The following is a 288,358-nucleotide window of genomic DNA, read 5'->3' as shown; positions in this document are numbered from 1 at the left end:
ATGTCCTCTCTGGGCGAACCACCCCACCAGCACTTCTGCGTGTTCAGCAGCATGGAAGCTCTCCAAATCCTGTCCTTTTTGGGGTTTTATGGAGGCTTCACTATCTAGGCATGATTGATTACATCCCTGGCCATTGGTGATCAACAACCTTCAGCCCGTCTCCTTTTCTCCTCAACGTGGCGAGGAGGGACCTGAAAGCTCCAACCCTCTAATCACATGGTTGATTTCCCCGGCAACCACCCCCAACCTGAGGCTGTCCGGCAGCCCCTAGTAGCAGTCAACACTAGCAAACAAAAGACACTTTTCAATTTGAACCTGTGTGCCCAGAACATGAGCAGAAACCAAATATGTATTTCTTTCTTTTTTTTTTTTTTGTTGTTTTGAGACAGAGTTTCACTTTGTTGCCCAGGCTGGAGAGCAGTGGCATAGTCTTGGCTCACTGCAACCTCCGCCTCCAGGGTTCAAGCAATTCTCATGCCTCAGCCTCCTGTATAGCTGGGATTACAGGCACCTGCCACCACGCCCGGCTGATTTTCTTTTTGTATTTTAGTAGAGATGGGGTTTCACCATGTTGCCTAGGCTGGTCTTGAACTCCTGACCTCAGGCAATCTGTGCATCTCGGCCTCCCAAAGTGCTGGGATTACAGGCGTGAGCCACTGGGCCCGGCCATTTCATATTATGTCATAGAGAGAAACAAAAAACAGGAAATAGGCCAGTAAATAAAATAAGTAGGAACTGTACTAAGTGTTGTGAAGGCCAGACCATAGAAGCAGACACAGCAAATAACCCAGGAGATCCTCTTAGAGTAGACGGTCCTGGAAGGCGCCTCCTAACACCATCACCTTAGAGGGCAACATTTCTTTCTCTTTTTCGTTAACTTTTAAGTTTGGGGTACATGTACGGTGTGTGATATAGGTAAATGCATGTCCCAGGAGTTTGTTGTACAGATTATTTCATCACCCAAGAATTAAGCCTAGTACCCATGATCTATTTTTTCCTGATCTTCTTTCCCCTCCCATCCTCCACCATAGGCCCCAGTGTGTGTTGTTCCCCCTCTATGTGTCCATGTGTTCTCATCACTTAGCTCCCACTTATAAGTGAGAACATGTGGTATTTGGTTTCTGTTCCTGTGTTACTTTGCTAAGGTTAATGGCCTCCAGCTCCATCCATATTCCTGCAAAGGGCATGATTTTGTCTCTTTTTATGACTGCATAGTATTCCATGGTATATATGTACCACGTTTTCTTTATGCTGTCTACTGTTGATGGGCGTTTAGGTTGATTCCATGTCTTTGCAATGACATTGCAGCACTATCATGAATAGTGCTGCAATGAACATACACGTGCATGTGTCTTTATGACAGAATGATTTATATTCCTCTGGGTGTACACCCAGTAATGGGATTGATGGGTCAAGAAATATATATATATAAAAGCTCAGTATCAGTGATCATTAAGAAAAATGCAAATCAAAACCACAATGAGATACTGTCTCACACCAGTCAGAATAGCTACTGCTAAAAAGTAAAAAAATAATAGATGCTGGCAAGGTGGCAGAGAAAAGGGCATGCTTACAGACTGTTGGTGGGAGTGTAGATTAGTTCAGCCATTGTGGAAAACAGTGAAGGTAAGAGTTCAACATAAGAATGGGGAATGGGTTCACACAGTCAGTCTACAGCAGGGAGTCTGGGGCATATGGACGGCATATAAAGCCAAGCGGCCCATGAAATCCACCAAGGAGAGGATGTGGAGAGGGAAGGGAAGGAGCCCCGGACAGAGTCCTTCAGAAACGTCTGTATTTAAAGGTCAGGTTTCGAGAAGGAAACCACTCAGTTCAGTGAATGAGAAGACCCAGGAGGTGCAGAATCACCAGGAGGACTCGGGGAAGAAAGCTGTGCAGAGGGTTCTGTGGTTGTTTTAAACAATGGGGGTGCAGGGGAGGCTTTCCAAGGTGAGGAGCTGGACAGGTTGAAGACAGTGAAGTTGTGTCACAGTACTGACTCCGTGTTAGAGAAAAGCTTGCTTGCTTGCTTGCATAGAATCCTTGCTTTGCTCGAGTTTGTAGCTTCTTTATTAAAAACAGCCTCCGGAGAACAAGGCCTTCAACAGAGATAAAAGAGAGAGCAGCTGACCAGCCACCCTGGGAATGTGCTGACCACCCTGATAAGAACAGCTTGAGCATTCCTGCAGAAGGCCAGGGACATTGACCAAGGAAGCCGCAATTAACTGTCCGCCTGAGCCCGTGCACGTTTCCCAAAAGCACTTTGACCATCATTTAAGCTCCCCTAATTTCCCTGATCCGGAGGCACACGTGGAGAGGTGGTCTTGGAACACGCCTCCACTGTTCACCGCCTCCCCAGGGGTGCCACTTCTGGAATAAAACCAACTTTCCTTTTCACCCAGAGCATGTCACCTTCCAAGGTGGACGTTCCTGTCAAGGTAGCTGCTCTTCTTCTTCTTCTTCTTCTTCTTCTTCTTCTTCTTCTTCTTCTTCTTCTTCTTCTTCTTCTTCTTCCTTCTTCTTCTTCTTCTCCTTCTCCTTCTCCATCTCCTCCTCCCTCTCCCTCTCCCTCTTCTTCTTCTTTCTCCTCCTCCTCCTCCTCCTTTTCTTCTTCTTCTTTTTCTGAGACAGAGTTTCACTCTTGTTGCCTAGGCTGGAGTGCAATGGCGCAATCTCAGCTCATTGCAACCTCCGCCTCCTGGATTCAAGCGATTCTCCTGCCTCAGCCTCCCGAGTAGCTGGGATTACAGGTGCCCGCCACCACATCCAGCTAATTATTGTATTTTTAATAGAGACAGGGTTTCACCATGTCGGCCAGGCTAGTCTCAATCTCCTGACCTCAGGTGATCCGCTCGCCTCGGCCTCCCAAAGTGTTGAGATTACAGGCGTGAGCCACTGTGCCCAGCCCACAAAACATCTTTAACAGTTGCTTTGGGGTGGCTGTGGAACAAGAGGGGCACACGGTGGTCTCCAGAGAGCTGTTGACACAGTACAACAAAAAGTTTGAATAAAAAAGTTTGAATAAAAAGGACTGCTAATTTTCTTGGGGGATTTTCTCCATCACTTTGTTTGGAATTTGTCTGGTGCAATTCATAGAGGGGCCCACCGTGCACACAGGGGGAGTTTCCCACGTTCTTCCTGCTTTTCTAACACTGATGTTCCAAGATATTTCAATGGTCATGATAAGCGAAAAGTTCAAGGGAATGTGTACTGAGATAAGTAAACACATACTGAGATAACATCCTCAAACATTTTTTCTCAAATAAGAAAGTAGAGGTTCTAAACAGGAAAACAGAACTGGAATTATCAAGTTACTGGACAGTTATAATTATCAGACTTTAAGAATGAATAATCAAGTTTCAACCAATTTCAGGGTATTAGTTGTCTTTTCTGTGTCCATCCATCTGAAAAACCAGAGAACAATACGAAACGTCTCCTTATTAAAGACAAAAACAAAATTCTGTTCTGAAAGTTCTTAGCCTTTGCAACCAAAATCAGAAGAAAAAGAAAGCGATCACATTTTTTAATGGAACACATGAAAGTGTATAAGTGAGCCTGAGAACCATCTAAGGTAGCCCAGGTAGGTCTAAGTAAACACAAACACAGATTTCTGTTTTTTTAAAAAAAGAAAATATAAAGTTGTCACAACATTAACTTTACAGAGAAAAAAAGAAAAGGAAAAAAAAGTTTCCTTGCAAACAGTTGGTGTGCAAACAGATGGTGTATTCAAGTCTGTTTACTGCTGGGCAAGGGAGGGATTCCGTATGCCAAACACGTAGTGCTGTGTATGGAAGACACCATTCATTTGCCCAACTTCACTGCGATGCATACGGTGTTGAAATCAAAGCTTGCTTTTACCTTGGGGCAAAATTCCCCAGCAGGGGGATAAGCTGATTCAACATCTGTCAGCTGGACTTTTAAAAAATTCAAATATGTGGGTTCAGTGCTCATCCATTTCTTTCTAAACAACTTGAATTCAAATTCAGTCCCCATTCCTTATAAGCCACGGGAATTTCTTTATCTTACCGTGAAATATGTCAGGCATGGAGAAGATCGTATATGTAAATATACATCGGAATGCATTAAAGATAATCATAAAACCAACTACCACACATGTAACTTTTAGACATTACCAACGCTAAATAAACTCCCTGAAAATCAGTTCTTCAAATGACTGGCTTATTTTATTTATTTATTTATTCATTTTTTGCGGATGGTTAATTCCCTGAATGGCCAAATTTGCCCAATTCACCAGATGCAGCTAGTTAACAGCGACAGAAACATGTTTCCTTTAACTCCTTGTGACAGTTACAGCGATCCCAATTGTAAGGGAGTTCCTGGAAACTTCTGTGCTGTTTGGATGATCTGACTTGAAGTTTTCGTTTCATTTTTTTGGCAGATTTTTTGTTGAGCTTTACATTGGCTGTAGCTGCTTCATTGTAGCCAAACTGAAGTTCAGTGTGTTCTGAGGATTTTTATATCTTAAAATGAGAATTTCGGGATGCTTCCACCAAGCGTAATACAAAAGGTAGAACAGGTTTCTATTATCCAACTCATTTTCACTCCTGTCTTTTGAAATTCTCTTAAGAGATATGTTACCCAGTGTGATCACACAAATGTTTTCAACATGGGTAAGACATCTGAGAAATGCTCAGTGCCTATAATGAGAATTACACCTAAATCTGATGCGTCTTTGAGCCTGATTTGCAAATCAGCTACAGAGCTGAGATAAATCTGCCAAAGTGAAACAAAATCTACAGTGAAACCAAATTTAATTTCAGCTGAAATGAAACTAAAACATCAAAGCTGGCTGGGTGTAGTGACTCACACCTGTAATCCCAGCACTTTGGGAAGCTGAGGCAGGAGGATTGCTTGAGCCCAGGAGTTCAAGATCAGTCTGGGCAACATGGAGAAACCCCATCTCTACAAAAAATTGCTGGGCGTGGTGGTGTGCAACTGTGATCCCAGCTACTGGGGAGGCTGAGGTGGAAGGATTGCTTGAGCCCAGGAGGTGGAGGCTGCAGGAGCCATGATCATACCACTGCACTCCAGCCTGAGGAACAGAGCAAGACTCTGTCTTGGAAAAAAGAAAGAGAGAAAGAGAGAAAGAGGGGAAGGGAGGGAAAGGAAGGAAGGAATGGAGGAAAAGGAAGGAAGGAAGGAAGGGAAAGAAAGGAAGGAAGAAAGGGAATGGAAGGAATGAAGGAAGGGAAAGGAAGGAAGGAAGGAAGGAAGGGAGAGAGGGAGGAAGAAAGGAAAGGAAAAGAAAAGAAAGAGAAGAGTTACCCTTGAAGTCCATTAACACCATCCCATGGTGGCATGATTTTGTGTAATGTTTACAAATATTTAGTAGAAATTCATTTACAGTGGATCCATAGTTTGGCAAATTGTCCATTTGGCAAATCCTCTTTCCAACTCCTCCCCCTGAACAGTGCATCCCATCACTTGTGGCTCATCGGAAAGTTAGTTTGTCATCTTCTCTTGCTGGCATCAACCGATCTATTTCCTTCTCTGCATGAGATCTTCCCATCAACATTCCCACATACTGTGTTGTCTTCCATCTTAAAAAAACAAATGCTTTTTAGATCTTAAGTTCCTCCCTAGCCACGGCCCCTTCATAGGCAAAACTCATCCAAGACATCTCTCTGCTCCTTCCCTTCAACTCTCTCCCCTCCCTCTCTCCTGAGCCCATGGGTATCTGGCTTCCATTCCCAACCCACACTGACCTACTCTTGTCAAGTTCCCCAGGATTCTCCACTTTGCCAGAAACAATCCAGTCCTTAGTCTTCATCAGATCCAATTGTTGACCACACATGACAACTTAGACCTCGTCCTCTCTGCTAAAATCTTTCCTCGTTTGGTTTGCACACCCCAAACTCTCTGGGTTTTCCTTCCACATCAGTGAGCATTTTCTCACTTCTACCCACACTCACTCCATCCAGCCCATGCCAATTACTAGCTCTACTAGGTGGAACGGGGACCCCCGAAATTCATGTCCACTCAGAACAAAGAATGTGGCCTCATTTGGAAATCGAGTTTTTGCAGATATCGTTATTTTAGATGAGGTCACAGCGGATGAGGGAAGGTCCCACATCCAATAACTCGTGTCCCAATAAGAAGAGAAGAGGACACCCAGGGATGCAGGGAGGAGCATGCCTTGTGATGTTGGAGGCAGAGCTTGGAGCCCTGTGGCTGCAAACCAAGGGACACTGAGGATCAGGGGCAACCAGATCCAGAAACCAGACGTCACAACGTTGAAGAAGATCCAAGGGTCTCATCGTGCTGGGAACAAGATCCAGACGGCTCCCTTGTGCCTGCGAGGTCCCATGAGGTCCCATGAGATCCACTGCTCTTCTTCAGCCTACTCTTACCTTCTCCCATCTCCCCTTTGTTCACTCCATTCCCACCACACCAAGCTTCCCTCCATTACCTGAGCATGTTCTGTGCCTCTGCAGGGAGCCTGTGCCCTTCCGGTTCCCTCTGCAGTTCCCCAGAATCTTGCTGTGGTAGAATGAGTACATCCTTTGGGTCTTGGGGCAGTTGTCCCCTGCTTGGAGGAGCCTTCCTGACTACATCAGCTGACCACATCAGCCGCCTCTGCACTACTCCCCACTCCCTCCACCTGCTCTACTTTTTCCACCACCCAACAAATTACGTTAGGTCACTCTATTGTATTTATTTATTTATTTTTGACATGGTGTCTCACTCTGTCTCCCAGGCTGGAGTGCAGTGGCCTGATCTTGGCTCACTGCAACCTCCGCCTCCCAGGTTCAAGCAATTCTTCTGCCTCAGCCTCCTGCGTAGCTGGCACTACGGGTGCACGCCACCATGCCCGGCTAATTTTTGTGTTTTTAGTAGAGACGGGGTTTCACCATGTTGGCCAGGATGGTCTCGATCTCTTGACCTCATGATCCGCCTGCCTCGGCCTCCCAAAGTGCTGGGATTACAGGCGTGAGCCACCATGCCCAGCCAGGTCACTGTATTATTCTAAACCATATTACACATTACTGCGTTGCATAACACATGACCGTATCATATCATCATGTCACATATTAGATGATATTACATTCTGTTCTGTTTTATGGCATATTTTTCTTTTAACATTTTATTTTTAAATTGACAAACAAAAATTAGATGTACTTATTGTGTATGTGTTTTGTAAAATCTATACATTGTGAAGTGGCTAAATTGAGCTAGTTGACATATGCATTATCTCACTTACTTTTGTTTTTGCGATAAGAACACTAAAAGTCTACTCCCTAAGCAATACTATTATATGCTATATTATTACATATTATAGTATTATGTAGTACTACATTACATTTTTTTTTTTTTTTGAGACGGAGAGATTTGCCCTTGTTGCCCAGGCTGGAGTGCAATGGTGTGATCTCGGCTCACTGCAACCTCCACCTCCCGAGTTCAAGCGATTCTCCTGCCTCAGCCTCTCGAGTAGCTGGGATTACAGGCATGCACCACCATACCCGGCTAACTTTTTGCATTTTTAGTAGAGACGGTTTTTCTCCATGTTGGTCAGGCTGGTCTCGAACTCCTGACCTCAGGTAATCTGCCCGACATCGGCCTCCCAATGTAATGGGATTACAGGTGTGAGCCACCACACCAGGCCTATATTACATATTATATTGCATTATATACTATACAGTTGACCCTCAAACAAGACAGGTTTGAAATGTGCGAGTCCGCTTATATACAGGTTTTCTTTGCCTCTGACACCCCTGCCATAGCAAGACCAACCCCTCCTCTTCCTCCTTCTCCGCTGCCTACTTAATGGAAGATGACCAGGATGAAGACTATTAAGATGATCTGCTTCCACTTAGTGAATAGTGAACATATTTTTTCTTCATTATGATTATCTTAATAACATTTTCTTTTCTCTAGCTTACTTTACTTCAGGAGTATAGTATATAATACATGTAACATACAAAATATGTGTTAATTGACTGTGTTATTGGTAAGGCTGCTGGTCTTTGGTAGGCTATTAGTAGCTAAGTCTGGGGAGAGTCCAAAGTTCTCCATGAATTTCCTTTTTTTTTTTTTTTTGATACAGGTCTCACTCTGCCTGTCACCCAGGCTGGAGTGTAGTGGTGCGAGGAACTCAGCTCACCGCAGCCTCAACTTCTCAGGCTTAGGCGATTGTCCCACCTCAGCCTCCTGAATAGCTGGGACTACGGGCACCCACTACCATGCCTGGCTAATTTTTTTGCATTTTTTGTAGAGACAGTGTCTCTCTATGTCTAGGTTGGTCTCAAGCTCCTGGGCTCAAGTGATCCACCTACTTTGGCCTCCCAAAGTGCTGGAGTGACAGGTATGAGCCACTGCAGCCCAGCCTATCTGTAGATTTTTAACTGCACAGGACTCAGCACTCCTAACTCCCCACATTGTTCAAGAGTCAACTGTCTTTTTTTTTTTTTTAATTTTACTTTAAGTTCTGGGATACATGTGCAGAACGTGCAGGTTTGTTACACAGGTATACATGTGCCATGGTGGTTTGCTGCACTATCAACCTGTCATCTAGGTTTTAAGCCCCACATGCATTAGGTATTTGTCCTAATGCTCTCCCTCCCCTTCCCCTACCCCCCGACAGGCCCTGGTGTGTGATGTTCCCCTCCCTGTGTCCATGTATTCTCATTGTTCAACTCCCATTTGAGTGAGAACACGCGGTGTTTGGTTTTCTGTTCCTGTGTTAGTTTGCTGGGAATGATGGCTTCCAGCTTCATCCATGTCCCTGCAAAGGACGTGAACTCATTCTTTTTTATGGCTGCAAACCGTATTTTTTATACTGTATACATTATACATTGTATTGCACCACATAGTATTATACTATATAAATACTACATCATATATTTTATTATATTATTTGATGCCCACTCTTCTTGCTGCCTCAGGGTGCTCTACATGTTTCCATGACCACCTGTGTTACATATTTATTTATGTCCTTCTTGCCTGTTTCCTCCACCGGCCTGGGAGTTCCATGAGGATGAGAACATTTGCTCTCTTACTCACTACTTTAACCCCAACACTTTGGCACCTTGTGTGTAGTAAAAATCCCACAAACATTTGTTAAAGAAGTGAAATGAAATGTTTCTAATGTGTGTGTGTGCGGGGGGGGGGGTTGTTGTTGTTGTTGTTGTTGTTGTTTTGAGAAGAACAACTTGGGATAAACCAGCAAATTGGGAAGTTTTAAAAATGTGATCATTTGGAGAACCAGCTTTTGGCAAATGGGTATTCAGTGAGTTAATTTGGCAGGGCTGGGAGGAGGTCCTTGGTGTCCCCTAAAGAAGTGTTTAGTGAAAAGTTTAGTTTGGGCACGGAGTTGTAACAGCTGTCAGATGGTGATGTCGGTCGTGCCCCAGTCCACCCTGTAGACGTTTCTAAGCAGAGGATGATGAGCGGAACTGATTTAGCAGGGCAGAGCAACACTCAGAGAGTCTTAATCTTCAGGAAATAGAGGAAACCTGGTCTGGAACGTAGGCAGGTAATAAAAAGTGACTGGTGGCATCCATGAAGGAGGCCGACGCCAGCCTGCTCGTGGTGCCCTGTGAAATGGCACAGGCTGCTAAAAGTATGTGCACCTCAATAGCAACCAGCCAAAGACGTACGGGCCTGGGGGTAGGGAATGGCAAAGGGTGTGCAAAATTAAAAATAAGTTGGTTAGGCAAAAAACATTAAGAGCATTTTTAAGCAAATAATTAGAAGAACCACATTGGATCATGAGGCAGCTCTAGAAGCGGAAAGAAGGAGGCGGAAACCAGCAAATCTTTGAACATTGGTTTGGAATGTGAAAGGGAAACGAATTTTCTTTATCCAAAAAATCTACTGCTTTTGTAATTAAAAATAAAACAATGAAAGAGAAATATCTTTTAAATCAACTTTCCAAGTTTTATAAAGGAGCCTCGAATGGCATCCCAAAACTGAGCTAATTTATTCCGTCCTCATTTGGAATTTGTGAGCACACACCCAAGAGTTCACAGCATGAACAAGAGGAAGCCTCCAAGGCCTCCCTATTTTCTGATATTTCTGCCCTAAATTGTCAAATAGCAGTGATCCAATAACAGACATGGTAATAAATGACCCCCACATAAGAATTTGCCCAGGCTGGGCTCAGTGGTGCACGCCTGAAATCCCAGCACTTTTGGAGGCCGAGGCCGGCGGTGGATCACTTGATCCCAGGAGTTCAAGACTAGCTGAGGCAACATGGCAAAACCCCGTCTCTATAAAGAAATGCAAAAAATTAGCTGGGCACGGTGGTGCATGCTTATAGTCCCAGCTACTTGGGAGGCTGAGGTGGGAGAATCACTGGAGCCCAGGAAGTTGAGGCTGCAGTGAGCCGTGGTTGCACCGCCACACTCCAGGGAGTGACAGAGTAAATCTTCACTCTATGGAGACCTTGTCTCAAAAACAAACAAAAAAACTCAAAACGAGAAGAAACATTATTAGAATTATCCAAAGTTAACAGAAATTAAAGAGTATATTATCACAATTTAGCCAACTTCTGTACATTATTTTTTCTGTGTCTATTTATCTATCAGAAATAGAAATACAAAAGCAAAAACAAAATGATGACCTTCTACCAGTTAAAGGACAAAACCAAAGAGTATTTTGAAAGCTGTTATTCTTTGTGCCTTGATGACAAAAGAAACAGGAAAAAAAAGTTTCACTTTTGGCTTTTATGGAACGAATGAAGGTATATAAATTAGCTTAAAATAATCAAGCCAAGCACATGAAAAAAATAAAAGCAATACTGGTTTATGTCATTTTTTTAAAAACATAAAGAAAAAGAAAACAAGATTGTCAGTATCCGAAAATTAGAGAGAAAAACTGATTAAAAACAGGTTCTGAGAAATATCTGCAAAACAGATGGTGTATTTAAATCTGTTTACAGTCAGAAAGTAGATGTCACCCAAATACTGACCATGGGGCTTTGTGGCTCCAAGAACCCTGTTCCCTTGCCTAATTACACTGCAATGTATATGTTTATTGGAATCAAACCTGGCTTTTCAGCCTAGGGGAAAATCCCACAGTAGGCTGACGAGCTGAGTTTGCCTTCGGAAACTGGGCCATGTGTTAACAATCAAACTGCTTTGTCTTGATTTGCACCAACTTTTTAATTCACCTGCCCTTAGCTCAAATCCATTTTCCTCTACTCAGGAGTCATGTGATAGATATAGAGATCGGTGCTTTCTGTCATTCTCAGAGCTGTGGTCTGATCATGATGCGGTGCGTTGAAATCCGTAAAAGGCAGTGAGAGGTGAACGAGACACCCAACATCCAGTGCTTTGTGCCTGGCGGCGTGTTCAGAATACCAAAGGCAGCCCCCCGGGAATCAGGTGAACTGGTCCGATTCCCAGCACTGCAGTTTGCCACCCGAGGCCTGTCTACTCGACCACCCAGCCCTGGGCCAGGCTGTTATGGGCAAAGTATGGGCCAAGTATGTTACCAGCAGCGAATCCGTCCGGGTCTGATGTTGTCTTGTACTTTTCCCGATTGACTTACCCAAAAGCAACATTTTTCATCTAAGGCTAAACAAATTCCTCCTTGTGCTGCTGTTAACATATCTAGTCCTCAACGATTTCTGAGGACTACAGCTGCTAGAGTCTATTTGTTCTTGCACAGTTGCGAAGGTTTAAGCCATGGCATCAATGTTGTTGGCTATTTCCTTCGAGAGCTGGCTATAGGTTAAGGAGGCAATTCCAGTTCCCCTATGGGCTATAATGCCAAGTCCTGCAAGAAGGGGAATTAATTGGATAGCCCTGTTCACCCTGGGAAAGATGGAATGCCTGTGGATTGGTACTGGAAGAGAGAGATTGCCAAGGACTAGAGAGATGTCCAGGGATCCATAGCCTGTGGTGATTGTGAAAGAGAGAAACTGATCACAAAGCAAACTGCCACTGGAACTCCTGGTGGTGTACAAGTTAGGGTTAAAATAGTGATAACAGGGTCGGGTGTGGTGGCATCCAAATTCAATAACTTTTCCAGACTCCTCCAGCTCATTCCTCATTTTCCCTTACAGATCTTTTCCCTAATAAATCCCCTACACATCTAATATTGTTTTGGTGTCTACTTCTTGGAAGACCCAAGCTAACACAGTGGGCAATCACCAAGACACATGGTTAGGTTTAAAAACTAGGATGCAGACAAGATGGATGAGTTCTAGTGTTCTATACCACTGCAGATGACTACAGTGAACAATAACATAACATTTCCAAGTGCTAGCAAGAGGATGTTGAAGTTTCCCCACAGTAAGAAATGATCATTGTGGCAGCTGGGTGTGGTGGCTCAAGCCTGTGATCCCAGCACTTTGAGAGGCCAAGGCAGGCAGATTGCTTGAACCCAGGAGTTCAAGACCAGCCTGGGCAACATGGCAAAATCCCCAGGCATGGTGGCATGTGCCTGTAGTCCTAGCTACTTGTGAGGCTGCAGTGGGAGGATCTCCTGTGCCTGGAAGGTCGAGGCTGCAGTGAGCTGTGATCGCTGTGCCACTGCACTCCAGCATGGGCAGCAGAGTGAGACCCTGTCTCAAAAAATAAAAATAGGCCTGGTGCAGGGGCTCACGCCTGTAATCCCAGCACTTTGGGAGACTGAGGCGGGCGGATCATGAGGTCAGGAGATTAAGACCATCCTGGCTAACATGGTGAAACCCTGTCTCTACTAAAAAAATACAAAAATTAGCCAGGCGTGGTGGCGGGCCCCTGTCCTGTAGTCCTAATTTCTCAGGAGGCTGAGGCAGGAAAATCGCTTGAACCCAGGAGACGGAGGTTGCAGTGAGCTGAGATTGCGCCACTGCACTCCAGCATGGGAAACGGAGTGAGACCCTGTCTCAAAAAATAAAAATAAAAATAAAAAAAGAAATGATCAATGTTTTAGATGATGGATATGCCAAGTACCCTGATCTGATCATCATACATTATATGTATCAAAACATCACTATAGCCCATGGAAATATACAATTGTTATTTGTCAATTTTTTAAAAAAGTCAACATGCAAAATAGCATCTATAATGTGCATACATTTATGTGGTGAAAAAAAGAAATAGAAAGAAATCTATTACCTGGCACAGGTCCAGAACATCTCTGGAAGGATAAACACAAACAGTCTATTCTGATTATTCAGGGTAGCTATGTGTTCTATAACGTCACTGTGGACACTGAATTAGCAATATGGAACCATTGCTTCTAGGGAATATACAGGATCAGTGTTGAAATGTTCCTGGGATTTGGTATAATCAGGCATGGGAAGACAGGCATAGGCTGGGCGCAGTGGCTCACACCTGTAATTCCAGCACTTTAGGAGGCCGAGGTGGGCGGGTCACTTGAGGTCAGGAGATCGAGACCGTCCTGACCAACATGGTGAAACCCTGTCTCTACTAAAAGTACAAAAATTGTCACGCCTGTAATCCCAGCACTTTGGGAGGCCAAGGCAGGCAGATCACAAGGTCAAGAGATCAATATCATCCTGGTCAACATGGTGAAACCCTGTCTCTACTAAAAATACAAATATTAGCTGGGCATGGTGGCGGGCACCTGTAATCCCAGCTACTCAGGAGGCTAAGGCAGGAGAATCAATTGAGCCCAGTAGGCGGAGCTTGCAGTGAGCCGAAATTGAGCCACTGCACTCCAGCCTGCATGATAGAGTGAGACTCTTGTCTAAAAAAAAAAAAAAAAAAAAAAGACAGGCACAGAAATGATTGTTGTGAAGGAACACATTCATAGACACAGATCCCTAGAACCCAGAGGCACAGCATGCCGCATGGGGGAACATGGGGAAGCACCAGGGTTGGCCAGGAGACAGAGGAGTGAGGAGAAAGGAAGGCACAGGACTTTATTATGGTCTCCTTGGGAAGGAACCAGTTGGGGGTAGGCAGCCTTCAGATTGGCAAATTGGAATAATTTCAGCAGGCTCCAGGGTGTAGCTGCCACTAGTTGTCTGGTACCTGGACTTGAGGCAATACTAGGGCATGGGGGATGTGGGTCACTTGTGGGAGCCCCACAAAGGTGGTAGTTGAAGGATGTGGTTTGAAGGAAGGTTTCCAGACTGACCGGTTTGCATGAGAGAGGTGCACTCCTAGGTTACTGTTTCAATCTCTAGGAACTGGCTGGCCCTGGAAGAGGCAGGCTCTCTGGGATCAGCACATTCTCAAATGTCAAAGCATCACAAATACAGAAAATGAGAAAAAAAAAGGTTAACACACTCAGGTTCCTGCATTTTCATCAACCGATTCACACAAAACCTTGCTTTATGTGAGTTTTTGGTTACAGACACCTTATTTAATATATACTGCTGATTCATTAGCATTGAACTCATGGCCAATAGCACTATAGCTCGTGCCTGAAGAAAGGTCATCTAACACAGATTTTTTCCATAAGACGCATCATAGCTTCTGCGCTTACGAACACCAGACGGCACATCAGCACGATGCTTAGGAGCCATTTTTAACAGCCAAATCGCCAACCAAAGTGCAAAAAATGTGGCACTAAATAGACGGCCAAAAGGACAGTTGTTTACAATATGAGAGCTGAGACAAGAAGGCGGAGACCTCGGTCCACCTTCTCTGGGAACCTGTTCAGTGAGGGTCTCGAATGTTTCACGGCTCTACGCACATCCACAAATGACTGTGAAAACATTGTGCATATGGATTCAGGGTCTACAAATGCCTTTTAGTGAGTAGGTACATTGGCAAACACAGAATCTGCAAAGAATGAAGATCAACTGTAACTGTTAGCCGTGGTTGCCTCCAGGGAAGAGAGCTGGGACTCAGTGATGGGAAGGAAAATTCACTAATATGTATTCTTTTGTGCTTTAAATAAAAGGTTTGTATCACGTGTATTGACTACTTATTCAAGTATATAAATGCTTCAGGAAGTTACCACAGGGACAAGGGCCTGTTAACGTCTGTAAGACTTCATTCTGCCATCTGTAGAAGGGGAACGATCATGTCTCCATTAGTGGGTGGCAGTGAGGGCATTTGAGAGCTATTTCGATTCCCTTCCCAACTCTCCTCCAGATCTTGCCTCCTGAAATGAAAATACCTTCAGCACTCCCTCTGGAGACCCACCTCACTTCCAGGATCCTGCTTAGACCCCTCTTCTCGAAGCTCTCTCCTCACTTTGCTACTGACTGTGCCAGACATTCTGCTTGCCTTCCTGCTATGCATTCCACTCTCTCTCTTGTTTAATGTTAACAACCTCTGATTCTGTCCACAGCAGCAATGTGCTCAGTCAAAAATATTTTCTCCCAGAAACCCTTGCAGCTGTATAAATGGGGCAAGTGAGACAGTTCTGGCCAGTGGGACGTGGGTGAAAATCCTTTTGCCATCCATTCTCAAATAAAAAGCAAAGCTTTGTAAGGAGAAGGGTTTTGGTCTTCCCCCTTTCTTTCTGCCTGGAACATGGATGTGATGCCTGGAAGCACCACAGCCGTTTTGCAGCCATGAGGAAGATGTCTGTGTGTTATGAAAGTCCGTGTGCTATGAAAGGTGGAGAGAGTAAGAAAAAAGGAGCCTGAATCCCTGATGAAGTCAGTGAGCTATGACAGTCCACCCCCAGTTACAGAAGAAAAATAAATCCCTTACTCATTGAAGCCATTGTGGTGGGTTTTTCTTGCGTACTGAGCTGAGATCCGTCTGAACAGATATTGCTTCCACCAGAGCTCAGGCATTCCACCAAGGGTGTGGATGGTCCTAATCCTCCTTTATCATTTCTGAGGTAATTCATTTCTTCTGAGATAATTCAGCCACAGCCACAGGCCCAGCCACCATCAGTGTACGCCAGTTGTAGCCCAGATCCTTCTCCTCACCCCCAGACCCCAAATGCCATTGACTGATGGCCCACAGCATGACATTCTTATATTTGGGTTCCTGCCTCCACTGCTCCACCCCCAAATAGACTTCTCTGGAATCCTATTTTGGGTCCTGGTTACCATCCACTGCATAAAACCACGCCAATTTCATGTCCAACCTTGATCCATCCTTAATGGCTCTGTGCTTCAAATCTTTCATCTGAAATGATTAGAGGATTTGTCTCACATGGGGTGTGGTGGGGATTACATAACATCGCTGGGTCTGTAGCCTCTTTACTGGGAAGAAAATGTGCTGACCAAGGAATGCATAGATCCAGGGGGGCTTAGCAGTTAATCACGTCCTTGGATGCAGCTGCCCGGAGGCACGTGCACACATGATCTTGGCAGACCGCAGTCGTTCTTAGTGTAAAGCTACCAGCAGGAGCTGTGGGCCTTGGTGTAGCAAAAGGAAGCTGGGATTTATTCAAATTACAATTTGACTATCTACTATATGCCAGGCACTGATCTCAATATTGGGAATAAAACACTGAAGAGGGAGTAAAAACTCCTGACCTCTTGCTGGTGACTTTGAGATGGAGTTTCGCTCTGTCACCGAGGCTGGAGTGCAGTGGCGGGATCTCCAGTCACTGCAAGCTCTGCCTTCCGGGTTCAAGCGATTCTCCTGCTTCAGCCTCCCAAGTAGCTAGGATTACAGGCACCCACCATCACGCCTGGCTAATTTTTGTATTTTTTAGTAGAGGCGGAGTTTCATCATGTTGGCCAGGCTGGTCTTGAACTCCTGACCTCAGGCGATGCACCTGCCTCGGCTTCCCAAAGTGCTGGGATTACAGGCATGAGCCACGGCGCCTGGCCAAAAAGAAATTTTTGAGGGTGATGGTTACGTTCACTACCTTGGTTGTGGTGAAGATTTCACAGGTACAGACAGATGTCAAAACTTACCAAATTGCACACTTTATGTAGAGTCTATTTGATGACATTTTACCTCAGCAAAACTGTTTTTAAAAAGAAGAAGTTTTAATGAGAACACATGGACACAGGGAGGGGAACGTTACACACCAGGGCCTGTCGGGGGCTGGGGAGCAAGAGGAAGGAGAGCATTAGGACAAATACCTAATGCACGCGGGGCTGAAAACCTAGATGACAGGTTGATAGTACAGCAAACCACCATGGCACATATATACCTGTGTAACAAACTTGCATGTTCTGCACATGTATTCCAGAACTTAAAGTAAAAAAAAAAAAGAAGAAGTTCAGGGAAATGCAAATTAAAACCACAGTGGGATACCCCTTACCTCAATTACAATGGCCATTTTTAAAAAGTCAAAAACCAATAGATGTTGGAAGGGATGTGGTAAAAAGGGAATGCTGAGATACTGTTGGTAGGAAAGTAAACTAGTAAAACCATTATAGAAAACAGTATGGAGATTTCTCAAAAAACTAAAGGTAGATCTACCATTCCCTCCAGCAATCCCGCTATTAGGTATCTACCTAAAGGAAAAGAGGCTGAGGTGGGCAGATCATGAGGTCAGGAGTTTGAGAGCAGCCTGGCCAACATAGTGAAACCCTGTCTCTACTAAAAATACTAAAAAATAATTAGCCAGGCGTGGTGATGGGCGCCTGTAGTCCCAGCTACTTGGGAGGCTGAGGCAGGAGAATCACTTGAACCCGGGAGGCAGGGGTTGCAGTGAGCCGAAATCAAGCCACTGCACTCCAGCCTGGGTGATGGAGTAAGACTCCATCTGAAAAAAAAAAAAAAAAAAAAAAGCCATTCTATAAAAGTCACACCTGCACTCATTTGTTTATTGCAGCCCAATTTGCAATTGCGAAGAAATGGAATCAACCTAACTGCCCATCAGTCAATGGGTAGATAAAGAAAATATGGTATATGTGTATGCTATGGAATATACTACTCAGCCATGAAAAACAATGAAATAATGTTTTTGCAGCAACTTGGATGGAGCTGGAGGCCATTATTCTAAGTGAAGTAACTGAGACAGAAAACCAAATACTGTATGTTCTCACTTATAAGTGGGACCTAGGCTATGGGTGCCTAAAGGCACACAGAGTGGTATAATGGACACTGATGACTCAGAAAAGGGGGGACTCTCCCATGGGAGGGGGTTTAAAGGATAAAAAATCACTTACTGGGCAGGTGTGTATGTGTGTATATAGATGGGGGTATAGAGAAAGAAAGATATATAGAGAGAGGGAGAGATTCATACAGAAAATTGCTAAAATTACTCCTGTTAGGGTAGTAGGACTATGGCAGTTTCTTAAAGGTATTTTAAATAATTTTTTTAAATTAAAAAAATGCAACCTTTGAGAAACTTCAAACTATATAGAAATATAGAAAGCAAAAAAGCAAAAATATTCTCCCAATCCCACAGGGCCAATCACTAGCAAGGTTTTCTTGCTTTTACCTTCTCTAAATTTTTGTACAAAGGATGTATATATAGTATCTGTGTTTGTGTGTACACATGCATGCTCACACACAGTGTTCTTTTTTATAGACATAAACTAATATTCTACATACAGCATGGCAACTTGCCCTTTGTTGTTTTTTGAACCAACAGTGCATTTTTGACAACTTTTTAATCCTAAAGTGATGGCCAGTATTAATATTCTATTTTTCTGGATGAGCATGGTGGCTTACACCTATAATCCCAGCACTCTGAGAGGCCAAGGCAGGAGGATCGCTTGGCCCCAGGAGTTTGACACCAGCCTGGGCAACACAGTGAGACTCCATCATTACCAAAAAAAAAAAAAAAAAAAAACAGGTGTGGTGGTGCACACCTGCAGTCCCAGCTACTCCACAGGTGAAGGGGCTGAGGTAGGAGACCAGAGGCGGTGATTGAGACCACAGGGGGTGATTGTGTCACTGTAATCTAGCCTGTGTGACAGAATAAGACCCTGTCTCCAAAAAAAAAAAAATACAAAGTCCAGAAATGTTCTTGGTGTATTTAAAAATGTAAGTAAATACAAACAAATATATACATACATACTCTTAAAAATATAAGTAAATACAAATATATATATACATATATACTCTTTCAACAGAATTGAATTCAGACTCTATATATCATTAACCAACTTAATTTTTTTCCCTATTTGGCCCAACAGTATGTCCCAGGCAAGGCAACCTCCTATGCCGAAACACACATCTCTGCATCAACATTTTCTGCAAAAGATTCAATGGTATGGATGCAACACCATTTATTTTACCATTTCTATATTGATAGACAGAGAATCTCCAATATTTTGCAATTATCACCTTAAAATGTGCACTTCTCTGAGTATTTCTGCAAGATTAATTAGTGGAAACACATTTGCTGTGTTGGGGGGGTCATACATAGTCAAAATGTTGGCAAGTCCCATAAAATCACCTCAGAGAGGTCATACCCTAAATGTCTCCCATTGCCATGTATGACAGCACACACTTACTCTGCCCATCCTCACCAATGCTGGCCTTTATCAGGATTTTTTTTTTTTTTTTGAGACAGAGTCTCGCTCTGTCACCCAGGCTGGAGTGCAGTGGTGCAATCTCGGCTCACTGCAACCTCTGCCTCCCAGGTTCAAGTGATTCTCTTGCCTCAGCCTCCCAACTAGCTGTGATTACAAATGTGTGCCACCACCCCCAGCTAATTTTTGTACATTAGTAGAGACAGGGTTTCACCATATTGGCCAGGCTGGTCTCAAACTCCTGACCTCATGATCCACTTGCCTCAGCCTCCCAAAGTGCTGGGATTACAGGTGTGAGCCACCATGCCCAGCCCTAGGATTTTATTTTTACATCACTCTGAGAGTTAAACTTGACATTATGTGGTTCTGATTTCCATTTCCTGTTCACTCAAGAAGTGATGCCTCTCTTTCTAACTTCATGGGCTTTTTCTTTTTCTTCTATCATTTGCCTATTAATCATTTTGCTCACACATTTTTTCTTTTTTTATTATTATTTTATTTTATTTTTCCATAAGTTATTGGGGTACAGGTGGTATTAGGTTACATGAGTAAGTTCTTTGTGGTGATTTGTGATATTTTGGTGCACTCATCACTCGAGCAGTATACACTGCACCATATTTGTTGTATTTTGTCCCTTGCCCCCCTCCCTCTCTTCCCCTCAAGTCCCCAAAGTCCATTGCATCATTCTTATGCCTTTGCCCTCATAGCTTAGCTCCCACATATCAGTGAGAACATACAATGTTTGGTTTTCCATTCCTGAGCTGCTTCACTTAGAATAATAGTCTCCAATCTCATCCAGGTTGCTGCAAATGCTGTTAATTCATTCCTTTTTATGGCTGAGAAGTATTCCATCGTGTATATATATATATATACCACAGTTTGTTTATTCACTCGTTGATTGATCTAAGACCTGAAACTATAAAAATTCTCGAAAATAACATTGGAAAAACCTTTCTAGACACTGGCTTAGACAAGAATTTCATGACCAAAAACCCAAAAGCAAATGCAATAAAAACAAAGATAAATAGCTGGGACCTAATTAAACTGAAGAGTTTTGCATGGCAAAAGGAACAATCAGCAGAGCAAACAGACAACCCACAGAGTGGGAGAAAATCTTCACTATCTATACATCTGACAAAGGACTAATATCCAGAATCTACAATGGACTCAAACAAATCAGTGACCAAAAAAAAAAAAAAAAAAATCCCTTCAAAAAGTGGGCTAAGGACATGAATAGACAATTCTCAAAAGAAGATATACAAATGGCCAACAAACATATGAAAAAATGCTCAACATCACTAATGATCAGGGAAATGCAAATCAAAACCACAATGCAATACCCCCTTACTCCTACAAGAATGGTCATAATCAAAAAATCAAAAAACAGTAGATGTTAGCATGGATGTTGTGATCAGGGAACACTTCGACACTGCCGGTGGGAATGTAAACTAGTACAGCCACCATGGAAAACAGTGTGGAGATTCCTTAACGAACCAAAAGTAGAATTACCATTTGACCCAGTAATCCCACTACTGGGTGTCTACCCAGAGGAAAAGAAGTCATTATGTGAAAAAGATACTTTCACACACGTGCGTATAGCAGCACAATTCACAACTGCAAAATCGCGGAATCACACGTCTTTTTCATCAAAAGGTGTAAGTGCCATCCCTGTTGCATCTGAATCCACCTCCAGCCTTCTCCGCCATTTCCTACTCCACTACAACCAACTTGTAAAGGATTAACATTTAAACATCGGAAACGGAATGAGACAAAATGGCCTCACTGGAGAGTCAGAGTGAAAACTGGCCCGAGCAGGCTTTCAGGAGTGAAGTGTGCCAAACAGCCGTGAAGCTGGGGATTAAAGTCTTTCTTCCATCTGGAACCTGGCGTCGGCAGCACAGTGACCACATTGTGCTCCTTCCCAGAAAAAGCACGGTGTTGCCTGGCTACCCGGCAATGTATATATGGCTTGGCAGCTTGCCTGATTTTGCAACTTAGAGGAAAATTCCAGGGTGGGATGCAAGCTGAGGTTCTAGGACACATGGTTTAACCCCTGCCTCTCAGGGAACTTGAGCCCAGGGGCCTTCCATGGCCAGGTAACTCAGGCCAGGTGAGCAAACCTCCAGGGTGCTTGGTCTCCTTCCTTGCACAATAGGCTCAACAGGACCCAAATCGGTGAGAAGCTATGTAGAGCCCATGAGGTTCATAACCAAGCTTAGTGCTTCTGGGACCCAGCATTCAGAGGAGTCTTCATATTCAGACATATCCTGGCTTAGACTTGCAGTAGTTTTATGGCCTTGGGATGGTGGTTTAGCTCCTCTGCATGCAGGTTTCTTGTCAGTAAAGTAAGAGTGACCATACCAATCTTTGTGTGTGTGTTGTGTGTGTGAAACAGGGTCTTGCTCTGTCGCCAAGCTGGGGTGCAGTGGTGAGATCACAGCTCCCTGCAGCCTTGACCTCCTGGGCTCGAGCCATCATCCCACCTCAGCTTCCTGAGTTGCTGGGACTATAGGCATGCACCACTATGCCTGGCTAATTTTTCTATTTTTTTATAAAGACAGGGTCTCACTATATTGCCCAGGCTAGTGTTGAACTCCTGCACTCAAGCCTTTCGCCTTGGCCTCTCAAAGTGCTGAGATTCTAGGTGTGAGCCACTGCACCGGGTCCCAGTCTTGGTTGGATTGTGTTAAACATCCAACGTATGAAAACTGCCTCAACAGGGCAGGAAGGTGACAGAGAAAGTTCCCCCTTCTCCTTCCTCCTTCCCTTCTCTTGATCAGGCTTACGATTGGCCTGTCCTCCTTCTGGTAATCCTCAAAGCTTGAGTGACACTGTGCTTTACTGATTCTGCTTAACACTTTGTCATGGCTTTCCATACTAGTGTTCAATGAGGAACTGACTAAGCCCACAAGATCCTGCCTCCTGGCTCCCCACTGTGCACCATGTTCTCCTCTCGCCAGTCATCATTTTGTTCTTTGATCATCCCAAGATAATTCCTACCTCTAAATCATCCCCCTTACCCTCGTGAATATGAAGACAAGCTCTTTTCACCCTATGGGGCTCAGGTTAAATGTCATCTCCTCAAAGAGGCTCTTCCCAACTGCCCTATCTAAAATAGTAGCCAAGGTCAGGAGCAGTGGCTCACGCCTGTAATCCCAGCACTTTGGGAGGCCAAGGCAGGTGGATCACCTCAAGAGTTCGAGACCAGCCTGGCCAACATGGTGAAACCCTGTCTCTAGTAAAAATACGAAAATTAGCCGGGCACGGTGGTATGTGCCTGTAGTCCCAGCTACTCGGGAGGCTGAGGCAGGAGAACTGCTTGAACCCAGGAGGCGGAGGTTGCAGTGAGCCAAGATTATGCCACTTCACTCCAGCCTGGGTGAAAGAGTGAAACTCCATCTCAGAAAATAAAATAAAATAAAATATAAAATAGCAGCCAAATCCAGGCCTCTAAACCCTGGGCCTCCATCCCAGACCAATCCTCAATGCTGCTGGGCTCCTTAAAGACGTCCCTTCATCCCCACCCCACACACAAACACACATTCTGTAGATCCCGAGACAAAAACCACCCTCCCATATTACTCAGAAATGTATCCCATGCACACTGAAGTGAGCCTCTGTTGGTTTTCCCACCCCGCATCTATTCCCCCTTTATTCTGATTCTAGCACTTTCTATTTTCCTTGGGGATCCAGACCAACCCCACTCTCAGCCTGTGCAGTGTAAGTGGAGATCACATCACTTCCTGATGTGGGAACGGACACATGTCCCAGGTCTGACCAATCAGCATCTCAGGAATTGACTCATGGGTGGGCCTGGAACTTTGGTGGAACTCTTGAGATAGAAGTGTCCTGTTTCCTCTGGGTCTCTTAGCTGGTAGCACCCAGGTGCTGAGATGTTGGCAGCTATCTTTACCTTTTTGAGGGGAGATCCTGTGGCAGGATGAAACCACATCAGAGGAAAGCAGGTCTGAGAAACACAGACATGGCCAGTCGTGGTGGCTCATGCCTATAATCCCAGCACTTTGGGAGGCCAAGGCAGGTGGATCACCTGAGGTCACGAGCTTGAGACCAGCCTAACCAAAATGGTGAAACCTCGTCTCTACTAAAAATACAAAAAATCAGCTGGGCATGGTTGTGGGTGCCTGTAATCCCAGGTACTCAGGAGGCTGAGGCAGGAGAATCCCTTGAAGCCGGGAGGCAGAGGTTGCAGTGAGCCGAGATGGCGCCATTGCACTCCAGCCTGGGCAACAAGAGCGAAACTCTGTCTCAAGAAAAAAAAAAAAGGAAACACAGACATAAAGGTCACATCTTGATAAAATCATTAGAAGTTCTGGATCCAACTGTACTGAAGCTCCTTGAACTTGACAGATGTTGAGCCTATTACATTCCTATTTATTTTGTTTAAGCCAATTTGAGTTTATTTTTCATCACTTACATCTGAAATAGGCATGACAGATAAAACCCCTCTCCTGGGCCCTTGTCAAGTAATCCCTGACTCATCCCTCTTCTGTATTCTCCATATCCAAATAGTCACCGTGTCTTGTGGAGATCAACGTCTGCCCATAAATGAGTCCCCACATCTCTCTTGTCTTCCATTTTTGTGCATCCATTTCTCATCTCTCACACTGATATATCCCCCAGGTGACATGGCTCTAGTCCAACCCACCCTTGATTCTTCACTGCTTGGCTGTCTCCACTCTTGCTTGCTGTTTCCATACCATTCTCCGATCCCAAGAAGGACATCCTTCCAAAACACAAGTCTAACTTCATCAGTCTCCTGTTTAGAGACATCTCTTCCATGACAAGCAACAGAAATGCTGATTGATAAAGCGAAATCAAACAAACAAAAATAAAAGTTGTTTACTGAATCATGTAGTCGAAAAGTCCAGGGGTAGTTGGCTTCATGCGTATCTGGACTCAACCCCCCAAAAATTTTTATCAGAGGCCAGGCACAATGTCTCACACCTGTAATCCCAGCACTTTGAGAGGCCGAAGAGGGCGGACCACTTGAGGCCAGGAGTTTGAGACCAGCCTAGCCAACATGGCAAAACCTTGTCTCTATCAAAAATACAAAAAAAATTAGCCTGGCATGGTGGTCCATTACTGTAATCCCAGCTACTCGGGAGGTTGAGACACGAGCATCATTTGAACCCAAGAGGAGGAGGTTGCAGTAAGCCAAGATTGCACCACTGTACTCCAGACTGGGCGACAGAGTGAGACTCAGTCTCAAAAAAAAAAAAAAAAAAATTAGAGATCTATCGGTCTTATTTTCCTAGCAGGAATAGTCTGCAACCCTTCTAGCAAAACTCCTAGGGCTGCCCCTCATTGGCCCAGATTGGGTCACATGTCCATCCCTGAGCCAATTACAGTGACTTCTATTGACCAGGTAGAGGTCACAGGAGCTGGAGAGAGAGGCCTCATAGGCTCCATGGACTGAGAGGGTGGGAGAGGGTGCTCTCCAAAAGGAAAAGGGTATTTTGTTCATAAAAGAGTGAACACGGGGTGAGCAAAACTTTATATCCACTGTACCCATCCAAGGTACACATGCACCTTCGAGGTCAGGTTCAGGCCTTGTGGAGTTCTCTGTGGCCTCCCCTGCAGCCATGCTTCACCTTACCCACCTCCACCACCACCGCCTCCATGGGCCAGTCAGAATAAACTACTCATCTGTAGACTTCTGCATGTCTGCCAAATGCTCATTCCTCTCTCATTCCTCTTTTTTTGAGACAGAGTCTTGCTCTGTAGCCCAGGCCAGAATGCAGCGGCGTGATCTCTGCTCACTGCAACCTCTGCCTCCTGGGTGCCAGTACAAGCAATTCTTCTGACTCAGCCTCCCGAGTAGCTGGGATTACAGGCATGCACCACCATGCCCAGTTAATTCTTTTGTATTTTTAGTAGAGACGGACTTTCACCATATTGGCTAGGCTGGTCTTGAACTCCTGACCTCATGATCCGCCCACCTTGGCCTCCCAAAGTGCTGGGATTACAGGTGTGAGCCACTGCGCCTGGCCCCTCTCATTCCTCTTTTCAGCAAGCTCCTGCTTAGTTTCAAGGCCTTGTCACACAGGCTATTTCTTCCAGGAAGGAGTTCCTAAGACGCCCACAACACAGGATGTGGCGCAAGGTGGGTATGAATGGGTTCATCTGTGTGGCACTCCTCCCTGCTGCTTCGGGAAAACTCACCCTGGCTTTTATTTTAGGGACTGCTTCTTCTCACCTGTATCCCCACAAAGGTCACCTATTGTAGTATGCTGGGTGCCTTGCCATGGGAGTGGGCATGTGACCCAAGCCAGGCTGGTGAAGAGCCTTCTAAGGACAAGGGAGGCAGGTCTTCTTGCAGATGGATAACCTGAGAATAGCACCATTCTGACCTCATGGGGAAGCCTTGCATGACAGCTCACTGCCAACACACAGACTCAAGTGGTAGAGAGACAGCTGCTGGCTGCATTCCATCACCCTGAAGACAACTACACCCCTTCCCTCCCTCAGATTTGGTTACCTAAGCCAAGAAATCCCCCCTCTTTACCGAAACCAGTTCGAGTTGTTTCTGTCATCCTCAACCCTCTGAGACCAGCGGTGCCCCAGCTGCTCCATGGAGTGGCCATGTCTGCTGACTGAAAACCCTTATGGGTGTGGGGTGGTCATGGGGTATGAGGTGAAGTAAATGGGGCTTCTTTCTTTTGTAACCAGGATAGTCTTCTAGGACCACCCAGAGGGAACCACCATTAAAGTCACGGGCTTCGTACACACTGAACAAATTGATTCTAATGTGCAAATTGGTACCATTTAAGGGAACTACTTCTATTTTTTTTTTTTTGAGACGGAGTCTCACTCTGTTGCCCAGGCTGGAGTGCAGTGGCACGATCTCTGCTCACTGCAACCTCCAACTCCCTGGTTTAAGTGATTCTCCTGCCTCAGCCTCCCAAGTAGCTGGGATTACAGGCACACACCACCAGCCCCAGCTAATTTTTGTATTTTTAGTAGAGATGGGGTTTCACCGTGTTGGCCAGGCTGCTCTCGATCTCCTGACCTCGTGATCTGCCCGCCTCAGCCTCCCAAAGTGCTGGGATTACAGGCGAGAGCCACCGCACCCGGCCAAAGGGAACTACTTCTGAGGGGACATTTCCACTTTGTCATGCATTGCTGGATAAGAGTTATCTTCAAAGTGAATTGAATTCCAGAGGCACGGCACAGACTACGGCAGTTAGGGGATGGAATCTGGAATTGTACTGCCTCAGTTCCAATTACATCTCCATAATTAACTTTTGTGTGCCTGTGAACAAGTTATTTAATCTCTGCCCCTCAGTTTCTTCATCAGTGAAGTGAAAATTATGATTGAAATGTATGACCTGCTGGGTGACTCATGTCAGGTGACTCACGCCTGTAATCCCAGCACTTTGGGAGGCTGAGATGGGAGGATTGCTTGAGGCCAGAAGTTCGAGGCCAGGAGTTCAAGACCAGGCTGGGCAAGACCCTGTCTCTACAAAATTTTTTCAAAATTAGCCAGGTATGTTGGCACACACCTGTAGTTGGAGGATCACTTGTGCCCAGGAATTCAAGGCTGCAGTAAGCCGTGATCACACCACTGCACTCCACATGGGCAACAGAGCCAGACCCCCATCTCTAAAACCTAAAAATAAAATAAAACATAAAAATAAAAGCATATGGACTTACAGGATTGTGGTCAGGGTAAAGTAAGAAAATCTATGCAAAATACACAAAATTGTGTCTCATGTTTCGAAAGCCCCAAATAAGAGTGAGCTAAGAATAGCCTCATTTCCTGAATGTTGAATAGAAAGAAGCAGGCAAAAATATTTGCTACTGCGCTAGACATATGTGAGAGAAGAGGGAAAACACAAACGTGGATATGAATTCAGTTGATACGCGTATTTCAGTATCGGAACACATGCGCGTCCCTTGCTTTTCTTACCATAGCTACCATGTTCCCAGCCCCGTGTGCCATTTTCGCCTGCCAAGTCTTCACTGGGCTTCTTCTGAGATGGCTCCTTTCTCGGCTCTCTTTTCATATGGTTCAGGCAGGGCTGAGCCCACCCTGCTGACTCCAGGAAAGGGAAAAGGACCCAAGTCTGGCCCAGGAGAGCAGCACGTCCTCTTGGTCTCAGTGAGTTGTTCAGGGATGGCCACAGAATCTAAGTAAGGTTATGCTAGCCCCAACTGCAACTTTTGCTGAAATTATTGAGAAAAAGCTACTTTTAGGCCAGGCACGGTGTCTCACACCTGTAATCCCAGCATTTTGGGAGGCAGAGGCGGGTGGATCACCTGAAGTCTTAGGAGTTCGAGACCAGCCTGGCCAACATGGTGAAACCCCATCTCTACTAAAAATACAAAACATATTAGCCGGGCATGGTGGCACAAGCCTGTAATCCCAGCTACTTGGGAGGCTGAGGCAGGAGAATCGCTTGAACCTGGGAGGCAGAGGTTGCAGTGAGCCGAGATCATGCCACTGCACTCCAGTTGGGCAACAGAGAGAGACTCTGTCTCAAAAAACAAAACAAAACAAAACAAAAAACAAACAAACAACGACAAAAAATGTTACTTTTCCTAATTGGGTTGAGAAGCTGGAAAGGAGGGAAACCTGTGACTGCTAGTAGCAAACTTGCCACTGGTTGGGAAGATCCTGATTGAGGATGAGGCTGAGAGAGATTAAAGCAAAGCAGAGAACAGGAAAGCAGCAGAATTTGGCGAAGGAGCTTTCAACACCTGGATCTGACTGTAACTGGAGTCAATAAAAGCTATCTCCCTTCATCGTTTTGTCTGGAGCCCATTTTAACTGGTTTCTCTCAATTGCAACCAAAAAAATTGAAATGCATTACATACACATATATTAGAATTCTCATTCTATCTTCTACAGCTCTTAACTTCTTTCATATTTAAAATTTCTTTATTTTCACTGGCCACCTTCTACATGGTTTCCTTATATCTATTTTCCAGTTCACTAATTATCTCATTAGATGGCTCTAATCTCCTGGTTAACACATTCACTGACTAAATTCTTATTTCTAGGAAACGAGGTTTTTTTTTCAATATCCCCGATATTTTATTGATTATGTCTTGTTGTTTTCAAATATTTGGATTTTTTTAATGTCTTCAATAATTTAACTGTGGTAAAATTCATGGAATATAAAATGTACCATCTTAACCAAGTTATTAAGTGTATCCCCATTGTTGTGTGACCAATCTCCAGACCTTTCTCATCTTGCAAAACTGACACTCTAGAACTATTAAACAATAACTCCCTATTTTCCTCTACCCATAGCCCCTGGCAACCATTATTTTACTTTCTGTTTCTATGAATTTTTTTTTTTTTTTGAGACAGAGTCTCACTCTGTTGCCTAGGCTGGAGTGCAGTGACACGATCTTGGCTCACTGCAACCTCTGCCTCCTGGGTTCAAGCAATTCTCCTGTCTCAGCCTCCCGAGTAGCTGGGAATATAGGTGCCCACCACCACGCCTGACTAATTTTTGTATTTTTTAGTAGAGATAGGGTTTCACCATGTTAGTCAGACTAGTCTCAAACTCCTGACGTCAGGTGATCCATCCGCCTCGGCCTCCCAAAGTGCTGGCATTACAGGTGTGAGCCACGGTGCCTGGCCTGTTTCTATGAATTTAACTACTTCAGATACCTATATGAGTGGAATCTTACAGTATTTGTCGTTTTGCAACTGGCTTATTCCACTTAGAATAGTGTCTTCAAGGTTTACCATATAGTAGCACGTATAAGAATCTCCTTCTTTTTAAGGCCGAATAATATTCGGTTATATAGACAGACTCCATTTTTATTTATCCATGCACCTGTCAATGGACATTGGATCGCGTATGTGTTTTGGTTATTGGGTGTAATGCCGCTATGGGTGTACAGATATCCGTTTCCTGAGTCCATTTTCAACTTTTGTTTTTATTTTTATTTTTTGGTATAAACCCAAGAGTGTAAAGGCTAAATCATAAGATAATTCTATTTTTACGTTTTTTTTTTTTTTAATCTACTGTTTTCCATAGCAGGGGCATGATTTTACATTCCCACCAACAGTGCACAAGATTCCAATTTCCCTACATTCTCATAAATACGTGTAGTTTTCTGCCTTTTAAAAATCTATATAGCCACAACCTAATGGCTCATTGTGATATATATATAAATTTTTGAGACAGGGTCTCGCTCCATCACCCAGGCTGGAGAGCAGCGGCACGATCATGGCTCACTGCAGCCTCCACTTCCCAGGTTCAGGATATCCTCCCACCTCACCTCCCAGGTAGCTAGGACTACAGGCAACACCACCATGCCTGGCTAATTTTTTAATTAAAAAAAATTTTTTTTTTTGTACAGACAGGACTTTATTGCCCAGGATGGTCTCAGACAATTGGCCTCAAGTGATTCCCCTGCCTCAGCCTCCCAATGTACTAAGATTACAGGCAGGAGCCACCGTGCCTGGCTTCTCACTGCCATTGTGATTTACATTTCCTTTATGATTAGCGATGCTGAGCATCTTCTCATGTGCTTTTGGCCATCTGTATAACTTCTTTGAAGAAATGTCTATTCAACTTCTCTAGCCATTTTTAAATCAAGTTGTTCTGCTGTTGTTGAGTTGTCTTGGATCATTTTGAATATTTTTTTTTTATTTTAAAGTTTTATGGACACATAATAGTTCTACACGTTTATGGGGTACATGTGATACAAGCATACCATGTATAATGATCTTCCAATAACTTTCTTTTATAGTCTCTATCCAGTGTTGGAATTATGCTCTCTGAGAGCAGGACTTGTAAACTGTTTGTACGCTTGTGTACCCAAAGCATCTAAAATACTGCCTGGAACCTAGCACATGCTCAATAAATATTTGTTAAATAAGTAAATGCATGACTGGCAGAAGTTCTGTTAGCTGCAGTTCCTGGGGATCTAATCCTGCTGTTTGATTGTTCTGCTAACCCTCATTCAGGATGGACTTTTCATTGTTTGCAGTTTTGGATTGTGTGCTTGTCTTTACTAGGGTTTTATCAGTGGGAATCCTGTATGCCCTGGGTTAGGTTATACCCCTCCAGACAGATTCTGCCCTTGTTTCTGCTAGGAAACAAACATTTTCTTTTTTTCTTTTTCTCTTTTTTAGACAGAGTCTCACTGTGTTGCCCAGGCTGGAGTGCAGTGGCATGATCTCGGCTCACTGCAACCTCCGCCTCTCGGGTCCAAGCTCTTCTCCTCCCTCAACCTCCCGAGTAGCTGGGATTACAGGCATGTGCCACCACACCCGGCTAATTTTTTGTATTTTTAGTAGAGACGAGGTTTCACCATGTTGGCCAGGCTGGTCTCGAACTCCCGACCTCCGATGATCCGCCCTGCCTCAGCCTCCCAAAGTGCTGGGATTACAAGCGTGAGACCCCATGCCTGGCCTCACAAAATTTTTAAAGGTGAATTAACTTTCTCGTTTTTCAAAATGCAAACTAAGAAAATAGGATACTATTTGTCACCTATTAAACTGGCCAAAAAAAAAAAGGCTGGGAGTTGTGGATCACATCTGTAATCCCAGCACTATGGGAAGCCAAGGTAGGCAGGTCACTTGAGCTCAGGAATTCAAGACCAGCCTGGGCCACATGGAGAAACCCTATTTCTACAGAAAAAATTTAAAAATTAGCTGCATGCACCTGCAGTCCCAGTTACTTGGAGGCTGAGGTGGTTGGATTGTTTGAGCCTGGAAAGTTGAGGCTACAGCGAGTCATGATCATGACACTTTGGTCCAGCCTGGGCAACAGAGTGAGACTTTTTCTCAAAAAAAAAAAAAAAAAATCTGAAAATATAATGACCATATGATCCAGCAATTCCACTTCTGAGTATATACCTCAAAGAATTGAAAGCATGTTCTCAAAGTGATATTTGCACACCCATATTCACAATGGCATTATTCACAGTAATAGTTAAATGTGAAAGCAGCCTAGGTGTCCACTGCTAGATAAATGGGTAAGAAAAATGTGGTCCGTCCATACAATGGAATATTATCCATCCCTAAAGAGGAAGATAATTCTGACATGTGCTATAACATGCATGAACTCTAAGGACATCATTGTAGGAGAAATCAGCCAGTTACAAAAAGACAAATACTGTAGGATTCCAATCACATGAAATACCTTAAGTAGTGAAATTCATAGAGACAGAAAGTAAAACGGTGGTGGCCAGGGGCTGGGAACAAGAGGAAATGGGGAATTAGTGTTTCGTGGGGACAGAGTTTCAGTTGGGGGACAGATGAAAAGAGTTCTGGAGATGGGTGGCAGTGACGGTTGCATAACATTATGAATGTATTTAATACCATTGAACTGTGTCTGTAAATAAATGGTCAAGATGGAAATTTTTATGTAATGTCTATTTTACCACAATTAAAAAATGGTAAAAGGTCAGGTGCAGTTGATCACACTTGTAATCCCAGCATTTTGGGAAGCTGAGGCATGAGGATCGCTTTGAGATCCTCAGGTTTGAGACCAGTCTGGGCAACACAGTGAGTCCTGTCTCTACAAAAAAGCAAAAATTAGCCAGGGCCGGGCGTGGTGGCTCACGCCTGTAATCCCAGCACTTTGGGAGGCCAAGGCGGGCGGATCACGAGGTCAGGAGATCGAGACCATCCTGGCTAACACGGTGAAACCCCGTCTCTACTAAAAAAATACAAAAAATTAGCCGGGCATGGTGGTGGGCACCTGTAGTCCCAGCTACTCGGGAGGCTGGGGCAGGAGAATGGCGTGAACCTGGGAGGCGGAGCTTGCAGTGAGCCGAGATTGAGCCACTGCACTCCGGCCTGGGTGACAGAGCGAGACTTTGTCTCAAAAAAAAAAAAAAAAAATTAGCCAGGCATGGTGGTGCATGCCTGTAGTCCCAGCTGCTTGGGAGGTTGAGGCAGGAGGATCGCTTGAGCCTGGAAGGTCAAGTCTGCAGTGAACTGTGATTGTCCCACTGCACTCAGCCTGGGTGACATAGTGAGACCCTGTCTCTCAAAAAAAACCCAAAAGAACCTTAACTTAATCATAATCATATCTCCCACAACACCTCCCCACCTTTTTTTCAAACAAGGCAATATTCACAGGCTCTGAATATTAGGATTAGGACATGGATGTATCTTTTTAGGGGAGGGCAACATTTAGCCCACCACAGCCTCCTTGAAGTTTCTGGAGAACATAAGCTTGGTTCTACCTCTGAGCATTCACCTGGAACATTCTTCCTGAATCTAATCAGTATTATTGTCCAAGCCACTATCATATTGAGGGCCAACCAGGATTTGCTGATGGATTGGATATGCAGAGCTGTGAATCAAAAATGGCCTTAGGTCTGAGCAGCTGGGAGGATGGAGTTGTCATTTACTGAGATGGGCAGACTGAGGGTACGTAGTTGTGTCAGGGATGAGGTGAGATGAGGTGTTCACTCGTAGCTATGTTAAGATGGAAAGCACTATAAGACATCTAAGTGGAAATTTCCTATAAACAGTGGGTTGATGGAATTCATGGGAGATGTTGAGCTAGAGCTATAAATCTGAGATTTAACAATATATAGATGCTATTGCAAAGTTTAGCAATGTGTGGGATCATTTAGGTATCAAATCCAGATGGTAGACAAGATCTGAGCACTGAACTCTGGAGCATTCTAGAATTGAGACATGATAGTAGAAAAACATGGAAAGGAATTTGAGAAAGAATATGTATTGGTTAGCAATTTGCTGCATAACAAATCATGCAAAAATGTATTAACTTAAAACAATAATCATTTATTATCTTTTATGGTTTCTGAAAGTTGGGGATTTGGAAACAGCTCTGATGGGCAGTTCTGGTCTGGGGTCTCTCATGAGATGGTCAGAAGGTTTGACTGGGGCTGGAGAATCTACGTGGCTCACTTGCAAGGTTGCCAAGTTGGTGCTGGCAAGCTGATTCCTCTGCACCTGGACCTCTCCAGGGGCTACTTGAGTATTCCACAACATGGTGGCTGAATTCCTACCCCTACTCCCAAGCAAGTGATCCAAGTGGAAACTACGATGTCCATTATGACTTACCATTAGAAGTCACACACACTATCACTTCCTCCATCTTCTGCTGTTTCCAGCTGCAATGGGAACGGTTCAAATGAGAATCAAAAACTTCCTAGACTCTCCCTTACCACTTCCCTCAGCCTCAGCTGGTCATGAACCAGCTCTGGGTCGGTGTCAGAAGAGACCACAAGACTGTGAGCACTACTAGGGAGTGAGGATTATTGGGGGCCACTTTGGAGGCTGGCTACTACAATCTGGTCAGACTCAGGGACGCCAGGGGCCTCTTGTCCTTAATCCCTCTGGCTGTCGGGCTGGAGGCCCTTGCAAGGGCCAGGAAGGAGGCTGGCTCTTTTGACCTCTCCATCTTCCACCCCAGCAGAGGAGGGGTAGCCTGAGACCCCTGCCTGACACCAAGAGACAGGATTTCTATTCCAGTGGGGTATAGGGAGTATAGAGCTGGAAAGGGGAGAAAGTATCATTGCTTCCATATCCAGCAACGGGGGAGGTAGGAAGAAAGCCAGAAGAGAGAATTGTCAGGGAGGTCTGGTGAACCCAATTCAGTGTGGACTCAAGTCTTCTAAGAAGGACGGGGTGGGCCAGGTGCGGTGGCTAATGCCTGTAATCCCAGCACTTTGGGAGGCTGAGGTGGGCGGATCACCTGAGGTTGGGATTCGAGAGCAGCCTGGCCAACACGGCAAAACCCCGTCTCTAGTAAAAATACAAAAATCAGCTGGGCATGGCAGTGTGTGCCTGTAATCTCAGCTACTTGGGAGGCTGAGGCAGGAGAATCACTTGAACCCGGGAGGTCGAGGTTGCAGTGAGCCAAGACCGTGCCATTGTAGTCCAGCTTGGGTGACAGAGTGAGACTCTGTCTCAAAAAAAAAAAAAAAAAAAAAAGAAGAAGAAGGACAGGTGACAAATTGTCAAGTCCTTATGACAGCTGGAACTCAACTACTGGATTTGCCAATGTGGAGATTATTGGTGGCCTTTTAGTAAAATGGTATAGATGAAAGCTTGATTGGAATGAGGTTAAGAGAGACAGAGAAATGCAAAAGTAAAGATGAGGCTATAGAGTTAGTTCTAAGGGGGAGAAGAGAAATGGTGCAGGAGCTGAATGAGATGCGGGTTGGCCAAGCACGGTGGCTCATGCCTGTAATCCCAGCACTTTGGGAGGCTGAGGTGGGAGGATCACTTCAGCCCAGGAGTTGAAGACCAGCCTGAGCAACATAGGAAGTACCCGTCTCTAACAAAAAATTTAAAATTAGCTGGGCATGGTGATGCACACCTGTAGTCCCAGGTGTGCTGAGACTTGGGAGGCTGAGACGGGAGGATTTTTTGAGCCCAGGAGGTCAAGGTGTCAGTGAGTAGTGGTTGTGCCACTGCTCTCCATCCTGGGCAACACAGCAAGAGCTTGTCTAAACAAACAAACAAAAAAGAAACGAAAGAACCCAGATTCCCATCCAAACTATGAGGGTTCAAATCTTGGATCTGTTTATTCAGTAGCTGTTAGACAAATTATCTCTTCCTATGTGGAAAATAAAAAGGATCTCTGAAAGTACCCAATCAAAGCGTTATTGTGAGAATACTCTGAAAATGTTTGGTGAGAACACTTAGGTCATGCCTGTATCTTCCATGAATGTTACTTATTACTGGAATGAGACAGTATTCCATGAAATTCAAGAAGAAAGGTATCAGACAAGTAAGTGCAGGGCTTGCAAAAGGGGTACATTTCTCATTCATTATAGGTTATTACTATTATATTACAATAATCTTATCCATAACATATAATTAAATATGTAATGCAATAATTATATAATAATCTTATATATGACAAGTAAGTAAAGAGACAATGTATAATAAATTTATTGTAGATGTCCATCCCTTACTAGAGAATCAACAACAGAGTCCCCATTGCCATCTACCTGAGTGAAGTAAGGCTTGGTAGGGATAAACCAGCAAGAGACTAGCCAAGAAGTCATTGACTGACTGACAGTGAATTCAGTATTTATTGAATGTCGAAGACAGAGTTGCAATACAAAACCACCCTTCAGCCAAAGCTGGTGAAAGCCTTTCTCCTACACACCCAGATCAACGTTCAGGAAAACAGAAGATACTATATTATCTGCAATATATTCCTTTGACTTGACATATAGACACTGATCCACTGACAGAGACTCTTTGCTTGGCCACACATTATTTTGTTTGTTTTGTTTTGTTTTGTTTTTGAGACAGAGTCTCACTCTGTCGCCCAGACTAGAGTGCAATGGCATGATCTCAGATCACTGCAACCTCCACCTTCCAGGTTGAAGCCATTCTCCTGCCTCAGCCTCCTGAGTAGCTGGGATTACAGGCATGTGCCACCACGCCTGGCTAATTTTTGTATTTTTAGTAGAGATGGGGTTTCACCATGTTGGCCAGGCTGGTCACGAACTCCTGACCTCAGGCAATCTGCCCACCTTGGCCCCCCACAGTGCTGGGATTACAGGCATGAGCCACTGCGCCCAGGCTTGGCCGCACTTTAGACAGGCTTCTGAATCTTGTGCTAGGCCCATCTAAGACCCAGTTTCAGGGAAGAACCCTGCTAAGTGAGTTTAGAAGGAACCCTCCACTGTGGACATCTGATCCCCTTTGATGTCTGATTGGATTCCTCCTGTCACCCGGGGCTGCCTTCAGCAGGAATCTAGCAAGGTCAGTTTAACCAGAATCGCCCTTATCTCTGAAGTTTCCTCTTAGCAATTTTCTAGCCACTGCTCCCGACCCTGCTCCTTGGCTGTGAATTCCCACTCTCCCTGCTGTATTCAGGAATTAACCCAACCTCTCTCTCCAACCGCAAGCCCCTATGGCAGTGCTCCCCGTACCCACTGCGGTGATCCCAAATAAAGTCTGCCCATCCATCGTCATTGAGCTATTTTTTTCCTTTAGCACCTCAGAGGCAAATGCAGGCATTTTTTCACTCCCTCCTGCTTTCAGCCTTGCAAAATATGCACCTCAAAGGCAGCCCAGGGCCTCTATAAAGGGAGCCGTTGGGGACAGCAGTATTTCAAAGTGATTCTAGGTTTGGGATCCAGAGGCTTTTCTTTCACCCCAGGGCAATTCACTGCGATAAGATTAGGGGGTGTGAGAGAGGTATGCTATGCATCTATAAAGTGTTAGCAGGGTCATGGTGAAAGGGGGGCCCTAGGGCACCTCTCTGGGAGATGGATTCTCTTCAACTATGCGCCCCATCCCCCGTGGGGGTGTGCCAGCCTCCTGGGTTACAAGTATCCTAATTTGAAGGTCACAGCTCCAGTGACCTTCAGACCTCTGATTGATCTGGGAGCCTCCAGCCCTCTGGCCCACTCTGGCTCCCCTGGGAGGCTCCTGGGCAGCCACGCCAGACTCAGGGACGCCAGGGGCCTCTTGTCCTTAATCCCTCTGGCTGCCAGGCTGGAGGCCCTTGCAAGGGCCAGGAAGGAGGCTCGCTCCTTTGACCTCTCCATCTTCCACCCCAGCAGACGAGGGGTAGCCGGAGACCCCTGCCTGACACCAAGAGGCAGGATTTCTATCCCAGTGGGGTATAAGGAGTGCAGAGCTGGAAGGGAGAAAGTATCATTGCTTCCATATCCAGCAACGGGGGAGGTGTTGGCCCCGTTAAGATTTCCACATTCAGGAGGGGGTTGCAGATGCAGACCCTGCCTATACTCCCATCCCCTGCTGGGGCAGGTGACCCAAAAACCCTGTTTTCAGCTACAGTGGGAAAGATTCAAGTGAGAATCAAAAACCTCCTAACTCCTCCCTACCTCCCTCAGCCTCAGTATCCCCAGTCTCCTAGAAGGCCTCAGCTTCCTGCACACCAGAGTAGGGGGAATGGAGGGAGGGGCAGAAGGTTCCACCCCATTCACCCTGCAAATCAAAGATCAGGGAGATTCCCAGCCCCAGTACAGAGCCAGCTCTCGGGGGGACCAAAAGCCAAGGTCTGCCTGTCCCTTAGGTTCCCCATCACAGGACAGTGGCAGGCAGGTCTCCTCTGGAAGCTTCGTCCCTCCCTTCTGGTGCCGACCAGAAGAATTCAGAGACCTTGCCTAGGGACAGTCAGGTGTAAGCTATAAATAATATTCTGTCAGACATCAGCAACAGAGCATCCACTCATTCAACAAGTATGTTTCATGCTTGTGCCCTGGGCACTGTGTTAAATTCTAGGAAGTCCGGGGGAGCCGGAGACATGTCTGTTTTCTCCTGGAGTGGATGGAATGGGGTGTGGGAACTGACAAACAGAATCAAGATAATTTTTTTTTTTTTTTGAAACAGAGTCTTGCTCTGTCGCCCAGGCTGGAGTGCAATGGTGGGATCTCGGCTCACTAGAACCTCCACCTCCTGGGTTCAAGGGATTCTCCTGCCTCAGCCTCCTGAGTAGCTGGTATTACAGGCATCCACTACCTTGATCAGCTAATTTTTAAATTTTTAGTAGAGACAGGGTTTCGCCATTTTGGCCAGGCTGGTCTTGAACTCTTGACCTCAGGTGATCCACCCACCCCAGTCTCCCAAAGTGCTGGGATGGCAGGTGTGAGCCACTGCGCCTGACAAGAAAATTTTTAAAATAAATGGAATTAGGCAATGACATGCTTTAGGATCTGACACCAAGCACAGGCAACAAAAGTGAAAATAGGCAAATGGGACTATATCAGATGTAAAATGTTTGTGCCTTAAATAACACAACAATTGATAGAATGCAAAGACAACCTATGGAATAAGAGAAAATATTTGCAAATGATACATCTGATATGTGGTTAATATTGAAAATATATACAGAACTACAACAACTTAACACCAAAAATATCAAATAACACAATTCAAAAATGGGCAAAGAGCTTGAATAGACACGTCTCCAAAGAAGATATACAAATGACAAACAAGCACATGAAAAAATGTTCATTATTAGTCATTAAAGAAAAGCAATTTGAAACCGCAATGAGATACCAACTCATACCTATCGGGATGGCTACTATCAAAAAAAAAAAAAAAAAAAAAAGGAAAGTATAAAAGGCAATGTGGGCCAGGCGTGGTGGCTCACGCCTGTAATCCCAGCACTCTGGGAGGCCGAAGCAGGCAGATCACGAGGTCAGGAGTTTGAGACCAGCCTGGCCAGCATGGTGAAACCCCATCTCTACTGACAGTACAAAAAATTAGCCAGGCATGGTGGTGCGCACCTGTAATCCCAGCTACTCGGGAGGCTGAGGCAGGAGAATCACTTGAACACAGGAGGCAGAGGTTGCAGTGACCCGAGATCCTGCCATTACACTCCTGCCTGGGCGAGACAGAACAAGACTCCACCTCAGAAAAAAAAAAAATGTAGCCAGGCATGTTGGTGCACTCCCATGGTCCCAGTTACTTGGGAGGCTGAGGCAGAAGGATCACCTAAGCCCAGGAGGTGGAGGCTGCAGTGAGCTGTGATTGTGCCACTGCACTCCAGCCTGGGTGACAGAGTGAGACCCTGTCTCAGAAAAAGAAGAAAAAGAAAAATTTCCTGGGAAGAATTCTACTTACTTGACACCTGCCAAGAACTCTACACAGCCGTGCATCCCTAAACGTGCTTAGAAGTGCGCTGTTAGACAATTTCGTCATTGTGTGAACATCCTAGATTGCACTTACACACACCTAGTTGGTAGAGTCTATTGCACACCCAGCCTCTATAGGATAGCCAGTTGCTCCCAGACCACACACCTGGATAGGATGCTATTGTTCTGAATACTGTAGACAACTGTCACCCAGTGGTATTTGTCGGTTTTGTTTTTTTGTTTTTGTTTTTTTTTTTGAGATGGAGTCTCGCTCTGTCACCAGGCTGGAGTGCAGTGGCACGATCTCGGCTCACTGCAACCTCCGCCTCCTGGGTTCAAGCAGTTCTCCTGCCTCAGCCTCCCGGGTAGCTGGGATTACAGGCACCCGCCACCACGCCTGGCTAATTTTTGTATTTTTAGTAGAGACGGGGTTTCAAACATATTGGCCAGGCTGGTCTCGAACTCCTGACATTGTGATCCGCCCGCCTCAGCCTCCCAAAGTGCTGGGATTACAGGTGTGAGCCACTGTGCCTGGCCAGAGATAGGATCTTTAAAGAGGTAAATAAAATGTGGTCATTAGGGTGAGTCCTAATCCATATGCTGCTATCCTTTTAAGAAGAGGAGGCCAGGACACAGACACACACACAGAGGGACAACCCTGTAAGGACATGGGGGAAAGGCAGCCAGATATCAGCCAGAGAGAGGCCTCAGAAGAAGCCAACCCCAGCAACACCTGGACCTTATACTTTCTGCCTCCAGAACTGTCAGAAAATACATTTCTGTTGTTTAAGCTACTCGGTCTGTGGTACTTTGTCATGGCAGCCCAAGCTAACACAATTCAATATCTGAAATAAAAGAACAATGCTGAATTGATTTCTTACCATAATAAAGGAGAGCGAGCTCTGCTAACCAGACAGTCTCTGTGCAGAACGGTCTGGTTTTATGGAGGGTTTCGGGGCAATGTGGAGTTCAGAGGTTGTGGGGCTTTCATAGACATCAAGGGGCTGACATCATCTGCAGGACCGTGATTTCTCGAGTGGGACCCTTGTGGATTGGTTGGCACTCAGAGACGTGTGTATCAGAGTGAGTCCCTCCTAACCAAATGATTGTTTGGCATGCAAAGGCGCGTTCACTGAGGCAGGCTGCCACGGGTCAGTTGTACGACTTTAAAACTGATTCTGATAGCTCCGTTTCCCTGGCTGCTGACTAATCCATCTTTTCCCAAGCTTGTGAGAACTTGCTTATTCTCAACTTTTTTGACAATTGGGGCCCCACGAGACTGTCAGCTCTGTGAAACGTGAAGGAGATATAAATTGTTCGTCTAAATGCATTCCTGGACAGGGCGCGTGACTGGCCTAATGTGGGCACTCGATGCATATTGGCAATTATTATTATTCCGCGCTCAGTGCACATTTGGGGAGTGGTCATCTGGGCTCCCTGAATAAGAATGGCGGGGTCAGAGGGTGTGCACGCTTTCAGCTTTAGTACCTACAAGCAGAAGAAGGAGAGCTGGAAGAAGGTGGGGCCAGGACAATCAGGATAGAGGGTCTATGAAGGCACAAGAAGAAAGCGTTTTTGAGAAGGAGGAAAAGGTCAACTCTGTTGATTGCCACAGTGAAGCCACATAACCTGAGGACAGAGGAGTGACTGTTGGATCTGACAACATAGTAGATTTTGAGCACAGCTGTGTCATGGGTGGGAGGGAGGAAGAAGCCTGTTTAGAAGAAAGTGGTGAAAGAATGTGATCTTTTCATGCCCTAACCTCTTCTTCTAATAAGAATAGCAGTCCTATTGGATCAGCACCCACCATAATGACCTCATTTTAATTTTTTTTTTTTCTTCTGAGATGGAGTCTTGCTCTGTCGCCCAGGCTGGAGTGCAGTGGAGCAATCATGGCTCACTGCAGCCTTAATCTCCTGGGCTCACGCCAACCTCTCACCTCAGCCTCACAAGTGGCTGGGACTACAGGTATGCTCCACCACACCCAGCTAATTTTTAAATATTTTTGTAGAGATGGGGTCTCCCTATGTTGCCCAGGCTGGTCTCAAACCCCTGGGCTCAAGTGATCCTCCCACTTCAGCCTCCCAAAGTGCTGGGATGATAGATGTGAGCCACCACACCCAGCTTTTGGGGATTTAAGCATCATGATGCATCTGCCAATAGTTTACTCTTTATTGTTGAGGAATATTGATTGCAAAAATACAAAACAACTTCTTTAATCAACTGATGAACATTTGGGTTGTTGTCAGTTTGGGGTTATTATAAATAAAGCTTCTCATCACAAAAAAGAAAAACAGCCAGGCGCAGTGGCTCATGCCTGTAATCTCAGCACTTTGGGATGCCGAGGTGGGCAGATCACAAAGTCAGGAGTTTGAGACCAGCCTGGCCAACATAGTGAAACCCCATCTCTACCAAAATTACAAAAATTAGCTGGGCATGGTGGTGGGTGCCTGTAGTCCCAGCTACTCGGGAGGCTGAGAATCATTTGAACCGGGGAGGCGGAGGTTGCAGTGAGCTGAGACTGGGCCATTGCACTCCAGCCTGGGTGACAGAGTGAGACTCCATCGCAAAAAACAATAATAATAATAAAATAAAGAAAAAAGAAAAATGAGGTAAAATTGGCAGCAATAGGAAGCTGATTGGCTGAACTTGGGGCAGACAGGAGCACTTAAGAACTATAGCTTTGTCTCTGCCTGGGGTGACTGACAGGGAACAGGTTTATGTGTTCAGTGACTAAGCAAAGAATTTCAGGCAAAGCCAAGGGCCTCCACCCTCTGAGAAGAAAAAAGGCAATTCCAGAGAGGAGGGAAAAAAGGCTGACCCAGCAGGTCAGGGTCACGAGCATCTCAGGGGCCTTCTCCCCTTGCCGCACCTACTCCCTGAGAAGGGTGAGGTCTTTAGAGAGGCAGACAGAGGAGAGAGAGGGGGACAAGCAGATGCAGCCTCCCCTGGCAACACCCTGACTCACCTTCTGTGGCCTCCCTCCTTGCTCCTACTCAGAGTGGGGACAGAGGAGGTCTGTGTCTTGCCTGCCTTGACAGTTTCTGCAGCTTCCTGCTGGGGTCTGGCTCTTCCCAGGCAGCCCAATGTACTCATGGCCAGTATGTTTTTTGGAAAGGTGACCTTGGCTGTATGTGATGACCGTATGGGAAAGGGGCAGTGAGGAAGCAGATACAACAAGGAAATGGTCATTCTTGAACAGGGGAGAGATAACAGAAGCTCGGCAGCTAAGGAGGGTGGCGTGGGGATGGAGGCAGTGAGAGACAGGTGTGGACAAACCAAGGTTTCTGTTGGAGATGCAAGTGATGGATTTGAGGGGGGCAGAAGGACCCAAGACGTCCCAGCCTTCTGACCTGGTGAGTGGGTGGGTGCTGGCATCCCGAGCACATCTGATTAACACTGAAAAAGAAACAATTCAGAATTTGGAGTCAAGGGACTGAGACCAACTGGAACCAGACCGAAGTGGAAATGTCCAGTGAAAGCGGGATTCATGCGTGACCAGAGACCCGGACTGGACGTACAGGAGACATTGAGAAAAAGATGGCGGATCTGGCACAGGGTCCAATCCGAGGTGTTGGAATCACTAGGAGTGATGTGGCATGAGGATTTCTTCTGCTTTTGTTTTAAAATAGGGACTTGACCTTCTGCAACCGTGGAGGTGGCTCGACAGTCGAGCTTAGCCCTGGAACCTGTGTTTGGTGCTGGTGCTGCCGTTGAGAAAGGAAAGTGAAGAAGAACAAGTGCAAATGGATCTGGGAGGCCTTGCCAGCACCCACGGAGATGAATTGGAACCTCCATCAGTCTTTCATGGCCTGTGAGGATGGGGCATTTTGCAGGAGACCCTGGAGCCCTTCAGTGTGAGCTAAAAACACGCAAACAGCCCAGGAGAAGCTAGTGGTGTAACCACCCAAAAGTTTCTTCCTGTCTGCTGCACAAATAAAGACCATGTTATGGCAGTAAAGAAACAATTTAATTGATGTGAGGCCAGCCACGCCATACAAAAGATGGAGTTATTACTCAAATCAATCTCATCAAAGGCTTGTAGGTTGGGGGTTTTTCAAAAGTAGTTTGGGATAAGGGGTGGGGGTGGTTATGCAATGGTTGCTGCTAATTGGTTGGGTCAGAGGTGAAATTATAGGGAGTTGAAACCATCCTCTTATGTTGAGTTGGTTCTGGGTAGGGCCACAGGAGCCATCGTGGATGGGTCCAGGTGGAGCCATGGGTGTCAGACATGCAAAACACCTGAAAACATATCTCAAAAGGCCAGTCCAAAATAGCGATGTTACCTGCAGGACCTCCAGAATAACGGCTGGCAATCTTTAAGTCTACACCTTAGCAGAATTCAGTCTTCCCCCCTCCCTTACTCTGGTGGTCTCTCATTGGCTTTCCAAAGGCGGTTGAGTTTTGGGGAAGGGATGTTATTACTTAAACTATAACCTAAATATCTCTCAAAGTTAGCTCAGCCTAAGCCCAGTGAAAATTAAGGTAACTTGAAAGCTAAAGGCAAGAGGAAGATTGGCTAGATCAGCTCTCCTCCATGCCAACATTTTCTCAATGATATAATTTTTGCAAAGGTGGTTTCAGTGGGAGCTGGGAATGCCCCCATGGGCCACAAGGTGAGGCGGCAGCTGGCAGGGACATGCATGAGCTGCATAGCACCTGGCCCAACTGTAACCTCTAAACACAAACACACACACACACACACACACACACACACACACACGGTGAGCCGGCAGCTGGCAGGGACATGCATGAGCTGCATAGCACCTGGCCCAACTGTAACCTCTAAACACACACACATACACACACACGGCACCTGGCCCAACTATAACCTCTAAACACACACACACACAGCACTTGGTCCAACTGTAACCTCTAAACACACACACAAACGGCACCTGGTCCAACTGTAACCTGTAAACACACACACACACACACACACAGCACCTGGTCCAACTGTAACCTCTAAACACACACACATACACACACAAACGGCACCTGGTCCAACTGTAACCTCTAAACACACACACATACACACACAAACGGCACCTGGTCCAACTGTAACCTCTAAACACACACACATACACACACAAACGGCACCTGGTCCAACTGTAACCTGTAAACACACACACACACACACACACACACACACACACAGCACCTGGTCCAACTGTAACCTCTAAACACACACAGACACACAGACACACACACACACACACACAAGGTGAGCCAGCAGCTGGCAGGGACGTGCATGAGCTGCATAGCACCTGGCCCAACTGTAACCTCTACACACACACACACACACACACACACACACACACACACACACAGAGCACACACAGCTGCCGCTCCACCCATGCGTTCTCCATCCCAGGCAAACACCTCTGGTGGCCAAGCCCAGCCGAGAACCATAACAGAAAGTGGACTCTGTGAAACATCACTCTGATTCTGCCAAGTTGAGCACAGCACTGAGCCACCACAGGCAGCATTCCAAGCCACACCAGTGGGTAAAATCTCTACTGTGTCTTTGCCTAGAGATCATTAAATTGCCGAATGATGATATTCCCAGATGAGTGATGTGGATGTTCCTACAAGGGGGCCATTTAAAACTGGAAGAGTTGGACTGGAATGGAATTAGCTTAGGTGAGGACTAGAATGTGTGTATCTCTGAAACTCTGGGGTAATATACTCCTTGGGAAGCCAAGCCAAGAGGCAAAAACGTGTTCCCAGCATGGAGGATGAGCTTACAAGGTAGGTGTCATTTATTTACGTGGTTTTTTTTTCTGTTTTTTTTGTTTTTTGTTTTGAGACAGAGTTTTGTTCTTGTTACCCAAGCTGGAGTACAATGGCGCGATCTCAGCTCACTGCAACCTCCGCCTCCCAGGTTCAAGCGATTCTCCTGTCTCAGCCTCCAGAGTAGCTGAGACTACAGGCACCCACCACCACACCTGTCTAATTTTTTGTATTTTTAGTAGAGATGGGGTTTCACCATGTTGGACGGGCTGGTCTCAAACTCCTGACTTCGGGTGATCCACATGCCTCGACCTCCCAAAGTGCTGGGATTACAGGCATGAGCCATCGTGCCCGGCCTATTTATGTGTTAATTTTTTAAAATTATTTTTAATTGTGGCAAAAGATATATAACACAGGCTGGGTACAGTGGCTCATGCCTATAATCCCAGCACTTTGGGAGGCTGAGGTGGGCAGATCACCTGAGGTCAAGAGTTCAAGACCAGCCTGGCCAACATGGTGAAACCCCATCTCTGCTAAAAATACAAAAATTAGCTGGGCGTGGTGGCACGTGCCTGTAATTCCAGCTACTTGGGAGGCTGAGACAGGAGAATTGCTTGAACCTGGGAGGTGGAGGTTGCAGCGAGCTGAGATTGCGCCACTGCACTCCAGCCTGGGTGACAGAGCAAGACTCTGTCTCAAAAAAAAAAAAGAAAAAAAAAAGATACATAACACAAAATTTACCATCTTAACCCTTGCTTTTAAAAAGTGTTGGAGACAGGATCTTGCTCGTTACTCAGGCTGGAGTTCAGTGGTGTGATCACAGCTCACTGTAGCCTCAAACTCCTGTGCTCAAGCAATCTTCTCGCTGCCTCTGAGTGTAGCTGGGACTAGAGAGGCACACACCATCATGCCTGGCTCAGGTTTCAATTTTCTGTAGAGATGGGGCCTCACTATGCTGCCCAGGCTGGTCTTGAACTCCTGGGCTCCAGTGATCCTCCTGCTGCAGCCTCTCAAAGTGGTGGGATTCCAGGCATGAGCCACCACGCCTGGCCCTGTCTTAACCATTTTTAAGTGTACAGTTTGTCAACAAAAAGAGTCAAATGCTCTAAAATATTTGAAGAGATTTATTCTGAGCCAAATATGAGTGACCATGGCCCGTGACACAGCCCTCAGGAGATCCTGAGAACATGTGCCCCAGGCGGTCGGGGTACAGCTTGGTTTTATACATTTTAGGGAGGCATGAGACGGGGGCGGTGCTTCCAGGCTATAGGTAAATTTAAATATTTTCTGGTTGACAATTGGTTGAGTTTGTCTAAATAGTTGGAATCTACAGAAAGAAAATGTTCAGGTTAAGATAAAAGATTGTGGACAAGGTTTTTTTTGTTTGTTTGTTTGTTTTGAGATGGAGTTTGGCTCTTGTTGCCCAGGCTGGAATGCAATGGCATGATCTTGGCTCACTGCAACCTCTGCCTCCCGGATTCAAGCGATTCTCCTGCCTCAGCCCCTCAAGTAGCTGGGATTATAGGCACACGCTACCACGCTCAGCTAATTTTTGTATTTTTAGTAGAGACGGGGTTTTTCCATGTTGGTCAGGCTGGTCTCGAACTCCCGACCTCAGGTGATCTGCCTGCCTCGGCCTCCCAAAGTGTTGGGATTACAGGTGTGAGCCACCGCGCCCGGCCCCAGGGTTTTTTGAAGTCTTATAGTGGCTGCTCTTAGAGACAATAGATGACAAATGTTTCATATTCAGACCTTTAAAAGGTGCTAGACTCTCAGTTAATCTCCTCAGGATTGGGAAGGCCTAGAAGAAAAAGATCTAGCCATGTTTATAGAGATTCTTTACAGATGCGAATTTTCCCCCACAAAGGACAGCTTTCAATGGCCATTTCAAAACATGGCAAAGAAACATGTTTGGGGTAAAATATTTTGACTTTCTTCTTCGTCACGTAACGTTATGCCGGAGTCAGATGAGAAAGTAAGTTACAATACATAGGGTTAAACAAAACCTATCTGATGAGAATTTATGGTTTGTAGGGCATGACTTCCCAGACCCCTTACATAGGAATTTGGGCAAGATAAAAAAATCAGAGCTTAATCCTCAAGTTCAGTGACATTAAATACATCCACATCTTTGTGCAACCATCACCACCATCCAGCCCCAGAACTCTTTTCTACTTGAAAAACTGAAACTTTGTACCCATTAAACAACAGCTCCCCATTTCCTGCGGCTCAGCCCCTGGCACTTACCATTCTACTTTCTATCTCTATGAATTTGACTACTCTAAGTACCTCATGTGGAATCATACAGTATTTGTCCTTTTGTGACTGGCTTCTTCCATCTAACATAATGTCATAATGTTCATCGATGTTGTAAGAAGTGCCCGAGTTTCCTTCCTTTTTAAGGCTGAATAATATTCCATTGTATGGGTAGACCATATTGGGTTTCCATTCATGTTTTAATTTTAAGACATCATCTCCAGAGACAACTGCCTCACCTGATTTTTAACCAATACATTCCTAATCCTTAGAAAGTGTCTGATATAGTTTTTGTTTGTTTTTTGTTTTCTTGTGTGTGTGTTTTTTCTTTTTTATTTTTTTTGAGATGGAATCTCGCTGTGTCGTCCAGGTTGGAGTGCAGGGGTGCAATCTCGGCTCACTGCAACCTCTGTCTCCCAGGTTCAAGCGATTCTCCTGCCTCAGCCTCCCAAGTAGCTGGAATTACAGGCAAGAGCCACCAGGCTCAGCTAATTTTTTGTATTTAGTAGAGACGGGGTTTCACCATGTTGGTCAGGCAGAGGGTATTGTTGATCTTGAGAAGATTTTGTAGACTGGCAGCTAATCCTGGTTGGAGTGAACTGAGGAGAAAATGGGAGGGGAGAAATGAGTCTGTGGGGACAGTGAGTACAGCCAGCTCCTCAGAGGGGACGTGGCCTCCGCAGGGAACTGGAAGATTGTCATTACTGCCGCAGCATGGAGACCCAGGATGGGAGCAGAGAGAGGTGAAGCTGGGCCAGCTGGCAAGGCTGGGTTTGGAGGGCCCGAGGCATCACGTTGGCCACTTGGACTTTACCCTGATGGGCAGGCAGCCCTGGGGTACCCGGAGCAGGGGCAGGAGATTACACAGTGAGGCTTTCTTTTTGGCCACTGTGTGTGTGTGTGGAACGGGTGGAAGGTGACTAGATAGAAAAGGAAGAACGTTTAGGAGGCCACAGCAGATGCCCAGGGAGAGATGGTGGCAACATGGATGGAGTCCTGGGGACAGACCCCAACTGACAGAGCTGATAGTGGGAGATGATCAAATTTCTTTGGAGAGTTACAGAAATTTTGAGACAAATGGGATGAATTTTCTGGCTGAAGCTTGTGCCCCCCGAGGAGAGGAAGCTTCAAAACATCCACATGGGCTGAATGTGCAGAGGGGACGCTGGCCCACGACACCTAGGAATCCTCCCTTGATTCCTGAGCTGAGACCTCGTCACTGCACTCCAGCCTGGGCAATAAGAGCGAAACTGTGTCTCAAAAACAAACAAACAAAAATCCCAAAAAGCAAAAAACCAAAAAACCAGGCCTCAGTGAGCCCCATGACTCACAGCAGGCTCCTGGTCCTGTCTGCATTTTAGAAAGGTCACCCTTGCCTAGGTTGGGGAAATGAAAGGAAGTGGGAAAAACTGGAAGCAGGGAGACCAGCAAAGAGGCTGGCACACTTGCTGCTGCGGGATCCCCAACCCCACCCCAGAAATTCATATGTTAAAGTCTGAGCCCCAGAATACCTAAGGATGTGGCCTTATGTAGAAATAGGGTTGTTGCAGATGTAAGACATTAAGACGAGGTCACACTGGAGTACGACAGGCCCTAACCCAGTATGACTGGGGTCCTTATGAAAAGGAGGAATTTGAACACAGATGTGTACACAGGAGAAGACAATGTGAAGATGAGGACAGAGATCAGGGCAATGGCCAGTGGAGGCCAACGATGGCCAATGACTGCCAGCAAACCCCCAGCAGCTAGGGGAGAGGCCTGGAACAGATCCTTCCTCCCTGTTGTCAGAAGGAACCAGCCCTTCTGGGTTTCTGGCCTTCAGAACTGTGAGACAACACATTTCTGCTGTTTAAGCCTTAATATTTATGTAGAGGTGAAGTTTTGATACGTTGCACAAGCTGATCTTGAACTCCCGGGCTAAAGCGATCCTACCTCCTTGGCCTCCCAAAGTGCTAGGATTACAGACATGTGCCACCATGCCTAGCTAATTTTTCTATTTTTAGTAGAGACAGGGTCTCTCTATGTTGCCCAGGCTAGTCTGGAACTCCTGGGCTCAAGCGATCCTCCTGCTTTGGCCTCCTAAAGTGCTGGGATTATAGGCATGAGCAACTACAACTGGCCCCACTGCCTGTTTTCGTGTGGCTCATGAGCTAAGAATGGTTTCAGTATTTTTACATGGTTGAAAACAAATCCAAAGAAGAATATTTTTGATGTGACAAAATCACCTGAAATTCAAATTTCAGTGTCCCAAAATAATGTGGAACATAGCCATGTTCATTCACGTACATATTGTCCATGGCAGATTTTACACAAAATGGTAGAGTTGCATAGTTACAACAGAGACTGTACAGCCCACAAGCCTAAAATAGTTATTGTCTGGTCTGTTCCTGAAGTTTTGCTAACCACTGCACTTGATTATAAGTTCCAATAAAAAAGGCATCAGTTTGGTTCAATACAATATCTCTTACACCTCGCACCATGGCTGGCATGTTAGATATGTTCCTGTGTATTTCTTATGTAAATGAATGTGGAGCTGAAGCTTGCCCCGTACTCCTCTGGCCTTACTGTTACTGGTTGTTCACTTCCCTGCTACTCCAGTTGAGTATAAGGTCCTCAATGGCTATGATCATGCCTTGTGCATCTTCTCTCTTACAGAATCTTACCCAGGGAAGGGGTCAGTGAATGTCTGAATGGATTGGTCCAAGCATTTTGAATCCAGGCAAGTATATTCTTCAGTGAACCCTGGACAGCTCATAAAACCTCATTGTGGCTCAGAGGAAACATTCCTCTATACTGTGGATCTCCATGTTTTCATTCCATGCACTCCAAAAACCCTCCTGATTTACCTTCATTTTGAAGCAGTTAACAAACCCACAATCTTTCAGTTCCTGCAAATAATTTCTTCTCACTCATTCCTTTGTAAATCACTAACAACACTGGCTAACATTTATTGAGAATTTACTATGTGCTAAGCACATTACACGCATTATCTAGTAGAAGCTTAAAAACACACAGTGGGATGCTCTTTCTTGATTTATTCAGGTAGGCAAAAAAGATGGCTATAGGCCAGGCACACTTCAGACCAGTTTAGCATCACAGCAAAGGGAACGATATTTCTCATAATTCCCAAGGAAAAGTCCCAGGTAAGTAAGTCTCTGACTGGCCCATTGGAGTCATGTGCCCATTCCTGAACCAATCACTGTGGGCATAGCAACAGCATGAAGTGACCAGGCCTAGGTCAGATGCTAACCAGTTCTCCATAGGAAAGAAGGCTTCTGTGGCGGGAAGCCTGGGGAAGGAGTGTTGGGCAGAAAAACTACAGAGATCTGCAACAACATAAATTATGTTCATGAATACTGATGAGATCAGTTCTATCTCTGGCATTTTCAGTTACTTAGGCCAATAAATTCTCCTTTTTATTTAAGTCAATTTGAGTTTAATATCCTTTTTCTTCTAACTAAAAGCAAATGAATTCATTTATATATTTTCCCTCTCCATCAGAATGTAAGTTCCATGAGAATAGACACCAAGTCTATTTTGTTCCCTGCTGTCCTCCCCTTGCCTAAAACAGTGCCTGGCACCACAGTAGCTGCTCAGTAAATATTTGCTGTTTTGTGATTATCTATTTCATGTCTGACCCCAATCCCACCAGGATCATTTCCATGCAGCTCAACGATTTGTTTTGAACTCATCTGTGTATCTCCCAGTCCCTAATACATGTCTCACACATAAGGGTCCTTAGAATACACTGAAGAATAAACAAATGTCTCTTCCACTGAACTCTAAGAAACAGGAAAATAGAGACTGTGTCTGTTTTGATAGTAATTATATCCTTGCGATCTAACACTGTTTGATATGTAGAAGTGCCCCCCATCATTATTGGTTGAATAATGACTAAATACATTTTAATATGGTAAGGATGCATAAAGTTTATGTCACCAGTGTTTGAAGCAATTCCTGAAGTGAAAACTTATGAATTCATGGGGTCTGCAGAGGTTTACATAGACAACTTTTGTTCTTTTGCAGAGACTCCATCCAAGGACAGATGTTGACACATAGAAAATTCTTGCATAAACCATTGATGGAGGAATAGAAGGCTTCAGGGCTTCAAGCAGTCCTTCCCATCCCCCAGCCAGGGTACGCTGACGTCAGTTGTTCTGGCTTATTCCCTTTCAAAAACTCTTAGCTCTTGTTAGCTACAGAAGCAGGTTCAGTTTGTTACCATGGAAACTGCAGCTGGAGTGGGGAAGGGGAGGGAGGCTGAGGAATGGTCAGACACTGGAATTTTCCAGCTCTGGAGGCAGATTATGTGGAATAGAAATCCGAGACCAGCAGCACACAGTCAGCTCTCAATAAATAATAATTATTATTTTATTTATTTATTTATTTATTTTTGACATGGAGTCTCACTCTGTCTCCCAGGCTGGAGTGAAGTGGTGTGATCTCTGCTCCCTGCAACTACCCCCTCCCGGGTTCAAGCGATCCTCCTGCCTCAGCCTCCCAAGTAGCTGGGACTACAGGGTAGCGCCACCACACCTGGCTAATGTTTTGTACTTTTAGTAGTGGCAGGGTTTCACCATGTTGGCCAGGCTGGTCTCGAACTCCTGAGCTCAGGCAATCTGCCTGCCTCAGTCTCCCAAAGTGCTAGGATTACAGGCATGAGCCACCGAGAGGCCTCAATACATATTTTTTGGGGTGACAGTGAAAATATTAGAACTTGGACAAGTAACCACCTATCTCTGAGCTTCTTTTTGCACTTATAAAATAAAAATAATCGTTCTACTGTGTAAGAGGTTTCAATTAAGATGATATAAATACAAGACTTACCACAAACTTTATAAATCACAGTTTCTCAAGTGTAGTTTTCTGACCTGCTTTAGAATTGTTTGGAAGTACTTATTTACAAATTCCGGATACCGTTTTCTTTTCTCCTCCAGTTCTTTTTCTAAGAGGAACACAATCATTTCCCCCCCAACCTTAACATGTCTTCTAAGTTGCTAGATAAAATATAGGACACCCAGCATATCCAAACGGGACTTACTTATGCTAACAAATTATTTGCTTAGTTTATCTGAAAATCACATTTGACAGGGTTATCCTACATTTTTTATTTACTAAATCTGCAACCCTACTTTTCACACTAGGTCACTCTGAGACAAATCAAAAGTTGGTGTTATTAGCTAATCTATTCGATTAACAGTAGCTAATTATTAGCGAATCTGTCTGTTAACAGTAACTCAGGGTGACTTTTTCAATGACTCCAGTCAATCATTTGAGAAATACTCAAGGAGCATCCATTCCATGCCAATTACCATGCAAGGTGCAGAGGATACTGCACCTACACTCATCAGTGGCTGCCCTCTCAGAGCTTTCATTCTGATCATAGAATCATACATCTTTTCCCCACAACATAACGAAATCTTGGGAGGCCGAGGCAGGCGGATCTCTTGAGCCCAGAAGTTCGAGATCAGTCTGGGCAACGTGGTGAAACCCCATTTCTACAAAAATACAAAAAAAAAAAAAAATTAGCTGTGTGTAATGGTGCGTGTCTGTAGTCCCAGCTACTCAGGAGGCTGAGGAGGGAGGATCACTTGAGCCTGGGAAGTTGAGGCGAAGTGAGCTGTGATCACATCACTACACTCCAGCCTGGGTGATAGAGCGAGACCCTGTCTCAGAAAAACCGGAGAAACAAAAAAAGCGTATGAAATTTCAAAATATTTCAAAATATTCAAAATATAATTAAATATAATTCTAAAACTGAAATTTAATAGAATTCTAAAACTTATTTTTTAAAAGATTACCTCACTGTCTAGATCACAATGTAAAAATAATGTGTCCAAATGCACATTTCTCCAAGCTCTATCACAGACCTTTGGGTATAGCTGACGGGCGTCCCACGTTTGACCCGTTCTCCTGTTTCCCAGTCGGCCGTGAGCTCCCTGAGGACAGGGCGTGTGTCACTTCACGCAAGGTTTCCCAGACGCCTTTGCTCAGGGCCCTGCACGAAGCGCATGCGCACTACCCGCGACCTCGTTGACCGGAAATACTTCTGCCTGGGTCTCACCACAACCGTCCTCTGTGACTGGAGCTCGACTGAAGAGACCTGCGACTCTGAGGACGTAGTCAATGGAGGCCATGGTTCTACTGACCAACTCCTTCAGAGGAACCGGGAGGACAAACCACAACGGCGAACAGGCTAGATTCGAAGGTGGGCGGGGTGCATGCACAGAGGGCCTCGAACTCTGGCACCATCTTGGGCCCCCGCGGGCTGGACGCTCGGCCTTTCCCTGGGGTCAGCCAGGTTGGTGGGCTTGCGTCCCGCGCCTCTTCGACACACAGACTTCCCGTCTCTTGGGGAGATACCGCCGATGTCCTCCAGACGGCAGTGCTGGGGATTCCAGTCCGCGCCGGGCTGCAGGCCTCGCGCTGAGACCCAGCCCGTCGTGGTTGGGCGTTACCCAGGTGACCTGATAATCACAGGACTCATCCGCCAGAAGTGGTCTCTTCTCTGCCTTGCCCCACCGACGGCTTCCAGTTTTGCAGCTAGAGTCTTCGAAAAAGGCGAGCAACTTCCCAGAACGGCTGCTGAAGTCTGGGGCCCATCCCCTTACCCCTAGTGCGCCCATTCTACGCTAGCGTTTCTCAGAACTTGCTATTTCCGATTATTAGCATTGATTTGACTGGGGAAAAAACCTGTGAGACGCCTAGCACGGAGTATAGGAAATGGCTTTCGATAAGAAGCGGTTGCTGGGGTACTCAGCCTCTTTTAGACAGTTTTGTGGAGATGCAGATTACGTCAAAATGTACCCAGTGTACAACTGAATATTTTTTAGTAAATTTATGAGTTGTACAGCCATCACCGCAACCCACTTTTAGAATGTTTACGTCAACCAATCCCACCATCCCCAGTTCCCTCGAGCCCATTTGAGGATCAGCCCCAGGCAAGCACTAATCCACTTTATGGCTCTTGAGATTTCCCTTTTCTGGACGTTCCATGAAAACTGAATTGTACAATTTATGATGTTTTGCGGCTGGCTTCTTACCTTTAGCATAACACTTTTGAAGTTCATCCATATTGTAACGTTTATGTGGAGTTTGGTCTCTCTTTTAGAGGAAGATAGTTTTGGTTGAGAACTGCTTTGCTGAGTGAATCGTAGAGACCGCTGACATTGCTTGAAAGCTGTAGGTATACCACGTACCCCTTTATCCCCTTAAGTTTGGCTCAGTTTTGTCAATTTCTTTTTTCTCTGGATTGAGCATGTATAATTAGGATTTTCAGACTTATTAGCTGAAAGTCTGTTAAGGATGCCGGGTTTGTTCACTTGCTGGCTTGGATTTGGATCCAGGCCCTCTCGCTTGTGTGATTTTGGACAACCATTTAACCTCCTTATGTCTTAGTCTGCAGGGGATACTTATTCCTAGTTTAAATGAGTTATTGCATGGGGAGTGTTTAGTGTCTGGCACATAGTTCAGCTAAAAATGTTAGCTATCGTTATCTTGCATGGTTTTTTTTTTTTAATTGTGCTTTTTTTTTTTTTTTTAGTGGTGATGAGTTAGAGATGAGTGCTATTGCAACCCAGTGAGCTAGGGTATTAAAACTTGTCTGTTTTCTTATGACCCAGATCAATTTGTGGCACATACTTATTTGCTTCCTGGGAGTTGGTAGGAAATTTATACAGCTCACCAAGATTATTTTGATAGTTACTTTTGGTACGTTATATTTTTTCAGGAAATTATGTATTTCCTTATATTTGCAGATTTATTAGATAAAAGTAAATCGTGTGGTGTTAAGACTAATCTCTGGCGGGCAGAAATGAGGGTTAGAGTGCTGAGCTCTATGTGGAACATAGGGCAATTTGTTTAACATCTCGAGGACCCAGGTTCATCCGTGGAATTGGATAACAATGGCACCCTACCTTCCTGGTTGTCAGGAAGATTACATGGAAATCTTCTATTTAACCACAGCACCTGGTAGCATAGGGAAAGTTCCATAACTGCCAGCTGTTGTTATTTCCATTCTGCAGAGTTCTTTCCAATTAAAACAGCTTAGGGATTGTAAACCTCTGTGAACCAGTTAATTAAAATGAAGCTGGGAAGCCCTCCACTGTTTTCTAGGCCTTGGAACACTTTATGGAACAGAGACATTATTTGTTCCTTGAAAGTTGGAGGTTAGTTTCCATTCTTACTCCAGTCACCTTTTGAGGCCATGCTTTTTCTTCCTTTTTTCGGGGGTTGGGGGGTACTTTTTGTGCACTACTCCTCCATTTTAATAAGAGTTTTAAATATAATAACAAAGAGGGTCAGCAAATCTTTTCTGTAAAGGGCCAAACAGAGAATATTTCAGGCTTTGTTCGATATACCGATGTCTTGTCAGAATTACTCAGTTCTGTCCTTGTAGTGTGAAAGCAGCTGTAAATAAATGGGTGTGTCTGGGTCCAGTAAAACACAGCCAATGTTATTTATGAACATTGAAATTTAGGTTTCATTTAATTTTCTCATGAAATATTTTGTTTTTTTCAACCATCAAGTTTTTTTTTGTTGTTTTTTTTTTTTTTGAGACGGAGTCTTGCTCTGTTGCCCAGGCTGGAGTGCAGTGGTGCAATCTCGGTTCACTGCAACCTCCACCTCCCAGGTTCATGCGATTCTCCTGCCTCACCCTCCTGAGTAGCTGGGACTACAGGTGCATGCCACCACGCCTGGCTAATTTTTTGTATTTTTAGTAGAGACGGAGTTTCACCTTGTTAGTCAGGATGGTCTCGATCTCCTGACCTCGTGATCCACCCACCTCGGCCTCCCAACATGCTGGGATTACAGGCATGAGCCACTGTGCCTGGCCCATCTATTTTTGATTCAACCGAATTTTTGTATTTTGGCTGTGTGAACTGTATAAAAACACAGCAGACTGGACTTGGCCTGCTTGCTGTAGTTTGCTGACCCCTACCATAGTATTTCATGACACAGTGACTAGTGGTGTGATGTAGAGTCAGAAAGACGTGGGTTTAATAAAATTTTGGTTCTGATATGTGTTAATTGGGTGTATTTGGGCAAATTAGCACATCACTCAGCCTCATGGTCTTCATCTTGCAATAGGCAGTAAACTTACCTACCTTCTTGGTTGTCAGTTGGGATAATACATGTGAAGGGAGTCAGTGTGATAATCCACAGTGCTAGGAGTCCAGTGAATCATATATTAGCTATAGCATATTCTTTTTTGAGAGTTGGTTGAGTAGACTAAGTGCTGGAGGGTAGAGCTAGCTGACTTGGTTTTTAATCCTAGCCACTTTCTAGCCATGTGACTTTGTGCCAGTCATCTACCCTCTCTGTGCCTCCCCTTCCTCATCTGTAAAATAGGGATTATTAATAGTACCTACCTTAGATAGTTGTCATGAAGATTTGAGAAGCTAACAATTATAAAGTGCTCAGACACATTTCTGGTACATACACATTCTTATTATGTCAAAAGAAGGTATATTTGGGGTTGAAAATCCATGTGCTTTCTTCAAATGAAACACTTTTGTCTCTTTTTGCTGAAATTTACACAATTTATAAAGCATAAGAATTATTTGTTCTTTGGAAATGTGAAGAAAGTTGCCTATAAATGGCAAAGGCTTGGAGAACTTTTTGAGGAAAGTACTCCTCTGACATCTGCCAAGTTTTTATTATCTCCCTTCCTTTCAAGAACGTTCCATTTCATTATGGCTTTCAAATTTAATAGCCTAGAAATGTACTGAGTGGTGGTTGAGGGCTGAGGCTCAGGAATCTTAACAGATTTGAGTTTGATTTCTAGCTCTGCCACCCTTTAGCTTGTAACCTGGGAAAAGATATCTCTTAAGGCTTGCCTCTCATCTGTAAAACCTGGGTAATAATGGCATCTACCTTATTAAGTTGTTATGATAATTAAACATAATCATTCACATAAGGTGCTTGGTGCCAGGCCTTACCCATTGTAAAAGTTTAATAAATTATAGCTATTATTTTTATTATTCTCCAGGGCACTCTTGAATTAAGATGCACTTGGAAGCCATCTGCTAGCTTCTTAAATAGACAGCTTCCCTCTTATTGTAGGTTTGAAATGCTTAATAGCATTATAGGTTGAGTATTTCTTATCTGAAATGCTTGACACCAGAAGTGTTTTGGATTTCTGATTTTTTTGGATTTGGGATTTTCAACTGTATATGAATTATTTGTTCTTAGGAGGCTGCCTTCATGAACCTGTTAGTCATAAGTTTGTTTTTTGTTTTGTTTTTTTTTTGAGACGGACTTTTGCTCTTGTTGCCCAGGCTGGAGTGCAATGGCGCAATCTCGGCTCACCGCAACCTCCGCCTCCCAGGTTCAAGCAATTCTCTTGCCTCAGCCTCCCGAGTAGCTGGGATTACAGGCATGTACCATCATGCCTGGCTAATTTTTTTTTGTATTTTTAGTAGAGACGGGGTTTCTCCATGTTGGTCAGGCTGGTCTCGAACTCCTGACCTCAGGTGATCCGCCCACCTCGGCCTGCCAAAGTGCTGGGATTACAAGCGTGAGCCACCACGCCCAACCCATAAGTTTGTTTTCCAAGAAAAAAGGGGGCCGTTTCTTGAAGATTTTCAGTGCATTTGCATAGGATTGTGTTGGGAGATAGTAAGCAGTATAGACAGAAAAACTCGTATTTGAATTCTGGCTTTCTCAACTATTTAGATTATGACCATGAGTAGATAGTGTCCCTTCTGAGCTGCAGATTTCTCGTCTACAAAATAAGTATATTAGTTTCAGTTTCATTAAGGTTGTTAGGAAAATACACCTAGATATGTATTTTTTATAACAGCCTTACCAAGATATAATTCGTCTGCCATACAATTCACCTATTTACAGTGTGTATAGTTCAGTGGTGTTTAGTAATATTCAGAGTTGTATGGCCATCACTGCCCTCAATCTGAAAACATTTTCATTACCCTAAAAAAAACTCTTCACTCCTCATTCCCCTCTTCCTCAAACCGTAGGGAACCATTCACCTATTTTCTGTCTATAGATTTGCCTATTCTGGACATTTCATATAAATGGAATCATACAAGGTGTGAGGTTTTGTGACTGCCTTTTTTTACTTAGCCTACTGTTTTCAAAGTTCATCTATGCTGTAGCATATATTAGAACGTTGTTCTTTTCTATTGCCAAATAATATTCTGTTGTTTGGCTATACATTATTTATCTGTTCATCAGCTAATGGCCATTTGGGTTTTTTCCCCTTTTTGGCTATGTTATGAATAATGCTGTTAAGAACATTGATGTGCAAGTTTTTGTGTGAACATGTGTTTTAATTTTACCTACCAGTAGAAGTACTGGGTCATGTGGTAACTCTATGTTTAACGTTTTGAAGAACTGCCAGATTGTTTTCCAAGTGGCACCCAGATCTTTTATAAAGCACTTACTCCAGTGCCTGGCACAGGGTAAGTGTCCCATACAAGATAGCTATTCTTGTAACACATTTTCATTGTAGGAAATAAGTTCTTGAAAGCCACTCTTCTAATTTAGTTCAATGAATTGGCAAGCCCTCGTCTTTTTCTTCTTAATGTCCTGGGAACTATCTGTGCAGACTAGGAATAATTTGTTCCTTAGGCATTGGAAGAACGCTTACAGTCAAACAGATTTCAAGTAATTTTGTTTCCCTAGAAAATTATGCATTTCTTTAAGGTTTTCCAGTTTATTAATACAGAATTAATGTAGGATAGTGGTTGCAGAGTCTGACCTCTGGAGTTACTTACTGGATATGCTTCAGTTTCCTTATGTGTAAAATAGATGAGAACACCTATCTCAGGAATTGTAAGGATGAGCTGCAAATACATGTAATGCTTGATGCAGTATATAGCACACGGGAAATATTCAATAAATATTAGTTTTATCTCATGGAGCCTGTGGGGGCTAGATTATTAAAATGTACCAGAAAGTTTTAACATACAGGATTCTTTGCAAGAAGGCTTTTCTTACCTTTATCCCCCCCATTTGGCAGTCAGTTTGCTAATTTTTATTTTCCTTGAAAATGTTCCTTTTCATTAAAATTTTCATATGTACTCATCTAAAATCATATTGAATATTAACTTTTTTAAAACTTTTAATAGGTAATATATTTGTGTGGTTTGAAATTCAAAAAGGAGAAAATTCCTCCTCCCATCTTTCCCTCTCTATAGATAACCAGTGTCTCAGAAGATGTGTTTGAGTCAGAAAAAGAAAAAAAAAAAAAGATAACCAATGTCAATAGTTTTGTGAATATCTTTCCAGTGTTATTCCATGCATATAGAAGCAAATATGTATACAGTGTGTTTCTCTTTTTATTTAAGAAATGAAGTATACTGTGTTTACTGTTCAACACCTTGGCTTTTCATTTAACAATGTATCTTGGCGATTGTTCCATAAGAGTTTTTGCATGCTTTTTTATCATTGTAGATTTTTCTATTAAATGTATGTGCCATAATTTATTCATCCAGTCTCCTCTTTGTGAACATTTTACTTATTGTTAGACTTTGTTAAATCTGTATCTCTTAGCTCCAGATGTTTTTCTGCTTTCTGATTCATGTTTTACTTTTATATCAATTATTGCCTTTTTCTCCATTCTTCTTAGGTTTATCTCATGATGGGCCTTTAAAACCAACCAGATAAAAATGCATTTTCTCTACCTGCACGATGATCTGCATTGTGGAAGCCAGAGTAGCTCTCCTTATCATTCTGGTCATGTTCTTAGGCATTGACATGTGAGTATGTGTGGAAATCATGCTGTTTTTCAGGGGACCTGGTTGAGATGTGAGTGCCGATCTCACCTGGGAGAAATTCTTGTAGTGTGCTACAGTTGCGGGTTGTATGGGATCTCCAGTCGTTAAATGGCCTACAGGTCTTGCAAGGTCTGACTCTTCTGTGCTTCTGTAGCCTTTATCTTTTGCCATTCTGTATTCTAGCTACACAGGTTTCTGTATTCCTCCAGCCTCATAAGCCTTGTGCACACTGTTAACTAGGCATAGAATGTCTTTCCTTACTACCTAGACTGGGTCAGGCTCTCTGATATATGTGTTATTGTACAATATTTCTTTCATCACATTTATTGCTTGTTACTTATGTTATTTATATGCTTATTTGATTGTTTGGCTTCATCAGTGAGCTATAAGCCCCATGAAGGCAGAGACTGTGTCTCCATTGTTTATCAGTGTGTCTCTAGTGTCTGAATGTAGTTGATATGCATTACCTGTTTATTAGATGGTTGGATAAATGAACATCTACCATTTTGCCAGTTCAGGGTTAGAGCTTTCTGGCTGGTAAGCCAACTTGAGCAAAAAGTGGGTGAGTAACCCTGCATTTTCTACATATACTACTTTGGTTACCATGTTATAGCTTGACTTCTGAATGTTTTAGCTTCTCATGAGAAATGGTGTCCAGTGCCCTTTTGGACAGGGACATATAAGCTGAACTTTAGTTCTGAACCTTAACTGTCTGCCAGACTTGACATATTTTCCTTTTATAATATCTGATTCATGATGGAGGTGGTCTTTTGCCTGTCTTTAATCCTGTATGTAATTAATTGCTTTTGGGAACTGTTCTTTTAATATTTGGACTTAGTGGTACTTTTTGTGAAAGGGTTGGTTACTTTAATATGAATGTTTGGCTTTATATTGTCCTGAAACTCCTACTTGAGAAAGTTAAAAAATAAAAGTTTTCCTTAAGGAAAATTTGTTAGATTTGCACTACTGAGGAACGGTGTACAAATTTGTATCTGAAGATATTTATCCAGCAGCACGGAATATATACACATGAATTCTAAATACTTAAGAACTGGTTTCTTTATTTATCTTGTAAAGTAGTGTTTATTTTAATCTGACCATGCAACAAATCAGCTATGTGTGGAGGACTTCAGAGCCCTGGCAGAGACCTCTCCAGAATCCCTGCTCAGTGTCTCCACTTGCTTTAGTGTGAGCATTTTAAATATTACATGTCCCACATAGCTCTTGATGTTATGCTCTTACCCTGAAACCTGTGTCTCAGATACTCACCAAATAATACTTCTGTGCACCCAGTTGTCCAAACCAGAAATGTGGAACTCATTTCTGATTCTTTTTTCTTTGCCACACATACACAAATCATCAGCAAGATTTCTCTATATTGTTTCCAAAGTACATCTTGTATTTGTTCACTTCTCCATATCTCTGCTGCCACCATACTAGTTTGGAGCCCTGCCATCCTTTGCTGCCCCTTAACTGGTCTTCCTGCTTCCTCTGTTAAGTATCTCTAGTCCCCTAGTTCTCCACAGAGCAACATGAATCATCTTAAAATGCACTGTGTCAGGCCTTATTTAAAAATCTTTAATGGCCTCCATTACATTTAGGATTAAGTTCAAGATCTTCCTCTTAATCTACAGTTCCAAAAGAGCTGGCTTTTGAATACCTGTACAACCTCATTTTACACCCCTCATTATCCTGTAGCCACTCTGATGTCTTTTCTGTTTTTTTTCCTTTATTATCTTTGTATATTGCTGTTTTGTTCTTTTTCTTTTTTTCTTTTTTTTATTTTTTGAGATGGAGTCTCGCTCTGTTGCTCAGGCTGGAGTTAAGTGGTGCGATCTTGGCTCACTGCAACCTCTGCCTCCTGGGTTCAAGCGATTCTCCCACCTCAGCCTCCCGAGTAGTAGCTGGGATTACAGGTATGCACTACCATGCCTGGCTAATTTATGTATATTTAGTAGAGACGGGGTTTCACCATGTTGGCCAGGCTGGTCTCAAGCTCCTGACCTCGAGTGATCCTCCGCCTCAGCCTCCCAAAGTGCTGGGATTACAGGCGTGAGTCACCACGCCCTGCCTGTTTTGTCTTTTTGAAATGTTCTTCCCTTCTTCCCCAGGCTGGCTTTTTCAAAATTTAGTCTTAGTTTCTCTTCCTCAGAGATCCCTGACTATTCTGTATCTACCATACAAACACAACCATCCTCATTTCGGCATCCTGGGTTTTTTTGTTTGTTTGTTTAAAGCATTTACCATAATCTTTAAAGGTTTATTGAATGTCTCTTCCCAGCTGGACTGAAACTCTGAAGACATATTAAATAAATAAGTTATGGCAGGGGCCATTTCAATTTGATTTACAATGAACCATGAAGTTGACCTAGCATTGGGTCTTATATTAAAAGTAATTGCGAAAACCACTATTACTTTTGCACCAACCTAATAAGACAGTAGGTACTCAAATATTTGCTGAAACAATAGCTGAATAAGCACTTATCGAGAGACTTCTGTGTATTAAGCTTTGTGCTAGGCCTTGAGATCATAATAGTGAAAAAGACAGATTTCCATCCAATCTGCTCAAATAACCCAGACTATTACAGATTTACTGTAGACCAGAGATTCTCAAGCTTTTTGGTCTCAAAACCCATTTACCCTCATGAAAATGAGGACCCTAAAGAACTTTTGCTTATGTGGTTTATACTTATCAATATGTATAGTTTTAGGTATTTTAAAAACTAGAAATATGGCCGGGTGTGGTCGCTCATGCCTGTAATCCCAGCACTTTAGGAGGCTGAGGTGGGTGGATAACTAGGTCAGGAGTTCAAGACCAGCCTGGCCAACATGGTGGAACCCCATCTCTATTAAAAATACAAAAATTAGCTGGGCATGGTGGCACGCGCCTGTAATCCCAGCTACTCAGGAGGCTGAGGCAGGAGAATTGCTTAACCGGGATCCGGGAGGCAGAGGTTGCAGTGAGCTGAGATCATGCTACTGCACTCCAGCCTGTGCTACAGAGCGAGACTGTCTCAAAAACAAACAAACAAACAAACACCTAGAAATAAAGTCAGAGGATTTCAGTACCTGTATTAGTCCAATTTCACACTGCTTATAAAGACATACCCAAGACTGGGAACAAAAAGAGGTTTAACGGACTTACTGTTCCACATGGCTGGGGGGCCTCACAGTCATGGCAGAAGGCAAGGAGGAGCAAGTCAAGTCTTACATGGATGGCACCAAGCAAAGAGAGAGCTTGTGCAAGGAAACTACCATTTTCAAAACCATCAGATCTCATGAGACTTATACACCATCATGAGAACAGCACAGGAAAGACCCACCCCCATGATTCAGCTATCTCCCACTGAGTCCCTCCCACAGCACGTGGGAATTATGGGAGCCACAGGATGAAATTTGGATGGGAACACAGAGCCAAACCACATCATTCCTCCCCTGGCCCCTCCCAAATCTCATGTTTTCACATTTTAAAACCAATCATGCCATCCAAACAGTCCCCTAAAGTCTTAACTCATATCAGGATTAACTCAGAAGTCCACAGTCCAAAGTCTCATATGAGACAAGGCAAGTCCCTTCTGCCTATGAGCCTGTAAAATCAAAAGCAAGTTAGTTACTTCCTAGATACAATGGGGGTACAGGTATTGGGTAAATATAGCTGTTCCAAATGGGAGAAATTGGCCAAAACAAAGGGGCTATAGGGCCCATGCAAGTCCAAAATCCAGCTGGGCAATCAAATCTTAAAGTTCCAAAATGATCTTCTTTGGCTCCATGTCTCACATCCAGGTCATGCTGATGTAAGAGGTGGGTTCCCATGGTCTTGGGCAGCTCTGCCCCTGTGGCTTTGCCAGGGTACATCCTCCCTCCAGGCTGCTTTCATGGGCTGGCATTGAGTGTCTGCAGCTTTGCCAGGTGCACAGTGCAAGCTGTAGGTGGATCTACCATTCTAGGGTCTGGAGGATGGTGGCCCTCTTCTCACAGCTCCACTAGGCAGTGCCCCAGTAGGGACTCTGTTTGGGGGCTCTGACCCCACATTTCCCATCTGCACTGCCCTAGCAGAGGTTCTCCAGGAGAGCCCCACCCCTGCAGCAGACTTCTGCCTGGACATTCAGGTGTTTCCATGCATCCTCTGAAATCTAGGTGGAGGTTCCCAAACCTCAATTCTTGACTTCTGTGCACCCGCAGGCTCAACACTACGTGGAAGCTGCCAAGGCTTGGGACTTGTACTCTCTGAAGCCATGGGCCAAGCTGTATCTTGGCCCTTTTTAGTCATGGCTAGAGCAGCTGGGATGCAGGACACCAAGTCCCTAGGCTGCACACAGCACGGGGACCCTGGGCCCAGCCCCCAAAACCATTTTTTCTTCCTATGCCTCCAGGCGTGTGATGGGAGGGGCTGCCGTGAAGACCTCTGATATGCCCTGGAGACATTTTCCCCATTGTCTTGAGGATTAAAATTTGGCTCCTCCTTACTTATGCACATTTCTGCAGCAGGCTTGAATTTCTCCTCAGAAAATGGGATTTTCTTTTCTATCGCATTGTCAGGCTGCAAATTTTTCGAACTTTTATCCAGGAGCTGGTTTTTTGGAAAGATCAACAAAATTGATAGACCGCTAGCAAGACTAATAAAGAAGAAAAGAGAGAAGAATCAAATAGACGCAATAAAAAATGATAAAGGGGATATCACCACCGATCCCAAAGAAATACAAACTACCATCAGAGAATACTATAAACACCTCTACGCAAATAAACTAGAAAATCTAGAAGAAATGGATAAATTCCTCAACACATACACCCTCCCAAGATTAAACCAGGAAGAAGTTGAATCTCTGAATAGACCAATAACAGGCTCTGAAATTGAGGCAATAATTAATAGCTTACCAACCAAAAAAAGTCCAGGACCAGACAGATTCACAGCCGAATTCTACCAGAGGTACAAGGAGGAGCTGGTACCATTCCTTCTGAAACTATTCCAATCAATAGAAAAAGAGGGAATCCTCCCTAACTCATTTTATGAAGCCAGCATCATCCTGATACCAAAGCCTGGCAGAGACACAACAAAAAAAGAGAGTTTTAGACCAATATCCCTGATGAACATCGATGTAAAAATCCTTAATAAAATACTAGCAAACCGAACCCAGCAGCACATCAAGAAGCTTATCCACCATGATCAAGTGGGCTTCATCCCTGGGATGCAAGGCTGGTTCAACATCTGCAAATCAATAGACATAATCCAGCATATAAACAGAACCAACGACAAAAACCATATGATTATCTCAATAGATGCAGAAAAGGCCTTTGACAAAATTCAACAACCTTCATGCTAAAAAGCTCTCAATAAATTAGGTATTGATGGGACGTATCTCAAAATAGTAAGAGCTATCTATGACAAACCCACAGCCAATATCATACTGAATGGGCAAAAACTGGAAGCATTCCCTATGCTCTGCTTCCCTTATAAAACTGAATGCCTTTAACAGCACCCAAGTCACCTCTTGAATGCTTTGCTGCTTAGAAAATTCTTCCGCCAGATGCCCTAAATCATCTCTTTCAAGTTCAAAGTTCTACAGGTCTCTGGGGCAGGGGCAAAATTCTGCCAGTCTCTTTGCTAAAACGTAAGAAGAGTCACCTTTGCTCCAGTTGCCAACACGTTCCTCATCTCCATCTGAGACCACCTCAGCCTGGACCTTATTGTTCATGTCACTTACCAGCATTTTTGTCAAAGCCATTCAACAAGTCTCTAGGAAGTTCCAAACTTTCCCACATTTTCCTGTCTTCTTCTGATCCCTCCAAACTATTCCAACCTCTGCCTGTTAACCTAGTTCCAAAGTTGCTTTCACATCTTTGGGTATCTCTTCAGTGCCCCACTCTACTGGTACAATTTATTGTATTAGTCTGTTTTCAAGCTGCTGATAAAGACATACCCAAGACTGGGAAGAAAAAGACGTTTAATGGACTTACAGTTCCACATGGCTGGGGAGGCCTCACAATCATGTCAGGAGGCAAGGAGGAACAAGTCAAGTCTTATGTGGATGGTGGCAGGCAAAGAGAACTTGTGCAGAGAAACTACCATTTTCAAAACCATCAGATCTTGTGAGACTTATTTACCATCATGAGAACAGCATGGGAAAGACCTGCCCCCAAGATTCAGCTATCTCCCACTGGGTCCCTCCCACAGCACTTGGGAATTGTGGGAGCCACAAGATGCTATTTGGATGGGGACACACAGCGAAACCACATCAGTACCTCACTTTTAGTAATGTATAGAGTAAGCAGAAAACAATAAGATTTGAACAATACTGTAGGCCAAATGGACCTCACACATATACAGAACATTCCATCTAACTGCAGAAAAATATACATTCTTTTCAAGAACACAAGGAACATTCTCCAGGACAAATCATATGTTAGGCCACAAAACAAGCCTTAACAAATTTAAGAAGATTGATATCTATATGAAGTATCTTTTCTGACTATAATGGTACGAAACTAGAAATCAATAATGAGGAAAATTGGAAAACAACATGTGGAAATTAACACACTCACTCCTGAACAACCAGTAGGTCAAAGAAAAAATCATAAGGGAAATAAAAAATATCTTGAGACAAATGAAAATGGAAACACAACATGCCAGAACGTGGGATGCAGAGAAAGCAATTCTAAAAGGGAAGTTTATAGTGTTAAATTCTATATTAAGAAAAACAAAGATCTCAAAGAACCTAACTTTACACCTCAAGAAACTAGAAAAAGATTAACAAATTGAGCCCAAAATCTAGAGAAAGAGGGAAAGATAAAGATCAGAGCAAAAATAAATGAAATAGAGAATAGAAAAACAATAGAAAAAATCAACAAAACTATGATCATAATAGTGAAATCTGGTTTTTTGAAAAGATAAAATTGACATACCTTTAGCTAGGCTAAGAAAAAACTCAAAATTATAAAATTATAAATTATAAAATAAATTATAAATTATAAAATTATAAAATTATAAATGGAAGAGGAGACATAGCACAGAAATGCAAAGGATCATAAGATACTACTATGAACAAGTATGCACCAACAAATTGGATAACCTAGAAGTGAACAAATTATTAGAAACATACAACCTACCAAAACTGAATCATGAAGAAATAGAAGTTCTGAGCAGATCAATAAAGAGTAAGGGGATTGAATCTATAATCAAAAACCTCCCAACAAAGAAAAGCCTGGTACCTGATTGCTTCACTGGTGAATTCTACCAAATATTTAAGGAAGAATTAACACCCCGCCATCTCAAACTCTTCCAAAAATTAAAGAGGAGGGAAAACTTTTAAACTCATTTTATGAGGTCAGCATTACCCTGATACCACAGCCAGGCAAAGACACTACAAAAATAGAAAATTACAGGCCAATATCTCTGATGAACATACACGCAAAAATCCTTAACAAAATAACTAGCAAACTAAATTCAACAGCTCATTGAAAGGATCATACACTATGATTAAGTGAGATTAATCACTGGGATGTAAGGATGGTTCAACATACACAAATAAGTAAATGTGATACACCACATTAACAAAATGAAGCATAGAAAATGTGATAATTTCAGTTGATGCAGAAAAAGCATCTGACAAAATTTAACTTCCTTTCATGATAAAAACTCAACAAATTATGTATAGAAGGAACATACCTCAAAATATTAAAGGTCATATATGACAGGCCCACAGCTAACATCACTATCAGTGGTAGAAGACAGAAAGGTTTTCCTTTAAGATCAGGAGCAAGATAAGGAAAAACGAAAGGCATACAAATTCGAACAGAAGAAGTGAAATTGTCTCTGCTGATGATGTGGTCTTATATATAGAAGAGCCTAAAGATGCCACCAAAAACTTGTTAAACTAATAAACAAATTCAGTAAAGTTGCAGTAAAAACCAATATTGTTTCCAGGTACTACTACCAATAAACTATCTGAAAAAGAAATCAAGAAAACAATTCCATTTACAGTACCATCAAATTATTTAGGAATAAATTTAACCAGAAAGATGAAAGACCTGTTCACTGAAAACTATAAGACTTTGATGAAAGAAGTTGAAGACACAAATAGAAAAATATCTGGTGTTCATGGATTAGAAACTATTGTTAAAATCTCCATACTACCCAAAGTGATGTGTAAATTCAGCGCAATTTCCATAAAAAATTCCAGTGTCATTTTTCACAGAAATAGAAAAATACTCCTAAAACTCATATGAAACCACAGAATACCCCAAAAAACCAAAGAAACTTTCAGCAAAAAGAACAAAGCTGGAAAGGCATCACACTACCTGATTTCAAAATTGAGTATAAAGCTACAGTAATAAAAACAGTATGGTACTGGCATAAAACCAGACATAGAGACCAATAGAACAAAATAGCCCAGAAATAGATCCGTAATTTATAGTCAGTCAATCTTTGACAAAAGTGTCAAGAACACACAACAGGGAAAGGACTTTTTTTTTTAATAAGTGGATGGGGAAAACTAGATATCCATATATAAAGGAATGAAATTAGACACACCATATTACAAAATCAACTCAAAATGGATTAAAGACTCAAGACCTGAAACTGTAAAACTACTGGGAGAAAACGTAACGGAAGAAACTTCTTGTCATTGGTCTGACCAATGATTTTTGGATAAGACTTTAAAAGCACAGGCAGAAAAAGCAAAAATAGACAAAAGGGATTGAATCAAACTAAAAAGCTTCAAGTGTTGGCAAAGATATGGAGAAAGGGAACCTGTGTACATTGTTGGTGGGAACATAAATTAATATAGCCATTATGGAAAACAGTATGGAAATTCATTTAAAAAAAGTAAAACTACTGTATGACCCAGCAATCTCACTTCTGGCTACATATCTAAACAAAATCAGTATACACTTCTATGTTCATTGCAGCATTATTCACATTAGCCAAGATGTGGAATCAACCTAATTGTCCATGGATTGATGAATGGATAAATAAAATGAATATATGTACAATGGCATACTTTTTCAGCCTTTAAAAAGAAGGAAATGCTGTCACTTATGACAACATGGATAAACCTGGAGGACATTATGGTAAGACAAACACTGCATGATCTCATTTATATGTGGAATCTAAAAAAGTTGAACTCATGCAAGTAGAGAGTAGAATGGTGGTTGTCAGGGGTCAGAGGAGATGAGCTGATGTTGGCGAAAGGGTGCAAAATTTCGGTTAGATGGGATTAAAAAGTCCTGGTGATCTGTTGTACAGTTTGGTGACTATAGTTTATACTTGAAAATTGCTAACAGAGTAGATCTTAAGTGTTCTTCACACACAAAAATAGTGAGGTGATAGATATGTTAATTAGCTTGATATCCTTTTACAATGTATATGTATATTGAAACACCATGTTGTACACTATATATACAATTTTTACTTATCAATTATATCTTAAGAAAAAATTAAGTCATTTAAAATGTGTATTTTATTTAAAATAATGGTAATAAACCTATTACAGGTTAATGGAAGCAACATTTTTTATGAAAAATAATAATTTTCAAAATCAAAGGTTATTGAGAAGAGGCACATTGTTTTACATCTTTGTAAATCTCCTTGGCATTTGACTTAATAGAAAACAGCTGGATTCGCATCGCTTTGGCCTTCAATTTGTCACGATATCACAGGTCATACAGCCTCAGGCAAACGTCACTCCACACTTGCGAAAGAAGTGAAAACTGTTGTAGTTCACAGAAGATAATACTTTTGATTGAGATGGTGCTATGATGCTATGAGTTTGTGAGTTCACAATTTAACCTCCTTTTAATATAAACTTGCAATAATAGGAATATTTAAGATATCCATATGGGTCAAAACTTGAAAGAAAAATGCAAGGATATGTGGAATTGAAAACATAAAACTTCTGAACTAATGATCTTGAAAAAGGCAGAGGAAATTAAGAATCTGACTGCTCTTGGGTAATGAGGTCCGGAAGCACTCCATGCATGTTGAGGTCCCAGGCTCATTGTGGCAAACAGGTACTGGATTTGGACTCTCCTGACATAAAAGGAGCCTGGAAAAACAACAACAACAACAAACAGTTATGGTTACCCAGGTTTTTTACTTATGAGTGGTGGCAGGGGGTGAAAAAACAGAGCCATGCAGAGAGGACCCAGCCTAAGCTTTAATCTTGCTCAGTGACTAATACACCCCCTTTTTCACATGGCACAAAATCCCCAGTTGACAATACAAGATTGTCTCTGGACTGTGCTTCTCATGGGTGAGGTGGAGACAGCCAAAAAGACATGGAGGGAAGAAAAGTTCAGAGAGGAGGGGAAAAGATAACCCATAGGAAAAACACTTAGAAACTAAACTTGCAAAGCACTGGGTTAAAATTAGGAAATCTTAAAATGAACAAGACAGCAAAACCAGCAATCAAGACATGAATTCAGTCCTTTCAAAATGCAATTCAAATAGTGTTAGTGTGACTTTACAATTTTTGAAGAAATAAAGAATAGTGTCCATAAAATGTTCATCCATTTGAGGAAGGTAGATATAAAAAAAGTACCAATTGGAAATCATAGAACAGAAAACATAGTTACTGTATTTAAAACATCTAGGGAAATGCTATTACCAGATGCAGTTAAAAAGAGAAGTTACTCAGAAAGCACAGAAAACAGTATGAAAAATAGAAAGACTGAGACAAATGGAGGATGGATTAAGACGGGTCATTATACTTTATAGGTTGAAAAGAGTAGAAATGGAATGGCAGAAAAGTTATATTTAAAGACACACTGGCCCAAGAATTCTCCAGAATGGAAGAAAGACCTTCACTGGTCACATAAATCCTAAGCAGGATAAACAAAAATCTATACATAACATCTATTCTGAAAGCCACCACGGGAAAAACTAGACGTTATTAGAAAGGAACATTACGCTGATGCAGACCTCCTCATCAGGTTTGTTAGAAGACAATGGAATAATATCTTCAAAATAAGGAGAGAAGATAAAGGTTACCTAAGAATTCCATACCTGGCTAAAATGTCATTCAAAAATGTCTTATAAAGACATTTTTAGAAATACAAATAGACTACCTTATACACTTATTTAAAGACACATTTAAGGATTTATTGCAATGAGAAAAAGTAAACCTCGAGGGACGAGGAGTGAGATTCATGAAACAAGAATGAGTGAATAAATTCTTGAAATACCAGTAAATATAATTAATCATTGACTGTAAAAATGTTTTCATTTGTTTAAAAAAGGTATAATTAAAATTCTAGACAATATTAATGAAGGTGGGAATGGGAAATCCAGTGAATTGCTAACGTGTGCCAACATGTTTGCTTTAGTACTTTATAGTCTGTTAAAAAAATATATGCTTGTGTAGAAATTAGGAACTTAAAGATAGACAGTGAAGTAATAAATATAATTGAAACCTCCCAAATAAGCAGAAGGAAAAAAGGGGACTAAAGAAAACTTGATCAATTTAGTAGAATGCAGGAAAGGAGAAAATAAATGACAAAAAGCATATTAAACAAATACATCAATAATTAAAAATGTAAACAGATTAACTTCCCTGTGTTTCTCAACAAAGAGTCATGGCCTTGTCTGCACCTAAAAACATAGCCTTGAAATATATATATAAAGCAAAAACTATTAATTATAAGGAGTGGTGGATAAAACCATAGGAATATTGGGAGATTTTATTATATCTAGAACAGATAGATCAGGCAGACAAAAAATTACCAAGAATACTAAAAATCTGAACACAGTTAACAAGTTGATCCTATGAACATAAATAAAAATTGATACCTAACAATTAGACAATACTCATTCTTTTCTAATATATTGAACAATTAAAATTAACCATATCTTAAGATCACCAAGGATGCTTTGACAAATGTGAAATAGTAGCATATGGGCCATGCTATATGAGTATAATGCAATTAATTTGGAAATCTGTATTCAAAAGATAGTTTTTTTCCCCAAGATCTTTGACCCCTAAAGACGTTTCTTCATGTTGCAAAGAGGAAATCTAATGGAAACAATGAAATACAGAACTGAACAAGAAAGAACTACAAAAAGAACAGAAATTAATTACATGGAAAAGAAAGAAGAATATGGTCAACAAAATCAAGTCATTTTAAAAAGACAAAACTGTCAAATCTTTAGCAAAACTGATGCAGAAACTATGGATAGATTAATAATATTAGAAAAAGGGACATAATTTCCAATGGAGAGGAGTTTATAAACTATGGTAGAGAATATAAGAAGTGAGATAACAATCCAAATCATTCTATAAGGCTGTTATAACCTTGGTAGCAAAACCAGACAAGGATAGTGTAATAAAAAAGTATAACTCAGTAGTACCCAGCTACATGTGTATATGAATCAGATACTCATAATCATGATCAAGCAGGGTTTAGGAATACAGTTTTCAACATAAAACCTGCTTTATTCACCAGTCATCAGATGATGTTAAATAATACAATCATCCCAATGAATGCAGAGAAGTCATTATATAAAATTAAACTTATGATAAATTTTTTTAAAAAACTAGAACTTAAGGGAATTTCCTTAACCCCCAATAAAGAGGCTGTACAAAACAAGCCTGCAGTGAATGCTTTTACTTCATAGTAAAGATAAGAGTATCCCCTTTCAAATATAGGACAAGACTTGTTCAATATCACCCCAGAAGTCCTAGCCAATGCATTATGTTAATGAAGTGAGGTATGATTGTCAGTGAGAGTAAAAATGAAGTCATTAATTAGCATGTTAATATTTTAAAAATACAGGAACAATTTTTTCTGTAGAAAAGTCAACAAGTTCACTGGATCCAAAGTCAGCGTATAAAAAGCAATAGCAGGCCGGGTGCCGTGTAATCCCAGCACTTTGGGAGACCAGGGTATGCTGATCACAAGGTCAGGAGTTCGAGACCAGCCTGGCCAACATGGTGAGACTCCGAAAGTAAAAATGAAGTCATTAATTAGCATGTTAATATTTTAAAAATACAGGAACTTTTTTTTGTGTACAAAAAAAAGTCAACAAGTTCACTGGATCCAAAGTCAGCATATAAAAAGCAATAGCAGGCCGGGTGCCGTGTAATCCCAGCACTTTGGGAGACCAGGGTATGCTGATCACAGGGTCAGGAGTTCGAGACCAGCCTGGCCAACATGGTAAAACTCCATCGCTACTAAAAATACAAAAATTAGCTGGGCACGATGGCAAATGATTGTAATCCCAGCTACCCAGGAGGCTGAGGGAGGAGAATTGCTTGAACCCGGGAGGTGGAGGTTGCAGTGAGCTGAGATTGAGCCATTGCATCGCCAGCCTGGGCGACACAGCCGGACTCTGTCTCAAAAAAAAAAAAAAAAAAAAAAGCAATAGCAGATACTCTTCTCAAAAATTCATAACCCAAATCAAGTTGTGAGAAAATATCAAACAGAGTATTCTACAAAATACTGAGGAGATGTAATCACTAAATGTAATGCTGTGTCTGGGATGAGATCCTGGAACAGAAGGAAGATAGTAATGGAAAAATGGGTGAAATCAAAACAAAGTCTGTAGTTTGTTTAGTGTTAATATTATCTCTTCTTTTTGACAAAGTAGCAAGGTTACGTAAGGTATTAACATCAGGGAAAACAGGGTGGGGAAGTTTTGTACTATCTTTGCAACTTTTTTGTAATTCTGAAACTATTAAATAACCAATTATACAATTAATGGGAGAAAAAAAGGACCTCCTAAAGTCAAATAAGGCCTTTATAGGGAAAAAAAAAATTACAGTGTATCATTGACGGCCGTAAGAGATATAGACAATGGTCAAAGATGAGAGATCTTGATATAATGTTTTCAATTTCTCTAAATTGCTGTGTGGATTTAATAAAATGTCAGAATCTCAATAGGATAGTTCATCAAACTTTAAAAGCTGCTTCTAAAAATTATTTGAAAGATGGTGGGCTAAGAGTCAGATAATTTTGAAAGACAAGGTAGGGCCAGACACTTTTGAAAAACAAGGTAGGGCAGTCGCCCTTTCAAATACCAAGATACTGTAAAGCTGTAATAATATGGTGCCTTAATGCACAGAGATAGAGAAATGGATCAGGGGACCAACAAGACAGTTCAAGCACAGACCTGCTCATATACAGAAATATGATACAAAGTCAGGGGAAAATTAGATCCCTAACACAGAACATAGGCAAAAATAACCATAAAGAAAACTAAAATGCACAGCTATTTGAATATCTTTATGACATCAGTGTGGGGAAGAATTTCTTAAATTAGGCATTGAAGGAAAAGATTGTGAAATTTTACAACACCTATATTTAATTGTCCTCTAAGACAAAAGATAATGTTGGCTCTTCTAATTTTGGGCTTTTGGACTTTAAATGCAATTGGGATGGGGGGCAGGAGGTCATTCAAGCTGGAACATTGACATCTTTTTTGCTTTGCAAGATCACCCTTAATACTGTGTGGAGAATACTGGAGGAAGGGTTTGGAATGGAAGAAGGGTTTTTGTAGGAAGACAATGTTTCTTAGGACTACCATGGAAAGGGAAATCATGGGACAAATTTGGGATTTGCCTTAGATAGGGTCAGCAAGACTTGCTGATAAATTGGATGTTGGTGGTAAGGAAAAAAGGAACGAGAACAATCGTGAGGGGTTTTTTTGTCGTTTTTTGTTTTTGTTTTTTGGCTTCAGCAACTGGTACTGTTTATAGAAATGGGGAAAGGGGAAATTAATATTTGTTTAAAATGCTTTGAGTTGCCTGATAGACATCCAAGGGGAGCAGTCAGTTTCTAAGCAAAAGACTGCGCTTTTGTGGACAGTCCTGTGGCAGAGGATTGGAATTTGGGAGCCATTGGCATGTAGGTGGCATTTAAATTATGTGACTAGGTGAGGAGGGAAGGGTTGTTACCTAGGGAGTGGACATTGATGGAGAAGACTAGTGACTAAGTTCTGAGGCAAGACCCTCCAGCGTGTAGATGGCAAGCAGAGCAGAAGCCATTTATGACTGAGAAGAGACCACTGATGGGGGGGGAGTGGAAACCAGGACCATGTAATTGTCACCAGAAATAAGATAGCATGGGATTTTGTTTTTGTTTGCTTGTTTTAATGAGGATGTTGAATATTACTGAGAGATAAAGTGAGATTAAGAGCAAGTTTCTTGGCCACATAAGGAATTGCTGAAATTGTCAAGCAATTTCAGTGGGTTTGGAAGGGATGGAAGCCTGTGGGGCATGTATGTTAGCAGGAGAGAATGTATGGTAAAACCATTGAGTTAGTGACAGTAGACTGCTCTATCAAGAGGCATTTTCAGGGCCAAGAGGTGCTGAGCAAGGGGGTGGTAACTGCAGGAGCTCTGAGAGCATGTGGTGTCTTGTGGAAATTAATGATTCAGGATCCGGAGAGAAACTGGTATTGCAGATAGAGGCCTTTGAGGAGACGGGGGGGGATGATGGAGTCTTTAAAATATATTAAAATCACCTACAAAACCTTAACCAGACATTAGGATCCCTTGGGAACCTGAAAAACAAAGATCTCTGTGGGACACTGGGAATCTGCATTGTTTAACAGCTCTCCAGGTGAGCCTAATGAGTAGCCAGATTTGAAAATCTGTAACCTAAGTCAGGGTACTACCACATTCACCTTCAATCTTCCTGCTGGGGAACTTGTTTTGAACGTGTATTTTCATAAGAAGCACAGTGTTTTCATTCGAATATTATGTTTATGTGGCACTGCTGGGCAAAAAGAGACTGTTGATGGTCTAGGGAGTCTAAAACACATAAAGCAGCTTCTCAGTGTAGCAAGCAACCACTGATAACTCCTTGAGTATAATATAAAGTTTAATTTGGGGTATTAAAGTCTGTGTGCTCCTTAGGTAAACACCTTTTGGTAATTAACCACATCTTACAGATTTTTTCCTTTAAAGTTAAAATCATACAGCATTTTTATTAGTCAGTTAAAATCGCGCTGTGTAAATTTACCAGAATACAGTTTAATTCTTTTCTATGGAGCACATTTTTGGTGATAAAAATGATGCTCCGTGAATATCCCTGTATAGAATCTTCTGTATATCCCTGTATTTCCTTTGCTTTTTTAGTTCCTTAGAGTGGAATAGTTGGACCAAAGAGTACATTAGTGAACTTTTAGTAATTCATTGATTTTACTGCCAGAGAAGAAATACGTATTTCTGCCAAGGAAATTCACAGTATGGATGGCAGAAGGGAAAAATCCCTTTTCCACCCCACATTCCTTGTCCCTAGAAGTAACTCATCAACAATTTCTTGCCTACTTTTCCAACAGTTTTACCTATATTTGGGTTTATCCTTAAAAAACAAATAAATGAGAAAACACTTACCAGTTCGTTTCTACAAACTTCAGTAACTTGTATATTTCACTAAATCTACTGAGAATTCAATCCTTAATAATCCCATACAATTCTACCTCATTATTTTTCTCTCTCATTTTCTTGCTGTTTTATTAAATGGCAATGCAGTGGGCTTACGCAGTGGAAGGTCTGTATTGACGGCTGGTGGGAAACAACTCAGTAGTGTGTGAGACTGCCCGCTCCCCTAAACCGCACGTGCCCGGTGTTTCAGGTTTGCATTTCTTTATGCAAATAGATCGTGATGTTTCCTTCGCAGGTCGGCCAGCCGTTTTGATTTTCTTGCGAATTGCCAGTTTTATCCCTTTTGCCCATTTTTCTGTCTTGGTTTGGTCTTTATCTCGTTGGTTTCCAAGAGCTCTTCATTTATTAAGGAAATTAGCTCGATGTCTTTCATGTGTCCCAGGCGGAAAAGTCTTGTCTTCCCTGCAGGTCTTTAGACGTTAATGTATGTGTTTTTGCGGCCAGGATTTTCATTTTTTTCATTTAGACAGATGTGTACATTTGTCCCTTTATTCTTCAGCGGTTTTACATTTGAGCATCTCAGTGGGGTTTCCTCCATTTCGACCCCCATTTCTTTGGGGGCTGCACCCCCACCACCCAACCCACCCCCCTTTTCCAGACCTGGCTTTGGGGTCCCTCACGGCCACTCCCTGACGTCAGCCCCCAGCCTTCGCGCCAAACTGTTGCTGTGGCAACCGCAGCCTGATTGGCACGTCACAGGGCTGTGGTGAGGGGGCCCGGAGAGGGCGGCGAGGCTGCTGATTGGCTAGCACAGAAGCCCCGCCTCTGCGGAGAAGCCCTGACAAGGAGGCGTCGAGCTGCACCTCGGTGCAGAAGTCTGGGCAGCTGCGGGAGGAGAGGTTTGGGAGGCGCGGGAGATGTCCACCCTGGGCTGGTGGCGCCGCCGGGCGCCAGGCGCCATGAGGGTGCGCTAGGTGGCTGTTCGTGCCCAAGGCTGCGCAGCACTGAGGTGAGGTGAGTGCGCCTTCGGCTGCCCCGCGCGCCTCCTGCCCGCGGGACCTTGGTGTCGCGACGGCTCTGGGCCAGAGTGGCCGTCTTGCCGCAAGCCCAAGACCCCGCGGCAAGCCAGCGACCCTTGTGGCAGGGCGGGCTGGCGGACATGGTACTTGGCCGCCCACTGCCCAGTCCGAGAGTGGGCACAGTGGCGGCCAGGCTGTGGATGGTTGGTGCCTTTTTGGGGCAGGGGTGGGTGCAGCCCGGGCTGCTGCGTTGGTGCCGCCATCTTGCGGGCCGGGGTCTGAGGGGCTGCTGCGGGGTCTCCGCGCCTTTCTGACTGGCCGGGGGCCACCGCAGCAAACCGGGGGCATTAGGGCAACAGCCGGGGGCTCTGCCACGGCAAGTCCAGCAAAGGCGACACCAATGCTATCCCTGTTGCCACGGCGGAATGCGGCTCTCGGGAGCCCTGGGCCTCCTGGGCTGGGTCTGGGGGCTGCGAAAATGCCCCTTCCTGTGGGGTGCCATCGGCCTCGCGGCGCCGGCGTGCCCGGCTACCCTCTGGGGGCGGGGCTTGTTTGCCGCAGTGGTGGTGGGAGGGGCGAAGGGCTGTCCTGCCTGTAGGGGTTTTCTTTCCCCGCCCTCTCGGGCGCTATCTTAAATGAGGGCGGCTGAGGCTTGCTGCGCAGGAGCTGCCTTGGTTGGTTGGCGGCAGATGGGGCGGGGCAAGGCTCAAGTGACTGGGTGGCATTGGATGTAAACGTCTGCTCAAGCCCCACCCACTGGGTGCCATCTTTTATGAGGGTGGCTGAGGTTTGCCGCGCAGGCGCTGTTCTGGTTGATTGGTGGCAGATGGGGCGAGGCAAAGCTGAATGACTGTTTGTTGCATTGGATGTAATGGTCTGTTCCAGCCCCACCCATTGGGTGCCATCTTTTATGAGGGTGGCTGAGGTTTGCCGAGTAGGCACTGTTCTAGTTGATTGGCGGCAAGTGGGGCGGGGCAAGGCTGAAGTGATTGGGTAACGATCCACTCAGGCCCCGCCCGCTTTGACGCCATGTTTGATGGGGGCTGCTGAGGTTTGCTGCGCAGGTGCTGCTCTGGTTGGTTGGTGGCACATGGGGCGGGGCAAGGCTGAAGTGACTGGGTAGCATTAGATGTGACGATCTGTTCAGGCTCTGCCCGCTTGGACGCCATGTTTGATGGGGGCTGCTGAGGTTTGCTGTGCAGGTGCTGCCCTGGTTGGTTGGTTGGTAGCAGATGGGGCGGGGCAAGGCTGAAGTGACTGGGTAGCATTGGATATGACGATCTGCTCAGGCCCTGCCCACCTAGATGCCATGTTTGATGGGGGCTGCTGGAGTTTGCTGCGCAGGTGCTGTCCTGGTTGGTTGGTGGCAGATGGGGCGGGGCAAGGCTGAAGTGACAGGGTGGCATTGGACCTAGTGGTTTGTTCAAGCCCCACCCACCTGGGCGCCATCTTTAATGAAAGTGCTTGAGATTTGCTGCGCAGGCGCTGTCCTAGTTGGTTGGGCGAGACGAGGCCCGCCCGCCTGGGCGCCATCTTTGATGGGGGCAGCTGAGGTTTGCTGCGCAGGCGTTGCCCGGATTGGTTGGCGGCAGATGCGGCGGGGCACGGCTGAAGTGGCTGCGGGTGGCATGGGCGGGACGGTCTGTTCAAGCCCCGCCCACCTGGGTGCCATCTTTGATCGGGGCGGCCGCGGTTTGCCGCATAGGTGTGGGGTTGTCCGCAGGGAGGGGCGGGGCCACGGTTGCTGTGCCTGTCTGCCTTGCGGTGATGGAAAGCTGTGGAGTGCCGTGCTCCTTGGGCTGTGTGTGCTGGTCGCCAGGCTGTTTTGCCAGTGGGACTGGCTCAGTCCCCGCATCTGGGGGAGCCGGGAGACGTGCCTGAATAGTTTGCCTTAGCGGCCGCGGAGCCATTTATCCTTAAGGACAGGGTGACGGGTTATCAGCGCGCTCGCTGTGTTTTTGGCTAACGGTGGCAGAGGCTCACCCCTTCCCCTGTTGTTGCCTGACCAAGACTTTGTTCACCACAGGATGCGTGTGGTTCCATCTTGTGTATGGGGGCGGCTTAGTGGGGGAGCTGCGAGGCGGGTTGTGCAGGCGCCCTGCTGGCGGGGCTAAGGGCTGGGGCCCGGGACCGTTCCTCGGGACTGATTGGGCTGAGAGCACCCTCACCTCCACTGCACCCCACCGCCTCCACGGTACTGTCTGTGCTAGCCACAGGGGGGCGCCCGAGGTTGATTGCGCAGGCGCCATCTTGAGTGACACCTGAGTCGGCCCCAGGGGCGGGCATGAGGGAGGGCTGTCTCAGTGACTAGGGGCTGCCGAGCCTGGTCCACTGTGGTGCAATCTTTGGCTGTAGTGGGGCACGTGAGGGCAGTTACACAGGCACTGGTTTGAATGACTGCTGGGTTGGCTGTAGGGCCGGGTGCAGAGGACTGAGTGACTGACGGGGGCTGCATGGCCCCGCCCACTCTGTGGCATCATCTTTGCTGGCCATTAGGTGGCAACCAAGGTGTACTGTGCAGGTGCCATCCTGAATGACAGCTGGGCTGGCTGCAGGTGCGATTCTGAGGGAGGGTCTGCTTTGTCTTGAGTGACTGAGGGGGGCCATAGCATGTGTGTCTTGTCTGATAGAGCAGCCGGCATTCAATGTGGCGGGTGCACTGCGGAGGCACCATTACTGAATGACAGCTGCGCTGTAGGAGTGGGCGTGAGCCCCGTCCATCCTAGTACCACGTGTGTTGGCCGGTGGCGGGGGCAGCAGAGGTGTACTGCGCAGGCGCCATCTTGAGTGACAGCAGGGCTGTTGGAGGGGGCTGAGGGGATTTCAAGGTAGGCGGGGCCGTAGAGCCGTGTTCATTCATTCTGTGCTATCTTTGCCGGTTCATGGGTGGGGCCTGCACTGGAGCCTTCCTGAGTGACCGCGGGCTGCACTGGCGTGCCAGCTGAGCCCTACCTCCGCTATCTTGGGCAGCGTGCCTTCATGGCTGGTGGCGCCTTACTTCCTCCAGGGAGCGCCAAAGCCAGGCCTCGGGAAGCGGGCGGGTTCAGCTGTGCAGCCTTGGGTCAGTGAGCAGAAAAGTGGAATCCAAGGCCAAACTCAGACGTTTTAAGAGATTTGAGGAAAGGTGGGATTTTAAGTGAGAAAATGGAGGAAGTGGGCTGTGGGTGTAAGATTTGGGGTCTAGGTGATTTGGAGACTCTGTTGGTGAAGGATTTTCACTCAAAATCATACAGCTGGAGGTGGAAAAATTCAGGGCTGCAGGTGGTCCTGAGAGGAGCAGTGCATGGGAACTAGGAGGCTGCCCTGGGCAGGTAGGGGTGTGTTTAAAGGGGCTGCCCCATAGGTAGGGTGGGGCCTCTGGAGAAACTGTTCATGAGCAGAGCCGCTAGAGGGCTGCCCAGCTTCCAAAGGAGATCTTAAGTCAGCCCTTTTGTTTTGTTTGAGGTAGGGAAAGTGACACATATGACGCTTCCTTCCTAGCCTGTCATAATTTATTTTTTTTTATTTTTATTTTTTTTTTGAGACAGAGTCTGGCCCTCTCACCCAGGCTGGAGTACGGTGGCATGATCTTGGCTCACTGCAGCCTCTGCCTCCCGGGTTCAAGTGATTCTCCCACCCCAGCTTCTTCAGAGTAGCTGGGAATACAGGCGCGCGCCACCATGCCCATCTAATTTTATATTTTTAGTAGACCAGGGGTTTCGCCATTTTGGCCAGGGTGGTCTCGAACTCCTGACCTCAGGTGATCTGCCCGCCTTGGCCTACCAAAGTGCTGGGATTACAGGCGCGAGTCACTGCGCCCATCCTTTGAATAGTTTTTAATAAGCTCTTTAACCTCACCAAAATATGCCCACCTGACTCTTGAAATATAAACCAGTCTCATAATCATGAAGGTCCTTCCCCCAGGGACCTCTAATTGATTGAACACATACTCTGAGGTGCAGTGGGACTTGGACTATGTCCTATTAGTCCACCGAGAACATGTTGATAAACCCTAAAATATTTTACGTGATAAAGGGTACTATTACCTAATAATAACGATAGGATAGCGGTCCTAACATGGGGATGGCCAGCGCCAAAAATGGGGTTCTTGAATTGATTCCTTAATCTAGAGCCCCAGAGAAGGTTGTAAGACACCCCAGAAATTGACTTGAATGCCTTTGATGTAACCTTGTTGGAGAAAGTCTACGAGTACATCCCAGGGTGTGACGTGGTCTAAGGGAGCTATACCCATGGCCATTCATCCTGGATGGGATGCTCTTCATGGTGTCATTTGACCTGTGCCATCATAGAAGATAAATGTGGAACTGTTGTGGTATTGTTCCCCCCTGAGGAACCCAGTAACTGCAAAATAAACTTGGCATCTCACATTTTCTTTTCCTCTACAGCTTTGCCTTCTTGATCTTCCGTCCTTCTTGGAGACGACTGGCGAGAGGAAGAGGGACTAGGTCCAAACGCTAGGTGGCTGGGTCCAGGTGAGTTGAATTTCCTCCTCACAGTGCCACATTCATCTTTGGAGTGACCACCGCACTTCCTTACTCTGACACTTTCCTACTGCATATGTGTTCCACATAGCCACCCCAGCACCATTTGTGCCCTCTGAGAACACCCAGACTCTTCTGGTGGATTGTGTATTCTCTAAAAATTCTCCTTGGCCTTACACCATCCATTTCAGTATCCTCCCTCTTTTTCTCATAACTCAGCTACTCCTTCAGGGCTACTCTTTTTCTCTTGCCTCGTGATTAAAGAAGCATGAGAGATTCATCCACTCATTTGTGAATATTGATCAAGTGTGTACTTTGTGCCAGGTACTGGGACATAGCCCCAATGGGGGAAAGGAAGTGTTTTCAAAGAGTTTTTAGTCTATTTGGGAATTAAAGCTGTGGAAAACATAATTGTTTGATTTATACTTCTGCAAGAGAACATCAGCTAGCAACAGCCGACTTAATCTTAGAGAGGCCACATAGGGGCCTCCCTGAGATGGTCAAGAACATTAAAGCTGAACCCTGAAGGAGTGTGAATGGTGTGTGTCATGGGGAGAGTAGTCTCAGCAGAGGGGATAGGGTTGTTGAGAGATGCAGAGAGAGGAGCTGAAAATCCAGGATTCCTAGAGCAAGGGAATCGTTGAGTGGCATCTGATTGAGGTAGGAAGAAGGTAAGTTGTGGTTTCATTGTGAAAAGACTTGTAATCTGTGGTGAGTAACTGGGCATGACCTGAAGTGCAGCGGGAAGTGCTTTTAACCATGGGAGTATCATGATAATCAGATTTGTGGTTTTAAAAAGATCATCTGGTTTCAGGGTGCAGAAGGGGAGGGTGGACGCAGTGGGTGTGGGGAGACCAACTTGGGCCTGGGTGAGAGATGGTGGCTTGGTTTGTGGTCATATCACAGGGAGGAGTGAAGTGGGTAGATTATTTCAGAGGTGTTGAGGAGGGAGACTCCTCACTTTCTCTGTTCATGGCCTGCTGACTGATTCAGAGGAGGCACAGTGAGTCACATGATGTGGGGAAGCAAGCACATAGCTAGAGGTTGTCTGTTTGTTCATTTGTTAGCAAGCATTGATACTGGGCCTGATCCAGGACAGGATCATGCCAGGCTTAGAGTCTCCAGAAGTGAATGACATAATCCCTGGCCTCAGTGTCTACTGAATGGAAACTCCCGTCACAAGAAGAGTAAGAATGTGTTTACCAAGATAGGTGGCTATGGTGGTGGTGGAATACTGCTTAGGGAGAAGCTAACGTGACCAGGTGAGCCCTTGGGATGGGTTGGTGTATTCCTGGCCTCAGTGCTCAAGATATGCATTATGGTGCTTAACCCTGTGGAGACTTGGAAACCTCCTTTGCCCGAGGGCTCATGTTGGTAGATCCACATTTAACTAAGCTCAGGAGACTTAAAACCGTACTGACATGTGACTTGAAATAGGATGTTCCTGTTCCCACAATTCTGGTTTATTAATTCATGGTAGGAGTACAATAGCAGGGACCCAAGTACTCAGCAGTGTGTATGATCAGCAAATTCTCTCCCTGTAGGCAGACCTACATGGGAAACACAACCATAATGAGAAGGTTGCTTGGTGAGTATGGAATCAGAACCAAGAGGATGTGGGTGAGCTTTAATAGCGCTGGTTTGTCACGTAGCCTGGTACAGCCATGTCTTCACAGTGAAACCCTTGCTTAGGGTTACCAAGATATCGGAAGCCCCTTATCTAACACCCTTGTCCTCCCCAAACTCCATTCAAGTTAGGTATGATGAGAGTTGTTCACTATCCTGTAGATGGTTGGATGGACCAAGCTTTGTGGCCTACTTTTTAGTACTCCCTCCCGTTAAAAAAATCAGATGAGCCAATTGTTGTTATTAGAATATAGTCAAATAACTCATACTGTTCTGGAAGACATTTTGTCTCTTTAAAGTAGCTTTATTTGTCTTGAACCATTTTGTGCTGGTCATAAGACTGAACTCTTAGATATTATTTCCTCTCTTTCTAAACTTTTGGGGAAATCTCTCAAGGATGGACAACAACAAGGAGATTTTGCTGCAGTGTGGTAAGTGCTAAGCTTAATGTGGTAGAAATAAGCCCAGGATGTTGAGATTATCTGAGAGAAGCCAGCCAACAGACCAGAGGGTGGAGGTTGTGGCCTGTGAGATGGAGTTGGTGGTCATTTACTCCTTGCTCCTATATAAAATTGTTTCCTCTAAAGTCCCTATGTCCCATATGTACCTTATTCATAGGTGATTGGACCAGACTGGATACCTTAGAGCAGTGGTTCTCAAAGAACAGCTCCTGGAGTGATTGTAGGAATGCTTCTTTCCTGGGGAACCACAGACCTCCTGAGTCATCCCACCTGGAAAGGTAGCTCCGTATTTCATAAGCACCCTAGGCAACTCTTCTGCACGTCTGAGTTTGAGAACCACTGCCCTAGAAGGAATCAGGCTGTAGCATGCACTTTCATACTGAGAATTTGGATGAAGGGACACTGAGTGTCGGGCATTTAAACTGGGAGGTGACGTAGGCCTGGGCTGGGACAGCATCTTACTCCATGTGCGTGCTGAAGTAGAGAATGTCGGTCTGCAGAGAGAGGCAGGAGAATGGAGCAAACAAGAAGAGAGACGAGACCACACACCACGCTGTCCCTGGGAGACGAAGAGAGTAACCTCCTCGGTTCCTGACTTTAAAGTTCTCAATTCCAGCCCCCTTTTAATGAGGTAGGTAGAACGAGTTAGGGGGCTGAATCTAGGTGCACCGTGGTGAGGGACCAAAGTAAGTAAATAGAAATGGGACTGAAGGAGACTCGGTGGATTTTCTCCTGCATCAGATGGGGTGTGGGAGCCTGAGGCCAAACCGGAGTCACAGGATTTCTTCTCACACATGGTCCCAGACGCTTTCTAGTGCCATGATGTGTTCTTTCATTAAGTTCTTCCCTGCTCAGTTGAACACTGACCCATCATTTCTCTGATTAAAGCCATGGATCTTCCCTGACTTCTGGCAAGGATGCCTGATGAGTTTCATCTTTATTATGTGTTATATTAATTGTGAGATCCATGCTTTTATTTCCTACTCATTTTAATGGAATAGAAGTAAAGTGTCATAAAATATCCAAAGAATGGCATCAGTACCACCATCCAGACTTCAATGGCAATGCTGTCATGCAGCAGGCAGCGCCAGGCTTGTTCTGTATACAGAGAGGTTTCATGTTTAGACATCTAGTGTAAAGAAAACATCCTTTGGAGATCAAAGAACGCCAGACTCCCAGAAGCACCCTTCCTGCCTGGCTGTGTAGAGGGATCCTTTATTAGTGGTCCCATCACTTGGCGCCTCTCCTCCCTCCCCTTGAAGTTGGTGACCTTTCTTTGTCCCCTGGCCCAGAGTCAGCTGGCCCTTGTGTGCCCCTAACTGCTGTTGGCTACTACTTAACACTGAGTCCTGCTCTGAAGAGAGAGCAGAGGGAGATATGGAAGCTTTAGTAATGAGGGGTGTGTGGGAGCCCACCTTCAAGCCAGGAAGGATATGGGTTTGCCCTGTGGGCCAGAGTTCAGTCTTGAGCCATATGACAGCTAGACAGCTGTCAATGAAGTGAGGATTTGGGTGTGGAGCTTGATGCGTGTTAGCCCCCTCTGTGGTACAGTCACTGGAGAGGGGAGGTACAGATGGTGACCACAGGGTACTGTCGGTGGGAGTGCTTAAGGGTCAGAGGGAGATTGTATTATGGGGACCCCAGCAGAGAAAGGGCAGGGCCTGATGTGCTGTAACAAGCTGGGCAGGAAGGAAAACAAACACGCTAGGAAACAGTAATTGCATTTACTTACATTTTTATATTCAGTTTTTTTCCTGATTGCGAAGTTAAAATAACATTTTAAATAGAGATGGAAAAAGAAACAGAGACTTGTTATTATTAATCATTTATTCTGATAGATTTCCTCTATTTTATTAATAGTCTTAATACAAGTTTATGTGAGTTTTCTTCCAGTTTAGTTTGTATGTACTGACATATGTTTGATTATTTTTTACATAAATGAGATCATGCCATTTATTAAACAGTTCACACTCAAGGTCTCCATCTATAGCTTTGCTTTCTGAAAACTGCATTATATTACATTGTGTGGACATTCTCATTCTCTATGTACACATAAATGGGAATATTTGCAGTAAGAACAACATATGTATAGATTTTAAGATTTATTAATAGCAACAAAGTTAACCAGTGGGTGTGGCTTGCAGTTTCTATGGTGAATGTTTTGCAATACCTGCATGTAGTGCTGTGTTTTATTTTTATAATCAGAAAATAAAGCTGTAACATTCCTTGACAACACGACTTAATGGTTATGTAACATTTTGCTGAATACTTTGTTTTCATTCCTTGTTTAATGAAAACTCAGGAGAGATGCTGATTTTTGGATGCAGTAACTTACTTAGAACAAAGTATGTTTGTCACTGGCCCTAGTGGCCTTAGCCTTCCAGAGATGTGTAGTTGAAATACCTAATTTCTTAGGGGAGGCTCCATGCCAGCAGTGGTTATATTGGCCTTTCCTAATGTCAAAGGCCAACCCTAATTCTAGAAATGCATGCTTGAGTAACCAAACACTGAGGTATTAGCGGTCCTGTCATGGCTTTTTTTGTTAAAGTTATCCTTTGCCATTTAGCTGTAAGAAAGTTCCTAGTTTATATTTAAATAAGGAATCCATTTCCAGTCCTTTATTATAAATTAAGTCCCCATGTGTCTATAGACTTTTACACAGTTGAATTCTGGACTCTGTTATGGCCCAGTGGTATATATGTCCTAGTGCTTATATCCTTATATTGGAAAAATCACTTTATTTTTGTGTGTTGGAGTCATTTTACAGACAAACCACCTCCCACTCCAAATAGACCTTATGCAGGGTTGTCTTGATATTCTTGTACATTTATTCTTCCAGAAGAACTGGATTATCAGTTTGTCAAAACTCCCCACCTCAAAATAAAAAGGAGCTTTTTAAATGTGATACACGTGTCTTTATGTATTTATTTCAGACTTATTGCCCTTCTGTAATTTATTTTATTTTATTTTATTTTTTATTGTTTTTTATTTTTTTGGTGATTCAGTCTAGTTCTGTCACCCAGGCTGGAATGCAGGGGCATGATCTTAGCCCACTGCCCCCTCTACCTCCCAGGGCCCCCCTGCATCAGCCTCTTGAGTAGTTTGGATTACAGGCGCATGCCACCACACCCGGCTAATTTTTGTGTTCCTTCTGTAAATTTTTGAAATTTTGTTTGAAGTTGCAGGTAACTTTGTTAAATTTATTTATGGAGATTTATTTATTTGTTTTGCTATTAATGGGAATTATTTCTCTTGCTGTATTTACTCATAAGGTTTTGTAGTTCAAAATAATGCTTGCCCCATATTTATACTTTTCTTCAGTTGCACTAGCTAGGACTTCCAGGGTCATGTTAAATTGTAGTTGTGGTATAGCTGTCCCTTCCTTGTCCCCACTTCCAGAGGAACATCTTTAGTGTTTAATAACATGCTTGTTTGCATTTAGTTGAGATAAGTCTTTATAATGCTTAGATGGTCTCCTGCTTTTACTCTGCTAAGAATTTATGAGGAAAGGCTGTTGAAGTTTGCAAATGTTTTTTAACTTGAAATACTGCTCGTGGGCTCCCCTTCCCCTTTCATCCTTTATGTAACAGTTTACCCTGATGGGACATCCTCCTTGTATTCCTGGAATAGCCTTTCAAGATCATGGGCTATTATTTGGACTTTGTTAGATTGGGTTTATTAAATGTTTTTGCATCTATATGCAAATAATGTTTATTGAACACCTATAAAAATATAGAGATGAAAAAGGTAACAGAGTCTTTGCCCATGGGGCCTTGCGGTAGGGTATAAATACAGGTGCTCTGTTGTTCTGTTGGATTCATACATCTTCAAGCACAGCTCTGATTAATAAGCTACGTTTTTATTGATGGCCCGTTTAGGCCATCCTCAGGCAGACTAACTCCTCAGCTTTAATATTTCATTTGATAGCATCAGGCAAGCCTTTAGACCTTTCTTCCTCTCAGCACCTGCAAACACGTATCTTCTGTTTTCTTCAGTGGTAGGCGTGGCTGTTGCCATGGAGAAGCTGGCCTGGGGAAGTGGGGGCCAAGTGGGTAGAGCAGTTATGCTTTTGATTGGCCAGACTCGCTGTCACAGAAGGTCACCTGGGATCTGGTCTTCCCCAGTCAGGGTGAGGTAAGTGTGTGGCCCTGGCAGGTGCAAATTTCAGCGTCTGGCCCCACTGCTAGTTGCCCTTTGGGCAGCAAGTAGAGGACGGGATGAATCCAAGGCTAAGGGTTGGGCCACTCGGCCAGGAAGGCAGCTAACCTCATTGCATATGGCCCACCTTGTGTCAGGTAGCCCTGCAGGAGAAGGTTGACCAGCATTTCCTCTTCCTGCCTTTGGCTCTGGGTTGCTCTAATGTGACTTGTGTTAGGACTGTGGTTACATAGCAATAACACAACAGAACACGTTTCCCTGTCAGTGGTGCTCGTCCCTTCCCACCGTTCCATGTGTAAAATGTGTTACCTGCCATTATTTTGTGCTCAAGGTTTTACCTTTTACAAACCAGAAATTAGCTGTACATACAAAGGTTAAACCATAGTGTGCAGCTGACTTTTTTTTTTTTTTTTTTTTGAGATGGAGTCTCGCTCCATTCGTTGCCCAGGCTGGAGTGCAGTGGTGCGATTTTGGCTCACTGCAACCTCTGCCTCCTGGGTCCAAGTGCTTCTCCTGCCTCAGCATCCTCAGTAGCTGGGATTACTGCCACCACACCCAGCTAATTTTTGTATTTTTAGTAGAGATGGAGTTTCACCATGTTGGCCAGGCTGGTCTCAAACTCCTGACCTCAGGTAATCTACCCGCCTCGGCCTCCCAAAGTGCTGGGATTACAGGCGTGAGCCACTGCGCCCAGCTGCAGCTGACTTTTTAGCTTTTTTTTCTTATTATCATTTTATCTACTTGGCTATATTTGTTCTTAAATGGAGAATTGCTTGTTCAAAAGAAGTAGGTGTTTTTTTTAGTATCTTTAAACAGTGGCCAAAATGGGATCCAGAAATGTGGTTCATGCCTGCACCAGCCAGCTTCTCTACACCCTCACTAGCATCAATTTTCATCTTTTAAACATTTGCCCATTCGACACGTCAAAAAAAGTTTATTGTAATATTTTACATTTCTTTGATTTTTGATGTTAAGTAACCGGCCTTTATTATCACTAATTTTAGGAACTCTGTGTATTAGTGTTGTTTATTTTCATATTGGGCTATTTTTCCTAATGCCAAAAGCCTTTTACATTTCAAACATTAACTGTCATCTGTGTTATAAAATACTTTTCCCCCTCCCTTTTTGCTTGGTTTTTATTTTGGTTGGTTTTTATAGTGCAGAAAAGTTGGGCCCATCTTTATTTTCCTGTCTCCCACGTGGTGGCCTTTCAGTGGTCTCTGCCATTGGAATTATGCTTGAGCATTTGCCTGACTGTCCCTGTTCTCTGCTGTTGTAAACAGTGCTTCTGTGAACACACTTTTGAACTGTATATCTTTGTGCACATGGGCAGATGGGTCTGTGAGTTAGATTTCAGAAGTGGAATTGCCAAGATAGGGGATGGCATTGTATTTATGTACTGACAGTTGTTGGGTGTAATTGAGGGGTATATTCAGATTGCAACTGCAATATCATAAGTATTTATTGGGTCTAACAGGTTTCAAAGTTGATTCTTTAGGGTTTTCTAAATTGACTTTCATGTACCTGCTAATGGCCAGGTTAGGGTATGACCATGGATTCAAGCTGTGGATGGTGATAGGGAGGCGAGGAGGGGAGAGCCTGGGCTCAGCATCAGTGTAAAGATGTTACGGCTGCCTGCACCCGCTCCGTGAGTAGCACAACCTCTAAAGGCCTCTACTGGTAGTTTTGTTTATTGTTTTGTTTTAACTTTGAATTTATTTTTTTGACTAGGTAATACATGCTCATGGTAAAATAAAAATAAAAACAAAAAACAAAAGGAGAATATACAATGAAAAAGTAAGTTGCCCTCCCTTTCCTGGCCCCTAGTTCCCTTCCCCAGAGGCAATTGCAATTAGTCATCATTAATAGTCTCTTATATATCCTTCTAGAAATCATCTGCGTAAGCACATCTGTTTTTAGTTTCTTAGAATGCTGTATACAGTGCTGTGTCCGGTTTTGCACTTAACTATCTTGGAGACCATCTCATACTCATTTATTTAGAGTTGCCTTATTTTAAAGGGTTTCATAGTAATTCATTATACAAACATAACATATCTTGTCTATTAACAACACTTCAATGAATATATTCTTGCACATAGGTCATTACATATCTCTGAGGTAAATTCATAGAAGTAGAATTTGTAGAAGAGGAGGATATGTGCACTTTTAATTTTGATAAAATTTGCATTGCCACAGGCAGTATATGAGTGTACTTGTTTCTTCCCGTGCATACAAACATATGTTGCCCGGCTTTATGATTGATTGTTTTGTTTCCAAAGCCTTTCTTTACTCCCAAATGAGTTTCTTCTGCCATGGTGGGAAGTAGCTCAGGTCTGATTTTTTTTTTTTTAAGGTTTTTCTGTTAAAAAAATAACTTCCATTTTTCAATGGCTTCTATTAACCAAGGGCCAAGTTCTATTGGCCTGGTCAGAAAATCTTGAGCATGTTAAAGGAAGATTGTGTATGTTTAATCCTGAATTTCTTGAGGAAAAGCAATGTGTTTTATTTTTTTTGGCACAGAAGTTGGCATCCACCTTGTGACAAGATACATATGGGCATTCAAGTGGTCACATAATTAATTGTAGGAAGTCCTCCATCTCTTTTCTGTGCTCTGGAATGGTTTTTATAACACGGTAAATATTTTATTCACAGAAAGTTTATTTGGGAAGTTGCTCTTTACATTATTTCAGCTTTTTAGATTTCTTCCCTAGTGGTCATATTTTTCTCTGCTTCTTGAGTCAGGTTGGGCTATTTGTATTTTCTTTAAAAAAAATTATTGGTTTCCTATTGAACTCTGTAAGCCTACCATTCTGATATATAGCTTTCACCTAGGGTACTTTATGCTTCAATTCATGTCTGTTAGGGAGAGAAATTCACAGAATAGAAGCATATATATGTATATAGATCTTACATAAGGGAACGTTAGTTTTTTCTCTCTGTGCCTCAGATGTGTTTTTCTTGTCTTATTGTAATTGAGTAGAACTGCATAGAATGATGTTCAATAATAGCAGCATTAAGACTTTTATTTCTGCTTTCATGAGTTTTGGTTCGTGGTTTCTTAGTGATATCTTTGTCTTGCGTTTTTGACTTGTTCTGGTTTCATAAAGACAGTTTGAAAGCTTTTTATTTCTCCTGTCTGGCATGGTTTATATAGCATGGGAATGGCCTTTCCCCGAAGGTATAGAAGGCATCACCCCAGTGCTATTTGAGTCCCCAGTTGTTTGGGGAGTTAATTCTCTGACACTCCTTCTACATGTCTTTCATATTCTTAGTCTATGTATTTCTTCCTTTAAAACTTCTGCAGGTACCTGTGTTTTGACTCTGTTCCTGTGGATAGCTGCTTGGTCTGAAGTTCCAGAAAGGATCCTGTTCCCAGACAGGTGATTACATATCTGAGGGTATCTTGTTGCCTGAGGATGAGGGCTAGTATCATTTCAGGTACCAGAGTGTTCTCCTGAGTCTGTCTGCCACATAACAGAGTTGGGCCGTCTGCCCTTGCCTGTCTCCCTCACAGGCACAGACCTCTGCTCTTGCCCTGTCCTGGGTTAGAGTGACCATGTCTGAAATGTCACACCAATCATCTGGAGCCTGGACTCTCTGGTTTGTTGCCTTCCCTTGCTTTGGGATTCTTCTGCCCAGCAGAGCATTATCTATGTTGTGCTCTCTGTGGTTTCTCAGTCCTATGAAGGAAGGCAGCAAGGAAATAGTCCAGTCGCTAAGGTCTTCAGGATCGAGGCATTTGCATTGGATGGTGCCCAAGCTCCATGGGATGATAACATGCAGGAGAGAGCGTGGGAGGGCAGTTTGCATAGGGAGGGAAGTGGGAGCCCATCACTGAGACGAGTAAACATGAGTTTACCGTGATTACCACATTGATTTCCAAGTGATAATGTCTAATGAGAGACTCTGAATAATGGAAACACCTTCAGTTTTCCTTTAGACTTTTTCCAAATTAAAAAATTTAAACTTGCTTTCCTTTTAAAACAAAGGGAGAAAATTTTTGTTGCATATGGTTTTTTTTCTTCTCTGGAAGTAAAGCCAGTAGGTAGTTTATGCTCCCAGACCTAGATTTCTTTCCCATATTGCCTTAGTTGCACCAGATGTGCTGACCAGTCATTAAAATACGCAATAAAACGCAAATAATAGCAAAAATGCTTTAAGGAAATGTATAGCTTTACTTGGTTACATAAAAAAGAGGAGAGATTGAAAATCTTTACATTTATGTCCAATCTCAAAAGTTTAAAAATGGAAGGGGGCAGATAATAAAATAAAGAGAAGGAAATAAATGAACTAGGTAAAGAAACAGTAAGAAAGGAATGTCAAAACAGAAAGCCGGTTCTTTTAGACAGATTAGACCTTTGTCAAGATTGATGAAGGCAAAAGAACGTGCAGTAGCATCAAGAGGCTCAATGGTCACTTCTCACTGTCTGAGGGAATAATGTCATATTACCTAGAGTTGAGTACTTTTAATATTTTTGAGTGGTCTTCCATTTTTTACATGTTGTATACTGTGTTTTAATAATTGTGTTAAGGGAAGAAATGTTAGGGGAGGATTTGCCCCAACTCCTACTTCCCCTTTTCATTTTTGCTAATAAACATGCTGACGTCTAGGGCCTTGAATATTTCTCTTGTGCCTTGCATTGGGCAGTTAAGTCTTTTTAGGTATCTTAGTTTATTTAAGCTTCACAATTCTGAAAGGGATGGAGGTGCTGTTATTCTCATTTCTTAGATTACAGAGAGACTTCTAGGGCATTAGACAAGTTGCCCACAGTCCCAAGTTAGTAGCCCAAGTTAGTAGCCGAGCTAACTCCTCGAGTAGGTCTCTGTGAAACCCAGGGGTCATGCTTGTAACTGCTGTGCTGAGGCCAACTTTGTGTGGTTGTTTGCCTATTTACTGGGGACTCCCATATCCCAAAAGCATTGTCGATGCCTCTGGTAAGGTGGCCTCCACTGCTGCCTGGTCTTCAACTTCTGGGACATGTGTATATCTCCTTACGATCTACAGGTCCCTGAATACTGACGGTCACAGGCTGCTGCGTCTTTCCTGTTGACTCATGTTTGGTTCCTCCAGTGAAAATTTTACTTAGAGAAATGCTGCCTCCAAAGCACTTGTCTTCCACCAAACCTAAGAAGTCCTGGGCCCCAAATCTGTATGAGCTAGACAGTGACTTGACTAAGGAGCCGGATGTCATCATAGGAGAAGGTCCAACTGACTCTGAGTTTTTTCATCAGAGGTTTCGGAACCTAATCTATGTGGAATTTGTTGGGCCTCGGAAGACCCTGATCAAACTCCGAAACCTCTGCCTCGATTGGTTGCAGCCGGAGACTCGCACCAAGGAGGAGATCATCGAGCTCTTGGTCCTTGAGCAGTACCTGACCATCATCCCTGAAAAGCTCAAGCCTTGGGTGCGAGCAAAAAAGCCGGAGAACTGTGAGAAGCTCGTCACTCTGCTGGAGAATTACAAGGAGATGTACCAACCAGAAGGTGAGAGTCTCCACGGGGTGTTGGTGGTCAGTGCAGGCCTCAGGTGTCTCCTGGGGCTCTCAGCCTCCACACTTCTGACATGGTCTGGACTGGATCACTCTCTGTCCTGGGCAGCAGTGGGGATGTCCTGTGTACTGTGTGATATTGAGCTGCATCATGATTTTCTGGGTGTGACCACCAAAAGTGTCTCCACACATGCCCAGGTATCCCCTGGTCGCCAAAACCTCCCTAGTGCAGAACCACCATCCTGAGTCAGGAGAGGGAAAGGAGACACTTCTGTAGAAGGGAGAAAACCTCCTATGGCTCCTGCCTTTTTGGTGTGGTGTGCTAGGAGGTTGCCTTCTGGCTGTTTGTGTCTGGGGGTGAGGTCAGGGTGGTCACAGCCACCATGCTCCCCCCACCAAGTTTTTAGTATGTCAGGAGTGGTTGGAAGCCACTGAAGGGTTTTGAGCTCAGAAATGTCAGGATCAGGTCACTCCAACCATGTGTGTCTGTGACAGGGAGATGCGGCTCAGGGATTGGGGGGAACTATTGTGAGAATGTGGGCCAGAGATAGTAACTTGGCGACCGGTGTCCTCTTAGACGACAACAACAGTGACGTGACCAGCGACGACGACATGACCCGGAACAGAAGAGAGTCCTCACCACCTCACTCAGTCCATTCTTTCAGTGGTGAGTACCCATCCCCACTGATCACCCATGGGCAGGCGCTGCCAGATGCTTCCAGATGGAGACACGGTGGGTTGGGGCCTCCATGAAGATGACCCGCCATCCCCGAGTGGTCAGCTTCACTCAGAGATCTGAGGAGAGGGTAAATTAATTGATGTCATAATGAGACATTTTTATATCTAAACAGACACCTTAAATACTTAATATCGTTTTATTCAACAATAAAGTATATAAAGCTATTTGGAATTTGCAACAGGCTGCTTCCAGCTGTACCCCCAGCCTCCTCAGGAAGGTTCATTAAAGATGCTTCAGTGAGCTTTTATAGGGAGCACTGCTTTCAGGGAGGGTGTGTGTGTTGTTTTCTTGGGTTTTGTTTTTTTTGTAGTAGAATAACATGTACTTTAAGATCGGCTGCCAGACAGTAGAGGGTCTGCAGTCCATTCTCCTGAATGTGGACTCAGCCCCTTAGGAACTGGGAAGCCAGCAAAGAGTCTGAAGTGGGGGTTAGCTACTGGACTGAGCTTTGGAACTTGCTTGGAAGCAAGCCCCACTTGGGCAAAGCCTGCAGAAACCATGTTGCAGGTATATGATAAAGAAGGGGCCAGATGAGCCTGGGAACCTGGAGCTCTCTGTTTTGGATCCATCTCCTTGTGGGAAGAGGGTAGCATCTCTTTCCAGAGGGGTGTTTGTGCACATGCAGGAAAAACAGGTGTGTCGAAGAGCTTTGTTAACCACTGGAATGTCTCACCTGCTTAGGTGACCGGGACTGGGACCGGAGGGGCAGAAGCAGAGACATGGAGCCACGAGACCGCTGGTCCCACACCAGGAACCCAAGAAGCAGTGAGTCTTAACCACTTTCTTTCGCAGTAGGAGATATAGAGCATGTGCTGTGCACAGGTTCAAGGGGAAAGTGCCAGGGCCTCGAAGTTTCTGCTGCTCCATTTGGAGTATATTCCGCTTCCCCAAAAGTTTAGTCCAAGGCTCGTATTTTTGAAGTTCCACTCGGTACCACCAGCACAGGTTTCGCCACATAGACCTGTTGTCACCTAAACTATTTGCTCAGTATTCTTAAGCTGGTGCATTAAAAAAAAAAAAACTGGAAGTTTCTGTATGAAAGACTATGCCACTGCAAAAATTGAAAACTAGTATGAAGTGCCATAGGCAGAAGGCGAGAATGAAAAACACATTGTAACGATATTGTTAACTAGGAATGTCTGCCATGACTTCCTGCAGTGTTAGGGAAGTGCCACATCTGAGCACCAGGCCTGAGATTTGGAAGGGAATCAATCATCACACCAGTGTATTGTTGGTGTCCATACTGCTGGAAATCATTTCCTCTTCTTCCTGGACTTGGAGAACACTGCTGTGGGCAGCAGGGCACCCTAAAATTGATCAGGAGAAGGATATCAGGAGTGAGTGACATTTAGTGACGGTTCACAACACATTAGGCATTGTTCAGAGCCATGACCCTGTGGGACGGTCTCTGATGCCATCTCCCTGTCACACATTGCAGCTGGGGAGACCCAGAGGTTGTGCCCGAAGGATGAGGCTAGTGGGCACTGTACCTGGACCCACACAGCTTGGGCACAATCTGAACCACCTCCGAGACTGGGAGCAGAAGGATGAGGCAGGGCCCCTGGCCCTGCCCTGGGTCTGGGTTGTTGTAGGGCCACTGGTTTTATGGGACTCCTCAGAGGCTGCCACAGAATGCAGAGAAGAGAAAGGCACTTGCTGTCATACACTCACACCCCAGCTGGCTTCATAGTTGAGTGGGACAAACCTGGGACCTGCAGGATGGACTGGGCCCTGCTTCTTGTTGATGCCTTTTTTCTTCCCAGGGATGCCTCAGCGGGATCTTTCCCTTCCTGTGGTGGCGAAAACAAGCTTTGAAATGGACAGAGATGACGACAGGGACTCCAGGGCTTATGAGTCCCGATCTCAGGTATGCTCAGGTTTCCTCTCTTTCTAGAAAGGCCATCTTCATTTCATGGCAGAGACACCTTTCTTTCCCCAGATGGTGTGTTTATCTGCCCCCTAGAGTCCAGCTGGGGTGAGAGTCCCAGCACTCCAGGAGGAGCCCAGGTCCATCCCTTAGGTGACAAGTAGCCCAGGTTGCTGCTGGCTGTTTCTGTGTCGTTCATGTGGTCAGAGGAGCTCCTGCCCCCTCAGCATGTGTGTCACTTGGTAGGTTGGTCACATTGGCCGTTCCCTACAGGGCCAGGGAAGCAGAGTGACTCTGGAGATGTTTCTGGTCCTCAGGAGGGAGCCAGGAAAGCTGTGGGTCTGCAGAGTAGACTGGCCAGGGAGCACAAAGGCTCTGGAGCTGACAGGAGCTGGGTTTAAAGCCTGGCTCTGCTACTTGCTAGCTGTGTGGCCTTGGGCCATTTACTCATAAGCTGAATTTAAGTTTCCTCATCTGTAAAATGAATATGGTGATTGTTCTCAGGGCTGCTGTGAAAAGTCACTCACACACATACATAAAGTACCTGGCACATGGTAGGCACACCGTTAAATGTTAACAATTATGGCAGTTGTGGTTTAAGAGGCAGCATGTGCCGGGGAGATTCATGAAGGGAAAAAAAATGTGGGCCTTGAGCTTGTTTTTTAGGAAGGAGGAGAGGGGTCACTTATACATGGTGGAGTGTGGAGGAGGACCCCAGCACTGACTGGACTCAAAGAAGGGAGAAGCCACTGGGCTGAGCCTTCCTTTCCTTCACATATCAGTACCCATCCCATGTCAGATAGCAGGCCTAGGCCCTGAGGGGCACAGCAGTGAGCAACACAGAGAGGGGCCCTGCCCTGAGAAGCTTTTGACAGTTGCACAAATAAGTATTGACACAAATGTTGTATATAACTGCTCATCATTCTCAGTGCCCTCAAGGAAAAATAGAGAGTTAACAAGAAATTGTAACAAGGGCCTTGATTTGGATTGAAGGGAAATGTCTTGGAGGCATTAACAGTTGCCATTTAGAGCCAGGAGCATGCCAGGTCAGGTGTTGGGGGAGGGGACCCCAGGCATTAGGGAGAGCTTAGCTAAAGTTGTGGGATAGGAACCAAACCAAGGGCCAGGTGGCTGGGATATAGGAAGAAGGCTGGAGGCATGTGTGGGCCTGGCCACTGGTGTCCTGGTAGTTGGGCTTTGTCTTGTTTTGCTTTTTAAATGCCCTTCCTTGACAATGTGTGAAGAATTGGCATCCGAGCCCCATGTCTGCATAATTAAAAGTCTGGAAGCTACTGATTCCTACTGACTCAGTATGGTGGTAACACCAGCAGCAAATGACATAAATTACATTTTGAAGGTGTACACAACAGAAAATTCTCTCATCTTTTAGCTTCATGTGTAAATCTCTTAATTGTTCACATGTATAGATCATGTTGTGAAAACTACATTGAGCCATACTAGCATTGTTTTCAGAACAGCATCTTTTCCATTGAACTTGATTGCAGTTTGTATGCATTAAGATGTCATTGTTGATTACAAACACAAAGCGAACAACCAATTTAGGGCTGCCCACTGGCCTAGATTTTAATTTCCAATCAAAGTGTGCTTTTTCTTTCATGTGAAAAAAGAATTTTATCTGTGAAGCTCTGCTGTGTTTCCTTGCCCTACTTGGTTTTTGTTGTTTCTGCTTTTTTGTGGCAGGACACAGGTAGTGCATGGATAAGGCTTCCCTCTTTAACCCAGATACCCGTACCTCTTTGTCTTTGCTTATTCAGCAAGTCCTCTTTTTTTTGCTACATTTTTCATGTTGCTCCATGCCTCTTCCCAGCAATAGAACTATGGTAGATTTAATATCAAGACATTTGTATTTCCTTTACATAATTTTTCTTAATATTTAAGCAAGACATCACACTGCAGAAAATCCTCACCCACAGTATTGCAAAGCAGATAGATACTCTTCTCCCCATTTTACAGGTGAAGAACCTGAAAGAAAGGTTCAAAAAGATTTCCGTTCCCAAGTCTGCATAGCTCATAATTGGTGCAATCCTCCTTTGACCCAGATCTCTGTCCAGCTCCAAAGCCTGTGGGCTTCCCACAGCACCATCTCCCTTCTCAAGTCTCTCTCCAGCCTCAGTGCCATTCTTCCTGGGACCATGACTCCCTGAAACCAGTTCTAGTCGGCCCTCTGGCAATAAGCAAAGGTCCTTTAGAATCCTGGTAGAAGGTTCTCCTCAGTAATGTGAGGAATTTTAAAATTCCTTTTTAGGTAAATATCCATTAAGACAGAAAAGGCAATTATAAAAATGCCCTCAGGGCTTACAGTTATTCCTGGGTGATTTGGAAATTGTGCAAACTGGAGACTCCCTCAATGTAGCCATGCTATGCCATGGAGAAACCGGGAGGGAGGTTTAAGTCACATCCTGACCAGATGTCTTCCTGAATGTGTGTGTCTTCTTTCTGTTCCCTGAGTACTCTGTGCCTGTTTGATATTTAGTCTAAGTTTTCCCACCAATCCCTCTCTATATGTGTCATAATCTCACCCACCACTTAAGGCCCCGCCTGCCCTCCACAAACCTTTGCACACTGTTCAGGCCCACCCTGAACTGTCCCTCTACAAAACCCATTTAGCACTTACTATCTGTACCCCAATTTATTGTTTATTGTTCTCTAATTGTTTCATGAGTCTTTTCTCTCCAACCAAATTATAAGCTGCATGAGGGCAAGGAATATGTGTCATGCGTCTTTGGGATCTGCCTCAGAGTGTAGCACCAAGGTAGGTACGACGTAGGTCCCTAGTAACACTTGACTTGGATCACTGAGAACCCCAATACCGTGAGCACTTCCTATATAACTTCATATATGTAACTCCCATGTCGCCAACATTATTCTGTCTTTGAACATCGGTGGGGACAGACTCCATTGAGAGGTCTGTGTTTGCTGTTTTAGGATGCTGAATCATACCAAAATGTGGTGGACCTCGCTGAGGACAGGAAACCTCACAACACAATCCAGGACAACATGGAAAACTACAGGAAGCTGCTCTCCCTCGGTAAGCAGCTGCTTCTCTCAGTCACTCCCAGTCCAGTCATTGGAGCATTTTGTCATCTTGCTCCTTTTTAAGCTGGATGTTAGAGTCCACATTAATATATTTGGACTTCAAGGGTAATAAGAAATCTTTGAAAGATTTCAAATGAGAGAGTAAATGATAAAATTTGTGTTTTTAAGAAATGCCTCTGGCTTTGGGTAAAGATACATTGTACAGGGTGGGGACAAGCAGGGAGATGCTTCTTGCCACAAGAGTTGATACTTTTTTCCAGAGTGGTAGCACTGGAGGTTTTTAAGTAGACATTCAGGATGGGATCCTGAGTTCCCATGTGGACTTTCCTGGAAGACATCTAGCCCAAGTTGGTGGTGGGCAGTTGGCTGTGCTGCAGGTCTATAAGGCCATGGGGCCTCAAGGGAGTGGGTGGAGGAAGAGCAGTCGCGAGGTAAGAGGAAGAAGGCCAGTGGAAAAGAGGACTTAAAAAGTGGTTACAAGAAGGTGAAGACTAAAAGACAATGCACTGATTTCAGGAACATGTGGGGTCTTTGTACACATTTCTGAGTGGAGTCAGAAGAATTACATGTAGATTAGAATGGATTAGGGAATAGATAGTAGGGAAATGAGACAGCAAATGTCTTCTGACATCCAAGGAATCAGATGTGGGCCACCTCATATTTAGTGGCTCAGTGAAAGATGAAGATCAATTTATGGTGATGAGTCTTGGTCCTCAACTTGAATTTGAGGCATCATATTGTCCTTGTGACCAGGAGTGCAGCTTGCTGAAGACGATGGCCACTCCCACATGACGCAGGGCCACTCATCAAGATCCAAGAGAAGTGCCTACCCAAGCACCAGTCGAGGTAAGCAGGAGGCACATCCCACAGAGGAGCCACACAACCAGTGAGATGCTATCAAGGAACTTCTACACTTTGCATTCCTAAACATCACAGAAGGGTGCACCCCTCCAAGTCCCACTGTCCTTCTTATGGGGACTAGGGAGTATTTACATTTGGGGTTTCTTTCCAGGTCTAAAAACTATGCCTGAAGCCAAAAAATCAACCCACCGGCGGGGGATTTGTGAAGATGAATCTTCCCACGGAGTGATAATGGAAAAATTCATCAAGGATGTGTCACGCAGTTCCAAATCGGGAAGAGCAAGGGAGTCAAGCGACCGGTCACAGAGATTCCCCAGAATGTCAGATGATAACTGGAAGGACATTTCATTGAACAAGAGGGAGTCAGTGATCCAGCAGCGGGTTTATGAAGGGAATGCATTTAGGGGAGGCTTTAGGTTTAATTCAACCCTTGTTTCCAGAAAGAGAGTTCTTGAAAGAAAGAGGCGCTATCATTTTGACACAGATGGGAAGGGCTCGATTCACGATCAAAAAGGCTGTCCCAGGAAGAAGCCCTTTGAATGTGGTAGTGAGATGAGAAAAGCCATGAGCATGAGCAGCCTGAGCAGCCTCAGCTCCCCCTCCTTTACCGAGTCACAGCCAATTGATTTTGGGGCAATGCCATATGTATGTGATGAGTGTGGGAGGTCGTTCAGTGTCATCTCAGAATTTGTTGAGCACCAGATCATGCATACTAGAGAGAACCTCTATGAGTATGGTGAGTCCTTTATTCACAGTGTGGCTGTCAGTGAAGTTCAGAAAAGTCAGGTTGGAGGGAAACGTTTTGAATGTAAGGACTGTGGAGAGACCTTCAATAAGAGTGCCGCCTTGGCTGAACATCGGAAGATTCATGCTAGAGGTTATCTTGTGGAATGTAAGAATCAGGAATGTGAGGAAGCCTTCATGCCTAGCCCCACCTTTAGTGAGCTTCAGAAAATATATGGCAAAGACAAATTCTACGAGTGCAGGGTGTGTAAGGAAACCTTCCTTCATAGTTCTGCCCTGATTGAGCACCAGAAAATCCACTTTGGGGATGACAAAGATAATGAGCGTGAACATGAACGTGAACGTGAGCGCGGGGAAACCTTTAGGCCCAGCCCAGCCCTTAATGAGTTTCAGAAAATGTATGGTAAAGAGAAAATGTACGAATGTAAGGTGTGTGGGGAGACTTTCCTTCATAGCTCATCCCTGAAAGAACATCAGAAAATCCATACTAGAGGGAACCCATTTGAAAACAAGGGTAAAGTGTGTGAGGAAACCTTTATTCCTGGTCAGTCCCTTAAAAGGCGTCAGAAAACTTACAATAAGGAGAAGCTCTATGACTTTACAGATGGCCGGGATGCCTTTATGCAAAGCTCAGAGCTCAGTGAGCATCAGAAAATTCATTCTCGAAAGAACCTCTTTGAAGGCAGAGGGTATGAGAAATCTGTCATTCATAGTGGGCCATTCACTGAATCTCAGAAGAGTCATACTATAACAAGACCTCTTGAAAGTGATGAGGACGAAAAGGCATTCACCATTAGCTCTAACCCCTATGAAAACCAGAAGATTCCCACTAAGGAAAATGTCTATGAGGCAAAATCATATGAGAGGTCTGTTATTCATAGCTTAGCCTCTGTGGAAGCTCAGAAAAGTCACAGTGTAGCAGGGCCCAGTAAACCAAAAGTAATGGCAGAGTCTACCATTCAGAGCTTCGATGCTATCAACCATCAGAGAGTTCGTGCTGGAGGGAACACCTCTGAAGGAAGGGAATACAGTAGGTCTGTTATCCATAGCTTAGTGGCTTCCAAACCTCCAAGAAGTCACAATGGAAATGAATTGGTGGAATCTAATGAGAAGGGAGAATCCTCCATTTATATCTCAGACCTTAATGATAAGCGACAGAAGATTCCTGCCAGAGAGAACCCTTGTGAAGGGGGCAGTAAGAATCGCAACTATGAAGACTCTGTCATACAGAGTGTATCCCGTGCCAAACCTCAGAAAAGTGTTCCTGGAGAGGGATCTGGTGAGTTTAAGAAGGATGGCGAATTCTCTGTTCCCAGCTCAAATGTCCGTGAATACCAGAAGGCTCGTGCTAAAAAGAAATACATTGAGCATAGGAGCAATGAGACCTCTGTAATTCACTCTCTGCCTTTTGGTGAACAAACATTTCGCCCTCGAGGGATGCTCTATGAATGTCAGGAGTGTGGGGAGTGCTTTGCTCATAGCTCTGACCTCACTGAGCACCAGAAGATTCATGATAGAGAGAAGCCCTCTGGAAGCAGAAACTATGAATGGTCTGTCATTCGCAGCTTGGCCCCTACTGACCCTCAAACAAGTTATGCCCAAGAGCAGTATGCTAAAGAGCAAGCGCGGAACAAATGTAAGGAGTTCAGACAATTTTTTGCTACCAGCGAAGACCTCAACACAAACCAGAAAATCTATGACCAAGAGAAGTCTCATGGCGAGGAGTCTCAAGGCAAGAATACTGATGGGGAGGAGACCCACAGCGAGGAGACCCATGGTCAAGAGACAATTGAAGACCCTGTCATTCAAAGCTCAGACATGGAAGACCCTCAGAAGGATGACCCTGATGACAAAATCTATGAATGTGAGGACTGTGGCCTGGGCTTTGTGGATCTCACAGACCTCACAGACCATCAGAAAGTCCACAGCAGGAAGTGCCTGGTTGACAGTCGGGAGTACACACATTCTGTAATTCACACCCATTCCATCAGCGAGTATCAGAGAGATTACACTGGAGAGCAGCTGTATGAATGTCCAAAGTGTGGGGAATCTTTTATTCATAGCTCATTCCTTTTTGAGCATCAGAGAATCCACGAACAAGACCAGTTGTATTCCATGAAGGGGTGTGATGATGGTTTTATTGCCCTCTTGCCCATGAAGCCACGGAGGAATCGTGCTGCAGAGAGGAATCCTGCTCTTGCTGGGTCGGCCATTCGATGCCTTTTGTGTGGACAAGGCTTCATTCATAGCTCTGCCCTTAATGAGCATATGAGACTTCACAGGGAAGATGATTTACTGGAGCAGAGCCAGATGGTTGAGGAAGCTATCATTCCAGGCTTAGCCCTCACTGAGTTTCAGAGAAGTCAGACCGAAGAGAGACTCTTTGAATGTGCAGTCTGTGGAGAATCTTTCGTCAACCCAGCAGAACTTGCAGATCACGTAACTGTTCATAAGAATGAGCCCTATGAGTACGGGTCCTCCTATACTCACACCTCATTTCTTACTGAGCCCCTCAAAGGAGCTATACCATTCTATGAATGCAAGGATTGTGGTAAGTCCTTTATTCATAGCACAGTCCTCACTAAACATAAGGAGCTTCATCTGGAAGAAGAAGAAGAAGAAGATGAAGCAGCAGCAGCTGCAGCAGCAGCAGCCCAGGAAGTTGAAGCCAATGTCCATGTTCCACAAGTAGTTCTGAGGATTCAGGGCTCAAACGTAGAGGCTGCCGAGCCAGAAGTGGAGGCTGCCGAGCCAGAAGTGGAGGCTGCTGAGCCAGAAGTGGAGGCTGCTGAGCCAAACGGAGAGGCTGAAGGGCCAGATGGAGAGGCTGCAGAGCCCATTGGAGAGGCTGGACAGCCAAATGGAGAGGCCGAGCAGCCAAATGGGGATGCTGATGAGCCAGATGGTGCAGGTATTGAAGACCCAGAAGAAAGAGCTGAAGAGCCAGAGGGAAAAGCTGAAGAGCCAGAGGGAGATGCCGACGAGCCTGACGGTGTGGGAATTGAAGACCCAGAAGAAGGTGAAGATCAAGAGATTCAGGTAGAAGAACCATACTATGACTGCCATGAATGCACAGAAACCTTCACTTCCAGCACAGCATTCGGTGAACACCTGAAAACTCATGCCAGCATGATCATATTTGAGCCTGCAGATGCCTTTGGGGAGTGCTCAGGCTACATCGAACGTGCCAGCACCAGCACAGGTGGTGCCAATCAAGCTGATGAGAAGTACTTCAAATGTGACGTCTGTGGGCAGCTCTTCAATGACCGCCTGTCCCTCGCCAGACACCAGAATACCCACACTGGCTGAGGGCATGGGGTAAAGGTTAGAAAACCTTCACCTAGGACTTGACCCTTACCAAACCACAGAGAATTCAAACCAATCCATGATAATGTCAGTAGGAGACTTAACCTTAGTGTGTTACACACCTGACTTAACATCTCTAAACTCAGATTGAAAAGAGACCGAATGTGCAGATTCCACAGTCTTAAGCTTTCCCCTTCAGATGTCAGTGTCTGCATGTGGGAAAGCCATAGCACACATCTTACCTTTCCAAGTAATCAGATTGAGAAAACCCTATGAGTATTGCAGACTACAAAGGTTGCCCAAATCAACTGTAAATGACACTTGTGTAACGTATATATAGTGTTTCATGAGGTGTATATAAAATAGCAAATTATGACAGAACAGTGATCACATATATTTGGATTTAATATGATATACAGTTACAGTTTACTCTGCAGAGGTACCTTACCTGGTATTCTTTGAATTTTTTTTTTTGGAGGAGGAAGAGAGCAACAAATTTGATTATATTTTTAAGTGTCTTAGATCCTGAGAAAGATTTATTGTGCATTATTTGAACCCTGTCAATATCTTTTTGAGTAATTGTTTTGTTTCTTACCCTTAAATAGTCTTGTGAAGCTGTAGGCATGATAGATAACATGGCTTTTACTCTTTACTGTTTGAAAAGAGAAGTACTTTAGCTTCTTTCTGCAGCCATTTCATCTGCACCAACACTTTGGAACCTAATACTGTGTAAGGCTTTACAATATACGGATTGGCTTTTTGTGACCCAGATTGATTGGTTGCCACATGTTGTTTGTTGAAGTGGTTCTCATGCAAAAATATTACACATTTGTGTTCTGGGGTTTTTTTTTTTTTTTTAACCAACTCAATATGTGTTTGTTGATAGTGAATTGATAAAACCCGAAGCTTTTCCCTGTAAATCTTACATCTTTGCCTTTAAAGAATGGGTTACAACCATCACTAGATCACAGTAGTGCCTAATGAAGGTTGAGAACCATAGGAGAGGCTCTCATGCTGTAAATAATGTTGCAGGCTAATAACCTTTCATCACTTCCTTTGTGCGCTTCCTGCCTTAAGTGACAAGTAGCAACATGGCTTGGGTCCCCTGTGCAGCATCAGCTTATGCTGCCACAAGTCAGTTTGCACCCTAGGTGCCCAGGAGCTAGTATCCTTAGATCTTTCTATCGCTAACTTAATTCTCTTCGTTATTTATCTGACCCTCTAACTCCATGTCTAACTTGCATTAAAAAAAAAAATTCTTTACAGTCAACCCAAGCTTAACATGGACTCAGGTTCCCCAGCAGCCTTAATTTGTTTTGTTAACATCTGTTCCTTCTTTTTCAGCTCTCCTAGAGTATTTCTGAGTGTTGTGTTCATCTAATCTTAGTATTCTTTTAATTACAAATTGACCTCACAGCTTGAGGTTTCTTGTGTCCTATTCTGTGGACTACCTGTGCTCCTTTGCTTCCCCTCCCCTCGCATAATAACTATATTAAGAAATTTTTTTTGGCCTTGAGTTGGCTGGAAAAAAAATATAAAATTTAAAAAATTTTAAAAAAAAGATTTGCAAAATGTAAGTGTAGATCATTTGAACAAGCAAAATTAAAGTACCCACTGGGGGAAATGTGTCTGAATCTTACTCTTCTGGATCTGCAGGATTAGGGCTTGGAAGTATGTCAAAGATGCAGGGAGTGTCAAAGTTTAGGAAGATTGTAGAGCTGAGAGCAAGAAGCAGAAATGAGTGAGTCAAAGAAGGGAGTCCTAATATATCACCAGATCTAGGAGGGGAGAGAAGACAGACAGAAGAAAACACCAGAGGCAAGAACTGTAGAAGGCCAGGTTTCTGAGAGTGAATTGAGTGGGGTGTCCTGAGCAGTTTGGAAAAGGAGTTTTTGATGGTATGGTGTAGGTGAGGGCTGGCTGCATAGGAAGGCCTGAGGTTGGAATGGACATCGGGAAAGCTGAGGGGTAGTGAGGTGTACTACATGGGAAAAGGACTCTTGAAACGAGAATCAGTGTTGATGTCGGGGTGAATTTTGTGGGTACATTACTTGGTGTTAACATTGTTGGCAGTGGTAGCCCCTTTTCAGAAAGCAACTTGCTGTAAGTCAGGGTGTCCGTTCCAACCTTCAGCTAGTGAAAAGGTAGTAACAAATGGTAAACAAGAGAATGATTGTTTAAACCTATCTGTGGACACTTAATGCAGCTGTTTAAAAATGATAATCACGAGTTATGTAGCAACGTGGAAATATATTTACAGAACATTAAGTGGAGAAAGCAGGACACGAAAGTATATTTATACTACAGTTATAACTGTTTAAAAATATATATGCTTATAGTCAAAAGCTGTTGTGGTGTTGTTGTTGTAAGCTTATAGTTGAGCATTATTTTCTTAAATTTCTTGAATGTTCTTTATGGTAGTGTTACTAAAAAGTTTATGATCACATTTTCATTGTGAACATAATTTGAACTCATTATCACACACTTGGAAAATACAGAAAAGTGGAGGAAAAAAATCATATCCCCACCATCCAAAGACATATACTCTCCTCTATCTTGTTCATTCTTGTTTCTGTGCACAGGTTTATGATTATAACTGTGTCAAAATGTATATTCAACATAGCTGTTACGTTACCTTTGTGGAATTATGGTTAAATACTTTCACTTTAATTTTTTCAAATGTTCCCTATAATAATGTCCTGATAACAGTGTATTATGTATGTCTCCATTGTGTGCATAATACATACCCAGAGGAAAAATTAGAAAATAAAGTAAATTATTTTTAAAAATTACCTATATTCCCAACACCCAATGACTACTGCTAACATCTTGATCTGTTTCCTCTATCTTGTTTCAGTGCACACGCTTGTGATAACAGTGTTAAATATGTGTGCATAAAGTCTTAAATGAAAAGATGTGGAAAATAACTAAAATAGTGTTGTCATTGTGGGAATTTGGTTAAATATTTTGTCTCAAATTCCTTAAATAATCTTTGGTGTTTTGGTAATAAATTTTATGTATGTATTTTCCATTACAAATATAATACATACTCATAGAAAACTTTGGAAATTCAGTAAAGAAAATTCACACATATTCCCAAAACCCAACAACAATTAACTGTTAACATCTTGATCTGTGCACTAGTCTGTGGTTAGTAGGGTGTTAGTGATAAGTATGCATAAATGTCAAAGATGGGAAGAAAGATGGAAAACAAGAAATAGTTGTGTGGTTGTTGTGGGATTATGGTTATTTTGTTTCGTTTTCCTTGAAAGGTCATCATTCTAGTGTTCTGGTAGTCCACCTTTACTACATATATTTCCATTATATATGAAATGTGTTCATTATAGAAACTTTGAAGTTACAGAAATGTAGAATAGAAACTCACCCATGTTTTCACCATCCAAAGAGTGTGGTTAACATCTTGATATATTTTCTTCATCTTGTTTCTGTGCACAGGTTTTTGGTTTGTTAATATGGTTGTGGTCATTCTATCTATCTGTAATAGTGTCAACAATAAAAATAAAGTTAAAAATAAATATTTCTCAGTCTCTTTTGTCTGTTTTGTTTTGGGGGCTTTAAATATGTTATTTTGTTAGAGTTATAAATCCAAAAGCTTAGTTCCTCCTTTAGCCTAAAAAGTTTGGTTTGCAAATCTTACTCTATTTTTAAGTATTATCTATTTCAACAATTACTTCTAAGGGATTTTTAAATACTGTTTGATTTCATATTTGTAACTGCCCTTATGAAACTAAAACATATGTTCCAACAATTTTTTTAAAGTTGATAATGACCGCAAGTACATCTTAGTTACTTGAGTGGGCATTTTTAATTGGAAATGTGAGATTGTCTCAAACATAAAAAATCACAGACAATAATAAACGCTTAAAATAAAAGTGTTGATACTATGTTATAGAATCTCAAGTGTTTATTCCTGACTCTTGCTTGAGGTTAAAAGGTAATTATCCTGAGTGGGTCATCTCTGTACTGTTTTTCCCCCAAGTTCATTAACCATAGTTTAACCTGACTTCCCCACCAGAAACATCCCATGCAATTCAGCAGATTGTCGTCCCTGAGAGTAATTTTTAAACATGCCTGTGATTCCATAATGATCAGAGCTTTTCAACCAGCTTGCTAACTGGAACCCTGTTGGCGACCACAGTGGATAGCACCATACCCAATTTGCAGCTGCTGTGTCCCTGATTCCATAAGTCGGAGGAGGAGATGATTGTGTACTTCATGCCTGTCTAATATCCTTCATGTCACATGATTGGATTTTGTTCTTAAGATATAAAAGTGTACTTGCCACTAATTCTAACTAGGATTTGACAGAGTCCTGCATTCTTTCATGTTCTTAGAACTTTATATCTTGTGGCATCTGACTATTTGGTCACAGCTTCCATGGTCATTCTGTGACAAGGGGCATCAGCATAGGTCAGGGTGGGAGGGTTGGGACTTTTGAAGGATGGATTTCCTAAATAATGTGTTACAAGAGGCTGTAAAGGAAGGGAATTAAGTGGGTGTCATTAGGGGTTGTTTGACCAATCCTTATACTCTTGGGCAATTCCTTCCTCCACCCCACAACCCAGTTGAAGGGGTAACTAACTTCCCTACTGCTATGCTTATTCTGTTAGACTTGACCTCTCCCTGGTGTCAGTTGATTGATGCCCATAGGTTCCCCGTGTCCAGTCAGACTCAGAGTGAGGGCTACCTAGGTGGTCATATGGGTTGGGGCTGGGTATACTTGTGAACAAACAGGCCTAGAAGGAAATAGGCCATAAAGCCAGAGGGAATCCTGGTTCCTGGTGCCTCATCCACCCCAGTGCCTTGTGGAGTCTGGCTGAACTGCCTGCCCTTGGGTTTCTTTTACATGGTTAATCCATTTTTTGACAAACCTCTCAAGGATTAGTGGATGTTGAATCTAAACACTAATTGTTGGGGATCAGAACATTGCAGGGTGAAGAGCAATGAACATACGCTGTCTGCAGGCTAGCCAGCTCTCGAGTTTAAGTCACTCCTCCCCTAGAAAGGCAGGAGTGATGAAGAAGCCAGGACTGGTACCATATCTCCCCACCAGCCAGACAGCAGATTGATTGATCATACCAAGCCCTTTTAACCACAGAAAGGGCAGTTTTGTGGCCTCATGGAATAGAGATTCATTCTGGGCTTAGACTTGACTTTTCCTGCCCACCAGCCTCTCAGGAATGTCTGCTGACTTACTGCATGCCTCGTACCACTTATATACCATATGCAGCAGCAAGGAGTACAGAAAAAATCTGGGGAGACTACTCTCAAACCAAAGTAGTTCAAGAAGGTTCCCCGTGATAATTGCATGGTTTCTTCCACAAAGCCAAAGGGTGAATTGTCCAGGATAGCTCTTCTGTATGCCCAGCATCCGTTAAATAACAGCACACTGCATGGTTTTGGTGGACTATCCTGACGCCATTCCTTCTGATCACCATCCCTGACCCTCCCTCATGCCAGCAAAGGAATAATTACGTGGTTTGGGGTAGACCAGTCAGACTTCCTCACCCAAGAATTTGAATTTTCAGCAGAGCAATACATGGATTGAAGGTGTTCAAAGCCAAGTCATTCTTATGGCCACACTGAGAAAAGACAGTCTATTATTTCCCCCTAATGAGATTAACAAGTCTTCTTTGATTGCTGTCCTACTAGAAGGACTGATAACTCTTTACTCACTATTTTAAGCTACACAATATTATTCCAATAAGATCCAGTTTCCCCCTTAAATTAACCTGAATAAATTTAAGTTACTTGCAAGCAGAGAATTCTAGCACAAATGTGTTTTCTTTTTAATTTTCTTTTTTTTTTTTTTGAGACAAGGTCTCACTCTGTTGCCCAGCCTGAAGTGCAGTGGCACAAACACAACTCACTGCAGCCTCAACCTCCTGGGCTCGAGTGATTCTCTGGCCTCACCTTCTTGTGTAGCTGGGATCACAGGCAGGTGCCACCACACCCAGCCAATTTTTTAATTTTTTGTAGAGACAGGATCTCAATATGGTGCCCAGGGCTCAAGTGACCTTCTTGCCTTGGCCTCCCAAAATCCTGGGATTACAGGCGTGAGCCACTGTGCCTGGCCTAGACATGTTTTTTTGTTGTTGTTGCCCTATCAGAGATATTGATGACCATTCCAAACTCAAGAAGACTTATTTTCAAGGGAATCTATCCTATCACAGCTGAACATATGGAAAGTTTCTGTCTGTATAATCATAACATGATACAAATGGGAACTCACTTTCTCAAAAAATTCTGATTTAAGTTCTTTATTCTGTTTCTTCCCTCATCCCATCATGAGGAAGCGCATAAAGGGATATGTTGGTCATTTGCCTGTCATCTTGAATTAGTCTTCAGGGATCACTGGGAAAGAAGTCAATTTTCATTTTGGTTTATAACCACATTTTGCCTTTTATTCAAGAACCATGAGGTCTCATCTCCATGCAAGGTCTTCTTAAAATTTCTCTGACTCTGAACTCCCAAGCCACCTTAATTCATTCAATAATTGATGGGCCATTTGTAAGTGTCAGGTACTGTTTGGGGCATTTGGCATTCTGTGGGGGACAAATCAGACATGGTCCCTGCCCTCATGGAACCAAGAGTATGTGTATATTTGGGCTGCCATAACAAAATATCTTAGACTGGGGAATTTATAAACAACAGAAATTTACTGCTCACAGTTCTGGAGGCTGGGAAGTCCAAGATCAAGGTGCCAGCAAATATGGAGTCTGATGAGGGCTTGCTTTCTGCTTCAAAGATGATGACTTCTTGCTGCATCCTCACATGGCAAAAGAGGCTAGGTAGCTCCCTTGCACATCTTTTATAAGGGCACTAATCCCATTCATGACCTAATCACCTCCTAAAGGCCCCACCTCTTAGTACTGTTGGATTGGGGTTTGAACATCAACATGAGTTTTGTGGGGACACAAACATTCAGACCACAGCAGTATGTACGGGGAGGAAGGCAGTAACAATATATCTCCCAATGTACATTCTCCTGTTCTTGCTAAATGTTGACTGGTTATGTGGCTATTTAGAAGAAGTAAATATTTTCTCAGCTTCCCTTGCAGCTAGAAGTAGGCATGTGACTAATGTCTGGTCCATGGGATGAGCACAGTAAAGGTATGTGTGATTTCCAGGTCACAACCAGCCTTCTACTCTCTCCTCCCCCTTCCCCACAGGCTGGAATGTAGAAATGATGGTAGGAACTGGAGCAGCCATCTTGGATCAAAAAAGGGAAGCCATGTATTGTAGATGTCAGAGTAATGAGATAAGAGCTTATGTCTGATGATTCTTGACTACCTATCCAGGCTTTTACATGAGAAATAAACATGTCATATTTAAGCATCTATTAATTGGGGGCTCTTCATTACAGGAATGAAACAAATATTGGGAAATAATTTAAAGCTCATGGGAAAGTTGCAAGAATAGTACAAAGATCACCCATCTTCACTGATTGGTAACATTTCTCCTATTTGTTTTGTCATTTGCACACTCTATTATATATATACCTAATACATTATTTTTATAACCACTGGGCATAGATCTCACACATCACAAAGCTCACCTCTGAATACTTCAGTCTGTGTCACCTAAGAATAAGAATTTTCTCTTACATAACTGAGGTACTATTATAACCTTTGCACATTTAATATTGACACAGTGCTTTTATCAAATCTGTCAATATTCCAATTTTATCAACTTGCTAAATACCCTCCATTTAAATATTCTTTTTTTCTCCAGTACAGTATCCTTTCTAGGGCTAGGACCAGGCCTGTGTTTAGCGGTTGTAAAATAGCCTCCTTTAATCTGGAAAACCTCCTCAGCCTTTCTTTGGTTTCTAAGTCACACTCTGACACACTTTGGGGTTTGGGGGGCCATTTTCCTATGAATTAGATTCAGGTTATGCAGTCGTTCCTGGAATACCACATAAGTGATTCTGTGTCCTCTCAGGACCTCACGTTTTAACCTACAAGAGATCCATATGCCATCACTGGTGATGCTAGTTTTGATCCACCCAGTCAAGGTGGTTGCCTGATTTACCCACTGAATACTTTCTGGTTTCCCTCCTTGCAACTAATAAACAATCAGTGGGAGACACTTAGATAAAGCAAGTAAGGAAGGATTGGGGAATATTTTGATTGGTCCATGATGGGTCACATGTCTACTGCAGGACCAATCCACAACTGGGGGATGTAGGACTCTTATTGGCCCAGCCTGAGTTGCATGCCTGGCCCTTCCCAGTGGAAGGTCCCAGACTCTCCCTAAAGTTAAACAATGAAATTGTGGAGTAAGTCTGTGGTTCTCAAATGGGATTGAACGATTTGCCCTCCAGGGGACATGTGGCAATGTCTGGAAACATTTCTGGTTGTCACAACTGAAGGGGTGATGCTACCAGCATCTCATGGGTGGAAGCTGCTCAATACCCTGTAATGCACACGACAGTGTCCCCACCCCCAGGACACAGAATGAACCGACCCAAAATGTCAGTAGAGCCAAGGCTGAAAAACCCTGGAGCAGAGGAAGGATGGTTCTGCAAAGGAAGGGGGACAGAGCAGAGACCCAACCCTCCAGTCTACTCTGATGCCTCGCAGCTGAAAATGCCAGCCTGGTGAAGCTGAAAGCCCAGACTCTGGGGTCTAACTGCCTGGTCACAAATATTGCCTCTGCCACTAACAGCTGTCAATCTTGGGTTATTTCCTTAACTATTCTGTGCCTCAGTTTCCTCATCTGTAAAATGGGGCTGGTGTTAGTACCCCCATTACGGGGTTACTATAAGGTTTAAGTGAGTGCATTACTTGTACCATTCTTGGAACATGCCTATTTTATAAATGTTTGTAACATAACTGATTGGAAATTTCCACCCTTGAAGAAGGTTAGATGCACACTTCTAATCTTAACCCTCTGCCTGTCCCATTCTAATCATACTGAGTGGGACAAGTTACTGAAGCTTTCTTGTCTCCGTTTCCTCTTCTGTAAAATGGAGAAATAACAACAGAGGCTACCTTGTGAGGGTTACATGAGATCATAGTACGTCAAGCATGTAGAAGAGGAAATACTCAACCATTAGGTAGGAATAATAGTCTTGACAGAAATCGCTACACCTACTCATTGCTTACCTGAAGACTGCGGTCTCCAGGTAGCATGTGGGTGCTATCTTGTTTCTAGGCTTTGAGAAGTAGCTTCAGTAATGGAAGATATGAATGCTGGTCCCTCAGTTGGATTGACTGAGGCAGCCCAATTCTTGGGACAACTTTCTTTAATAGCACCTTTGCCACCTGATGTGCAGTGTCAGTGCAGGTGGCAAAGGCTTCTACCCACCCTGAAAAGGTGTCAGTGAAGATCAGGAGGTACTTAAAGTTTCCCAAGCCTCTGGGCATAACTATGAAATCAACTTTCTCATCTTCCCCTGGACGTCTACCTTGGAACTGGACCAGCTGAGGAGCCCTCTCTGAGTTCCTCTCACCCCCGCTATCCCCACGTGGGGTGGGTATCAGGGGTTATTAACATAGTAGGTGGGATGAGTCCCAGTCACCTTTTTGATTGACTCCCTGAAGTTTGGGACAGTCATGCTTTCACAAAATCAGTTATAAAGGATTTCTTCACCAAAGTGGGTGTTAGAGTGAGCCTTTTTAATGGCCTGCAGTGCAACTGTTTTTAGGAAAAGAAATTGTCCACGAGGGTTTATTAGCCATCCTGGATGGTCAGGATTTTTGGTATAACCCCATTTGGTGGGCTTTTTCCATTCCTTCTGAGAGAAAACTGGGGTTAAAAGAGCAGGATCCAGGAGGAAAGGCAAAAGTGGCATTTGGAATGTGACCTTCCCTAAAGCTGCCTGTTTTGACCCTATGTTGGCTTTATTATTTTCTTTAATTACCTCAATGTCCCACTTCTGGTGGCTGCAGCAACGGACTATTGCCATGTGGGCTGGTTTTCTTCCAGCTTCCAATAATCTTAAAATGATGGCACTAACTGTTTAAGAGTTTAACCTGCCCCTTTCCTTCCAAATAGCCCCATGTGGGTGTAAGATGGAATACACGTGCCTGGAATCAGTGTATACAGTGAGGACCTTCCCTTCCCCAAACTCTAATGCCTGGGTTAGAGCAACAAGCTCTGCTTTCTGTGAAGAGCATCCTGGCAAGAAAGCGCTGGCTTGTATAACTTCAGTGGGAGAGAACATAGCACATCTGCCCTCCTCTGTTCCTCTTGCAGATAGCTGCTCCTACCAGTGAACCATTGGACTTCCACATTTTCAGTAGGTTCACTTTTAAGGTCTGGGCTACTGGAGTACACTTCACCATCACCTCTAAGCAGTTGTGAGATAGGTAACCATCTTCAGATGGAAAGAGGGTGGCAGGGTTCAAGCTGTTACACACCTTCAAAGTTATGTGGGGGTCATCAATAAGCATTACCTGTAACTGGAGAGCCTTGCCTGGGGACAGCCCTTCTGCCCCCTTTCTTTTATGAGGGTCTGGGTATGGTGGGGAGTCCAGACAGTTAACTTTTTTGTCTCTTTTGAAAGGGTGGCTATGGCCATCCCCAACCAAAGGCAAGGTGGCCATCCTTTAGCAACTGAGTCCAGCTGCTTGGAAAAGTAGATCATTACCCAGGTCAGTGGGTCCAACCTTTGAGTATGTATTCCTAGGGCAATTCTTCCCCTCTCATGAACATAAACATGGAAAGGTTTGCTTAAATCAGGTAGGGCTAATTCTGGGTCCCTCGTGAGCTGGGTTTTCAGCTTTTGGAATGCTTGGTCACATTCTCCCATCCATTCGAAATGGTCAGATCCTCCAGCTTCATGGCTAGGGCCTCTCCAGATATTTTGGGGAAGTTTTTTGAACACCTGGGTCAACACAGTAAATGTCAGTTGCTGTTTCCTGCCTGTCTGAGGATCCTGCCATTTGAAAGTGAAGAGAGGCTGAGAGTCTGTGGCCAGTGGAATGCAGAAAAAGTCATCTTTTAGATCCAGGATTGAGTACCATGTACAACTTGGAGGCAGAGTGGACCATAGAGTATAAGGATTAGGTACACTGGGTTTCTGTTTTCTGTGACCTCATTAATTGTCCTTAAATCTTACACTAATTGGTATTTTCCATTTGATTTCTTAACACGGAGGATAGGAGTACTGCAAGGGGATTGACAGGCCCTCAGAAGTCCCTGTTTTCTAAGCTTTTTAATCATTGGGGCCATCCCTTTTAGTGCATCTCGTTTGATCTAGTTTATATTTTAGGAGCTCAATAAAGGGGCTATCTTTTGCCTTCCCTCACGTTTCCATAGTCAATTTTGGTGGGTAATTTTATCCTTGGGGGTATTCAAAACCAAGTAGGTGGCCCCCTGTGTTGACCAAGAAGTCAACAGGCTTGTTCCTCATGCCCAGTGTCAGCCTGGGCTCCTGGGGGACGGACACCTGGAGGGCCAATTGAGGAGTCCCCAGGACCTGTCATTTTTACTACTTGGACGATCTGCCTCTGTGAGGCACCTGGTGGAACCTACCCTCTTCCCCCTCCCTTCAGACATGAAGGAGACAGTCCCTTTTCCAGTGATCCTCCCCCTTATAGAGGGCATGTTGGTTTGGTCCTAGGCCCTTAGGTCTTTAGGATCCTTTCTGTTAGTTAGGGGACCAGGGATCACTCTCTTCAGCTGTGGTACTTTATGGGTAGGTATCCTGTGAGTTATCCAGCTGGCACTTGAGGGCAACAGCCAGTAGGTGGGCTTGCCATTTGTCCTCTCTGTCTTCTTTATGTTCGTCATCCCTATCCCGGTTGTTGGACACCTTATTGGCCAGGTCTACTAGTCTTGAGATGAGAGCATCAAGCTCTAATTTTACTTTTTGGAGTTTATGTCTAATGTCTGCTGTGCTCTGAGAGCTACAATAGGATTGTTTGTCTCTTCTCTATGGGATTGGTCCACTTCCTCCCTTGCCCTTTTGAGAGCAGAGGTATTTTTCTGTTTCACTGAGGAGAATATTAAAAGGGACTGGACATCTGCTCAGTTGAGGTCATGGGTCTGAAACTATTCTGAATGAGGTTTTGAAACCCCTCAGGATCTTCCCTTAGTCCTTTAGAATGAGACTTTCCGTTATAAAGCTCTGAAGTTGTGAAGGTAAAATGTACAGCAAACATCTCTCTTTCCGCACTGGGGACCTGCTGGAAGGGGCATCATAGAGTAAGGCTGGTAAATGTCCTGCTCCAGGTAGTGGCTGGGCTGAGTCCCTCAGCGGAGTCTGAAGGGGATTGGTAAGGAGGGAGTGTGTTGCCTGCAGAGGCCACTGAGGATAAGGGAGCTATAGGTCAAAGATTATAGAATTCAAAATCAAAACCTCTTACAATCTCATTAATAGTAAATTAATACCATAAAGAGACCGGGAGAGGTGGCTCACACCTGTAATCCCAGCACTTTGGGAGGGCGAGGCAGGTGGATCACGAGGTCAGGAGTTCAAGACCAGCCTGGCCAACATGATGAATGCCCTGTCTCTACTAAAAACACAAAAAAATTAGCCGGGCATGGTGGTGGGCACCTGTAATCCCAGCTACTCGGGAGGCTGAGGCAGAGAATTGCTTGAACCTGGGAGGCGGAGGTTGCAGTGAGCCGAGATCGTGCCACTGCACTCCAGCCTGGGTGACTGAGCAAGACTCTGTCTCAAAAAAAAAAAAAAAAGTAATACCATCAAGAAACCTTGTTTTAACATAGGGGACCAATCTCAGAAAGACTATTATGAATAATTTCTTATTAATTATAGCCAACTTAATCATATACAAAATTCCTTTTATAAATTTTCTTCCACAGACTTGATCATGAACTTACACAGACCATCTATGAAATGCTTGGACCTTTTGATTTGTTCTATAATACCTCTTTTAAAATAATCGGTCATTTTATTTTAGGACAAAACTTTACCACATGAAATCCTTTTCTTATATAAAATTATTTCTTTTCTTACCGAAAATACATCTTTATGTCTAAAAATCTTTTCTCTCTTTCTCTCTCTTACTTACTGGTTCCTTTCTACCTTTTTAAATAAATAAATAACCTCTAAACTACATAAAATTATTGTTTTCTCAATAAGAATACAACTTACAGAGTTACATATTATTGCAATTCTTACTTTTAGTAACCTTAAATTTTAGTGAAAACTCAGGAAGCAATAAATCTTGAACTGTTTATCAGATGTTAGCATTTTATAGCTGAAACCATTCTGTAATTTTTAGAAACATGTTTTTTTCATATAACCCATTTTTAATCGGAAAACACCCAACATCTAATGAGTATTTATTATTCAAGATAATTATAAGATTTTAAATTACATGAAAAGTCTGTCTACAAGCATTTTTCCCATTTATATGTACTTAGTTCTTTCATTTTTTTAAGGATTCTTTTTTTTCTATTGTGAGGTCAAATTTACATACATCAAAACATACAGATCTTAAGGATATTATTCAATGAGTTTTGGAAAATATGTACACCTGTGTAACTCAAATCTCTATTAATATACAAAACAATATTGTCAATCCCAAAATTCCCTCTTGCTCCTCATCAGTCTCCAACTCTGTCTCCTTAGGGGCAACCACCAATTTATTTTCACCACACATTAGTTTTGCTTGTTGTAGAATTAGCATGAATGGAATGACACAGCATGCATTCGTTGTGTAACTCTTCTTTCACTCAGCATGTTTTTCTATATTCATCCATTTTATAGCATGTATAGGCAGTTTGTTCCTTTTTTGCTGAGTGTAGTATTCCATCACATGAACCTAGCATACTTTGGTTATTTATTCTACTATTGATTGACACCTGGGCTGTTTCCAGATTTTTGGCTATTATGAATATAGCTGCTAAGAACATTTCATGTACAAGTATTTCTTTTGCATGTGTGGCCATATGTTTTTATTTCTCTTGGGTAAATACTTAAAAATGAAATCACTGGATCAGGTAGTAGGTATATGTTTAGGGTTTTTTTTATTTCCAACTTTTATTTTAAGGTCAGGGGTACATGTGCAGGATGTGTAGGTTTGTTACATAGGTAAATGTGTGCCATAGTGGTTTGCTGCACAGATCATTCCATCCCCTAGGTATTAAGCCCAGCATGCATTAGCTATTCTTCCCGATGCTCTCCCTCCCGCTCCGCACCCTGCAACAGGCCCCAGTGTGTATTGTTCCCCACCATGTGTCCATGTGTTCTCATCATTCAGCTTCCACTTATAAGTGAGAACATGTGGTATTTGCTTTTCTGTTCCTGCATTAATTTGCTGAGGATAATGGCTTCTGGTTCCATCCAGGTCCCTGCAAAAGACATTATCTTGTTCCTTTTTATGGCTGCGTGGTATTCCTTGGTGTACACGTACCATATTTCCTTTATCAAGTCTGTCATTGATGAGCATTTAGGTTGATTCCATGTTTTTGCTATTTTGCAATGAACATGCACATGTATCTTTATAATAGAATGATTTATATTCCTCTGGGTATATACCCAGTAATGAGATTGCTGGGTCAAATGATATTTCTTCCCCTAGGTCTTTGAGGAATCACCACACTGTCTTCGACAAGGGTAGAACTAATTTATACTCCAACCAACGTATAAAAGTGTTCATTTTTCTTCACAACCTTGCTATCATCTGTTGTTTTTTGACCTTTAAGTAATAGCCATTCTGACTGGTGTGAGATGGTATCTCATTGTGGTTTTCATGTGCATTTCTCTAATGATCAGTGGTGTTGAGCTTTTTTAAAAAAAATGTTCATTGCCCACAGAAATTTCTTCTTTTGAGAAGTGTCTGTCCACGTCCTTTGCCCATTTTTTAATGGTGTTGTTTTTTTTCTTGTAAATTTGTTTAAGTTCCTTGTAGATGCTGGATATTAGACCTTTGTCAGATGGATATATTGCAAAAATTTTCTCCCATGCTGTAGGTTGTCTGTTCACTCTGATGATAATTTCTTTGCTGTACAGAAGCTCTTTAGTTTAATTAGATTCCATTTGTCAATTTTTGCTTTTGTTGCTACTGCTTTTGGCATCTTTGTCATGAAATATTTGCCTGTGCCCATGTCCTGAATGGTATTGCCTAGATTTTCTTCTAGGGTTTTTATAGTTTGGGTTTTTACATTTAAGTCTTTAATTCATCTTGAGTTGATTTTTGTATATGGTATAAGGAGGGGCTCCAGTTTCAACTTTCTGCATATGGCTAGCCAGTTCTCCCAACACCGTTTATTAAATAGGGACTCCTTTCCCCATTGCTTGTTTTTGTCACATGCACACACACACACACAAAGATCCAAAAGCCTTTACCTCAGAATTTTAGCCATGAGATGCAATACGAACTCACCATTGTATAAAGATAGCTGGATCCAAATTATTTCTAACAAAATTGGAACCTGTTCACATGGCTAAACTTTGTTTGCCCTGATAAGTAATTCAATGAAAGCTGTGGACCAAAATTTTGGGTAAAGCAGTCTTCATGGCAGTTTTGATTGTAAAAACTTCTTTTTCATTTTTTTCTTCAGTTTCAAAGAAGTTTCCAGTGTTCCCATTTCAGTTAGACCATAAATAATAAGTGTTATTTCAGCACCAGCAACTTAATAACAGCAGATTCAAAGCTGGCAGAGAAGAAAAGAAAGGAAGATATGGAGCTTTAGAGGACTCTGCTTAACTCTGTAGCAGCAGATTAACCATTTAAACTCTAAATTTTCCTTACTGTGCACAAAACCGATATTGACCATTGCACTCAGGCATCCCTGGTGTCTTATTGAGGCTAGTGGGCATCACTGGCACCCTGTCTCAGGTAGTCTCCCATAGGTACCTTAACCTCATAATGGAGATTTCTTCCAGTCCCCCAAAAGTGGTCCCTTAAACTCACAGCCTCTGAATCATCCTCCTTTTGGTAAAGCAGCCAAGGCCACCTTGTTTTTAGGGCCTCAGGGAGGAGGAAGAGGAGGAGGAGGAGGGGAAGAAGGAGGAGAAGAAGAAAGAGGTACTTTTAAGACGGGGAGAAATCCAAGTTCCTCCAGTGCATGGAAATTGGCATGTAGGAGGTTTTCACAGGCATAAGAGAACAAACACTAACAGGAATAAACAGAAAGAAATAGAAAACAACACACATACATAAAAGACTTGCTGGTAGGTCATTTCCTGGTTCTGTAGGCTACACTGTCAACCCTTCAATTCCTCTCTCACCTTTCTAAGGATGGTTTTCTTTAAATCAATATAATAATAAATTTTGTCATGCTTTCAGCTCACCCTCACATAGTCACAGCTTATTTATTTATTTATTTGTTTATTTGTTTATTTATTTGAGACATAGTCTCACTCTGTTGCCCAGGCTGGAGTGCAGTGGGCAACTCACTGCACTTCACGAGTTCAAGCCATTCTCATGCCTCAGCCTCCTGAGTAGCTAGGACTACAAGTGTGCACCACCACACCCAGCTATTTTTTTAAAATATTTTTAGTAGAGAGGGGGTCTCACCATGTTAATTAGGCTGGTCTCAAACTCTTGACCTCAGGTCATCTGCCTGCCTCAGCCTCCCAAAGTGCTGGGATTACAGGTGTGAACCACCATGTCTGGCCGAGCCACCGTGCCTGGCCTCTTTAAATCAATAGAATAATAAATTTTGTCATGCTTTCAGCTCACCCTCACGTAGTCACAGCTTAGTTTAGTCTTTATGTAGACAAGACCCCTAAAAACTTAAAACAAAGATGGTGTGTTTGTCTGCTTGCTTTCTGACGACACCCTACTCTGTAATGGAATAGCTTCTAATAAACTTGCCTTTTTCACCATGCTCTGTGACTTGCCTTGAATTCCTTCCTGTACGAGATCCAAGAACCCTCTTTTGGGGTTTGGATCAAGACCCTTTTCTGGCAACGCTTTCATTTGCCTGCTCTTTGTCCCACTCATTCTGGGCATATGGCCAGCCTCCCCGCCCCCCACTGCCTGGGGGACCTTTAGTGGACTCACTGAGCAAGCTCACCCCAGTTGTCCACGGGTGAGCAGCCAGAGGGTAAGCTTTGCTTGGTCATTCCTGGGCCTAGAGGACTGACCCGCTCTCCAGCGGGGATCAGCCTCCAGCTTAGAGGTTCGGGCATGAGTGGAGCCAACCTGCAGCAGTGGCATCCAGCTTCGGGGATGTCACTGTTCTGTCACTCTAGCCTCGGTGACAGAGTGAGACATCATCTCTAACAAAGTTAAAAAAAAGAAAAAGAAAAATTTGGAAGAAAATTCCACCAAGTTCCAAAAACCACAACTTAAATTTGCCATGTGTGCTGCGTGCTGTCAAATCCGCAAGAATGATGTGTAGGTACTGTACTAGGTAATGTAAGTAATCTAGAGATGATTTAAAGTATGCCTAAGCATGTGCATAGATTATATGCAAATACTATGCCATTTTACATGAGGCTTCAGCGTCCACAAAATTTGATACCCTGGCGGTCCTAAAACAAATCCCCCAGGAATACTGAGGGAAGCCTTACACACATATACATATACATTTCTTCTACAAGTATAAAGAAACATTGGTGGGTCACTTCAGATCAGTTACAGTGGTTACCTAAGTTTTGGGGGTAAAATTTTGGTGAATGGTGCACACGTGGTGTGAGGAAGGGTTTTCACTGACTACCGCTTATTTTCAAATTTTTGAAATTAGTTTGTTATTTTTTATTTTTACCACGTATCCTCAAGTTCTAAGTAATATATTAACTCTCCAAAACTTACATAAGGCATTAGTTTTTTTGTTGTTTTGTTTTGTTTTTGTTTTTTTGAGATGGAGTCTCGCTCTGTCGCCCAGGCTGGAGTGCAGTGGCGCGATCTCGGCTCACTGTAACCTCTGCCTCCCAGGTTCAAGCAATTCTCCTGCCTCAGCCTCTCGAGTAGCTGGGGTTACAGGCGCCCACCATCAACAGAAGGCGTTAGTTTTAAGAAGGAAGGTCACAGGAGCGCCCTCCTACGTCGCCGCCCTTCTCCTCGCCGTACCAACCCTATCCTCGTGTCTCACAGGGCACTTGGCCAGGAGCGGCTGTGGTTCCTCAACCCGTCCACCGCAGAGCGCACGCGCAAGCCAGCCACAGCGCATGCGCTGCTGGTTTTGGTCAGGTCGTGGAGACGTTCAGCCAGGCCAGGGCGTGAGGCATGCGAGGTGAGTCCGCTGGGCCCGGGGTAGGATAGCGGCCGGCGCGCGGGTAGCCCAGCCAGGGGCCTGGGCGGGGCTGGGGCCCCAGTGGACTTGAGGGCGCAAGAGGCATCCAGCGCGGGGCAGCGCGCGGCTTCGTGAGGAAGACTCCGCGGCGGGCCCTACTGGGGCCTTGTGGTGGAAAAGCCACCCCAGAGGCGAGGGCTGCGTCTGACTGCCCTAAAATCGGTGCCCCTGCAGGGAGGGACCCAGGACGGCTCTGCGCTGGTGGGCCTGGAGCCCACCCCAAGGCCGGAGGCTGAGGCTTGAGAATCACTTGAGCCCAGGAGGCAGGGGTTGCAGTGAGCCAAGATTGCGCCACTGCACTCCAGCCTGGGCGACTGAGCGAGACTCTGCCTCAAAAAAAGAAAAAAAAGAAAAGAAAAAAAAGAAACACCCCAATGGAAAGAAGCACAAAGGGCGTGAACAATTTATAATTGGCTTGTAAATCTGAAACAAAGAGAAAGCCGTATTATTAATCAAAAGAAATGTAAAATTAAAGAATAAAATGATATATTTTTAAATCTGTCTAATTGACAACAGATTTTGAGGGATGATAATGCTCTTGATTGGCAGAACCAGTTACATAATTTGCAGGGCCTAGGGCAAAATGCAAATGTGGGGCTCCTTGTCCAAAAAATTGTGAAAAATTTCAAGAGAGTGACAGTAAAGCATTAAACTAGGCCTGTGGGCTTTATGAGAATGGGGCCCTTGTGACTGCCCTGATTACAAGCCCATGAAGATGGCACTATTGGCTTGTAAGGTGGACTGAGTGAGACATGTAATCTTATACATTGAGTTTGGAAGAAGAAGTTGGTAGCCATTGAAAGGAAAATTTGGCAGATTGTGTCAAGAACTTTTAAAAACAGTTTATCCCTTTTGTCTATGTAATTTGGGAGCAAATACTTAGTTTCAGTGATGTTCATTACGTTATGATTTCTAATGGAAAACAAAAATAAATGCTTTCAAATGGAAAAACTGTTAAATTATAGAAGTAAAAGGCGTAAGTTTTAGTGGGGATAAGAAAAGAAAAAAATGTTTTCCCCAAGTGGCATCTTTGTTCATGGTTTCTTAGAGTGAGTGTAGCCTTTATGGAAGGTATGTTTTATTTCTGTGATTACAGAAGAAATGAAGGTTTGTTGTAGAACATCTTGAAGCTAGAAAATAGTTTTGAGAGAGAAAGTACAAAATCACCTATAAAAATCACTTATAATATTACCGTTCGTACTTAACCCACTGGCACAGTATTTTGGTTTACCACCTTTTCTCTGCTTTATATGGGTAAGCACATATTGTTATGTACAGGTTTCCTTTTTCCACTTGATATTATGACTAGATGTTTTCCTACAACTATAATACAGCTAAAAAATGTTTAGCAAAATATACATATGGAAAAGGGCACAAACCACAAATGTGTAGCTCAGTTTTCAGAAAGTGAATACACTGTGTCCACATCATTCCTAGCTTTCCAGAAGCCCTAATGCCTGGTTCCAGTCATTACCACCCTTCCCCCCCAGCAGCAGCCACTATTCTGACTTCTAACACTTTAGGTTTATTTTGCCTGTTTTTGACCTTTATATAAATGGAATCATATAATACAGACCTTTTTTTTGAGCCTGGTTTCTTTCATTCAACAGCAACTTAACATTCATATTTTCTGTTTAGCATTCCAATATACAAACATATCATCCTACTGTGGCTCTATTCTCCTTGTCAACACTTGGTATTGTCTGACTTTTTCATTTTGGACATTTTGGAGGGTGCATAGTGTTATCCTGTTGGGGTTTTAATTCCTATATCTCTGATAACTAATGAAGTTTAGCCTTGTTTTATGTTGATTGGCTATTTATAGCTGTCATCTTTTGTGTAATACTTGTTCAGATCACCTTCACTCCACTGTCCAATCATAACTATGCAGGCTAGTTGTAAGTCTGTACGTAATTTCTGCAGGTCCTGAGGTTTCTGTATCCTTTCAGCTGATACAGCCCTGCCTACCATCTTCCACAACATTGTGTACTGGAGCAGCCTGCCTTTAAGAGTAGCTCTGTCCTGTAAAGGGCCAAGGTGTAGAGATGCTGGATGTGACAGGGGTTTCAGATATCTTGAGGAATCCCTACATCTTTTGTGTGTGTGGTCAAGAGAAGAAACTAGAAACAGAGACACTGAAAGTTTCTCATCAAAAGTTTGGGGATTTTCAGTACCTGTCAGTGAATGGGCCTCATCAAGCTGTGATCCAAATCCAGGAGCTCTGTTTGCAATGGCTGCAGCCAGAGATCCTCACCAAGGAGCAGATGATAGAGCAACTAGTGCTGACACAGTCTCTGAGCACCCTGCCAGAGGAGATTCAGACATGGGTGAGGTCAAAACAGCCCAAGAACAGCAAAGAGGCAGGAACCATGGTGGCAAACTTTATTCAGGCATGTGAGAAGGAAGGTGAGAAGGAGGAAGCAACTGGCTGCTTCTGTTTATTGAATATCTGCTGTATGCCTGGCACGTAATAGGAGCTAAATAGAAATTTTGCTGAGTGAATGAATGAAAGAATGCATTTTATACATTCAGTCTGATCTGCCTAATCTCATGTGAGATGAAAGAAATTTGGGGTTTGGGTTATTTTAAAATTTTTATTTTAAGTTCAGGGGTGCATTTGCAAGTTTATTACATGGGTATATTGGATGCTGCTGAAGTTTGGGCTTCTAATGATTCTGTCACCCAAGTAGTGAACATAGTACTGGATAGGCAGTTTTTCAACCTTTGCCCTCCTTCCTCATTACCCCCTTTTGGAATTTTCCGTGTTTATTGTTCCCATCTTAGAGTCCATGTATACCCAGTGTTTAGCTCCCACTTAAAAGCGGAAACATGTAGTATTTGGTTTTCTTTTTTTTTTTTTTTTTTTTTTTTGAGACAGAGTCTTGCTCTGTCGCCCAGGGTAGAGTGCAGTGGCATGATCTCGGCTCACTGCAACCTCCACCTCCCGGGTTCAAGCAATTCTCCTGCCTCAGCCTCCCGAGTAGCTAGAATTACAGGGGCCCACCACCACGCCTGGCTAATTTTTGTATTTTTAGTAAAGACGGGTTTTCACCATGTTGGTAGGGCTGGTCTCGAACTCCTGACCTTGTGATCCACCCACCTCAGCCTCCCAAAATGCTGGAATTATAGACAAGAGCCACCGCAGATCCTGTGTTAATTTGCTTAGGTTAATGGCTTCAGCTGCACCCATGTTGCTGCAGAGGACATGATTTCATTCCTTTTTATGCCTATGTGGGTTTGGCTTTTGCTTTTAACATATACTATTTCTCTGAGTGTATCAGCTTTGTTCACCTTGCCTCACATTTCTTATCCAGTGTAAACCTTAGTTTCAACATAAAACAAGACACACACACTACAAAAAAAAAAAAATCTGGGATTGCTTGTGGCATTAATATATTAAGTGTAAATTTGGGAAAATTGGTCTTTACATTATTTAGTCTTTCTATTCAAGAACAAGAATGATTAGCTAAATTTTAGATGCAAGGGGGCATAAAATATGGGAGATACAAAGACTGGAAGTTCAACTTCTGCCAAAATTTGACTGGTATCTTAGAAACTCAAGTTATTAGATTAGAGCTAAGGAGGCATTTCAAGAATGAGAGAAGAAAGCCACTGGGTCCTTATAGTCCTTTGAAACAAATAATACTAACTAAAAGCAAAGTATTGTTTGGGGCATATATATAGCAAGGGAACAATGAATACTAACACCAGACCTCAGGGCATACTTATCTCTAGAGGGAAGGCTGGAGTATGGACATGAAAGAAGCACACAGGCAGATGTAAGTTATTGGGAATGTTCTACTTTTGGGTTGGATAGTACATTCACAGGCCTTAATTATACTTAAAAATATAAACAAATGAACTTAAAATAACCATGAGAGCCATGCATGGCTCAATAAAGATAGCATATCATGAACTAAGGATTATGATTAATCCCATTCTGTGCTCCCACATTACTTAAAAGAATTTTTAAAATGCTAATAGTGAACACTTGAGCACTTAGAATGTTTTAATGTATTATCATAGGTGTTTTTTCATGTTAATTCATTTTCTTCTATTAATAGCTCTGTGAAATAGGTATTACCTTCATTTCGTAGACCAGGAGACAGAGGCATAAAGAGGTTGAGTAACTTGACCATGGTTCCACAACTTATATTAATAATTGGCAGTCAGGATTCAGACTTAGGCTGCTGGCTCCATCATCTGTACTCTTAATCACCGTGTTACATGAGTGCCTCATACGGATATAGTGGATGTTGTCCCAGAGGCTAAAAACTTGGCCAGAGGCACTGAGTTATTGATGAAGCTAGAGTTCAGTGAGAAGGAAAGAGAGTTCCCTAGGGTACCAGAAAGAAACAACAGATTAATGAAGGGTTTACCCAGAAAAGAGAATATATAGGCAAGGAAGGCCATCAAGGTTAAGGCTCCTGGAGGGAAAGGGGTGGTTGTCTTTTAGATCAACGAGTGAAAAATATGTAGGAAAGGCTTAATCATAAGAGCTGCCATTTACCAAAAAAATACCTACTGTGTGCCTTACATATGTAATGTTTAATTCTCACAAGAGCCCTTAGAGGTATAGTATACTCCCCTTATCTGAGGGGCATACATTCTAACACACTTGAAAGTGTGGATAGTATCAAACCCTATATATACTATGTCTTTTCCTCTACATACATACCTGTGACGAAGTTTATTAATTAGGCACAGTATGATATTAACAACTAGTTATAAAATGGAACAATTATTAACAGTAGGTTAGCATCACTACTCATGTGCTTTGGGGGCATTATTAAGTAAAATAAGGTGTACATGAACACAAGCACTGTGATACCATGACAGTTGATCTGATGACCAAGACAGCTAATAAGTGACTAAGGGGTAGTGTATACAGAGTGGATACACTGGACAAAGGGATGATTCATGTCCCAAGTGGGACAGAGCAGGAAAGTGTGAGATTTCATCACCAGAATGGCACACAATTTATAACATATGAATTATTTATTTCTGGAATTTTCCATTAAATATTTTTGACCCCCAATTGACCATGGGTAACTGAAACTGCAGAAAACAAAACCTCAGATAAGTGGGGACTACTGTATAGGTATTGTCACTATTTCTGCTTTACAGTTGAGAAACAGAGGTTCTGTGGTGATCTTGACTGGACAGTGAGGCCCGAAATGACTGATATGGAGGGAACTTTCACTTTATTTGGAAGGCAGTGGGAGCCGTTGAAGCATTTAGAGCTGGGAAATAACCAGAGCTCTCTTTTGGAACTTGTTATTTTGAGTTGAGAAATGATATCTGACTTTCTCACCATAGGAACTCTAGAGCTGCTGTTCCTTCCCATGGCAGGACAGGGTGGCATGAGGGTGGCTGGCCACTGTGTCTGTCAGTGCTACCAGACAGGACTCAATTCCATGGTTATTCCTCTCTCCCTTCTAGGTTTCCTTGCTCAGGACTCTGTCCCTGCAGAAAAGAGGAACACAGAGATGTTAGACAATCTGCCATCTGCTGGGTCCCAGGTGAGTCAGGCTTTCCTCTGACATGGTTATCAAATATGGGGATCTTATCTTCCTAATTTGTGGACTTCCTTATTTAATTAAACCACATCCTCATTTCCATTAAGTTTTTATATAAATATCACTTTACTGAGCCTTTTTTCTGACTAATCTGACATTTGCTTATGATTCTTTTTTTTCTTATTTCTCCAAGAAAAATCCTTCTGACTCTTTTATCCTCCTTCCGTGCTTTACTTTTCTTTGTTGTACTTATCACCATCCCACATACTATATATTTAATATTTTTCCTCTTTTCCTGTCTTTTGAATTAATTGTTTACTTATTTTTTTAGTATTCTGTTTTATTCAGAAAAACCCTTATGTGGTTTGCATTATTATTGTACCCCTTTTTGTATATGAGGGAGTGGAGGCAGAAAGACTAAGTAATATGCTGAAGGGTAACACAGCTGTTAAATAATACGATTGAGATATGAACCCAGGCAGTCTGGCTTTAGAGTCCACATTCATAACCGCTTAGTTATTGCTGCCTAAGGTAGTGCAGTTACTCCAACTTCGGCTGGCCAGATTTAGCAAGTAAATATACACAACATCCAAATTAAATTTGAATTTTAGATAAACTACAAATAAATTTTTAGCATAAGTATAAATAAATTTTTAGCATAACTATGAAGTTTGAATTTCAGATAGACAGTTTTTTGCATAAGGATGCAATGTTTCATATTTAAGACATACTTATGTAAAAAACTGTTGTTTATCCAAGCTCCTCCAAGCTAAAGGAGCATGTTTTAACCGAATGCAAGGAAGCTAAGAACCTTGAAAAAAGGTTAGAGGAATTGCTAACTAGAATAACCAGTTTAGAGACGAACATAAATGACCTGATGGAGCTGAAAAACACAGCATGAGAACTTCATGAAGCATACATAAGTATCAATAGCGAATCGATCAAGCAGAAGAAAGGATATCAGAGACTGGAGATCAATTTAATGAAATAAAGCATGAAAACAAGATTAGAGAGAAAAGAATGAAAAGAAATGAACAAAGCCTCCAAGAAATATGGGACTATGTGAAAAGACCAAAACCTACGTTTGATTGGTGTACCTGAAAGTGACGGGGAGAATAAACCAAGTTGGAAAACACTCTTCAGGATATTATCCAGGAGAACTTCCCCAACCTAGCAAGACAGGCCAACATGCAAATTCAGGAAATACAGAGACCACCACAAAAATACTCCTCGAGAAGAGCAACTCCAAGACACATATAATCATCAGATTCACCAAGGTTAAAATGAAGGAAAAAATGTTAAGTGCAGTCAGAGAGAAAGTTCGGGTTACCCACAAAGGGAAGCCCAGCAGACTAACAGCAGATCTCTCTGCAGAAACCCTACAAGCCAGAAGAGAGTGGAAGTCAATATCAACATTCTTAAGGAAAAGAATTTAGAACTCAGGATTAAGAAACTCACTCAAAACCACACGATTATATGGAAACTGAACAACCTGCTCCCGAATGACTCAGTAAATAACGAAATTAAGGCAGAAATAAATAAATTCTTTGAAACCAATGAGAACAAAGACACAACGTACCAGAATCTCTGGGACACAGCTAAAGCAGTGTTTCCAGGGAAATTTATAGCACTAAATGCCCACAGGAGAAAGCAGGAAAGATCTAAAATTGACACCCTAACATCACAATTAAAATAAGTAGAGAAGCAAGAGCAAACAAATTCAAAAGTTAACAGAAGACAAGAAATAACTAAGAGCAGAACTGAAGGAGATAGAGACAAAAAAAAAAAAAAACCCTTCAAAAAAAATCAATGACTCCAGGAGCTGGTTTTTTGAAAAGATCAGCAAAACTTATAGACTGCTCACCAGACTAATAAAGAAGAAAAGAGAGAAGAATCAAATAGACACAATAAAAAATGATAAAGAGATATCACCACTGATCCCACAGAAATACAAACTACCATGAGAGAATACTATAAACACCTCTACGCAAATAAACTAGAAAATCTAGAAGAAATGGATAAATTCCTGGACACATACACCCTCCCAAGACTAAACCAGGAAGAAGTCGAATCCCTGAATAGACCAATAATAAGTTCTGAAATTGAGGCAGTAATTAATAGCCTACCAACCAAAAAAAAAAAAAAAACCCAGGACCAGACAGATTGACAGCCGAATTCTACCAGAGGTACAAAGAAGAGCTTGTACCATTCCTTCTGAAACTATTCCAAACAATAGAAAAAGAGGCTCATTTTATGAGGCCAGCATCATCCTGATAGCAAAACCTGGCAGAGACAACAAAAAAAGAAAATTTCAGGCCAATATCCCTCCCAAGGTGGGAGGATCACCTGAGGTCAGGAGTTCGAGACCAGCCTGACCAACATGGTGAAACCCTGTCTCTACTAAAAATACAAAAATTGGGTGGGCGTGGTGGCACATGCCTGTAATCCCAGCTACTTGGGAGGCTGAGGTGGGAGACTCACTTGAACCTGGGAGGCAGAGGTTGCAGTGAGCCAAGATCATGTCGCTGCACTCCAGCCTGAGTGAGAGTGAGACTCCATCTCAAAAAACAAAAACAAAACCAAAAAATATTTTTAATAGACACATAACAAAATTTGTTCTTCACAAAACCCTATGATACAAAAAGTACAATGACCATTTATAGGTCAAGGTCCAGATCAGAGATGTTACCTGTCTTGTCCAATGAAATTAAATAACAGTACAGACCGGGTGCAGTGGCTGATACCTGTAACCCCAGCACTTTGGGAGGCCAAGGCAGGCAGATCACCTTAGGTCAGGAGTTGAAGACCAGCCTGGCCAACATGCAAAACCCCATCTCTACTAAAAATACAAAAATTAGCTGGGTGTGGTGACACACACCTGTAATCCCAGCTACTTGGGAGGCTGAGGCACGAGAATTGCTTGAACCCAGGAGGTGGAGGTTGCAGGGAGCTGAGATTGCACCACTGCACTCCAGCCTGGGCGACAGAGTGAGACTCTATCTCAAAAAACAAACAAGAAAAACAAAACAAAACAAAAAACAATGAAACAGTACAGTACTTGAACCCAGGTCTCTGAACTGCCAGCCCAGTGCTCTTCCCACCCAACACACTATCCATGAATGAAATTGTCAAAGATTTCAAAAAACTCAGCCCCTTAAAACTTACTGAAATTCAAATTTAACTGGGCATGCTGAATTTTATCTGGCCGTCCTATTTCAACTAAATTTTTGGATTTGGGGATTTGAGACAATGGGGTCCGCTGGGAAGCATGGATAGGCTAGAATAGTCCAGAATTTTAAAAAAAGGAAAGGTAATTATGTCCTACCATGTATTTCCTCCAAAATAATGAATAATAGTTTAATGAAATCATCAAACATAGAACTTTTTTCACGTTGTACAAGATTATACAAATGATTCTGGTAGTGTCATCATCTGTTTGTTTATTCACCAATGTCTACCGGTGTCAGGCTCTGTTTGAGGGGAAAAAGTGTTCTTAGAACCATATGGGGGTGCCAAAAAGTCACAAAGCAATTGAAAAGGGCCTTTTCCTTGAAAGTCGTGTCCTAGAACACGCATTCTTAAGGAGGATATTGCCTTCAAGGGGAAGAAAATTGGTTCTTGAGGGTGAACACATACTATTCTTCTTATGTGTACAGCACAGACATACATACAGTACATACACAGTATATTTGCAATATTAAAATGTATGGGGTACTGTGCGATTCCATTTTTATGAAATATCCAGAATCAGCAAATCCATGGAGACATAAAGTATGTTAGTGGTTGCCTAGGGCTTGGGGTAGGGCGTGGGAGGATGTTGGAGGGGAATGGAGAGTGACTGCTAGAAGGTGCGAGGTTTCTTTTGGGGCGATGAAATGTTCTGAAATTTATTGGGGTGATGGTTGCACAACTCTGTGAATATGCTTAAAAACCCATTAAATTGTATACTTTAAATAGGTGACTTTTATAATACGTAAATTAAATCTCAATAAAGCTGTTATTTAAAAAAATAGACATACAGCATCTGTGGCCCCACTTCCACCAACTGAATTAGAATCTGTGTTTAACAAGATCCCCAGGTGATTTGTGTGCACATTAAAATTGGAAGCATCCAATACCTGTGTATGTGAATCAATGCTAATTTATAATTGTTTGAAAAAGTATATCCATGTCAAGGGCTGGAAAGTACTTTGCAAAAATGAAAATAGTGTAAATGAAGACAACCCCTTCTACCCACACAAAGGGTGTGGCTTATTGTAGGCCTTTAACAAATGGCAGCTCTTATAGGGACATGATACTGTTATGAGGTTTTCTGATTTTTTGTTTCAAAAATGTTCTCCAGTGTTCTTGTTAAGTCATGTTTTAGAAACCTAAAAGACAATAATGAAATTAATATACTGTGCTTTCTTTAGAACCAGAAAAAAATTCATGGGGGTTGTGATTAGAAAAAATGACGTATAAAGATTACTGGGGTGGGGGGAGCGAGATAAGGAAAAAAGGTTGAGAAACACTGTTCTAGAATATCTGCTCCTGAGAGTAGCCCTCTGTCCCTACCTTGTCTGTGCCAGGGATTCCAAGCGAAGATGCCCCGGAGGGACTACCAAGGGAATATAAATAAGGAATTGGTCTGGGTGGATTATGAGAAACTGGGGGAGTGCCTGTCCCATATATAGGGGCAGCTGTGACTCAGCTTTTGCTGATGGTGCCATGTGAGAATGTGGACCCAGTCCCCAGATTTTCTAATGCTTTTAATCAGAAGCCACAAAACCAGTTAATAATGACATTTCCTAATTTTTTTTTGGTATTGGCAGCTAATACAAATTTTTAAAAAAGAATAGAAGGACCATGTGAGCCAAATAAACCCATCTGAAGGAGCTGGGCAGCCAGTATATGATCCCTAATTTAATCCAGTGTTTGTTGATTTGCATAAAAAGTTTTAGAAAGTTTCACTTAAAACACAAAAGATGTATATTAATAAAATGGATATCAGAGTCTTATGTAATGTTCTGGTATCTGCCTTTTTATAGTATCAAGGGATTTTATGTATTTTATTATAAAATTTTAGAGTGTAAATGACTTTAGAGATAATGTAATGGATCTCTTTATTTTAAAGATGAGACAATGAGAATCAAAGATTAATTAACCCATACCTTACAACTAGCTAATAGCAGAACTCAAAACTCCTTATTCCAGTATAGGTTTGTTCCCATGATTTTCTCTAATAGTTACAGAGGATGAGATGGAAAAAAGAAAGGAGGGTCAATGGACAGTTTACAGTAGGAAAACATTTGGGAACAGTAAGATAGCAGTCTTAAAAATGCTCTACCACATGACCACCATCGTTTAAATATGACACTGACTGAGAAATCATGACCTACCATACAGTGATTCTTACTTGAAATAGATACCTTTTCTACAACTAAATTCAATTTTCTTATACTGAATCAGGTAACATTTCTCTTTTAACAATCTTTTTTTAATATAATAATATTGATTATCCATTATATTCAAGGTATTGTAGCATATTAACTGTATTAAGTAAAATAAAGCACAAGAAAAAAGGTTATGAAAAACTGAGATTGCTCTCTATGCTAAATATTTTGAGTCACAGACTCCTTTGAGAAACGGAATTTTTATCTTCCAGAAAGGTGCACATGCACTACAAAGCTCAGCCTTAAGAATCCGTGATTGCCAGGTTAAGACCTCAGCCTAACAACAATGTACCTTTGGTTTTGAATCATTTTTTTTATTGCCAAAGTATGACTGGAAACAAACAGAAAAATCATTAACTGCTACAACATTTTGAGCAAAATGGCTAGTAAGTTTTAATTTTCAATTTTTGTCATTAACTGTTTATAAAGACATTGGATTAGCATATTTGAGTGGGGAGATCCTATGCATTTTCTTACATGTGTTACAATTTTCTATATTCAGATTTGCTAAGGAAGGTAAGTATCCTATTGCCTCAGGATAATGTTAGATTTGAAGAGGTCAGTCTATCTTTTTTTTTTTCACTTTTATTTTAGAATCAGGGCACACATGTGCAGGTTTGTTACAAAGGTGTATTGCACAATGCTAAGATTTGGAGCATGAATGAGTATGTCACCTCAGATAGTAAGCATAGTACCCAATAAATGGCCTTTTCCAACCCTTATTCTCCTCCCTCCCTGCCTCCTCTTGTATTCCCTAGTGTCTGTTGTCCCATTTTAATGACCATGTATACCCAGTGTTTAGCTCCCACTAATAAGTGAGAACACGTGGTATTTGGTTTTCTGTTTCTGCGTTAGTTCGCTTAGGATAATGGTTTCCCGTTGCATCTGAGGTTTCCGGTTGCATTCCGGTTGCTGCAGAGGACACGATTTTGTTCTTTTTTTGGCTGCATAGTATTCAATGGTGTATACACACCTCATTTTCTTTATCCAGTTCACTGTAGATGGGCACTTGGGTTGATTCCATGTCTTTGCTTCTGTGAACAGTGCTGTGATGAACATATGAGTGCATGTGTCTTTTTGGTAGGACAGCTTATTTTCCTTTGGGTATATGGTATCTGCCTTTTAAATTCAACCTTAGGCTACTAAGATTGTTGTATATAACTGTAGTTAATTGATTTCTATTGCTAGAATACTATTTCATTGTATGGCTATACTATATTTATCTCTTCTACTGTTAATGAATGTTTGGGTTATTTCCAGATTTTGGATGTTCCAAACATGCTATAATAAACATGCCCATCCATGTCTTTAAGTACACATGAGTAAATATACCTAGGAATAGAATTTTGGGGTCAAATAGAGATTAGAAGGGTGGTTCTCAGAGGCTGGGAAGGGTAGTTGGGGGGCTGAAGGGAGGTGGAGATGGTTAGCCAGTACAAAAAAAAAAGTAGAAAGAATGAATAAGACCTACTATTGATAACACAATAGGGAGTCTATAGTCAATAATAACTTAATTGTACATTTTAAAATAAAGAGTGTAACTCTTTATTATCCTTTGTAACTCAAAGGATAAATGCCTAAGGGGATGGATACCCCATTCCCCACGATGTGCTTATTCCACATTGCCTGCCTGTATCAAAGCATCTCATGTACCCCGTAAGTATATACAAGTACTATGTACCCACAAAAATTTTTAAAAATTAAAAAAAGAATTTCTGGATCAAAAGTGGTTTTCTAATTTACATTTCCCTTAGCATCTCCAGTGGATCCATGTTTTATATAATAGTTGGTATTGTCCCACTTCTTAATTTTTACTCAATTACTTAATTTTTACCCAATACTTAATTGAATGCGTATAAAATGGTATTTTGTCATTTTGATTTTCATCTCCTTGTTTATTAACAAGATTGAATATTTCTTCATGTTATGAGCACTTTGTTTTACAGGTGGGACCCTGAGGCTTAACCTACCCAAACTCACAAAGAACCAGAGCCAGGACTCTGATTCCTGAGGCTGAGGTATACTGCTGAGCTTTTAAGTATTTGCATGCTTGCATTCTGTCTTTATAAAGTGGCTTAAAAGGATATTTCCCCCTCAACCCAAATCTGTAGTAATTAGCAATAGGAACTGTTTCAGTAATGTTCCCACTTCTCTCAGACTTGATAAGACAAAGAAAGATGCAATGCCAGGTGCCTGTGGCTCTGGATTAGAGCACGTGGAAGCTCTCTGCTGGTCTGAATGCCTGCATCATGTTCAGTCCTCTCTAACCACCTCCCTTCTCCTCTCTCTGGGATAGTTCCTGGACTTCAAACACTTAGGAACATTTCTGGTGTTTGAGGAGTTGGTGACCTTCGAGGATGTGTTTGTGGACTTCAGCCCAGAGGAACTTAGCTCCCTTAGTGCTGCTCAGAGAAACCTCTACAGGGAGGTGATGCTGGAGAATTACCGGAACCTGGTCTCCCTGGGTAAGTATGCCTTCTCCACAGGACTTGGTTTCTTCCCACTAGGGCAGTAGCTCTCAACTCCTTCGTGTCCTCTCATCAGTAATGGCGGTTCACCATGTCAGTGAGTCTCAACCCAGGTCAGAGGCAATATTTTAATATTTGAATATCAAATTCACTGTTAATTATAAAATAGCTAACATTTCTTGAGCACGACATATGTGTCAGGCACTTGTGTAAGTGTTTAGCATATTTCAACTCCTTTAATCCTCACACTAGGCCTGTGAGGGGGAGGTATACTTATTGTTGTTGTTATTATTGACATTTTTAACGTTGAGGAACCTGAGTCATTGAAAGGCTAAAGTACTTGTCGAAAGCTGGGATTTAACCCCAAGCAGACTCCAGAATCTGCTCTTTTAAACTCTGATGTGCTACCAGACAGGGGTTTGCTCCACCAGTTCTCAGCACAATGGAAGGCTCAAAATGATGTTTACTGAATGAGCGAAGGAATTGCTAAAAATTCCCGGAGCTCCAAAGACTTCTACTGGCTTGAGTTTGAAGAATCAGAGATTGCCAATCTCTCTTTACATGCGGAGGCAAAATTGTTTTACCTGTTCTCACAGGTAAAGTTGAAAGTGGAAAGTGAAAAGTGAAAAGTTTATGTTGCCAGTGCCAAGCTCCTTTTTCAGTGGCTTTTTTGGGGGCTTGAGGTCTCCTGAAAAACAGAATCCAAAACAAACACTGTTCCACTGGCAGTAACCTGGTGAAGTCAGGGACCTAGTGGGAAAACACACATCCTACCCCAAACCTAGCACAGGGATGCATATGTTTAACTCTGGTTCTTATCGGTTACAAGGAAGTACATTTTCCAGCATATTTTACACTCTTCTCTAGCTTACCACATTTTATGACTTAAAATAGAGGGAATAGTGTCAAAATAGAGGAAATAAATTAATTGTATCATTCCAGCTCTTATGCAGTGACCTGGAGCATTTCTATCTTGTGAGCCCTTGGCTTCTTTAACACTGAAGGTTTTGTGTTAATAGAGATCTTATATATCACCTGGGACATTGTCTTCCTAAGTGTGGAATGAGTACAGTGGGCTAAATAGAAGATTATTTTAGGCAGTACTTGGACAGCATGACATAATCCTTCAATCTGTTGGTGAAAAAGAAGTTCTTCAATTTTCCTTTAAGCCTTCTGATGGTATCAAGTAGAGAATATCAGTTTGGTGTTAGCATGTCTATCTTGTTATTCTTCCATTTTAGTAAAGAGAGAGCAGACATCAAACCCTGAATGTTAGATAGGCAACAGAAGCTAGCTAGCACTCAATAACCTTAGTTTCTGTGATATTTATCATGATGTTACCTTCCATTTGTGTGTGTGTGTGTGAGTGACATTGGTTTCCATTTATAGGGTTGATATAAAGCTTCCACTGAAAATAAGCGTATTGGCCAGGCGCAGTGGCTCACGCCTGTAATCCCAGCACTTTGGGAGGCTGAAGCAGGTGGTTCATTTGAGGTCAGGAGTTTGAGACCAGCCTGGCCAACATGGTGAAACCCCGTCTCTACTAAAAATACGAAAAATTAGCTGGGTATGGTGGCGGGCGCCTGTAGTCCCAGCTACTCAGGAGGCTGAGGCAGAAGAATCACTTGAATCTGGGAGGCAGAGGCTGCAGTAAGCCAAGATCGTGCCACTGCACTCTATCCTGGGAGACAGAGTGAGACTCTGTCTCAAAAAAAAAAAAAAAGAAAAAAGAAAATAAGCATATCTAAGTTAAAAAGAAAGGTGATCTAAAGAAAAACATTAAATAAATACTGAATATGACTATAAATGGCACATAGAAATGCCAAAATGCAAGGGTCATTCATTAACTCGTCAGTGAATTCAGACATACAAGGCCTGGTATAGGCATTTTGGTTACAAAATAGATGACATTTCCCCTTCTCATGGATGTTACATTTGAGTGGAGAGAGTCAGACAGTAAACAAATAGATAATAATTTGGTATGCAAATGATAGAAGTTTGGGAAACAAGGAACTAAGGGAGGGGGAGGAGCAGCACTTCAAGACAAAGGGGCAGTGGACGTTATCCCATGAGGGAAAAGAACTATAATGTTGACTTTTTGAGCAGCTATGTCAGATTCTTGGTGCTGAAGTGTAGAGCTCAGCACACTGCCCTCATGCCCCCTTTTTAGTCTTCATAGCAGGGTTGTTCAACCTTGGCACTCTTGACATGGAACCAGATCGTCCCGGGTTGTGGGGCTGTCTTGCAGAATGTTGAGCAGTGTCCCTGCCTCCAGCCATACTAGACACTAGGAACCCCTCCCTCTGCTCCCACAGTTATGACAACCAAAGATATCTCCATACATTTTAGATGTCCCTTAGGGGGTAAAATCTCTATAGGCTGGAAACAGGCTTCATTTTACTCCTGCGAGAGTTTGTTCCTTCCTTATTATTCCAGAGTCTTTGGGACCTAAGGTTGGGAGTTACTGAAACCCTGAGTTCTGAGTCTTCCTCTCCAACAGGGCACCAATTCTCTAAACCTGACATTATCTCACGCCTGGAAGAGGAGGAATCACATGCAATGGAGACAGACAGCAGACATACAGTGATTTGTCAAGGTGAGTAGTGAGGGGGAAGCCCGGGGTGTAGGAGGGGGGAACCAGTAAATGCTAGTCAGAGAGCTTTCCTCAAAGTCCCCTGGGCCAGGAGAAGTCTGGTAGGTGCTCTTTCTCCTCAGCACTCCCCTTCATCTCCTTTCTGAAGCCCATCTTTTCATGCAACATGAGTTCCTCTCCTGCTTAGCTCCAGGGAGGCCAGTGTCCTTTTACCCTTGTGTTCCAGCCCTTCCATTCACTCATGCCTTTCTCCTTGCAGCTAGAAATCATAGATCTCTCCTCTTTAACTGAGACAAACAAAAAATCCTGGCCTGATACCACTTGTCTTTCTCACTGCCCTCCCACTTTCCCTCACATCAGCTCCTCAGACTTGTTGACACCTAGACGCTCCCTTCCCTTTTCTTCTTAATCCCCACCCTCTGGTTTCCATCCCCCTACTTCTGCCAACTCAGACACACATATACGCTCTTGTCTGAAACTTCCACAAAAGGTTCCCACTAGCATCCTTATAGTTCTGGAACCATAGACTTCACCTCCTCCAAACTCTATGGCTACAGTCTAATAATGCTTACCATCTTCATGAAATCCGCTTCTTTGAATTGGGTCACCATGTGCATCAGCTGGATCACTGTTGTCCTTCAGTTGTAGTTAACAGAAAACCCACACCCAAACTGGCTAAAGTCATAGAGGGATTATTAGCCTATAATACTGATCAGCTGGGCTGTATTCAGGGACCCAGTGAAGTCATCGAAGACCTAGTTTCACTTTCTCCTTCTACTCTGCCTTCAACTCTGACAATAAATCCTAGATGCATTTTTTTGTTCCTGTACAAAAAAGGAGCAAGAAAGAGCTGGTGTGTCCAAGAAGCATTCTCAAGAGAGAGGAAGCATCTTTTCCAGCTCTCCTGATTTTTCATTGTTCCATATCGGGTTATATCCCTTTCCTGAACTAGCAGCTGTGTCCAGTACAGTGCTGATTGACACAGCCCTCCTCCACGTTTGTCTGTGTGAGTGGAAAAGTGGATGTCCAAACAAAATTCAAGAAGTTACCAGGAAGACTCCTCTCTGTTTCTTTCATTGTCTTCTTTTCTTTCCCTACTCTGGTTTCTTCATTATTCAGTCATCTCATAGATATTTATCAGGCTTCTGTGGTGGGCCAGATACTGTCCTAGTATCTGTGGATACAATAATGAATAAGACAAATCTCTTCCTTCATAGAGCTTGCATTCTAATGGGGGCAGTAGTTTTAAAAAACAGACAAATAATAACGGAGCGTAAAGTGGATAGAGAATGAGATATGGGAAGTTGCTTGAGATGGAATAGTCAGAGAAGGCCTCACTGTGGAAGACTTGAATGAGATGGGGGGCGGACCAATGTAGAAATCTTGAGGAAGAGTGTTACAGGCAGAGTGAACAGCAAGTGCAAGGGCCCTGAGATTGGAATGAGCTTGGGTGTTCCAAAAACAGTAAGAAGGGCAATATGGTCTGAGTTAAGTGGAAGATAGAAGATGAGATCACAGAGATAGTCAGGGGCCAGCCCGCTTAGGAATATGTTAAAGAATTTTATTATAAGTGAGATACAAAGATGGTGGGAAGTTTTGAGCAGGGGCATGAAGTAGTGTTATTGATATTTTAGAACTTTGCTGTCCAATATGCTAGACAGTAGGCACATGTGGCTACTTACATTTACACTAGTAAGAATTACATAAAATTTAAAATTTAGTTCTTCAGTCACACAAGCCACATTGCGACTATTTGATAGCAACATGTGGCTAATGGCTACTGTGCTGGACAGCAAAAATGTAGACCATTTCCATCATCACTGGGAGTTCTACTGGGCAGTGCTATTCTAGAAAGATCCATCTGGCTGTCCTATGGAGAACGGGCTTTAAGAGGAAAAGCCAGAGAAACCAGTTCAAGAGGCCATTGAAGTCCACCAGGCTAAAGATGATGGAGGCTGAGGCTGTGGTTGTAGAGGGGTCAGGTTGGAGGTATTCCCTGAAAGGAGAACTGACAGAATATGCTGAAATATTGGATATACAGCAGGGTAAGGAAAACAGAAGAGCCAGTGAGGACTAGGTGTTCTCTTACTCTTCCATTCTTGAGTGTTCTCTTCAAAGACCACTTCCTAAAAGAGTCAATCCATTGTGATGGGCCCAGCTATCCCTCTTTTCCTGATGACTTCCTAAGCCATGTTCTGGCTCTGCTGTTTTACCTGTACTCTGTTCACATACTTCAAGTGTCTGCCAGGATGCAACCACTGTGTTCACCACCTCTCTTCCAAACCACAGTCTTATACTTGACTTCCTTGGCTTCAGTATTTTTCCAACCAGAGAGTTGCCTTTATAAAGCTATCAGCTTCTTACCTCCGTCAAGATAAAATTCAAACTTTTAGCAAAACCCTGAAGTTCCTCCCATTCTGGCCTGAAATTTGCATCCCAGCCTCTTCTACAGATCTTGCAACTAAGGTCCTGTGTTTCTAGCTCCCCAGGACTGTATATTTTCACAGTTCTATAGCTTAACTCAGGCTGTTTTATATAAACTCGCCCCCCTTCCCTGTTTACTGACGCCAAATGCTGTCCCCTCCACTAATCATTTCCTGTTCCTAAGTGGAGTCAGTTCCCCCATCTCTGCTCCTGTTGTCACTTACAGTCTGATTAGAGTCCCTTTTACAGACCTCTGACCCATCTGGTTAGATAATGCCTTGCACAAAACAGGCATTTAATAAATATTGAATTAAAGAGGATTGGTTGGCAGTGTAGATTGGGGTAAAACAAGAGATTCAGAGCTAAGAAAGGAGAATCTTTGTTTAATTCTGAACAAGAGGTTGTTGACCTGTTTGCTCCAGTGTTTCCTCAGTAGTCCTGAAGAACCACAGTAATAGATGTTCTCAAAAAAATGTTTCATAGCAAGATCACTTTAAGAAATGCCACATTCTGTACCTTCCCGCTTTAGGGTTCAAGGTGCATATTAAAAGTTCTGAATCCTACAGGAATGAAACCTGCTTGATTTGTGTCATACAACATTTCCCAAATTAACTTGACAATGGAGCCCCCTTCATGGTAACAGCTATTTGTTTTTCAGAATATTAGCGATCTGCCAAACATGGTTTGGAAAATGCTGACAAACCCCAACCCCAGCTCTTTCTCTGATTTCTGCTCATTCTGCTCTGTACAATTGTGGCATCTTTTTGACACGCCATCCTCCTAGATGATATTTTTTCTGTTTCTTCCTCACTCTTCCTTGCTTACTGTCTTTTCCTTTTTTTTTTTTTTTTTTTTTTTTTTGAGACAGAGTCTCACTCTGTCATCCAGGCTGCAGTGCAGTGGTGCGATCTCTGCTCACTGCAACCTCCACCTCCCAGGTTCAAGCGATTCTCCCGCCTCAGCCTCCTGAGTAGTTGGGACTACAGGCATGCGCCACCATGCCCAGCTAATTTTTTGTATTTTTAGTAGAGACAGGGTTTCACCATGTTGGCCAGGATGATCTCAATCTCTTGACCTTGTGATCCACCCATCTCGGCCTCCCAAGGTGCTGGGATTACAGGTATGAGCCACTGTGTCCGGCCACTTACTGTCCTTTCTATCCTTTTTCCATTTTCTCTTTAGGTTTTCAGAAAACTCTCTCAACCTCCATAAGATCTGTTTGTTATCCTTGGTCTCTTTATTTCTATTATATTGGTATGTCTCTCTGAGTAAAAAGAATAGAGGAATTTTTACTTTTTTTTTTCAGATTAGGAAAAGAGACCTGAAACCAAAGCACTAACTCCAGGGCAAAGCCTGCCTATAGAAATATCATTATTGGGGGGCAGGATTGGATAATTTGGCGGTAGGTAACTTCTGGCATTGTCTCTGCAGGAGAGTCTCATGATGATCCATTGGAACCACACCAGGGCAACCAAGAGAAACTTTTGACTCCTATAATAATGAATGACCCCAAGACCCTCACTCCGGAAAGAAGCTATGGCAGTGATGAATTTGAGAGAAGCTCTAATCTTAGTAAACAATCAAAGGATTCTCTAGGAAAGGATCCCCAGGAAGGCACTGCTCCTGGAATATGTACGAGTCCCCAGTCAGCATCCCAAGAGAACAAACACAACAGATGTGAATTTTGCAAACGAACCTTTAGTACTCAAGTAGCCCTTAGGAGACACGAACGGATCCATACTGGGAAGAAACCCTATGAATGTAAACAGTGTGGTGAAGCCTTCTATCTCATGCCACACCTCAACAGACATCAGAAGACCCATTCTGGTAGGAAGACTTCTGGCTGCAATGAAGGTAGAAAGCCTTCCATCCAGTGTGCGAATCTCTGTGAACGTGTAAGAATTCATAGTCAGGAGGACTACTTTGAATGTTTTCAGTGCGGCAAAGCTTTTCTCCAGAATGTGCATCTTCTTCAACATCTCAAAGCCCATGAGGCAGCAAGAGTCCTTCCTCCTGGGTTGTCCCACAGTAAGACATACTTAATTCGTTATCAGCGGAAACATGACTACGTTGGAGAGAGAGCCTGCCAGTGTTGTGACTGTGGCAGAGTCTTCAGTCGGAATTCATATCTCATTCAGCATTATAGAACTCACACTCAAGAGAGGCCTTACCAGTGTCAGCTATGTGGGAAATGTTTCGGCCGACCCTCATACCTCACTCAACATTATCAATTCCATTCTCGAGAAAACTGTTGAGTGCGATCACTGTTGAGAAACCTGCAGTCACAGCATACACTTTTCTCAACATTGTTGGCTTCCTCCTAGAGTGTTGTGAATGTGAGAAGGCCTTTCACTAGCCCCACACCTGGTTAACAACTTGAACATTCATCAAAGTGTGGTAAAAAAAAAAAAAAAAAGTTGCAATTTTTCGAAGAGGGGATTCCTCACGTGTCACACAGGTGAAAAGCTTACAAAGAATATTTTTGTTGCATAGGAAAGTAGCTAATAGATTTTGCCTTTTTCAGTGATACTCATCGTGAGGGAGGATTGCCCTCCTTTATATCAGATTGGATTCGTGGATATGTATTCTACGGGCTGTAATTCAGTACTGTCATTTATTTTGTTGTTCAAATGACTACAGCTTTGGCCACTGGGAGCTCTTTCTGTCGGCTCCTGTGCCTTTTCAATAAGCTCCCATCCTTTCCAGGAACCACTTACTTTCTACATCTTCCATAATTTTTCTCCCTTCACCTCCAGGAAAACCCTATCATGTCTTTAAGGTAGTTTCTACCTCATTCACTCTCATGAAATCTGCTTCTTTCCTCATGGTCAGAAGGCTTATAGCCCGATCAGTCTTTTATTTCACTTCTCCTGTTGCAGTTTTTGCTAAATCTGTATTCTGCTTGAACTGTTATTTACTTGACATATTTTTAATGGACTCATTTATGTTTTTTAAACTTCAGTACCTCTACTTAAAAAGGAAATTTTTAAATCACCTTAGACAAAGGGTTTTACTCACACGATAACCAGACTTCCCTGATTATCTCCAAGATGTCCTTTGACAGTTGGCTTGTTTCAATCTGGATCTAAATGTGGTCCACAGATTGCATTTGGTTGTTTGATCTCTTAAGTCTCTTAATCTAAAGCAATCCCCTCTCACGTTTTTAAGGCCTGTGCAACCCTGAGGTTAATATAGAACTTCCCTCCTGTTCCTCCCCAGTTCGTGATATGGCTAACAGTTTAGACACTCCTCTTCATGTTTACATTTTTAAATTTAGAAGAACTCATTTAAAAATTCTTATATTTCATTGTGGTAAAAACCACATAAAGCTTAGTGTCTTAACCGTTTTTAAGCATACAGTTCAGTAATGTTAAGTATATTCACATTGTAGGCCGGGCACGGTGGCTCACGCCTATAAATTTAGAAACACTCATGTTTTAAGTTTTTTAGTGGTGATGCAAGTAATATACATTCCCTGAAGAAAACTAGAAAATATGTTTGTTTTTTCTTTGAATATTTGTATTTCCCCCTCCCAAATATACTTGCTGCTAAAAGTTTATGCCCATTTTTTCTTATGCATAAATCTGTATAGCTTTTAAAAATTATATTTTTAGGCTGGGTATGGTGGCTCATGCCTGTAATCCTGGCACTTTGGGAGTCCGAGGCAGGCAGATCACCTGAGATCAGGAGTTTGAGACCAGCCTGGCCAAAATGATGAAATCCCGTCTCTACTAAAAATACAAAAAAATAGCCGGGCATGATGGCGCTCGCCTATAGTCCCAGCTACTTGGGAGGCTGAAGCACAAGAATCGCTTGAACCTGGGAGGCAGAGGTTACACTGAGCTGAGATTGCACCATTGCACTCCAGCCTGGACAACAGAATGAGACTCCATCTCAGAAAAAAAAAGTTATATTTTTATGAAATGAAATATACTACCATAAACACTGTTTTGAGGGCTATCATTTTCATTCTCATATATTATGAACATCTTTCCATATACAAAAATACATTCCTAAATTTCCTTTTAGTACTTGGTTGCATGGATGTGTCCTAATTTATTTCATCTGGCCTTTCATGGTTGGAAACTGGGGTTGCTTATAATTTCTCTTTTTTTTTTTTTTTCTTTTTCAGCTGGAGTGTCACTCTGTCACCCAGGCTGGAGTGCAGTAGTGCAATCTTGGCTCACTGCAAGCTCCACCTCCCGGGTTCACACCATTCTCCTGCCTCAGCCTCCCGAGTATCTGGGACTACAGGCGCCCACCACCACGCCCAGCTAATTTTTTTGTATTTTTAGTAGAGATGGGGTTTCACCATGTTAGCCAGGATGGTCTCGATCTCCTGACCTCATGATCCGCCCACCTCAGCCTCCCAAAGTGCTGGGATTACAGGTGTGAGCCACCGTGCCCGGCCAATTTATCTCTTATATACACATTGCTGCTATAGTTATGCTTCCACCCCTTTAGCCCTTGGGTTTTGGGGTTTTGGCATTTTTCCTTATTGATTTGCTCTAACGTCTTTGCATCTGGTCTTGTTTCCTAAGGGGAAATTCTCAGCAGTGGAATTTCTGAGCCAAAATGTCTGTATCTTGAAGGTTTTAGAAACACTCCTAGCCTCATTCTAGCAGGGTTTAAAAGTTGTCTTGATTTTTTTTCTCTAGGGAAGGATTATAAACCACTTACCTCTCCTCCGCAACCATCTTCTCCTTGAAGAATTTGCATGATGAACCCATATTAGGATATGACAGGATTTAAGTCAGGCCTTGAAAGAGCCACAGATGAATTGAAGTCTTTTGTTTGAACTCTGATTTTTTTTTTTTTTTTTTTTTTTCTGAGGCAGAGTCTCACTCTGTCGCCCAGGCTGGAGTGCAGTGGCGCGATCTCAGCTCACTGCAAGCTCCGCCTTCCGGGTTCATGCCATTCTCCTGCCTCAGCCTCCCAAGTAGCTGGGACTACAGGCGCCCGTCACCACGCCCGGCAAATTTTTTTTTTTTTTTTTTTTTTTTGTATTTTTAGTACAGACGGAGTTTCACTGTGTTAGCCAGGATGGTCTTGATCTCCTGATCTTGTGACCCGCCCCACCTCAGCCTCCCAAAGTGCTGGGATTGCAGGTGTGGAGCCACCGTGCCTGGCCTGAACTATGATTTTTAACATAGTTTTATTAGGTGTTGTTTCCTCACTATACAAATAATATTGAGCATATTAAAGAAAATTTTGCAATACAGAGAAGGCTAATAAACTTCCTAATAGTTCTAGGTATGCAGCTAGTACAAGTCCAGGGAGGTAGTTATATTCACAAGTAGAAGAGACCCTTGGCAGAGAAGAGAGAGGGTGGGCTTTGGAGCCAGGGAGAGCTGAGGTCAAATTTCAAGGTCCTCCTTAGAGGCTGATTATACTTCGTTTTCTTAGGAAATGGGGATCCTCCCCTGGGAGAACCATTAAAAGGCCTAGAGTTCATCTATAGAAAAGAGCCTAATAGTGCCTGGTATTTAGAAGGCACTCAGTAACAAGTAGTTGCAATTAGGGAGTATTTTAAATTTTATTTTATTTTATTTTTTCTTTTTTTGAGATGGAGTCTCGCTCTGTCACCCAGGCTGGAGTGCAGTGGTATGATCTCGGCTCACTGCAACCTCTGCCTCCCGGGTTCAAGCGATTCTCCTGCCTCAGCCTCCTGAGTAGCTGGGATTATAGGTGCATGCCATCACACCCGGCTAATTTTTGTATTTTTAGTAGAGACGGGGTTTCCTCATGTTGGTCAGGCTGGTCTCAAACTCCTGACCTCGTGATGTGCCCACCTCAGCCTCCCAAAGTGCTGGGATTACAGGCGTGAGCCACTGCACCCGGCCTAAAATTTATTTTTTAAAATGTTTTATTAGCAGCAATAAACTAGAGTTGTAAACCACAGTTAACACATCAAAATGCAACCACATTTTATCATATTTTAGTATTTTTTCTACAAATTTTTTTTCTATGTGTAGGTTTTTAAAAATAACATTACAAGTTTAAAGTTCTTTTCTGATTTTGTGACAATTTTTAATTTATATAAAAGTCTGATTAACAAAGCATAAATTACTGTATTTACAGTTTAGGATCGATTTCCAAAAAGTGGTTTCACTAGATGACATGTGATGAACATTTCTAAGATTCTCGAAAGATCCTGCTGGATTTGTTTGTGGAGGGGCTCTGCCATTTGTAGCCCTCAGCATAGGGAGGGCCAGAGGTATGAAATAGGTGGTAAACTTACCATCCTCCCTCTCGAGTCCCTGGCAGGCGTTGTTAACCAGTTATGCACTCTCTGGTTCCAGTGAACCTGAGGACAGGGTTGGATCTTTCTCAGCACAGCACCCAAGGCAAACAAGACACACTAAGCAGTTTTTGTATGTGCAAAGAACTGCCTTTGTCACCCTGGTACCAAATAAATACTCCCTTTAAATAACTTTGCCAGCACTGGGTATTTATTCACTTAACAACCAAAAAATCTTCACCTATTTGGTAAACCAAAAAAAGATTATTATTAACAATAATTAATCCATTTTTGCATTATTATTATGCATTTTTTTCCAAATAAGTTTTAAAAACTTCTTTATGTATAACCTAGGCCCTTTACCTCTTTAGCTTTTTTGTCTTTATGCTTTTTCTTACTAATTTGTGTGAACTCAGTTTCCTTTTAAGTACACATTTCTGATGGATGTTTATTTTTCTTTTTAAAGCAATATTTGACTCATTAAAGGCAACTACTTAACAGAAATGTAGATCTCTCTCCCTCCCTCTGCCCCGAAACAGAAAAATACACTATGAACACCACTAACATTTTTAGTCTGTTTTCTTGTAACTTAAAATTAATGACTAGATTTATGAAGGTAGTTGCCTCTGGGGAGTGGCTGAAGTAAGGATCTCATTTTCATGGTCTATACCTGTCCACTTTGTTACCCTTGTGACTGTTGCCCAGGCTGCAGTGCAGGGGCGCGATCGTGGCTCACTGCAGCCTCTGCCTTCCAGGTTCAAGCAGTTCTCCTGCCTCAGCCTCCCAAGTAGCTGGGACTACAGGCATGCACCACCCTGCCCGGCTTTTTTTTTTTCTATTTTTAGTAGAGATGGGGTTTTGCCATGTTGGCCAGGCTGGTCTGGAACTCCTAACCTCAGGTGATCTGCCTGCCTTGGCCTCCCAAAGTGCTAGGATTACAGGTGTGAGCCACCACACCCAACCCTGTATTACCTATTCTTAAGGTATTTATAGATAGTTGTCATATAGCTGTGACTATTCCATGTGTGTGATAGTGTATCTTGTTTTTCTACCCAATCTTATACTTACAAAACTGCTGTCATCACTCACTCATCTGTGGTTATCACCTCCTTAACAGTGGCACAGCATACCCAGTGCTTTCTGTGGATGGCTCCTCCTCTGTTGTTAGGAGGTAAAATTTAGTTTCAATTTTTCATAGTTATGAACATACTATAATCAACATTTCGGTGCTTAAACCTTTTTCCAAATGTAAAATTTCTTTACAATACATATTTGCCAAAGAGGAATTGCTGCATCAGAAGGTGTATAATTGCTTTTAAGATTTTTGATGTATACAAGTTCCTTTTGGAAACATTACATCAGTTTGCACTGCTGCTACTGCTAGTAATGCTTGGGGATACGTGTTCCTCACACACACCCACTACCCCCCACACCTCCCGCCCAGCTGGCATTATGTAATAACAGCACTTTTCATTGTAGGGTGTTTAGGAGCAACTTTGCTAATAGGGGAAAGGGCATCTCATTTTAATTGTCTTTGATCTTTAAGGACGTTGAACTTTCTCCTGTAAGCTTCTTAAGCCATTGTTTCCTCTCTTCACATTGTCTGTCTTTTAATCATTTGTCTATGTGACTTTAATAGCTTCCTATCAGTTTGAACCATCTCTTTGCATAATAAAGATATTAATTCTTTGTTGTCATCTTGGCTGCAAATGATTTTCCCTGTTTGGTATTTTATTTTTTGAAAATGTTTCAATTTTTATATATTTCAATCCTTCTATTTTCTTCCAACCCTACAAAATCTAACCCTCTGTAAACATTAGTGTTTTATTCTGGAGTTTTAAAAATATGCTTTAGTCATTCTTGAATTTACTTGGGCATATTGTATGAAAAGAGAATTAAATTTATTCTTCCTCATTGTTAATTGCCCCAACATTATTAGTAAATTATAAATTGTTATATTTTATAATGTAGGTTCTATATTTGGACCATCTACTTGCTTTTATTGGCTTGTTGCCCTGTATATTCTTCTTAATTTTTATGGCTATATTTAATGTTTTCCATCATTGTGCCTTTAAAAAGTATATGTACATGTATGCATAAATTTATGTGAAGTTATATATGTAAGTTTCCGTTATTCCAGATTAAAATTTATCTTCAGTAATCAAAAACCAACCTTTTGATTATTATTGCAATGAACTTATAAATTAGGAAGGATTAACATTGTTACATTTAATCTTAACATCCAGGAATATGATACTGTCTTTTCATTCATTCAAGCTTTTGTATCAATCAGTAAAGCTTTATAGTTTTCTTATCAAAATGTCACAAGTTTTCCATAGTTATTTCTGCATGTTTTTGCAGTTGTGAGTTTTCTTCTATAGAGTTTTTCTTATATTTCTTGTAAAAAGCCAGCATCTCAAGAATAGGGTCACTTCAGCATTGCCAAGGAATTCTGAAATTTTAGAACCAGACTAACTACATTTGGCTGCTTTATTAAAGTCACCCAAGATCATCTCTGCTGGCCCCTGTAGGATCCTCAGTTTTCAATCCTTTCTTGAAACCAGTATTTCTCAAACTTTAATGTGCAATATGGGGGAGACAGGCAATAAGCAAAATAAGGTGGTAAATGCTATGAAGAAAAATAAAACCAGGAAAGAGGGTAGAGAGTTACCATGGAAGTGGGAGGGCTAATTTAAGACAGGTTGGTCCAAAAAAGGCTCTCTGAAGAGATGGCCTTTAAGCAAAGACCATCAGATGAGAAGTCAGCCTGGGACCCTGGAGAAGAGAGTGTCCGGGCAGAGGAAACAGCATGAGCAAAGAGCTCTTTGGTCAGAAAATAGCTTTGTATGTTGGTGGAGGAGACAGTAGAAGAGTTGCGAGTGAGAGGGAGAGTGATAGGATCAGATGTGGGAGCAGCACCAGGATTGATTTCTCCACTGGTGCAGTTGACATTTGGTGTTGGGCAACTCCTGTGGACCATCCAGTGCATTGTAGGGTGTTTAGTAGCATCCCTGGCCTCTGTTCAGTGGATGCCAGGAGCACCCGCTTCTCCAATTGTGACAAGCAAAAATGTCATTCGACATTTTATCTGGGAGGTAAAATCATCCCGACTTGAGAAGTCTGATCTGGGGCCCTTTTGTTCAGGGTTCCCTGGCAGGGAGATGAGCCCTACCTCCTGTATAGATTCATCTGACCCTCGCCCGGTGCTGCTACGTGGGAAAAAGAACAGAGAAGCTGGCACTTTTTTCTTTTTGGCCTCTGTTTATGCTATTGAAGTCAGTGAATAAAGGCTTGATAATTGCTATTTTCAGTTTGGTTTGTCCTAACTGGCCACTGTTAATAGTCTCAGGGCCCCTCCTAGACTGGAGGGCCTTTCTGGATGCTGGGAGATTCACGTCGGTCACTCACACCATCACTGTGGGATGGGTAACAACGCCCCATCTTACATACAGAGACACTAAGGCACAGGGAGGTGATGTGACTTGTTTAAGGCCACACAACTAGTAATGACAAAGCTGGGATTCAAAACTCCAGGTTTAGGTATCTCAATCACCCAAGTTCTGCAATTCTGCAAAGCTGTGTCCATCTACTGCTGTAAACCATGAAAGATGGCTGGATCTTTCTAACTTATACGCCACAGCTCGTGTATTTTGCAGATCATACATAGATATATTTAAATTCCTTGTCTTTTCCTCACTCCTGTTTACTGGAAAGAAGTCCCTCCTGTATGTTTGGCCCAAAGAGTCAAGAAAATTACAATGCTTTTCACTGCTCCACCACAGCCTTCACAGATCTTTTCTCACTTTTGGGACTCATTCTTACATTGAGAAAAGAGATCCTTGAAAATCAGCTTTAATATTATGTGGGGGCATCCAGCTCTTAAGTTTGAAATAACTGTTGAAGAAGCCTAATTTTCCAGTTAATAAATTTTTGTTTTAAGAGCCAGGTTCTTGCTCGGTTGCCCAGGCTGGAGTGCAGTGATGTGATCACATCTCACTGCACCCTCGAGCTCCTGGGCCCAAGCAATCCTCACACTTCATCTTCTCAAGCAGCTAGGACTACAGGCAAGTGCCACCATGCCCAGCTAATTTTTTATTTATTTTTTATTTTTGTAGAGATAGGGTCTTGATATGTTGCCCAATCTGGTCTTGAACTCCGGGGTCAAGCGATCCTCCTGCTTTAGCCTCCCAAAGTGTTGGTATTACAGCGGTGAGCCACTGCATCCAACCCAGTTAATACATCTTTTGAAAAAATCATCTCTGGCGCAAACCAAGTCAGATATCAGTACATTTATCTTCCTTAACTTGCAAATGACCTCAGACTTGCCAGTCACGGAAAGAACTGCTGACCTGCACATTAGGAGCCAGGTCTAGAATTAGTCTAGGGATGGTCCTTCCGTATAATCCTTAGAGTTAACTCAGCAACACCCAGGAAAGCTGACTTGATCAGGCCGAATGCCACAGAACTTTTCCTGTCTACAAAACTTTCATGTGACTCAATGCATTGAATTGTAGATGGGTGGATATTATCTTCCTAATTTTGTGCATGCAGAAACTGAGGCTTAGCTTGGAGATAAGGAAAACCAAGAACCGGTCATGGCCTTTAGCGACATACAACACTTGAGATGCATTTAAGGGTGCTGCTTGTTCTTAATGAAAGTCATGTAGAAGGCGTAACAGTTGGACCAGAGAATTCAAGTGCTGGCAGAAAGAGAACACATAGGTGTGTTTCCTTTCTTCCAAACCAGCAAGTGGCTTGTTTACTGATCATTTTAGTTACAATTAGGAAGTTTCTCATTTTTTCAGAAAGTGGGATTTTTGTGTCTAGTTTTCCTAATGCTAATTCAGGAAACTTTCTTTCTTAGAATTGTCTAATTCTTCCACAACTGTTAGACAGACAGAAAAAAAAACTTTCTGATTTCTCAATGCCAAAGGCCAGAGTTTTTAGGCTGTTTTAAAAGCTGACACTGAACTTGGGTCAAATCCTATTCAGAAACAGATAACCCAGCAAGCTTGAGACTGCAGAGCAACACACACGTAATCTCATGAACTAAATCCCTCACATTCCCACATAAACAACACCAACACGAGTCAAGCTAACACAATCATGCATGGACAGCAAAAAGCCATACGCACCCAATACCATCACAGAAAGCCACCAAGTCACGCTCATGATCTACAAGCACGCGAGAGCCATTCCAGCTTGCTGGCTCGCACACACACCACACACTCACGCTTCCTCACTCACACACATACACCCTCGTTGACCCCAACACACACCCTCTCGAACAAACACATCTTCAAACACATCACGCGCCCACACTTGCACGGACATTCGCACTCGCTCACACTCTTGCTAGCTCCCTCACCTACACGGACGGACTCTCACCCTCTCACAGGTTTGCTCACGCAACACTCGCCCCCACACTTGATCACACGCACACACTTAATCACGCGTACGGACAAACTCACCTGTACACACTCGCACACAACAGCAAAGCTCCTCGCTCCTTCCACCAGCCGAGACGCTCGGATCTCCCGCTAAAACGCCACCGGAAGCGGAAATACGCTTGGGGCGCCGCGCATTCTGGGAGTTGTAGTCTGGAGACGGGCGCGCAGACGCACTACATCCCGGCACCGGGCCTGCCTTTTCCCAGGCATAAACCACCCTTCCCAAGTCCTTGTCTCAGGCTCTGCAAAGTTATGCAACACGGTGATTTTCAACAGTGATAAGGGCTCAGAAAGCAATAAAACGGGGGGATGTGCGAGAGGGGGAGGGGATGATGCCACTTAAAGAAGTGGTTAGGAGAGGTCTTTCCAAAGAGACGACGTTTAGAATGAAGCTCAGATATGCAGAGGCGGTGATGCTCAGATTTGGGGAAGGGTATTTCAGCTGACGGAAGAGCAAGTGCAGAGCCCCGAGGTAGGGAGAAGAATGGTTTGCTTGAAGAACTGAGCTAAGGCCAGCATAGCTGGGAATAAAAGCTGCAGGAGAGAGCGTGATAGAGGAGGCTGCAGAGCTGGGTGGGGTCCGATCGTGGAAGACCTGGAGGGCCGCAGCGGGAGGATGATAGGACCTGACTTATCTTTTCAGCAACACCCTGTGGCTTTTGCATTGGCAGGGTGTGGGGAGTGAAGGTGGAGGGAGGATGAGCTTTGAAAGGTAAGACTGAAGGGAGGGAATCCAGGCAGGAGGCTCTTGTGGCCAGGCCATGATGTGCTGGGTTAGTTAGCATGGTGGCCATGGGGATGGTGTGAGGGATGGGTTTTGAATAGAATAGAATACACATTGAGGATAGAATTGACAGGACTCATGGACATACTGAATGAGAAGAGTGCTGGGAAGAGGTGAGGGAGAGAGAGAAATCAATATGCCTAGAGGTTTTTGCCCTGAGTGACCAGCAGATGTCAGTGCTGCTAACTGAGGTGAAAACGGAAAAACCACAGGTATGAAGGAGACATAAAGGGCTGTATTTTGAACTGTTAACTTTGAAATACCTGCTACATATTCATTCAGTGTGACTCACAACCATTTATTCATTCACTAACCAATCATTTATTAAGCCATTATTATGTACAGATACAGTGTTTGGTCCTGGGTGAACTGTGCTGGAGCAAGCTGGTGTCACCTCACAAGAGCCAATTATAAATATTCAGGAATGTTGGAAATAAGTTGTTGAACTATTGATAGCTTGACATCAGCTGTGGTGAGAATATTTACACCATAGAAACTGTCAAATGCTATTTATAATTTTTTTTGAGAGAGCAAGTTTATCAACATACCACTGGATAATAGTATGCAAGCAGACATAATTCTAACCTTCATTCTGTTTTCATTTTTGGGTCAGAAGACATTTTAAACAAATAATTACATAATTAATTAAAATTGCAGTGTGTGTTCGCTGAGAGTATAGAAGGAGAAATGACACAGGTTGGCCAGCAGGGGTGATCAGGAAGTGACATTTCAGCTGTGATCTGAAGGCTGAGGAGCACATTTTAGCATGGAAAATCAAGATGTTTTATTGATGGAGTGTCACAATTTGATTGGCAGTGTCTTTTTCTTTCTTAATGGAATGCAAGATAATGGAGTATCTTACAATCAATGGTGGTTTCGATTCAATAGCATGTATTAATCTGATTAGAGAAGAGGTGTCTGAACCAGGTTTGTGGAACTCAAAGATCCCATGTAGGTGTTGCAGAAATGACTGTGCTGAGGGGTTGGGAAAACACCAAATAGACAAGGATCCCAGCCCTCTCACCCTCGTTTACACAAGAACAGCTCTGGTTTTTGTTTTTTGTTGTTCTGCTTCACATTTATTTGTTCATAAAAATACATATTTAACACCTAATATGTGTCAGGTACTACGCTATGCACAGGGGATACAGCATTGAAGAAAACAAGACCCTGCCTTCATGGATATTATATTCAGAGGAATGGGGTGGTTGGGGTAGAACAAACACACTCAGTAATTTAGATAATTTCATAAGGGTGGCAAATGTAATGGAGATAATAAAACAGAATGAGGTGTTTTTCACCTCAGAGAGGAGCTCTCAGATAACTGTGGAAGTGACCAACCCTTACCTTTGCCATATTCTATTGGCTGAAGGCAAATCCCAGGTTCCTACTACACTCAAGGGGAAGGGTTTATACAAGAAAGTGACTAATTGGTGGTCACCTTTGTGTGCATCTGCCATGCCCCAGTAGTCACCAGAGACTTGATCAAGCTGGCTGGTCACCTACCCATTTTCTCTCTCTTTGGCCAATTTATGTCTCTCCTAAGGGTTATGTCTTTGATCAAAGGGTGGTCCCAGGTAGAGCAGAATTGTTCAATCCTCAGGGATATGTTGGTAGGACTGCAACTGACTCCTAAAACTTCTGAGAAATGCCTCTGTAAGGTAAGATTTTTTAAAGCCCTAGACACATATAATTCAATCTCTATCATTAAAAGAAGTAGAGGCTGGGCATGGTAGCTCATGCCTGTAATCCCAGCACTTTGGAAGGCCTAGGTGGGAGGATCACTTGAGCCCAGGAGTTCGAGACCAGCCTACGCAACATAATGAGACTCCCATCTCTACAAAAAAAAAAAAAAAATTAAATGTTAGCAGGGTGTGGTGGTGCATGCCTGTAGTCCCAGCTATTTGGGAGGCTGAGGTTGGAGGATCACTTGAGCCCAGGAGGTTGAGGCTACAGTGAGCTATGATCATGCCACTGTACTCATGTCTGGGCAATAGAGCAAGACCCTATCTCAAAAAAAAAAAAAAGAATCCGGAGTGATTCTGAAATATCAAACCTAAAAATATCAATCTAAAAATATCAAGCCTTTCTCAACCTTCTTAACTCTGGGTAAACTGCCTAACTTATCAGAATTTTATTGTGCTTATCTGAAAAATGAGGAAAATTACAACTACCTCACAGAGGTGTTTTGAATATTAGAGATAATGTATATAAAAGTGACAATGTATGTAAAGTTTTAGTGCCACTAAACATTAGTACAGGTGGCCACTGGAAGCATAATGGTAGGATTGAGTAAGAAGATAAATGGTGGCTCATCAAGAGATCAGATGTGAGGGACTGATTACAAATTAGTAAATAACATTCTCTCCTTTCATGAGTTTTATCTGGGCTCTCAGCTGGAGATAACATTTCCCAGCCTCCTTTGAGGTCAGTGTGACCATGTGGCTAAACACCAGCCAATAAGATGTTAGCAGAAGTGAAGCGTATAACTTCTGGGTCACATCTTAAAACCATGTAGCTTGCCCTCCATTTCCTCTGTCCCTCTTCCAGCAGCTGGATTGTGAATGAGGTGCTAGTGATCCAACTCCCACCATAGGAATAAGGAAACCTTCAGGGATGGTAGAGCAACGAGATAGAAGGAACCTGGCCTCAGGATGACTGTGGCATAGAGACACCCAGGGTCACCTCCAAGCACAAATGATTACACAAAAGAGAAACAAGCCTTCTGTATGACTTAAGTTGCTGTTATTTTGTTTCTGTTAAAGCAGCTGAACCAGAAATACAACAAATACAGGGTTTGCTATCAGAGAAACATTGCAGAAAGATAAAGGTACCCTTGACTTTCCCTTAGGAAGCAGCCGCGTGAAGACTACCAACCATTTATCTGCACGTCCAATATGGCCTATTTTTCTTCTAGAATAGATGCTGCTGCTTGTGATGAAGGCTTTGGCTTGCATTTAGGACAAACACTAGATGAAAAAATGTGTACCACTAAACATTAGAACCACACTGAGCAGGATAAAACATGTCCACATGGGGAAGTGCATGGAAACCGAGGCAGGCTGAGAGGACAGTCTCCTATTGGATTCGTAGTCCAGGTCATAAATTTATTGAGTGAGCTCTTGGGTGGAATCACCCACCCTATTTAAATTATTTGCTCCTCCTCTTTCTCTCCTCCCCTGTGTACATTTAATACTATTTGCCTAAATTAAATGCACATTGGATTTGTCTCCATTTTATCCAGACATCCATCAGGGTTCTCCTGCATGATTCATTGCAATTCAACTTTGTTGACAACTTTCGCGAATAGGTGTGTTCCTGGGGGTCTCTGGAGGCACTAACACTTCCACCACGACCACCAGGAAAATCTTGGGAAGGTGGATTTTTGGGTCCCTCCCGCATCCAGATGGCAGACCCTAGTATGGCACCTGGAGATAGAGCTTCCACAGGGCTCTCTTCATGTCCTGGTTCCTCAGGCTGTAGATGAGCGGATTCAGGGTGGGTATGAGGACGGAGTAGAAGACAGCAGCCAAGCGCCCTTCCAGCGGGGAGTAGCGGGTGGTGGGTCGCATGTAGGTGGAGCTGCCGGTGCCATAGAACAGGAGCACCATGCCCAGGTGGGAAGAACAGGTGGAGAAGGCCTTCCGGCGGCTGGCTGCTGAACGGATCTGAACCACTGTGGCCAAGATGCGGATGTAAGAGAGGACGGTGAGGGCAAAGCAGATCATGATGACACAGCCACTAGCTGTCCTGGGGCCTGCTGTCAGTTGAGCGGGGAAGCCAGACATGAATCAAATTAGCCTGGCTAATTTTTTTCTATTTTCAGTAGAGATGAAGTTTCACCATGTTGGCCAGGCTACTCTTGAACTCCTGACTTCAGGTGATCCTCCCACCTCGGCCTCCCAAAGTGCTGGGATTACAGGCATGAGCCACCGTGTGTGGCCGCAAATTTTGTATTATGTGTATCTTGCTACAACTAAATATTAAGAAAGAATACCTATTTACTTTTCCATTCTTCAAGAGTTCCATCTAATGACAGCAAAGATACTTGACAACAATAGGCATTGCCTCAAATTAGAAAAAAAAAATGAGATACTTAAAAAACTGGTGTGTTTACATATATTTGGTTTTTGTTTAATAAGGTTTTTTTTGAAGTGAAAATAACTGCACACATGGCTGTACCAGGCTGTCTGCCTTTGGACAGAGCAATGCTAGGCTGAGGTGTGGGATCTTGAGCCCTGGCATGGACACAGCTGTGGAGAGAGTGCAGGCTGCATTTCACACCCTCTCATCTCCTCAGACAGGAGCCTAAGTGCGGGGTAGAATACGCACGGCCATCCCCAGCGGCCCTGGCTGTGCGTGAGGTCTTAGGAGTGTCTGCATTTTACAGAGGAGGGCACTGGGCGCAGGGAGGGGAGGTCTCCAGGCTGCCTGGCCCTGAACCCACGCCTCCGTCACCTGCTCCCATCCTGTCTCTGAGCATCCAAGGAGGGGAGTCCTGGCACCTCCCAGAGGGGGGATTTGAGGGCTGCTGTCTTGCTCTGCACTCTGGCTTGGCATTTGGGGCTTGGGTAGGGTCCTACCAAGGTGGCTGTAAAGGAGGAAATGTGGCTTGGGGCTCCAATTTGTTCGTTAATGAATTCATCTCTCAGGCTCTGTTTCAACTTGCCCTTCCCCAACACATACCTGTGTGGGCAGAATGACCGCCCTGCACCTGCTGCACCTGGGCTCTGGAATGCCCGCCCTGCACCTGCTGCACCTGGGCTCTGGAATGACCGCCCTGCACCTGGGCTCTGGTCTGTTCACATAAAGCCTGGTTCTCATTGCATGAATCACAAAGTTTCACACACAGGAGTTAAACAGATCAGGAGATACCTGCCATTAAAAGGAAAGTTTGTTGCTCATAATCACAAGTCGAGGGCACAGCACAGCCAGGGGAGCTACACGGGGAATCACCTGGTCAGCAAAAACCCAGAGAGATGCAGGAGGAAATGTGGACAAAGCCACTGAAGTTCCCTTTGGAAGAAACAGGTCATGCGAGATAAGCAGGCTGACGACAGGCTCATTTAGGTCATTTTAGTAGCTGTGGGTTATGGGACGTCCTTCGTTGTTTCTGATACCTGACCTTGGGTGACTGTGCACGTGGATTGTGGCTCAGAGCTCCATAAGGTGTGGCTGGGAGTGTAAGCTAGGACTGGTTGGTTTACCCATGAAAGGCACACTTGCAGGAAAGTTGTGACTATCTCCAGCAGTTGAAGACAGCTGAGAGGGGAAATGTCTCCAGGGTCAGCCAGTCCCAGATGTCAAAGCATCAGAATACAGGAAGTTAAAGATGGTTTGGTGCCCGCATCCTCAGGGAACTCCCCACTTCCTGTTATTCTGAGTTCTCTGTGGATGTGGAGTGACGACCCCAAAATACTTCGATCCACACTGTGGTTGATTATTATAACCCACTTAGATCAGTAGTTCTGAGCCAGGGTGATTTTGCCCACTGGGGACACTTGTCAATATCTAGAGAAATTTTTAATTTTCACCTCTGAAAGGGTCCTGTGAAGCCAGGAATACAGTTCAACATCCTCCAATGCACAGGAAGTCCCTGTCCCCACACGACACGTTATCCAATCCAAATATTCCACACCACCAAGGTGGAAAAACCCATTATAATGATCCTCCAAACCCTCTTGACGATCCACATATTGACCTCTTTTCCAATCCTCCCTCAGCCTTCCACTCCCATTGAACTTCTCATTACCAATAACCAAAATCACTTTATCCCATCAGATCAGCATCCCATCTCCTACATCAGCTCCCTGACTTCCAGGCGACCCCTTCCCCACCTGACACCAATGTCCCCCCGTTCCTTGGTGACCAGCACTCCAGGAATTCTACCATTTTACACTGAGATTCACCTTCACACTCGGCCACCTTCCATGGCTAATCCTCAGAATCAATTCCTTCTGCACACACGCAAATCTCTTTTTTATATTCTTCATGCAATTCCTGTGGAATATCCCATCCCTGCTGGACTCTGACCCTTTTCTGCTCTGCCTCTCGCTCCTGTGGCTGCACGTGGCTGGGGAGAAAAAGCTCCTCTCCCACTGCCTGTTTTCCCTCTAATCTCATGGCAACTCATCTCCAAGGATGCTGACAGCTGCCTGGAAACAGGACCCGCTCCTTCATTCTCTCCCACTGCAGTGAAAACCTACTGCCTTCCTGCTTTTCTGTCCTCACAGCTGCAACTGTCTGCTGGGGTATCCCCATGCTTTAAACTTAAGGGAAGAACAGCGATTTTCCACATCTGACACACCATGAACTACCAGCTCCAGCAGTTCACAGACTCAACATTAGCTCTCTCTACATTACTTTTGCTAACATCCTACCTTTGTGATACTGGATTGGCAGTGGTTGCTGTGAAGAGAAGAGATCACCACCTGAAACCAGCGTGGATGAGGAGTGTGAGTGTGAGTTGGCCCCTCATCAGATATATATAGTTTGCAAATATTTTCTCTCATTGTGCAGTGTCTCTTCACTCTGTTGATTGTTTTCTTTGCTGTGCAGAATCATTTTAGTTTGATGCAATCCCATTTGGCTATTTTTGCTTTTCTTGCCAGTACTTTTGAGGTTATATCCAAAAAGTCATTGCCCAGGCGAATGACTTTTCCTTTATATTTCATGGGGATATTCCCTTATGTATTCGTCTATTAGTTTTATAGTTTTGAGGCTTCCCTCTATGTCTTTAATTCATTTCGAGTTGATGTTTGTATGTAAGGTGAGATAAGGGTCTAACTTCATTCCTTTGCATATAGATATCCAGTTTTCCCAACACAATATGTTGAAGAGATTGTCCTTTCCTTATTATGTGTTCTTGGTATCTTTGTCAAAGGTAAAAAACAGTTGGCTGTGAATGTGTGGATTTATTTCTGGGATTTTTATTCTGTTACAGTGGTCTATGTGTGTGTTTTTATGACAGAATCACCCTGTTTTAGTTCCTATAGCTTTGTGGTATATTTTGAAGTCAGGTAGTGTAAGACCTCCAGCTTTATTCTTTTTTGCTTAAGATTGCTTTGGCTACTCTGGGTCTTTTATGGTTTCATATGAATTTCAGGATTGTTTTCTATTTCTATGAAGAATGCCATTTGTGATTTTAGAGAGGTTGCATTGAACCACTTTGCGTAGTATGGACATTTTAACACTATATTCATTATTCTGATCTATAAACACAAGATATTTTTCCATTTACTTGTATCTTCTTCAATTTCTTTCCTCAGGGTTGTATAGTTTTCAGTGTAGTGATCTTTCACCATCTAGGTTTAATTCATTCCTAAGAATTTTATTTTATTGAAGCTTATTGTAAATGAAACTGCTTTCTTAATTTCCTTTTCAGATATTTTGCCATTAGTGTATCGAGATGCTACTACTTTTTACATGTTGATTTTGTATCTTACAACTTTACTGAATTTGTTTATTAGTTATAACACTTTTTAATGGAACCTTTAAGATTTTCTATATGTAAGGTCAAGTCACTCTAAACAAGTACAACTTAACTTCTTTCTTTCCAACTTGGATGGCTTCATTTCTTTCTCTTGCCTAATTACTCTGGATAGAATGTGCAGTACTATACTCAATAGAAGTGGTGGGAATAGGCATACTTGTTCTTGGCCCAGATCTTAGAGAAAAGGCTTTCAACATTTTCTCATTAAGCATGACATTAGCTGTGGGTTTGCCATATATGGTCTTTATTATATTGAGTACATTCTTTCCACACCTAGTTTGCTGAGAATTTTTACTCTGAAAGGATATTAAATTTTGTGAAACGCTTTTTTTGCGTCTGTTGAAATTATTATATGATTTTTGTCCTTCATTCTATTGATATGATGTATCACATTTATTGACTTACATATGATGAAACATCCTTGCATCCCTGGAATAACCCAATTGATTATGATGAGTGAGCTTTTTGGTGGATAGTAGTCAGGGATGCTGTTCCTCATCCTATAATGTCAGAACAGAACCCCCCTGACATAAAGAATTATCCAGCTCAAATTTTCTACGTTGCTAAGGTAGATAATACCTAATATGGATGGTTCTCCCAACCTCTTGACTATCAATATATTGACTTCCTCTTCTCCAGTGCTTCTGTCCAATGCCTCTTAGCAATCCATTCCCATTAGCCTTCTCATTACCAATAACCCAAACCCCTCCATCCATTTACCTAAAGCACCCCATCTCCAACATTACTTCCTACATTTCAGGTAACTTCTCACAAGATGCCAACATCACTTCATTCATTGGGGACCAATGCTCCATTGACTTGCCCATTTTTCATTGATCTTAACTTTCACCTCAAGGTCACCTTCTATGATCTCTGGTTAAAACAAAATTTTTATGCACACATATGAAGCAATTTTTCATATTCTACTTTTTGTTAGTCTCTTAGAAAAATAAATGCTTGCTGGACTATGAATCTGCCTGCTCTGTCCTTCACTCGTGCAGCTGGACATAGCTGAGGAGTAACAGACCCTCGGCCACCACCTGTTCTCACTCTGCTTTCATGGAGACTCACTGCCAAGAAGGCTGAGGGCTTTCTGAACACCAGACCACTTTCTCCATTCAAACCCCCTCCAATGAATGCTTGCTGCATGCCAGCTTTTCTATCCTTAAACTTCCAAGCCTGTCATCCCCATTTTCACTTGATTTATATTTCCCAAATATAAGTAGCATCACAGAGTGAATATTTTCATGATGTCTCAAAAGAAAATGAGATATAGTTACTATTGTTGCTCATTGGACTTATTCTATTCCCAGTAACAAACTTGAAACTAGCAGAAACTCACAACGCTAGGTTCATTTTCAACCATTATCCATGGAGTTTACATTCCAGTGGATCGAAAGCAGTGAACAGCAAGCAAATAAAAGAAGCACCTGCAGCCGGGCGCGGTGGCTCACGTCTGTAATCCCAGCACTTTGGGAGGCTGAGGCGGGTGGATCACAAGGTCAGGAGTTCGAGACCAGCCTGGCCAACATGGTGAAACCCTGTCTCTACTAAAATACAAAAAAAAGTTAGCCGGGCGTGGTGGCGCGTGCCTGTAATCCCAGCTACTCAGGAGGCTGAGGCAGGAGAATCACTTGAACCCAGGAGGTGGAGGTTGCAGTGAGCTGAGATCGCACCACTGCACTCCAGCCTGGTGACAGAGCAAGACTCCGAAAAAAAAAAGAGAAAGAAAGAAAGAGAGAGAGAGAGAGAAAGGAAGGAAGGAAGGAAGGAAAGAAAGAAAGAAGGAAATAGATGTAATATTGTATGTTTGAATTAATTAGCTGAAATGAGAATTCGGCTGCTTTCTATTAAGGAAATAGAAATATGGGGGGGGCTTTCTTGGGTGGTTAACTTTTATCAGAACCTTAACTGGAGTCAGAGAAAGGCAACAATAAGACCTAGGGTGATGGAAAGAGCTGCACATGAAAAGGTCCTGAGGCTGATTAATTCCAGGGTATAAGATATAACCATGTGGCTGGAGCTAAACATTTTGCCTCTATTTCTCCCTTAGAATCTCCTTTGGTCTGAATGCTCTCTCTTCCCTCTCTGCTTTCTCTTCATCCTTCCGTATCGCAAACTACCTATTTTCTCTCTTTCTCCTTCATTTTCCCCTTTCCTCTTTCTTCTTACCCATCCTTCAATACAGTTTGATTTTTTTTTTTTTAAGATGGAGTCTCACCCTATCACCCAGGCTGGAGTGCAGTGGTGTCATCTTGGCTTACCGTGACCTCCGCCCCCTGGATTCAAGAGATCTTCCTGACTCAGCCTCCTGAGTAGCTTGGACTACAAGCCTGTGCCACCATGCCTGGTGTATTTTATTTTATTTTTGTATTTTTAGTAGAGATGGGGTTTCACTGTGTTTGCCAGGTTGGTCTTGAACTCCTGACCTCTCAAAGTGCTGGGATTACAGGCATAAGCCACCATGCCGGACTATAGTTTGATTTTTTTTTTCAGGTTCTCCAGAAAGCCTACTTATTCACCAGTCAACATATTTCATGTACGGGTATTGCTCTAGATTATTAGAGAAACAAGAATACAAACATTGGAATGGTTACGTAGGACCTTCAGTGAACCCACAGACTGTGAAGAATTTGAATGCTGGTATCATATATGCACTACTGTTCCCTCTGTCCCTAGCACTGTGCCTAACACATGGCATGTGCTGGTGACTGTTGAATAATGAAATAAACACATAACCAGTCTTTATGTGGAGCTGTAGGCAGGAGAAGACCCAATTGGGACCCTGTCTTCTTATTTGTAAAATAATAAATTTTCAATGTATCCCATAAATATACTTTGAGGTCACCTTTGAATAAGTTGGTTGGCATCAACTACTTCCCTTATCAATGAGTCCATAGTCTCATTGTCCTTCAGCCCCAAGGATAGCTTTTACTCATTGATGGTACTGTTCTGATTCTTTCTTTTCTTTTTTCTTTTTCTTTTTTTTCTTTCTTTTTTTTTTTTTTTTTTTTTTTTTTTTGAGATGGAGTCTCACTCTGTCATCAAGGCTGGAGTGCAGTAGCACGATCTTGGCTCACTGCAACCTCCGCCTCCTGGGTTCAAGCGATTCTCCTGCCTCAGCCTCCCGAGTAGCTGGGATTGCAGGTGTGTGCCACCATGCCTGGTATTTGGTATTTTTAGTAGAGATGGGGTTTCACCATGTTGGCCAGGCTAGTCTCCATCTCTTGACCTCGTGATCCGCCTGCCTCAGCCTCCCAAAGTGCCGATATTACAGCCGTGAGCCACGGCGCCTGGCCTCTGTCCTGATTCTTAAATCAAGGGCTAAGCCAGGAAACTATTTACCTGCTTTCTAAGTTCAAAGTGCTATTGATACAGGTTTTAGAGACACGACCCGAACACTAAGAGTTCATGGCCCGGTGAAGGAAATGGGTAAACAGTTATATCACCAAGAGAGACAAGGAACAGGAGAAGTGGCACACCTATCATAACAGTATTGGGGAGAGAAGAGCTTTAACCATTGTGGATACAGTTGTTGGAGAGACTTTCACAAAGAAAATGCCTCTCTATTCTTTCTAACTATCATTTGCTCACATCATTAAATTACTACTGTATTTCTTATTTATGGTAGAAATGCAAAATGTACAACTATTATTTATTGAATTTGTACAATGTATTGGGCATTGTGCCAAATCCTTATACACCCCCAATCCTCATTTACGGGCAAAGGCAGCGAGGCTCAAAAGAGGCAGGTGTCTGGCCCATGATCACCCAGTAATGAGTGTTGGCCTGGGATTTATAAACTTGAGAATATACATTCTACCTTCTCTTCTGGGAATTCTAAACTTATATGAGAGAGATCTCTGAAAGCCTGGGTAATAGGAGTCAGAGCATACTTCCTGGAGAAATCTCCCCACTGGGTTTATAATGGTAGGCGGCTTCGCAAATCAATAAACCTGACACATGTAAATCACACTCCCATGAGAATTTAGAGCCAGAAAACAGCTCTATACTTTCAGAGCCAGAAAACAGCTCTATACTTTCTTTCACTTACTCTGAAAGTATAGGGCATCGTGGATCAGACACATTAAGCATGTGTCTTCTTCAACCCCACAAAATTATACCTAGAAATTTAGCCTAAAATAGTATTTCTCAAACTTTTAAAGTCAGAAGGCCCGTATACTTGTCAAGATAATTGAGAATCTCTAAAGAATTTTTCTTTGCATGGTTTATATCTAGTAGTATTTACCATATTATAAATTGAAGCTGAGAAATTTTTAAATTTAAAACATAAAAAAGTAACAACCCTATCACATATTAACAGAACCCACATTTTATCAACAATAATTACTTTTTCCAAACAAAAAATTAGTTATAAAGGGAGCACTGTTTCACTTTTTTATAAATCCCTTTAATACTCTTTTTTTTTTTGTTTTTTTGAGACAGAGTCTCACTCTGTTACCCAGGCTGGAGTGCAGTGGCGTGATCTCGGCTCACTGCAACCTCCGCCTCCCACGTTCAAGCAATTTTCCTGCCTCAACCTCCCAAGTAGCTGGGATTACAGGTGTGCGTTACCACATCCAGCTAATTTTTGTAATTTTAGTAGAGACGGAGTTTCACCATGTTGGCCAGGATGGTCTTGATCTCTTGACCTTGTGATCCGCCCGCCTCAGCCTTCCAAAGTGCTGGGATTACTGGCATGAGCCACTCCTCCCAGCCAATACTCTTCTTAATAACCAGGTGCTGTGGTTCATGCCTGTCATCAAAGCATGCTGGGAGGCCAAGGCAGAAGGACTGCTTGAGGCCAGAAATTCAAGACCAGCGTGGTCAACATAGTGAAACTCCCCCTCTACAAAAAAAAAAATTTTTTTTTGATTAGTCCAGTTGAATGGCGTGTGCCTGTAGTCCTAGCTACTCTGGAAGCTATGGTGGGAGAATTCCTTGAGCCAAGGAGTTTGAAGTTTCAGTGAGCTATGATGGCACCACTGTACTCTAGCCTGGGCGACAAAGGCAAGACTTTGTCTCTACAAAAAGAAACCTTTTCTTAATACAAAGCAGCCGAATTCTCATTTCAGCTAATTAATTCAAACATACAATATTACATCATGAAGAGAAAATGGGAAGGAAAAAGGCAAATAAAACAGTGTTCTTAAGAACATATAGAACTTGTGAACTCTTTCAAATGGTCTTGATTTTCACAAGGTCCTTGAACTACCTTTTGGGACAACATTGATGTAAGATATATTCAAATAGTGGATATGAAATTATAAGATCATCTGAACATACAAATGAGAGGTTATCCATGAAAGAAACTACAGGACATTCACATCACTTTCCTTTTTTTCTTTCTTTCGCTTTTTTTTTTTTTTTTTTTTGAGATGGAGTTTCACTTTGAATCACCCAGGCTGGAGTGCAATGGCACTATCTCGGCTCACTGCAACCTCCACCTCTCGGGTTCAAGTGATTCTCCTGCCTCAGCCTCCAAGTAGCTGGGATTACAGGTGTGCATCACCATGCCCAGCTAATTTTTGTATTTTTTGTATTTTTGTATTTTGTATAATTTTGTACTTTTAGTAGAGACGGGGTTTCACCATGTTGGCCAGGCTGGTCTCGAACTCTTGACCTCAAGTGATCCACCCGCCTCAGCCTCCCAAAGTGCTGGGATTACAGGCCTGAGCCACTGCACCGGCCCCACATCACTTTCCTTCTTCTCTGCAGCTGCATTTGGCTGGGGAGGAACAGCCCCTCCCCCACTGCCTGTTCCCACTCTGTTTCCATGGTGACTCTCTCCAAGGACACTGAGCATTGCCTGCCAATCAGGCCAGCTCCTCCATTCTCTCCCCTGCAGTGAACACCGACTGCATTCCTGCTGTTCTATCCTCACCACTGTGACGATCTCTGCAGAGATCCTAGGTACCTTAACATTGAAGGCATCGGATACAGCTGTATTCGAAATCTGACACCACAGAACCTGCCAGCTCCAGGGGTTCACAGTTTCAACATTTCCTTTGCTGACATCACATCTCTGTGATGCGGGGGTGTCAGTGGCTGCTGTGAAGAGAAGCAATCACCACCCAAAAATTAACATAGATAAGGAAATGAGAGTGGTGCAGTCCAGGCTGATGCCAAGGGATAAGAGGTTTGCAGTCCCCAACAGGCACGTGCGTCCCATGATGAAGGAATTGCCATGATTGAAGAATAAAGAATGATTTTTACCATGCACTCTCCATTATAAGTGGGAGCTAAACATTGGGTACACAGGCACACGGATATGAGAACAGTAGACACTGTCAACACCAGAAGGGAAGGTACCGCCCGTCATTGGGTACACAGGCACACGGATATGACAACAGTAGACACTGTCAACACCGGAAGGGAAGGTACCACCTGTCATTGGGTACACAGGCACACGGATATGACAACAGTAGACACTGTCAACAGCAGAAGGGAAGGTACTGCCTGTCTCACGCCACGTTCACTACGCGGGCCACGGGGCCATTAGAAGCCAAACTCCACATCAGGCAAGATGTCCTTGTAACAAGCCTGTATCTACATTTTTAAAAAGTTTTAATAAAAATTAATTAATTTTAATAAATAAATAACTTTCCAAGCTGGGCTATGATTCAACATGGCTTTTCTAAATAAAATAGTTTTTGTTTGAAAAGAAAAATTATTTTTAAGAGAAAGAAGAAACCACCACACATTTATTAACATTGCTATGATCCATAAAACAGAAAATAACAAGTTGTTTTTTGTTTGTTTGTTTGGAGACGGAGTCTCACTCTGTTGCCCAGGCTGGAGTGCAGTGGCATGATCTCGGCTCACTGCAACCTCCACCTCCAGGGTTCAAGAGATTTCTGGCTAATTTTTGTATTTTTAGTAGAGACATGTTTTCACCATGTTGGCCAGGCTGCTCTCGAACTCCTGACCTCAGGTTATCTGCCCACCTCAGCCTCCCAAAGTTCTGGGATTACAGGCATGAGCCACCACGCCCAGCCTGAAAATAACAAGTGCTGGCAGGCTTTGGAAAAGTAGGAAACTTCTGCCTTGTTGCTGGAAATGTGACACGATGCATTATTCATAAGAGTCAAAGGTGGAAAACCGCAAGTGTCCATCAAAGGATGAGTGGATATTGGTAAACAAGCTGTAGTGTTCACATACAATGGAATATTACTGAGTCTTACAAAGAAAGGAAACCCAGACACATGCTACAACACGGAGGAACCCTGAGGACGTGATGCCGAGTGGAATAAGTCAGCCCCAGAGGGACACTGTTGCATGATTCCACTTAGGTCAGGCCCCAGACTAGCCTAATTCATAGACCCAGAAAGTAGAATGGTGGTTCATGGTGGCTTAGAGAGGAGAAATGCAGAGCTCATGTACAATCAGCTCAGAATTCCAGTTTTGCAAGATGAAGACTGTCCTGGGCGTGGAAGGTAGTGATGTTTGCAAATAACCCGAATGTAATGGAAGCCAACAAACTGCACACTTAAAAGATGATGAAAATATCAATGTTAAACTATGTAATAATTTACACCATTTTTTAAGAAAAGATCTTGCTCTGTCACCCAGGTTGGAGTGCAGCAGCACGATCACGGCTCACTGCAGACCTCAGGCCATCCTCCCACCTCAGCCTCCTGAGTAGCTGGGATTACAGGCCTGCACCACCATGCCCAGCTAATTTATTTTTATTTTTTGGAGAGACAGGGTTTTGCCTTGTTGCCCAGGTTGGTCTCGAATTCCTGGGCTCACAAGATGCTCCTACCCCAGCCTCCCAAAGCGCTGGGATTACAAGCGTGAGCCACTGTGCCTGGCCTACACCATTTTTTACAATTAAAAAAATTTTTAGGTCGGGCGTGGTGGCTCATGCCTGTAATCCCAGCACTTCGGGAGGCGGAGGCGGGCGGATCACGAGGTCAGGAGATCGAGACCATCCTGAATAACACGGTGAAACCTCGTCTCTACTAAAAACACAAAAAATTAGCCGGGCATGATGGCGGGCGCCTGTAGTCCCAGCTACTGTGGAGGCTGAGGCAGGAGAATGGGGTGAACCCGGGAGGCGGAGCTTGTAGTGAGCCGAGATCGCGCCACTGCACTCCAGCCTGGGCGACAGAGTGAGACTCCGTCTCAAAAAAAAAAAAAAAAAAAAAAAAATTAGAGGATGGGCGCGGTGGATCATGTCTGTAATTTCAGCACCTCGGGAGGCTGAGGCAGGTGATCACCTGAGGTCAACAGTTCGAGACCAGCCTGGTCAACATGGTAAAACCCCGTCTCTACTAAAAACACAAAAATTAGCCAGGTGTGATAGTGCAGGCCTGTAATCTCAGCTACTCAGGAGGCAGAGGCAGGAGAATCACTTGAACCCGGGAGGTGGAGCTTGCAGTGAGCTGAGATCACGCCACTGCACTCCAGCCTGGGCAACAAAGCGAGACTTGGTCTCAAAAAAAAAAAATTAAACTTGCCAGCCTTTGTTTTTCAATTAATATTAGTAAAAAATGGATTATACGGTAAAGTTTATGTTCTGTGTATTTTGCCACAATTAAAAATGAAAAGATAAAAAGTGTTAAACGTCTGTATACTTTCTATTGCTTCAAGAGTGCCACCTAGTGATGGCAAAGGCACTTTACAGTAGCATTACCATTGCCTCATGTGAGAAGAAACAGGAAAAAAATGAGATCCTGAAAATGGCTGTGTCACTATTTATTTGCTCTCTTGTTCCTTGAACTAATTTGTTTCTCAAATTTCATGAGTGAACCCAAGGCCATGGTGGGCTAAGGAGCTTTGCAGAGATCAATGAGGGAGTGGCGCTGGTGGGATTATTCATCCTCGAACTAAGCACAACTTGGAAAGAGTGCAGGCTGGATTTCACCTCCCCTCAGCTTCTTGGACAGAAGCCTCAATGCTGAGGAACATACGCATGGCCATCCCCACAGCCCTGGTTGTGAGTGAGACCTACAAGTGCCTGCATTTTATGGCGGAAAATACTGGGCTCAGAGAGGGAAGTCTCCAAGCTCTCTGGCCCTGAGCCCACGCCTCCATCACCTGCTCCCATCCCATGTCTGAGCATCCAAAGAAAAGTGCCCTGGCCCCTCCCAGAAGAGGGAGTCCAGGGCCCCTGTCTTGCTCCATCTTTGGGATTGGGCATTTAGGGTTGGGCAAGATTCTAATAATGTAGATAAGAGGCAGGGAAAGTGGTCTGCATCTCCAATTTGCTTGAGAATGGCGTGTCTCCCAAACTCCCCTTCAACTACACACATGTGCGTGCTCGCACACACACACACACGACAGGGAGATGCATCAGGGTACTCGAGGGACTCCCACAAAATGAGGCTCATAATTGCATGAATCAAGACCAGAAATTACCAAGTTTCACACACAACGGTAAAACAGACCGAGGGACAAGTTGTTACTGCAAATATAGCTGTTTGCTCACATTCCCAAGAGGAGGGGCACACCACACCAGGTAGTCACACAGGAAGGACAAGTATCTGGCAAGAGGAAGGGGATGGAAGGACTTGTGAGTGAAGAGCCTTAATTATGGTTTCCAAGGGAAAGAACAAGTGGGGGTAAATGAGCAGGTAAACAAGATTGGCTTCTCTGAAGAATTTCAGTGGCTCTGGGCATAGGGGTTGTCCCCGAGCTGTCTGATGCCTGGTCCTGGGGTGATTAGGGCAGCTGAGTGAGTCGTGGCCCTCAGTGTGAATGCTCCGTAGAGGAGATGATTGGGGAGTGGGATCTGGATTGGTTTCCACATGAAAGGCTGCCTTTCAAGGGAGCTGTTTACTATCTCCAGGAATTGACAAGACCCAGCAGGATCATCCCTCCGGGGTCAGCAAGGTCCAAGATGTGGCCCATCAGATTTACAGAAAATAACAGGCAAGGTTGGGACACATAGCCTCATGAAAAGCCCCGATTTCTGTGTGATCTCAATTCTCTGTGGATGTGGACTGTTGTCCTCACCAACATCACTTTCCTCTGTAATCCTGGGGAATATCCTACACGTTAATATCTGTGGTTCTCCACCAGGGAAGATTTTGCCATGAGGAGACATCTGCCAATTTTTGGAAACATGTTTGGCTGTCACAACTGGAGGAGGGCTGTAGGCATCAGCTGTGTAGCAGACAGCATCCTATTGATCAATATCTTACAAAAACAGGACAGGCTTCCCCACCCTGCAGAAAAAGAACTTTCAAGCCCAAATTTTCAATAGTGCTGATGTGGAGGAACACTAACATAGCTGACCCTCCCAACACTTCACTATCTGAAAATTGATCTCCTCTCTCCCAAATTTCCCATCTAAACTCCTTTAGCCATCGATTGCCATCAGCCTTGTTGTTACCAATAGAGGCTGTCGGCCCATCTCCTCAGCTCAAGCCTCCCATCTGCAACATCACTGCCTATCTTCCGGGTGACTTCTGCTCACCTGATGCCAATTTTCCTTTTCTTTAGGAAAAACATAGTATTGATTCACCCATTTCCCACTAATCTTCATCCCACCTTCAGGTCACTGTCTATGGTCGATTGTTAGAACCAGTTTCTTCTGCACAAACTCAAATCTCCTTTTCATACTCTGCTTCATGTGATTCTCTTGGAAACCCTCAACCCTGATGAGCCATGACTCCCTCCACGTCATTCCTCATCCTCACTCCTGCAGGTACACGTGGCTGGGGAGGAACAGCCCCTGCCCCACTGCCTGTTCTCACTCTAACCTCGTGGTGACTCATCCCTAAGGACACTGAGCACTGCCTGGAAATAGGACCAGCTTCTCCATTCACTTTGTGTCCAGTGAATACCTACTGCATGACTGCTTTTCTATACTCAAACCTCCAACTCTTTTGTGTGCATTGTTACTTTATTCCTATTTCCTTGGTATAAGCAGCATTGAGAAATGAATATTTTTCATGATAATGAGCAGGAAATCAGATATGGATCTATTTTTGTCCTTCGGAGCTTTTCATTCACAGTAGCAATCTTCTGGCACAATCAGTAATGCAAACCAGGGGTTCATTATTTCTACCATCCTCGAAGGAGCTTATATTCCACTAGAGGGAGAATATAAGGCATCAGCTGGGTAGCAGACAGCATCCTATTGATCAATATCTTACAAAACAGGAAGTAAACCAAAAAAGTCAGCCTCTCTGACTGACGTGAGATGGTATCTCATTGTGGTTTTGATTTGCATTTCTCTGATGATCAGTGATATTGAGCTTTTTTTCATATCTTTGTTGGCCTCGTACATGTCTTCTTTTGAGAAGTGTCTGTTCATATCCTTTGCCCAATTTTCGATAGGGTTGTTTGTTTTTTTTCTTGTAAATTTGCTTAAGTTCCTTGTAAATTCTAGATATCAGACCTTTGTCAGATGGGTAGATTGCAAAGATTTCCTCCCATTCTGTGGGTCGCCTGTTCACTCTGATGATAGTTTCTTTGGCTTGCAAAAATTTTCTCCCATTCTGTGGGTTGCCTGTTCACTCTGATGATAGTTTCTTTTGCTGTGCAGAAGCTCTTTAGTTTAATTAGATCCCATTTGTCAATTTTGGCCTTTGTTGCCATTGCTTTTGGCATTTTTATCATGAAGTCTTTGTCCATGCCTATGTCCTGAATGGTATTGCCTAGGTTTTCTTCTACAGTTTTTATGGTTTTCAGTTTCACAATTAAGTCTTTAATCCACCTTGAGTTAATTTTTGTACAAGGTGTAAGGAAGGGATCCAGTTTCAGTTTTCTGCATATGGCTAGCCAGTTTTCCAAGTACCATTTACTGAATAGGAGATCCTTTCCCCATTGCTTGTTTTTGGTAGGTTTGTCGAAGATCAGATGGTTGTAGATGTGTAGTGTTATTTGTGAGGTCTCTGTTCTGCTCCATTGGTCTATATATCTGTCTTGGTACCAGTACCATGCTGCTTTGGTTACTGCAGCCTTGTAGTATAGTTTGAAGTCAGGTAGCATGATGCCTCCAGCTTTATTCTTTTTGCTTAGGATTGTCTTGGCTATACGAAGTCTTCTTTGATTCTGTATGAATGGCAATTATTAAAAAGTCAGGAAACAATAGATACTGGTGAGGCTGTGGAGAAATGGGAATGCTTTTACACTGTTGGTGGGAATGTAAATTAGTTCAACCATTGTGGAAGATGGTATGGTGATTCGGTATGGTGATTCCTCAAGGATCTAGAACCAGAAATACCATTTGACCCAGCAATCCCATTACTGGGTATGTACCCAAAGGAATATAAATCATTCTGCTATAAAGACACATGCACACGTATGTTTATCACAGCACTATTTACAATAGCAAAGGCATGGAACCAACCCAAATGCCCATCAATGATAGACTAGATGTGGTACATATACATCATGGACTACTGTGCAGCCAAAAAAGGAATGAAATCATGTCCTTTGCAGGGACATGGATGTGAAGCTGGAAGCCATCATCCTCAGCAAACTAACACAGGAACAGAAAACCAAACACCACATATTCTCACTCATAAGTGGGAGTTCAGCAATGAGCACACATGGACACAGAGAGGGGAACAACACACACCAGAGCCTGTTGGGGGGTAGGCGGTGAGGGGAGGGAGTTTAGAGGACAGGTCAATAGGTGCAGCAAACCACCATGGCACATGGATACCTATGTAACAAACCGGCACATTCTGCACATGTATCCTGTTTTTTTATACATATGGAAGAAATAAAAAAAATCAACCCCATGATGGTTGGAAGGCAGAGGTGCATGACAAGCTTCTGGGGACAGGAATCAGAGAAGGCATCCCTGAGAGGTGACCTCCGGTCAGAGTCCTGAATGGAGACAGGAAGGCACCACATGAAGACCCAGTGATGGCAGAAGGAGCAACACGTGCAAAGGGCCTGGGGTGGCTCATTTAAGGGAAACACAGAGGCCTGGTGCCAAATAATTTGCCTCTCTCTCTGTCTCCTAGAATCACATTCTTCTTCCTGAGTTTGACTTTGTTATGCTTATTATCCCAAATTATGAGTTTCCCTATGTTCTTTTTCTTCTATATTTTTTCTTTTTTCCTTTTCTTCTATATCCATTCCTTTTTTTTTTTTTTTTTCTTTGAGACGGAGTCTCTCTCTGTTACCCAGGCTGGAGTGCAGTGGTGTGACCTCGGCTCACTGCAGCCTCCTTCTCTCGAGTTCCAGTGATTCTCCTGCCTCAGCCTCCCGAGTCACTGGGATTACAGGTGTGAGACACCGCACCTGGCCTATTGAGAGAAATTTTACAGACACTGACTCTGTGTTCTCATCCTTTTTTGCTCATAATTATTAAAACTCTTATTCCTATTTAGTGTAAAAATTCAGAAAAACCTAGTTATAACGTATTAAATGCCTATAATGTGTTGGCCATTTTGTTGAGTTTTTACCCAGCCCATCCTCCACTTACAGGTAAAGGAAATGAGGTTCAGAAGGGGCACATGTCTGGCCCACGATCACCCACGACACCCCATGTCGGAACTGGGGTTTATAAACTGAAGACTATACCTTGACCATTATCTTCTGAGATATCTAATTTTACCCCACATGAGGGGAGATCTCTGAACATCCATGTAACTGGAGGCCACTTGCGCTTCCCACAGAAATTCCTTCACTGGGCCAGGCACGAGGCTCATGCCTATAATCCCAGCACCTTGGGAAGCTGAGGCGGGCAGATCACGAAGTCAGGAGGTTGAGACCACCCTGGCTAACACGGTGAAACCCCGTCTCTACTAAAAATACAAAAATTAGCCAGACGTGGTGGCGGGCGCCTGTAGTCCCAGCTACTCAGGAGGCTGAGGCAGGAGAATGGCGGGAACCCGGGAGGCAGAGGTTGCAGTGAGCCGAGATTGCGCCACTGCACTCCAGCCTGGGCGACAGAGCGAGATTCTGAAAAAGACGAAAAAAAAAAGAAAAAGAAATGAAGAAAGAAAGAAAGAAAGAAAGAAAGAAAGAAAGAAAGAAAGAAAGAAAGAAAGAAAGAAGGAAGGAAGGAAGGAGAGAGAGAGAGAGAAAGAAAGAAAGAAAGAAAGAAAGAAAGAAAGAAAGAAAGAAAGAAAGAAGGAAAGAGGAAGAGAAAGAGAAAGAAATTCCTTCACTGAATTTATGAGAGGAGGCAGACTGGAAAATTGGTAAGAGTCCGACAGACCTGGGTTACATTTCCCGTGAGAAAATAGAGCCAGAGAAACAGCTGTGGAACATCATAGCAATGTGGCATCATGCCTCAGAAACATTAAGTGTGTTTGTCTTTCAATCCAGCAAAACGGAACCCAGGAATTTAACCCAGGACAGTAATTCTCAAAGTTTGTCATCTCAAACTCTTTTACCCTCTTAAAATTATTGGGAAACTCCCAAAGGATGTTTCTTGGTATAAGATATAAATAAAACATAACATGATCTCATATAGATCATGTTATAAATAAAGTCAGAGAAAACGTTACTTTTTAAGCTTAATGACAACAACAAATCTATTGTATATTAACATAGCTCACATTTAGTGAACAATAATTATATTTTCCAAACAAAAACTTAGTAATAAAGGTGATATTGTTAGAAGTTTTTGCAAACTCCTTTAATTTCCTCCTTAATGGAAGAGAAATGGATTCTCCAATCTGCTTCTTACTTCGAATATTTATAATATCACATCATGCAGAGAAAAAGAGAAGAAAATAAGCAAATAAAATATTAATGTTCTTTAAAAAATAGTCTAGAAATTGTGGACCCCCTGGAAATGTCTTGATTTTCCCACAGATCCCGAACTGCATTAGGGGATTGCTGGCCAAATATACATACAGGCAATGGACATACAATTACAAATGAAGACCATCAGAATAAACAAATGAGAACTTATTAAGAAACTTGGGGCTGGATGCGGTGTCTCATGCCTGTAATCCCAGCACTTTGGGAGGCCAAGGCAGGCGGATCATTTGAGGTCAGGAGTTCGAGACCAGCCTGGCCAATATGGCGAAACCCCGTCTCTACTAAAAATACAAAAATTAGCCAGGCATGGTGGCGGGTGCCTGTAGTCCCAGCTACTCAGGAGACTGAGGCAGAAGAATCACTTGAGCCTGGAGGCGGAGGTCGCAGTGAGCCAAGATTGTGCCACTGCACTCCAGCCTGGTCAACAGAGCAAGACTCTGTCTCAAAAAAAAAAAATAGAAAGAAAGAAAATAAAAGAAAAGGGAAAGGAAGAAGGAAGGGAAGGGAAGGGGAGGGGAGGGGAGGGGAGGGGAGGGAAGGGAAGGAAAGGCAGGGGAGGAGAGGGGAGGAGAGGGGAGAGGAAGGGAAGGGAAGGGAAGGGAAGGCAGGGGAGGAGAGGGGAGGAGAGGGGAGAGGAAAGGAAAGGGGAGACTGTGGAACATCCACATCACTTTTCTTATTCTCTGCAGCTGCATTTGGCTGGAGCAGAGTAGCCCCTTCCGCACTGTCTGCTCTTACTCTAATTCCATTATGATTCATCTCCAGAGATTCTGAGCTGCTTAGCAACCAGATCAGCTCTTCCATTACCTGCCCCCTCCAACTAATTCCTACGGCATTCCTGCTGTTCTATCCTCACAGCTTCAGCTGTCCACAGAGGGACCCTGGATATGTTAAAATTAGGGGAAGCACAGCAGCATTCCACCTCTGACACCATGTGAACCACCAGCTCCAGTGGCTCACAGATTTCACATTCGGTCTCTCTACATTTCCTTTGCTGACATCATGTCTTTGTGATGCTGGGGCATCCGTGGTTGCTGTGAAGCAGGGCAATTACCACATGAAAATCAGCAAGGTTTCGAAAGTCAGGTGGCATGGTCCCGTCTGATCCCAAGGTTTGAGAAATTGTGCAGTGCCCAACAGACACGCACATACCATTAATAAATGATTACTATTGAAAAATGAAATAAATATGATTTTTTCCACTGAAAAGAAAAAAAAGAACCAGCACACATTATTAACATGGCTACTTTCCATAAAATGGAAAATAAAGGATGTTGGTAGGCTTTGGGGAAACTGGAACCCTTCTGCGCTTAGTGGTTAAATGAAGTTGATAGGAGACCGTTGCTGTGGACGGAGCTCCTTCTCTAGCCCTTCACAAACCAAATAAAAATGGAGTCTTTCAGGTTAAGTGCATGTCGTCAAACTGAAACTTGGAAAAACAGGAAAATCCCTAAACAGGCCAGTTTTTTCAAAACACAAGAGATCCACAGCATCTGATCTAAAAGGACCCAAGTAACGTGAGCTGCCAAGAGAAGGAAGCCCCTCTGCTTTAACCCTTAAAAGGAAAGTAACCCAAAATAACCAGACGTTAAAAGAGCCACCTTTTTGTATGGTGCTGTTTCTTTGTTCCTGCTCAACAAGCCCTACAAAAGCCAACTGTTGGCCGGGTGCGGTGGCTCACGCCTGTAATCCCAGCACTTTGGGAGGCCAAGGCAGGTGGATTGCCTGAGCTCAGGAGTTTGAGACAAGCCTGGGCAACATGTTGAAACCCCGTCTCAACTAAAATACAAAAAATTAGGCGGGCGTGGTGGTGGGCGCCTGTAATACCAGCTACTCAGGAGGCTGAGGCAGGAGAATTGCTAGAACCCGGGAGGCAGAGGTTGCAGTGAGCTGAGATCACAGCACTGCGCTCCATCTTGGGTGACCGAGTGAGAATCCGTTTCAAAAGAAAAACAAAAGACAAAAAAGTGCGCCAACTGTTCTGCCATGAGGGCAAAAATGCCTTTGTATTTCTAGATGGGATGCAGCCCGATCCATAAATCGCTAACAAATGCCAATTCAATCATTGTGAGGCCAGGGACCTCCGTTTTTAAAATATATTTTAATCACCCACTTCCTTTCCCTCCCATCTGACCCCTTTATCTCTTCCTCTGAAGTCAGGATAATGCCAGCCAGGTCTCAGGGTGGGTGATACCCATGATAGCCACCAGAACAAAGGCACAGACCTGCACCCTGCACACTCCGCATGTCTCCCACAGCAGATTTCCTTTGGAAACCCCCACGGTGAATTCTAAAATTGAAGATGGTGCTTTAGAACACTAGCTCGCCACCTTCTCGGTTTTCTGGCTCTCTGATTGAACCCATGATAGCCATCAGAACAGACACAGACCTGCACCCTGAACACTCCACGTGTCTCCCATACCAAGCTTCCCTTTAAAACCCCCATGGTGAATTCTAAAATTGAAGATGGTGCTTTAGAATGCTGGCTTGCCACCATCTTGGTTTTCTGGCTCTCTGATTGAACCTGTCTTTCCTTCTGCCAACCCTTGTCTCCCGTGCCTGGCTTTCGAGCATCAAGCAGCTGATCCTGAATCTGATTACAGTGGAAATAAACTGGTGGAAATTTTGGTTTTCAACAGTGGGATGGACACATGGTGCAGCTGCCTTGTAAAACAGTGCAATAGTTTCTGGACAAATAAAAGTAGAATTACCATATTGTTGCCAGAAAACAGTTATCAATTCAGACCCCAAGAGAGGGTCCTTGGATCTCTTGCAGGAGGGCCTCCCAGGTGAGCTGCAGAGTGCAGTAAGAAGAGATCATTTACTGAAAGTGACTCAGATACAGAGTAGGGTGTCCTCAGAAAGCAAAAGGAGGAATGCCTCATCTTTGTTTTAAGTTTTACTTATGTGGGAGTCTTATCTATGTAATAGCTAAGCAAAGTTATGTGTATGTGCAGGTGGGCTGGCAGCATGACAAAATTTATTATTTTGTTGATTTAAAGAAAGCTATCCTTGGCATTTTGGTGCATAAATGCATCAAAGCATAACTATAATCTTCTTAAAAGCATATAATGCCATATTGGGGTATCTAGACATTTTGCTCTCATAGGAGTTTGTCCTTGCAGGCTTGATTAAGCTGTTTCCTCAGCTATACACATCTTAATGGCCATGGAGGAGGGCTGGCAAGGAATGTGCCTTGCTAGTTTTTTTGGACAGATTTTAAAATGGTGTCGCCCTGGTTCTCCTATGCTCCTGTTTCCCTAACAATATGATGCATCAATGCCACTTCGAGATATAGACCCAGAATAATCAAAAGCAGGAACTCGAGCAGATATGTGTCCACCCGTGTTCGTAGCAGCATTCACGACAGCAAGAAGTAGAAGCAACCCAAAGGTCCATCAAAGTATGAATGAATAAACACAATATCCTCTATCAATACCATGGGATATTATTCATCCTTATGAAGGAAGGAAATCCTGCCACATGCTACAGTCTCTACGAACCCTGAGACATTATGCTCAGTGAAACAAGCCAGGCACAAAAGAAGAGGTACCCTATGACTCCAATAATATAGTGTCTCTAATGCTGTCCAGCTAATAGAGCAGAAAGTAGAAAGTGGGCCGGGCGCAGTGGCTCATGCCTGTAATCCCAGCACTTTGGGAGGCCGAAGCGGGTGGATCTCCTGAGGTCAGGAGTTTGAGACCAGCCTGATCAACATGGTGAAACCCTGTCTCTACTAAAAAAAATACAAAAATTAGTCGGGCATGGTGGTGGGAGCCTTAATCCCAGCTATGCGGGAGGTTGAGGCAGAGAATCACTTGAACCCAGGAGGCGGAGGTTGCAGTGAGCAGAGATCGTGTCACTGCACTCCAGCCTGGGCGACAGAGCCAGACTCCATCTCAGAAAAAAAGAAAGAAAGAAAGAAAGAAGGAAGGAAGGAAGGAAGGAAGGAAGGAAGGAAGGAAGGAAGGAAGGAAAGAAGGAAGGAAAGAAGGAAGAAAGGGAGAGAGAGAGAGAAAGAAAGAAAGAAGAAAGAAAGTGGATGTTAGGGACAGGTGTGAGGGAGAAGTAGGGAGTTGTTTGTGGGTACAGAGTTTCAGTTTTTCAAGATGAAAAGAATATTGGAGATGAACAACGGAGATCATAGTAAAACAATGTGAATGCACCTAATATGGGAACTGTGCTATTAAATATGGTTAAAATGTTAAATATTAAGTTATATATATGTTGCAATGTCATAGACATTGCTTCAAATGAAAAGAAAAACACAATAATGTACTTTTTAAAGGGGTATGCTGTATTGGCTGGGACATTTTTTGTTTGTTTAAAATGAGTTTTTCCCAAATTACACTGGCTGTGCCTATGTACAAGGTGGGCTGTGGGAAGTGGGATAGATCAGTGGGATGCCTGAAAATAATCCCTCAGCTCTGCATGGACACAGCTGCGGAGAGCAGGCTGGGTTTCACATTTTGCCCCTTGCCTTGGACAGGACCCTAAGTGCAGGGTACAACATAAACAGCCATCCCCAGCAGCCCTGGCTATGAGGGAGGTCCTAGGAGTGTCTGCATTTTACAAAGGAGGACAGTGGGCTCACAGAGGGGAGGTCTCCAGGCTGTCTGGTCCCAAGCCCACACCCCCGTCACCTGCTCCCATCCTGCCTCTGAGCATCCAAGCAGCCGGGTGCTGGTACCTCCCAGAGGAGAGATTTCAGGGCTGCTGCCTTGCTGTAGCCTTGAGATTAGGTGTTTGGGTTTAGGGAGGGTCCCAATAAGGTAAATATGGGGCAAGTAAATGACCTGAGACTCAAGAGTCATCTCCCAATTCCCCTTCAATCACACACACACACACGCACACACACACACACATACACACACACGTAGTATGAGAAAATGCCTCTGGGTTTTGAAGGACTCTCACAAAATGGAATTTAGGAATTCTTGCAGGAAGCAATTCCCTGCATCACAAAGTTTCACACAAAACAATTAAAGAGAACAGGAGGGCCAGGCGCAGTGACTCACGCCTGTAATCCCAGCACTTTGGGAGGCTGAGGCGGGCACGTCGCTTGAGGTCAGGAATTCAAGACTAGCCTGGCCAACATGGTGAAACCCTATCTCTACTAAAAATACAAAAAAATTAGCTAGTGTGGTGGCGGGCGCCTGTAATATCAGCTCCTTGGGAGGCTGAGGCAGGAGAATTGTTCGAACTCAGGAGGCGGGGGTTGCAAGCTGAGATCACACCATTGCACTCCAGCCTGGGCGACAGAGCGAGACTCCCTCCATCTCAAAACAAAATAAAAAAAGAGTAGGAAATGACTGTCACTAAAACAAAAATAGCTTGTGACATTCACAAGAGGAGGGGGCACACCAAGCCAAGAGGGGCCACAGGGGAAGCCCCAGTGTCCGTCAAGAGGCAGAAGCTCATGGGGGAGCATGTGGGCAAAGAGCCTTCCTTATGGTTTCTGAAGGAAAAAACAAGGGAGACAAAACGAGCAGGCTCAGGATTGACTACCTGGAATAATTTCAGTGGCTCTGGGCAGAGCCCATGGCTGTCCATGGTTATGGCCCTGGGTGACAGGGCAGGTCACAGTGGCCCTGAGTGTGACAGCTCCATAGAAGCTGGTTGGGGTGTGGGCTCTGGATTCATTTCCACGTGAAAGGCTCCCTCTCAAGGAAACTGACTGCTGTCTTTCAGAATAGGCAAGACCTGGCAAGATCATCCCTGTGGAGTCAGCAAGGTCCCAGATGTCATGGATCAGAATTACAGAAAATGACAGACAGGGTTGGTGCATAGATCCTCACGAAACCCTTACTCTTTGTGATCTTAGTCCTCTGTGGGTGTGAACTGTCATCCTCACCAATATTACTTCCCGCTAATTTACAGGTGAATGTTATGTGTATTGTAATCTGTGGTTCCCAACCAGGGGTATTTTGCCCATAGGAGACATTTGGCAAGTTTGGATAAACATTTGGGGTCACAACTGAAGAGAACTATTGACATCCCCTGGGTAGCAGGCAGGGATGCTGACAAATGCCCTAGAAAATCAGGACGGCCTCCTCCATCCTGCGTAAAAGAACGTTCCAGCCCAAATTTTCTATGATGCTGAGGTGGAAGAACACTAACACAGGTGATCCTCCCACCACTTTTCACTGTCTCCACATTGATTTCATCTCTCCCAAATTTCCTGTCCAAACTTCCTTAGCCTTCCACTTCCCATCAACCTTGTCATTACCAATAAACAATGATAGACTGATTAAGAAAATGTGGCACATATATACCATGGAATACTATGCAGCCATAAAAAATGATGAGTTCATGTCCTTTGTAGGGACATGGATGAAGCTGGAAACCATCATTCTCAGCAAACTATCACAAGGACAAAAAACCAAACACCGCATGTTCTCACTCATAGGTGGGAATTGAACAATGAGAACACATGGACACAGGAAGGGGAACATCACACACCAGGGACTGTTGTGGGGTGGGGGGAGGGGGGAGGGATAGCATTAGGAGATAAACTTAATGCTAAATGACGAGTTAATGGGTGCAGCACGCCAACATGGCACATGTATACATATGTAACAAACCTGCACGTTGTGCACATGTATCCTAAAACTTAGAGTATAATAATAATAAAAAAGAATCAAGTTGACCCATAATAGACTTTTAAAACAAAACAAACAAACAAACAAAAAGAGTATCACACCATCCCCTCCGTTCAAGCATCCCATCTGGAGCACCACCTCCTGCCTTCCGGGGGACCCCTCCTTCCCATCTGATGCCAACATCCATTCATCTCTTGGGGACCAACACTCCATTCATACAACCATCTTCCACTGATCTTGACCTTACCTCTAGGTCACCTTTCATGGTCAATCATTAGAATCGGTACTTTATGCACACAATTGAATCTCTTTTTATATTCTGCTTCATGTGGTTCCCTTGGAAAGCTCCATCCCCGCGGAGCTCTGACACTACCTTCTCCATCCCTCAGTCCTCCAGCTGCAGGTGGCTGGGGAGGAACAGCCTTGCCCTCATCCTGCCTGCTCTCACCCTAACTTCACGGTGGCCCCTCTCCAAGGACGCTGAGCACTGCCTGGAAACAAGACCAGCCCCTCTGTTCACTCTCCCTGCCATGAATACCCACTGATCTCCTGCTTTTCTATGCTCAGACCTCCAACTCTCCTTTGCCCGTTGACATTTTATTCCTCGTTCCTTCACATACGCCACACCAGGAAGTGAACATTTTGAATGATGATTAACAGGAAATCAGGTATAGCTTTATTTTTGTCCTTCGGGCCTTTTCCATCTCCAGTAACAATCTCCTGGCACCAGAAGAATCTCAAAACAGGAGTTTCTTATTTCTACCATTGTTCATTGAGTTCATATTCCACTGTAAGTACAGGCAGAAACAGGGAGAAATAAAAGTCAGCCTCACGATGAGTGGAATGCAGGAGGTGCTTGAAGGGCTTTTGGGGACAGCAGTCAGGGACTGCTTCCATGAGAGGTGACCTCTGATCAGAGCCCCGTGTGAAGACAGGAGGAATCTTGTGAAGACCCAGGTGGCAGTGGGAACAGCACGTGCAAAGGTCCTGGGGGTGGCTCATTCAAGGCCCATACAGAGGCTCCTGTCACCTCTACTTCTCTCCCAGAGACAGACAATTCACCTCTACTTCTCTCCCAGACAGAGACAATTCACCTCTACTTCTCTCCCAGAGAGAGACAATTCACCTCTACTTCTCTCCTAGAGAGAGACAATTCACCTCTACTTCTCTCCCAGAGAGAGACAATTCACCTCTACTTCTCTCCGAGAGAGAGACAATTCACCTCTACTTCTCTCCCAGAGAGAGACAATTCACCTCTACTTCTCTCCCAGACAGAGACAATTCACCTCTACTTCTCTCCCAGACAGAGACAATTCACCTCTACTTCTCTCCCAGAGAGAGACAATTCACCTCTACTTCTCTCCCAGACAGAGACAATTCACCTCTACTTCTCTCCCAGAGAGAGACAATTCACCTCTATTTCTCTCCTAGAGAGAGATAATTCACCTCTACTTCTCTCCCAGAGAGGGACAATTCACCTCTACTTCTCTCCTAGAGAGAGACAATTCACCTCTACTTCTCTCCCAGAGAGAGACAATTCACCTCTATTTCTCTCCTAGAGAGAGATAATTCACCTCTACTTCTCTCCCAGAGAGGGACAATTCACCTCTACTTCTCTCCTAGAGAGAGATAATTCACCTCTACTTCTCTCCCAGACAGAGACAATTCACCTCTACTTCTCTCCCAGAGAGAGACAATTCACCTCTACTTCTCTCCCAGAGAGAGACAATTCACCTCTACTTCTCTCCCAGAGAGAGACAATTCACCTCTACTTCTCTCCCAGACAGAGACAATTCACCTCTACTTCTCTCCCAGAGAGAGACAATTCACCTCTACTTCTCTCCCAGAGAGAGACAATTCACCTCTACTTCTCTCCTAGAGAGAGATAATTCACCTCTACTTCTCTCCCAGAGAGAGACAATTCACCTCTACTTCTCTCCCAGACAGAGACAATTCACCTCTACTTCTCTCCCAGAGAGAGACAATTCACCTCTACTTCTCTCCCAGAGAGAGACAATTCACCTCTACTTCTCTCCCAGAGAGAGACAATTCACCTCTACTTCTCTCCCAGAGAGAGACAATTCACCTCTACTTCTCTCCCAGACAGAGACAATTCACCTCTACTTCTCTCCCAGAGAGAGACAATTCACCTCTACTTCTCTCCCAGAGAGAGACAATTCACCTCTACTTCTCTCCTAGAGAGAGATAATTCACCTCTACTTCTCTCCCAGAGAGAGACAATTCACCTCTACTTCTCTCCCAGACAGAGACAATTCACCTCTACTTCTCTCCCAGAGAGAGACAATTCACCTCTACTTCTCTCCCAGAGAGAGACAATTCACCTCTACTTCTCTCCTAGAGAGAGACAATTCACCTCTACTTCTCTCCCAGAGAGGGACAATTCACCTCTACTTCTCTCCCAGACAGAGACAATTCACCTCTACTTCTCTCCCAGAGAGAGACAATTCACCTCTACTTCTCTCCCAGAGAGAGACAATTCACCTCTACTTCTCTCCCAGAGAGAGATAATTCACCTCTACTTCTCTCCCAGAGAGAGACAATTCACCTCTACTTCTCTCCCAGAGAGAGACAATTCACCTCTACTTCTCTCCCAGAGAGAGACAATTCACCTCTACTTCTCTCCTAGAGAGAGACAATTCACCTCTACTTCTCTCCCAGACAGAGACAATTCACCTCTACTTCTCTCCCAGAGAGAAACAATTCACCTCTACTTCTCTCCTAGAGAGAGACAATTCACCTCTACTTCTCTCCCAGAGAGAGACAATTCACCTCTACTTCTCTCCCAGAGAGAGACAATTCACCTCTACTTCTCTCCCAGAGAGAGACAATTCACCTCTACTTCTCTCCCAGAGAGAGATAATTCACCTCTACTTCTCTCCCAGAGAGGGACAATTCACCTCTACTTCTCTCCCAGAGAGAGACAATTCACCTCTACTTCTCTCCTAGAGAGAGATAATTCACCTCTATTTCTCTCCTAGAGAGAGATAATTCACCTCTATTTCTCTCCTAGAATTTCCTTCTGAATATGCTCTTCTTCCTCTCTTTCACTTTCTCATCCTTTCTCTCATATTACAACCTCCCTATATTTTCTCTTTCTCTTATATTTTTCTATTTCTTCTTATCTATTCTTCAATATAGTCTTATTTCTTCAGGGTCTCCTGATAGCACAATTACTTAGCAGTCAACACATTTTACGTACAGGCATTGCTACAGACAATTGGAGAAACAAGAATATGAACAAGGCCGGGCGCGGTGGCTCACGCCTGTAATCCCAGCACTTTGGGAGGCTGAGGCAGGTGGATCACTAGAGGACAGGTGTTCAAGACCAGCCTGGCTAACATGGTGAAACCCCGTCTCTACTAAAAATACAAAGATTAGCTGGGCATGGTGGTGCGTGCCTGTAATCTCAGCTACTCAGGAGGCTGAGGCAGGAGAATCACTTGAACCCGGGAGGTGGAGGTTGCAGTTAACCGAAATTGTGCCACTGCACTCCAGCTTGGGTGACAGAGTGAGACTCTGTCTCAAAAAGTAAAAAGAATATGAACATGTATAGTCAGGTTAGTACTTTCAGAATACCAAGAGACTGTGAGAAATTTTGAATGCAGGAATCACATATGCATTATTTCTGTTTTTTTTCCTCTGCCTCCACCCCGCCCCCACACTTTCCCTAACACAGCATTTGCTAAGTGACCGTTGAGCGATGGAATAAACATAAAACCAGACTTTATGTGGGATTGTGGACATGCCATGAACTCATTTGTGGCCTTCCCTTTTCACTAAACAATAAAGCTTGTCCTCACTTTATTCCACGAATGTATGTGGAGATCACCTTTGCACAAGTCAGCTAGAATCAGCTGCCTCCCTTGCCTGTGAATGAGTTGAGAGTCTCAAGTGTGACCTTCAGGACCACGGACAGATCTCAGCCAATGGTGGGGCTGTACTGATTAATCAAGGGCTTCACCAGAAAAATATTCACCTGCTTCTTGGATGCAAAGCACTAGTGATACAGGTTGTCAAGACACAGTACAAACTCTCAAGAAGTTTATGGCCTGATAGGGAAAACAGTAAACAGCCAGTTACAGCACCAGAAGTTATGGAAATCAAGAGATGTGACACCTACTCCAACAGTTGTAAGGAGTGAATTATTTAAACACTTGATGATAGACTGGCTGGGGAAAATTTTACAAAGAAACTGACTTGGTTTTCATCCGTTTTTGTTCATAATCATTAAATTAAAACTGTTTTCATATTTATTGTGAAAATACAAAAAAACAAATCCCAGCAATGATTTTTTAAGCACCTAGAATGTATTTTGTCAAGTTCTTACCAACCTCATCCTGTATTTCCAGGTGCAAGAAGCAAGGCTCAGAAAGGGCACGTGTCTGGCTCATAATCATCCATGTAATGAATGTTGGGGCCGTGGTTGGTAAACCCAGGTATATGCAATCTACCATCTCTTTTGACAATTCTAAAAGTTTTTATATTAGAAGATATCTTTTGAAGTCCAGGTAACAGGAGCCCAAGCATGCTTCCCATAGACATTCCATCACTGGGTCTATTATGGGAGGCAGGCTGGCAAACTGGGAAAAGTCATACAGGCTGGATTACATTCCCCATGAGAATTCGGGGCCCAGGAACACTACTGAAAAGCATTGTCGCAATTTGGCATGATGTATCAGAAACCACAAATGGTGTATTTCCTTCTATTCAGTGAAACTGTATCTAGAAATTTATTCTAGGAGAGTAATCCTCAAACCTTTTATTTTAGAACACTCATGCTCTTTTTGGAAATAGAAATAAATGAATTCATATTCTTAGTAGGAGAGTTTAACATAATTCCCTCAGTAACTGAAAAACAAAATAGACAAGAAACAAGAATTTTTAAACATTGTGAATTTTTAAACAAGAATATTTAAACATCGTGATTACAAACCTGGCTCAACTGGTGTACATAAAACACTGCACCCAATAACTAGAAGAGACAATCATATAAAGTACCCATGAATTAACCAAATACAGAACACAAAGCAATTCTCAACAAATTTCAAAGAACTGAATCGGAGTATGGTTTCTGATCATGGTATAAATTAACTACAAACAAAAACAAAAAGAAAACTCAAAAACATCCATATATTAGAAAATTAAGCAATATATTTCTAAATAATGCATCAGTCAAAAAATAAAAATTTTAAAAATCTGGACTGCAAAATAATGAAAACATTATTTATCAAAACTTATGATACTTATATAAAGCTGTGCTTAGATAGAAATGTACAGCCTTAAATACCTATAATAGAAAACAAGAAAAGCTGAAAATTGATTATCTAATCATCCATTTCAAAAAGGTGAAAAACAAACAAAATTGAGTCTAAAGAAAGAAGAAGGAAGGAAGGCCAGGTGCAATAGCTCACACCTGTAATCCCAGCACTTTGGGAGGCTGAGGTGGGTGGATCAGTTGAGCTCAGAAGTCCGAGACCAGCGTGGGCAACATAGTGAGACACCATCTCCACAAAAAGTAGCCAGGCATGGAGGCATGCACCTGTAGTCCCAGCTACTCAGGAGACTGAGGTGGGAGGATCGCTTGAGCCCAGGAGGCAGAGGCTGCAGTGAGCTGAGATTGCACCACTGCATTCTAGCCTGAGTAACAGGGCGAGACCCTGTCTCAGAAAAAGGAAAGAAAGAAGAATGGAAGGAAATAATAAAGTTAAAAATAGAAATCAGTGACACAGAAAATAAGCATGAGATACAACTTATAAACAACCAAAAGTTGATTTTTCATATTTAATTACAAGGCTGACTTGTTGCTCTGGCAGTCTTTTATGTTTTGTAAGTATTTAGAATGCCAAATATGCGCTTTCTTGGTTCAGAACATGAGTAATATGGGTTTAATTACCTTTATAATTTCTATAGTTAATGATAAATTGTCCTAAATTTAAAACATGCATACTGGCTAAGAAAACAATTATACACCTCAAATAATTTCGACTTTCTTTTTTTTTTTTTTTTTTGACAGAGTCTCACCCTGTCACCCAGGCTGGAGTGCAGTGGTGCAATCTCGGCTCACTGCAACCTCTGCCTTCTGGGTTCAAGCGATTATTCTGCCTCAGCCTCCCAAGTAGCTGGAGCTACATGTGTGCACCACCACGCCCGGCTAATTTTTGTATTTTTAGTAGAGATGGGGTTTCACCATGTTGGCCAGGCTGGTCACGATCTCCTGACCTTGTTGTCCGCCCACCTCGGCCTCCCAAAGTGCTGGGATTACAGGCGTGAGCCACCGTGCCTGGCCGACTGTTTTCTTCTATGAAAATACTTTCAGCATGCTGTTTTGGCTTTTGTTTGTTTGTTTTTGAGACAGGGTCTCTCACTCTGTCATTAAGGCTGGAATGCAGTGGTGTGATCATGACTCCCTGCAGTCTTGACCTCCTGGGCTAACAGGATCCTCCCATCTCAGCTTCCTGAGTGGGAGCTGGAATCACAGATCCTTGCCACCACGCACAGCGAACTTTTAAAACTTTTGTAGGGATCTAGTCTCGCTATATTGCTCAGGTTGGTCTCAAACTCCTGAGCTCAAATGATCCTCCCACCTCAGCCTCCCAAAGTGCTGGGATTACAGGCATACACCACCACGCCTAGCCTTTGCTTTTTAAGTGCCAGCAGTATCAGTTAGGTTGCCACTAGATCTTGCTTAAGACTGACGGGAAATAGGGAACCCTTTTATTGTTGCCATAGCAATGACCCCAAACATAACGGAAAAGTTGGTTACATTATCTATTTCAAATTTTAGTCATTGTATTCTCAATTTCCTTTTTCTTTTTGAGACAGAGTTTCACTCTTCTTGCCCAGGCTGGAGTGCAGTGGCGCAATCTCCACTGCAACCTCTGCCTCCTGGGTTCAAGTGATTCTCCAGCCTCAGCCTCCCGAGTAGCTGGGATTACAGGCACCCACCGCCACACCTGGATAATTTTTGTATTTTTAGTAGAGGCGGTGTTTCACCGTGTTGGCCAGGCTGGTCTTGAGCTCCTGACTTCAGGTGATCCACTAGCCTTAGCCTTCCAAAGTGCTGGGATTACAGGTGTGAGCCACCATGCCCGGGTATATACCCAGTAATGGGATTGCTGGGTCAAATGGTAGTTCTGTTCGAAGTTCTTCGAGAAATCTCTAAACTGCTCTCCACAGTGACTGAACTAATTGACATTCCTGCCAACAGTGTGTAAGTGTTTCCATTTCTCCACAGCATCACCAGCGATTACTGTTTTTTGACTTTTTATTAATAGCCATTCTTATTCGTGTGAGATGATGTCTCATTGTGATTTTGACTTGCATTACTCTGATGATTAGCGATTATAAGCATTTTTTCATATATTTGTTGGCTGCTTATATATCATCTTTTCAGAAGCGTCTGTTCATATCTTTTGCCAATTTTTAATGGGGTTATTTGGTTTTTCCTTGTTTAGTTGTTTAAGTTCCTTACAGATTTTTTGACATTAGACCTTTTTCAGATGCAGTTTGTGAATATTTTCTCCCATTCTGTAGGTTGCCTGTTTACTCTGTTGAAAGTTTTTTTCTTGCGCAGAAGCTCTTTAGTTTAATTAGGTCCCACTTGTCAATTTTTGTTTTTGTTGCAATAGCTTTTGAGAATTTAGTCATAAATTATTTCTCAAGGCCCAAGTTCAGAATGGTGTTTTCTAGATTTTCTTCTAGGATTTGTATAGCTTGAGGTGTTACGTTTAAATCTTTATTCCACCTTGAGTTAATTTTTGTATATGGTGAAATGTAGGGGTCCAGTATTATTCTTCTGCATATGGCTAGCCAGTGATCCCAGCACAATTTATTGAATAGAGAATCCTTTTGGATTGCTTTTTTTTGTCAACTTTGTCAAAGATTAGATGGCTCTAGGTGAGTAGCTTTATTTCTGGGTTCTCTGCTCTGTTTCACTGGTCTACGTGTGTTTTTGTACCAGTACCCTGCTGTTTTGGTGACTGTAGTCTTACAGTTTGAAGTTGGGTAATGTGATACCTCCAACTTTGTTCTTGCTGCTTCAGATTGTTTTTTCCAATTATGTGAAGAATTACATTGGTCATTTGATAGGAATAACATTGAATCTGTAGTTTACTTTGTGTTGTATAGCCATTTTAATGACATTGATTCTTCAAGTCCTTGAGCATGGAATGATTTTCCCTCCATTTGTGTCATCGACAGAATCCCAATACTCTTAAATATTATTGAGAAATCCCCGAAGAATGTTTCTTTCTACAGTTTATATCTCCTATATTAGTCATGTTATAAATAAAAGCAGAGAAATTGTTCAATTTTAAACTTAAAAACAGCAACAAATCTATTATATGTTAAAAGAACCCACATTTTATGAACAACATTAATATTTTTCAAATAAAATCTTAGTAAAGGTAAAGGTGGTATTGTTTTACATTTTTGCAAATCCCTTTAATTTCCTCCTAAATGGAAGAGACATAGATATCCTCAATCTACTCATAAAATTATATCATGCAGAGAAACTGAGAAGGAAAAAAGCCAAATAAAATATTAATGTTCTGGTTGGGCATAGTGGCTCACACCTGTAATCCCAGCACTTTGGGAGGCCAAGGAGGGCAGATCGCTTGAGCTCAGGAGTTCGAGACCAGCCTGGGCAATGTAGCAAGACCTCTACTAAAAATAAAAAATACTAAAAATTAAAAAATTAAAAACCAGGTGGGCATGGAGGTGTGTGCCTATAGTCCCAGCTACTCAGGAAGCTGAAGTGGGAGCATCACTTGAGCCTAGGAGATCGCGGTTGCAGTTAAGCTGTGATGGCACCACTGCATTCCTCCCTGGGCAACAGAGTAAGACCTTGTCTCAAAAAAATCAATAAAATAAAATAAGATTAAGGTTTTTAGAAAAATAGTTTGAAGTTGTAGAACCCTTACAAAGATCTTGATTTACTACATTTGGAAATTACTGGCCTAAGAGATACACAAATAATGAACAAGAAATTACAAATGGAGACCATCAGAGTGTACAAATGAGAGGTTATTAATTCAAGAAACTGTGAAATATCCACATCACTTTTTAAATTCTGTGCAGCTGCATTTGGCTGGGGCAGAACAGCCCCTCCCCCACTGCCAGTTGTCACTCAGTTTCCATGGTGACTCATGTCCAAAGACACTGAGCATTGCTTGGCAACCAGACCAGCTCCTCCATTCTCTCCCCCTGCAATGAAGACCTACTGCCTTCCTGCTCTTCTATCCTCATACCTGCAATTGTCTGCAGAGGAACCCTGGATACATTAAAATTGAGGGAAGAACAACAACATTCCGCATCCGATGCCACGGAAACTACCAGCTCCAATGGTTCACAGATTCTGCATTTGGTCTCTCTACATTTCCTGGGCTGACACAATGTCTCTGTGAAGCTGAGGTGTCAGTGCTTGCTGTGAAGAAAAGCAATCCCCCAGTGAAAATCAGTGAGAATGAGGAGTGAGGGTGGCATGGCCCCATCTGATTCGAAAGTTCGAGAAATTGCACGGTGCCCAGTAGACACACATATCCCATTATTCAATAATTGTCATTATCGAAAAATCGAAAAAATAGATTTTGAGAGAAAGAAGGAACCAGCACACATTATTAACATGGCTATTATCCATAAAATAGAATATAACAAGTGTTGGCAGGCTATGGAAAAATAAGAAGCCTTTCGCCCTGTTGTTGGGAATGTGATGTGGTGCACGGGCTTTGGAAGTGAGATGGTTTCCGTTAAATTCATAATAAAGTTACCAGATGATCCACCTGTGTCCTCATCTGGGTATATACCCCCCAAAATTGAAAACAGTGTTTTAAAGAGATATTTGTACTCTCGTGTTTATAGCAGCTTTATTCATAATAGTCAAAAGTAGAGAAACTGAAGTGTCCATCAAGGGAGGAGTGGATAATGGGTAAACAAACTGTGGTTTTTCACTTCGGGAGGCTGAGGCGGGTGGATCACCTGAGGTCAGGAGTTCGAGACCAGCCTGGCCAACACGGTGAAACCCCGTCTCTACTAAAAATACAAAAATTAGCCGGGCATGATGGCGGGCGCCTGTAATCCCAGCTACTCGGGAGGCTGAGGCAGGAGAATCGTTTGAACCCGGGAGGCGGAGGCTGCAGTGAGCCGAGTTCGTGCCACTGAGCGATCTCGAGGTTGCAGTGAGCTGAGAATGTGCCACTGAATGATCATGCCACACCGAGATCGTGCCTGGACGACAAGAGCAGGACTCTGTCAAAAAAAAAAACTGTGGTTTTTGCATGCGATGGAATATTACTGAGCCTTACAAAGAAATAAAACCCTGGCACATGCTACAACACGGAAGAACTTTAGGGCACGATGCCAAGAGGAATAAGCCAGTCCCAAAGCGACAACTCTCTATGATTCCACTTCCATAAGGTACCCAAACTAGTCTAATTTATAAAGACAGAAAATACAATGGCGGTTCCCAGGGGCGAAGAGAGAAGGAACGGAGAGTTAGTGTTTCATGAGTACAGAATTCCGGTTTTGCAATATGAAAACTACTCTGGGTGTGGAAGGTGGTGATGTTTGTGAATAATGTGAATGCAATTAATGACACTGAATTACACACTTAAAAATGATTAAAATATAAATATTGAATTATGTAATAATTTAACCCATTTTTATTTAAAAATTTAAAACAAACTTGAAAGTCTTTGCTTATGAATTAATATTAGCAAAATATGGAGTATATGGTAAATTTTATATCCTGTGTAGTTTGCCAGATTTTTAACTAGGAATGCCTATTTACTTTCCAATGCTTCCACAGTGCCATCTAGCTGTGGCAAAGGGGCTTGATAGCATTTGATAAAATCATACGCATTGTCTCAAATGAGAAGAAAGAGAAAAAAATGAGACCCTAAAAATTGCTGTGTCACTTTCTTGTTTGTTCTTTGAAAAGAATTTGTGCCCCAAATTTTATTAATGAGCACATGGCCGCGGAAGGCTGTAGGACTTTGGATTGATCTGCAATGGTGTAAGCTCCTGATGGGCTGGTTCTTCCTGCTCACTGCACAGAAAAAAGCAATTCACCGAGACACCAGCCATGGTGGCTCATGCCTGTAATCCCAGTGCTTTTGGAGGCTGAGGCAGGTGGATCACCTGAGGTCAGGAGTTTGAGAGCAGGTGACCAATGTGGTGAAACCCCATCTCTACTAAAAATACAAACTTAGCCAGGCATGGTGGTGGGTGCCTCTAATCCCATCTACTCAAGAGGCTGAGGCAGGAGAATCGCTTGAACCCAGGAGGCGGAGGTTGCAGTGAGCCGAAATCGCACCATTGCACTTCAGCCTTGGCGACAAAGCAAGACTCCATCTCAAAAACAAAAATGAAAATGAAAAAACAAAACAAACAAGCAAAAAACAATTCACTGAGGCCATGACACTGCAACAAAGAGTTTATTGATATGAGGCTGGCCACGCAGTGTGGGAGACAGTTATTACTCAAATCAATCTTCTTGAAAATTCAAATGTTAGGGTTTTTCAAGGCTAGTTTGGTGGGCCAGGGACTCCACTTCTGGGTGGGGCTAAAGGACCAGTTGGTGGGTTGACAGATTCGAATGGAGCCATTGGCCATCGGAAATGCAAAAACCTGAAAAGACATTTCAAAAGGCCAATCTTAGGTTCTACAAGAGCGATGTTATCTGCAGAGGTAATTGTGGAAGTGGCAAATCTTGTGACCTCCAGACTCCTGGTTACATTTAAGTCTACACCTGAGCAGAATTCAGGCTCCTCATCCTCCTAACCTGGTGGCCTTTCTTTAGCTTTACAAAGGCAGTTTCGGTTTTTGGGGGGAAGGGCTATTATCACTTAAATTATAAATTAAAACATCTCCCCAGATTAACTTGGCCTAAACTCAGCACTGATCTAGGCACTTTGGAGGTTAAGGGCAAGATGGGGATCGGTTAGATCAGATCTCTTTCACTGTCATAATTTTTGCTGTTGTAATTTTTGCAAAGACAGTTTCAGTGGTATGGCTCTGGTGAGATTCTTCAGCTCTTGCGTGGGCATAACTGTAGAGAGAGTGCAGGCTGGATTTCAAATTCTGGTCAGCTCTATGGACAGGAATCTAACTGCACGGGAAAATACACACAACCATCCCCAGCAGCCTTGGCTGTGAGCAAGTTCCTAGGAGTGTCCATGTTTTACAGAAAGCACTGGGCTCAGAGATGGGAGGTCTCCAGGCTGCCTGTTCCTGAGCCCACACCCCCCTCACCTGCTCCTCCAGCCTGTCTCGGGACATCCAAGGAGAGGGGTCTGGCACCTCCTAGAGAAGGGTTTCCAGGGCTTCTGTGTTGTTCCACCCTCAGGCTTGGGCTAGCCCTCGTGCCCCTAGGAGATGGTTGGCAGTGTCTGAAGGAGTTTTAGTCATCACAGGAGTGGAGAGCTGCTGAGAATCCAGGAATGCCCCTGAGCAACCCACACTGCCTAGCACAACCCTCCCTGCCACAACAAAGAATATCCTACCAAATTTTCAGTGTTACCCTGGAAGAGAATACATGATACAGATGATCCTCCCAACACGTTTGACCATCACCATATTGACCTCCTCTCCTCCAAGGCTTTTGTTCAATCTCCCTAAGCCATCCGCTCCTACCTGCCTTGTCATTATCAATAACCAAGATCGCTCAATCCCCTCATTTCCAGCATCCCATTCCCATCTCCAACATCACATCCTACCTAACAGATGATTTATCAATAACCAAGATCACTCATTCCCCTCATTTCCAGCATCCCATTCCCATCTCCAACATCACATCCTACCTAACAGATGACTTATCAATAACCAAGATCACTCATACCCCTCATTTCCAGTATCTCATTCCCATCTCCAACATCACATCCTGCCTAACAGATGACTTATCAATAACCAAGATCACTCAATCCCCTCATCTCCAGTATCTCATTCCCATCTCCAACATCACATCCTGCCTAACAGATGACTTATCCTCCTCTCCTGATACCAACATTCTTTTATCCTTTAAGGACCAATGCTCCATTGATTCCACGATTTTTATCAAACCTTCACTCCCACATCCAAGTCACCTTCTAGGGTCAGTCTGTGAAATGGATTCTTTCTGCACACACTCCACTCTCATAATCTGTTTCATGTGATTCTCTTGGAAAACCCCATCCCTGTTGGGCTCTGACTCCCCTTGCCCTCCCCCTTACTCCTCACTCCTGGTGGCTAGAAAGGAACAGCTGCTACACCGTTGCTGTTCTCACCCTCACTTCATGGTGACTCACCTCCAAGGATTCTGAGCACAGCCTGGAAGCAGGACCAGCTCCTCTATGCACACCACTACTTCAATGCATGACCACTGCATAATGGCTTTTTTTTTTTTTTGACAGAGTTTTTCACTCTTGTCACCCAGGCTGGAGTACAATGGTGCCATCTCGGCTCACTGCAACCTCCACCTTCCAGGTTCAAGGGATTCTCCTGCCTCAGCCTCCAGAGTAGCTGGGATTACAGGTGCGCACCACCACACCTGGCTAATTTTTTTGTATTTTTAGTGGAGGCAGGGTTTCACCGTGTTGGCCAAGCTGGTCTCGAACTTCTGACTTCAAGTGATCTTCTGCCTCGGCCTCCCAAAGTGCTGAGATTACAGGCGTGAGCCACTGCCCCCAGCAGACTTTTCTGATCTTACGACTTCAACTCTTTCATTCCCATTGCCACCTTATTCCTATTTCCCAAACAAAAGTAACAAGATTAAGATAATATTTTTAATGATGTCCAAAAGGAAATGAGATACAATTCTTACTTTTGCCCTTTGAACCTCTTCTATCTCCAGCAACAAACCTAAAACCTGAGATACTTGCAACTTTAGGTATATTTTTCTACCACACTCTAAGCTTACATTCCAGGCAAGGAAGAGCACAAACAGTAAGCAAGGAAAAGAAGCATCAGTTTAGGTGCAGTGGCTCATGCCTGTAATCCCCATGCTTTGGGAGGCTGAGACAGGAGGATTGCTTGAGGTCGGGAGTTTGAGACCAGCCTGGGCAACATAGCAAAACCCCATCTCTAAAAATAGAAAAAATCAGCTGGGGCTTAGCGCAACGGCTCATGCCTGTAATTCCCAGCACTTTGGGAGGCCGAGGAAGGCAGATCACTTGGGGCCAGGAGTTCAAGAACAGTTTGATCAATATATCAAAACCCCATCTCTACTAAGAATACAAAAATTAGCCAAGCCTCATGGCACATGCCTGTAATCCCAGCTACTTGGGAGGCTGAAGCAAGAGAATCACTTGAACCCAGGAGGCAGAGGTTGCAGTGAGCTGAGATTGTGGCACTGAACTCCAGCCTGGGCATCAGAGTGAGTAGACTCTGTCTTAAAGAAAAAATCAGCTGGGTGTGGTGGTGTGCACCTGTGGTCTCAGTTACTTGGGAGGATTGCTTGAGCCCAGGAATTCGAGGCTGCAGTGAGCTATGATCGTGCCACTGCACTCCAGCCTGGATGACAGAGTGAGACTGTATTTTTTTAAAAAAGGAAGTGTCAGCCTCATAATGGAACCAAAGCAAGTACTTCGGGGTGGCAATCAGTGAGGACTCCCCTGGGTGGTGAACTCTGCTCAGAATCCTGAATGGAGACAGGAAGAAGCCACATGAAGACCCAGAGCCATGGAAGGAACTGCATGTGCAAAGGTCCTGAGGATGATTCATTCCAAGAAAAGAGAGTGGCCCACGTGGCTGGAGCCAAACTGTTTACCTCTCCCTATTTCTCTCCTAGAAAACCTTCTGTCTGCATGGACTCTGCTCTGTCTCTTTGATGTTACCTTCATCCTTCTTCCATTTTACTCCCTCCCTATTTTCCCCTCTCTTTCTTATTTTTCTTTTATCCTTCCTTCAACATAGTCTAATATTGTTGGGGTCTCCAGAATCCTATTTAATTAGTAATCAGCACATGTTATGTACAGGTAATGCTCTAGACCATTGGAAAAATAAGAATATGAACCTTATAACAGCCAGCTTAGTAAGTACCTTCAGAATACTCATGGATTGTAAAAAAGTTTAAATGTATGGATCATACAGGCATTCATTCCTCTGTATCCAGTATGGTTCCGAACACTTGGCATATGCCATCAGTTCAAGACTCAAGGTGCCTTTTAGCACCATGGACAGGTCTTATCGGTGATGAGACTGCACTGATTTTTTAAATTGACACATAATAGTTGTACATATTGATACGGTACATGTGATACTTTGATACATTCATATAATGTGTAACGATCAAATCAGGGTGAGTAGGCTATCCATCACCCAAACATTTCTCATTTATTTTTCTTGGGAACATTCCACATCTTCTCTTCTAGGTATTTTGAAATATACTATAAATACTTAGGAACTATAGCCACCCTACTGTGCTATGAAACACTAGACAGTATTCCTTCTGTTTAACCATTTTTACCCATTGCCCAATCTTCCCTGCTTCTCAGTCTCTGGAAACCACCACTCTACTTTCTACTTCCATTAGATCTACTTTTTCGGCGCCCACGTAAGAGTGAGAAGATGTGATGTTTGCCTTCCTGTGCCTGGCTCATTTCACTTAACATAATGTCCTCCAGTTCCATCCACACGGCTGCAAATGACAAGATTTCACTCTTTTCATGGCTGAATAACAAACCATTGTGTATATATATATATATATATCACGTTTTTCATCTGTTGATGGTCACTTAGGTTGATTTTATAACTTGACAAATTAATTAAAGTCAGACAGACCTAGATTACCTTTCCCGTGAGAATTTGGAGCTAGAGGAACAGCTGTCTATCACTTCAGCAACGAGAATTCATGCGTCAAAAACATTAAAGGTGTGCTTTACTCCACCCAATCAGATGATACCTAGGTACTTAACCTAAGAGAGCAATTATGAAACTTTTAAATCTCAGTCCACTTTTATACTTTTCAAAGTAACTGGGGATCCTCAAATAATTTTTATTTGCATAATTTGTATTTTTTACCCAGTTACCATATTATAAATTGGAGCTCAGAAAATTCTAAACTTAAAACTCTAAAATGTAACAAACCTATTATTTGTTAACAAACATGTTTTTTATGAACAACGATTATATTTTCCAAACAAAACACAGTAATATAGGTAGCATTGCTTCATATTTTTGCAATAAAACCCTTTAATACAAGACAGATTCTCAAATTCAGTAAGTCAAATACTCACAATACTACATCATGAAGAAAATGAGATGGAAATAGGCAAATAAAATCTTAATGTTCTTAGCACAATAGTTTGGAATTCTGGACCCTTTAAAAGGAACTTGATTCCTGCCCCCGCCCCACCAGAAGTTTTTAAACTACATTTTTGGAACTAGTGGGCTAAGATATATAAAAGTAATGGACATAAAGTTATAAAAGGAGATGATCTGATTGTACAACAAACAGGCTATTTTTTTAGAGAAACTGCAGGACATTCACATGACTTTTCTTTGTCCTGAAGCTGCTCTTGATGGGGCACAACAGCCTCTCCCTCACTGCCTGCGCTCACTCTAATTTCCTGGTGAGTCATCTCCAATCTCAGGGGCACCGAGCGTTGCTTGGCAGCCAGGCCAGCTCCTCCATTCTCTTCTCCAATGAATACATAGTCCACTGCAGGCTTTCTATCCTGAAGCCTCCAACACTCTCTCCCCATTGTCATCAGATTTCTATTTCCCATACAAAAGTAGAAATGTTAAAAGAATATTTTTAAATGTTCAACAGGAAAGAAGATATAGTTGTTTTTGTGGGTTTTTTGGACCTATTCAATCCCCATTCACAACCTGGAACCTCAGAAGCCCATTATTTTGGGTTCTTTTATTTCCTTTCCTTTCCTTTCCTTTCCTTCCTTTCCTTTCCTTCCTTTTCTTTCCTTTTCTTTTCTTTCCTTTCTTTTTCTTTCCTTTCCTTTCCTTTCTTTTCTTTTGTTTTCTTCCTCTTCTTTTCTTTTCTTTTCTCTTCTTTTCTTTCTTTTGAGACAGAGTCTTGCTCTGTCACCCAGGCTGGATTGCAGTGGCGCCATCTCGGTTCACTGCAACCTGCACCGCTCGGATTCGAGCGATTCTCCTGCCTCAGCCTCCTGAATAGCTGGGACTACAGGCACCCACCACCAAGCCTGGCTAATTTTTGTATTTTTAGTAGAGACGGGGTTTCACCATGTTGGCCAGGTTGGTCTCGAACTCCTGACCTCAAGTGATCCCCCCACCTCAGCCTCCCAAAGTGCTGAGATTACAGGCATGAGCCACAGCGCCCTGCCATTCATTCTTTCTATCACACAGACTGTGAGGAGTTTTGAATGCAGGATTATATATGCACTATTTCTGCCATCTTTCCTCTGTCCCAGCAGTATCCATAACACATGGCACATGCTAAGGGGCTGTTGATGGGAGAAACACACACCTAACCCATCTTTATGTGGGGCTGTGGGCAGGACATGACCAAATTGGGGCCTTCTCTTCTTGGTTACAACACAACAAAATTTGGCTTTTATTTATTCCTGAAATATGTGGGTGGCAAGCCACCCAGGTGCCGAGGCAAGAAACCAAGGACACCAGCAGTTCCAGTATAATAAAATATAAAACAAGAATAGTTATACCAGATATAGATCTTAGATATGATTATATATGAATACCATTAATCATCAGTTTGTGGCAATTACTCTTTATTCCAACATTATAATAATCCTTGCTCTATAATCATAACCTAGGAAAAACCAGGCCATACAGAGATAGGAGCTGAGGGGACATAGTGAGGAGTGACCAGAAGACAAGAGTATGAGACTTCTGTTATGCCCGGACAGGGCTACCAGAGGGCTCCTTGGTCTAGCGGTGACGCCAGCATCTGGGAAGACGCCCGCCCGTTGCCAGGTGGACCGTGGTCTAGCGGTAGCGTAAGTGTCAAGGAAAAACACCCGCTACTTAGCAGACCGGGAAAGAGAGTCTCCCTTTCCCCCAGGGGCGTTTAGAGAAGACTCTACTCCTCCACCTCTTGTGGAGGGCCTGACATCAGTCAGGCCCACCCGCAGTTATCCGGAGGCCTAACCGTCTCCCTGTGATGCTGTGCTTCAGTGGTCACGCTCCTAGTCTGCCTTCATGTTCCATCCTGTACACCTGGCTCTGCCTTCTAGATAGCAGTAGTAAATTAGTGAAAGTACTAAAAGTCTCTGATATGCAGAAATAATGGCGTAAGCTGTCTTTCTCTTTGTCTCCTCTCTCTCTCTGCCTTGGCTGCCAGGCAGGGAAGGGCCCCCTGTCCAGCGGACACGTGACCCACATGGCCTTACCTATCATTGGAGATGGCTCACTCTCTTTATCCTGCCCCTTTGTCTTGTATCCAATAACTATCAGTGCAGCCTGGCATTCGGGGCCACTACTGGTCTCCGCAACTTGGTGGTAGTCATCCCCCGGGCCCAGCTGCCTGTTCTTTTATCTCTTTGTCCTGTGTCTTTATTTCTACACTCTCTCGTCTCCGCACATGGGGAGAGACCCACCAACCCTGTGCGGCTGGACCCTACAGAAATATACTTTGAGGTCACCTTTGCACAAGTTAGCATCAACAATCTCCGTTGCCAGTTGGTGAGTCCATAGACTCAACGTGCCTTTCAGAACCACGGACAGGTCGTGGTCAATGGCTGGGCTGTGCTGATTTTTAAATCAGGTGCTTAACCAGGGAACTATTTACCTAGTTTACAAGTGCAAAATGCTGGTAATACAAGTTTTAGGGACACAGCCCAAATTCTGATGGAGTGGTGTGGGAAACAGGCAGTCAGTTACATCACCATGAGAGATGTGGACAAGAGTACTAGCACTATTATTATTATTATTATTATTATTATTATTATTATGAGACAGAGTCTCGTTCTGTTACCCAGGCTGGAGTGCAGTGGCACAATCTTGGCTCACTGCAACCTCCACCTCTCGGGTTCAAGCGATTCTCCTGCCTCAGCCTCCTTAGTAGCTGGGACTACAGACGCCTGCCACCACGCCCGGCTAATTTCTGTATTTTTTTAGTACAAACGGGGTTTCACCATATTGGCCAGGCTGGTCTGGAACTCCTGACCTTGTGATCCACGCGCCTCGGCCTCCCAAAGTGCTGGGATTACAGGCATGACCCACCGCACCCGGCCTACTAGCACTATTATTATGACAGTGTTGAGGTGGAGCTTGTAACAATTGTGAAAGCAGCGGATGGAGAAAACATCACAAAGAAGGTAACTACCATTTCTAACACTCATTGGCTCACATTATTAAATTAAAATTGTATTTTATATTATGTTAGAAATACAAAAACACCCAACTAATATTTATTGATTGCTTACAATGTATTGGGCGTTGTGTCAAAATTTTACCCATGTCTATCACTCATTGACAGGTAAAAACAAATGAGGCTCAGAGCGTCTGGGAGCACTGGCTCACACTTGTAATCCCAGCCCTTTGCAAGCCTGAGGTGGGTAGATCACTTGGGCCCAGGAGTTCAAGACCAGCCTGAGCAACATAGCAAAACCCCATATCTACAAGAAAATACAAAAATTAGCTCGGCATGGTGGCACTCACCTGTAGTCCCAGCTACTCAGGAGGCTGAGGTAGGAGGACCACCTGAGCCCAGCAGGTCAAGACTGCAGTGAGCCGTGATCACACCACTGGTCTAGCCTGGGTAACAGAGTGAAACCCTGCCTCAAAACAACAACAACAACAACAAACAAAGAAATAAGAAGAAAAGAAAATGAGGCTCAGAAAAGGGAGGTGTCTATCCCATGATCACCCACATAATGAAAGTTAGGGTTTGTAATCTTGGGAATCTACATATTACCTTCTCTTCTGAGAATTCTAAACTGATCCTATGCTAGAGGCGATCTCGACAAGCCCGGGTCACTGGAGTCCAAGCACGCTTGCCATTGAAATTCCTTCACTGGGTTAATCAGGGCAGGCAGCCTGGCAAATCAAGGAATCAGACAGGCCTGGATTACATTTCCCATGAGAATTCAAAGCCATAGGAACAACGGGATGGTGTAGGGGCCAAGGCCCTTGGCTTCCTGATGGTTCACTGAAAATCAGTGACATAAAGCAGATTGGTTAATAGGAGAAAAGGTATAACAAGCTTACTTAACACGTACATATGGAGGCCGGGCGCAGTGGCTCAACCTTGTAATCCCAGCACTTTGGGAGGCCAAGGTGGGCAGATCACCTGAGGTCAGGAGTTCGAGACCAGCCTGGCCAACATGCTGAAACACCATCTCTACTAAAAATACAAAACTTAGACGGGTGTGGTGGTGTGCACCTGTAATCCCAGCTACTTGGGAGGCTGAGGCAGAAGAATCTCTTGAACCCGGGAGGTGGAGTTTGCAGTGAGCCGAGATCACACCACTGCACTCCAGCCTGGGCAACAGAGCGAGACCCTGCCTCCAAAAAAAAAATGTACGCATGGGAACTTTAAGAATGAACACCAAAGATACGGGAGAAATTGCCTATTTTTATGCTTAGGTTCAACAAAGTGTGGAGAGCCACGTTGAAATATTGGATGCTAAGGGTCTGGTTTAATGCTAATGGACCGAGTGGGGAAACCCAGTGAGGTTTGTCTGCTTAGATTCTCCTTGGCCTCTTTGTGCAGGGACACTCTCTGGAATGAGGGTCTTGTAACCTACAGTCAGACAAGGTAGATCAGACATTTTTTTATTTTTATTTTTTTATTTTTATTTTTTTTGAGACAGAGTCTTGCTCTGTCTCCTGGGCTGGAGTACGGTGGCGCAACCAATCTCAGCATCTGCTGTAACCTCTGTCTCCCAGGCTCAAGGGATTCTCGTGTGTCAGCCTCCTGAGTAGCTGGGGTTACAGGCATGAGCCACCACACCTGGCTAACTTTTGTATTTTTAGTAGAGACGGGGTTTCACCATGTTGACCAGGTTGGTCTCAAACTGCTGGCCTCAAGTGATCTGCCTGCCTCGGCCTCCCAAAATCCTGAGATTACAGGCATGAGCCACCGGCGGCCAGCCAGATTTCTTTATGGCCAGTTTTTCAACAGAAGGATGGATGGAAAATTAAAGTCATATTTTTGGATTTTATAACTGGCTTTGGGGAAAAGGCATTCTGGTTTCTATCACCCACCTTAAAGGAGGGATTCTAGTTTCTATGGCTAGCCCAAGGGAAGAATGGGGCTGAATGACAGGAAGATAGGAGATGGTCAAGGAAAAACGCTTGTGTCTGAGGTTGTTACTGAGGTTGCTTCTGGAGTATTGTTTTCTCAGCCAGAACAATAGCATTGTAGCAATGTGGCAGTGTGTATCCTGGCCAGGCTGGCCTTGAATTCCTGACCTCAGGTGATCCAGCCGCCTCGGCCTCCCAAAGTGCTGGGATTACAGGCGTGAGCCACCAGGCCCGGCCAATAAACTTCTCAAGTGATTGAGACCAGACTCAGATAGTTTTTGCTTTCCATTGAGGAAGAGCTGAGGGCCTCGAGGAGCCGACGGGGACACGAATCAGTGCTGGTTTCACCTGAAGCAATGAGCACATTGACAGAGAAGTCCACTGGCCGCCAGAGGCGGTGGCCTGGGGTATAGAGGTGACCAGCTGGGGGCTGCTCTCCTGCCCTGATGTCCGCAGAGTAAACGGTAGTTTTCAGCCTGCAAGTCCTGATTTGGAGTTTGGAGAATAAGGCTCCTACCTACGAAATAGACCCAGTCCCCCACATTGTGCCACTATCCCCTCAAGATGTAATTCCCTTCCATAAGAAACTCAGATGTACGCTTAAATGGAGTTGTGAGCATTTTTGGGGGGGGGAGGGATGTTAGCATATCTTCATTTTTTTTTTAATTTTTTTTTTTTAGGTTTCGAGCTTTTTTAAAAATTTTTATTTATTTATTTATTTATTTTGAGACAGAGTCTCGCTCGGCCGCCCAGGCTGGAATGCAGTGGCACGATCTCGGCTCACTGCAAGCCCCACCTCCCAGCTTCACGCCATTCTCCTGCCTCAGCCTCCCAAGTAGCTGGGACTACAGGTGCCCACCACTGTGCCCACCTAATTTTTTTTTTTTTGTATTTTTAGTAGAGACGGGGTTTCACCGTGTTAGCCAGGATGGTCTCGATCTCCTGACCTCGTGATCCGCCCGCCTCGGCCTCCCGAAGTGCTGGGATTACAGGAGTGAGCCACTGCGCCCGGCCCTTACTTTTATTTTTATTTTATATATGTATTTTTTTATTATACTTTAAGTTCTAGGGTACATGTGCACACCGTGCAGGTTTGTTACATATGTATACATGTGTATGTCCTTTGTAGGGACACGGATGAAGCTGGAAAGCATCATTCTCAGTTGTGAGCATTTTCATGTCGGCTCAGATTGGGATTTGCAGCCTGAGGAAGTTGCCCTGTGGTCTTAACACAGTTGTGGATCCCAGCGTCTGCTGCCTCTGCCTCAGGTTGCCCCACTAGGTGCCCGTGATTTCAACTTGAACAAAGTTAAATATTTTTGCATTGATCTAATTTATTTGCATTGCTTAAATTTTTAGAAAAGGTTATAAAGTTCCCCAGAAATGTAGGACTAGATATTAAATGATAAATAAGGAATTATGATTAATTTTGTTGGTTACGATTTGTATCTATGTATATTTGCCATATTACACATTGACATTTGAAAATATTAAGTTTAAAATTATAAAAATTGTGGCACAGTGGCTCACGCCTGTAATCCCAGCACTTTGGGAGGCCAAGGCAGATAGATCGCCTAAGATCAGGAGTTTGAGACCAGCCTGACTAACATGGAGAAACCCCGTCTCTACTAAAAATACAAAATTAGCCAGGCATAGTGGCTGGGATGCCTGTAATCCCAGCTACTCAGGAGACTGAGGCAGGAGATTTGCTTGAACCCGGGAGGCAGAGGTTGCGGTGAGCCAAGATCACGCCATTGCTCTCCAGTCTGGGCGACAAGAGCAAAACTCTGTCTCAAAAAAAAAAAAAAAAAAATTGGTCACTGCAGGCCCCAGGAACCCACACCTTCTCCATGTTGATCCAGTGCACATGCAAGTGTGTGTGTCTGTGAGTAAATGTCTGTGTAACTGAAGCGAAAGTTTAAAGGAATGGCACTTACTCTAAGCCACATGCTCTGATTTTTTAATTCTGTTCTGGTTTTTTTTCCCCATGAAAAAACTGCTGGCCGGATAGACTACTTAATTCAAACACCTGCAATATTACATCATGCAGAGGAAATGAGAAGGAAAAAAGCAAATACAATTTCCCTGTTCTTAGAAACATAGTCTGGAACACTGAAAGGGTCTTGATTCCCCTAGCAGGCCTTGAACTGCTTTTTGGAAACCACAGGCAGAACAGATATACATGAAATTATAAATGGAGGCCATCTGAATGTGGCAATGGGAGAGGATTTTTAAGACATTGTGGGACGTCCGCCTCACTTTCCTTCGTCTCTGCAGCTCACTTGGCTAGAAAGGAACGGCCCCTCCTCTCTGTCCCTCACTGTTTCCATGGCAACTCATCTCCAAGGACACTGAGCAATGCCTGGCAACCAGATGAGCTCCTCCACTCGACCCCTCCAATGAACACCTACTGCATTCCTGCCGTTCTGTTCCCACAGCTGCAAATGTCGGCAGAGGAATAGCTATATTTTCGATGGAAAGGAACCACAGCAATATTCTATATCATCATGCATCACACAAACTACCAGCTCCAGAGGCTCACAGTCTCCACATTAGATCCCTCTACATTTCCTTTTGCTCACATCACATATTTGTGATGCTGGATTGTCAGTGGTCGCTGTGAAGAACAGCAAGTACCACCTAAAAGTCAGCAAAGACAAGGAACTGAGGATGACATTTTCCAGGCTGATTCCAAAGTGTGAGAAGTCGTGCAGTGCTCAACAGGCACATAGCTCCTATTATTAAGCTATATTGAAAAGTGAAATAAATAGTATGTTTTTTCCAAACAGAAAAGAAATCACGTTACTCTCAATAAGATGGCTACTATCCACAAGACAGAGCATAAGAAGTATTGGCAGGTTTTGGAGAAATTGGAAAACTTTTGTGCTGTTGTTAGGGTGTGATATAAGGCAGCCACTACGGAAAACTACATAAAAGTTTCTGAAAAAAGTAAAAATAAAATTCCCATATGATCTAGAAACTCTGTTTCTGGGTATATGAGCCCAAAGCATTAAAAGCAGGATCTTCGGCCGGGCGCGGTGGCTCATGCCTGTAATCCCAGCACGTTGAGAGGCCGAGGTGGGCGGATTGCCTGAGCTCAGGAGTTGGTGACCAGCCTGGGCAACATAGTGAAACCCTGTCTCTACTAAAATACAAAAAATTAGCCAGACGTGGTGGCATGTGCCTATAGTCCCAGCTACTGGAGAGGGTGAGGCAGGAGAATTGCTTGAACCCGGGAGGCGGAGGTTGCAGTGAGCCAAGATTATGCCACTGCACTCCAGCCTGTGTGACAGAGCAAGACTCCGTCTTAAAAAAAAGAAAAAAAAAAAGCAGGGTCTTGAAGAGATATTTGCATGCCCAAGTTCATAGCAACATGACTCATAACAGTCAAGGTGGCAGCAAAGCCTGGTATCTATCAAAGAATAAAGAGGGACATTAAGTGTGGTCTGTCCATACAACGAACTATTACTCAGCCTTAAAAAGAAAGGAAATTCTCACACATGCTACAACATGAGTTAACCTTGAGACATTACACTAAGTGAAACAAGCCAGTCACAAAAGGACAGAAACTGTATGATTTCACTTGTATATTAGATGTATAATAGATTCGACGTAGAATAGTCAAATTCACAGGAACAGAAAGTGGAATGGAGGTTGCCAGGGGATGGGGGAGGGGAAATGGGGAGTTATGGTTTAATGGACACAGAGTTTCAGTATTGCAAGATTAACAAAATATGGGACATAGTTTGTGGAGACTGTGGCAGAACAATGTGAATGCCCTTCAGACCAGTGGACTATACAATTAAAAATAATTATACTGATCAGTTACCTTATATGCCTGTTAGCATATTTCGAAAAGGCAAATCAACCTAAATGCCCATAAATGATAGACTGGATAAAGAAAATGTGGTACATGTACACCACGGAATACTATGCAGCCATAAAAAAAGAAGGAGATCATGTCCTTTGCAGGGACATGGATGAAGGCTGGAGGCCATTATCCTTGGCAAATTAACACAGGAACAGAAACCAAATACAACCTGTTGTTTCCCACAAGTGGGAGCTAAATGATGAGAACACATGAAAACACAGAGGGGAACAACACACACTGGGGCCCATTGGAGGGTGAACGGTGGGAGGAGGGAGAGGATCGTGAAAAACAACGAACGGATACTAGACTTAATACCTGGGTAATGAAATCATCTGTACAACAAACCCCCATGACACCAGTTTACCTATATACCAAACCTGCACTTGTACCCCTGGACTTAAAATGCAAGTTAAAAAATAAAAAGTTGAAAAATAACTGAAAACATAAATAATTTTTAAAATTATAAACCTATGGTCATGGTCAATATTCGTTTTAAAATTGTACTTGGTACAATTTTAACATGGTAAATTTTATGTGATGTGTATTTTGCCACAGTTCAAAATTGATTTTTAAAGGAGTTCCTGTGTAGTTTTCCATGATGCAAGAATGCCATCTAGGGATGGCAAAGGCCCCTTATAAGACAATGAGCATCACCTCAAATTAAAAGATAAAAAATAAGATTGTTTCAAAATGGGTATCTTCACCTATGCTTGTTTTCTGTTTAATAAGAATTTTTCCCAAGTAGCAATAACTGCATACATGGCCACGATAGGCTTTGGGGCTTTTGGACAGGTCAATGCTATGCTGTGGTTGAAATCCTGCAGCCCAGGCATGGATACAGCTTGTGAAGATGGTACTGGCTGGATTTCACATCCTTTCATCTCCTCAGACAGGAGCCTAACTGCAGAGTACAATAAGCCCAGCAGCCCTGGCTGTGAGTGACATCCCAGGAGTGTCTGCATTTTACAGAGGAGGACACAGGACTCAGGAAGGGGAGGTTGCCAGGCTTTCTGGCCCTGAGCCCATGCCTCCCTTACCTGCTCTTCATCCCATCTCTGAGCATCCAAGGAGAAGGGTCCTGGAACCGTCCAAAGGAGGGATTCCAGGGCTGCTGTCTTGCCTTACCCTTGGGATTGGGCATTTGTGGTGGGCAGGGTTCTAATAAGATAGCCATGTGGCAGGGAAAGTGGCCCTAGACTCCACCTTGTTTGACCATGGGGTGTCTTCCAAACTTCCTCAACCACGGACACACACACACACACACACACACACACACACTCACACACAAGAACAGATGGTGTCTGGGTTCTCCAGAACTCACAAAAATGTAATTCAAGCTGATTTGAATCACACAGCTTCACACACAACAGGTAGACAGGTCAGCAGAAGACTGCCATTGAAAAGATGGTTTGTTACTCACATTCACAACAGGAGGGGCACCACTGCACTCCAGCCTGGGCGACATTGCAAGACACTATCTGAAAAGAAAGAAAATAAATATTAAATACTTGAAACAAAAAGAAAATTTGACAAGTGGGATCTACTAGACTAGAGAGCTTCTGCGCAGCCAGGGAAACTGAATAGAGCAAACAACCTATAGAATGGGAGAAAACATTTGCAAACTATGCATCTGACAAAGGTCTAATATCCAGAATCTATAAGAAACTTAAATTAACAAGCAAAAACCAAATAACCCAATGAAAAAATGGACAAAGGACATGAACAGACACTCCTTAAAAGAAGACACACAAGCGTTCAACAAACATGAGAAAACTCTCTTTATCATTAATCATCAGAGAAATTCAAATCAAAACCACAATGAGATACCATCTCACACCAGTCAGAATGTCTACTATTAAAAGTCAAAAAACAATAGATGCTGGTGAGGCTGCGGAGAAAAGGGAACACTTACTTATACACTGTTGAGAGGAATACAAATTAGTTCAGTGACTGTAGAAAGCAGTGTGGAGATTTCTAAAAGAACTTAAAATGGAGCTACCATTCAACCCAGCAATCCTATTATTGGGTTCATACCCAAAAGAAAATGGGTTACTATACCAAAAAGACACATGAACTCATATGTTCATTGTCATGTTATTCACAATAGCAAAGACATAGAATCAGCTTAGGTGCCCATCAATGGTGGATTCAATAAAGAAAATGTGAGCCAGGTGTGGTGGCTCATGCCTGTAATCCCAGCACTTTGGGAGGCCAAGGCGGGTGGATCACCTGAGGTCGGGAGTTCAAGACCAGCCTGACCAACATGGAGAAACCCCATCTCTACTAAAAATACAAAAATTAGCCAGGTGTGGTGGTGTGTGCCTGGAATCCCAGCTACTCAGGAGGCTGAGGCAAAATTGCTTGAACCTGGGAGGCAGAAGTTGCAGTGAGCCGAGATTGCGCCATTGCACTCCAGCCTGGGCAACAAGAGCAAAACTCCATCGAAAGAGAGAGAGAGAGAGAGAGAGAAAGAAAGAAAGAAAGAAAGAGAGATAAAGAAAGAAAGAAAGAAAAGAAAGAAAGAGAGAGATAAAGAAAGAAAGAAAGAAAGAAAGAAGGAAAGAAAGAAAGAAGGAAAGAAAGAAAATATGGTACATAGACATCATAGAATATTATGCAGCCATAAAAAAGAATAAAATCATGTCCTTTGCAGCAACGTGGGTGGAGCCAGAAGCCATAATCCTAAGCAAACTAATGCCAGAATAGAAAAACAAATACCGCATGTTCTCACTTATAAGCAAGAGTTAAACATTGAGCACACATGAACATAAACTTGGGAACAATAGACACTGGGGACTCCTAGACAGGGGATGGTGGTGTGGGGTGAAAAACTACCTATTGGGCACTATGCCCAATATCTGGGTGCAGTATTCTCCTGTCACAAACCTGCACTTGCACCCTCTGTATCTGAAACAAAGGTCAAAATTTTTAAAAGATTATAACAGCTGAAAATGTTAAATACTAACATATAATATTAGTATTTTTATTCTAGGAGTGACTTTGCCCCCAAGAGGCAGTTGGCGAGGTCTGGACACAAGTAGAGGAGAATTACTGACATCCTCTGGGTAGAAGCGAGAGTGCTGCTCCACACACAACAATGTACAACACACAAAGCAGCCCTCCCCGCAACACAAATAACTATCTAGACCATATTTCACACACAACAATGCACAATGCACAAAGCAGCCCTCCCCGCAACACAAATAACTATCTAGACCATATTTCACACACAACAATGCACAATGCACAAAGCAGCCCTCCCCGCAACACAAATAACTATCTAGACCATATTTCACACACAACAATGCACAATGCACAAAGCAGCCCTCCCCGCAACACAAATAACTATCTAGACCATATTTCACACACAACAGTGCACAATGCAAAAAGCAGCCCTCCCTGCAACACCAATAACTATCTAGACCATATTTCACACACAACAATGTACAATGCACAAAGCAGCCCTCCCTGCAACACAAATAACTATCTAGACCATATTCCACACACAACAATGTACAATGCAGAATGCAGCCTTCCCTGCAACACAAATAACTATCTAGATCATATTTTCAATAATGCCAGGGTAGATAATCCCTAATGGAGATGATTCTCCTGACAGTCCTGACTAGCTATAGAGGGACCCTCTCTCCTCCATGGCTATTGTCCAAATGCCCTTAGCCATCCACTCCCATTAGCCTAAAATCATTCCAAGCCCTCAGTTCTAGCATCCCATCTCCAACATCACGTCCTACTTTCCAAGTGACTCCTCTTTCTCACCTAAGGACTACATCCCGTTATTCTTTGGAGACCAACACTGTCTTTATTTAACCATTTTTCACTGACCTTCACACCCATCTGGTCACCTTCCATGGTCAATTGTTAGAATAAATTCCTCTGGACACACTCAAATCTCTTGCATATTCTGCTGCATGTACCTCCTTGGAAAACCTCAACCCTGCTGTTCTCTGACTCTGCCTGTTCCAGTCCTCACTCTTGCAGATGCATGTGGTTGGGGAGAAACAGCTCCTTCTCCACTGCCTGTTCTCTCTGTAATTTCATGATAATGCCTCTCCAAGGATGCTGAGCAGTGCCTGGAAAATTACCTCCTTCATTCTCTCCCTTCAAATGAATTCCTACTGCATAACTGCATTTCTATCCTGTATCCTCCAACTCTCTTACCCCATTATCATTTTATTCTTATTTCCCAAGTAAGAGTAGAAGCAGGAAGATAATACTTTTAATAATGATACACAGGAAAGTGAGAAGTGGTTGTTATTGTTGTGCTTTGGACCTATCTAACCTCCAGTAAGAAACCTAGGACCAATAAAAACTCACAACTTTAGGTCCATCTTTTTTATCATACTCTAAGGAATTTATATTCCAATGGAGAGAAAGCAGTAAACAGAAAGCGAATAAAGGAAGCACCAGCCTCAAGAAGGGAAGAAATAAGGTGCTCGGGGGACAGCAGTCAGAGAGGGCTCCCTTGGGTGGTGAACTCTGTTTAGAGCACTGGTTGGAGACAAGATGGAGCCACATGAAGACTCAGGGTGTGGAGGGAGCTGCACCTGCAAAGGTCCTGAACTTTATTCAATACAGGGAAGGTGAAACGCCAATGTGGCTGGAGCCAGACTGTCTGCCTTTCTCTGTTTCTCTCCTAGAATCTCCTTCTGTGTGAATGGACTCTGCCTCTCTTTGATGTTCTCTCCCTCCTTCTTCCAATCTTTTCTGCCTTTCTCCCATATTTTCCCCTTGCTTCTTTTTTTTTCTGATTCATCCTTCAATATGCTCTGATTTTGCCAGGATCTCCAGAAATCCCATTTATTTAGCAATCAATACATTTTATGTTCAGGCACTGCTCTAAACCATTGAGGAAACAAAATATAAACAGCAGTTGTCAGCTTTGTGCCTTCAGAAAACCCACAGACTGTGAGGAATGTGGAACGCTATGACCACATATGCACTATTTCTGTTTCCTCTGTTACCAGCATTGTCCCTAACATGTGTCATATCCTAAGTGATGATTGAGTGATAAAATAAATATATAACCAGTCCTTATGTGGGGCAGTGGGCAGGGCATGACCCAGTTGGGGTCCCCTTTTTCGCTTATAATACACGAAGCTTGGCTGCCATTTATTCTATAAATATACTTTGAGGTCAGCCTTGCCTACATTAGGTAGCATCAGGTCTCTTCACAGACCTGACATGCACTTCAGCACCAGGGACAGGCCTTAGTCAATGGTGGTGATTTTTTAATTGATACATAATTTTTGCAATATTTATGGGATACATGTGATAAATTAATACATGCACACAATGAATAATGAGCAAGTCAGGGTAACTAAGATGTTCATCACCTCAAACATTTTTCATTTATTTGTGTGGGAACATTCCAAACCTTCTCTTCTAGCTGTTTGAAATACCCTATATAATCTTGATAACTTTCGTTACCCTACTGTGTTATTGAACACTAGATCTTATTCATTTTATCTCATTGTATTTTTGTGCCCATTATCCGAACTCTCTTCATCCCTCCCTCCTCCTATCCTTCCCAGCCTCTGGTAACCAGCATTCTATTCACTACCTCCATGAGATCAATTTTATTTCCCCCACATATGAGTCAGAATAGGTCATATTTGTCTTTCTGTGCCTGGTTTATTTCACTTAACATAACGTCCTCCAGTTCTATTTATTTTGCCACATAGAACAGGATTTCATTCTTTTTTATGGCTGAGTAATATTCCATTATATATATATGTGTATATATACATATACATATATATATGTTTACCACATTTCCTTTCACACTCATTCATTGGTGGACACATAGGTTGATTCCATAACTTGGCTTTTTCTCAATTGTGCTGCAATACACATGAAAGTGCAGGTATCTCTTTTGTAGATTTCTCTTAATTTTGCTATTTTTTCCTCTACTGTGTATAAGCTTTTTAGCTTGATGTAGTCCCATTTTTGCTTTAGTTGCCTGTCCTTTGGAGGTCAACTCAAAATGTATTTGCCCAGACCAATGTCCTGAAGCACTTCCCAAATGCTTTCTTCTAGCAGTTGCATAGTTTCACATCTATCTCTTTAATCTATTTTGATCGATTTTTTATGTGGTCAGAGATACGGGTCTAGTTTCTTTCTGCATAAGAATATCCAGTTTTCCCAGCACTATTTATGTAACAGACCACCTTTTTCTGGTGTATGTTCTTGGTGCCTTTATTGAAAATGGGTTGGTTGAAAATGCATGGATTTATTTCTTTATTTTCTATTCTGTTTAATTATATTTACATGTTTTTTGTTTTATTTTGTTTTTTCGGATTTTTTTTTTTTTTTTTTGAGATGGAGTTTCACTCTTGTCGCCCAGGCTGGAGTGCAACGGTGTGATCTCAGCTCACTGCAACCTCCGCCTCCAGGGTTCAAGTGATTCTCCTCCCTCAGCCTCCTGAGTAGCTAGGATTATAGACATCTGTCACCACACCCAGCTAAGTTTTTTCATATTTTTAGTAGAGATGGGGTTTCACCATGTTGGCCAGGCTGGTCTCGAACTCCTGACCTCAGGTGACTCACCAGCCTTGGCCTCCCAAAGTGCTGGGATTACAGGTGTGAATGACCGTGCCCAGACTATGTACCTGTTTTTTAATGCCAGTACCATGTTGTTTTTGTTACTATAGCTTTGCAGCATATTTTGAAGTCTGGTAGTGTAATGTCTCCAGCTTTGTTCTCTTTGCTCAGTATTCAGGGTCTTTTATGGTTCCATACAAATTTTAGAATTTTTTTTCTATTTTTGTGGAAAATGTCACTGGTGTTTTGATAGGGATTGCATTGAATCTGTAGATTGCTGCAGTAGTATGAAAATTTTAACAATATTAATTCTTTCAACCCATCACAATGGGATATCTTTCCATTTTTCTGTGACTTCTTTAATATTTTTCATCACTGTTTTATAGTTTTCATTGTAGAGATCTTTCACTTCTTTATTTAAATTTATTTCTAGGTAATTTTTTGTAGCTATTGCAAATGGGATTGCTTTCTTGATTTCCTTTTCAGATTGTTTACTGATGGCATATAAAAATCTATCTATTACATTTTGATTTTGTATCATACAACTTTCTTGAATTCATTCGTCAATTTTAACAGTCTTCTTTGGTGGGATATTTAGGTTTTCTAAATATAAGATTATGTTATCTGCAAACAAAGACAATTTGGCTTCTTTCTTTCCAGTTTGGACGCCCTTTACTTTTTTCTCTTGTCTAACTGCTTTGGCTAGGACTTCTAGAACTGTGCTGAATACAGGTGGTGAAATTGGGCCTCATTCCTTTATACTAGATCTTAAAGGAAAGCCTTCTTATTTGTCTCCATTTATTGTGATGTTAGCAGTGGATTTGTCACACATGGCTTTTACTATCTGGGGGCACGTTCCTTTCATACCCTGTTTAACAGTTTTTTTCATGAAGGGATATTGAGTTTTATTAAATGCTTTTTCAGCATCTATTAAAACAATGATATGGTTTTTGTCTGTGATTTTGCTAATGTGTTTACTTGTTTGCATATGTTAAACCTCTTTGGCATCCCTGGGATGAATTCTACTTGATCATGATGAATGATCTTTTTACGTGTTGAATTCAGTCTCCTACCATTTTCTTGAGGATTTTTGCTTCTATGTTCATCAGGAATATTGGCTCATAGTTTTCCTTTTTTGTTGTATCTTTTTCTGATATTAGTATCAGGATAATTCTGTGCTCATAGAATGAATTTGAAAGTATTCTCTTCTCTTCAATATTTTGGAAGAGTTTGAGTAGATTTGGCATTAGTTCTCATCCAAATGTTTGCTAGAATTTAGCAGTAAAACCATCAAGTCCTGGGCTCTTATTTCATGGAACACTTTTTTTTAACTGTTTCTATATAGTCATTTGTTATTGGTCTATTAAAGTTGTTTATTTCTTCATGTTTCAATCTCGGTAGGTTTAATGTGCCCAATAATTTATTCATTTTTTTCAAAATTATTTATGACAAACCCACAGCCAATATCATACTGAATGGGCAAAAACTGGAAGCATTCCCTTTGAAAACTGGCACAAGACAGGGATGCCCTCTCTCACCACTCCTATTCAACATAGTGTTGGAAGTTCTGGCCAGGGAAATCAGGCAAGAGAAAGAAATAAAGGGTATTCAATTAGGAAAAGAGGAAGTCAAATTGTCCCTGTTTACAGATGACATGACTGTATATCTAGCAAACCCCATCGTCTCAGCCCAAAATCTCCTTAAGCTGATAAGCAACTTCAGCAAAGTCTCAGGATACAAAATCAATGTGCAAAAATCACAAGCATTCTTATACACCAACAGACAAACAGAGAACCAAATCATGAGTGAACTCCCATTCACAACTGCTTCAAAGAGAATGAAATACCTAGGAATCCAACTTACAAGGGATGTGAAGGACCTCTTCAAGGAGAACTACAAACCACTGCTCAACGAAATAAAAGAGGACACAAACAAATGGAAGAACATTCCATGCTCATGGATAGGAAGAATCAAGATTTTCCAATTTATTAGAAAATAGTTGTTCAAAATAGCCACTAATAATCCCTCATATTTCTTTGGTAGCAGTTTAATGTCTCCTTTTTGTCTCTGATTTATTTATTTGGATTTTTTCCCTTCTTTTTCTCATAGTCTGCTAAAGATTTCTCAATTTTGTTTATTTTTTCCAAAAATGAACTTTTTGTCTGATTGATCTTTGGTAATTGTTTTTAGCTTCAATTTCATTTATTTCTGCCCTGCTCCTTATTTCTTTTCTTTACTAATTTTAGGTTTGATTTGTTCTTGCATTTCCAGGTTTTCTAGGTGGATGATTAATATATTTATTTGAAAGTCTTTCTACTTCTCTAAGTATGAGTTTTTTGCTATAAGCCTCTCTCTTAGTACTGCTTTTGCTCTATCCTATAGGTTTAGGTGTATTGTGTTTCCTTCTTAAATCAAGGGGTAACCAGGGAAATATTTACCTGCTTTTTGAGTACAAACTGCCAGTGATACAGCTTTAAAAATGCAGCCCAAATTCTCAGAGTTCATGGCCTGGAGGGGAAAACAGGTAAACTATCTGTTATTTCACCATGAGAGATGGGGAAGAAAAAAACTAGCACATCTTTTAGGACAATATTGAGGAGGAAATTGCTTTAACAATTGTGGATACCATGGTTGGGGAAAAACTCACAAAGAAAGTGACTCTTCTTTCTAACACTTTTTTTGCTGTATCATTACAATAGAATTGTATTCCATATTTACACTAGAAATGCAAAAAAACAAGCTATTATTTATTGATTGTTTACAATGTATTGTGAGGATCAGAACGGACAGGTAGCTTCTTCATGATCACCCACATAATGAATGTTGGGGCTGGGGTTTGTAAACTGGAAGATAAAAAATAAAATATAAAATTAATTGATAAAGCAGCAGCAGGTTTTGACAGGATGGATTTCAATTTTAAAAGAAGTTCTGTGTGTAAAATGCTACCAAACAGCATCACATGCTACAGAGAAATATTTTAAGAAATTGCCACGGCCACCTCAACCTTGAACAACCACCACCATGATCAGTCTGCAGCCATCAACATTGAGGCAAGACCCTCCACCAGAAAAATGGTTATGACTCATTGAAGGGTCAGGTGATTCTTATAATTTTTTAGCAATAATATATTTTACATTAAGGTGGGGATATTGTGAACTGGAGGATATAATCTAAATTCTAAATTCTTTGCTGTCATTTCTACAACGTTCACAGCATCTTCTCAAGGAGTAGCCTCCATCTCAAGAAACCACTTACTTTGCTCATTCAAAAGAAGCAACTCCTGTAATCCCAGCACTTTGGGAGGCTGAGGGGGATGGATCACAAGGTCAGGAGATTCAGACCATCCTGGCTAACACAGTGAAACCCTGTTTCTACTAAAAATACAAAAAAAAAAAAAATAGCCAGGCATAGTGGCACGTGCCTGTAGTCCCAGCTACTCGGAAGGCTGAGGCAGGAGAATCGCTTGAACCCAGGAGGTGGAGGTTGCAGTGAGGCAAGATTGTGCCACTGCACTCCAGCCTGGGTGACAGAGTGAGAGCGAGACTCTGTCTCTCAAAAAAAAAAAAAAAAAAAAAAGCAACTCCTCAACTCCTCATCTGCTAAAACTTTCTTATGAGATTACAGAATTCAGTCAGATCTTTAGGCTCTAATTCTAATTCCAGTTTTCTTGCTCTTTCTACCACATCTGCAGTGACTTCCTCCGTTGAACTCCTGAACCCCACAAAGTCATCAAATAGGAGTTGGAATCAACTTCTTTCAAACTCCTATTGATGTTGATATTTTGACCTTGTTCCATTTATAGAGCACAGGTAGAGTAGGTTTTGCACAATCCTGAAGAGTCCTAGAATTTTTAGGCCATGCATGGTGGCTCACACCTGTAATCCCAGCACTTTGGGAGGCCAAAACCAGCAAAATCACTTGCGGTCAGGAGTTTGAGACCAGCCCGGCCAACAAGGCAAAACCCTGTCTCTACTAAAAATAGAAAACTTATCCGGGCATGGTGGTGCAACCTGTAATCCCAGCTACTCAGGAGGCTGAGGCAGGAAAATCACTTGAACTCGGGAGGTGGAGGTTGCAGTGAGGCAAGACTGTGCCACTGCACTCCAGCCTGGGCAACAGAGCAAGACTCTGCCTCACAAAATAAATAAATAAATAAATAAATAAATAAATAAAGAGTCCTAGGACTTTTGGAATAGTAAAAAAAGCATTGGATCTAACTGAACATTACCAGCTGCATTAGTTCCTAAGAAGAGAGTCGGCCTGTCCTTTGAAGCTTTGAAGCCAGGCACTGACTTCTCTGTAGCACATACTTTAGGAAAATGGCACTCTCAGACTTGCCAATGCAGACTTGCACAAACCTTCCATTCGAAAATACTCAGTATCTGTGAAGCGCAGTGAAACGACGCACAACAGAAAAATGTACGCTTGCATTTTCCAAACAAACTTCGCAATAAAGGTGGTGTTGCTTTTCATTTCTGCAAATATCTTTAATGTTTTCCTTACCACTAGATGGCTATGATCAAATTGTCTACTTAAATCAAACGTGCAATATTATGTCATCCAGAGAAAATGAGGGAAAATGCAAATAAACTTTTCATGTGTTTAGGACAATTATTTGGAACTGTGGATTCCAAATCTTGATTCCCCCCGGAGTCCTGGAACTACATTTTTGGGAAAAAGTGATCTAAGAGATATACAAATGATATACAGGAGATTATAAGTGGAGATCATTTGAGTAAACAAGAGGTTGTCCATGAAAGAAACTGTGGAACATCCAATCACTTTCCTTAGTCTCCACAGCTCCCTTGGCTGAGGAGGAACTTCTTCCCCGCCATCCCCCACCACTGTCCAGGTATATGAGGTACTTAGGTACCTGATTATTGGTACATGAGGTACTTAGAAGAGTCAAATTCATAGCAATGGAAAATAAAATGGTGGTTGTCGGGGCTGGAAAAAAGGAAATGAAGAGTTATTGCTGTTTCCATGGTGACTCATCTCCAAGGATACTGAGGGTTGCTCGGCAACCAGGTCACCTTCTCCATTCTCTCCCTGATCTGATGAACATGCATTGCATCCCCGCTGTTGTAACCTTATAGCCACATCTGTCTAAAGAGGTAACCCTACAGTTTAGTTTTAAGGGAAGTATGGTGATATTTCATATCTTCTGTCACCACATTAAGTCATTAAGTATAAACTGCAGGGATTCATGGTTTCTACATTGGTTCTCTCGTTTTTTTTTTTTTATTTTTTGCAGTCATCATATCTTTGTGATGCTGGGTTATCAGTGGTATCTATGAAAAAAACAATAACCACATGAAAATCAATGAGGATGAGGACATCAGGGTGACACAGTCTAGTCTGATTCCGACATTTGAGAAGTTGTGCAGGAACCAACAAATACGTCCCATTATTAAGTAATTATTATTGAAAAGCGAAAGAAATATTTTTTTCTTTGGCAAAGAGATAATGAACCACTTCATTCCCATGTCCATGGCCACTATCCATAAGACAGAAGATAACAACCACCCACAGGGCTTGGAGAAGTTGGCACATCTGCATTCTTGGTGCAATTGTGATGAGATGCAGATTCTGTGAAAAAAAAAATTACAACAGTTCTGAAAAGAATAAAAATGAAATTATCTTTCTACCTCTGGATATTACCCAGAAATAATGGAAGCAGAAAATTAAAGAGATATTTGTACACCCATGGGCATAGCAGCATTAGTCATGAGAGTCAAAAGTGGAAGCATCCCAGCACTTTGGGAGGCCAAGGCGGGCGGATCATGAGGTCAGGAGTTCGAGACCATCCTGGCTAACACGGTGAAACCCCGTCTCTACTAAAAAATACAAAAAAATTAGCCGGGCGCGGTGGCGGGTGCCTGTAGTCCCAGCTACTTGGGAGGCTAAGGCAGGAGAATGGCATGAACCTGGGAGGCAGGCTTGCAGTGAGCCGAGATGGCACCACAGCACTCCAGCCTGGGCGACAGAGCGAGACTCCATCTCAAAAAAAAAAAAAGTGGAAGCAACCCAAGTTGCTCGTTAACCAAGTTTTGGTTAAAAAGTCAAAAAAATAACATATCAGCAAGGCTGTAGAGAAAGGGGGACGCTTACATACTCTGGTGGAAATGCAAATTAGTGTAAATTAGTCCAGCCACTGTGGAGAGCAGTTTGGAGATTTCTCAAAGAACTAAGAGTTGAGCTGCTATTCAACCCAGCAATCCTATTACTGGGTATATGCCCAAAGGAAAATGAATCATTCTGCTAAACAGACACATGAACCTGTATGCTCATTACCATTCTATTCACAACAACAAAGACATGGAATGAACCTATGTACCCATCAACAGTGGATTGGATAAAGAAAGTGTTGCACACGTACACTGTGGAATATTATGCAGCCATAAAAAGGAATAAAACCAGCCAGGCACGGTGGCTCATACCTGTAATCCCAGCACTTTGGGAGGCCAAGGTGGGCAGATCACATGGGGTCAGGAGTTCGAGACCAGCCTGATCAACATGAAGAAGCCCCATCTCTTACTAAAAATACAAAATTAGCCTGGCATGGTGGCATGCGCCTGTAATCCCAGCTACTTGGGAGGCTGAGGCAGGAGAATCACTCGAACCCGGCAGGTGGAGGTTGCAGTGAGCCAAGATCGTGCCATTGCACTGCAGCCTGGGCAACAAGAGCGAAACTCCACCTCAAAAAAAAAAAAAGGAATGAAACCATGTCTTTTGCAGCGATATGGATGCAGCTGGAGACCATTTTCTTAAGCAAATTACCTCAAAACAGAAAACTAAATACCACATGTTCTCACTTATAAGCAGGAGCTAAATATTGGGTGTACATGGACATAAAAATGGAAACAACAGGCACTGTGGACAACCAAAGAAGGGAGAGAGGAAGAAGGACACAGGTTGAAAAACTACCTATCAGGTACCATGCCTACTACCTGAGTGATGGGTTCAGTCATATCCTAAACCTCAGCATCAGGCAGTATGCCTTTGCAACAAACCTGCACATGTATCCCATGATTCCAAAATAAAAATTGAACAAAAGTAAAGGAAATCCTGACAGGTGCTACAATCTGGATGAAGCCTGAAGAATGCTGTCAGTTGAAATAAATCCACACCAAAAGGACAAATAATATATGATTCTAGGTATACGAGGTACTTAGAAGAGTCAAATTCATAGAAATAGAAAATAAAATGGTGATTGCCAGGGGCTGGAAAAGGGAAGTGGAGAGTTATTCCTTAATGGGTACAGAGTCGTGGTTTTCCCAGACTAAAGGAGTTCTGAAGATGTATGGGACAGATTAGGATACAACAAGTAAATGTACTTAATTGCTGAACTTTACACTTAAAAATATAGTTATGCTGTAGTTCCAGCTACTTGGGAGGCTGAGGCAGGAGAATCGCTTGAACCCGGGAGGCGGAGGTTGCAGTGAGCCAAGATCACACCACTGCACTCCAGCCTGGGTGACACAGCAAGACTCTGTCTCAAAAACAAACAAACAAAAACAAACTATATATATATATATATATATATATATATATATATATATATATATATATATGCTGAGTGCGGTGCCTCATTACTGTAATGCCAGCACTTTGGGTGGTCAAGGCAGGTGGATCACCTGAGGTCAGGAGTTCGAGACCAGCCTGGCCAACATGGCGAAACGCCATCTCTACGAAAAATACAAAAATTAGCCAGGCGTGGTGGCGCGCCTGTAATCCCAGCTACTCGGGAGGCTGAGGCATGAGAATCACTTGAACCCAGGGGGCAGAGGCTGCAATGAGCCAAGATCGCACCACTGCACTCCATCCTGGGGGATAGAGCGAGACTCTGTCTCCAAAGGTATAAGTCCCTGCCTTATACCTACTTCACTAGGACCCTGCACACTTCAAAAGCCCCATCCAGAGGTTGAGAACAGTTTCAGATCTGGACTCTCTTCTCTGGGAAGTGCCCAGAATACCTCTCCTTAGATGCTCAGAGACAAGATGGGAGACAAGATGGAGACTCTATCTCCAAAAAGTATATATATATATATACAGTTATGAGCCACATACCAACATTTCGGTCAATGACATTATATTATATACAGAACAGTGGTCTCATAAGATTTTAGCAGCAAATTTTTACTGTATCTTTTCTATGTTTAGACATGTTCAATTACACAAATGCTTACCATTGTGTTAAAGTCCCCCACGGAATTCAGTACGGTAGCATCTTGAAAAGGCTTGTAGCTTAGGAGCAGCAGGCTCTACCACCAAGGTTTGTGTAAGCACACTCTAGGATGTTCACACAATGACAATATCACCTAAAAACACAATCCTCAGAACACATCTCTGCCCTTAGGTGAGTCCTGACTCTAGGTAAAAAGGTGAATATTCAATTGTACTATTTTACCACGGTTTAAGAATATAAAAAAAATTAAAATAATAAACTTATTCTATGGGTAACATATTATTAACATATTGGTAACAAAATGCTTAAGATGGCTTATTTGTGTAATATATATTTTGCTACAATTAAAAATTTAAAAGTAAAAATAAAAAAGTTAAATAAAAGCCAATTTTACCATGATGCCAGATTGCCATCTAGCGTAAGCAAAGGCATTTGAAAATTTCCCAGACATGCCTTCAAATGGGAAGAAAGGAGGAAACAAAAAGATATTATTAAGACGGTATTTTTTTGGTTTGTTTTTTGTTTTCTGTTTTTTGTTTTGAGACAGAGTCTCACTCTGTCACCCAGGCTGGAGTGCAGTTTCCCGATCTCAGCTCACTGCAACCTCCGCCTCCTGGGTTCAAGCGATTCTCCTGCCTCAGTCTCCCAAGTAGTTGGGATTACAGGCGTGTGCCACCACGCCTGTTAATCTTTGTGTTTTCAGTAGAGAGGGGGTTTCACCATGTTGGCCAGGCTGGTCTCCAACTCCCAGCCTCAGGTGATCCGCCCACCTCGGCCTCCCAAAGTGCTGGGATTACAGGCGTGAGCTACCTTGCCCGGCCAAAATGGGTATTTTTTTGTTTGTGTTTGTTTGTTTGTTTGTTTGAGATGGAGTTTCGCTCTTGTTGCCCAGGCTGGAGTGCAATGGCACAATCTTGGCTCACCACAACCTCCGCCTCCTGGGTTCAAGCAATTCTCCTGCCTCAGCCTCCCGAATAGCTGGGATTACAGGCATACACCACCATGCCCGGCTAAGGGTATGTTTTTATAAGTCTCCTTTTCTGTTTAATAAGGTTTTTCCCCAAAATGACAATAACTGCACACATGGGCATGGTAGGCTTCCTGGCTTTGGAGAGATCAATGCTACGCTATGGTAGGAAGCCTGAAGCCCCGGCTTGGACACGGTTTATGGAGAGAATACAGGCTGGAGTTCACATCCAGGTCATCTCCTTGGATCAGAGCCTCAGTGCAGTCTACAATATGCACAGCCATCCCGCCATCCCCAGTAGCCCTGGCTGTGAGTAAGGTCCTAGGAGCATCTGCATTTTACAGTGGAGGATGCTGGGCTCAGAGAGGGGAGGTCTCCAGGCTGTCTGGCCCTGGACCCATGCCTCCATCACTTGCTCCCATCTTGTCTCTGAGCATCTAAGGAGAGGTATTCTGGGCACTTCCCAGAGAAGAGAGTCCAGATCTGAAACTGTTCCTCAACCTCTGGATGGGGCTTTTGAAGTGTGCAGGGTCCTAGTGAAGTAGGTATAAGGCAGGGAGAGTGGAAATAGAACCCAATTTGTATGTCCCTGAAGTATTCTCCAAAACTCCAGTAAAGTCACAGACACAGACACACACACACACACACACACACACACACACACACACTGAGCTAGCCTAGCTTATATGCAGGAGATTGTAATAGTATGAATCACATGTTTTCATGCAAGGCCATGCAGAATAAATGGTCTTCAAACCACTTCTTAAGCATGCACACATCCACACGCAAACACACTGTTATGATCTGAATACTGCCTCCTCTTCCCAAACACAGTACCTCATATTGTGGCTGTATTTGGTGATATGGTTTTTAAAGAGATGATTAAGTTAAATGAGGTCCTTAGGGTGGGCTCTAATCCAATTTCTTCTTATAGAAGCAGCAATATGGACACAAAGAGACATCAGAGATGGACACACACAGGAAAGACTGTTACAGACAGCAAGAAAGCATTGGTCACAATCTACAGAGGCAGCCTCAAGAGAAACCAGCCCTGCTGACATCTTAATCTCAAAATTCAGCCTCCAGAAAGGTAAGTAGACACATGTCTGTTGTTCAAGCTGCCCGGGATGTGGTGTTTTGTTTTGGCAGCTCTAACAAATTAGTATATACACTTTCACACACACTCAAGATGCAAACTTACCTAACCAGTGCACAAACTCCATGACTAACTCACACACAGGGAGCTTCATCCCTCATGCAAGTACAGTCACATGTGGACAGTTCTTAGAGTCACACACAATGACAGACGATAAAACACAACCACCCAAGATGAAGAATCACCAGCATTTCCTGATCAAACATAGACACATTCACACAGAAAGACACAAACACACAATGTGCTGCAGGCTTATTTGAACTCAAATACAAATACAGACACACACACACACACACACACACACACACACACAGTTATATCCAATCATCCGTTCAAGACAAGACATTCTCAACCACACAGAATCATAGAGAAATACAACCACAAACAAGGTAACGCACACTCACAGAGGGACACACAGTTAACACAGTCAAGGACACACAATCAACACAGTCAAGGACACACAATCACAGAGACATAGGGAGATGAGCTATCAATCCATCGCTCAGGAAACTTTCACCTCCACATTGACGTAAAAGATGGATCCTTCATAGAAAATATGAAGTAAGGTGATACCAATCAATCAGAAAACAGCTGTCACTGAAAAGATAATTTGTGGCCCTCAGATCCCAACAGGAGGAGGCTAACACATGGCACTTACTACCCTAATGCTGAGTGATGAGATAAATGCATAATCAGTCTTTATGTGAAGATGTGGGCAGAACACGACCCAATTGGGGTCTTCTTTTCTTGGTTATCAAACAAGGAATCTTGGTTTCAATTTATTTTAGAAATATACTTTGAAGTCGCCATTGCATAAGTCAGTAGGCATCAACTACCTCCCTTACCTGTGTAAGAGTTCACAGACCCAATGGGTCCTTCAACACCATGGACAGGTCATCGTCAATGGTGGGGCTGTGGGATTCTTTTTTTTTTTTTTTTTGGAGAGGGAGTCTTGCTCCATCGCCCAGGCTGGAATGCAGTGGCGCCATCTCGGCTCCTCCATCTCCCAGATTCAAGCGACTCTCTTGCCTCAGCCTCCCGAGTAGCTGGGATTACAGGCACCCACCATCATGCCTGTCTATTGTTGTATTCTTTGTATTTTTGCAGAGACAGGGTTTTACCGTGTTGACCAGGCTGGTCTTGAACTCCTGACCTCAGGTGATCTGTCTGCCTCGGCCTCCCAAAGTGCTGGGATTACAGGCGTGAGCCACCGCACCCAGCCTCGTCTAACATTTTACGACTCCCTTTAATCCTCTCCAATCATCTTCTGAATTCAAACACCTGGAACACTATATCTTGCAGAAAAAGCTACGAAGAGAAAAGGCAAATAAAATCTTAATGTTCCTAGGAAAATAGTTTGGAATTGTGTGCCCTTTGAAAGGATCTTGATTCTGCCATGAGGTTTTGAACAATATTTTGAGAACTAGTGGCCTGAGAGATACACAAATAAGAGACCTGAAAATATAAATGGAGATTATCTGAATATATAAATGACAGATTATCCATTTGGAAGACTGTGGGACTTCCATACAGTTTATTAGTCTCTACAGCTGCATTTTGCTGGTGCAGAAGAGTCCCTCCCCCACTGCGTGTTCTCATTCTAATTCCACCATGAGTCATCTCCAAGGACACTGAGCATTGCCTGGCAACCAGATTAGCGCCTCCATTCTCTCCCCCTCCAATGAACACGTACAGCATTCCTTCTGCTCCATCCTCACAGCTGCAAGTGTCTGCAGAGTTACCTCTATGCTTGAAATTTAAGGGAAGAACGGCAATATTCAATATCTCCTGACACCACATGAACTAAAGGCTCCAGGGGTTCATGGTCTCCACCTTAGATCCTTCTACATTTCCTTTGCTGACATCTTTGTGGTACTGGAGTGTCAGTGGTCACCGTGAAGAACAGCAATAACCAACTGAAATCAACATGGATGAGGAGTGAGGGTGGCGTGGGCCAATCTGGGTCCAAGGTTTGAGAAGCTGTGCAGTTCCCAATGGGCTTCTCGGTAGCAACAGATCTTAATCTCATAACCAATGACTTTAAACTTGAATACCCATCACAAACATTCCAGTTCTCAAATATACTAGGTTTTTGTTGTTGTTGTTGTTTGTTTGTTTTTTGTTTTTGAGGCGGAGTCTCGCTCTGTCACCGAGGCTGGAGTGCAGTGGCTCAATCTTGGCTCATGGCAACCTCCACCTCCTGGGTTCATGCGATTTTCCTGCCTCAGCCTCCCCAAGTAGCTGGGATTATAGGCGTGCACCACCACGCGCAGCTAATTTTTGTATTTTTAGTAGAAATGGGGTTTCTCCATGTTGGTCAGGCTGATTCTCAAACTCCTGACCTCAGGTGATCCACCCTCCTCGGCCTCCCAAAGTGCTGGGATTACAGGCATGAGCCACCACACCCGGCCTATACTAGGTTTTTATCCAATCACAGTACACCATACAACCCCGCACACAAATCTAGACACAAGGCAATGTTTAGTGTCTCTTCTACTAGACTAATCTGACTAGAGAAATCAATACCAAAAAACATTGTCCAAATCCAAACTTCAGCCTCCACTTTCATATCCGCCCAAAAAGGCCTAATTAAACTCTACTTCTTCTCTTTCCTTATCCTGTCTCTTCTAACTCTATTTTTAGTTATCTAACCTGTTCCCCTGAGTACGCTCAATTGCAAGATAAATGCTCACAAATACAGATCAACCAGCAACCACCACCAATCAGCATCTGTAACTATACAAGGCTGCCTCACCTAAAGAATCTTCACACAATAATCCTACCTCCTCGCCCTCAAAAATTACACAATTTTCCATAATATGCCATAATATAAAAATCAGTTGGGCAGGTGAGGTGGCTCACATCTGTAATCCCAGTACTTTGGGAGGCCAAGGCAGGTGGATCACCTGAAGTTAGGAGTTCAAGACCAGCCTGGCAAACATGGTGAAACCCCATCTCTACTAAAAGTACAAAAATTACCCAGGCATGGTGGCGGGCACCTGTAGTCCCAGCTACTTGGGAGGCTGAGGCAGGAGAATTGCTTGAACCTGGCAGGCAGAGATTGCAGTGAGCTGAGATCATGCCACTGCACTCCAGCCTGGGCGACAGATAACGACTCTGTTTCAAAAAAAAAAAAAAAAAAACAATTAACAACTTCCACCTCATCATATTCCATTATTCATCCAACTGCTGCCAACTCTAACAACAGCCCTAACAATAAAGCACCCCAGAGGTCAAGACCTGACCCTCATCCATGTGTCAGGATACTCTTCAGTAGCCATTGCCATGGTATAACCAAAGACATATACCATGATTAAGTAATAAGTATTAAAAATGAAAGCAATATTTTCCCTGGCAAGGAAATAAGGAACTACCTCACTGCCATTTCCATGGTCACTATCCGTTAAACAGAATATAACAACACTGACAGGATTTGGAGAGGCTGAAACACCTGCACCGTTGGTGCGATCGTGATGTGATGCAGCTGTGGTGGGAAACCATCCGACTGTTCTGAAAAAACAGAAATAAAATTACCCATGAACCAGCAATTTACCTCTGAATCTTACCCACAAGTTTTGAAAGCAGAGACTCAAAGAGACGTTTGTGCACCCGCGTGCATGGCAGCATTATTCATAATAGTCAAAGTGGAAGCAACTCAAGTCTCCATCAATTGGTGAATGGATAAGCAAGATGGGGTCTATACAGACAATGGCATGTTATTCGGGCCTAAAAAGAAAGGAAATTCTGACCCATGCTATGACTTGGATGAACTTTGAGGAACAATGTTCATTGAAACAAGCCCATCACAACCGGACAAAATACTGTATGATTCCAGGTATACGAGGTACTTAGAAGAGTCAGAATTCCTGAATGGCAAATAAAAAGGGTGGTTTCCAGAGGCTGGAAGGAGGAGAAATGGAGAGTTATTGCTTAATAGGCACAGAGTTCTTGTTTTCCAAGATGAAAGGCACTCTGAAGAGGAATGGTGCAGATTGTGGCAGAACAAGTGAATGTACTTAATAGTGATGCACACTCAAAATGCAGTCATGGCCGGGCGTGGTGGCTCACGCCTGTAATCCCAGCACTTTGGGAGGCCGAGGAGGGTGGATCACAAGGTCAGGAGATTGAGACCACCCTGGCCAACATGGTGAAACCCCGTCTCTACCAAAATACAAAAAATTAGCCGGGTGTGGTGGTGGGCGCCTGCAGTCCCAGCTACTCGGGAGGCTAAGGCAGAAGAATGGCGTGAACCCGGGAGGCGGAGCTTGCAGTGAGCTGATATGGCACCACTGCGCTCCAGCCTGGGTGACAGAGCGAGACTCCGTCTCAAAAAAAAAAAAAAAAAAAAAAAAAATACAGTCACGAGGTGCATAGTAACATTTCAGTCAATGATAGGTCTCATATATTATAGTGGTCCCATAAGATCATAGTACCAAATTTGTACTGTACCTTTTCTATGTTTAGATACACAAATACCACTGTGTTCCAGGTACCTACAGTATTTAGTACAGCAACGTGCCACGCAGGTTTGTGTCCTAGGAGCAGCAGACTATACCACAGAGCCTAGGTGTGTAGTAGGCTGCACCGTCTAGGTGTTTGTAAGTTCACTCTAAGATGTTCACACAATGTCAAAATTGCCTAACCACAAAATTCTCAGAATGTATCCCTGTTGTCGATTCATGACTATATTTAAAATGATAAATACCATAGTTTAAAAAAATAAAAAAGGCATATATCACAGGCTTATGATATTAGTGATATATCTTTCACATATTAGTCACAAAATGCTTAAGATGGTAAATTTTGTGTAATATGTATTTTACCACAATTGAAAATTGAAAAGTAAAAAAATAATAATTAGAGCCTATTTTTTTCATGGTGCAAGAGTGCCATCTAGTGACAGCAATGATGATTTCACACGCGTTCCTTCAAATTAGCGGACAAAAGTTAAGATTTGGTTTTTGGTTTTTGTTTTGTCCTGTTTCTTCTTTTTACACAGGGTCTCACTCTGTTCAGTGGCGCGACCTCAGCTCACTGCAGACTCGACCTCCCAGGCTCAAGCGATCCTCCCACCTCAGTCCCCGAGTAGTTGGGACTACAGGCTTGTACCACCACGCCGAGCTAACTTTTTTTTGTAGAGAAGGGGTCTCACCATGTTGCCCAGGCTTAAAAACAAGATGATACTCTAAAATATGTGCATTTTCACATGTTTGTTTATCTGTTTAAGAAGATTTTTTCCCCAAGTGACAACAGTGCACATGGCCATGGTAGGCTCTGGGACTTTGGATGGACCAATGTCGTACTCCAGTGGGAATTCTCGCCCTGGCATGGACACAGCTGTGGAGAGAGTGCAGGCTGGGTTTCATATCCCATGTATCCTTTTGAACAGGAGCCGAAGTGCACAGTACAATATGTATGGCCATCTCCCGCACCCCTGGCTGTGAGTGAGGTCCTAGGAGTGTCTGCATTTTACAGACAACACTGGGCTCAGAGAGGAGAGGTCTCCGGACTGCCTGGCCCTGAGCCCATGCTTCCAACACTTGCTCCAATCCTGTCTCCAAGCATCCTAGGAAGGGCATCCTGGCACTTCCCAGACGGATCCTAGGACCTATCTTGCTCTACCTTTGGAATTGCGCATTTGGGGTAGGCAGGATTCTAATAAGGTTGATATAAGACAGGAAAGTGGCCTGAGGTTTCAATTTATTTATCCACAAATAGTATCTCCTTCAATCACACACACACACACACACACACACACGTGCACATTTAGTGGATGAAAGGTGCCTTGGTCTTGTGGAACTCACACAACATGGGTTTCATAATTGCATGAATCACTGTTTCACGCACAGTCATGTGGACGCAATGGCAACCTTCACAGCATCTCCCATGACCACACATCCACACACAAACACACTGTTATGGGCTCACTGTTTTCTCCTGAAAACTTATTTGGTGATTCCCTAAACTCCAGAACCTCAGGATGTGACTATCTGGGGTCAAGGCCTTTAAGAGGGGATTAAATGAGGCTTTTGGACTGGCCCTACTCCCATTTGACTGGCATCCTTATAGAGGAGGGAATTAGACACACACAGTGACACCAGGGATGCATACAAAAAAAAAGACCTAGTGTGGACGCCGAGAGAATACGGCCGCCAAGAAGCCAAGGAGAGAGGCCTCCTGAACACAGCCTCCTTCAACACCTTGATCTTGGGCTCCAGGCTCCAGGACAGGGAGAAAATAAGCTTCTATTCGTATTAGGTTAAGCCACCCAGTCTACCCAGGCCACCCAGTCTGTGGTGTTTTGTTACAGCAGCCATAGCAAATTAATCCACAATCTTCCCACACACTCACATGAGCGCTCAAAACCCTCCTAACTGGAGCACACACTCACAGTCACAAACTCACACACAAGGGGCTTCATCCCCTCTATGATCACAGTCACACTCGGGCTGTCCTAGAGAGAGTCACACACAACGGCGCATGATGTAACACAGCAGACTAAGATGCACACACAGCAGCCCAGGTCAAACAGACATAGACACACAGCAAACCTGAACACACACATTCCTGTGGCTCATCCAGGCTGAGATACAAACTTTCCGGTGAAGCGTGACTCATAATCACACATGGGGATCCGCAGTCACATGCAATCATACGTGAGAGACCACACGCCCTCAACCGCACAGAGTCAGAGAGAAACACAGACACACACACACAGAAGGACACTCCATCCAACACACTCAAGGACACACAATCACACAGAGATGGGGAGACAAGCCATCACACAGTTGTACAAGACACTGTCATCTCCATATTATTTTCTGTAGGGAAAAGAAAGAGAGATCAGATTGTTACTGTGTCTATGCAGAAAAGGAAGACATAAGAAACTCCATTTTGATCTGTACCAAAAAAAATTGTTTCTACTTTGAGATGCTGTTTACCTGTAACTTTAGCCCCAACCCTGTGCTCACAGAAACATGTGCTGTATTGAATCAAGGTTTAATGGATTTAGGGCTGTGCAGCATGTGCCTTGTTAACAATATGTTTGCAGGCAGTACGCCTGGTAAAAGTCGTCGCCATTCTCCATTCTCGATTAACCAGGGACACAATGCACTGCAGAAAGCCGCAGGGACCTCCGCCCTAGAAAGCCTGGGTATTGTCCAAGGTTTCCCCCACTGAGACAGCCTGAGATATGTCCTCGTGGGAAAGGAAAGACCTTACATCCCCCAACTCGACACCCGTAAAGAGTCTGTGCTGAGGAGGAGGAGTGAAAGAGGGAGGCCTCTTTGCAGTTGAGATAAGAGGAAGGCTTCTGTCTCCTGCTCGTCCCTGGGAATGGAATGTCTGGGTGTAAAGCTGATCATTCCCATTCGTTCTATTCTGAGATAGGAGAAAATCGCCCTGTGGCTGGAGGCGAGATATGCTGGCAGCAATACTGCTCTGTGACTCTTTGCTACACTGAGATGTTTGGGTGAAGAGAAACATAAATCTAGCCTTCGTGCACATCCGGGCACAGTATCTTTCCATGAACTTACTCATGATACAGATTCCTTTGCTCACATGTTTCCCTGCTGACCTTCTCCCCACCTGTTGTCCTTCTACACTCCCCTTGTTAAGATAGTAAAAATAATGATCAATAAATACTGAGGGAACTCAGGGGCTGGCGCCAGTGCGGGTCCTCTGTATGCTGAGCGCCGGTCCCCTGGGCCCACTGTTCTTTCTCTATACTTTGTCTCTGTGTCATTTCTTTTCTCAGTCTCTCGTCCCACCTAATGAGAAATACCCACAGGTGTGGAGGGGCTGGCCCAATTCAATTTTCTTTTTTTTTTTTTTTTTTTTCTGAGATGGAGTCTCGCTCTGTCTCCCAAGCTAGAGTGCAGCGGCATGATCTCGGCTCACTGCAACCTCTGCCTTCTGAGTTCAAGCAATTCTCCTGCCTCAGCCTCCCAAGTATCTGGGACTACAGGCTCCAGCCATGAAGCTCGGCTAATTTTTGTATTTTTAGTAGAGACGGGGTTTCGCCATGCTGGTCAGGCTGGTCTCAAACTCCTGACCTCAGGTGATCCACCCACCTCAGCCTCCCAAAGTGCTGGAATTACAGGTGTGAGCCACCACACCCGGCCTATATTATTTTCAATTTATTGTGTAATGGAAAATTGGAGGTATGCTGAGGCCAACAGATGAGGAAGTGACTATCATTGAAATAAATTGTGTTACTCAGTTTCCAGGAGAAGAGAGCCCGTCTCAGCTCAGGCAGCCCCATGGGGAAAGCGCCAGGGTCTGCCAGAGGCAGAAGGAGGTGAGTGAAATGTGGATGTGGACAAGACTTTGCTATAGTTTCTGTGGAAAGGAAGAAGTGAGGCAGATTTCATAGGTTAGGGCTGGTCTTTGGATATCCACTTTGGTTATCCACTTTGGATAACCTCAGTGGGATGTGGGGAAAAGGGCTGTTCTTAGTGGTGTGATACCTGGCCGTGGGGTGAGTATAGCGCCCTGTTAGAGAGTGGGTGGGGTGTGGGCTCTGGATTGGTGGTTTATATATAAAAGGCATGCTCTCAAGCAAGTTATTTATCACTCGAGAAATTGGCTAAAACTGGGAGGGGCCATCCCTGCAAGGTCAACAAGACCACGACGTAAAAGCAATTTTTTTTCATTGATCTTTTATGTATTTTTTTTGGTCTCAATCTATTTGTTTCTGCTCAACGCTTTATTTACTTTCTTCTACTAATTTTTGGGTTTGGTTTGTTCTCACTTTCCTAGATTCTTGAGGTGCATCCTTAGGTTATTGAAGTCTTTCTTTCTTTCTTTCTTTCTTTTTCTTTTTCTTTCTTTCTTTCTCTGTCTTTCTTTCTTTCTCTTTCTTCCTTCCTTCCTTGTTTGTTTTCTTTCTTTTCTTTCTTTCTCTATTTATTTATTTCTCTTTCTTTCTCTCTTTCTTTTTTTGAGACAGGGTCTAGCTCTGTCACCCAGGCTGGAATGCAATGGCACAATCTCAGCTCACTGCAACCTCTACCTCAAAGCCTCAATCAATCCTCCCACCCTAGCCTCCCGAGTAGCTGGGGCTACAGGCTTGCACCACCACGCCTGGCTAATTTTCTGATTTTTTGTAGAGACGGGGTCTCGCTATGTTGCCCATGCTGGTCTCGAACTCCTGGTCTCAAGCAATCTACCCACCTCGGCCTCCAAAAGTGCTAGGATTACAGGCATGAGCCACTGCCCCCAATCTCTTATTTGAAATGTTTCTACTTTTTTGATGTAGGAGTTTATTGCTATATACTTGCCTCTTAGCATTTTTTTTTCCTTTTTGTGGAGAACCAGGTCTTGCCATGTTGGCCAGGCTGGTCTTGAACTCCTGGGCTCCAGCAATCCTCCCGCTTTTGCCTCTCTACAGGATTATAGGCATGAGCCACCACACCCAGCCTTAGTATTGCTTCAGCTGCATTCCAGAGGATTTGCTATGTTGGGTTTCCAACTGAACTTAAGAAGTAACAAGGAAAACACTTACCTGCTTCAACAGTGCAAGGTGCTATTGATACAGCTTTTAGAGGCTCAGCTCAAACTCTCAGAGTTCATGACCTGGTGGGGGAAACAGGTAAACAGTCAGTTATATCCCCATGAGGGATGGGCAACAACAGAACCAGCATACCTCTTATGACAGCATTGAGGAGGAATTTGTTTTAACGATTATCGATACAGTGGTTGGGGAAAAATTCACAAAGAAGATGATTCTCGGCCAGGCAAGGTGGCTCACACTTGTAATCCCAGCACTTTGGGAGGCCGAGGCGTGTATATCACCTGAGGTCTGGAGTTCAAGACCAGCCTGGCCAACATGGCGAAACCCCGTCTTTACTAAAAATACAAAAAATAGCCAGGTTTGGTGGTGGGCGCCTGTAATCCCAGCTACTGGGGAGGCTGAGGCAGGAGAATTGCTTGAACTTGGGAGGCGGAGGTTGCAGTGAGCCGAGATCGAGCCACTGTACTCCAGCCTGGGCAACAAGAGCAAGACTCCATCTCAAAAAATAATAATAATAATAAATAAGAAGATGACTCTTTATTTGTCACATTATTAAAATAAAATTATATTTCATATTTATGGTAGAAATGCCCAAAAACCCCCACCTAGCTACTATTTCTTGATTCTTACAATGTCTTGGGGGGCACCAGGTCCAATCCTTCCCCACCCCCAGCGCCCATTTCTAGGTGAAGGAGGTGGGCTCAGAAGGACAGATGTCTTCCCCAGGATCACCCACATCATGAATGTTGGGGCTGGGGTTTGTGAACTCAGGAATCTACATTTGACTTTCTCATCTAAGAATGTTAAACTTATCCTATGATCTTCCTTTCCAGACACCGCCACCCCCACCCCCGCCGGCCCCCCAAAAAGAATTTATACTTATCCTATATAAAGGGAATTCTCTGGAAGGCCGGGTACAAATAGCTCAATCTACCTTTCACTGAAATTCTTCACTGGGTTAATTATGGTAGGCAGCGTGAAAAATTGATAACAGCAAGACAGACCTGGATTACATTTCCCATGAGAATTTAGAGCCACGGAAACAACTGGATAGCTTCATGGGAATGTGACATCGTGTATGAAAAGCACCGAGTGTGCACATTCCTTCCACCCAGCCAGCTGATATCTAAAAACTTAACCTAAGAAAGTAATTCTTAAAGTTTTTCATCTCAGGCCAATTTTATATTTTTTAAATATATTGAGAACCCCTAAAATTTTTTCTTTGTATGATCTATATTTACATACAATTATATATTGAAGCTGAGAAAATTATACATTTAAAACTTAAAAATAATAATCTTATTATATATTAACATTTCACAATTTTTATAGGCAATTATACAGTATTTTCCAAAGAATTAGTAAGAAAATTAGCATTGTCTTACATGTTTGCAAATTTCTTTAATGTTCACCTTACTACAAGACAGCTAGGTTCTTAAATCTGCCACTTAATTCAAACATTTGCAGTATTACATCATGCAGGTAAATTGAAAAGTCGGTAGGCAAGTAAATTCTTAATTTTCTTAGGAAAATGTTGGGAATTATGGACCCCCAAAATGGTCTTGATTCCCTCAGGAGTCCTTAAACTACATTTTGGGAACTATTGGCCTAAAAATATGCAAACAGTAGACATGAAAAAAACAGTGGAGACCGTCTCCACTGAGGATGGGTTTGGGAATATACAACTGAGGGTTTGGGGTTTTTTGTGTGTTTTGTTTTGTTTTTTTGAGACGGCGTCTCGCTCTGTCTCCAGGCTGGAGTGCAGTGGCGCGATCTCAGCTCACTGCAACCTCAGCCTGCCGGGTTCAAGCGATTCTCCTGCCTCAGCCTCCTGAGTAGCTGGGACTACGGGTGCCCGCCACCACACCCAGCTAATTTTTGTATTTTTAGTAGAGACGGGGTTTCACCATATTGGCCAAGCCGGTCTCAAACTCCTGACCTTGTAATCCGCCCGCCTCGGCCTCCCAAAGTGCTGGGATTACAGGCGTGAGCCACTGCACCTGGCCTTTTTTGCAAATTTCTTTAATGTTCGCCTTAGTACAAGACAGCTAGATTCTCAAATCTGCCACTTAAACATTTGCGGTATTACATCATGCAGATAAATTGAAAAGTCGGTAGGCAAGTAAATTCTTAATTTTCTTAGGAAAATGTTGGGAATTATGGACCCCCAGAAAGGGTCTTGATTCCCCCAGGAGTCCTTAAACTACATTTTGGGAACTACTGGCCTAAAACTATGCAAACGGTAGACATGAAAAAATCAGTGGAGACCGTCTCAATATACAACTGAGGGTTATTAATTAAAGAAATTAATTAATTTCTAATTTCTACATCTACATTACTTTCCTGAGTCTCTGCAGCTACATTTGGCTGAGGCAGAATAGCCCCTCTGCCACTGCCTGTTCTCACCAGAGTCCGCTGTGGGGCGTCTCCGCGTTGCTAGGCGACCAGGGGAGCTCTTCCGTTCTCTCCCCCTCCAATGAACACCTCCTGCTTTTCTGCCTCTCTATCCCCACAGCTGCAACTGTCAGCCCAGGTACTCTGATTCTTTCAATTTTAGGGAAGCGTAGCAGTATTAGACATCTGACACACATGAACCTCCACCTCCAGGGTTCCACAGTTTCAGCCTAAGATCTCTCTACACTTCCTTTGATAACATCATGCTTTGTGATGCTGGGTTGGCAGTGTTTGCTGTGAATCAAACACATGAAAATCAACAAGGATGAGGAAGTGAGGGTGGCATAGTCCAGTCTGATGCCAATGTTTGAGAAGGTATAGAATGCCCAGCAGGCACACACATTCTACTATATTATTATTATTATTATTACTATTATTATTTATTTATTTTGAGACAGAGTCTCGCTCTGTCCTTCAGGCTGGAAGTACAGTGGCCAATCTCGGCTCACTGCAAGCTCCACCTCCCGGGTTACACCATTCTCCTGCCTCAGCCTCCCAAGTAGCTGGGACTACAGGCGCCTGCCACCACGCCCGGCTAATTTTTTTTTTCTTTGTTTTATATTTTTAGTAGAGACGGGGTTTCACCGTGCTAGCCAGGATGGTCTCGATCTCCTGACCTCATGATATGCCCGCCTGGGCCTCCCAAAGTGCTGGGATTACAGACGTGAGCCACCGCGTCTGGCCACACATTCTATTATTAAGCAATTACGACTGAAAAAATTTAAAAAAGCATTATCTTTGCAATAAGAAACCACCTCACTTTCATTAACATGGCTACTATCCATAAAACACAATGTAAGAAATATTGGGAGGATTTGGAGAAATTGGAACCCTTCTGCACCGCTGATGGGAATGTGGTATGATGCAGTCATTCTGGAAAATGGTCTGAAGGTTTCCAAAAAAATTAAAAATAAAATTATCATGTGATCCAGCAATTCTAATTCTAGATAAAGACCTTAAAAATGGAAAGCAGTGGGCCGGGTGCGGTGGCTCACGCCTGTAATCCCAACACTTTGGGAGGCCAAGGCGGGCAGATCACGAGGTCAGGAGATCAAGACCATCCTGGCTAACACAGTGAAACCTCATCTCTACTAAAAATACAAAGACAAAATTAGCCGGGCATGGTCGTGGGCGCCTGTAGTCCCAGCTACTTGGGAGGCTGAGGCAGGAGAATGGCGTGAACCTGGGAGGTGGAGGTTGCAGTGAGCCGAGATCGCGCCACTGCACTCCAGACTGGGCGACAGAGCGAGACTCCGTCTCAAAAAAAAATAAATAAATAACAAAATAACATTTGTCATGGTTTACATTTGGCCTACTTTCTTCTTTCTTTTTTTTTTTTTTTTTTTTTTTGGTAAAGTAGGACTTGGTGATCTTTCCTAATTGTACTTAGAACCAATATTTATCTCATCAGTCTTCCTGAGTCATTTCTTTCTACATACCCCTTCCTGCCCACTCCCCATAACACTCCTGCTAACGGTGAGTTTTATGGGCCAACCTGGTTGGGGTCCAGTGCCTGGTAATCCAATCACATGCTAATCCAGGCGTGGCTGTAAAGGTTATTTTGTAGATGTAGTTATCATCTACAACCAGTTTTTTTTAAGAAAAGGTTGCCCTCAGTAATGTAAGTGGACTTCATCCAATCAGTTGAAGGCCTTCTGAGTAAAACTCAGGGTTTCCCAGAGAAGAGGAAATCCTGCCTCAAGATTTCAGCATCAATGTCTGCTTGAGTTTCCCACCTGCTGGCTGGCCCTACAAACCAACTCCCACAACTGTGTGAGACAATTCCTTAAAATAAATCTCAATCTCTGCATACATTAGATGATAGATAGACAGACAGACAGGCAGGCAGGCAGGCAGGCAGGCAGGCAGACAGACAGACAGACAGACAGACAGATAGATCGATCGATAGATAGATAGATAGATAGGGACAGGTACATACACACACATATATCTGAATTTCCTGGGTCTGCAGAGCTGAGGACCCCAATCTGGCTTGGAGTGACTTTTTCATGGCCCGCCTACCTTCCCCCTTGATCTCAGAGCCTTCCACCAGAATCTCTATTATATATGTATACATATAGACAACACAGAGAGAGATAAGAGAAAGATTTTAAGGAATTGGCTCACATGATCAATTTGTATCTATTAATATATACATCTATAATATATATGTGGATAGGTACATAGTATCTCCTATTGATTCTGTTTCTGAACCCTGACTGATACAGCTTCACATTCTATTTATCACCCATTTTTGAAAACTGGTAAAAACCTTGTTCACAGAAACATCATTTATCACAGCAAGAATCTGAAAATCACATACATGTTCTTCAGTTGAGTATCAGCTATATAAATGTACGGTGCAAGTTTTGCACATGCCACCTCTGAATTTTTCCTTTTTTTTCTTTTCTTTTCTTTTCTTTTTTTTTTTTTTTGAGACGGAGTCTCGCTCTGTTGCCCAGGCTGGAGTGCAGTGGCGCAATCTCGGCTCACTGCAAGCTCCGCCTCCCAGGTTCACGCCATTCTCTTGCCTCAGCCTCCCGAGTAGCTGGGACTACAGGCGGCCACCACCACGCCCAGCTAATTTTTTGTATTTTTAGTAGAGACGGGTTTTCACCACGTTAGCCAGGATGGTCTCGATCTCCTGACCTCATGATCCTCTCGCCTCGGCCTCCCAGAGTGCTGGGATTACAGGTGTGAGCCACCGCGCTTGGCCGAATTTTTCTTTTACCAATAAAGAATAGAGAAATTCAAGTCATAGTTGGGAATACATTTTAGCATGAGGATAATTTTTGTTGTTGTTTTGAGATGGAGTTTCGCTCTTGTTGCCCAGGCTGGAGTGCAATGGCACCATCTTGGCTCACTGCAACCTCCGCCTCCCGGTTTCAAGCAATTCTCCTGCCTCAGCCTCCTGAGTAGCTGGGATTACAGGCATGAGCCACCATGCCCAGCTAATTTTGTATTTTTAGTAGAGACAGTGTTTCTTCATGTTGATCAGGCTGGTCTCAAACTCCCGACCTCAGGCGATCCGCCCACCTCAGCCTCCCAAAGTGCTGGGATTACACGTGTGAGCCACCATGCCCAGCCAGCATGAGAATACTCCTATCTAAAGGGGGTTGACTCTGATAGGAAAGGTTTGGAAATAACATCACTTGAGTAATTGAAAGATTTTTGCACATTTTTATTAGAGGGGTGTTTGTAATTACACACACCAGGCTGTATCCAACTCACCACATGTGTGTATGTGCACGTGACAGACTGCAAAACTCATCCTAGTATTCCACCCCTCCTTGAACCCATGCCGTTTGTCCTGTGGCCATTTTCCCATCCCTCAAATCTGGGCTGCACCTGTGGTTTGCTTTGGCCAGTAGCTTGCAGTGGAAGTGCAAAGCTGTCAGTACAGAGCCTTGTGCTCAACGGGCTTGACGGTTCCTACTGACTCTCTCGGAACCCTGCCAGGCTGCCATGGAAATGACCCTAGGCTGTCCTGGCAGAGGATGAGAGGCTACAGATGGGCCAGCTGCCGCTCAACCCAGCTCAGCACAGATGAACGAGTGGGCCCAGCCAAGACAGAAGAACTAGTTGGCTAAACCCAACCCACAGTGCCGACCCACAGCTGATTAAGTAAATGAAGCATGGCAGTTGTTTAGCCTCTATATCAGTGAGCTTGGGCTGCCATAACAAAGTGCCACAGACTGGGTCACCTAAACAACAGAAACTTATTCTCTCCCAGTTCTGGAGGCTGAAATCCTAGATTAAGGGGCCAGGGCCAGATGCAGTGGCTCAGGCCTGTAATCCCAGCACTTTGGGAGGCTGAGCAGGGTGGATCACCTGAGGTCAGGAGTTTGAGACCAGCCTGGCCAACATGGCGAAACCCTGTCTCTACTAAAAATACAAAAATTAGCCAGGCGCGGTAGCACACGCCTGTAGTCCCAGCTATGCAGGAGGCTGAGGCAGGAGAATTGCTTGAGGTGGAGGTTGCAGTGAGCTGAGATCGTGCCACTGTACTCCAGACAGCAAGAATCTGTCTCAAAAAAAAAAAAAAAAAAAGTCTCCAATGTTGGAGCAGTGACGCCTGAATCAACAGTGGTCTGCAGATCACTCCACCTCTGTAGGCCTGAATGTGTGTGTCACCCCCCAAAAACTTTTATGTTGAAAGTTAATCACCAAGGTGATGGTGTTGGGAGGTGAGGTTTTGAGGAGGTGATTTGGTTATGAAGGCAGAGCCCTCATGAATGGGATTAGCATAATTCTAAGAGGCCCAAGAAAGCTCTTTTCTCCCTTCCACCCTGTGAGGACACAGCCAGCAAGAAGGTGCCATCTACGAACAAGGAATTGGGTTCTCACCAGACACCGAATCTCCTGGCACTTTCATCTTAGGCTTTCTAGCCTTCAGAATGATTCTTTTCAAGGCCAGGCACAGTGGCTCATGCCTGTAATCCCAGCACTTTGGGATGCCGAGGAAAGAGGACCACTTGAGCCCAGGAGTTTGCGACCAGAATGGGCAACACAGGGAGACCTCATCTCTGTTTAAATAAATAAATACATCACCTGTTCTGCTTGTTATAAGCTGCCCTGTTTATGCTGTCTTGTGATAGCAGCTGGAATGGACTGGCAACCCCCCTGAGGTCAAAATCCCAGCCATTTCCTAGTACACGGTAAAGGGGGGAGTCTGGAAGCTTAAGGAAACGTGAATGTAGACATCGGTCTATGCAGGCAAACTGCCCAGCTACCCTTAAACATACTCCCGGAGGACCCATGGGAGACTTGCCTCACCAACACTGTAAGGTGAAGAGGCTTCCGGATCGGCGAAGAGCCCTGTGGCTGCTGTCCATTTTAGGATGGAGAAAATGCCACGAGGAAATTGGATTCCATGAGCTTGGTGGGAATAATAGGATCTTTTGGTGGTAGAGGCCAGGTGGGCACTAAACATTTAGAAGCCAGGAGGTCACAAACGTGATGCTAAGCCAGAGATAAGCCAGTTATAATGATAATGCAGCATAAAATTCAGAATATTTCAACCCACAGGGAATCTGGAATAATTGCTCATTGGTCATGAGATCTCTAGAAATGAACTACTTGGACAACTTGCTAAGGTGTTTCTCCACAGAGGACTTCAGCATCTGTCCAACAAAATCCAGTAGAAGTTGATGTAACAAGATTTGTGGACTTTCACTCAGCTCTTATTTAAGCCGGTGTTTAGAGCCTGAGCCCTTGACTTGGGAAGATATCATAAATCTTCCTCTAAGCCAATTTCAAGGTGAGCACGCTCCAGCTAGCACGGTGATCATGAACCAGGGAAAGCAAAGTACTCCAGCCTCTTGTGGGTTTTAGATTCAGGATGTGAGCTTAATGCCCCATTTTACCCATTGTGATGAGCCAAATTGTGCCCCACCACCAAATTTTATGTTGACGTCCTAACCCCCCATTCCTTGGAATGTGACTGTACTTGGAGATGGAGAAAGGGAATTAAGATAAAATGAGGTCATTAGCATGGGTCCCAAGTCCAATATGACCGACATTGTTTTTTGTTTTTTTTGTTTGTTTGTTTTTTGTTTGAGATGGAGTCTCAGTCTCTCGCCCAGGCTGGAGTGCAGTGGCGTGATCTCCACTCACTGCAACCTCCACCTCCCGGGTTCAAGCTATTCTGCTGCCTCAGCCTCCTGAGTAGCTGGAACTACAGGCATTTGCCACCAAGACTGGCTAATTTTTCTATTTTTTTTAGTAGAGACGGTGTTTCGCCATGTTGACCAGGCTGGTCTGGAACTCCTGACCTCAGGTGATCCACCCGCCTCAGCCTCCCAAGGTGCTGGGATTACAAGTGTGGGCCACCACACCCGGCCCATGGCTGACATTCTTAAAAAAGAAAAAAAAAAAAGAAAGAAAAGAGTGTGGGAGAGAGTAGGACACAGACACACACAGAGGGAAGACCATATGAAGACATGGGGAAGACGGTCGTCTGCCAGCCAAGGAGAGAGGCCTCAGGGGAAACCAACCTTGGCCATACCTTGATCGTGAACTTCCATTCTTGAGAACTGTGAAGAAATAAGTTTCCATTGTTTAAGACCCTGGTCTGTGGTGCTTTGTTATGGTGGCTCTAGAAAACTACTCCGCCATCTGATCTCACGTTCCTCAACGTCACACTTTCATTTTCTTCCAGGGGTGTTTAAGACTTAATGGAAGTGACCAAAGAATACCACAGAAACCGGTTCCTGGAAGGAGCTGCCTGCCCTGGTTGCCAGAGCCTATAGCTGGGTCTAGAATCTTCCATCCCTGGGTAGAGGCTGCCTACTGGTGTGTGACAAACATAGCTGGGACATGGAGTCCCTGCCTCAGGGTCTCTGAAATGTTGTGTGGCCTGATTTGATGGTGCATTTCCTCAGCAGCCCAAGCCAGCATTTTCTGGGGACATTTTTGCCTGATTGTGAAGGTATTTTCTTAGTGACCACAGAAGTACATTTTCTCCAGGCTAGGAAATGAAAGAGGCAAAGTGCTTTAAAGAGGAAGTGTAGGCCTGGCACAGTGGCTTATGCTTGTAATCCCAAGACCAGGAGGCCAAGGCAGGAGGATCGTTTGGGCCCAGGAGTTCAAGACCAGCCTGGGCAATATAGCGAGACCCTCATCTCTACAAAAACTAAAAAATAAAAATAAGTAAAAATAAATGTTAACACAGAGGAGGCATAGGCATCACACAGAGAGGGGTTCGAATCCCAGTTCCTCCACTTGCAACCTTCAAAATCACAGACAAAACACTTATCCTCCAGGAGCTTCCATCTCCCTGTGTGTCAAATGTGCGCTACAATGTGCTTGACATGTAAAGAGACCATCTATCAGGTGCTAAGGCTACTGTAGCAAAGCACCGCCAACCTGTGGGCTGCAGCAACAGACATTTATCGCCTCACGCTTCTGGAGGCTGGAAATCTGAAATCAGGGTGTAGGCAGGGATGTTTCCTTCTAAGAGCCATGAAGAAGAATTTGCTGCAGGCCTCTCTCCTTGGTTTGCAGATGGCGGCCTTCTCCCTGTGCCTCTACACATCATGTTCTCTCTATGCATGTCTCTACGTGCAAATGCACCCTTTTTATAAGGACAGCTGTCATTTTGGGTTATGGCCCACCCTATTTACTCATTTTAACTTTATTACCTCTGTAAAGAACCTGTCTCCAAATAAAGTCACATTCTGAGGAATAGGGGGTTAGCATTCCAACATATATTTGGGAGGCGGGTGAGCATAAATCAACCCCCCACAGGTAAATGTGGCTTTCTAAAGAAAATTGTCTTAAAAACCATATTTAAAGGAAATGAATATTTGAGTTGTTTCTGTTGTCCATCCTTTGAGGAAAATGTCCCTTCTCATGAAGCTTCCAGAAGGAAGAGGGAAGCACAGAATGCCTCTTGAGGTCTACAAATAAGTAAAATATGAACTGTAAATAAAGCATGTGTCATGGTTTAAGGGCAGCCTTGGAGCTACATAAAGTAATGTGGTATCTCACAATCAATGGCATGTTGGTTTAGTGAAATGCATTTTTTTCCCATTCTATCTTCACAGATTTCTCTGCTTTTCCAATTCTCTAAAAATGATCTCATGCCTATGTTTCCAATGGCCAAGGGAATAATTTAGGAAGGCTAACAGAATTCCTTCAGAGCAGTCACCTTAAAATAATGCTGGCCAATAGTAAATGCCATGTGCATGTCAACTATTAAAATTATTTAAGGCCGAGGTGGAAGGATTGGAGTTCGAGACTAGCCAGGGCAACATAGCGACACCTCATCTCTACAAAAAATAAGTTAAAAAAAAATTAGCCAGTGTGGTGGCACATGCCTGCAATCTCAGCTACTCAGGAGGCTAAGACAGGAGGATCACTAGAGTTGGGGAGGTCGAGGTTGCAGTGAGCCATGATTGTACCACTGCACTCCAGCCTGTGCAACAAAGCGAAACTGTTTCTAAAAAATAAAACTCTCTCCTGCCTCTGCCAGGAGAGGGCTTGTTCCTCCAACCCCAGGAGGCCAGGCAAGCATGGACAGGAGCCAAGGGAGCAGGGTCATGAACTTTTTCGTCTTTGCAAAGTGGGCACTTGGCATCAGGGTCCCATCACCAGAAAGCACCAAAGCCCCTGGCATCCCACCCACTCCATCCTACCCAGGGACACCAAGTAGGCAACTGCTATGGCAGTGGGTCCAGCCCAGGCCGGCACTGCCAGCCTCCTCTCCCTGCAGTAGGCACCAGCTCTACCTCCCCCGGCAGGCAATGTCCTGGCTTCTCAGCCCAGCACCATCTGTTCCCCTAGACTTCTCAGGGGCCAGCCCAGTCTGGGCCACCCTTTCCCTCATCCTCGGCTCCCACACAGGTGACAGGCCCAGCAGATAGCTTCTCTCTGGGAAAGGTTGGATGCTGCCTTACATCCCCTTCTATCCCTCCTCCCATCCACACACACAGGCACCCACCCACACCAGGTCTGCTTGTTTCTCACATGTAGGGAGACGGGGGGAGACCAACCCCCTTGTGTCTTTTGAAATACGAAGAAAAATGTGTGTTCAGGAGCATGACTCCAGTGCTGGGCTCTTGGGCCCAGTTCAGTCTGTCTTGTCTCAAATCTAGGCACTTTTGCTTCAATTTTATTTTTTTTAAGAAAACAAAAACAGAAATCTGCACTAATTTACCTGGTTCTTAGGAAAACTTTTTTTTATTTTTTACATTTTTTGGTGTCCATTTGTATTGAATAATTTGCTACATTTGTAAAATGTAAGAGGTATATATAATATATGTATATTTCTAACGTAAAAAACATAATTTTTTTCTTTTCAATATTTTTTCTTAAAAAGATGAGAGAAACATATTTTTTCAGGAAAAACAAACTTTAAAAAAAAAAAGAGGAGAAATAAAACCTTTTCTCCCCTTTCCCCATCCTCTATCTATCCCTCTTTCCCAGGAACAAATCAAAAGGTGGATTATCTTCTGAAGAATGGAAACTGCCAGTCCAGAATGATGTCTTTTTCTCAATGCAGTGAGTTATAGATTCTCTAGTTTTCTCCCTAGGGATGGGAAGGGGGCATTGACGCAAGCCTGGAGAGGAGCCCGGGGAGCAGGGTCATGAACTTTTTTCTTCAGTGAAGGAGGAATACAATCAAGGGTTTTGTATTCAGAATGTTATGCAATATTTTGGAATAGGACATTGGCGTGTTTAGAGATTTTAGTTTAAAAACAAAACAAAAAGATTGATCAAATCTGTACAGTTTCTATTGTTCAAGATTTTTTTAAGTTTGTATTAAAAGCATGATACATATTAAAAATAAATAAATAAATAAAACTAAAAAGTAAAATGAAATTCTTCATCTATGTTAATGGATTTGCCACCTTCTTTGCCATAGACTGGAATGACATCAGCTACCTGAGACCAAAATAAAAGTGTGGGTTGCAAACCCTGGCACCTACCTTTTTAGATTCCGCAGCCTGCAGTAGGGACTTAGCCTGTCTGAACCTCAGCTTCCTTCTTTCTTCTTCTTTTTTTTTTGAGACGAAGTCTCGCTCTGTCACCCAGGCTGGAGTGCAGTGGTGCGATCTCAGCTCACCGCAACCCTCGCCTCCCAGGTTCAAGCCATTCTCCCGCCTCAGCCTTCCAAGTAGCTGGAAGTGCGTGCCACCATGCTCGGCTAATTTTTGTATTTTCAGTAGAGACGGCGGTTTCGCCATATTGGCCAGGCTGGTCTCGAACTCCTGACCTCAGGTGATCCACCCGCCTCGGCCTCCCTAAGCGCTGGGATGACAGGTGCCCAGACTCAGGTTCCTTCTTTCTAAGCCTGTGGGCTCGGCCTCATCCCCTGAGCAAGAAAAAAGTCCCACCCCTGAGTTACTGGCTGCGCCCACCGCCATGGACTGAGGCTGTAGTGGGCGGGGCTCGGGGCAGCAGCCCGGCGCTCCTCGGGCCCCCAGGGGTCAGGGCCCTGCGGACCTAGCGTGTGCAGACGCTTAGCCTTCTGGGAGTTGTAGTTTCGATGACCCAGGCTGTGCAAGCTTTACTCGCGGTGCCGGCGAGCGCGCAGCGCCCCCTGGGAGTCGTAGTTCCTAAGAACCAGGTGGGCCCGATGCGCAGGCGCAGTCCACCCAGGCCTGGTGCGCGGGCTCCTCCGCAGCAGCAGAAGTCTTGACCTTCGCTCGTCTAAGGAAGGAGGCACCAGGGTCTGCGTTGGCCCAGGAGGACCTGAGACTGAGTAGAAGCGGAGCCGACTCCACCAGGCTAGGAGGGGGCCGGCCAGCGCGTTCGGAGGTGATACCGGGAGGCGAGAGCAACGGTGTGTAGTGTGCGCGTGCGCGCGTGTTCCTGCAGGTGTGTGACCGCGTGTGAGCCCGTCCCCGAGTGTCATTGTGTCTGCACCTGTTCACTTAGCGGTGTCAGCCCGTACAGGTGTGTGACTGCCTGTGAGCCCGTCCCTGAGTAACACAGCGTCTGCACCTGCTCACTCGACGGTACCAGCAGGTGCAGGTGTGTGACTGCCTGTGAGCCTGTCACTGCATCTGCACCTGCTCACTCGGCGATGCCAGCCCGTCACTGTCTGCACCTGCTCACTCGGCGGTGCCAGGCCGTGCAGGTGTGTGACTTCCTGTGAGCCCATCCCTGAGTGTCACAGCGTCTGCACCTGCTCACTCGACGGTACCAGCAGGTGCAGGTGTGTGACTGCCTGTGAGCCCGTCCCTGAGTGTCACAGCGTCTGCACCTGCTCACTCGGCGGTGCCAGCCCGTCACTGTGTCTGTACCTGCTCACTTGGTGGTGCCAGGCCGTGCAGGTGTGTGACTGCCTGTGAGCCCGTCCCCGAGTGTCACTATGTCTGCACCTGCTCACTCAGTGGTGCCAGCCCAGGCAGGTGTGTGACTGCATGTAAAGGCATGTAACACTTTATCGGTGTGTTATGTGCTCGTTCATGTGAAGCGGTGTCTGCATATCACAGCATGTCACATACACATGTGACTGGCTTTGGGCAAGTCTGAAAGTTCTCCTGGATGTGAGGTGTGTGACCCCACGTGTGCATGTCTGGGTGTGCCGCCGTGTAGGCTGGCTCAGCCCATGTGCCTGCCAGCACAATGATGGGTGACCTGGCTGTGCGAGCCTGTAGAGTGCCGTGCTGTCTGAAGTGTGTGCCTCTGCACATGATGGAGACGCTGCACACGTGGGCTTTGGCTATGCTGGAGCTCTATCCACCGAGTGTGACTGCACGTGTCCAGCCATCCCCTGTGGGTGTGTCCCGGTAATGGCCTGCCTGTGTGGAGCAGGTGACATGTGTGACCTTGTTCGTCTCTGTGCTCCTCTTCACACAGGGAGCTACGTATGGGGCTGGGTGTGTGTGTAGCTACATGTGCCCGGGACCCTGTGTGCATGTGTGTGTGGCTGCAGGTGATGGCTTCCCACCTGCCTCCTTGCATGGGGGTTGGGAGGGCGACTGTGTGTCCCTGGATATGGGTGTGGGTGTCTCTGCATGTCTGTGTGTGTCTGGGTAGGTATGATTGCGTATGACCCTGTGTGTGTCAGAGTGTGACGTAATGCATGTGTCTATCTGTGACCTTGTGATATAATAAGAAATATATGTTTACTCTTTATTCCCAGCTCCTAGTACCAGAGCCCCTAAAACCCTTGGAATTTCCTGAGTGACAGGGGTAAAAGGAGTGTCTTTTGCAACTCTTAATAAGCCCCTTGCAACCACACCTGTGTTTATGCTAATGGAGGACTCCTGATAGACCCCTAAGTACATTTATGCTAATGGAGAACTCCTGGTAGGCCCCTAGGATGGGCTGGTTGCCATGGGAGCTAGCCCTGATGAGCATTCCAGCCTTCAGCCAGCCCCTACCTCCTGGGAGGGGAGAGGGCTGGAAGTTGAGTTCATCACCGATGGCCAGTGTCATCACACCTATGTCTGTCACGCCTGTGTCATGGAACCCCCATAACCACCCTAAACTTAGGGTTTGCCGAGCTCTGGGGTTGTCGAGCACCCAGAGAGGGCATGGTGCTCTGAGCCCCTCCTTATACCTTACCCTGTGTGTCTTCCATCTGGCTGTTCCTGAGTTGCATCCTTTATTGGAAACCAGTAACCGTAAATAAAGCATGTCCCTGAGTTCAATGAGCTATGTGAGCAAATCACCAAACCCAAGGAGGGGTTGAGGCAGTTTTATGGCTGGTAGCTGCCTGTGCCTCCCAGCCAGAGCAGATTGGAGACTTGGTTGTTGGTGTGGAGAAAGCCCACATGTCAGAAGTGCTGGGAGTAGACAGCTTTCTTCTACTGCCCCCGAGCAAGCCTGTATCTCCCCTTGGGCTCCTTTGTGTGTGCACAACGCCCAGGTTTACCCAATCCCGCTGTGAACCCACTTGCCCTCCCCCCACACACGAGGTGGGTACCCCTGCACACTCCGGGGATGCCGGTGGACGTGGCACCTGAGCCGACCCAGCCTGGCCCCCACCAGCAAGTTCTTACCAGCACACGTGACTTCCTGTGTGAGCTGACCCCCACCCCACTCTACCGCATCTCCCCTGCCTTGCACCTCAGTTGCTCTGTCCAGCCCCACACCCCCTTTACCTTTCCTCTACCACCCTTGTCACCATCCTGCCCTGGGACCTTTGCACTTGCTGTGTTCTCCACCCTGAAAACAAACATCATCACTCCCTCAGGGTCTCCTCTTGTCCTCTTGCTGAGGCACACGCTGCGGGAAGAGCATGTCAGGCAGAAAGAATAGCCCACACAAAAGCTCTGTCTTCACCAGGTGTGGTTGGTGGTGCCTGCCTGTGATCCAAGCCCTTTGGGAGGCTGAGGTGAGAGGATCACTTGAGCCAGGATTCCCAGGCTGCAGCGAGCTATGATTGCAACACTGCACTCCAGCCTGAGCAACAGAGCAAGACCCTGTCTCAAAAAAAAAAAAAAAAAAAAAAAGCCCTATTTTAGGTCCTTTGGGGTGTGACAGAATGCCATACTCTGGTGGCTTAGAAACAGCATTTATTGGCCAGGCACGGTGGCACATGCCTGTAATCCCAGCACTTTGGGAGGCCAAGGCGGGTGGATCATCTGAGGACAGGAGTTTGAGACCAGCCTGACTAATATGGTGAAACCTCATCTCTACTAAATACAAAAAATTAGCTGAACATGGTAGCGCATGCCTGTAATCCCAGCCATGCAGGAGGCTGAGGCAGGAGAATCGCTTGAACCCGGAAGGTGAAGGTTGCAGTGAGCCAACATTGTGCCACTGCACTCCAGCCTGGGCACCAAGAGCGAAACTCTTATCTCAAAAACAAAACAAAATAAACAAACAAAAAAAACAAAAAAAAGAAAAAAGAAAGAAAGAAACAGCATTTATTTCCACACAGTTCTGGGGGCTGGAAGTCCAAGCTCAAGGTGCCGGCAGGTTTGGTGTCTGGTGAGGGCTGCTTCCTAGTTCATAGACCAGGCCCTCTTGTTGTGTCTTCATTTGGAGGAAGGGGCAAGGGAGCCTTCTGGGTCCTCTTTTATAAGGGCAGGAATCCAATGCCTGAGGGCTCCAGCCTCATGTCATCATCACCTCCCAGAGGCCCCACCTCCTAGCACCACCACAAAGGGTTAGGATCTCACACAGGAAGTGGGGAGGACAAGCTTCAGACATAGCCTGTCCAGCAGCAGCAGGAGTGTACCTGGAGGAGCCCAAGGCCGAGCACTGTCTGCTGTATGCACACAGCCTACTAGTTGGTTCAGGGAATGCCTGTGTGTGAGGGGCTGAACCCACACATAACATGAGGCCAAGCTTGCTGAGAGACCCGCCATGTCCCTGGGGAGAAGGGGAGGCTGGAGCCCTGTTTAGAGAGAGAAAACCAGGCAGAGCCTCAGAGCAGGTAGCCACTTACCTGCAGCCACACAGCCTGGAAAGGACCCCCCAGCAGTGTGAGCCCCCTCCTCTGGGGCTAGCCCCAGCACAGTGGATCCACAGGCAGCTGCCTCCTTCCCTCTCTCAGCACCAGGAGGTCATTTGTCCGTCTGTCTTCCCATTCTGTTAGAACTAAAGCATCAGAAGTCAGTGGTGAGTTTCTCGCCAGCATGCAGGTCCAGTGTACACCAGGCAATTGGTATAAATCCTTCAGCATCACAGCCCCACTAGAAGTAACTAAATGTATGGCTTCTGTTGTGGCTTTCTAAAAAACAGTGATTTCCTGGGCTCATATAAAAACAGATCTCTGCTTTCCACTGAAAATGTGGAAAGCAGACAGGGTAACCTGCAATAGCTTGATATCACCATCTCTAACGAGGACCCTGGGCCCACGGGCCAGCATGAACCTCTGAGCCTGGGAGACCCTGGGCAGCTCCTTCACTGATGGAGCCCTGTAGAAGGGGAGCATAGTGAGTTGAATAGTGTCCCCATAATGTGAAATCTGGGATCACTGTTGGCTGATTCTGCCTGGTGAGGGTTCTCTTCCTGGTTTACAGACGGCCGCCTTCTCCCTGTGTCCTCACACGCAGAGAGAACAGAGAGAGCAGAGAGTAAGTGAGCCCCCTGGTGTCTCCTCTTATAAGGACGCTAATCCTATTAAGGAGCGTGTCCACATGACCTAATCATCCTCCAAAGGCCCCACATCAAACACTGTCACACTGGGAATTAGTTTCAACTGATTTTTCCCCAGAAAAGAAAACTGTCTTTCCAGTTATCTTAGCTCCAGCTTACAAAAAAATCACAGATTAGGTGGCTGAAGCAACAAACACTTATTTCTTCACAGTGCTAGAGGCTGGGAGTCTGAGATCAGAGTGCCAGCATGGTCAGACCACACTGAGGACTCACTTCCTGGCTTGCAGACGGCTGCTTTCTTGCCATGTGTTCACCTGACAGACAGCGAGCTCTGGTGTCGCTTCCTCTTCTTATCAAAACATTAGTCCCAGCTGAGCACGGTGGCTCACGCCTGTAATCCCAGCACTTTGGGAGGCCGAGGTGGGTGGATCACCTGAGGTCAGGAGTTTGAGACCAGCCTGGCCAATATGGTGAAACCCTGTCTCTACTAAAAATACAAAAATTAGCCGGGCATGGTGGCGTGCACCTGTAGTCCCAGCTATTCAGGAGGCTGAGGCAGAAGAATTGCTTGAACACGGGAGGTGGAGGTTGCAGTGAGCCAAGACTGTGCCACTGCACTCCAGCCTGGGCAACAGAGCAAGACTCCATGTCAAAAAAAAAAAAAACAGTCCCATTGTGGGGGCCCCACCCTCATGACCCCCTCTAAAGCTAATCACCTCCCAAAGGCTCCATCTCCACAAAGCATCACCTTGGGATTTAGGGCTTCCATGTATAAATTTTGAGGGGGCACAATTCAGTTCACAGCACCAGATTACAAGCCCATATTTTAAGAGCTGACAGATTCATGCTTTTTTTTTTTTTTCTTTTTCAGGGATCTTTTAAATTTGTTTTTAGTTCCATTAAATCAGTGATTCCCAACTGGGGGCAATTTTGTCCCCAGGAGAGGGGACACCTGGCAGTGTCTGGAGACTTTTTAAAAAAAATTCAGACAGGGTCTCACACTGTCACCCAGGCTAGAGTGCAGTAGTGTGATCACTACGCACTGCAGCTTCAACCTCCTGAACTCAGGTGATCCTCTTGCCTCAGCCTCCTGAGTAGCTGGGACCACAGGTGCACAACATCATGCCTGGCTAATTTTTTTTTTCATTTGTAGAGATGAGATCTTGCTGTATTGCCCAGGCAGCAGACAGTTTGCTGGTCTCAAACTCCTGGGCTCAAGTAACCACCTGCCTTGGCCTCCCAAAGTGCTGGGATTACAGGCATGAGCCACCACGTCCGGCCTGGAGACATTTTTCATTGTTACAACTCAGGGGTTGGGGGGTAGTGTCCCTGGCATCCAGTATGGAGAGACCAGGGACGCTGCTCAACATCTCACAACACACAGGATGGGTCCCACCACACCAAATTATTGGACCCAAAATGTCATTGGCACAGAGGACCAGGGACCCCATGCTAAGTTCTTACCAGTTCAGCTGTTAGCCATTTTTCCAGCTCAGGACAAGTGGCAACATTTAATTTTTTTTCTATCTTTTTCTTTTCAGACCCAGAGAAAAGATGTGAGATCAAGACAGCAGCCCAGGGATCGAGGATGGAGGGACTCTTGAGCGTCGCCCTCCAGGGCGCAGAGTTGGAAGGAAACTGGAAACACGAGGGCCAGGTTGAGGACCTGCAGGAAAACCAGGAAAGCTGTCCAGAGCCAGAGGCCGTGGCCTGCAAGGGAGACCCTGCTGGGGACAGCATGCAGGAACGCGATGAATTCAGCCGAATCCCAAGAACCATATCGAGCCCTGCTGCTACCCAAGCCAGTGACCCCGACGACAGCAGGCCCCGGAGGTGCAGCGCGCCTGGGGAGAGCCCGAAGGAGAGGCATCCTGACAGCCGCCAGCGGGAGAGAGGTGGAGGCCCCAAGAAGCCGTGGAAATGCGGGGACTGCGGGAAGGCCTTCAGCTACTGTTCCGCGTTCATCTTACACCAGAGAATCCACACCGGGGAGAAGCCATTTGCGTGCCCTGAGTGCGGCAAGGCCTTCAGCCAGAGCGTGCACCTGACCCTGCACCAGCGCACGCACACGGGCGAGAAGCCCTACGCCTGCCACGAGTGCGGCAAGGCCTTCAGCCAAGGCTCGTACCTGGCGTCCCACTGGCGCACGCACACGGGCGAGAAGCCGCACCGCTGCGACGACTGCGGCAAGGCCTTCACGCGCGTCACGCACCTGACCCAGCACCGGCGCGTGCACACGGGCGAGCGGCCCTACGCGTGCGCCCAGTGCGCCAAAGCGTTCCGCAACCGCTCCTCCCTGATAGAGCACCAGCGCATCCACACCGGTGAGAAGCCCTACGAGTGCTCCGCGTGCGCCAAGGCCTTCCGCTTCTCCTCAGCGCTCATCCGCCACCAGCGCACCCACACAGAGGAGAAGCCCTACCGCTGCGGCCAGTGCGCCAAGGCCTTCGCGCAGATCGCGCACCTGACTCAGCACCGGCGCGTGCACACGGGCGAGAAGCCCTACACGTGCCAGGACTGCGGCGCGCTCTTCAGCCAGAGCGCCTCTCTGGCCGAGCACCGGCGCATCCACACAGGCGAGAAGCCCTACGCGTGCGGCCAGTGCGCCAAGGCCTTCACCCAGGTGTCGCACCTGACGCAGCACCAGCGCACGCACACCGGAGAGCGGCCCTACCCCTGCCACGACTGCGGCAAGCGCTTCAGCAACCGCTCCCACCTCCTCCAGCACCGCCTCGTTCACACCGGTGAGCGGCCCTACAGGTGCCTGCAGTGCGGGGCCGCCTTCAGCCATGTGTCCTCGCTTATAGAGCACCAGAAGATCCACACCGGAGAGCGGCCCTACAAGTGCGGCGAGTGCGGCAAGGCTTTCAGCCAGGGCTCCTCGCTTGCCCTGCACCAGCGCACGCACACGGGCGAGCGGCCCTACACCTGCCCCGAGTGCGGCAAGGCCTTCAGCAACCGCTCCTACCTGATCCAGCACCACATCGTGCACACCGGGGAGAAGCCCTACGAGTGCAGCGGCTGCGGGAAGGCCTTCAGCTTCTCCTCCGCGCTCATCCGACACCAGAGGACGCATGCAGACAGTTCGGGACGCCTTTGCCCAGCTCCCACGCCTGACTCAACACCTGGGCTCTCACAGGGAGGAGAAACCTGTCAACAGGGGTGCCCTGGCAGAAACCCGCGTGGACCAGCAGAAGATTAAGAGCTGAGGGCCTCCTTTCCAACCTCACAATGCTATGGGGGAGATACTGTGTTATCCCCGACGCTTCCTGTGAGGAAACCGAGGCTCAGAGAAGCTTGTTAACTTGCCTGAGGGCACACAGTGGGGAAGACACAGGGCTAGGACTGTACCTCACAGCTGCCAGACTCCCCTGCGGTCTTCCTGGTGCAGAATTGTAAATGGGGCACGGGCAAGTAGACCTGCAGAAACACCTATGGCTGGCCTTTAATTTCTTTCTTTTTTTTTTTCTTTGAGACAGAGTCTCTCTCTGTCACCCAGGCTAGAGTGCAGTGGAGCGATCTCGGCTCACTGAAACCTCCGCCTCCCGGGTACAAGTGATTCTCCTGCCTCAACCTCCCGAGTGGTTGAAATTACAGGAGCCTGGCTAATTTTTTTTTTTTTTTTTTCTGAGACGGAGTCTTGCTCTGTCGCCCAGGCTGGAGTGCAGTGATGCAATCTCGGCTCACTGCAACCTCCGCCTCCCGGGTTCAAGTGATTCCCCTACCTCAGCCTCCCGAGTAGCTGGGACTACAGGCGCCCGCCACGACGCCCGGACTAGTTTTTTTTGTATTTTAGTAGAGGCGGGGTTTCACCATGTTGGCTAGGATGGTCTCGATCTCCTGACTTCGTTATCCACCCGCCTCGGCCTCCCAAAGTGCTGGGATTACAGGCATGAGCCACCGCGCCCGGCCTAATTTTTGTATTTTTAGTAGAGGCAGGGTTTCACCATGTTGGCCAGGCTGTCTCGAACTCCTAACCTCAGGCGATCTGCCTGCCTTGGCCTCCCAAAGTGCTGGGACTACAGGCCTGAGCTACCGTGCCTGGCCAGCTGGCCTTTTCATTGTTGATTTTATTGAGTAAGTCCTTGCTCAGTAAATTTAATTGAATTAAAGTGAATAAAAGGTTTAGTTCCTTTGGCCAAGTTGGCATATTTACTAAAGGAGCAGAGTCTGAAGAAGAAATCTGGATTCACTAAGATAGAAATAGTGCTTAGAGAAAATGAGCAGGAAAAATCTAGAGCTGAAAGTTATTCTAGAAGAAGGGAGTGCTTCTCCTCTACAAAAGATTTTTAGAGTGGACCTAGTCTTTTTTTCAGTATGAGGAAACACCTACCCATCTCCAGCATTTTTCCCCTAACTCAAAGACCTGACTTTAATTCTTGTATCAGTCGGCTCTTGCTGTGTAACAAACCATCCAGCCCTCATTTATCCATTTACTATTTCTCATGCATCTGGAGGTCAGCTGCTGGTTCTGTTGGTCTGGACCAGGCTTGGTCTGGACCTGGACCAGGAGGGCTCAGCTGGGCCAATTTGATCTTCTTCTCCTGACTCACATCTCACCTGGGTGTGTTCTCAGGGAGGTGGCAGTAGTCTGAGAGGGAGTGGACACACAGGCATGCTTTCAAGCCTCTGATATTGTCACATTTGCATCTAGTCCCACAGGCCAAAGCAAGCCTCCTAGCAAGCCTAGGATCAGCACAGGAAGAGCCTTCCCAAGCATGTGGTCCCAGGGAAGGGTAAAAAGTAGGAGTTATGAACGTAATCCACCTACTACAATGTTGAATTAAAGTTATAATCTCATAACTTCACATGACTATAATCATTGGAAAATTATTTTATGGGGGAATACACTTCATGTAGTCCACAATTTATAAAGTTAAAAAAAAAAAGTTCTTACTCCTGTGTCTCCCAGCTACCAAGTCCCCCTCACTAGAAGCAACTGCTTACTATATGTAAGCATATATATGAATATTTATATGCATAGAATATTCTGGAAAGATATATAGTACACCTTTCTTCACAAATGGTAGCATATGATATGCAGAATTTTCTTCCTCTTTTTTTTTTTTTGAGACGGAGTCTCGCTCTGTTGCCCAGGCTCTTTAGGGCCAGGGACCAAGCAGTTGGTTCTTCCCTTGGCTCCTGACTGACCACTCAGGCCTCAGCACACAGTAGGTCCTCAAGAATTGTCAGTGACAGTATGAATAGTTATACATCGCCAGCACCAGCCCCGGAGTCATTCAGGGACAAGGACCACACATTTAGTTTCTCCTTATCCCCCTCACCCCCGACATCCCCCAGCACAGGCCAAGCACACAGCAGGTCCTCAGGAGAGGCCAAGTAAATGGATGAACAGGTGAACATCCTCAGCACCAGCCCTGGAGCCCACAGGTTCAGGGACCATGCATTCTGGTTTCTTCCTGTGACCCAAACTTTGCTCAGCCCTGGTCTCAGCACACAGTAGGTCCTCAAGAAAAGCTGAGTGACCGAATGAGTAAGTTGAACATCCCAGCACCAGCCCTAGAGCCATTCAGAATCAGGGACCACAGAGACCCAAACTTCGCCCGGTCCAGGCCTCGACACACAGTAGGTGCTCAGGCAGTGCCGGGTGAAAGGATGAATGCGTGAAATGCTACCCTAGTTTACAGACATGGGGCACAGTTTATCACCCAAGAGAGCAGCAGAAAGAGCTCGGTCAAACCCGCTCTGTGGGGAACTGGCAGGGCTGGGGGCGTGGTAGTGGGCATGGTCGGCGTCGGTCCTCCGAACCCTTCCACCAGGGCGTCGAGGAGACCCCGCCCAGTCGGAGTGCGCAGGTGCAGGGGGCTTGGCGCCTCTCCAGTGCGCAGGCGTCGGGCTGCATCCGCCGGTGAGAGAGTTTCCCGCGGAGCAGGGACGCCCATGGGCGGCGCAGCTGGAAAGTGTCTTGGGTGTGGGCAGATTGGTCTGCCGTAAACTCCTGTTCAGTGGCAGAGCAGCAATAGGGAGGGGTGATGAGAATTTGCCGTGAACCCCTCTTGCTGTAGAAAGAGAAAAGCACCCGGGAGGTTAGAATCCTCTGAGTCCGTGGAGGAAAAATTATCCAAAATATTTCTGAGCTTCTGAAATGTAAGGATGGACAGATAAGGTAAAGAGGAAATGGACCTAGGATTCTGTGAACCCTCACAGCACTGGATGCCGAAGCTGCCCTCTGGTGGCAGCGTGCAGCCTTCTCATTAATCCCTCCCAAACCATCTCGCGGGTAATCGGGCTATTTCACTATGAGAATTACTAACCACAGGCCACATGACTGGCCCAAGGGGTGGTCCACTTAATCCCTGTGATTTTACTTTATTTTATTTATTTATTTGAGATGAAGTTTCACTCTTTTTGCCCAGGCTGGAGTGCACTGGCTCGATCTCAGCTCACTGCCTCCCGGATTCAAGTGATTCTCCTGCCTCAGCCTCCCGAGTAGCTGGCATTACAGGCACACGCCACCATGCCCGGCTAATTTTGTATTTTTAGTAGAGACGGGGTTTCCCCATGTTGGCCAGGCTGGTCTCGAACACCTGACCTCAGGTGATCCACCTGCCTCGACCTCCCAAAGTTCTGGGATTACAGACGTGAGCCACTGCGCCCGGCCTAATCCCTGTGATTTTAGATTTGCCGTATTTACCAACTTCTAGTACTTATTTCCCCCTACACAGTGTTCCCTAGATACTATATTCAAATACCACCCTGGTCCAGCCTGCCCTGTTAAAGGAAGAGACAGAGTGGCCAGGCGCGGTGGCTCACGCCTGTAATACCAGCACTTTGGGAGGCCGAGGTAGGCAGATCACAGGGTCAGGAGATCGAGATCATCCTGACTAACATGGTGAAACCCCGTGTCTACTAAAAATACAAAAAATTAGCCGGGCGTGGCGGCTGGTGCCTATAGTCCCAGCTACTCGGGAGGCTGAGGCAGAATGGCGAGAACCCAGGAGGCGGAGCTTGCAGTGAGCCGAGATCGCGCCACTGTACTCCAGCCTGGGCGACAGAGCGAGATGCTGTCTCAAAAAAAAAAAAAAAAAAAAAAAAGCCAGGAAGAGACGGAGCAGCTTCAAGAGCATGGGGGTGGGGTCGTGTGGAGGTGCCACAAGCTGGTATGGATGTGTGAGGAGTTCCGGGGAGGCACAACCTGAACTCCACAGCCCTCTCCTCCCCCAATTCCATCTTCACAGTTCCTCCAGGGAGAACCACCCAAGGAGCAGGAATGGCCATTGAGGACGCTAGACTGGAACTGCATTGACCCATTACTTGTCAGGTCATGATACAATCTGTGAAGACGAGTAGAGCGGGACCTGCGGAGAGAGATGCTACTTGAGGGTGGTCGGGGAAGGCTTCTCTGAGGAAGTGACATTTGAGACCTGAAGGAGATGAGGGAGCCATGGGAGCTTCTGGGGAAAGAGCATTCCGCGGAGCAGGAACAGTGCAAAAGTCCTGAAGTAAGCATGATGGGCGAGTTTGAGAAACAGCAAGGAGGCCAGTGTGGCTGCGTGGGAGGGAGCAAGATAAGGAGGAGGGAACAGAAGCCACTTGGAATAGGGCTGGATGGCATTGTGAAGACTTTGGCTTTACCTGAAATGGGAGGATTATGAATGGTCCTAATTGTGTTATTATTATTATTATTATTATTATTGTTGTTGTTGTTTTAGAAACAAGGTCTCTCTCTGTTGTGCAGACTGGAGTGCAGACTGGAGTGTGTGCAGTTGTAGCTCACAGTAACCTCGAACTTCTGGGCCCAAGCAACCCTTTTGCCTCAGCCTCCACAGTAGCTGGGACTATAGGGTCACACAACCATGTCTGGCTAACATTTTTATTTTTATTTTTGTAGAGACAGGGTCTCACTATGTTGCCCAATCTGGTTGATTATGTTTTAATGGGATCTATCCAGCTGTCGGGTAGAGAATGGAATATCAGTGGCTTGAGTGGATACTTCTGTCATCAATGAAATTAGGTCCCTGGCATACTGTAGAGCTAATTAGCAGAGCATTGCTAATGTGATTTATATTACTGAGAGTATCATGATTCTTTTTTCTTTTCTTTTCTTTTTTCTTTCTTTCTTTCTTTTTCTTTCTTTCTTTCTTTCTTCTTTCTTCTTCTTTTTTTTTTTTTTTTTTTTTTTTTTTTTGAGACAGTCTTGCTCTGTTGCCCAGGCTGGAGTGCAGTGGTATGGCACAATCTCTGCTGCTCACTGCAACCTCCACCTCCCGACCTTCCGAGTTCAGGTGATTCTTCTGCATCAGCCTCCTAAGTAGCTGGGATTACAGGTGCCCACCACACCTAGCTAATTTCTTTGTATTTTAGTAGAGACAGGGTTTCACTATGCTGGCCAGGCTGGTCTCACACTCCTGACCTCAAGTGAGCTGCCCACCTTGGCTTCCCAAAGTGTTGGGATTATAGGTGTGAGCCACCGTGCCCGGCCATGATTATTTTCAATATTCCACAAAATCAATCAAGACCTGTGGCACTGTCTGAGCTAATCACAGCCCAGTTAGCCCCCCAACATCATCCCCTACTTTTCGTTTTTGGGTGCTTTTTTTTTTTTTTTTTTTGAGACAAGGTCTCACTCTTTCACCCAGGCTGGAGTGCAGTGGCCTGATCATGGCTGTCTGCAGTCTCAGCCTCCTGGGCTCAAGCAGTCCTCTTGCCTCAGTTTCCCTGAGTAGCTGGGACTACAGGTGCATGCCACCATGCCTGACAATTTTTATTACTATTATATTTTGTAGAGACAGGGTCTGACTGTGTTGCCCAGGCTGGTCTCAAACTCCTAGCCTCAAGTGATCTTCCTGCCTTGGCCTCCCTCCTGGGATTACAGGCATGAGCTACCATGCCCGGCCCATCCCCTGTTGACTGGACACCTAAGACAGTCTCCACACTTATCTCCCTGCTTCCGCCTTTGACCTGCTGCAGTCCATTCTCCATCCTTTACTTGGGCAGTCGGTTTATGTCTCAGGGCCTTTGCAGTTGCTGCTCTCTCTCCCATAATTTCAGGACTCTTGTCCCCAAGGCAGAACAAGGATGCGAGTTGCAGGTGTGCGTGATGGGAATCTGCCAGGTCTCCCACCTTGCCGTGTGGAAGAGATGATCACAGGGTCCATGATAGCTGTCTCCAGCCGTGTAGAAGGAAGAGAGGGAGGTGAGGAGAGGAAAAGCCCCAGTGATATTTTTAGGTCCCCCAGAACCAGCTGTAAATAAAGCCAATTTTATCCTAAACTTTGGTGTAACATGAACGAATAATAATAATTATTATTATTATTATTTTGCTTAAGCTCATTTGAATTAAGCTTCTCTTATTTCCAGTAGAATTTCAAAAAAATGTAATAGTTAAGGCCTGTTTTCCTTTCTTTTAAGGCCTGGTTGCTTGTTGCAGGCAATCAGCCTGAGAGAGGAATGGAGAGATAATCCATACTTTTCCCTGTTAATTTCTCTAGAGAACCTCATATACATAGACAGAAGAGCGCAGGATGATAATATCAACCAGTATTAGACAAGGTAAAATTTAAGGCAAAGGATTAAATTGACTGAAAACAATCATTTTATATTTAACAAAGGATTCAGAATCAGGTTTTAATTAACATTTATTGAGTGCCTACTATCTGCCAGCTTTACATATATTATTTAATTAACAAGGACATAACAATGCTGCACTTACATGCATCGAATTATACAGCTGTTGAGTACATAAAGCAAAGATTATAAAAATTTATTAGCAAAAACAATTGTACTAACAAAGTTTCACATAACCTTATTGGTTTTTAATGAATATAATAGGCCAAAATTAGATAACACATGAATCTGAACAATATAATTGATGATACTGAGTTAACTAACAGGCACGTAAAGTTTTCAGTTCTACAGACAGAGAAGATATCTTCATCTTAAATGTTCGTGAAACAATTACAAAAAATGGACATGTTCTAGGCCACACTAAAAGCTTTTTAAAAAGTTTTGGAAGCAGATGTGTTATAGGCCACATTCTGTGTTCACAGTGCAGTAAAACAAGAAAACAAAACTATTTTTAAACAAAAAATAAACCAAATCACTGAGTTTCAAAGCACTCTTTAGAAACACTACAATGTAATATTTAGACACACTACAATGTAATTTTTAGACAACATAAACAAAAATGAATAATCAAATGTTAAGATGTGGCCAACGCTATATCCAGAAGTACATTTGTATTAATAAGTATGCTATTATAGAAAATATAAAGAGAATATAAATCAAGTATTCAGTATAAAAACTGAGACAAAGAAGAAAAACAATAAAAAATAAATGCAATACATATCAAAGAAAAACAAATTACAAATAAAAGAAATAATGGATATAAATGAATCCTAATGCTGGTTCTTTGGAAAAACAATAGTAAGCTAGATAAACTTTTGACAAATCTAATAATGAGTAAACCACAAACAGCAGTTTACAGGATACAGGGGATAGAACAAAATAAAGAGAAATTTTTAATTATAAAACATTATGCATAATTAAGCTAATATGAAAAAGCTCTATGGAATGAAGAATTTTCTAGAGGATAAAAGAACTCTGGGCTGGGCACGGTGGCTCACACCTGTAATCCCAGCACTTTGGGAGGCCAAGGCGAGCGGATCACGAGGTCAGGAGATCGAGACCATCGTGGCTAACACGGTGAAACCCCGTCTCTACTAAAAATACAAAAAATTAGCTGGGCATGGTGGTGGGCGCCTGTAGTCCCAGCTACTTGGGAGGCTGAGGCAGGAGAATGGCATGAACCCTCTGCTTACAGTGAGCCGAGATCGTGCCACTGCACTCCAGACTGGGTGACAGAGTGAGACTCGGTCTCAAAAAAAAAAAAAAAAAAACCTCTGTAATTCGCCAAAATGCAAGAGGTAAAAAGTATTAATAAACTGATAACATTGTAAAGAACTAAGAAAGCTGCCCAAGAATTAGCTGAAACGTTCTCTCCATGACTCTATGACCTGGTTATAACAATGAATTCATTTAAAATGTCAAGGGACTGATACTTCCTAAGCTACAGAAACTATTTAAAAGCATAGAAAAGGTAAAAGTTACCCAAGTCTTTCTATGATGCAAGCTTAACCATGATACCAAAACTTCACAAAGATAGCACCAATCTCACATGTGAAGATAGAGGCAAGAATCCTACATAAAATATCAATAAATATAATTTAGTGTATGAAAAGACTGGTGCACCAAAACCTTAAGAATGCAAAGTTGGTTTGATGTTAGGAAATGTACCAGATTTCATTGATCTTCAGTTGCACATTTTTTCATCTTCTCAAAGTCAGGAGATATCTTCCAGTTGGTGGCATCTTAACTGGCATCTTAACGATTAATTAGCACTTTTCTTTCTCCGTGGTATACAAAATAACGTTTTACAATCAATGATGTCTTCATTTCATGGAAATAAAGTATGTGAAAACTCACACCAAAAATTTTTTAAAAATCATCTCAAAGGATGTTTGAAAGGCATTTGAAAATATTCAACACCTATTCCTGATTTTTAACTAGCACAATTCCTTAACATGACATAGGGCATCTATTTCATTAAATTAAACTTTTAAAACAACAGCCACCGTTATAGTTAAATGTGAAACATCATAGGCATCCCCGTTAAAACCAGGAACAAAAAAAGCACGCACACTACCAAGACTATGGTTGTTTGTTGTGGAGCTTTTGACCACTCCACAAAGCCCTGAAACAGAAAAAAGGAAAAGGATAAATATTGGAAAGGAAGGGGCCACCATTGTTACTTGCAGGAAAATAGACTTATATGATCAGAAATGAAATGTCATATCAAGAGAAAAGCTGTTTGAATTTAAAACGGTACAACTGAGTAGATATAAGATAAACAAAAGAATGTAACATAACTATGCTCTCTCAGAGGAAATGTTCGAATAATGGGATGACAATTTCAAAATCTCACTGGTATATTAAATCTCAGTTTTAACATACCATCTATGCTCTAATGACCCCACCCCCTCAAGAGATATGTGTGTGCTTGCATATGTATGTGTATTTGTTGACCCAACTATATATCTCACTGCCTATTTGCCATCTCCAGTTGGATATCTGATGGACATCTTAAACTTCACATGTCCCCAAACAAATATTGTAATGTCCCCCATAAAAAAAAAGCTCCTCATGCAGTTTTCCTCCCATTACCCCTTCAGGCCCCTCCAGACCTCCAATTGTTGTATCCTTGACTCTCTTTCTGTCACCACCCACATTCAAGACATCAGCAAGTACTGTTGGCTTTATCTTCAAAACATTCAGAATCTGACCATTTCCCTCCCCTTCACTACCACCACCCTGGCCAAAGCCACTGTCATCTATCTTGTACTCTTGATACAGAATTTTGTTTCTTATCTTGATAATCCCACCCAATTTCTTGCCCATGGGCCAGTCAGAGTGCTCCTAACGTTGACGTCATTCCTTGCCTTTCTCACTCTGTTCCAGCCACAGTCACTTCCAAGCCTTTGTAGTTACGAGTTTTTCTTCCTGGAATGCCCTTCCTCCAGATACCCTTAACCCTGCACTATGCATGCCCCTTGTCTTTTTCTCCATGCTCCTATCACCACCTGACATGCTATGTATGTTTATTGTCTCTTCCTCCAATGACACTGTAAGCACCAAGAGGGCAAACCTTTGCTTTGTTTGCTACTGTATTCCCAATGCCTGGAACAGGGTATGAACTCTGTAAATATTTGTTGAATGAGTTCATAAATGAAAAAACATACCATGATAAGAGATGAGAAGACAAAATGTTTAACGATGACAATTTTCCAAATTAATGATGAATTTAGTGCAATTGCTATTAAAATATCAAGGAAGTTTGGTGAATGTACAAGTCATAATGGATTATCTGGAAAGTTAGGCAATGGTGAACACTGAAAAAAAATCCTGTGAAAGAAGAAAAATAGAAGGACACAGACTATGAATTATTAAAGTATATTATAAATCATTGATGGAATTCACATTTCTAATCTTTGAAAACAAATTCCTCCCTTTAGCCTGCTGATTCCCTCTGGATGACACCTTATTTCAAATCTTCCTTTACAACCAGATACCTAGGGACAATGACCCACTTAAGCAGTTCCCAAACCTGGTAGAGCACCAAAAGTTGTTGGGAGAGTTTTTCGAATATCTTGGGATCCCCTTTGGATTTTCTGGTTCAGTGTATCTGAGGAGAACCAGAGAATGTGAATTTTTATAAAGTTCCTCCTAATCCATGCATAAAATTGGGCCAACTGAACAAACGCTCATTGTAGCATTGCCTTCTGTAACAGTGACAACAATGGGAGCCTAGCAATTCATCACCCAAGGAAATGGGTCTGACACAACTGAGCTAGAGAATATTTGGCAGCAGGAAAAAGTAACTTTGAAATACAATGAAGATAATCAATATATATTAAATGGAAAACTGTCCAGCATGTATTAAGTGAAAATGCCAACTGGAGGAATAACAATTTTGCCATAATTTCCTTTTTTGGAATTAAAAAATATATATGTAGTTTACTACATGACAGTATTTAGATAAAATTCAACAACAAGCAAAACTAATCCACGCAAGTGGAAATCAAGAACTGTAGTTGCTTCCAGGGCTGGGGAGTGAGATGGACCAGAAGGGAAAATAAGAGAATGTTCTAGAATTATGACAGCACTCAATATCTTGATTGGGGTGTTGGTTACACGGATGTACATGTGTAAACACTCTCTGGTTAGTGCATTTTATTGGAAATAATTATACTTCAATTTTGAAAAGCAGAATATAAAGTTAAGAAAATGTAATAAATACAGGTAATCTGAAATCCAATAGTTTTACACACATCACACATAATAGACCCATAGATGCCTCACCTAATTTCTCTTTATTTCTGCTTTTCAGGCTGGTGCAGCTCTCCCCTGGATGCTCGGGGTATTGGCCGCTACTTGTATGGTTTACAGTTTGTAGTTGCTCCTTCTCTTCTGACAAATGCCCTTTGCTAATGAGATCCTCCTTCCTAGAGGATTACCCAGGAGGTTAATTCGCCCTCCAGGGCAGTCCACAGCCAACAATAACTCATATGGGATACAAAAGTCCACTCCATTGACTCAGAGGAGGATAACTCTCTCTCTCTCTTTTTTTTTTTTCTTTGAGAAGGAGAGTCTTGCTGTATCGCCCAGGCTGGAGGGCAGTGGTGCAATCTCAGCTCACTGCAAACTCTGCCTCCCGGGTTCAAGCAATTCTCTGCCTCAGCCTCCCGAATAGCTGGGATTACAGGCATCCGCCCCCATGCCCAGCTAATTTTCGTATTTTTAGTACAGATGGGGTTTCACCGTCTTGGCCAGGCTGGTCTTGAACTCCTGACCCCGTAATCCACCCACCTCGGCCTCCCAAAGTGCTAGGATTACGGGCGTGAGCCACTGCGCCCAGCCCAGAGGAGGACAACTCTCTATTCACATTCCAGGGTTCCCTTGCGATAAGACGGAGGCTGGACTTCAGTTCTACCAGTATGTTTGCCTGGCTCCCTCTCCTCCCCTCTCCAGCTTCCCTCACTCCCCGCTGGGCTTCACCTGAGAGCACAACCCTCAATCAAGCACTGGCACACAAATCTCAATTCAGTCTCAGTATATAGGGAAACATGTTTGGCAGGATATATACAAGGATATATACAGCAACTTTTTTTTTTTTTTTGGCAGAGTCTCACTCTGTCTCCCAGGCTGGAGTGCAGTGGCACAATCTCAGCTCATTGCAACCTCTGCCTCCCAGGTTCAAGCGATTCTCCTGCCTCAGTCTCCTGAGTAGCTGGGATTACAGGCATGTGCCACCATGCCCAGCTAATTTTTGTATTTTTAGTAGAAATGGAGTTTTGCCATGTTATGCAGGCTGATCTCAAACTCATGACCTTAAGCGATCCGCCTGACTCTGCCTCCCAAAGTGCTGCGATTACAGATGTGAGCCACTGCGCCCAGCCAGCGTAAAACATTCTGTTGAAGTGGAATGTAGAAAGGGGAGGTTGCACACATCCTAGGTGTACAGCCTGAGGCACCTTCAGAAGGTGAACACACCATGTAACTAGCACCCCAAACAGGAAGCAGATCATTATCAACCCCGATATCCCCCCACCTCAAAGGTAACCACTACCCCAACTTCTCACACTACAGATGAATTTGGCCTGTTACAGCAACTTTTACCAGGGGTTATTTCTGAGCATTGATCTTTTTAAAATCTCATGCACTTAGATAAGATTTGCAGGTGTTACATATGCTTGCATTTTATGGAACGGTAATGATGGGACCATTTTCCCCTGCTTGCTTTCTTCTGGGCCCACAGACTGGGAACTTCTGCCCTCCCGGAAAGTAACTCTTTTTCTTTCTTCCACGTCTTCACTCACTCCTCTCCACGGGAGGTATAGTGACTAGGAGAACAGGGAGAGAGAGGCCTTCATCTCTGCCCCAAGCCCCAAACAGGCAGGACACCTAGTGGTTAAGAGAGATGCTGGGTACGAATCCTAGCTCTGCCATTTACACGTGGCATGACAAGGGAAAGTCACATAACCTCTCTGTGCCTTAGTTTTCCCACCTGTAAAATGGGATAACAGGTCCTACATCAAGGACTGATAAGAGGACCAAGTAAATTAAGGTAAGTAGAGCACAAAGTCCAGCTCCTGGCCCATAATGAGGCTGTAACTGTCATCAAAGGTCTCTGGTTCCAGACAGCCCGCTCCTCTTTGTTTTTTGAAAGAGGGTGGTTGTCTGCAGGAAGGAGGGTCTGTCCATGCAGAAAACTGGCCCAGGGCCTGCCAATGAGAGGCCCTCCCCTATCAGCCCCCTGGTGTGTGCTCCATCAATGCTGGCTCAAGGAATTACAACTGGGCGAATGAGTGAGTGAATGAATGATGTCACAGAGGCCTCTCCCAAGCAGCATGTCTAAAATCGACCTTGTCATTTCTTCCAAACTGCCTCCTTGATCCCTATGCTGGAGGCTAGAACCTCCCTCTACCCTGTCCCCACATCAGAATTCACGTGTTGCCCCTGGGCTTGTCCCTGTTCCTTCACCTTTTACATCCCACAGGTCTGGAAATGTCATCAGGTCCCCAACTCAACACGTCCTGGGTCCCATTCGCTCCTATCCTCCCCTCCAAGCCCAAACTCTATGCTAGCTCTGCTACCCACTCATTGTGGGACCTGAAGCAAGCCATTTGGTTCCTCTCTGCCTCAGTTTCCTCATCTGTAGAGGAGGAAACCATGCTAACGATCTCACAAGGCTCATGAGTTGAGAGTTAATGAGTGTTCAGTTACTAGATGTGTTATAATAAGATGAGCTTAGAACAGCATCAAGCTGGCTGGGCGTCGTGGCTCATGCCTGTAATCCCAGCACTTTCGGAGGCCGAGGTGGGCGGATCACGAGGTCAAGAGATCAAGACCATCTTGGCCAACATGGTGAAACCCCATTTCTACTAAAAATACAAGAATTAGCTGGGCATGGTGGTGTGCGCCTGTAGTCCTAGCTACTCAGGAGGCTGAGGCAGGAGAATCACTTGAACAGAGGAGGCGGAGGTTGCAGTGAGCAGTAAACCAAGATAGTGCCACTGCACTCCAGCCTGGTGACAGAGTGAGATTCCGTCTCAAAAAAATACAAAATAAAAAGAATAGCATGAAGCTTGTAACATGCACAAGGAAAGTGGCAACTCTTCTCTGTTTCATTTCTACCTTTTTTTCCCTAACTACACATTTCTGACTTGCTCCTTTGCCCCTCTAAACTCTAACCCCAGCCACATCCAACCCACCTTCCTTCCACATGGGCTCCCAGAGTGATTCTGTAAGTCCCCGAACCCCTTCGATGGCTCCCACTGCCTGCAAAACACATCCAACCTCCTCGGTGTGGGACTTAGCAGTGAGGGGAGTCCTGCTAAAGGCCAAATCAGAACGTGTCCCTCCTCTGTCCAGAACTCGCCTATGGCTCCCACCCCACTCAGAGTAAAACTCACATTTCACCATGGCCCATGAGACACTACATCATTCACCCCATCGCCCCCATGACCTCACCTCCTAGTCCTCCCTCCCACCCTCCAGCCACACTGACCACCACGCCTCTTGGGGTTCCCCAAATGTACCAGGCACATCTGTACCTCAGGGCCTTTGCACTTGCTGTGTCCTCTGCACAGAGCCCGCTCCCCCTAGACATCTGCCAGTCTTACTCCCCACCTCCTTCAGGTCCTCACTCAATAGCTCCCTCTCAGTGGGGACTTTCCTAGACACGCTTCTTAAAATAGCAACCCCCAGCCCCAACTTCTACTCCCAAACCCCTTCCTGCTTCATTTTTCTCCATAGCAGTTATCACCACTCAGCCCAATTCATATTTTAGCTGCTTATTTCAATTGTCATCTGTCTACCTCGGTGACTGTGAGCTCCACGAAGGCAGGGACCATTTCTGTCTCACTATTGTACACTCTGTGCATTGAACACTGCTTGGCACTGAGTAGGTGCTCAAGAAATAGACGTGCAATGAATGAATGATGTCATCCCAGCCATATTTTCACCCAGACCTCCCACTGCTCTGCCCTTAACTTCAGTGTCCCTGAAACGTACCTTGCTATACCAACTTGCCTGTGCACATGTTGTTCCCTTCCCTGCTATGCCTGTGGAATTCTTACTATCCCGAAAACCCCAGGTGTGGTGTGTCCTCCTCTCTGGGATATCCAAGAATAAACCTCCTGGAATGCACTTAACTTCTTCCTTTGGGCCACTCCACTGTGCCCAGCACTTATTTCTGCACTATCATGGTTTGTTGGCCAGTTTGTTTCCCTCACCCTCACCCCTGCACCACGAGTCAATAAATCCATTTTCTGGCTTGAGGCAGCCAGAGTTACATTCCTGACATGATTGGGAGATGGATGGGACTCTCATGTGCTCACTGAGAGTGATTATGTGATTTTTCTCATGTATGAGATGAATGTATAAATGAAACAACCACTGGTTTTCTTATATTGATATCTTATTCCTCAAAAAAGAAAACATTAGGTTTTTGAGTGAAAGAGATGTGTTTGATAATTGTCTTTGGTTTTACTTGTAGTATGTGGATTAAAACTCAGTAGATGATTAGTGGATGGATAAATGGAATAGTGGGTGGAAGGGTGAATGGATTGGTAGGTGGTCTTATGACTGGGTGTGTGAACAGATGCAGATGGATGAATGAATGTGTGGGCATATGGGTGGATGCATACTAGCCATATCCTCACCACAGCCAACAGGTAGTAGAGGGATGAATAGGTGGGTGGACAGTTGAGTGGATAGGGGATGGGTATGTAGGTGGGTGGATTGAATAGATGGATTGATGGCATCTGAATAAAAGGGTGAATGAGTATGTATATGGATAACTGGATATATGGATGGATGAATGGGTGGATGGATGGACGGATGGATGGATGGATGGATGGATGGATGGATGGAATGGGTATATGGATGCATAAGTGATGAAAGGCTGGGTAAATGAATGAGTGGACAGATGAATAGTTGGTGGATGTTCAATGGGTAGATGAATGAATGGACAGGTGAATGGAAAGGTGAGAGGGTGGGTGGAAGGGAGGGTTTATGGGTGGATGGAAAAGTGGATAGACAGCTGAGGTATAGGGATGGGTTGATGCATGGATGGATGGATGGATGGATGGATGGATGGATGGATGGATGGATAAGTGGATAAACAGATGAAGTATAGGGATGAATGGATGGATGGATGGATGGATGGATGGATGGATGGATGGATGGATGGGTGGATGGATGGATGGATGGATGGATGGATGGATGGATGGAATGGGTATACAAGTGAGTAGGTGAATAAAAGTTTAGGTGGATGAATGAGTGGACAGATGAGTGAATGGCTAGTAGATGTTTGAGAGGTGGATGAATGAATGGATGAGTGATTGGAAAGGTAAGAGGGTGGATGGAAGGGAGGGTTGATGAATAAGTGGACAGAAGATGAAGTACAGAGGTGGATGCATCGGTAGATGAATTTATGAAGGAAGTGTTGGAGGGTACATGTGAACTGAGTTACACACACCACATGGAGACCCTCCAGTCTGTGTCTGATCACCATAGAGATCAGACACAAGAGATCTCTTGAGATTTTTATGGGGCAGGTAAATTCCAAACTGAGAATGCAAATGTGACAAACTGCTGAGATCTACAGAGTGGGACATTTGTGGAAAAAGAACAAACCCCCCAGTGTACCTGGGAGCCCTCTGATTCGTCATCTTCCTCCACCGAGCTCCACTCCTGGGAAAGCCCAGTCTCTTGAGAAGACAGGTCTGGGTGAGGGTGGGAGTGGAGGAAAAAGGAGCCATGAGTGAGTGGCCAGATGGCAGGAGTGGGCTCTTCCCACTGGCATCTTGTCCCTTTTCTAGTAATAGCCTCCGCTCTCTCTCTCTTTCTCTCTCTCTCACCCTCCTTCTCTCTCTCTCTCTCTCACACACACACACACGCACACACACACAAACACACAACCCCCCCCACACACAAACACATATATGCCTATGTGATGATTCAGGTGGGGCTGAGAGAATGAGAGACGTGAATTCTGTTCTATAACTACCTAGAAAACTTCAACTGGGTCACCTGATGTGCCCTGCTACTTGAGTCTTCAGTCCCTTACCTGTCCAGTAGATAAAAGAGTTCCTTCTCTACAGGCCCCCAGCAGAAACTGAGTGAAGGAGCAGAAGAAAAAGCCACAGAAGTAAACCAGGATGATGGAGGCTTCCCCAGCTTCCAAAGAACAGACACTAGTGGGGACATGTCCCCATAGTCAGAACCTTAGCGTCCTTCTCATCCCTAAGCTGAATAGACTGGGCAAATCCTGGCATTTTCCACTCTTCCTGTACCTTAGCCCCAGCCAGGAGCTCCAAGCCTCACTAGCAGAGCTGGCCTCTGTTATCCACTCCTTCTGTCCCAGCCCTGCTCATCCCCTGAGGAAAAAGACAGTGCCTAGTAGTTGGTATAAGGTTCAGCCCCTTTCTGCTATGGGGTGCCATTGAGATGTCGGCAAATGGCACCACCCTTTATCCATCTGTTTGGGCCAAAGCCCTAAAAGTCATCATGATACCTCTCTTTTCCTCCCCTTCTCCACATCCATCAGCAAGAAGTGATTCCTTCTCCCAAAGATGTCCCAAATCTCTCCACTTACCTCACCTCTGTCTTGGACAGTTGCAGGAGTCTCCTAACTGGCCTCCCACCTTCCATTCTTGACTTCCTAGCCCTACAATCCACTCTCACATGCAGTGAGACTCAGGGTTTCTCAAACTTGGCACTGTCGGCATTTGGAGCTGCACCATTCTTTCTGCGGGGGGAGGGTCCGTCCTGTGCATGGTAGGACGTTTATCAGCATCACTACTGGCTTCTCCCCACCAGATAACAGCAGCATCTCCACAGTTAGGATAATCCTAAATGTTTCCAGACACTGCCAAAAATCGCCTGGGGAGGAGAAGTGGGGTATAAGACCACGCCCAGTTGAAATCCACTGAGTTAGAGGAATATTTTTGAAATGCATATGAGATCATGTGTTTTTCCTTTTCAAATCTTCCAGTGCTTGAAAATCGGGGAATTCCCTCTCTTGCCATCCCTGAGAACCCTGCAAGCACCCCCATGAGGATAACCCTGAAAAATCCTGCTGGAGATACATGGCCTGTCCTCAGCACCACCAAGCCAGCCAACAGCCAGCACCAGCAGACATGGGAGTAAAGCCGTCTGAGATCGACCAGTGGCCTCACCAGCTCTCTGAGGCTGCACAGAAAAGCACAGGCAGGAAAAGTGTCCCCTGAAGCCAGGTCAAACTTCTGACCCACAGAATCGAGCTGATAAGTGATTGTTGCTTTAAGCCCCTAAGTTTGGGGATGACTTGTTACACAGCAAAAGCTGACTGACACAGTGCTCCATGAACAGCTGTTGAATGGATGAGTGAAGGAGTGAATGTTTAGTCTTTCCCTAGGCTCTGCCAATTCCTTCCTCTCCACCCACTCACCTCCCAAAGGACCCCTGCCTCTCACCTTTCTCATCACTGTCATGGCTGGAGGCCCCAACCTCCACAGCCTCCCAGTCTTTGGTGCAGGCGGGATGGGGAGGCTTCTCCCAGGCCCGGCTCTCCCGAGGCAGCAGAGTCTTGGTCCTCTCAGGTTCCAGCAGCCCCCGTGTCTGCTCAGGCCTGAGACTCTGCATTGCCCCAGGAGGAGGTGGAGCTTCTGAGACAAGCTTCTCTTTCTCCTCCCGCTCCAGGGTCCTCTCTGGTTCTCCAGGCACAGGATTCAGAACCTGAGGACTGATGGACATTTCATCATTCAGTGAATCGTTACAGAGGGCCAGCAGGAGCTAGGCACGACTGTAAGCATTAGAAATACAGCAGTAATCAAGTGGAGATTCCTGCCCTCCTGGGGCTTACATTCTAGTAGGGAGACAAAGAGACAGGCAGGGAACAAATAAAGCACACAGCAGGTCAAGCGGTAGAGAGTGCTCTGGAGACAAAGCTGGAAAGGGAGTGATTGTCATGGGCAGGCACATGCAGACACACACACTCACATACTCCCATATACACACATACAAACATAAGCACATCCACACATACACACACACAGACACACAGTCACATACACACACTCACACTAACACAAACACAAACACACACACATCCACATTCACACACACTCACATAGACTAACACAAACACACACACTCATACACACTCACAGTCACACACACTCACATTCATACTCACACACATACGCACTCACATACTCATATACACACCTGCAGCCACACATGGTTCTCCAGTCTGCACATTTGTATATAACAAATGGGATAGGAAACGACATGAATTAATAAATAAATCAGCCAGGCGAGGTGGCTCACACCTGTAATCCTAGCACTTTGGGAGACCAAGGTGGGAGGGTTGCTTGAGCCCAGGAGTTTGAGGCCAGACTGAGTGAGACCCAGTCTTTACAAAAATGTTTAAAAATTAGCCAGGTGTGGTGTCACGAGCCTGTAGTCTCAGTTATTGGAAGGATCCTTTGAACCTGGGAGTTCAAGGCTTCAGTGAGCTAGGATCGTGCCACTGCACTCCAGCCTGGGTAAGAGAACAAGACTCTCTCAAAAATCAATCAATAAGTCAATCAAGAGGACTCTTTTACTGTCACTTTTCTACAAATGAAAATTAAATATAGGTCCAGAGAAAAACTTCTCTATTGTAAGGAGCACATGAACAAATGGCAGTGGATATATGGCATAGGGAGAGACGACGGAGGCAGTGGGGAGTGGGGCAAGAGAGATCAGGTCTCCTGTCTGAAGAAGCTGCACCATGCAACTCAGCTAATGTCTGCAGAGCAAACGCATGGGACTGGTGTCGCCCATCCTGTGATTTCTCAAAAGAAGACTGGAAATCTATATTTTCAGATGGCATTTTCTACATTTCATGATGTCAATAATTATTTCCAGTGTTTAACGGGAAGACACCTTTAGTCAAATAGCACAAGTTGTGGGGCTGAATTAGACCCTGGGGTTGCCCATTTGCAACCTCAGTGTGGGCCGGGGAGTCTGTTGGGAGTGAGGAGAGGAGGCTGCCTAGACATTTTTCAGGGCAAGAAAATTCCTATGGGACCTTCGTGGGAAAGAGTGTTAGAGAGTACCATTAGGGAGTTCTGATTTGTTTATTGCTTTGGGGTTTTGCTTGGCTTTGTTTTTAATATGAGACATAATTAATCATGGATCTAGGTTGAGGGGAGGGGAAGGCATGGGATAGGAGAAAATGCAGGCAAGTGGGGTGACATATGGGAAAGACAACAGCCATCAGGTCAAGGTCAGGAGAAGCTGGATCCTCAGTGAATGGAGGAGGAAGAAGGAAAGGGGATGAGGCAGAGGTACGGTGAGGGGAGGAGATTCACACCCCACAGCCTCAGTGTTCATGGTGAAATAGCAAACAAGTCATCCCCTGAGAGAATGGAGACGCAGTCACAACAACGACAACCAGCAACCACAGTAAAAGCAATAAAAATATCGGCAGTGTTTCCCGGAGCCCAGAACTCTCCTTGTGCCCAGCCCTGCTAAGCCCTGCGAATCCCTTTTCTCACATAAAGGTGGCCATACTTCTCGCTACAGATACTATTAGGTTTCCATTTAACAGACAGGGAAGTCCCTTGATCAAAGCCACACAGCTCAGAAGAGTGGGGGCGGGGCTGCTGCACCTGTTTGCTGAGAGCCTGCGCTCCCACCGTTGCAGGGTGGTCCACAGGGGCCCAGGCGGACACACAACGCGAACACGCACAGGTGCACACTCGGGCAGGTGCGCTGAACACCCCAGGGGGAGCGAACATCGACACCAAGCCCCAGCGAGACGAGCGCACGTGCCCGTGCCGCCCCACGAGGGTACACAGGTCTGTGCTCCCCTCCTCACGAGGAGGCTGGAATTCACCTGCAACCCCCAAGCCAGGACACAGACCGCCGCTGCGGAGAAACAGACCCGACCCCGACAGACCCCGGTCCTCTCCCACAGGACGGGCTTGGAGACGCCCTCTCCCCGGACCCTATCCCTGGAGCGGTTCTGCCCCTCACCCTCGCCCATGCACACACACCCTCTGCGCATCCATACTCGCGCGCGCATCCCCGGATCGCTGTCCGCGCCCCCAGCCCCTTTTCTCCGCCTCCTTCCCGCCCGCGGGGGTCCCTCGAAAGACTCACCCTCCCCAGCCGGACCCTGTCTGGGCTCTGCAGAGCTGGCGCCGCACTGACTGCGGCTGCGCAGACGCGGAGGCTGCGGGGGGGGGGGGTGGGGGGAGGTGGGAGGTGGGAGGTGGGGGAATTGGGGATCGTGGGCGTCCTCCTCCCCTCCTCCACCCCCGGGAAGCCTGCACCTGGAGGGGCGTGGGGAAGGGAGTGGAGGGGCCGCAGAGACGGGGTACCCGCGGCGTGGTTGCAGGGGGGTGTGGTACCGAGCTGGTCCATCCCCAGCTGATGAGCACGTAGGTTATGTTCGAGGTCCCCTGCGACAGACGCCCCAAGGCCAGCGGCTTTGCGTACGCCCCCCGTGGTTCTCCAGTCTGCAAACCGGGAGTCCTGGGTGGGCGGAAGGGAGAAGGAGCTGGGGCAGGGGGTGGCAGCCCGAGGACCCTGAGGCCCGACCGCCTGGGGCAGCGGCTGGCTTTGCCATTTGTTACTAGTGAGTCCTCGGGTGTGTTACTTAACATTTCCGTGCCTCGGTTGCCCATGCTGTTAAGTGGGAATAATTATGGTTACCAAGTCCCAGGATTTCTGTGAAAGTAAAACAATAATAACAATAATAAGTAATACACGTACAGTTCTTACAACAGTGCCTAATAGCTGCTATTATTATCAATGACCATTGTTCAAATTTACAATGCAGTGACTACAGCCAAGTTGCTCTCATGGAGGCTACATTAAATTTTTAAAATTTTCGGCAAAGCCATAGGTAGGGGAAAAACGGTGTCCCTGCATCATCTTAGCTACATTCCCCTGATTACTAGTGAGGAGAATTAAACACATGTTTTTGAACAGGCTTATTCTCTCTTCTGTGAATTACCTGTTTATCTCCTCCTCTCCGCATTGCTCTATTATTTGTTTATATAGCTTTTACTTACTGATTAATAGACATTCTTTCTATATTCTGCACATTAATCCTTTGCCTGTTACTCTATCTGTGGCAAATATTTTCTTCTGGCTCCTCCCTTATGTTTTTATTGTGTTTACACAGTGCCTGAAGTTTTGAATTTTAATAAAAATACAAGATATCCTTTTTATTTATTTATGTATTTTTTGCTTTTAGGGTCTTAAGATGCCCTTCCTCAGCCTTGTCTCTCCCTCTCTTCCCCGCCCCTCCTCCCCCTCCTTGTCTCTTTGAGACAAGGTCTTACTCTGTCACCCAGGCTGGAGTGCAGTAGTGTGATCATAGCTCACAGCAGCCTTGAACTCCTGAGCTCAAGTGATGCTCTTGCCTCAGCCTCCTGAGTATCTGGGACTGCAGGCATGTGCCACCACACCTGGCTAATTTTTAAATTTTTTGTAGAAACAGGGTCTCACTATGTTGCCCAGGCTGTTCTCAAACTCCTGGCCTCAACTGATCTTCCCGGCTCAGCCTTTCAAAGTGCTAGGTTTACAGTCATGAGTCACTTCGCCTGTCCTCCCCTTACTCTCATAAACATATTTTCCTGTATAATGTTATATTTTACAGTCTTATTTTATATATTTATTTTGTTTGAACCTTCTGGAATTTTTTTGAATGGTATGAGGTAAGGATTTAACCTCCTTTTCCTAATGGATAGAAAATTGAATTACCTTGATTATTCAGAAAAACAAAAATAACTGTCATTTATCAAAAAAATACTACAAGGAAAGGCATCTCGTTAATATTATCTCATTTAATTCCAACAGCCCAAAGTGGTAGTATTATTATCCCCATTTAACAGAGAAGAGAACTGAGGCACAAAGGAGTTAAATGAGTTGTACAAAGGACACACAGCAAGATTATGGAAGGACTGAGATTGGGTTTGCCTACGAGTTTTCAGGTAGGTTATGTAATTGGGATGGGAAACTTTCTTCATTTCTATGTTTAGGAGATGAGTTTCCTGCCATTCCAAAGATAGTTCAGAGTGTGCAGAGAAGAGAGATGAAGTGTCAAGAATTAGACATTTCATCCAATCCTCATCACTTCCTTTGATAAAAAGACATTTAGTGCAGGAGACCAGGTGAGCTGCCCCAGGTCACAGAGTCTTGAGAGGGTTAGGAACTGGGCGTCCAGATGCAGATCTAACCATGTATTAGCTGTATAACTTTGGGAAGTGAATTAACTCGGTCTCAGTTTCCTTACCTGCAAAATGGGGACAATAATATTTTCTACCTCATAGGGTTAGTGTGAACATCATATAGGTTAATACATATGCCTCCTAATTTTGAGTGCTCAGTAAATGTCATTGGTATTATCATTATAATTATTGAACAGCAGGTCCTCAATATGGGGTAAAAATCTCCAGTTATGATCCTGATAGTCCAGATGAATTATGGTTGTTTCAAAATGGACTCAAGTTTGAGGGGCTTCCCCAGAATTCTGAGGGAACAATTTTTTTTTTTTGAGACGGAATTTTGCTTCAGACTGGAGTGCAGTGGCACAATCTCGGCTCACCGCAACCTCCATCTCTCGGGTTGAAGCGATTCTCCTGCCTCAGCCTCCCGAGTAGCTGGGATTACAGGCTTGCACCACCATGCGCAGCTAATTTTTGCATTTTTAGTAGAGATGGGGTTTCTCCATGTTGGTCAGGCTGGTCTCCTGACCTCAGGTCGTCCACCTGCCTCGGCCACCCAAAGTGTTGGGATGACAGGCATGAGCCACAGTGCCTGGCCGAAAGGAATGTTACTGAGTGACCCCTTAGAGGTGATTTCTTCCCTAAACAGAAGAAAACAATGAAGGGAAAGTGTCTGGAATCCTGTTTTATGTCTTACTTTAATGTTTCTCAAACTTCAACCTCTCAAACATCCTTTTTCAATGTTTGCCCTGTTTCTGCAGCAATGAGTAACATCTTCATGATTGCTTTCATTTACACATAACATCCCTGCATTCCTATTTACTTAATATTTTTATTTAAAATGAATTTGTTTTCTAAAACCATTTAAGAAGTACCTTTAAATGGAAACTTTACAGCACTCCTATAAATGGAAAGCCAGTTTCAAGTGCCATAACCTAAAAGGGAAATAAAATCACGATTAAAAAATTATAGCTACATGCCACCACTACGTGTGGTAGATTGAATTATTGGTTCCAATTCTTCATTACCCTACTGTAACATAACACATTCTCTGTCTTGCCATAGCCTCATAGCAAGCCAAGGGCTGGAGTACAGATGTGTTATGCCCATGGGCCTTTTCCTTTTGTTGATTGTGCTTTCTATACTTTCACTGTAGTAAATCATAGCCGTGAGTATGACTATGTGCTGAGTCTCTCTTCAGTCCTCCTCCCAGGAAATCATCAAACCTGAGGATGATCTTGGGGACCCCAACACAAACCCTGGACCACAATTTTACCAGGAGGTAAGTGCTGTTGACACCTTTTTGGGGCTCCATGACTAGCCAGGAAAAGAAAAATTAATGCAGGGCTGAGAATTCATCCACTCATTCATTCATTCATTCACTCATACAACTAATATTTATTAAACAACTGCCATGTGAAGATGCTGTTCCGGGTAGCTAAGGCAACTGATGTCTGTGGCCTAATGGAGCTTACATTCTAATGATGAAAACAGAAGTGTCAAGTAAACCAATAAATGCAAAATGAAATATAGTTTGTGCTAAATTCTGTGAAGTACTAAGTTCTGTGAAATAAATCACTGTGATAGTAACTTTGAAGCCACTTTAGATGGGGATGGTCAGGGAAGGCCTTTTAGAAAAGGTAATATTTTGAGCTAAGGACCAAATGGTGGAAAGGAGACAGTTACAGTTGAATCCACACTTGAATGCGTTCAGCACCATGGACAGAGCACACCAGAGGCAAAGGCCCTGAGGAACCAACAGGGAGGTGGTGTGGCCAGTGTGACCAGGAAAGCGAGAGTGTAATGGGATGTAAGATAGAGAGGCGCCCGGGCGCGGTGGCTCACGCCTGTAATCCCAGCACTTTGGGAGGTTGAGGTGGGCAGATCACGAGGTCAAGAGATCAAGACCATCCTGACCAACATGGTGAAACCCCGTCTCTACCAAAAATACAAAAATTAGATGGGCGTGGTGGCGCACGCCTGTAGTCCCAGCTACTCAGTAGCCTGAGGAAGGAGAATTGCTTGAACCCAGGAGGCGGAGGTTGCAGCCGAGATCACGCCATTGTACCCAGCCTGGGCGACAGAGTGAGACTCCATCTCAAAAGGAAAAAAAAAGATAGAGAGGCATCCAGAGTCATGAAAGCCACAGGAAGATCTTTGGATTTTATTATAGGTGTATTGGAGATAGTGGCAGGTACTGAGGAATGGTATGATAGACTCTGGTTTACATTTTCCAAGGCTCACTGAAACTGCTGTGTGGGGAATGCACTAGAAGGGGCAATAAAGTAGGAGGATCACTTAGGAGGCTCTTGCAGTAAACCAGGTGAGAAGCGATGGTGGCCTGGAGTAAGGCAGTGGCAATGGAGATGGAGAGCAGTGGGTAGATTCAGGATTTGCTCTACAGGTGGAGCTGAGAGGACTCACTAATGGGTGGAGTGCGAGGTGTGACAGAAAGAGACGAATCAAGGGAGACTTCTGGGCTTTGGGCCTGAGCAACTGAGTGCCCTGAAGCGCACTAAGTGAGATCAAGTTTATTTTGTGGGGAAAATCCAGAGTTCCCTTTTGGGCATATTAACTGTTGGATGCCTGCATTTCTGAGGTCAACTCCAGAAGAGCCTGGATTACCCAAATAGCCCCATCAGAGTCTCCAGAGGTGAAAGTTGCAGAGGGGGCTCCGGAATCAGCTCAGAAGAGCGTCTACATCTAGCACAGGTGATGGCGAAATGACACTTGTTCCTATCCATGTTGCAGAACCAGTCCAGCAGGGCTCTTCGTGATACCGGAATAGTCCCAGCACAGGCTACCCTGCGAGGCTGGGGGGCTGCCTGTGGTGCTGAACCATTCTGGCCTGAGCCGCCAGGGGTTCTGATGGATATTAGCAGGGCTATCCGTGGTGCTGAACCATTTCCAGCAGGGCTGTCCGGCGAGGCTTGAGCTGTCTGCGGTGCTGAACCATTCACATCACGAGCTGCCTTGGGGGCTGTCCGTGGTGCTGAATCTGTCTGGCATGAGCTGTCCGCAGTTCTAAACCATTCAAGCATTAGCGTTCGGTGGTGCTGACGCTCTACACAGAATAGCTGGAGAAGACTTTTTTTTTCCCCTCTCCTTCAAAGAACCCATCCGCCTGGGGAAAGCCCTGCTGTTTCCTGGAAACAAAGATCTCTGGGCTGTAGAGATCATGGGATGAAAGCAGATGAGGGCAACAACTGCAAAGTCATTTTTAAGTGACAGCTTTTGTTCTTAAGACAGCAGGGCCTGGCTGAACCGGATTGAAATTATTAACATGAAGTTTCCCAAACAGCTCTGAAGAGGGGGAAAGTACAGAAAGGAAATTCAGAGAAAGGTATGCCCCGGATTCAGGCTGTTGGTTATTCTGGGTTGGGAGAAGCAGTGGAGTGGGGAGGAGAGGGCTATATAAATATATGCGAGTTATTGGCAAAGCCCTATTTTTTTTTTTTTTTTTTTTTTTTTTTTGAGATGGAGTCTCGCTCAGTCGCCCAGGCTGGAGTGCAGTGGCGCGATCTCGGCTCACTGCAAACTCCGCCTCACGGGTTCACGCCATTCTCCTTCCTCAGCCTCCCGAGTAGCTGGGACTACAGGCACCCGCCACCACGCCCGGCTAATTTTTTTTTTCTTTTTTGTATTTTTAGTAAAGACGGGCTTTCACCGTCTTAGCCAGGATGTTCTCGATCTCCTGACCTCGTGATGCGCCCGCCTCGGCTTCCCAAAGTGCTGGGATTACAGGCATAAGCCACCGCGCCCAGCCGGCAAAGCCCTATTTTTTATGTTGCAAGCTGGGGTCACAAGAGGGATGTTATTGTAGATTTACAGAAATGCAGCATGGCTACAATTTCTCATGCTTCCAAATACAACCAATCACATAAATTGTAAACTGTGACTGTTATTTTAGTATCGCTTTAGCTGGTGAATAGACACACCCACCATCTTTTTGTCAGGGTTAGTCTTGAATTATGTGGGTTTTGAATTGTACACCCTCTGCAAGAGTGAGTCCTTCACAAAATCAAACCTCTCTGGAATTGTTGAATGGATGAATAAGTGTTCTTCCCAATGATCTGGTCACCAGAAAAGGCACAGCTTCCACAATCACTCAAGAGACAGACATTCATAAAGCACTCACTATGTGCTGGACATTGCAGGTGACACCCAGTATGCCTGAAGCATATCCTGTATGCCTATAGGATGATATTCACAACTTTTCAAGGGCCAGAGAGCTTTGAGGCTCTGACTTTGAGCTCTTTGTTTACCTAGAACCACTGTGATATGGCTCTTCACTATCTTTCTATTATGTCCTCTAATGGAGTTGCTGGCCCAGTGAGTTTTGATATTTCAATTTCCCAAAATAAGCTGGAGCTCATTACTTTATGAATATTTCTTTTTGCTTACTGTCTGCCTTGTTTCTAAAATGGTACAGACCCATGATGGTAGGGGCTGTGTGTTTCTAATTTACCTCTGAGCCTCCAGAACCTGGAACGTGTCTTGGCACATACCAGATGGCCCATGAATGTTGTTTTGAAACAGTCGAATGAACGAAAGACGGTGTTTGTAAATGTAAACTGTCTCAATGTTTTAATGATGGTAATTCATTAAATTAAAAGGAAAATGAGTGACGTGACCTGAACTGTGCTCGTCAGTTGGCAGGATGAAGTCTATGATCTGCCAGGTTGAGACGTCCAAGATCACAGACCCCTGTTGAGTAAGACTTTGCCATAAGACCACTTCATGGGCCAGTGACCTGTTGTTCTATCCTCTGGTACATCTGCTGTGGCCCACAAGGCAGGGTTCTGTGGCACCAAGCAGGGAATCCTATCAGTAGGGACCATCCCACAAGGAGAGGAATCTATTTCATGCTTTTTGGCAACTGCAGGGAATTAATCACATTGTGTGGATGTATCTAGTGTATGTGGCCATCTCCAAACTGTGATCATTTGGGAGCCTCGGACCCCCTGGGGCAGGTCAGCTTGGAAATGGCATATCCAGGATTAAACCCAGAGCGATATGTCCCCAAAGACCTTCTTGTTTCACTACTACTAAAAAATTTTCCATTTATTTAAGGTGGGATTGCAAGGGGAAGAAGTATGACTGAAATGGGAAAACTCACCTTGTTATTTAAAACCTAGAAGGATACAATCACTTGGGGGTGTATGGGGTAAATCATATAAGGGCAGCGAGCTGCCAAGTCTGCTTAGAGAAACAGGTTCTCCTAGCCACTTCCAGCCCACAGGGCTTTTCTGCAGTCTCGCTAGAAAAATGATTCCAAAGACAGAATCATTATAAATCAAGTAACATTTATTGAGAGCTTAATGTGTCCTCACCAAGATCATGTTGGTTGAGTGTTGTTATTATACTCATTTTACAGAACAAAATAGATTATCGTGGATGGATATGAAAAGGTCTCCAAGACACATCATTTCATGGGAGGATGGGGGAAGCAAGTTGCAAATCTACAGATGCAGTCTGACATGAATGATGTGAAAACCCAACAACACATAAAACAATGTCGATATTTTCTGTGGGCACATAGATATGTCTATAAAGTCTTCTCGAGTTAAAAATACAAAAGGTATTTAAAAGAAAAAAAATCACAAGATTACCAGGCTTACCAAGATTACATTTGTTCTCTCATGATAAAAAAAAAAGCGGTAATAATATTAAATGATTACCACATCCAGAAAGTTTGTGAACTCTCTTCAAATCTCAGCATGGCAAAACTCAGATAGATAGATAGATAGATATTTATATTTATATTATATATTATATATATTTATATTATATATATTATATTATATTATATATATTTTGTATTATATTATATTATATATAATATATATTATATATTATATTATATATAATATATATTATATATTATATTATATATAATATATATTATATATTATATTATATATAATATATATTATATATTATATATATAATATATTATATTATATATAATATATATATAATATATATATTATATATATATATAATATATTATATTTTATATATATATATCTCTGAGTTTTGCCATGCTGAGATTTGAAGAGAGTTCACAAACTTTCTGGATGTGGTAATCATTTTATATATATATATATATATATTTTTTTTTTTTTTTTTTTTTTGCTAAGGAGTCCGGCTTGCAGGAAGTGCTCAATGTTTTATTTGGGGACCAGGACTTAACAGGGTGAATCTGGTATGTTTTGTCAACCTCAGGATGGAACCTAATTTTTCTTCCTGACTATGACATGCCATGAATGTGATGATTTTCCTTTCAGATGTATTGCTTATAAAATAAAGAAGTTAAGAACTTTGTAAAGAAAAAAGAAGAAAAGCCAAAGATATGAACAATTGTAAGACATATTTCAATGTGATAAATATTAAGATGTAAATAACTAACAACTCAGCATCAATAAAATATTATTTACTGGCTGGGCGCGGTGGCTCAAGCCTGTAATCCCAACACTTTGGGAGGCCGAGGTGGGCGGATCAGCCAAGGTCAGAAGTTCGAGAGCAGCCTGGCCAACATGGCAAAACCCCATCTCTACTAAACACACACACACAAAAAAAGCTGGCGTGGTGGTGGGTGCCTGTAATTCCAGCTACTTGGGAGGCTGAGGCAGGAGAATCTCTTGAACCCGGGAGACAGAGGTTGCAGTGAGCCAAGATTGTGCCATTGCACTCCAGCCTGGGCATCAACAGCAAAACTCTGTCTCAAAAAAAAAAAATTTACTTATCACAACTTATCCAATAACAACAGTGCATATCTCATAGTATGCAGCTGACAGGCATCTGGCATTGTTATTATGGAATGAGTAATAATAACCAGGTTCATTCTATGTATAGGAAAAGTGAGGCTGAGGATCAACGCATACACACACACACCTCAAAAGAATTCTATGCTCTCTTTTCCTCTCAAATCCCTGCTCAGTCATGTGCACTGGCTTGAGCTGGCTTGCTGGAGGATGAGATGCCCAGGGAGGAGAGGCGAGTCATCTTGGACAAGGTTATTCTGGACCAGGCAGCCCACAGCTGACCACAGTTGAACACATGAGGTCAGCTGAAGCCAGAACTATCCAGTTTAACTTAGCCCCAGTGGCCACATTCATGAGCTAATAATGCTTGTTATTTTAATCACTAAGTTTTGGAGTGGTTTGTTACACAGCAAAACTGACTGATATGCTTTATATACACAGCTGATAATTAGCAGAGCACTACTACTTCTATATAGGTTGCTAACTTATTGAAATGTTTCTGTGAAAGTAGGTAAATAGCTGCTGAGTGAAAGCCCCTGAAGCCCCCTCACTTAAAGAAAACACAAATGAGAGTACACATATATGCTGTCATCGATTGTTCTTTGTTTGTTTTCATTTAATTCTGTAATTCAGAACTCCTACCATATTCAAATATTCAACTCATTTCTCACCCAGTTGAATCCTGATATATTTAGCCAGTCTTCTAAGGATGGACTCTTGGGTGTTGCCAATTCTTCTAAGCAAAGCATCAGTGAACACTTGGATGAAAGGAGAATGCCTTCCTTAGATACCTATGTAACTGTCTTCTCTTTGCCAAGTGGGTCTCTGCTCAAATGTTGCCTTCTTAGAGTGGCCCTCTCTGACCACTGAAGTCGAGGTGGCCTCCCCTTCACTCTCCATTTCATCCCATTCTCTGATCATGCCCAGAAATTAGGAGTGGTGGTTCCATATGGTAAAAGACTTTGGTTTGTTCATTGCTCGGTTCCCAGACCCTGCAACAGTGCCTGGCACAGAATAGGTGCTCAGATGTTTATTGAATGAATGACACCCCGTTCACCCCCAAAGCTTCTTGTTTCTTGGGGTTCCTACTTATCAGAGGGTGCAGAAGTTCTGAGTATTTATATATTAGGCATTCACTCTCTTATTTCCTTTTTTCCACTTTCTTTTTCCTTAAAACAGCTACTCACCCACCACTGAGAGAAAAAAATAGCTCAGGTTCCTTCCTGACCCAAATTTCTCCTCCTCCTTTCCACATGCATCTGTTCACACCAACGTCTCTGTGCTACATTGGATCAACAATGAAAAATGCCAACTTCACACCTACCTCTTCCTTCCCTCCATTTCTTTCCACCTCTCAACCTCTCTGTAAAACAGGTGATCAGCTATAAATAAACATTTACCTCCCTGTAGGCATCTCTTACAAGAAATTTGGGCCAAAAAGATGCCCCTATGAATTTTCATGCCTTGAAAAAGATTTATTGGGCAAATGAGTACGTATCACGAAGGAAATGGAAAATCTATTGAGCCTCATGGGGTGGTGCTGGGGAGGAGGGAGTAGATGGATGGATATAATTCCTAATATTTCTTCCTGGTCTTGGTAGACAAATAAGCATCAGGGAAACTTGTTCTGATAATAGACATGGAGCTTGGTCATATTTAAACCTTACATCAACCTTAGGAGCTGATAATAAAAGTATTATTGGCTGGGTGTGGTGGCTAACACCTGTTACCCCAATGCTTTGGGAGGCTTAGGTGGGAGGATTGCTTGAGCCCAGGAGTTTGAGACCAGCCTCAGAAACATAGAGAGATCCCATCTCTACAAAAAACTCTAAAAAAAATAGCCAGATGTGGTGGCACACACCTGTGGTCCCACCTACTGAGGAGGCTGAGGTGGGAGGATCACTTGAGCCCAGAAAGTTGAGGCTGCAGTGAGCCATGATCACGCCATTGCACTCCAGCCTTGGGATACAGCAAGACCCATTCTCATAAAATAAAATGAAAGTATTATTATACTGATAATGATAACAACACATGACAAAACTTCCCATGTGTAAGTACTGTTCTTTTTTTTTTTTTTTTTTTTGAGACAGAGTCTCACTCTGCTGCTTAGGCTGGATTGCAGTGGCACAATATCAGCTCACTGCAACCTTTATCTTCTGGGTTCAAGTGATTCTCATGCCTCAGCCTCCTGAGCAGCAGGGACTACAGGTGTGCACCAGCACACCCAGCTAATTTTTGTATTTTTAGTAGAAACAGGGTTTCACCATGTTGCCCAGGCTGGTCTCAAGCTCCTGACCTCAAGTGATCTGCCCACCTTGGCCTCCCAAAGTGCTCGGATTGCAGGCGTTAGCCACCACATCTGGCTGTTAGCCACCACATTCGGCCATAAGCATGTTCTAAACGCATCATTGTGTTACTTCACTTCTTGACAACACTATAAGGCAGATACTATCGTTATCCCCACTCTACAGATGAGGAAACTGATGCACCAGAGAAACTAAGTCACCTTTCCGAAGTTCCTCAACAGAGAAGTGGCAAAACCAGAATCTGAATGCAGTAGTCTATCTCCTGGAAGTGGCAATATGATGTTGCTACTTATACCTCATTGGTTGGAACCTAGTCACATGGCCACACCTAGCTGCAAGGGAGACTGGGAAATGCAGCTAAAATGTAAGGGTTCTAGTACTATGGAAGAAGGAGAGACCAGATGTTGGGGAACAATAAGCAGTCTCTACACACCCACCCTGGACCCTTGAAGATCTAAAAAATCGGAAGTTTGCAGTTATTCCTCAGGATGGGTCAGGAAGTAACTGAGATAAGTGTTCTTATACATTGGTGGTGGGAGTACCAATAAAGACATTGCTCTGGGAAGGTCTATCAGTTAGTTATTGCTGTATAACCAACCATGGCAACATTTAGAAGCTTAAAACAGAAACAACCATTATTTATTATAGTTCATGAAGTTATGAACCAGCTAGACAGTTCTGCTGATCTGAATTTGGCTGATCTTGGCTGGACTTGCTCCTCCATCTGTCCACAGCTTGGACTGTGGGCTGGGGGTTGTGCTGGCTGGCCTAGAATACCTTTGACCAGGATGACTTCCCCCATGGGCCTGTCAACCTCCAGCAAGCTAGCTCAAGCCAGTGCACATGGCTGAGCAGGGACCTGAGAGGAAAAGAGAGCACAGAGGCCTCTTGGGGTTTAGCCTCCGAAGGGACACACCATCATTTGTTGGCAGGGTTGGTTTCCCGGAGGCCTCCCTCCTTGGCTTGTGGATGGTCGACCCTCTGTACATGTCTGAGTCCTAATCTCCTTGTAATTACACCAGCAGATTGGATTAGGGCTGGCTCTTGTGACCTCATTTGACCTTGACCACCTGGTTAAAGGCCCCATCTCCCAATACAGTCACTGTATTGGGAAGTACTGGGGTTAGGACATCAATTTGATGGGGGGCACAATTCAGCCTGCAACGCTCACCAGCCCAGACCCCTTCGGAGCTGTGCTTTCCTACTGGAGACCCAAGATTTATACGGTGGAGTTGGATGCTGTGTTGGATCATAAATCCCGTTGGCTTAATTTTCTTTTTATTATTATTATTTTATTTTTCCATAAGTTATTGGGGTACAGGTGGAATTTGGTTACACGAGTAAGTTCTTTAGTGGTGATTTGTGAGATTCTGGTGCACCCATCACACTGCACCATGTATGTTGTCTTTTATCTAAACCTCGCCTCCCCATCCCACGCTTCCCCCCAAGTCCCCAAAGTCCATTGTATCATGGATTTACCTTCAAAACCTACCCAGAATCCATCACGTTCTCGCCACCCCTGCCTGGTCCCAGCCACGCTCACCCCTCACTGGGACAATTGCAGGGGTCTCCCCGCTTCACCCCTGCTCCATTCTCCCTGCCCCCAGCCTGTTCTCCACACAGAAGCCCATCACGTCCCTCCTCTGCCCATAACCCTCCATGACTCCTACCTCACCCATCAAGCTGCAGTCTTCACCCCGCCGGCCAGCGCCCCTCCTGATCCAGCCCCTGTCTGTTCTCTGTCCTCTTGTCACTCTGCCTCAGGTGTGGGCAAAACCCCAGGCCTCTGCCCTGGCTGTTCCTTCTTCCTAAAACACTTTCCCCCACATCCTCACCCACCTTGTCCTGCCTCTGAGTTTCTGCTTTCCTGTCTCCTCCTCAGCGGGTCTACCTACTCCACCTTCTTAAATCTGGAACCTGCCCCGACCCTTTGCGTAGTACCCTCCTCTTTCTGAGATTTTTTTCTCCACGGCTTTAAAAAAAATTGACACTTCCCAGAAGAACATCAACCCCACAAGGGCAGGGGTTTTGTAAGTCTTGTTCATAGCTGTTTCTCCAGCCCTTAGAACTTCATCTGGTTCAAATAGGCACAGTCTGTATGTCTTTCAATATAATTTATTCCAACACAGTCTGTATGTCTTTGAATATAATTTGGCCATGGAGGGTTATGGTCAGAGGAGGGACGTGAAGGGCTTCTGCGTGGCAAACAGGCTCGGGGCAGGGAGGATGGAGCAAGAGTGAGGCGGGGAGACCTCTGCAATCATCCCAGCAAGGGGTGAGCATCGCTGGGACCAGGCAGGGGTGGGAATTTATTCTGTTACTGTCATGGCTCAGAAATGCCCCCCCAAACACTGGGAATTTAACCTTTTATACCTGTACCTGATGTCTACATGTGCTGGTACCACCCTGGGCTTTGGGTAGCAGGAGGGCCAGCCTCCGCTCAAACTTTTGTTTTCTTTTTGGGCTGCTGTAACAATATCACAGACTGGGTGGCTTATACACAACAGACATTCATTGCTCACAGTTCTGGAGCCTGGTAAGGCTGAGGTCAAGGTGCCAGCAGACTCAGTGTGTGGTGAAGGCCCATTCCCAGTTCATAGAGGGAGCCCTCTTGCTGTGCCCACACATGGAGGAAGGAGTGAGGGAGCTCTCTGGGGTCCCTTTCATAAGGGCACTAATCCTATTGATGAGGCCCCACCCTCATGACCTCATCACCTCCCAAAGGCCCTATCTCCTAATACCATCACCTTGGGGGTTAGGGTTTCAACATGTAAATTTTGGGGAGACACACAAATTCAGACCATTGCACCTTTCTTCCAGGGTGTGGAGTTGGTCCTGGGAATTGGCTGACCCCCTACCAGAGACTGCACTTCCCATGACCCTTTGTGTGCAGGAGGGTGCAAGGAACACTGCTCACTAGTGGAAGGAGAGGAGAGCTATGTGTCCAGAAATGGCTTTGCCCTCCCCTTTCTGCTGCCTAGATGTCTACTTGAGAAATTACGGTGGAGGGAGCTTGGATCCCTGAGTCACCCCATGGAGTAGATCCTCCTGCTGAGGGAGAGCAGCAGAATCAGACTTGATGCATGAGGAATGCTTTCCAGCGTGGGATATCTCCTGGTCTCTGGGGCTTGTTGATGCATCCAGTCCATGCCAACCAGCACAAGATCTGCAACCTCACCCGGAGCCTAACCCCTGTGCATAAGATGCTAGGACCATCCCCAGGTACCAAGTGAGCTCAGAAGCACCAGCTTGTAAGTGATGGAACTAGCAGCTGGGCCCAGGATTCCCTGACCCCAGACCCCACCTGATCACTTGGTGGCCCTACACAGGCTGCAAGCCAGGAGTCAAATCTCCTTCTTCCCCAGGGGTATTTTGTGTGGCCTGTCCAGCCCAGGCCCAAAGAGCATATATTTTTTGTTTGTTTTGAGACAGTCTTTCACTCTCCTGCCCCGACTGGAGTGCAGTGGTACAATCATGGCTCACTGCAGCCTCCAACTTCTGGCCTCAAGTAATCCTCCCACCTTGGCCTCCAGAGTGGCTGGGAGGACAGGCAC

The 288,358-nt window shown here is 43.9% G+C and overlaps 2 protein-coding genes and 1 long non-coding RNA gene across 41 annotated transcripts; 2 read left to right on the top strand and 1 right to left on the bottom strand.

The window, feature by feature from the left end:
• Positions 1–52,726: 52,726 nt before the first annotated feature.
• Positions 52,727–145,149, top strand: LOC101133547 (paternally-expressed gene 3 protein-like). Of its 37 annotated transcripts, XM_055370696.1 has the most exons (14): positions 76,752–76,877; positions 81,268–81,354; positions 83,608–83,728; positions 83,951–84,081; positions 90,913–90,988; positions 92,614–93,093; positions 93,676–93,765; positions 94,519–94,602; positions 95,601–95,704; positions 98,651–98,753; positions 127,301–127,380; positions 135,106–135,274; positions 137,778–137,873; positions 141,726–145,149. In XM_055370696.1, the coding sequence occupies exons 6-14, from the start codon at positions 92,700–92,702 to the stop codon at positions 142,547–142,549; spliced, it is 1,944 nt and encodes a 647-aa protein (XP_055226671.1). In that variant the 5' UTR covers positions 76,752–76,877; positions 81,268–81,354; positions 83,608–83,728; positions 83,951–84,081; positions 90,913–90,988; positions 92,614–92,699; the 3' UTR covers positions 142,550–145,149. The 37 variants fall into 37 exon arrangements, with proteins under 37 accessions (XP_063557756.1, XP_063557759.1, XP_063557757.1 ...); XM_055370682.1 differs by lacking the exons at positions 83,608–83,728; positions 127,301–127,380; positions 135,106–135,274; positions 137,778–137,873; positions 141,726–145,149 and adding exons at positions 82,908–82,951; positions 83,386–83,420; positions 99,515–99,607; positions 99,774–107,212; XM_055370697.1 differs by lacking the exons at positions 83,608–83,728; positions 83,951–84,081 and having other exon boundaries at positions 92,928–93,093.
• On the bottom strand, positions 117,622–245,471 carry LOC115931653 (uncharacterized). 2 transcript variants are annotated; one of them, XR_010132069.1, is made up of 7 exons: positions 244,868–245,471; positions 232,974–233,044; positions 215,596–215,665; positions 208,017–208,074; positions 127,173–127,324; positions 125,943–126,195; positions 117,622–119,269 (listed from the first exon to the last, which is right to left on the bottom strand). It is a non-coding gene; the product is annotated as an uncharacterized lncRNA (long non-coding RNA). The 2 variants fall into 2 exon arrangements; XR_010132068.1 differs by lacking the exon at positions 215,596–215,665 and having other exon boundaries at positions 244,868–245,390.
• Positions 245,451–254,951, top strand: ZNF835 (zinc finger protein 835). 2 transcript variants are annotated; one of them, XM_004061526.5, is made up of 2 exons: positions 245,451–245,724; positions 251,483–254,950. In XM_004061526.5, exon 2 carries the CDS (start codon positions 251,530–251,532, stop codon positions 253,141–253,143), a length of 1,614 nt encoding a protein of 537 aa, XP_004061574.2. In that variant the 5' UTR covers positions 245,451–245,724; positions 251,483–251,529; the 3' UTR covers positions 253,144–254,950. The 2 variants fall into 2 exon arrangements, with proteins under 2 accessions (XP_004061574.2, XP_018871119.1); XM_019015574.4 differs by having other exon boundaries at positions 245,529–245,759; positions 251,483–254,951.
• The last annotated feature ends 33,407 nt before the right edge of the window (positions 254,952–288,358 follow it).

Source organism: Gorilla gorilla, chromosome 20, assembly GCF_029281585.2.
Source record: "Gorilla gorilla gorilla isolate KB3781 chromosome 20, NHGRI_mGorGor1-v2.1_pri, whole genome shotgun sequence".
Lineage (NCBI taxonomy): Eukaryota > Metazoa > Chordata > Mammalia > Primates > Hominidae > Gorilla > Gorilla gorilla.
Note: the sequence above shows the minus strand (reverse complement) of the source record. Positions and strands in the feature narration are given on the sequence as shown.

Bases quoted from the DNA above. Each gene is read 5' to 3' on its own strand.
- LOC101133547 (XM_063701686.1), top strand. From the start codon at position 92,700: ATGCTGCCTCCAAAGCACTTGTCTTCCACCAAACCTAAGAAGTCCTGG. The intron at 98,754-99,514 runs GTAAGCAGCTGC...CCTTGTGACCAG, and splicing joins CAGGAAGCTGCTCTCCCTCG to GAGTGCAGCTTGCTGAAGAC. The intron at 99,608-99,773 runs GTAAGCAGGAGG...GTTTCTTTCCAG, and splicing joins CTACCCAAGCACCAGTCGAG to GTCTAAAAACTATGCCTGAA.
- ZNF835 (XM_019015574.4), top strand. From the start codon at position 251,530: ATGGAGGGACTCTTGAGCGTCGCCCTCCAGGGCGCAGAGTTGGAAGGA.